We start from the raw sequence: 263,955 nt of genomic DNA on the forward strand, positions 1-263,955 counted from the left end.
TAGAAATTCCCAGTAACCAGTTAGCAACCCTCATAGAATTCACCACGATAAAGACAAACTTCATGTTCAACAACCAAAACTATATAAAAACATATGGCCTAAGCATGGGCAACCCAGTATCACCAGTTCTAGCCAATATTTTTATGACACAAGTTGAAACACAAGCAATTAACACAGCATTACATCCACCACTATACTTGTACAGGTATGTAGATGACACGGTTGCGGGATTCAGATCTACAGAACACATACTTAATTTTTCAATCACATTAACTCTATACATCCCAACATTAACTTCACATGTGAACAGGAAGAAAGCAATCAAATATCATTTCTTAACCTCAAAATTACAAGAACCGACACACAATTCAAAACAGAAATCCACCGAAAAATCACCCATACTGGACTATACATTCCTTGGGACTCAGCACATGAAACAAAACAAAAACTCAACATACTAAGAAACCAAATAAACACAGCCATAAAACTATGCTCGCCAGATAAAATTAACGATGAATTAGACAAAATAAAACAATACTTCATCAACATCAATAAGTTTCCTCCACAAACCGTAAAAAACATTATACGCACACACCTAGACAGAAAGCAAAATCAACCAACTAAAGTAAATATATCTCACGAATCAAAAAATCACGAAACCATATACTGCTGTATACCATATATTCCTGACATCAGCAAACAAATAACCAACATTTGGCAAAAATTAGTAACAAAATATGACATTTCAGTTAATACCAAATTTATTCAAAAACCAGGCACAAAACTAAGGTCTATACTATGTAAAAACTACACTGACAAACACCACACCAACATTATTTACAAAATACAATGTGATAACTGCCACGACTTCTATATTGGAGAAACAAGTAGAAAAATGGAAACCAAATTCAAAGAACATAAAAAGTCACCACACGTTTTCGAACACTGCAAGTCAAATAAACACAACATAACCATAGAAAACACTCAAATACTAAATAAAGAAACAAACGCAAAATTAAAGAAGCCTTACTTATACAACAACTTAAACCCAAAATAAACCAATATAAAGGAACGCCTTTGTACCGATATTAATATATTAAAATAAATAAAATTATATATTCAAACATCTAATACCGCCCTCTACATTCCCTCTACACAACCCCTTTCAAACACGTGGTCAGCTTCCGGTCCTTTACCTCTTTCTTTGTGAACCTGACGATAACCGAAGAAGGTCGAAACGTTGTTCGCTCTTCTATGTAAAATATTTTCTCAACCCAAACGAGCAGTTTTTGCATATAAATTTCTCAACAAGTGGGTTTCTCGACATCACTGAAAGAGAAGACAGTTAGTCATCACTACCCACCACCAACCCTTGGCCGTTTGTTCAGGTTCTTTAATAGACTACGTTAAGACTCCAGAGCAATTATGTCACCAGGAAATAGAAATTTCGTCACTGAAAGAACCAAGGTTCCAGAACGATGGACTCAATAAAATAAAGATTACCAGGACAGCCGGACAATAACAGTCCAGCCCCTTGTAACGGATCGATAAATAGCTCATCACCGTTTCTTAGTAACCGTCTGAGTAGGACAGAAACCATGCGCTCACTGACAGGTAGTTTCAAATAAGTTTAATGTATGTGGAATGAAGTGAATATTAGAAGAGGGTGTTACAAGATTAATTGGAGAACGTACAGGAGATTCTCTTCGATAAACATAGCTGGCACGATGAGAGGAGTTTATGAAATTCTGATAACAAAATAAGTAAGTGTTAACAACCGACACAGTTTAAAAGTATCGTGTTCGTTAATAAAGATAAAATACAACAAGAGTTTGCGAGAAATGAGAGGACATGAGAGAGATGTCTGCGTTAGATTAGCTAATGTCAGTAGTGAGAGGACATGTAAGAGATATCTTTAAATTATTTGATATCAGTAATGAGAAAACGTGAGAGAAAGATCTGTGTTAGATCCAGACGTTATTGGTGAGAGGACATATAAGAGTTAACTGCTAGATTATCTGATATCAGTAATGAGAAGACGTGAGAGAAGTATCTGTGTTAGATCCAAACATCAGTAGTGAGAGGACATGTAAGAGTTAGCTGTTAGATTACCTGAGATCAGTAATGAGAAAACGTGAGAGAAATATCTGTGTTAGATCCAGACGTCAGTAGTGAGAGGACATGTAAGAGTTAACTGTTAGATTATCTGAGATCAGTAATGAGAGGAGCGAAAACTCGTAACTGTTGGACTAGCTAACATCAGTAATGCTAGATGTTTTCTAAATGAAGTAATTGATTAAGTATCGTATTAATACCTCTCAGCTAAATATCGTGTTACTACATTTCAGCGAAGTATCATGTTAATACATCTCAACTGTACATGAAGATAAGCAAATCCCTATCCGCTTCCAATAGTAGTACAGTAATCTGGTTGGATCACCTGGTTTTATGCTAGGCCTAATATTATAATTCACGTGATGTTTTAAGGTCCTTCTTTATTTTTCGAACCTACCGATTTGAATCAATGTGATGTCACATCGGTATCCTTACGGGAACTGAAATATCCAAGATAGCTGCTACAGCATTTAAGTTACATCATATCATGGCTTTCATATTAACTAGAACAATGATTTTGTTTGTTGTCTACGATTACGTTTGGAGAGTAAAATAATCCATTTTTTACTTTATCTAATTCATAATGACGTTTCGTTTGTAGAACTTTAAGATGGCCGCTGTCAGTGCATTAACGCCATTACGCGTCTGCTATATCGGTTACCAAAATTATTCTGCTGTCTATAGCGAGATTTTGGTAGAAATTATAACAACTAATTGATGCTTTTCGTTTGTTTGGTAAAAACTCCAATATTCTATTATTGTCGTTTTTTTTATTTCATGACTGGAGAAAGAACTCCATCTTTATTTTAGTTCTGTTTCACTGGCTTGTCGTCTGTTGTTGCCATAATATTTAAAGAAAAAATTTCGTTGTACTTGTGGATTAACAACTTTCTCTGCGTGGAGACAAAAGGTCCTATAAAATCATCTGCACCACACTACGAATCTACTGTTAGTTTCAAGACAAATGTAGTGGAGACGTTAGCACTAGAAGTGAGAATGGGTGGAACTACAGTTGATGCTGAAATATTGTACAACACAACACGGGCCATTTTAAAATAGGATTTAAGAAAGTTGTAAAAAAATTCGTCAGTATATAATTATTATTGGACATTAATTTTAGCTGGATTAAAAAGTCCTTAATCTCCTAGTGACTCAGCAGTATATCTGTGACCTTACAACACTAGAAACCGGGTTTCAGTACACGTGGTGCGCAGATCTAAGATAGCCCTTTGTGCGTAACTACAAACAAACGAAGACCAGTGACATGTTAACTCCATAGGTTTAATTATTAGAACAAAACTTAAATAATAATATATATAGAATTGTTATAGTCTAAGTGGAATTCACTCTTAAAGACAGATCAAACTTCGATGTTTCCAAACAAATATCAAATTTCTTTCAGTCAAATAATGATTTTGTGATATAACGATTTTTTTTACTCAGCCTTAGACTCTTACTTTCACCTTCGCAGAAAACAAATGAAAATATGATCTTCTCGATACAGTAAATCCAGTTACACAGACGACACGGCAACGACAGCGCTCCAAACGGCACACTTTTCGTAATTAAACAATTAATAAAATACCAGTGAAATTGTGCATATTTAAAATAGTATTCCTTTTTGAAACGGTAAATCCAATTGCACTGACTACACAGCAACAACCTATTAAACAATCTGTATTTTGTATTTAAAATCTGGGAAAGAACACGTGTGAAAGTATAGGTCATATTATAACACTCCCACGGCTGAAAAAACGAGTATTTTGAGGACGAGATTGGATCCCTTTATCCTCATATTCTGGGTCGAGGGCCCAAACCCCCAAGCCATATGTAAATAGTAGAATCATGGCAGAGCCTTCGGAATCGTATGCAATTCTCTTTCGTCTTTATTAATTTTTCAAAAAATATGAAAATTGGGAAAAGAAATTAGTATAATGAAGAAATATTTTTTTTGGGGGGGGCAGCCAAGTAAGATGGGTAAAAACGTCTTTATAAAAATCCGGTTTTTCATAAATGACGACAAAGCAAACAGGAGAAACTATAACATTTATGCGTCGTTAAGGGTGACATCTAGCGAGAAAATAGATAATAAAGAGCGTTTTTTTTTTTTTTTTCCTGCGACCGTTGTTGACGGAAGGTAGAACAAGTTAAAAGTTTACCCCATAGTAAATTTCTGTTATCTTAAAGTCCGTATTAAAAACAAGAACCACTTAAATTAGCTTTCCTGTTCGGAACTGTTCATGTTTTTCTGCAATAACAGTTTGTTTTTTAAATAAATAACATTTACTTTTTATAAGAGGATTATTCATATTGATACTAATAATTTATTTGGACTATCACTACGTTTTTTGTTGTTTTTAAATTAAAACACAAGTTTCTGGCCTTCTACAGATGCGAGATTTTTAATAAACAACAGGATCACTATCATCTGCTGCTTTATAATGCTTCCTCTCGACGCCAGGTGAAGATAGCATTGTGTATAATGGGCAAGCTCCAGTGAGACGTGAGACAGAGAATCATTTTAAAAAAAACGGAAAAAAAACAGAGAAAGTAACAGACGCGTGTGTTGCAATGGAACAAAGTAGAAATATGCAGCTAAAACATTACAGGTAAGTAATATTATTTGAACAATAAAGGTAAAGGTTTAAAAAGCTTTTATGATTTTTATATGTATACATATATATATGCTGATGAAATGCCTATAAAAGTACATTAAATTTTCAAGATTTGAGAAATCATTTCGTCAGTGTTAGTTATTGGACGTTACATTTGACAATGTAGAAGTAACGTTCAAGATATTTCCTTCAATAAATTACTTTCGCGTCACAAAGACGAATAACTAGTTATACAATTAGTGGTACTGTTAAAGTAAGGTGTTGATAGAACGTGTTTCTGTTACAAGTGGTTCTATGATAATAAAATGTGTGGTGTAACATTGGTACACACAGATGATAAAATATGTGGTGTTGTTACACACAGGCGGTTATACAACGCAAGACTAAGAGGGAAGGCAACTAATCATCACCATCCACCGCCAATTTTGGGGCTACATTTTTACCAAAAATAGTGGAATTGGTCGAAACTTTATAACGTCCCCACGGCTGAAAGAGTGAGCATGTCTAGTGTGACGGGAATTCGAACCCGAGACCCTCAGATTACGAGTCGAGTGCCTGAACCACCTGGTCATGCTGGGCCCTCGAAACTGCGAACAGCGATGGATATCTTTAGTAATTTTATTCTTAGAAAGACATGATTTGGTTGTTGTTGTTTGTTCGAACTTCAAGTTAAACAATTGAAGATAAACTCTACAAGTTTTACCGACAAAAAAAATGTCGTGAGACGCCAGGAAAGAGACTTTAATGCCTTTTAAATTACAGAATTTCGCGCAAAGTTACATAAGGGCTTTTTGTTCATATCTTTTCATAAATTTCTAGTGACACATTAGCAAGAAAAAACAGTCATTCAATAGCATCCACTGACAACTCTTGGACTTACTCGTTTCTGATTAACTATATTCGAATTTGAGAATTAGTGTTTTAACACATCCATGTCCTCAAAGTACGGAGCCCTTTTTTTTTTTCTTATTTGCGGCAACGGATTGCAAACCATGTTCCCTCGGATTCACAATCAAAACATGCCAACCACGTCTGGTCTAGTTTATCAAGAGACGATTGAGAATGTTTCTCTTTAGGAGAGCAAACCTGAATAAACCATTCTATAAAAGAGGAGATGCATTAATTACCTGTAACAAGGACTGTTTGTTTGTTTGTACTGAATTTCGCGCAAAGCTACACGAGGGCTATCTGCACAAGCCGTCTCTAATTTAACTTGTACGACTGGAGGGAAGGTAACTAGTCATCACCACCCAAAGTCAACACTTGGCCTATTCTTTTACCAACGAATAGTAGGATTGACCGACACATTATAACGCTCCCACGGCTGAAAGGGCGAGCATATTTGATATTACGGGGATTCGAACCCGTGATCCACAAATTATGGGTCGAGCGCCCTAACCACCTGGCCATGCCTGACCTGTAATAAACTTTCTCTCCAGAAGCTCCCCCTCTAGTGGCGGTGGATTTATACCAATAGCAACCGAGTTTCGATACTTAACACAAATAATAACAAATCCTCTCCAGGAATAGACAAGAAACATAGGATGGAAGGTTACAGTTACCAGTTGGTTGGTTTGTTCTTTGCAGTATTTATGCAGTTACTGGTCGTGTTAACTATTACCTGAGCTTGGGAAGCTTCACCCAGTCCTTGTCGAATAACATAGATCAGTGGTTCTTAACCTTTTTCAGTGTTTGCACCCCTTTCAAATCAGTAATCATTTCTCGCACCCCCTGGAAACTTAAATATAAAAAAAGCTAAAAATATAAAGCATACTCTTATGTAAAAATATAGATTTGCTTTAATTATTCATGGGCATTCTCGCACCCCTTGGGAATCATCTTTGCACCCCCTAGGGGTGCGGGCACCCCTGGTTAAGAACCCCTGACATAGATGAAGGTAGCCAAAGAAGTCTGTTGTTTTTTACGGAAGGAACGATCAAGGTATGTGTTATTAAGAGAAAGTTCATGTCAAATGATCGGTCTGGCCACGAGAGAGTGGTAATGTCCTCACCTTCAAGTCATCGCTTGGTTGATGGAACTAATAAAAACCGCGATAGGTATTCATTTTAAAGGAGGGGACGCTAGAGGCGTCCTGCCCCAACTGGGACGTTCTAGAATGTTTGGATTCTATTTTGCCCCGCTCGTGAGGTTCAGTATAAGCTTGTTGTTCCTTTTACAGTTCCGGTTTCAGAAATGTGCGGCCGATGCATAGAGGCGATAAAACGAGGCGATGACGGAAAGAGACGATGCAGAAGGTGGTCAGTTGCTAGAAGGCATACCAAACACCCACGCGTGTGCGCGTACATATATAAATAGGAAGGCAACATACACACATTCTTACCTGTAGAAAGAAACGAGATTAATAATACCAAATATTTTGATACTATTGACAAAAATAAATAAATAAAATAAACATAAATATAAACATAGGCTTTATTCAGAAGTTGTTCTGAGAATGACACGTGCCATGAAATGACCGTCAGTAGCAGTTTCTTTTCGAACCACCACTTGTGGTCGTCCACTTCTATAAGTAATATCCCACACCGTAACACAAATACGTATTTTGTAGTAGCTCGAGAGAGCTACTGTTACTACCAAGTAACTGTCATTCGGTCTTTGTTTACTCACTGAACACAAATAGTCCGTTCTGTTGTGTGTTTTTTCCTGACTTGGCATGTATTAAGCAGTGCTTTTCAATGTAAATGGAACCCTACATGTAGTGACCTCATTCATTGTGGACAGCGATAATTCAGTGACTTGGCTATTACTCACTCACTTTAACTATCGTCTTATTGTCCAGCTATGCGACCTCGTAAAAAATACGATCCAATGAAAATATGTTTGACACCCAGGATCGTCTGTTTCTTGGAACAGTTGTATTCTGTTGTCTTTACCGTGCTACGTGTGCACTCGTGAGTTGAGTTCATTTGCACATGACATCACGTACGTGATTAATTTGTAAAACAAGCTACGAGTTAAGTCAGCAGTATTGCCCTTAGCGACTGTATGGTATTCAACGTTTCCTTCAAGTTATTTTATGAGATAAGTGTATTGTTTGTTTGCTTGTTTGTTTTTTTAATTTCGCGCAAAGCTACACGAGAGCTATCTGCGCTAGCCGTTCCAAAACAACCCGCTGCTTATCACTGACAAGAACGATTTTCCATTTTGTGTTACCAGGAATGTGATGACTATGACGTTATTTCATTCAATGTGCTTCACTGATCTCTTACTTCAAACACCAAATTCCAAGCCAATCCATTAATAAATACATGATATATAACATCTCCAATTTTGATTGAATTTCATCCAATTGTTTTCTTCACACCAAAATTACGAAAACGTTTCTCATAGTTTGGTTTTATCCACTGCCGTGCCCAAAAACAGAAAACACGGCCTGGCTAACTAATAAATTAATATTCTAAAACTGTTATCAATGCTACCAGTGAGTGAAGCTGCCAGTTTGGTCAACAGTTTAGATTTCGTTATGTAACACAATTCTTTATTGGACACACTTTCTTTGTTATTCACATCAGTATATTTGGTTTTGTATATATGTGTGTGTTATGGCTACAGCTACAATAAAGTTTCATATACAGGTATTAATAAAAGGAGAAGCCTGAGTAAAAACTATGTTAATAAAATAACGAATCGTTTTGACTGAAACAAGGTTTAATAAAATAACTAAAAGGAATCGTTTTGACTGAAACAAGGTTTAATAAAATAACTAAAAGGAATCGTTTTGACTGAAACAAGGTTTAATAAAATAACTAAAAGGTTGACTGAAACAAGGTTTAAAATAACTAAAAAAGGAATCGTTTTGACTGAAACAAGGTAATAAAATAATAAAATAACTAAAAGGAATCGTTTTGACTGAAACAAGGTTTAATAAAATAACTAAAAGGAATCGTTTTGACTGAAACAAGGTTTAATAAAATAACTGAAAAAGGAATCGTTTTGACTGAAACAAGGTTTAATAAAAAATAACTGAAAAAGGAATCGTTTTGACTGAAACAAGGTTTAATAAAATAACTAAAAGGAATCGTTTTGACTGAAACAAGGTTTAATAAAATAACTAAAAGGAATCGTTTTGACTGAAACAAGGTTTAATAAATTAACTAAAAGGAATCGTTTTGACTGAAACAAGGTTTAATAAAATAACTAAAAGGAATCGTTTTGACTGAAACAAGGTTTAATAAAATAACTAAAAGGAATCGTTTTGACTGAAACAAGGTTTAATAAAATAACTAAAAGGAATCGTTTTGACTGAAACAAGGTTTCGATGCCCGTTGTGGGCAGAGCACAGATAACCCATTGTGAAGCTTTGTGGTTAACTTCAAGCAAGCACTGTTTAAATCTATCTTTCGTTTAGGGCCTAACATTGTTAGAAAGTGTGGAAAGGGGTGTGTAAATAAGATAAATTAATTTAACGTGGAGTAGGTGTCCCCATTCATGTTAGGTTCCTACCTAAATACTTGTCGTCCACATACGTAGTTTTCAGAGGCTAGTGGCGACACAGGTGAACTGTAGGTAATTGTTTGTCGATGTGTTCAGTCTAATCATCACGATGTGCCCTACATCCCGAAACAACAATATATTTTATTTAATGGAATAACTTATAAAATATAAATATTTTTATGTATGTATCACTATCACGATACATCAGGTCAAATAGTTTCTCAGACTCTCAGGACTATATTTTTCCGCGATATGTTTGTTTGTTTTTGTATTTCGCGCAAAGCTACACGAGGGCTATTTGTGCTAGCCGTCCCTAATTTAGCAGTGTAAAACTAGAGGGAAGGCAGCTGATCATCACCATCCACCGCCAACTTTTGTGCTACTCTTTTACCAATGAATATCAGGATTGACCGTACTTTATAACGTCCCCACAGCTGAAAGGGCGAGGATGTTTGGTGTGACAGGAATTCGAACCCGCGACCCTCCACAGTCTACAGGTTTACGCTTGTGCAGTTTTGTACTTACGAACAATCAACCAACTAAATCATCAAGAACTAATTTTCTTGTTCTGTTATATTTAGTTTTAAAGTAGATAATTTGAAACCTTATGATATATTTACCTCAATTCTACCAACAATAGTTACTATTTTGAAACTAATTCGATTATATTCAAGTGTATTGCATACTAATTTCATTACATACAATTAGCATTCATTGTGAATTTCCAGTGGTTGTATTTTGAAATAATACTTTTTTATCTTCAGAGAAAGTTTAGAAGAAAATGTCACTTTTTTTTTCAGAGAAACTGAGAAGAAAATAAGAAATAATACTTTTTATTTCTTAAAACTAGAGGAGTTATTCATTCTCGTGGCACGTGGCATTCTTGTATTCAATCTGTACATCTTCGTGTTAGGATATGTATATTAAGGCCCATTAATCCCCTTTATAATAACGATGTTCCAGGCCACATGTTACCCTTGGAACTATTTCCTTCATTGTCCATGTTCAGTCTAATGGCCGTGATTGCCTAACACCGTAATTTGCATTGCAAAAAGTTTCTGCTAGGGATAGCGATAAACTTTCGACAAAACTCCATTGCACCAGATTAAGTCGGCTTTCAAAATTATCCTGAATCAAATAAAGCATAGCAGTCAGTCCATTAAAACTCCACGGGGGTTCTCGACAAGTACGTGATCTAACGGTATTGCTGATTTTACGATTTCTTTTATCATGCTTTTTTATTAAAACATACGTTGAATGAGAAATATGGCTGAAATCTTACGATGATTCAACACCTTTAAGTCCTTATTCATTATTTAATTAACGGTACCAGAAAATATGGCAAGCATTAGTACGGTTTTAGAATTTGCGTGGAGTGGGTCGGAGGATTCTCTTTCATAAACATAGCCTTCAGTTACCTTTGAATTAGCTTACTGTATGTGGTTTGGTAGCTTGTTTCTATCCTAAAGTTTCCTGTATAAATAGTTCTGTTTTCATGGATAACATGGAATGCTCCTTTCTTCAAAATGTTCCATCCTTTGGTACGACTTCGATTAACAATCTCATTTTATGAATATTTATATTCTGGATGTTTTATTATTACTATTCCTTTAGAACGACCTTCGCTGCAGCATTACACTGTTATTGATTTGGAGTTCACAGTAAATCAAATCCTACTTGTTAAACATTTTTTGCATCAGTAGTGACGCATCAGTAAATTAGTAAAGTTCTATTAACTTCTGCAAATCTGAAGGACATAATTCTGATTATTTTTGCAGATTCACTGTTAGTTTGTTAGCTCTTATTCCCAACTGAATGGGCCCGGCATGGCCAAGCATGTTCAGGCGTGCGACTCGTAATCTGGGGTCGCGGTTTCGCATCCCGGTCGCGCCAAACATGCTCACCCTTTCAGCCGTGGGGGCGCTATAATGTGACGGTCAATCCCACTATTCGTTGGTAAAAGTGTAGCCCAAGAGTTGGCGGTGAGTGGTGATGACTAGCCGCCCTCCTTCTAGTCTTATACTGCTAAATTAGGGAAAGCTGTCTCAAATAACCCTCGTGTAACTTTGCGCGAAATTCCAAAGAAAAACCAAACTATGTTAATGAAAGGATATACATTTTTAAAAAAATGAATCATGGGATTTTTACTTGTAAGTGTGCGTATTCTTATAGCAAAAATACATCGGACTAGCTACTGACTCCGCCGAGGGTAACTGAACCTCTGATTTCGCGTTGTATTTTCTTGTAAGAAATCAATATGTTAGAAGGTGAAGTAAATATTACGTAGAATATTACGAGCATTACTACAAAATAATAATGATTGATATAAAAGTGCTTGCAATTATTTTAAAATATACATATAAATGGTAGAATATGTCCATACAGAATGTGATCAAAAGTTACTTATAATTTATTGAAACAGGTGAATCTTTGATAGACTGCGTACTTACAAAATAAAAAAATTTATATTAATTTATATTTATTTAGTAATGCAATATTATTACGACGGTCGCAGAATGGCTACCACAGATAATATCGATACAAAAACTGAAGAATACGTTTATAAAATCGGAGACAAGAGAAGAAATAGTCGAATTATTTAATTGTTTCTCTCTGAAACATCTCTATCACAGAAATATATTTGTGACTTTTATCGCCACCTCGTGGCAAGGTGACGACTTGTTTCAATATAGTGCAGCGATAACGTTAGCAGAACTTCCTGATAATAAGTTAAAAAACACACTACGCCTAGCGAAACCCGCTGGAGTCTCAGTAGCGAGTCTGAGGGCGCAACACAGATAACACATTGTGCACCTTTGTGCTTAATAACAAACAAATACAAAAAACAAAACAAAACCTGATGACTAAATACTTACTTCGGTATGACAGCCACTAAATAAACTTGAAATATTATAGGCCTCACGGACAGTCCATCAGGTTTAAAAGATCAGATTAAATATATGGTTACCAAGTGATTATGATATAAAAACATAGGCTTCACTCATTTAATTACAATAAAAAATAGAAATAATATTGAACTTAAAGTTGTATTTCTTTTCAGACTTAAATTTTAACCTAGCCTTATAGCTCGCGAATAATGTACAAATCACCAAATTAATTAACGCATCAGGTCCTATATGCTTGGGCCTAGTATGACTTGATGGTTAAAGTGCTCGATTTGTAATTTGAGAATCCCCTTCAGCGAACATGCATGCTCGTCCTTTCAGCCGTAGTGACGTTATAATCTGACGTTCAATTTCACTATTTGTTGAATTTCGCGCAAAACTACACGAAGGCTATCTGCGCTAGCCGTCCCTAATTTAGCAGTATAAGACAAGAGGGAAGGCAGTTAGTCATCACCACCCACCGCCAACGCTTGGGTTACTCTTTTACCACCGAATAGTGGGACTGACCGTCACATTATAACGTCCCCACGGCTGAAAGAGCGAACTTGTTTGGTGCGACGGGGATTCAAACCCGCGACCATCGGATTACGAGTAGAGCGCCTTAATACGCTTGGCTATGCCGGGCATTAATCTTTCTATACAGCTGCAATTATAGTTATGAAATTTTTTTTAACTTTGTCTCCAGAAAAATTAATTGAAAGTTTGAACATTTAGTTCATGAAATATTCTTATGGCCCATGTTTTAACTTTTTGGCGAAATATATATTTACGACTCCTTAATATTAAGTGAATGGTAGTGGATTATCAATATTCGCGACTGAGTAAATTCGTTCATCAGACATGCAGAGGTTGAATACATCATATTAAAACAAGTATGGAGCTTCGACACGTCGTCACGATCAATGTCTCAATGTCTAGTCATCCTCTGTCTGACGACCACGAATCTTGGCATGCTGAGTTGCTTCCATTGTAAAAGACTTTCATGTCCAAAACACATCACTCCTCTTTGAGTTCCTCACATAGACTGTCAGCGCTTCTGGCCCCAGTGGCACAGCGAGATGTATTTAGACTTACAGCGTAGAAATCGGATTTCGATACTTGTGGTAAGCAGAGCATAGATATCTCATTATGAAGCTCGGTGCTTAATTTTTAAAGAAACAATGCTTGTTTTAAGAGACTGATTGCACTTGGGCGGATGGTTTTGTAAGTAATAGAACGAATACTCATTTCATTCTCTAGCTGTTTGAGGTATACAATGGTTCAAGGTAGATGTTGTGGGAGTAACTTGTACACACGTGACTTATGTTGTCTAGTCAGAAAAAAAGATACTTCTTCATTATATTACTTATTGTTGCTTGGAGCACGTGGAAAACTATTGTCTTGACCTTTGTGTTCGTAAATTCTCACTTCTTACAAGATGATGAACTTTACCACGGTTTAGGTAAGACAGATGTTCGGCCAATAAATATTTTGATTCAATCCATATTATCATAATACAACACTGTATGGAATTCCACCTCTGATCAGTAAAATCTGACAAAAACTTTGAAAACGCCAAGAGTAAACCTCATATAATGTTACGGGTGTATATTATATGAGTTGTTTTTTAACTGTCTTTTACTGCTACATTTACAAATATCTTAAGGGTACGTGTATAAGTCCGTGATAATTAACTATTAGCTATACGATGTGTTCAACTATCAACTGTCTGTCTTCAATTTTACCACTTTTCAAGGAGTTATGCTTGATTTTGCATTTTACAACCGTGTAAGATTTATATATACATATGTATATTAAATTATACACGTATTGTAATATCCTTCTCACTTAAATAATGTCTTGGAATCAGTTTTTCTTTAAGTGTCTGTAAATCTTTTAAATTGTCTGATCTGTATTATTTGATTTTGAGTTGGCTTTCAAAATGGTGTGGTGTAATAAAAAGAACAGTTGTTTAGACACCAGCTAGGCCCGGGAAAGCCAGGTGGTTAAGATACTCAGTTCATAGTCTGAGGCTCGCAGGTTCGAATCTCCGTCACACCAAACATGCTTGCTCTTTCAGCGGTGGGAGCGTTACACTGTGACGATCACTCCTACTATTCGTTAGTAAAAACATAGTCCAAGAGTTGGCGGTGGGTGTGATGACTAGCTACCTTTCTTCTAGTTTTACACTGCCAAATTAGGGACGGCTAGCGCAGATAGCCCTCATGTAGCTTTGGGTGAAATTCAAACAAACAATACAGACCAGTTTATTGGAGAATTTAAGGATTTTCGGTAGTGGTGACATAGAGTCACTTTATAACAACTGTGAACTCTTTATAAATAAAGATATTGTATAGATAGCCACACTTACTGTTGACAATTCATTTGATATAAAAATGTAATTTCTATCCTTGGTATAAACCACAAGTGGAAGTGAAAAGCGCATGTCTTTACGTGGCCAGTAAACTATTGCTAAATCTGGGGCTGCATTATAAATAGTGTGATTAACGTTATGTGCTTCCCACTGACCAAAAGAACAGCATCTTATAAGCACACATAACAATTATATAAGGTGTTATGTCAAATAAATCATTCAAGTCACTACTTTTTGTACAACTGTGTATCTTTTAGGGAATTCCACCAATAATGTAAATATTGACAAAACTTTGAAATAGCTCAGAGAAGGCCTCATATAATGTTATAGTGTACATGAAGGGTTTATTGAACTTTTTATAGTTGTATGTCAACCAATTATCTATATTGAAAATTCAAGGATATACATAAAAGACCCATCTTATTATATCTTGTTCATTATTTAGCTAGAAAAATTGTCCAACTTTCTAAGAAATAAATATGTAGTTCAGTCTATCATGGTCAGCCAGGTGGTTAAAGCGCTCAACTCGTGATCCGAGGGTCGCGGGGTCGAATCCCTGTCGCGCCAAACATGTTCGCTCTTTCAGCCGTGGGGGCGTTATAATGTGACGGTCAATCCCACTATTCGTTGGTAAAAGAGTAGCCAAAGAGTTGCGGTGGGTGGTGATGACTAGCTGCCTTCCCTCTAGTCTTCCAATGCTAAATTAGGGATGGCTAGCACAGATAGCCCTCGAGTAGCTTTGTGCGAAATTCTAAAACAAACATACAAAGCAACACCCCCCTACAATCCCGTACCTGTTTATACTCTCGTCCCTAAGACATGTGTGTGGCAACGGTCAGTTGCAAACTCTTGATGATGAGAAACCCACTTGAAATAAAAAATGTATCTCAGAACGGCTGGTATAGGTATTAACACTGAAGATGACCTAGGAAGGTCGAAACGTTGTTCTCTGCTTCAATAGTAAAAGTGTTAATAACCATATCAGCCGTTGTGAGATACACACTTGCAAAGCCCCCCACTGGTACAGCTTTATGTCTACGGATACAATCAGACTAAAATCAAGGGTTCGATTCCTCTCGGTGTGGCTTTGGTATAGAAAATACACACACAGTTACAAACCCTCTTTGTTAACCTAAAAATGACCTAAGGAGGTCTAAACGTTGGTCTATAAAGTCTTAATACCCTTACCAGTTGTCTTGAGAATACAAGTTACGGTATTATACGTCAACCAATTAGATTTTGTAATAGAGATTATGCTTAACAATATTTTTTATCCATTATCCTAAATAAACCAGAAAGGATATTTTTATGAAAGAAGAAGGGACATAAATGGTGATTTAAAATATAATAATATTATTGTTTAATCCTATTATCAAAGTTATTTATAGAAATAAAAATAAATAAATATCTACTCAGTAAGTTGACAACTCATATTTTAAAAATTAACTTTTTTACTGAATCTAATTCACATTTTACCGGATAGATGGCAGAGCATTCTAGATGTATGTTATTATGAAGGGAGTATTTTCAGATGCATAAATAAAATATCTCCAACTAGACTTTAAGAAACAAAACGTAAGAAATAAAGAAACATTTAAAGTAAAATTATTTTAATCAAATAGCTCGAATCTGTAGACAATTTATATTTTTTTGAAGTAGAAATTGATGTACGAATTTACGTTACGCCATTTTGTACTTTTGTGCCAAACATTGTATTATGATGTTATTTTGTTTATCTTTCCAAGCGGTTGACGATACTGTTGATGGACAAAGCGTGTATTTCTACACTTTATCTTCTACCATCATTCCACTTCCCAAATGAGGCCACTATTATTATTTGCCATTGGTCCAGTTGACATTTCTTGTTGAGCCATAAATAGCAACTTTGTTGTTTGGAAATACTGTTGTTATTGTTTTTATATTTGAACCTTCGGTCAAATTTATTTTTTAATTTGCTTTATAGTCTAATGACCAAGTGCTTACATGACCTTTCTTTTTCTACCTGCGGTTTGCACGAAGGATAGATATTATATTTTTAAATCAAGAGTATTCTCAATAATAACTTTGGCCATTTATATAATTTATAGTATATTTACTTACAAAAATTTCACAGCTGCTACAGAGTATATTTTCACGATTCTTTATCTCCCTTATTGAAAATTTCTCTTTAGATGGTGCTGGTGCACCAAGTTGATCCACGTTCCTTTGTTTATTCGCGTCGTCTCCATCTGATCACGTTTATATCATCTGATTCTAAAAAAATACTTTCGCGTCGGAAAGAACTTTTACAAAAGTAATTTTAAGTTATATCGCACATCCGACGTAAAATCAATGTTGGCTGTGGTTGTCACGTGGCTTTCTGATTTTAATATACTCAGTCTCTGTATAATAATGAATAACTTACCCATGAAAGACAGAAGTGTTGTACGTGTTCATGGATAGTATGAAACCTAGCTACAATGCTAATATAAACATATTACATTACCTTATGGTGTACATCTTTACAAAGATGACGCTGCAACTGATTAATTTAACCACATTAAATACAACATACAAAGTGCATATAAACTTAGTGTTTGGTACACCACTTGTGATAACAGATGTTCAAGTGAAAAAACGTGCTGTGAGTTTATTAACTGTGAATATTACGATGTCAAGATGGGCCTGGCCTGGTGGTTTTGGTTTGTTTTGAATTTCGCGCAAAGCTACACGAGGGCTATCTGCGCTAGCCGTCCCTAATTTAGCAGTATACGACTAGAGGGAAGGCAGTCATCACCACACACTGCAATTTCTTGGGCTATTCTTTTACCAACAAATAGTGGGATTGAACATCACATTATAATACTTTCATGATGTGACGGGAATTCAAACCCTCGACCCTCAGATTACGAATCGAGCGTTCTAACCAAGTACGAATAGTGGAACTGACCCTAAAACTATAGTGCCCCAAAGGCTGAAAAGGCGAATGTGCGACAGTCACATTGCAAGACGAGTGTTCTAACATAGAGACTTATAACACGAATCTCAGCCTATTAGGTTAGTTTTAAGTATATCAGCAATGCGTAATACCTACTCCATTTCATAATGTAAACATGTTGATTGTAACGTAGACACGAAGAATTAAAAGCTAACTGAAGTACTTTGAAGGAAAAAATCAAACTTTTGACAAAACTTCCACAACACACGACTTTTTCCTAAAACTAACATACAGATTGACAAGTAATTGTGGTCATCTATCACAGTAAAATTTCAATACATCAAAGTTTTAGAATGCCTAGAAGTTAACTCTAACACTTCTATGATATTAGAATCAATACACGGTTTACATATATGTTACAGGAACACATTTTCGGTCCAATGTTAAATCGATCACATTAGAATCGATACATGGTTAACGTATTTTAACGAAACACATATTCGCTTCAATGCCAGGTCTTTCATATTAGAATCAATAGCCCTACAGTGGTACAGCGGCATATCTGCGGACTTACAACACTATAAACCGGGTTTCGATACGCGTAGTGTACAGAGCGTAGATGGCCCATCATGTAGCTTTGTGTTTAAACACAAACGAACAATAGAATCAATATATGGTCTACATATGAAACCTGTGACACAGGGGTATGTATGTCTGCGAAAAGTTTGCTAGGTTCAGTGCGATTCCGCCTTAGACAAGTTTTACTCCAGTTATACTTGCTTGGCTCAAGGGAAGTAAGATCTTTGTGAATAAAGTTATTATACTGTTTATGCTATATTTATTAGAATAGAACAAAAATAAACATTCAAAATATACATAAGTACACAAAATCTTAATCAAATTTATTTGAAGAAAGTGTCTAATTTCAACTGTTTCGTTTTTTTAATGGGCTTTTTCATGTGGTTAAAACAGAACACCAATTCTACGGCCTTTTCATGAAGTTCATTTTCCCCTTCCTTTTCGCGTACAATTTGAATGTGTTAATATAACTTAACCCTTGTGATGAAATAGGAGTTTCTATTTCCTCACTATCTTTTCCATTTTGTTCATCTTCTGAACATCTCACACTGTTACCATCTTGCGATTCTATTATAGATTTTAAATCAGTTTCATCAGTTTCTGTTAGAACATTATTATCAACGTTCACAAAACTTTCCGCGTTCACAGAATCATCTGCATCTTCTCAGTCAAAGTTTGGATTTCACTAGAAAGGTCATAACAAACAACGTCTCCACAATCTCAGCCATTATCAAAAATAAATCCACAGTCTCTAAAGCACTTTATTACACATTCATCTTTTACGCATATGACTGAATGTCTTAAAAATGCAACTGCATCTAACACGTAAATTTTCATGCTCATTTCAGATGCTCTCTTACAGTCGTCCATGTTTGTAATAATATTCTGAAACATCAGTTTTCTGTATTTCAATTTTATACACTAGTGGCTGTAGAACTGATGTTGTACATGGAAGTAGAAAGACAAAACGAACATTTGAAAGTTGAACCTTTGGGTGACAAGTTCCATTATCTAGGAAAAGTAGAATATTCCTATTTTCTTGTTCCATTCGTTTGTTTAATTTGTTCAAAAATTCCTCAAATATGGCACTTGTCATCCACATTTTATTATTCGCTTTCCATTCCATAGGAAGTTGATTCTTCCTTAACTTTTTTAAACAACGCGGATTTTCACTTTTACCTATTAATCGTGGTTTCTCTAGTTTTCCATCAGCAAATGCAATCAAAAGTACAGTCAATCGTTTCTACGAATAGCGACCTCCAGAATAATGACGGCAGAAAAAAGAACAGAATATATTTAACCAATATTTGCTGTAACAAAATGTCAGAAAATTTATTGATATTTAAACAAATTATTAATTAAATAAGAAATTAATAATTAATCAAAAATGTTTTTTACGCCTTACTCAGGTTTTAATCCTTTTTTTGATAGATGAGGTTGGTGAAAGATAGTTTTCCGTCCGCGTTACGCAGGTTCCACCATATAGAGGGCCTTTTATAAGAGAAATCTTCTTAAGATAATGCTGCAAAATATTAATATTTCAGGCTTGTATGGGTTTCCTCCTATCGCAGTTTCCGGCTTAGACAGGTTTTACTCTGTGTGTGTGTGTACATATATATATATATAGAGAGAGAGGATGGTATATTTCTATTATGGGAATATTTTATTTTTGCAGTTTCAGGCTTAGACAGGTTTTACTATACTAGAAACCGCGTTTCAATACATGTGTAGCTTTGCTCTTAATAATAAACAACAACATATATGTTACTACAAAACCGTCGTGAGTTCAATGTTTCCGTTCGTACAGCTTATCCGAAAGCTACTACAGACACACTTTCAGAATCACGGATAAACACCCAGACGGAAATTTGTACTAACGGTTAAGTACGTCATTTCCGCTTAACACTGAATGGAAGCCATAAATATCTTCCAATCATGATAAAGTTTCTAGAAGTGGAAAACAGTTTTATAAAAGATGAATGGAAACACTTTTGCAGAATTTAATTGTATCTCCCGAATTTAGAGATGAATGGTAAATTATTTTGCACAAACCACGGCTCAAACAGTTTGAGTGCTCATATGGTTTGTAGTTACATTTCTTGAGTTTCTATAGTCATTACAAAATTATATTTCGTAAGTTTCTATAGACGTCATACAATCATATTTCCCGAGTTTTTATATTTCTTACATAACCATGTTTCGCGAGTTTGTATAGACATTATACAACTATATTTTGTGATTTTCCATATGATATTATATAAATACATTTCGTGAGATTTTATGTTCATTATATTGACATGTTTCGTGAGTTTTTATATACTTTATACAACCATGTTGAGTGAATTTGTATATTCCTTATGCAGTTATATCCTTGAGTTTGTATTGAAATTTTAGGACCATGTTTCGTGAGTTTCTATAGTCCTCGTACAACTACGTGTTTTATTACTTCAAGTAACGTTATAGCCCCACAGGAACTTAGTAGTTTAAACGTCTTATCCATCCAGGTTTCCATGTTTAGCTGAGTCAACCTATAATGAGTTTCACCATGTTAGCCGATGAAAGAAAATTTGCTGGAATGTTTTACCTAACTTTAGCAAGAGCGGAATCACGTGAGGATATAGAAACTAATAAATAAGATGCCTTTGTTTCGGGAGAATTAAAGAAGATTTGATATTGCTCGAATATATATACAAATTTCGCTTTAAGCAACATCAAAACTTCCTTCATAATTCTCCCGACGATTACAAAGAGAAAAATCGTTTTAATTCGTGACGATTACTTTGGCGTGGTCATAAGTGATTATGTCTATTTTTTATTTACCTTCAGAAACTTAAGTTTTCAACATGATTTATAGATACAGGGTGTTCGGAAAGTTGAGTGACTTAACCACCTGACCATGCCGGGCCTTGCCATAAAATGAACTTTATTTTCTACAAATATTTTTTTCCCATCCAAGTATATAATTATGTGTTTATGAATTTGTAGTGTTGTCATATTCTAACACTTACGTTACTGAGCCTAGAACCGCTACAATTTTTGTTGTTGTCGTTTCTTTCAAAATTTGTAATGCATACTGGATGGATTTACACATTCTGGTGAAAGTTAAGAAAAAACGGCCTTTACACCCAAGATAAATATAAAATAATTTTTTTAAACCAACATTTCGATTTTGCGGCTTCTTCAGGGTTAATATACCTAATTATCTAGAACAGTTTTCTACAAAAGCTACGTTTGTAACTATCACGTTTCCAGGAATATACACAGTAAAGTATGTAGTTAACTTCTGGTTATTAGGACATATCTAACATGTTTCTTATCATCACTCCCCGTCACACCAAACATGCTCGCCCTTTCAGTCGTGAGGGTGTTATAATGTTACGATAAATCCCAGTATTCGTTGGTACAAGAGTAGCCCAAGAGTTGGTGATGACTAGCTGCTTTCCCTCTAGCCTTACACTACTAAATTAGGGAAGGCTGGCGCAGATAGCCCTCGTGTAGCTTTGCGCGAAATTCAAACCAAACCAAATCTTATCATTATAATTAACAAGGTGAAACATGCATGTAGTATATATTATTTGTATATATTTATATATATATGTAGGAGGTTTAAGTCTTATATATATCTTCTAAGTTTGATGAAGAACTGTATTTGTTCTGTAACTTACACGATGATGTTACAAGAAAACGAGTATAAATCATCAAGGAGGTCAAATAAATCGGGTTGTTAAGTAACGTATAATTGATTTAGTGCTGGACTACTGTTATGGAAAGCTAACTTTGTACCTTGTCAGACCAGAACATGTACACGCCCACGCTATTTTTCCTGTCAACAACAAAGCTACACATTGGGCTATATATGTGCTGTGAACCCCCACGGATATCGAAATCCCGTTTTTAGTTTATAAATCCTTAGATTTACCGCTCAGCCGTTGAGAAGGGGGGTGGGGGGAGAGAGAGAGCATATGCATTATTAAAGCTTATTCTCAGGTGAAAATATTTTATACGTATTTAAAAACTTTTAACTTCTTCAAACCAACTAAAGATAGAAGCCTAATAAACGAAGTGATGTTTCTTTGTTGTTTAATTAGGGTATATATTACTAAAATCATCCACGTTCCGACGTTTCATGGATACGTCCTATTATTACACAAAAAAGAAATAAAATGAAATAAAAATATCATTCATCACTGTAGGTCGTGTGTGCGTTATAAGAGTGGCGGTCAAATCCCACTATGTTCCCCCGCTGATACAGCGGTAAGTCTACGGATTTCAACGCTAAAATTAGGGGTTCGATCCCCCTCGGTGGACTCCGCAGATAGCCCGATGTGGCTTGGTAAGAAAACGCACATAAATCCCACTATCTAATTAGATCAGCCAATGGGTGTTAACTGTCTGTCTTCAAAATGAAAAATGACTAGCAAAAATAGCCGTCGAGTTGCTTTACGTGACCTAACGAACAAATAACCAAAACTCTCAGAGTCATTGTCTCTTTATCTGTTCTTCATATAAAACTGTATATTACTGCTGAACAACTTCCATTTACGCAATTCGTTAAAAATCCGTAATGTAACCAAACAATATTGATTATCAGTGTTAGAAACTGGAGCTACGAAACATCTTACTGGCCTTGAATATTTAGGTTAATCTAACAAAGCCTGTTTTTCTAGCCAAAGCCATTACGATCAGAACGTTGTTCCGTCAAAGCTGTCTGCGAGTTGGCGCCGTGTTAGTTTTCAATTCAAAACCCAAACAAGCGTTATTTCATACAGGCAGACAGTTTGCAGTTCGAGTAACGCTAGACCTGTGTGGGACGTTAATATATTTAATTCCGTTTTTTTTTATTGTAAATTTTTCTTTGTGCCTCGAAGTACTTATGCATAGATTGTAATCTATGCGAGCTTAATTTGTTGACTACAGAGGTCGCTACCTATCGTCGTCATGGCAACACGCTTCCGAGAATGTTAACCATAGTATTTTATTACTCAACCGTGTCCTGTAGTTTAATAAATTATGAGTAGTTCTTCTAACTCGTGACTTAACTTTCTGTCGTTTGGAAGCATGAATCGTAAACAGTTGATTTTCATTTCCTAACGGCTTCCTGGTTGTGATCCTGTTTTACATATAACAAAAGGTACAGGTAAGGCTTATATCTTTTTAAGCACAAAACAATGGGCTATTCTCTTCTCACCATAGGTATTAAAACCCGAATTTTATCGTCATACAAGTAAGATACTTAAAGCACGTTGCAATTAACATCAATAAATAAACGAGATAAAAATGTTCTTCTATGTGAACATCAATAAGTGACAATAGTCATTTGTTCAATAAAAATCGATGTAAATATGCTGACCAATTATTTGTTTGGTAAAAAAAAAAAAAACAATGTAAATATACTAACCAATCATTTTTTTGGTAAAAACGATGTAAATATACTGACCAATCATTGTTTTAGAAGTACTGTGTAATAATTTCTTTAAATCAATTATTAAACATGTGAAACAAAATATTCAAGAAAAATCTGTTTATGGGTATCTATTGATGAACGTTTTATGTGTTATTTTTGTAGCAGGTTAAAAAGGTAGAAATATCTACTTCTTTATTCAAAGTTTCATACGGAGAAAGGAGCTGTATTTGGTCACTTTATTTGTTAGTTACAACCTGGAAGGGCCAAGTATAATTCAGACATCTTCCCTCTTTTGCAGGTTCTACTTTAAAACTAACAAATGTCAGCAAAACATTCACGAAAATATGACTAAAAGCATATTTTTAAACACTTTTTTCTTCTTCTCTCTTTACTGTCTTGCTCACAAATATAATTCAGTAAGTGTTTCATTGAGGTTTCGCTTCATTTGATTGTGAAAAACACTTCGGAGACAGTTCATTGGTAAATCATCACTTTTTACTAAATTAACTTATCGAATGCGCGCACCTCACACAAAATACTATACAAATACACACTTAGTATTTAATCTAGGTAATGTGCTAAGTTCTGGTAGTTGGTGATAGTTTAATTTTATATGAATAAAGAAGTCATAAATGTTCGAATTATGTGTGGAATTGTTTCTCGTTGCTTCTGTGTTAGGCTTAACTGAATAGAGTGACTTCTGGATATTTATTTTATTAGTTGTTAGGTTTGCGTTTTTATTTGAATGTTACGTGCTTATTCTGCTATTTTTCCACCTGTTTTTTTTTATCTATCTGCATGTTATTTGGTGAAAGCACAGCTGTTTGTATAGATGCATGTTTGTGATATCTAAGTACCTGAAGTTTTGAGCTGTTATGATTTCCACCACAGCTCACAGATCGAGGGAGAGATTTACAAGATACCATTATTTGTCTGTAACGTTGACAGTTGTAACATTGCTTTACGACTGCGGTGGGTGTTTTAGCTTGTTCTATTTGAAATTCCTCTTAGAGAACAACACCATTTCATATTATGATCTGGACTTCATGGGCTTTTTGCATGTGTGCACTTTTATTAGATTTGTTCGTGCTCTTTTAATGTGATTCTTTCTCATTTTGTGAAAGAAACGTCATTTTATGTCAGTTCGTTTGTAATTTGTTCAATTTCAATAGTGAGATTAACATTCTTGATTACAAAGACCATCCATCACCTCTGGTTTGGTTCCTGGCAAGTGAATTCGATGTGTTCTTCTAGGTAAGCTGTCTCAGAGCGTCTGACTAATACGCTGCAAACAATCGTTTGGACCTGGACTGTAATTTGGTATTATCATTGTGGTTAGGACCAAAATCTCTAGAGATCTTTCCTTCGTCCTAGACTTTTTTTTTTTTTTTGTAAATTGTCAAATCCTGTATTTTATATTTATGAAATTAGGGTACATAAAAATGTACGCTAGTGGACTTGACTAATTTGTTTGTTTTTGAATATCACGCAAAGGTACTCGAGGGCGCTAGCTGTCTGTAATTTTCATGCGATAGAGAGAAGGCAGCTAACTATTCAACATTGATCCACCGCCAACTGTTGAGCTAATGTTTTACCAATGAATAGTGGGATTAACTATTATTTATATCGTACCTATGGCTGAAATAACAAGCATGTTTGGGAACAGAATTTGAAAACATTAACCTTAAAATTTGACTAATTTTACATTCACCTTGTAAAATTAGGCCTAACTGTCTTAGCAGAGAATGACGTTTATAGTCTGCATTACACAACAGACAATCATTGTTTACTTATACTAATTTAAATATCTGTGGATCATTTGGTTTTTGAAAGTACTGTCATGTTTTATGTATGTGTGTCGTACTTCAATTATTATCAAAAAATATCCGTTAAAATGCAAAAGTGAAATAGAACTCAAGTATAAAGTCTTCAAGTCTAGGTGTGTAGAAATAGAGAGAAAGACACGGACACTTAAACCAACCAATAACATATACGAAAGCATTATGTTTCTTGGCCACATGTATTTATTTTCAACCTAAATTACGTAAGTGAACCACAGTACGATCGGCAATATCGTGATGTGTAGATCTAGGTCGGTAATAACAGTATTCAACACCCAATTTAACAGAGTATTTTTCTTCGAATACGCCAGTCGAGCCGCCATGTTGGTGCGGCGAACTCTGACGTTACCAAAGACAAACAAATGGCAAAATGTTTGAAGCATGAAACATAATGATATTTGTTTGCTAATAATATTGACTGTATCACATAACATACTGTTTCGGTTGGAAATAAACACGCATGACTGTGAATCAAGCTGTTTACGTGTATATTAAATGTGTTAAGACATAGGACTGTGTCGCTGATAGTGCGTTCCATATTGTTTCATACCGCTAGGGGGAGCACGTTGAATGGTTATCGTGTAACTTGTTTGTTTGTTTGTTTTGGAATTTCGCACAAAGCTACTCGAGGGCTATCTGTGCTAGCCGTCCCTAATTTAGCAGTGTAAGACTAGAGGGAAGGCAGCTAGTCATCACCACCCACCGCCAACTCTTGGACTACTCTTTTACCAACGCATAGTGGGATTGACCGTAACATTATACACCCCCACGGCTGAGAGGGCGAGCATATTTAGCGCGACGCGGGCGCGAACCCGCGACCCTCGGATTACGAGTCGCACGCCTTACGCGCTTGGCCATGCCAGGCCAATCGTGTAACTATAATTACAAATTATTATTTTTTTATTATTACTTATTAGATACTAATTACTCAGTAGTGTTTATTCTAGTCGTACATGGCACCAATTCGATGGGTGGCTTAGATTGCCCAATTGATTAACAAAGCGAACTGATGGGTTTGGAACGACATGAAACATCGGTACCTCATTGTTAACATGTGTCGTATATAATGTTTTATGATATCATTGTGCTGGATTGCAACTGACAAATTAGATTTCTAAGTAATGACAGTAACAAACTGATACCGCTAGGGGGACCACGTTGAATGGTTATCGTGTAACTATAATTACAAATTATTATTTTTTTATTATTACTTATTAGATACTAATTACTCAGTAGTGTTTATTCTAGTTTTCAGCTGCTAACCTGTTGCCGTCGTCAATAAAGTTCCGAAGGGGACTTGGTAGTGGCGAAGGTTCGATCTTGGGTCTTCTTGGTAGAGACAGTATTAAACATTTAAAAACAATTCATATCCGATCGCCAAAACTTTATCGTATGTTCGAGCATTTGTTATTATTATTACATCCTCTTATTAATACAAAAGTTTCTAAATATTAAATATAAATGTCCAGGTTAACCCTTAAGTATACATTTCCAGGTCTTTTTGTTATTAACAGGCGATCCTTCACCTCTTTCTTTCGATTTTTTAGTAAAAGTTTATTTGTTTTGAATTTTGCGCTAAATTACACGATGGCTGTCTGCGTTAACCTTTCCAAATTTAGCAGTGTAAGACTAGATGGAAGGCAGCTAGTCATCACCACTTACCTCCGACTCTTGGGCTACTCTTTTACCAATGAATAGTGGGATTGACCGTCACATTATAACACCCTCACAACCGAAAGGGCTAGCATGTTTAGTGTGATGGAGATTTAAACCGAGAGACCCTCGAATTAACGGAAAAAGACTGGCACTGTTCCTGGTTTTAATAAAGCTAACCTTGAAATATACAGATATATATATATATATATATTTATCTTCCTTTTAATTTCATAATAACTGCTGTTTACCACCTGATCACTACGAAAATTTTTGACATCGCACTACTTATTTGTGACGTTAGGTGGCAGCGCAGGATCAAACATTGTGCTATTTTGTCCTGTTTTGCTTTTCGTCGAAACCTTTGGATGTAAGTTCCTGTCGAATGGTTCACTAACTTTTGTTAGTGTAGGTTGTCCTCGCATGCACTGTTACGTGATAGAATTTTTGTAATATCGACAGTAACTCACATGCTGCACAATAACTTAAACAATCACTTATTCAGGAAGTGTGATTAATTTCCAGAACTCAGTTCACAATGTTGTGTGCAAGTATATGTCATTGATGTCACAGCAAGAAGGACGTGCCTTAAAACATTTTATTGAATATTCCAAATGTGTGTGGCGTAATGTTACTAAGTTTCGTGTAATTCATTTGTCATGCGGTATAGTTATTATAAACGCAAAATGTATTTTAAAAAATCATTTCGTTTATTTGAACACATAATTCCTGATATTAACGACATGGATGACTGCATTAGTGTTAATAGAGAATGTTTGATTTTGGGGCATATCCACGAAAGAACAACTGTTTTAGCCAGTCTTTTAGGCTTTTTTTTTTTCCTTCAGATATCACAAGAATTGGACATTAAAATCCAACATGAAGTTGGTAAAGTGGATGGAGTTGCACTTCGGGCTTTCACGTCGTAGAAGCAAGAAAAAGCAGTCACAGGATCCATCAGCAGGTAAAGGCCAGGATTACGCTGCCTGCTTAACTCTAGCAAATGAGATCCCCTCAGGATTTCTTGATGCAAAAAACATCTATTCTTGTCCACCTTCCTCCAGAGGCTGTCTGACACCTCAACTACCAGTTAAGATGGACAAAAAACTCATTAACGTCCGGACCAGCTTCGTAGACCTAGCAACCTTGTCGGACACCAGTTCTCCACGTCAGAGATCCAGAATACGGACAAATCCTTGGTTGCCGTCTCGCGGATTCGGCTTCAGTTCTGTAAGCAGTGATTCTAGATCGTCGAGCACATCGGGGAGCTCAGACAAATATTGTGATCCGAGAACAAAACCTTCTGGACCGTGGTCATCGCTTTCTTCTCTTCTGAGTGGTCCAAGTTTTAGTCCTTTGTCCGCTGTTCGTAAGGTTAGACTTTTAAAATGTAATAAATCTGATGAGAACAGGCCACCACACTCTCCTGCTTTTAGGCCTGAGAAAGGGTCCAGTCTACAACAGAAAGTCGGACCTGCAATGCTAGGGTCCAGAGTTAACTCTAATTACAGTCTAGAAAATAAGTACGACACGAGGCACACATTCGAGACCACGCCTTCCAATACACCAGAAGACCCTTGTGACAAACGGTGTTTTTCTTATCCAGACTTAGACATCGACGAAGCTTTTTCAGAAGATTACCAAATATCGGAGAACGGCGACTCAGCTCTTAGACTGAGCCTCACCGTGTCGTCCAGCTCACAGGCAGACAGCGCCTGTGGCAGCTACAGCAGTACTTCGCCATTTTCAGAATCTGCACACGACCAGCTGGAGGAACCTGATTTCGGAGAATCCCTGGACGAAAAGGTGGAGTGGCTGAAAATTCAACGTCGGCGAATGTCAGCAAAAATAACGGTAGCCCGTCAGGAAGACAATCAAAGGCAGGAAGAAACTGTACGCCTCCAACAAGAGCTCTTGGATTACCGCATACTTCTGCTTCTGCGAACTCTTCAAGGACTAAGATGTCGTTTGGAGCAACAGAGAGGGCGTCTACAGCGTGTTTACAGCGCCACTGTTGAAATGAAGATACGTTTTGCTGGAAAGATTTAATTCCACTGCAAGCTTAAAACACTTAGATTTCCGAGTTCGCTAGCTATGGTAAATGTATTTAATTACGTTTTCCATTTTAGATGGAAACTCTGACTCGAGACAAACTTTATTTATTTATTTTTGTAATTCCAGTAAAATCCTCTTTTGGTTGGTTAGTTTTATCTCCGTTCTCTTTCCGCTAGTTACGTTTAGTCCTGGATTTAAATAGTTTATTTCACTCAGTTCCAAAGATTCAATTAACGTATAGTTATTACTACTGGGTTTTAGCCTTAATTTAGTATTATCCCTAGGAAAACAAGCTATAATAGAAGGCATTTTAAGATAAACCAGCTGTAGTAATAATTATTGTATATAAGAGCTTAGCAACAATGTGCAAAGACTGCTTAACGCGGAAAACGACAACAGTAAGTAAATATGCACTTTTCAAATCCCTAACGTTGTAGCTCATGAAGAAAAAGTCCCGATTTAATAATTGTGAAAGTTTATTTGTTTTTGAATTTAGCGCAAAGCTACTCGATGGATCTCTGCTTGAGTTACACTTTTTACTAAAATATTGTGGGATTGACCGCCATATATAACGCTCCGAGAGTTGAAATAGCGAGTGTGTTCGATTATGGAATTCGAACTCGTGATCGACAGGTTGCGAGCTGAGTAGCACTGTTATCAGTGAACCATGTCACGTGATTGCTAAGGAAACAATGCTAATGATAAATCTGGTATAGATTTAGTTTTTCAGGCTTCCATATAGATAGCAACTACTTAGCAAGTTTATTGTTTATAGTGTTAACACTATTTAATTCAAAATATTCCAGGTAAGAATATGTATTATACTGGTTGATTCCAACTTCGTAAACAACCAGAACAAAACAGTTGTGTTGACTGATGCACAGTCTTTGTGCTAAATTTCACATAGCGAACACACACACAGTAAGGTTAGTAAATTCAGGCATTTCGTGTCAAAACTGAAACCCAAACACTACATGTAAATAAAACTGCCTCACGTGAAAAGTGACTCATTGCAAGAATACATTAATCTTGAACAGTTCGAACTCGCGACAACGTCACTTCACAACATGAAAAGAAAAATATCCAAATACCAATAGGTCTAATATTTGTGGGGTTTTTTAATCACACATTTTGAGCCTATTGCCTTCCAATGTTTCGCTAACTTTCAACATTTAAACGTTTTTAAAGTATTATGCTATATACATAAACAGGGTGTCAGGATATTTTTTTCACTCGTTCACGTGTTTTGGTATTGTACGAAGGGTCTATTGGGCAGTGTCTTATAGGTAACAGAAGACAGGAATGGGCAAATTAAGGTAAATGTGGTTTTGTTTGTTTTTTTGAATTTCGCACAAAGCTACTCGAGGGCTATCTCTGCTAGCCGTCCCTAATTTAGCAGTGTAAGACTAGAGGGAAGGCAGCTAGTCATCACCACCCACCGCCAACTCTTGGGCTACTCTTTTATCAACGAATAGTGGGATTGGCCGTCACATTATAACACCCACACGGCTGAAAGGGCGAGCATGTTTGGTGCGCAGGGGATGCGAACCCGCGACCCTCAAATTACGAGTCGCACGCCTTAACACGCTTGGCCATGCCGGGCCATAGGTAAATATAGAAAGCAAATATTTAAATTTTATTAATGTGTTTTTTATTTTAAGTGTTTGCCCATTTGGTTTTTAATTTTTTGCTGTCTTTTGACATTTGAAGCATAAACCTTTCAATTGAAACATTTTCTGTCATTTGTACTGTTTGAATGTTTTGTTTTTGAATTTCGCACAAAGCTACACGGTGGCTATCTGTGCTAGCTGTCTCTAATTTAGCATTATAAGACAAGAGAGAAGGCAGCTAGTCATCACTATCCACCACCAACTCTTGAGCTACTCTTTTACCAACAATAGTAAGATTGACCGTTACATTATAACGGTCCCACAGCTGAAAGGGACTCGAACCCGGAACCCTCGGATTATGATTCGAGCTCCTTAACTACCTGGCCATGCTGGCCCGTGTTGTTTGAAATTACAAAACATGTTGGACCTGTATCGATACAACGATCAGTTCACACGATGTGGTGTTTGGAGAAGACAATGTGTTACTGCGAAATAGCACAAGGCTGTGTGAAATTATAACACTTTAAACATAAACGTAACTTTTAACGTCAGTCATGTGTCAGCTACTACCATTGCAAGAAATGCAAGTTTAGTAAGACCCAGCGTAACTACATCATTCCTGCTAACTTAACACTTTGCACTAGTTCCTATTGTTGTAGATAAAGCAACAATATTGGAATCTTTACTTTAAGAATGTTAGCAGTTAGTTAACCCTGCAAGTTGCAGGTAATACAACAATGCTGGTAGGTGTTTTCCTTTTAACGCTATTACATCACTAAGGAAGACAACATATTTGCTTTAGCTCCTAACAATGTTGTTAGAGCAACAATAATTTGGACTTCCTTTACTTGCTGCGTTACTGTTAACCCTAAACATTGTGGTTACTAGATTCTAACATTTCACCTAGAGTGAGAAAGCACGGATATGTTTTTAGTTCATATAGCCACTACATCATTGTTAATCCTACACATTTCTGACTGTCCCCCGGTGGGGCAGCAGTAAGTCTTCGGATTTACAACGCTAAACTCAGGGTATCGATTTGGACACAGCTATAGCCCGATGTGACTTTGCTATAATAACACACACGTACATTCCTGGCTACTGAAACCGTGATATCAAGCCATTCGTACCCCTTTATTAAAAGTGTTTTTCAGAACTTAAAAAAAAAAAGCAGTTATTCCACCTCAGCGTTATCCATCCCTGTAAGATGAGAAAGGAGGCTTTCTATTCCCACATTAAAAACTCAACATTGTCATCCGAGAGACACGTCACAATCTCCTGTTTGACTATTTTCTAACCTACAAGGAAAATCAGGCTAGTTTTAGCCGATCAGTGTAGGAGTGTGTAGGCTTGTCTTACACCAGATAATCAAGCCCGAAAACCTGATATTGTAAGTATTAATTTACAATCATATAACCTTGAACATGCACAGTATCACATCGAGTAAAAACATTATAACCATTAATGAACTGGAAACGTGAAAAATATATATTTATTTTAAATTTCTATAAAACGAATTACGAAGAAGCCAAATCATATATTGCCCAAATATAAATTTTAGGTCGTTTATTGTCAAAAAAACATGAATGCATATATCACAAAGTTGCCACAACATAAACCTTACGAAATACACAAAACGAACGTCTTCATCACAACCAAAGGGCATTGTGTGAACGCACAACACTTAGTTATACTAACTTGTAAGTGTAGTCTAATTAAGGAGACCGATGGCGACTCAGCAGTGAGTATGGGAGCTTATAATGTTAAAACTCGAGGTTCGATACCAACAGGAGAAACAGCCCATTGTGTAATCTTGCGCTTAACAACAAAACTACTAATTCTTCAGAAACAAAATCTGAGATTCATTTCACACACAATATGAAAATAAAAAGGAATCCTCAATAGCCGCGGCTGTAATTAGATCTCAAATCGGTCTAGAAATGACGGAGCTATGAGCTAAATAGTTTTATACTTGAAAATAAAACAAACCAACTCGTAACAGTTCTACGATCAGTTCAGCTGCGGCAAAAACAACAACATTGGTTTAATAATTCATGATCTTTTCTGTGATTAACAGAATGATTACAGATATTAACATAGTAAATCGTTCACAAAAAATATGCAAAAAAAAAAACTGTTTAAGAGAATCATATTCGTTTTATATTGGTTTAGTAATTATACTCAATAAAATGTTTCCATTTTAACTTCAAGTCGTTGTATTTCGAATTTATTTCGTACCTTCAGGCTCTTCCCTCTCTAGATCAAATAAAACCGATCATTTACACCATCCAAACGCAGCCTGTTTACACTTTCCTAATTTACCTTTCTAAGGTTTAAGTAGAGAAAAAAGAAAGCCCCAAAACAAATTTTTTCATACGATTACCAACCAAAAGTCGAAAACAGACATATTCAGAAACATGTGGTTTGGTTTTAATTTCGCTCATAGCTACTCGAGAGCTATCTGCGTTAGACGTCCTTGGTTTAGCTATTGTGGAAAGGCAGCTAATCATAACCACCCACCGCCAACTATTGGGGCTACTCTTTTACCAACCAATAATGAGATTAACTGTCACGTTACAGTGCTCTCACGACTGGAAGAGTGAGCATGTTCGGTGACGGAATTCAAACTCTCGACTCGCAGATTGTGAGACAAGAGCCCAACCACCACACCACGCTAGATGATGAGTGAACATGATTAGTAAAGAGCTGTTATTATTGGATTATAATTAAAAGGACCCATTCCAGTGAGTGGAAGAGTGCATGTCTATCAATTTAAATTATTTCATGGACTTTTAAATGGTTAATTGTGCTGCACCATTGGTTTTACTCAGAGCTACTTATATCAACCATCGCGAAAAATAATTGTTAAGAATTTCAGTCATACTAAGAGGGCCCTGGCATGGTCAGGTGGTTAAGGCACTCGACTCGTAATCCGAGGGTCGCGGGTTCGAATCCCTGTCACATCAAACATGCTCGCTCTTTCAGCCGTGGGACCATTATAATGTAACTGTCAATCCCACTACTCGTTAGTAAAAGAGTAACCCAAGAGTTGTCGGTGGCTGGTGATGACTAGCTGTCTTTCCTCTAGTCATACACTGCTAAATTAGGGACGGCTAGCGCAGGTAGCCCTCGTGTAGCTTTGCGCGAAATTCGAAACATACTAAAAGACGCTCGAGAACAGCACGCGATAAATCCACATTTATGTTCTTTAAGGAACGTCATGTTTGGAAATGTAATCAATTTCACATTTACGTGCACTAGATGACAGTAGTGAGATTGGTGGATTACAGTAATTAATATATATTCCAAAAGTGAAGTTTGTAATTTATTCTTATTTTAGTTGGATTACTTGTTAATCTAGTCACATATGTATATTATTCTATTTCCTTCCGGACTCTCTTTCTTGAAGTCTTAGCATGCATTGGACAATGATAACAGTTGGTTAAACGATTCTCATGTTTCTATGATGTAAATAACAATAAAGTATCAGAAACTAGGTCTTTATTCTTTATTGTAATTAATATATAAATTCGAATTTTGAACCGGATCCTTAACCAGATCTCAGCGTTTCACTATTCAACATAACATATAAATGGGGTTACTTTGTAAATTTCTTTTATCTTATACCTTAGCGTCAGGATTTCCGGTTTTTCAGAGATGTCAGTTAGTATAAAAGAGCTTTTGTATTTTTATTTTATATATATATACAAAACCCAAGTGTGTTTTTAGGCTAAGCTAAGCTTAGGAAATGCAAGAGGAACGATAATCAGATAAGGTGACAGTGTAGTACTTAACATCTGAGTCATTAAGTATAACATTACTACCTTTTCCTTCAGCTAATTACTTGGGATTAAATACTTGTTTCAATAATGAATGTGGAACATGTGTTTCTTTGTCACTCGTGTTTCGTTTATGTTGTAACATTTAACATGATTGACCTAAACACGTTACATACTAGAGACCCAGTCTTCAACAGAACTCTCGATTTCACATTCATACTTCACTCGCCCATTCTACGTAGGTATTGTTGACCAGTTACATTCCTCAGACAGCTTCAATGTCGTTTTGATGTTATGCCTAATAGATTAAATGTGGAGTGTTTAACATCTACAGATTCCAAAGACTTTGTATTCTCAAACAACCTAAAGCTGTGACCTGTTTATAGGTATGGTGTTTACAATATGTAAAAAGATAAACTGTTTTGAATTTCGCGCAAAGATACACTAGGGCTATCTGCGCTAGCCGTCCCTAATTTAGCAGTGTAAGGCTAGAGGAAAGGCAGATAGTCATCACCACCCACCGCCAACTCTTGGGCTACTCTTTTATCAACGAATAGTGGGATTGAACGTCACATTACCACCCCCTACGGCTGAAATAAAGTGTACGTGATGAAGAAATAAAATAAGTCCAAGTAAAAAGAAACTCTATTCTGTTTATTTATATGCGTCTAAAATATTCCGTCACCTACGAGAGACGTTATTTTCTCTGTCAGCAGCTCTCTGTCGGGTCAGCGATAAGTTTATGAAGTTACAAACACTAAATCAAGGGATTCGATACCCCGAGGTTAGCAAAGTCAAGGCAACCCATTTTGATTCAACTTTGTGGTAAAAATAAACGTAATAAACCATATAAAGGAGAAGCTAAATATGTGTTTTTATTTTTAAAACAAAGCCACACTGGGTATCTGCTATGTCCTCCTCGGAGGAATGGAACCATCCATAAACTTGTAGCTGATCCCCCTTCCCTCCCCAAGGGACCTAAATATTTGAACTACTCACTTATACAATATGTTAAACACGCATTATGTAATTAGCCCACTAGTTTCATAAATAAAGAGAAACTAAAGAAACGAACTGCTTTCACATAACAGTCATCTTTTTTATTCTAAGTATTATTGATTGTTGACACCAGAAAGTCATGATTTAAACTGTCTGCTTCAAAAATACTTATTTATTCCATGTTCATGTCAGTCACCTTTGAAGGTCAATGAAGTAGTTACTCGAACTGAAGCACCTTTGACCTGTAGTGCAGAATTCGTTGGAACTTTCAGCATTTAGAAAATTCTAATAATTTAATACGACTCATCCAACGCCTGGCACGGCCAGATGGTGGTTAAAACACTCGACTCGTAATTCCAGGGTCACGAGTTCGAATCCGAGTCACGTCAAGCATGCTCGCCCTTTCAGTCGTTGGGGCGTTATATTTTTCAATCAATCCCACTTTTCGTTGATAAAAAAGTAGTCCAAGAGCTGGCGGTGGATTGTAATGACTCGTCTTTCACTGCTAAATTCCTACACTCAATTACACAACCCCCTTCAAACGTGTGGTCAGCTATCGGTCTTTCTTTCTATCTTCTTGTATTGTTTTTAAGACTGAAATCGCCAATTTTCGATTCCAAATATTTGTTCATGTTGCTATTGTTCAACAGACGGAGCCACTTACCAACGACCAGTACCTGCATTGGTTAGCAATCACTGCTATTCCCTTGTCAAAGGACAAAGTATAAATTAGAAATAATTTTAACAGTATTTATCAATATTTCAATAAATTATAACTGTGACTTAATTAGTTGTCCACGTATTCCAAGACAAGTGGTTTTCACTTTAAGTGTGTCGTATAATGTCACCATAACTTTATTAGGCTAAACTGTCAACCAGTTACAAGCTTGCTTTCTAAGTTTAACCGTAAGATATTCAATAACGGCTTTTTGTACATGTTAAACGTACATATCTACCATAATAAACAATTCAGTTTCTTTCCAATTAACTACAATTATTCCTGTACAACGTATATAGCAAAGGGAAAAATTAATTTACATCTTTCGAATGAAATTATATGAACGTGGCTAAAGTTAAAGTCCTCATCTTCTGGATCGATTGACAGCAAATTTCATCATAGCTGGACTCCTTCATCTTCCAATAAACTTGTAAGTTTGTGCGACCCCCTCCATCATTTATTTTCCCCAACGTCTTGAATTCCACTTGCTTTCTCCATTATTTTCACGAAAACAATAGTTAATTTCGTTATGTGGTTGAAACTTTGTAAACTATTGTTTGGTTGTGAGCCTTCGTCAACTGAAATTTTTTTCTTTTGGTTTTATTAATGGTGAGAGTAGCATTATCGGATTTAAGGTTGTGTGGGCCCAGGGGGCTAATAATTTTTGTGAGCCTTACATCACATGTAGTTCTACATAGAATAAAATTATTAATGGGCCACCATTAAGACCATGGACCCTGGGACTGAGCACCCTCTATCCCCTTCCTAAATACGCCACTGAACAGAAATCTTGTCTAGCTTCATCATATTGATTCTCTTTTGAAACCACAGTCTTTTAAAGGTTCTAAAGGTATTTCTCCAGATCACGTTATGGCTAAGGGTGTTTCTTTGGATCGCGTCTGGATGAGGACATTTCTTCAGATTACTTTTGGGCGTGGTTATGGAGCTCGATGCTTAACCCATACCCTAACATGACAGTTTTCCTCAGCTTTAACAGGATTTAACCCACACTTTATATATAGCACCACTCCTCTTTACTACTCTGTTCCTATTAAATAACTTATAACCATGTATTTCAAAGAACTTTCTGTCATCAAAATCATCTACATTTAACTATGTTTCAGTTATTCCCATTACATTAAAATCTTCTATATTTACCAGAGTTCTAAATACATCTATTATATTTGTTATACTTTTAGCATTATAATAGTAACAATTAAACCTATTCTTATAACTATTTTTGTACTGATTTACTATGCTAAACTTTTCTCTACATCTCAGTTTTGTTTCATTTAGTTTATCTTTGCTCTCACTACTATCTAGTCCTAGTTTAAAACTTACCTTATGGCTGAGTTAATAGTTCTTGCATACATGCCAGACCCTTTTCTACTTAAATGTTAGCCATCCATTCCAGAAAGTTCCTTCCTTCCACTAAATTGATTTCACAAGTCCAACCAGCTAACCTGCTCATCCTTATATATTAACTTCAGTCTAGCATTTAACCCTAGTGATCTACTCAAAATTTCATCTCCACAATTAATTCTTGGCAGTAGCCCTGACGCAATTAATTTAAGGCATTTATCTTTCAATGCTTTTACCAACCCCCTGTACTTATTAATTAGCTCCTCTGATTTACTTTTCCCTACATCGTTAGCTCCTACGTGCGCAACATAAACTGCATCATTGCCGTCCTCCTTCATTTTTTCTCTTGCTCTGTCAGTTGTGTCTTCAACCTTTGTTTCAGGATAGCATATTTACCCCATAGACTATTCTATCCACATGTTGCATTAAGGAACCACATATAACCATTGTTCAGATCTTTCTCTAATCCCCTTGCTTTCCCTCCCTCCAGTAGTTCCTAATCTACATACGACAAGGACTGAAACCTGATGTTCGGTATAACAGGGTCTTTACAATTATGTTCACTACTTTTAACCCTAATACTACCTTTTCTAACTTCCTGAATGTCATTGCTAATCTTAGCTGATGTCTTCCTTGTATGTCTTAAGCTGCTCTTGAAGTCCTGCTGTTATTTCCCATAGTTTATCGTTATTGAGAACGTAACATGTGTAGGTTTTTAACATGTTTTCCGTTAGGGTACAGCTTGCATCTGGAGCTATACACAAGCGTACTAGCATATTAGCAGACGTTTTTATAAAGTACAAATAACCCTCTGTAAATATATGTATAGGTAAGGAAATTTTATATTAATTTACGAAACACGTTTATATTTTAGTATTACTAGTATTTACTAGATGACGCTAGCAAAACCTTTAAGTGATCTCGAAGAAATTACCGGAAGAAACACTGTACTGCTCATAATGCCGGTAGAGGTCGTGAAAGACTTTAAAGTTGTTATAAGTAAGTCACGTAAAAGGATTTGACGTGTAGTTCATACAAGTTTTATCAAAGGCATCTTACCAGTTCGTCAAGGTTTTTCTTTGTTAGGGAGGGTATAAATCTTATTTTTGGTGGTTAAAGTTAAGAGAGGAGTTTTTGTGTTTTCTTAAGCACAAAACTATTAAATGCTAAAAGAGTTTTTTTTCCCCTTTTCTGATTTTCATTTTTCGAAGCTCTACTCAAATGAGTGGTTGAGTCTAACAACTCAAAATGCATATTTTTCTTTATGTTTATTGGCCAAAACTATTAAATTAACACAGCTTTAGGCGGTATCGCCTGATAGCATATAAACATATTTATATGATAATGCAATGAGATGGTTAGGGTGTTTGAGTCGTAATTTGAAGGTCGCGGGTTCAAATACCCATCATACCAAACATGCTTGCATATTCAGCCGTGGGGACGTTATAATGTGATGATCAATCCCACTATTCGTTAGTAAAAAAGTAGCCCAAGAATTGACGGTGGGTGGTGATGACTAACTGCCTTCCCTCTAGTCTTACACTGCTAAATTAGGGACGGCTAACGCAGATAGCCCTCGTGTAGCTTTGCGTGAAATTAAAAACAACAACAACAACAATACTTTTACGTAAACGTATTTCTGTGCAACTCAGATTTTTCAGTTTACAAACTTTCTGGTGTATATTTTATAATGGAACTCGATCGTTGAACGTTTGAAATAAAAACTCATTGTAAGAAAGAATAATGCTTTCGTTGTGTCGTAACTTGATAAACATTAAAAGTGCAACAAAAATACATGAATGTACCAATAGTGAAAAGAAAGACGTGCTGTTTTCAGGAAATCCATAAATATGAAATTATTTGGGGATCCAAACCCCCTCATGATCTTTCTTATTTCATCCTGTATCACTATGTCAAGTTTGGTGCTGATTGGTCAAAATATATAGAAACGTATAAGGAGATTATGGCTGAAAGGTGCGAAAAATCAAACACAAACTTAACTTTATATATTAATAGAACAACTGGATTCGAAAATACGAGTGTGTTTTAGTCCAAAGTATGTAATTAAAAATAGAAACGTGCTATTTACCTTGATCCAATGAATAATCAAATTGAGAAGTGTTTTAGGATTGAAATAAGATTAAGTTAACAGGACAAAACAGGTCTGTTTACAAAAACATACAGGTAATTTAGTGAACTAGTTTCGACATACCAGTGTAAGTATACCCTTGAAAATAACGTAATCATGACGTTGAAACTTGTCGGGGAATTAACAGTATATTTTGGTAGCTTGATTGTTGTTGTTTTGTTTTGTTTTTCAGTTAAATTATGTTTTTATTTAATTTGCGCTTTAAAAGAAAAAAAGGTTGTTGTTGTTAATACAACTCCACGAATGCTTTAGAGAGCAACACTGTTGTTACGGGTTATTCAATAACACATTACGTTCATGCGCCCCTTCGAACTGTGACATCATGAGAAACATGAACATTGTTCGTTACGCCTTTTTTTATTGTTACTTCTATCAACTTAACAACAGGTCTTAGCGGAGTATTTAGGTTAGAGATTCACGAAAAACAGGTTAGAAACAGGCAGCATCACCACCTACTCAAACCTGTTCGTCTTGAAAAAAAACAGCAAAAGGGGTCAATGTGAAAATATCAGGATTGAAACTTGTACTGCGAACCTAACTTTCTCCACGAATAAAATACGTTTAATTATGTCGTGGCTGAAATAGCAGTTAATTTCACTCTTTCATATAATATATCTTTAGTTACGCCGTAGCTGAAATAGCTGTTAATTTCATGCTTCTATATAATATATCTTTAGTTATGTCGTAGCTGAAATAGCTGTTAATTTCATGCTTCTATGTAATATATTTTTAGTTATGTCGTAGCTGAAATAGCTGTTAATTTCACTCTTTCATATAATATATCTTTAGTTACGCCGTAGCTGAAATAGCTGTTAATTTCATGCTTCTATATAATATATCTTTAGTTATGTCGTAGCTGAAATAGCTGTTAATTTCATGCTTCTATGTAATATATTTTTAGTTATGTCGTAGCTGAAATAGCTGTTAATTTCATGCTTCCATGTAATATATCTTTAGTTATGTCGTAGCTGAAATAGCTGTTAATTTCATGCTTCTATATAATATATCTTTAGTTATGTCGTAGCTGAAATAGCTGTTAATTTCATGCTTATATGTAACATATCTTTAGTTATGTCGTAGCTGAAATAGCTGTTAATTTCATGCTTCTATATAATATATCTTTAGTTATCTCGTAGCTAAAACAGCTGCCATTTTCACTCTTCTGTAACTAGAATATAATATATCCTTATCCAGGTATATTCTGGAAATTTTTGTAAACATTTCGTGCAGGTGTTCTACATGTAGTTATGACATTTTCGAAACCGGTTCTCGAAAGATCTTATAAACGTACATTTAAATACGTTTACAACGTGACAGGTATGTGTGGCGTTGATTATAAGATGTTATTATTTTGGCTACTTCCTGTGGATGAAGGCGAATCAATCTGAAGATGTTACACAACAACTTGTACATATTAGTATGAGCTGGGGTATTTTCATGTATACATTATTTGTAATTATGTAGTTTCAGTTATTGAAAAGCCTCTTTCCATCCTAACACCACTAGTCAATATACAAACTAAAAGAAACAAACACAAAAAGCAACCATTTTCGTAAATTCACAACTAGATCCACTTTAATGACACCCAATCCAAAGTATGAAAGTAATCATGGCAAGTTAAAGATGAAAATGTGTTCGTCCCCCCAGATGTGGTTTCCAAACACTGTAGTTAAAACACTGTAGTTAACAACAAAATGAGAAAAGAAAAATAATTTGTATTGCAAACATTTTAACTTGTTAAAACACTTCAACTAGTTGAAACTTTGTAGAATGGACGGCAACTGCCTGTTGTGGAGACACAAGTGTAGAGGACGTTGTTTCGAAAGTTTTCGCCTTCTACAAAGTTTCATCATGAATACTCTGCCTAGACAATCTATCAAAGAGTACTCCAACTAGTTGTTGTACCAAACACTAACTAGATGTTGTAAGAACACTTTAACTAGCTGTTGTTCTGACACTTCAGTTAATGCTACACGAGGGCTATCAGCGCTAGCCGTCCCTAACTTAGCAGCATAAAACTAGAGGGAATGCAGATAGTTATCACCACCCACCGCCAACTCTTGGGCTTCTCTTTTACTAACAAATAGTGGGATTGACCGGAATATTATGACGCCCACACGGCTGAAAGGGTGAGCATATTTGTTGTGACGGGGATTTGAACCCGCGACCCTCAGATTACGAGTCGCACGCCTTAACCCACCCGGCCATGCCGAAACCTAACGTTTGGTACAACAACAAGTTGAAGTATTTGACAGAACGATTAACTGAAGTGGGCCCGGCATAGCCAGGTGGGTTACGGCGTGCGACTCGTAAACAAACAAGTACGAAACATTATTTTGCATAAGGATTAAACGTAATACGTTATATTCTTATGAAAGAAGCCACACATAAGTTGAAATATTTATGAAGAAGCATATATACATGATACATATACTTGTAAAATACGCAACTTGGAAAATTTGTTATTCTTTTGTTTGTTTTCTGCCCAAGGGGGCACTGCCATAAAACAAGCATTGACAATAACTGTACAAAACATTACATTTTACATGCATATATTTGAACTCTTTCTTTCAAAATATCAGTAATTTATTTTAATTGAAAAATTTCACTGATTGTATCCCCTTTTAAAATAAAATGTTTCTTTCTTGTGCCTTAACAAATAAAAAAGTACCAATGATGTTAACGCATCGAAAGAAAGGTCTTATCTACTCTATCAGCGCTTTATTTATCCCAAATCGCTGGTTAAAAGATCGATATCCTATCGTTATGGGAAAGTTGGTAACAGTTGCTTGGGAACTCAGCAAGCTTTTGTCTGTTTGTTTCTTTTGGGATTTTGCTCAAACCTTTTCGAGGGATAATTGTACTAGTCGTCCCCAATTTAAACTTAATAGACTGGAGGGAAGGTAACTAGTCAAACACTACTCACCGCCATCTTTTGAGCTACACTTTACCAATTAAAAGTAGGATTGATCGTCACATTGCAGCTCTCCCACGACTGAAAGAGCGAGCGTGTTCGGTGATGAGGTTCGAATCTGTGAGTCACAGGTATCGGCAAGTTTCTCTAATGTTGTGTCAAGTACGAAAATAACCATCAGACTTCGATTTTCAACATCATAGGAATCAGAACTGCTTGAGCTTATTTGAATAGTTGTTATCAAAAATTAACGATTGAAAAAATACATCCATAGATTTATATGTATATATTTGTTAGGAGGAAATAAGGAATATGTTTATACGCATGGCATGAAGTTAAACATTAGTGTGTGTACATACATATATGTAATACATTGTTCAAAGAGGTGCTTTGTAAAGATAGACAAGGCGTTTGTATAACTAAATCAACACCATGTTCTTTGACAGCTCAAAATTTAATTTTACCACAAGAACATTGGTTTGAATTTCATGCAAAGCCACACGAGGGCTATCTGCACTAGCTATCCCTAATTTAGTCGTGTAGGACTAGAGGGAAGACAGCTAGTCGTTACCACCCATCGCCAATTCTAGGCTTTCTCTTTTACCAACGAATAGTGGGATTGATCGTAACATTATAACGTCCTCATGGCTGAAAGGTCGAGCATGTTTGCTATGACGGGGATTCGAACCCGCGACCCTCAAGTTACCAGTCGAGCACCCTAACCTCCTGGCCATGCGAGAACAATCCGTGATACGTAAACAAAAGCGAATCACAGATAACGTTGATTTATTCACTTTGTCAGTATTAAAAGCATTATTCAAAAACTTCTTAATCCTTAAATGAGAGTAACGTTTGAAATATCAATCTAATAAAAAAATAAATAAGATGTACACGTTAGAAATTCCTTGTCTTGGTGTAATCCTCTTACCCACAGATGTCATTTTTATCCCATTCCAGATTTTAAATGTAACGCGTGTGTAAAAATCTGATTTATTAATCATTGTCTGAGACGTTTTGTTCAGAAATATTCAGTAAATTAGAAAGAAAGGGAAATAAATCGCTAACACGGGACCACGTCTCACTTCTTTGAGATAGTTTGTCGGGAATATCTTTATATTATAGTTGCGATTAAAACGATTTTCATAAAAGTTGTTGGAAAATGTAAGTTCGTGCTTTGAGAGGATAAAACTACAGTATTATGTAACTTTTCAAATTTTACATTTTTATTCATTGCTGTATAAATCTGCATAAATTTTGTAAACAATGGTTTGTTTGTTTTTTGAATTTCGCGCAAAGCTATTCGAGGGCTATCTGCGCTAGCCGTCCCTAATTTAGGAGTGTAAGACTAGAGGGAATGCAGCTAGTCATCACCATCCACCGCCAACTCTTGAGCTACTCTTTTACCAGCGAATAGTGGGATTGACCGTCACATATAACTCCCCCACGGCTGAAAGGGCGAGTATGTTTGGTGCCACCGGGATTCGAACCCGCGACCCTCAGATTACGAATTGAACGCCTTAACGCACTTGGCCATAAACAATGGAGATATTATTCGTTTATATGTTTTTCTTGTTTACCTTTGGTTGACATTCTGAGGGTGCTTGAATGTTGTATTCAGAAGTTATGTAAATTATAGAGAATATTACACTTATAATAATATGTCATTACAATCAGTAGAGAATATTACAATTATAACAATATATCATCGCTATCAGTAAAGAATACTGAGCTTATAACAATATATCCCTGCCAGCAGTAGAGAATATTACACTTACGAGACAGGCGGTAACATTCCCTGTGTAGAAATGGCTGAGGCTGTTCATAGAAATTGTATTTTAAATATCATTTTAATAGACCATCAGGACTTGACACTAATATATAGTGTTTACTTTTATAACAATATCTATATAATGACTTGAGTCACAGGTTCTGGGAATGTACATAAATATCACAGCAACAACTTTGAATTTCTTGGGTTTCTTTATTTTTATTTATTACATGATAACTTAGAAACAGAAAAAATTGTTTCAACCAGTTTCGCTTGAGTAACATAATTTCAAACAGAGTAGCCACTTTTATAAGTATTATTAATAGCCAATGGTATTTTTTTTTTAAATCATAATTCTAGAGTAAATGATATTTCCATTACTTACTCCTTGAAGTTATTTTTTTACAGAAACTTGGTGTACCTTTAAAAAAGCCTACAGGGTGAAACAGGAATTACCAGTCAAATAAATAAACAATAAATAAAATTGATTAGATGTGACATTTTGAAGAAGTGAGATTCGGTGTTGGCACGTTGTATTCTTATGGCGTAATGACTTGAAATAATGGGCTTTAATGTGTTGAATTATTTTTAGACGCGAACCTAGTTACTGCAGAACTCACACACAGAGCGACTGGAAACTCGCATCCGGTAAACAAATATCCAATAGCACAAACACACCGCTTTTTCATACGTTAATGTACTTATGCACATCACCTGGATCATCTTTTAAGAAACGGCAATTGAGTTTATTTAACCTAACTACAGAGAGAGAGATTTTCCTTCTAACGTTTTTTGCCTAACAGCTGCTATTCTGGCATTTCTGTACACACTGGACACAAAGAACCAACTGAATGTTCTCAAGGTTTCGAATACTTATAATTAATGTTCATTATAAATACGTTAAGTTTTTTGTTTCGAAAAAAATATGTTTTTTCCAGTTTTGTTCTTTATCCTTTTCAGTACATAGACTAACAAAATAGTAGGTTATACTTTTGTTGCTAAACAACGTGATATAAAAGCCATTGCTGAAATTTAGCGTTACCAAAACACGCTAACTTTTCTATATATATTACTAACTGATTTTGACCAATAATTATTCTGTGAATACACGACGAATTCATTTAACGAATAATATTAATTTTCATTGGCTCACAGAGCAATTTATCGACGTTTTACTGTCTCAAATGCACTTTTCTGCCTATTTGTTATTCAAGCTTAACTTCACAAAATTTATTTATGTCAATTAGTTATGAAATGTGAGGTTAGGGTGTAATGTAAATATATCACGTGTAGAAACATGCTAAACTTACTTGCAGCGATGTTTTTAATAAAAAAAATCAGCCGTATTGTTAGACAGTAATGAAAAATTAAAGTAAACTTTATCCATCGTTGTAAACGAAGAAGATAGTAAGAATTAAAATATTGGATAAACTTCAGTAAACTAGGTCGACAATAATGAAAATTTAGGTAAACTTTAGCAATCTTTGTAGATAGTAATAAGATATTAGGGAAGGCTTGACAATCTTTGTTGATAGTAATGAGAGATGAGGGAAGGCTTAACAATCTTTGTAGATAGTAATGAGAGATTAGGGAAACTTAACAATCTTTGTAGATAGTAATGAGAGGTTAGGGTAAACTTTAGCTTTCTTTGTAGATAGTAATGAGAGGCTAGGGTAAACTTTAGCTTTCTTTCTGGATAGTAATGAGAGGTTGGGTAAACTTAGTTATCATTGTAGATAGTAATGCGAGATTAGGGTAAACTGAGCTATCATTGTAGATAGCATTGAAAGGTTAGGGTAAACTTTAGCTATCATTGTAGATAGTAATGAGAGATTTGGATAAACTTTAGCTATCATTGTAGATAGTAATGAGAAGTTACGGTAAACTTTAACTATCTTTGTGGATAGTAAGTAATGAAGAAGTTAGAGTAAATTTCTAAATATATAATATCTTGTTTTTTGCATGCTTGCTGATTAATATCCAGTTATTTACTTCTTACTTGCTGTTTAATCTCCAGTTAATTATTTGTACTTGTTGTTTAATCTCCAGTTAATTATTTTTACTTGCTGTTTAACCTCCGGAATTATTATGAGTAGTAGAACCATTCTGATATGAAACAAATATAACACATCTTTACTATAAAACAGACCACACACAACACAGCTCAATCTTCAATCTGCTGTGAATCATACATAACACAGACATAGTTTGCCACAAATCAAACGTAATACACTTCTATCTGGTCACAAGCCAGGTATACCACAAGCCATAGGTTCAGTACCCTCTCCTATAATGGCCATACAATTGTTCATAACGTTTTTCTCTGCCGGGGTCGTTATTCGTATATTATTTTATTGTAGATTCAAGAGAGTCTTTTAGTTTTGTTTATGATTTATTTAATATTTCTTTGATAAATTAAATTGTATAAGATTTAAGAGTTTAATTATCAAAGATTAAAATAAAACCTTTCTCTGTTGTTGACCGTTTGTATAAGTTGAAGGGCGATAGTTTCTGGTATGCATAGGTCACTTTCATTCTTAGCTTGTGGAATACTTTTGAACTGATATTTGGACGGCAGCATATAATTTCACTCTAAACTAACGGGATACAGTTTTGAACTTCCGATGTTCTTTGTATTTCTGCTGAAGCCTCCTTTCCGGGGAACCATTGCACTCAAGTTTGTAACTTTTGACATGCGTAGGAATATGTTACGTATGACTTTGCGTAAAGTCGATTTTGTCGTTACGAGGTATCATAGTTATACGTTTATTTCGAACTTGGACAGGTGTTTAAGGCACTCGATTTGTAATCTGAGGGTCGCGGGTTCAAATCCCTGTCACACCAAACATGCTTGCCCTTGCAGCCGTGGGAGCATTATAATGTGTCGGTCAGTCCTACTATTCGTTGGTAAAAGAGTAGCCCAAGAGTGAGCGGTGGGTGGTGATGACTAGCTGCCTTCCCTCTAGTGTTACACTACTAAATTAGGGACGGCTAGTGTAGCTTTGAGTCGAAATTTCAAACAAACCAATCTTTTATTTCGAGCTTTAAAAAAATACGATTAATATATTTGCTCTTTCTGTTTTCTTTAGGCTTAGTTAAATCAAAATTTATTATTTCTTAATATCTATTTTTTATCTAAATATACTTATATATTTTATATGCAAAATCTCATCTCACTACCCTGGCCATAAAATGAGTTGAAAATTTACCAAATATTTTTTGTCTTAATGAAGCTTTCGAAAAACTTTAACTTTTTTCTAGCTTAAGAAAGGAATTCAAAATTTCCGAACAAAAGAAAAATTAAAGTATGTCTTAGGTTTACATTGTAATATTCAGGTTTCATTAAATAGAAAATGTGTTTTGTTTCGAAATGAAGAATGTGATTTGATAAAGCGTTTGAGTTATCGCCCGTTGAACCCTCTGAAGCTTGAATGTTGCATGTGTTATTCGAAGTGTTCCATATCAAATTATTTCCCAGTATGAACTGAAAGCAAAACTAAAACGTTCAGATATAAATAATGGCTATCACAAACTATCAAAAGTAACAGAGAATGAATCATGTAAAAATCACTATTCCGGGTTATAACGCAACAAAAGCTTTGCCAATGTAACTGAACTAAATCACAAGTCGCAGAAATGAAACATATTGAATTATTAAGTATACTGAAACATCCAAAACAACACATAGGGACAGAAAGTAGCTCTGCTTGATAACTCAAAACTGTCAACACTAAAAGGGAGAACAAATCCCCTACCCCTCCTGTGACTTGTACTGGAAAATTACGAGATGGGCATAGAAACAATACCTAAATTTGAACTGTTGAATGTCCCGAATGAACATGGAAACAGTGGCTAAGCTTGCACTGGTGAATATCCTGAATGAAACACGAAATAACGTCGGATTTTCTATTTGAAAAACGTATTATTTTGGTAGCAACGTTTCAGTAGGTAAGAACAAAAAATCTTCAGCAACTTGAAAGAGAAAAACAAAACATTTTCTCCATCGCAAACAATTAACCTGTCCTGAAGACCTAGAAACAAGCTGCCCGGTATTCTTTCATAACGCATTGTGACGGAATTAGAGAAATTCAGGATTTTTCTATTGTTAAATGAATCTATGTTCTGCATTTATTCAACAGTGATTATGTCAAGACTATGAAAAGGTTTGTTAATTCCCTCTGCAACCTTATCTTTTATCTTTCATATTGTTGTGTAAGTAACGTTGCCACAGTAACCAAATAACACTTTAATTGTTATTGTCTCTATCACTTTTACCAACACTTCCTAGATCTCACCGATGTGTATAATAGTTTGTCTGGCACTTCCTAGACCTCACCGTATTTAAACATTGTAAACCCGTTGACTAACCATTGGGGTCCTGGCATGGCCAGGTGATTAAGGCATTCGACTCGTAATCCGAGGGTCGCGGGTTTGAATCCTCGTCACACCAAACATGCTCGCCCTTTCAGCCGTGGTGGTGTTATAATGTTACGATCAATCCCACTATTCGTTGGTAAAAGAGTAGCCCAAGAGTTCGCGGTGGGTGGTGATGACTAAATGCCTTCCCTCCAGTCTTACACTGCTAAATTATGGACGGCTAGCGCAGATAGCTCTCGTGTAGCTGTACGCGAAATTCAAAAACAAACAAACAGACTCACCATTGGACCCAAATAACACTGAATATTGATCGTAATATTATTATATAAATGTGATAGATGGCGTTAAAATAACACTGAATATTAACCGTAACATTATACACATCGATAAGGTCTAGGAAGTGCTCGTCCAGCCAGACAAACTATTAAACATATCGGTGAGGTGTAGGAAATGCTCTTCCAGCCAGACAAACTATTAAACAGTTTAGTAAGATCTAGGAAGTGTTCACCCAACCAGACAAACTATTAAACAAATCGGTGAAATCTAGGAAGTGGTATTCCAGCCAGACGAGCTATTAAGCTACCAGTGTGGTATAGGAAGCGCTCGTCGTGACAAACAAACAATTATAACAATAATACAACTGTGATAGGTAATTAACTTTTCAAATTCGTGGACCGCGTTTGATTATAATTATTACACTTTTTATTGTCAAGAAGAAGTTTGTTAGTGTGAATATCCAGATGCTAGTATCATTTTTAGTCCAACAAAGGCTTAAGTGTTAAGTAGATACAATGTGTGGTTCTAGATAAGCTATAAATTAATCCGATACAATAACTCAATGTCATCAGACGCATAACATGCAAACAAACCAGATATCTTAAAACCCGCCGCGTCGATACATCACAACTAAAATCTAAGAACGCGACTGTATCAGAGAGGAATCTAACAACGCGAAAGAATACTAATTTGAAATACGACCTCGATTTTATCGTACCTACACACTTAAAATAAGCTTAATACAGACTATCTGTCAACTTGAAATTGTGTAAAAACCGGATGTCATTGAACTTAATTGAATAAGTGTGCGATTGTAACCAATAATGGTGCGTCCGAAGAAAAGACATTCGAACTTCTTTATGGTGCTATAAATGAGTAGATTTATGTCCTTTAGCCCTCTGATGACTTCTTTGAAAGTCGAGTTTTGATACCTGCGGTGCATATATTATAGATAACGTGTTGTGTAGTTTTGCGTTTAACGACAAATAAATATTGTCACGTGAATAAATACTTTACAATTATATAAGTAAATGCTTTCATGTTCCAACCAATTACTGGAGCTATTTAATATGACGTCGGTGTATTTGTTTGTTTGTTCTGAATTTCGCGCAAAGCCACACAAGAGCTATCTGTACTAGCCACTAGACGGAAGGTAGCTAGCTAGTCATCACCATCCACCACCTACTCTTGAGCTACTCTTTTACCAACGAGTAGTGGGATTCACAGTCACATTATAACGTCCCCACGGCTGAAAGGGCGAGCGTGTTTGGTGTGACGGGGATTCGAACTCGAGTCCCTCATATTATGAGTCGAGCGAAACACTTTAGTGTTTGTTTGTTTGTTTTTGAATTTCGCGCAAAGCTACTCGAGGGCAATCTGCGCTAGCTGTCCCTAATTTTGCAGTGTAAGACTAGAGGGAAGGCAGCTAGTCATCACCACCAATCGCTAATTCTTGAGCTACTCTTTTACCAACGAATAGTGAGATTGACCGTAACTTTATAACGCCCCTACAGCTGAAAGGGCGAGCATGTTTGGTGCGATGGGGATGCGAACCCTCGACCCTCAGATTACGAGTTGCCCGTCTTAACCCACCTGGCCATGCCGGGCAGCCACTTTAGTGTTAAACTCTCTCGTAGAATTTTGACGATATAGTTACACGCACCTTCAGCCTTGGTTATAATTCACGCAAACCGATTGGCTGATTTATTGCAACGTTAGTAACCGTTCTCCTAGACAGCAATAAAACTAGCGAATAAAAGTCAAGAAAAGTTAAGCTGTTTCGTGTCCTCGATTGGTTGTCTACAGAGAAGTAACCGACTATATAAACCAGCGTCCTCATAGTTTTCAGTCTCGCCTCTTACAGCGGGCTGTGTCTTCAAACCATCAGCCATGATATATTGGATCCCAGGAGTGTGTCTGTTGACGTCTCTGATAATCAACGGTAGGTGGTTTGTGTATAGCATCACCCTAGACATGAGTGGCGGTATATCCACCCCTTCTTTTCCACCTAACCAAATGCTCCACAGACTCGTATGTTTGGACGTGCCGTCCGAAAAAAGATGTATTTCTTGTATAAGTAATATTTATCTGTATCTATTCATATGAACGAAAATAGTCATTTCAACCAAACGTCACTAGATTCATGTCGCTAGAACGAGATTGACGAACCATTAAGTATATTTTTTAGGTTCAAAAACCGAGTTCGTTCACCGAATGAACCTGAACGAAAAGAAACAATTATAATACGTTACGGTTCTCTGGAAACAACAAGAAAATAAACGAAAGATTTATGTTTAGTTTTAGACGTCTCTAAAAGACCACAACGTGTTTTGGCTTTGTAATAGAAAACGAGACGTAATATCGGTTTGTTTCGTTTCAACCGTAGCTCGTTCTACGGTTTGCCAAACTGTCACAACGTGTTGTAATCGTTTCATCACTGAGTGAAAATCTGGTGTTTGTGAAAGATGTAATAAGTTCAGTATTTTAGCAAAGTGTAGGAGAATCAATTAATCAGAAATTTATGGAATGATTAATGAAATACCATATGAATTCAACTGGTGTCAGGCGCTTTGTTACGTTTTCTTACCTGAACGCGTTGTGTCAGTTGAATTTGTGTTTAGTGTTAGGCGGTTTGTTATATTTCTTACCACAGTGTGTTATGTCAGTCATGTGCCAAGGTGTTTGTTGTTGTTTTTTCAAATTCCGCACACAAATACATACATATATATAGAATAAGTAGGACAAAGTTTTGTTTTTAGCTTTGTATTTGTTTCGTTTGACATTCCCAGGGCACTAATGGCTATCTATTCTGGTAGTTTTTCTAAGTTTGATAACTGAGATTTAAGATTGATCTTTAGAAAATATTTATATGGTAAGTTTCACTTGTTTTATATTCGAGTTTTTGGGGAAGTTATTGGTTTTCTGCTTGAACAATACCCGTAAAGTACATAACTATTATACTGGCGGCTGAGCGTTCCCCATTGTTTGACGTGCAGGACTGTGGCTCCTTCATTCATATACCGTTACAGAAAAAAACAAGAACCGAAAATGCATTCCTAATATTGAAGCCGTGAGTGCGTTATAAAGGTAAGAGTTAATTCCTATTTTTCAACTAGACAAACAAAGCTCAAGAGTCTGCTATTGACTAGCTGCCTTCCCTCTAGTCTAGACCCGGTATGGCCAGGTGGTTAGGGCACTCAACACCCAATCTGAGCTTCAGCTCGCGGGTTCGAATCCCTGTCACACCAAATATGATCGCCCTTTCAGAAATGGGGCGTTATAATGTTACGGCCAATCCCACTGTTCGTTGATAAAAAAGTAGCCCAAGCTAGGTGATGGCTAGCGCAGATAGCCCTTGTGTAGCTTTGCGCGAAATTCAAAAAACAAGCAAACCCTCTAGCTATTACTTCAAAACTTTAGACAGTTACCCCTTGAAGACGTTTGCGCAAATATCCAAAATAAACTAAATGTTCCTCAGTTGTGCTAGTTATTCTCAGATCATTTGAAAACTAAACGCATGTGATAATTAATGATGTAATGGACCAGCGCGTTAGCTACTTGATAAGGTGCTTCGGTATTTTAACTTTGCAGTGAGAAAATATTATTTCTTAAGATCTCTTTGAGACAAGAGGGATTTTTAACATCAAAATTACAATAGAAAAATATAACATAGGTGGCGCTTTACAAATAAGTGCCGAGAGGAACAGAAAACTTCAATTTCAGATTTTTGGAGAAAGTTAATGACTGATCTCTGACTCTTGGACTATCCCAATATTAAAAATCATTTACGTCGGTGGTAAGAAGATCGCGAGTCTCGTGGATCATGGGGCAGTAAACCTGTAAGCCTACAAATACTGAGAAGATAGATCGTCCGGTCATCCACCTACTGTTCTACCGGTTTGGGCGTCCCACTTGCTTAGAGAAACCTGTTCCACTTCTTTATGTCATGTCCCAATTACAAGACTCAGCATGCCCCGCTGGTGGGTGTTCCATGTTGGCTCGTACAGAGCAGGAGGTGCAATATGGTGCTTGTAACTGGTATGAAACACCTCTGTGCATCCATCCTTGAAGTACAGTTGTGATGAAGGGAAACTGGGTGAAGGTGACTCGGTGAAGGAGAACTCCTGTCTATATTTCAAACAGAAACTTGCAATAAAACACGTAATCTTTGACCCTTAATTTGATGTTGCTCACAATGAACCTTATCGAATGAAGTAAAAAAAAATCATGTAGGTGTTTACATGACATGTTTAATGTACCAGCAATAATAAATATGGTAAAATACGTCACTTAGAGATTACATATAAAAAATATTCGGTAAAAATTAAAATTTCGCATGTACAGCATAACGCCCCCAAATGGTGCCTTTGAACGGGTGTCTTCCCAGCAAGGATCCTTCTCGAACATACAAGCATCATGATATGAAGCACTATTTCCCTTTCTCAGTAGCTTAACTGTAAGACTTAAGGGTTATGACACTAAAAATCAAGATTCGATACCTGTAACAAAGTAGTTTTAAGCTTGCGATTTAAAAAAAAATACTTTATAGAAACAAACTAAGTTGTTACAACCCATCCAATTCATAGTTTCACCTTAATCTTGTGTTGTAAGTAACAAAATAGCGATATTTCTAAAATGAAAGACAGCTTTATGTCTGCGTGAATCGACTGTACTACTGGGTTGAAAACTGAAACTCTAATAATGAAAAATCTGCGTCACGCGAGTTGTTGCAAACTATATTAAATCTTTTTGTTTTCTCTTCTTTCATCACTTTGCTTTAGCTAAAAAAACGATATTTCAAAAAATTATATTACGTCGTTTAAAGTGTTGTGTTACTTATTTTTCATTTCAGTTTCAACAGTATCCATTGTCAAACGACAATCAGAGGGCGCTCCATTGAGAATTAGTCAGTATGATGCAGATTTATGTAAAGGCAGACTTCCAGGTGAATACTTCCGTCTTTCACCAGAAGAGGAGTGTCGTGATGTCGTTAGATGTTCCACACAAGGTTTACTAGCTTTAAGATGTCCTTCAGGGCTTGTCTTTGACATCGAAAGTCAAACATGCAACTGGAGAGATGAAGTTAATAACTGCGAACAAGTTGAGAAAAAGAGACTAGCTACACCTCTTTACTCTACGAATGAACCAATTTGCAGCGGTGATAAACTGGCTTGTGGAAATGGAGACTGCATGGAAAGGGAACTTTTTTGCAACGGTATTCCAGATTGTTCGGACGAATCTGACGAGAACGCTTGTAGTGAGTTATTTTTCAATTAAAATATTACTTTCGGGAAAAATATTCTCTAATTTAGAATTTATATTTTTTTCAGAGACAAAATTGGGGGCAGCATATGTCGAACTTTCAACTCGAATACATTTGTTTAAAACCCAAATTATAATTTGCGTATCTTTCGAAATGCAGTACGGATAATTTTGTTGTTTTATTCTACGTTTAATCCCAAAAATGTTTTATTGACTTTTCAATATAAAAGTTCCATTTTACAAAACCAAACACAGATTAGTGGATTTTGTGATTTACAGTTTTAAAAACAAAATTTGAAAATAAAAAAATTATTTATTATCAATTTCTTTGCCGATATTAAAAAATGTTTTTTTTTTTTTTTTTTTTTTACCAATGTTTACAGCGGAACATGATCCTAATAGAGCACCACTGTGCGATCAAAGCCAGTGTGTACTTCCCGACTGTTTTTGTTCTCCTGATGGAACTCAGATCCCCGGGAAACTAGAACCGAATAATATCCCTCAGATGGTTACCATCACGTTCGACGATGCTGTTAATGTCAACAATCTGGCTGTATACCACGATATTTTTAAAGAGGGCCGAAACAACCCCAATGGATGTTCAGTTAAAGCCACATTCTTTGTCTCTCACAAGTACACCAACTACTCAGCTGTACAAGAACTACATAGGAAAGGTCACGAAATAGCAAGTCATTCCATCACGTAAGTGTGAAATAAACTACTACTGATATAAGAAATAGGATTAGATACCAAAGAATAAGTTTTAAAGAGACTTAATTCTTTTAAGTGCAACTAAGATTTTTTACATTTATTTCATCTGGTGCGTCTGAAACATCTTCCAAAAACCAAGAGAAAAAATATTGAAGGTCCGTAAAATGCTGCCAGTATTTGTCAAATACACAGTTTTATTGTGACGTCATAGTTATTTAATTGCTGAAAAAAAAAGAGTTTCACGAATATTATCAAATTACATTTAATAAATTTTCTCTTTTATTGTCAGTTTCTACTTTCAGAATCATGTATTTTGACCTAGAGTTAGTTTTTCGTTGTTGTTAATTTTTTATGTATTTAAAATCAGAAGTAGGACTACTGGCTGCATTTAAATACCCTTAGTAATTAATTATTTATGACCCAACTTACAGCCACCGCAACAATGAGAAATATTGGACGAATGCTGATATCGACATCTGGGCAAAAGAAATGGCTGGCTCCCGCCTCATCGTTGAACGTTTTGCAAACATCACGGACAACTCAGTTGTCGGTGTTCGTGCTCCTTATCTACGAGTGGGTGGTAACAACCAGTTTTCCATGATGGAAGAACAGGCTTTCCTGTACGACTCCTCTATCACAGCCCCCCTTAGTAACCCTCCTCTCTGGCCTTATACTCTCTACTTCAGTATGCCTCATAAATGCCATGGTAACGGACAGCATTGTCCTACTCGTTCTCACGCCGTTTGGGAGATGGTTATGAACGAACTGGATCGACGGGATGACCCTGATTTTGATGAAGAGCTGGCTGGATGCGCTATGGTGGACACTTGTAGCAACATCATCACGCGTGATCAATTTTACAATTTCCTTAACAACAACTTGAAACGTCACTACAACACCAATCGAGCCCCTCTGGGCCTTTACTTCCACGCAGGATTCTTAAAGCTCAACTCCAAGTTCCTGGAGGCTCTGATCACCTGGATAGACGAGTCTTTGGAGAAAAACGACATCTACTTTGTCACCATGACGCAAGTTCTCCAATGGATGCAAAAACCAACAGAGCTCAGCTCCGTCCGAGACTTTGCTCCGTGGAAAGAGAAATGCGACATCAAAGGTCAAGCTTACTGCAGTATCCCCAACGCTTGTCCTCTGACCACTAGAGAGTTGCCCGGCGAAACTAACAGGTTGCACACATGTATGGAGTGTCCCCAAAATTACCCATGGCTGGAAGATCCCACTGGTGATTTCTTTGCTTTTAAGAAGTAAATGCCTCCCTCTTCTCCCATACCTTAAAAAAAGAACTAAGCGCCCATCCTGAGGTTCTGCTACATTTTTCTCAAATCTTTGTTCGTCAGGTTTGAAGCATGAAATGTTGTACTATTTCAAATTGCCCCTTCAACTCTTGCTTTTGAAAGTCAGCGTAACTCCCTCTAACGGTGTTATTTCAGAATCTCGCTTACCTATCTGATGGCCACAGAGAGAGGGAAACTCAGTTATGATTAAACAAACCTATAAGAAACGATTCTGTTTCAAAGCAGAGACACCTTTCCAATGTCCAGGTCATAGTTAAATACGCTTAAAGCTTTCCCTTTACACAATTTTGTATATAGCTCTCATAATTTGAAAAATGTTTAACACGTAACGTTCCAGACACTGATACTGGCAGACACGGCTGTAGTCTGTGACTAATTTTAATGACTGAAGATCAGATACGGTTTGTTAAGCTGTCTAATTTTACATGTCTTTGTGGGTATGAAATATCCATACAGACCATTACATTGGTTACTTGTGCCTCTAAAATTAGACAACTGTAAGACAGTGATCCTAATAAAATATTCGTTGTATATCCTTTACTGCTTTTCTGTGATGTGAAGAGTTTTGTCATTTTCACCCTCGCCAGATTTCTACTACACACCAAACAGTAAGACTAAGTCATATTTATAGTGAGTAGCTCTCAATTTGATTTATATTTAAGCTACTAACCCTCTTACCATGCTCATAAATTCTTTTTATAAACTCAGATTCTTATGTCTCCCAACATCAAAAGACTCCTGAAGTTACATTTCAGTCTATTAAAATAAACAGCCAAGTGGTTAAGGCACTCAACTCCTAATCCTAGGATCGCGGGTTCGAATCTCTACCACGCAAAACATGCCCTTTCAGCCGTGGGAGCGTTATAATGTCATGGTCAATCCCGCTATTCGTTGGTAAAAGAGTATCCCAAGAGTTGGAGGTGGGTGGTGATGACTAGCTGCCTTCTATCTAGTTTTAGCATTGTAAGACTAGATAGCCCTCGTGTAGCCTTGCGTGAAATTCAAAACAAACAAACGATTAAAATAAACTGTTCCGTACCAGTAGTAAAAATGCCTCAGGCGCGGAATATGATTATTATTTAATCTTTAACTTAAAGTAATTGGTTGTTATGTGTCATTGCTGGCTCTTTCTGGCTCTGGTTCTAATCCAAATTGCACCTATTCAAACTGAAATATTAATAGTGTAGTCATCAAATAAAAATAAACAAAACTTCATTTAAAACGTCGAAAAAATTACTTGATAAAAATTGTAAACACACAAAAGACACACTACAAATTTAAACAATTACATTAAATTTAAGATTTCAACTATCTTTTGATGTACTCATTTTCTCTAGCTCTTGTACGTGTACTGCAAGGTTAAAATTGACATGAAATATGACTTCTACTGTCTATTGATGAATTAAATATCTCTCTGACTGTAGTATGTGTACTGCAAGTTTAAACAAATACACTACATATGAGATTTAATGTACCTGCTGATGTATTAATTCTCTCTCTAACTCGATGTCTTTAGAAAAATGAGAACAGAGATTCGAGAAGTTTTATGTATTGGGTTGAGGAATAATTCGTGAGCGCTTTTTCAAGTTAAAAAATATATTCATAAATGAAACGCTTTCGCAAAATATTTCATGTCATTTGGTAGATACTTTTTTGCTCTAATAGATGGTGTGTTTGATTTTCATATGTCTTTACTTTTTGCTTTCATTTTCAGCTCATTAAATGAAATATCAAGTGGACAAAATCGAGCGTTTTCGACACCATCTGCTTTTCGTATTTAATTTCTTGCAATTTCGTTTACAACAATGCATACTATATACCTAGGTATTACATGAAATAAAGTATCATAATAAATGTTTTGGGTGTAATGTGTTCATGCATTGAAGTATTGTATAGTCTTGCATGTAATGCTTGAATGAAATTATTTAAAAACGCTCACGAATTATTCCTCAACCTAATAACATTTACCTTCCTTGGTAAAAGTATCCGTACAAAAAATGATTTTCAAACCAGTAATCTTATACTTACTAAGGGGTACAAGCAAAAGCACATACTCAACACAAAATAGTCCTAGGAACGACCTTGTAATCCGCTGTTTCTCAACCTTTTTTTGCTCGTGGCCCCCTTTTAATTTGATTTATCTCTGTGGCCCCCACTCTTCGTAGACGCTGTCACTTAGTAAAAAGGTTACTTTATTTCCACACTGTTTAATTACAATATTGTATTATTTTTAAATATTTTGTTTATAACACACTGTTAACTTGTATAAGTAAAATATTCTGTTAATTATTATATACAGTGTGATCCTTGGGCCTGATGAGCACTTGAAAGTTTTTGAATGTCCGGTTGCAGGGTGGTCAGTGATATGCGAAGAGCACCTCTCTTTACAACATCAACACATATTTTTGATAGAAAGTAAGTTACATGACTAAAACCAGTTTCAACCAGATAAGAGGTGGGAAAAACCGATAAAATACAACTTTGCCTTCTCCTAGAGCTAAGAAAACGTATTAGTTATTTCACTGTTTATCCAGAAATAATGTTTATCAAGTTTGAATCTAGCTCGGGCTGTCATATCACTGTGCAGTTCGATGAAACATTCTTGTAATGTGATGTCAATATCAACCGCATTCACGCCAAATAGATCCACCACCCAATCTGGAACATTCATATCCAGCAGGTCGCTGAACCGAACTTGCATATCACCATAAAAATGCTTCAAATGTTCCACATACGTAAAAAGGTTGTGATCTTACACTTCAATGTCAACAGTAGCCAAAGAAGGAAATTGCGAGAACTCGCGACGTTCAAAATTATTCCGATACAACTCCAATTTTCCAAGGAAAGCAGTAATGACCTCTTTGCAAGATATAAGATTAGAGTTTTTTTTTCTTGTAACCGTTTGTTCAACAAGTTCAGTTTTCAAAAATATCTGATGGATAACATGTGACACACTTAATAGAAAAATCTTTTTTCCAAGCTACTTGTCACTTAAAAATGGCACAATACTGTTTGTTCCAAAGTGCAACAAAACTACGAAGACAATTTGAAAACCAGCAGGCCTCTGTATGCATTACTAGTTGTTCAAAATATTTTTCATTTTTCACGAAGTTGCCGTAAAAGACGGTTTTAAAGAGTATGAAATTTGATAAAGTTGACATCCTTTATTACAATGGTAAGAGGGTCATCCAAACGTCCTTCCAAGTTCTTTGAAACCAAATGTTGTCGGTGAACCACGCATTGTACGCAAAAAACTTCAGGCACAGAATTTTTTAAATGAGCAATAAATCTTTTACCTACTATTGAAACAGCACCATCATTTCCACAAGCCGCCATATTTTAAAGAAGGGCACTTTTTTCTTTGAAATAACTCTTCACTTCTTCAAAAATTGTTTCACCTTTGGTGTCTGTTGTAAACTTTCGAGCAAAAATTATTTCATCTCTGAGCTGATTATCACCCAAAAATCTAACATATGTTATCAGTAGGGTTTCATTATCCTGTAAACAGGATTCCTCAATTTGCGGAACAAAACCTTTTAACTTGTAACTATGCAGCAAGTTGTTTTCAACATTATCTGCCATTTCATCGATACTGATGAGTCGTCCAAAGGGATGACCTGAGTAATTTACTGTGCACTTTGATTCAAGAAAGTTGAAATTACAACAGATACTGCTGGGGGCGTTATAATGTGACGGTCAATCCCACTATTCGTTGGTAAAAGAGTAGCCCAAGAGTTGGCGGTGGGTGGTGATGACTAGCTGCCTTCCCTCTAGTCTTACACTGCTAAATTAGGGACGGCTAGCACAGATAGCCCTCGAGTAGCTTTGTGCGAACTTCAAAACAATTTACCCACTTCCATAATTGTCAATTTACAAGTAATATAATAATCAGCTCAAAGTATTAAATTCAATCAATACATGTTAAAAAAATCACTTTATTTATTTGAAAAACTCCCCGTGGTATCACAGCACGACAGATGAAAAACTTACTTTTGAATACTGTCAACAATCAACAATGGTCACTAGAGAGAGAACCGCCACTATTCTGATGACGCAGACACAATGTCTTTGTAAAATTAACTGGATAGAAAATACAGATTGTAAAGTAAGAAGGAACTCTATCAAATACCTTTCTTATTATAAGAGTGCAGCTTACATCAATACAATACATTAAATAGGAATTCTGGATCATGAACTTAATTCTGTGGTCACAACATTTTAATTTATTAATAAATTTATTATCATCGTTATTACTATTTACGTGATTTTTTTAAAGATATCAGATCAGGATAGTGCGGCGAAGAAGAAATGTTGGTAATATTCCATTGAGTATCTTGCACACAGTTTTATTCCTCCACAGCATGTTTGGCGCGACGAGATGCGAACCCGCGACCCTCAGATTACGAGTCGCACGCCTTAACACGCTTGGCCATGTCGGGTCCCAGGAAGTGGGTAAAACCGAGGAAGACATTATTAAAGTACGTTGATAAGCTGTTTGCAGAACATTATATGAAGAATTTTAAATTTATATATAATATATGTTACCAATTTCGTCACAAAAAACCATGAAATCAATGACACAGAGGGAATTATCTAAACAATTCGTGGCCCCCTGGTTTTGTGCCTGTGTAAATATCTCAACTTTGCGCCGTTCCCTAACAAAGAACATTTACAATATGATGTTACACATGAAATTGAATATTCACAAGAACCGTGGGAATAAAGATTTGTGCCTTTTCTTTCCACCCAGAAAAGAATAATGACAATTCTTTATGTATTTGCAACATCAAGGGAAGATATGCGTATGATGCAGCTAAAGAATTATGAGCCTATGTATAGTTTTTATTCTTCACATATGTTTTTTCGCGTAATTTTTCTTTTCAATGAAATATTTTATTTTGAAATATATTAATTTTCCTCACATTGTTTGTCTTCTCATAGCAAAGCCGAATCCAACTATCTGCTGAGTACACCGTTTCCTCACATTATCTGACGGACGTATCTTTAAGAATAGTGTCAGTTCCAAAGAATTTTATGAATTCAGGGTTAACATATTATGAAAAAAAATTCAAAATTAGCGGTACCAGGGGCCTCACCTCATGGTTAGTACAACAAAAAGCCATCACACAGATTAAGGGCCTTGTTTTTAACAAAACTCACGATATTTTAAATAAAAAAAAACACATTAAATAGCATTTACAAACAGGATGAATTACACTTCCATATACAAACAAAACAAAACAAGATTTTGATGTCGTATGGATCTACTCATATACTACATGACTCAAATATTCTATCCCCCGTTGGTATAGCGGTAAGTCTACGGATTTACAACGCTAAAATCAGGGATTTGATTCCTATCGGTGGACTCAGCAAATAGTCCGATGTGGCTTTGCTATAAGAAAACACACACACACTTTTGACCCAAAACTGGAGAAGTCAGCACTGTACATTTGTCGCTGTTCAGTAACATTTCTTATTTTCAAACCTTGCTTAGGCTTAAAGAGGGATCAAGAACGTTACGCAACTACCAGGCTATAATGCATGTAATCATTTCAACATTGTTGAAACGACGAGCTCGCCAATAACACCGACGTTTAAATTTAACGATAACAATGACAAAAAATAACTAAAACAATTTTTAAACTTTTTTTATTTCATAACTATTAATTTTTTGTGCTTAATCAAATTTCTGTTTCTTTTCAGACACACTGGCTACAATTACGTACAAAGTATACACAATGTCATGTGCTGAAGAATGTCTTGAGAATGACTGTTCTCGTGTTTTTTTATGCTCTTTGACCGATTGTTGTTAAGATATATTGCTCTGCGATACAAGAAAGAGCTGTTTTCACATTCAGTTGTCGTAAAAAAATAATTGCTGTTATAAATAATTTTGGTCTGAAAGGGAGCGTCCAGAATGATTTAAAGTTTCTTTTCTAACACTATGTGGAGTGAGAATCAACCGCTGAATACTTGTTTAGTGGAGTGGCGCACCACATAACGATAGTTTTAGTACTATTGAAAATTAAATGAAAACATTCACAGATAGCAGAAAAACATTTTGATTGCTACTCGAGTACCAGCTGTGTTTGGCAACTTGACTTCCGAGTTGTGGGGGATACAGGGAGAAGGGAACTTTTGATTCAGTTTTCAATTTAAAATATTTTATTCAGGCAGTGAAGTTTCAGTGGCTCACTAAGAATTTACTGTGCCCCCCCATAATTTTCCATCTTTCATGTGTGGCTCCCATGTGGCCCACATTGAGAATCACTGGTATAATCTACCAATATGCTTTGCACATTTTTAATATTATTGAAGTTTTTTAGTGAGGAAATGGAAAGATTTGAGAATAATTTTAGTTCCTACTTTCTACGATGTTATTTACAAACAAGCGAATGGTCTTTCAACAGAAAGAAATGGCTACATAGAAGACGTAAATCTTCCTAGTGGCACAACGGTATATCTGCGAGTTTACAACGCTAGAAACAGGATTTCGATACTTGTGGTAGGCAGAGAACTGTTACGTTAATTTAACGCATATAGCGGAAAGAGTAAAATAGACATGAAACGAAGCTTGACTAATAATAACTTTGATTGACACTGACAAGATAACCTTTTTTCAACTGAACTTAGACGATTCGACTTAATCTGAGTTGCCTTAACTTTTGAAAAGTTTCAATTAGCAACAAAAGAGCACTAACTTAACAACCCACATTTTCTAGATGTGCTTATGACAACCTACTTAAAGGTCACGTAGTGTCAATTCCACGTTCTAGTATGAGTATCAGGCGACACAAAAAAAGGTCATAATGATAGTTAACACGGCCTAACATACCAATAAAATGATGGCGACAGTCAGTCGGGGTTGTCAGCAACTTCAGAGGTGTGACATGAATATGTTTTATTAAAACAATACTTAACATGCAAAAAGGCGACTCGTGCGAAAACCACAGCCGATGTGGGATCATGGTGGAACAGAATGTATGAGAACTATATATTGTTCGGCGTTACGTGCGTAGTATTAAGTTGCGATGAATTGATCGCTTTTTAGAAAGACATGTAACAGTCTTTTCTGAAGCAAAATATTAACACAACATACTTCATCAAAATGAGTTCAAATCGAGGACTTATAATTCTAATATGGGGAGATCCGATGTTCTTATAGGCATTGGAAAACAAAGGAATGTGAACTAATTTAGGCTCCTAGAACCACCGATAAAGAGACTAGTAAACAGTCATTACTTTACCATGGAAATAAGAATACAGCATTCTGCAACAGTTGAGAATTCATGGACACAAAAAAAGTCAATGGCAAAAACTGTTCACATTCCACAGGCAACAGTATGCAATATAGCAAAAAAAAAAAAAAATCTTGTCTGGAAAAACACTGCACAACTCACGTATACACAAGTTGATTCCGTGATATATCTATTCAACCATAACATACCTCAAGCATCTGGGGAATGGAACAAAATTTTATGCTATTCTGTAAAAAAACGCATGTTGATTTGTTTATTTGTTTCGAATTTTCACGCAAAGCTACAAGAGGGCTATCTTTGCTACCCGTTCCTACTTTAGCAGTGTAAGACTAGAAGAGAGGCATCGGCTCATCACTACTCACCACCAACTCTTGGGATACTCTTTGACCAACGAATAGTGGGATCGCCATAACTTGATAACGCCTTCCGCGGCTGCAAGGGCGAGCATATTTTGTGTGAACCTGCGACCTTTAGATTACGAGTTGATCACTCTAACCATGTGGCCAGGTCAGTCAAGACGCCTTTCCATGAATACTTTTGTTATAGAAACTGCGGTGCGAGGCTTCTGTCAATATGCATAATTATAAGACGTCGTGGCACTGACAGTAATAATGTGTTGAGACTCCAAATTATTTTAATATGACGCTCTTAACAATGGGGAAAATTAGCACTACAATACTATACACCAGTTAAAAAACATCAAGTACAGGCATTGTACAGATACCGTTGCGAACCAACCTCTTTAAGTATAACAGACAAGCTCTATACACTTTCCTTCTTAAGTTGATAGAGGTTTGTGTGCACCAAGCATTTAAATCACATTTATAGAACGAATATCGTTATCTATCAAATTATTAGAACATATACACAGCGATATATATAGAAAGATGGAAATCTGTAGAGTCGCAATAATGTTCAAGCACACATTGTTGAGTGTGAACAGGGCCATTGCTTTTGAAAAGGTGGGTGGGAGTTTATGTGTAAATGTGAACAAAAGAACAACGTTACAGTTTCCAGGTGTAACTTCCTTCTTAAGGAGGTTAAGTCAGGAACTCAAAACAGCTTAATAAACGCCATGACTCACCGTAATTAAAATATACATATTAATAAAATAATTTATTCACATCTGCTAAACACTTTTGTTTTGGAATTTCCCACAAAGCTACTCGAGGGCTATCTGTGCTAGCCGTCCCTAATTTAGCAGTGTAAGACTAGAGGGAAGGCAGCTAGTCATCACCACCCACCGCCAACTCTTGGGCTACTCTTTTACCAACGAATAGTGGGATTGACCGTCATATTATAACGCCCCCACGGCTGGGAGGGCGAGCATGTTTGACGCGACTCGGGCGCGAACCCGCGACCCTCAGATTACGAAGCGCACGCCTTAACGCGCTAGGCCATGCCAAGTCCCCTGCTAAACACCAGATATAAACATTACTATTACATCAGTTTTTGTAAAAGTTAGGCCTGATGACCCGGATCACACGCCTGAAGTGACGAGTCTTCTTAAACTTTTTTTTTTTTCAGTGCGAGGAAATATTCAATTTATCTACACACAAAGGAAGAAAATAATTTAAGTTGTGAGCGATCCGTGCATCTAAATTTAGACAGAATAATAGTTTGTTTTACGTTAACATTTACCCAGTGTTATATATTTTAAATACTTCGTAAATATCATTTTACAACACTTTAGTCTGACATCTTCTTCACGTGGGCCCCCCAGTAGCTCAGCGGTATGTTTGCGGACTTTAAATGCTAAAAACCGGGTTTCGATACTCGTGGTGGGCAGAGCACAGATAGCCTATTGTAGCTTTGTGCTTAATCCAAAACAACAACAATCCTCACGTGGTACGTGGTGAACCTGGAAGATTTAGGACTGTGAGAATAACGCATCCTGCTTACTAAACGACGACCATGTTTGTACTTTTTTTAGCTTGGTGAGCTATAAAGCCTAATGTCCAAAGTTTATATTAGCTTTTAGAAGTAATCTGTAGAATATTTTTGAAAACGAATACAATTCGATAAGGAAAAAAAAAACGATTTTGATGTATTCAAAGTTTACAGAGAACTTAAAACAACATGCTATGTAACTTGACCAACTTTCTTCTTTACTACTATCTTTACTGTGGATTTTACTGTTAGAGAACAAACGTGCTAGTAGCCATCTTGGTTTTACGAATTATAAACCAACTGCTAAAAAGTTGAAGTCCTTATTATTACAATCTTTTTTCTTAATCCCGGAAGTCTGTGATTTGACCTCATTCTATTGGCACAGTAAATAGCCAGATTGTGCATTTAGACTTGACCTGTGAGAAACACGTGTCTCGAGCAAGATGACACACAGGGAGAACCAGTGGCCCTGGAGACCTCACGTATCGAACGGAGGGCTGGTTGGTTTACTGGTTTTTCGTGAAATATTGTAAGCTTGTCATCAACCGGACTAGTACTTCCAACACAGGAAAAGTTAAATAACATATTGCACGTGGGTAACAGTTATGTTAAGAGTAGCTTGACTAGCATGGGAAAAATCTGTGTCACGCAATAGGTAGACTATAACAATAGGTAGACTATAACAATAGGTAGACTATAACAATAGGTAGACTATAACAAATTTTTTTTAAGTTTTCCACGAACTGACTTCAACAGGTAAGTCTCTAACACTAGATATTCAACATATGTAATAGATTCGCAAACTTTCACAAACTAAACTTAATATGGGTGGCAGGATACAGCTTAAAGCATCGTGTAGAAAATATCGCGTATGTATGTGCCTTTTCTTATAGAAAAGCCATACCGGGCTACCCATCTACAGAGTTCCCCAAAGGGAATCGAACCCCTGATTTTAGCGTTGTAAATCCGTAGACTTCCTACTGTACCAGCAGCAGACAGAAAAATATCGAAATAAGTCAGTCTTACACTTCTGAATTTAAATAACTATTTATTTCCGATACGGACATTGGCTAGACCTAATTTGATCTCTTAAAATCAAACATAAAGTTGGCATTAAATAGTGTGCAGAAAAATATGTGTTGAGAAACAAAGCAGAAGTGATTAATAACTTTACATCAAATTAAGTGCCCGAGCGCGTTAGGCGTGCGACTCGTAATCCGAGGGTCGCGGGTTCGCATCCCAGTCGTGCTAAACATGCTCGCCCTTTCAGCCGTTGGGGCGTTATAATGTGACGGTCAATCCCACTATTCGTTGGTAAAAGAGTTGCCCAAGAGTTGGCGGTGGTTGGTGCTGACTAGCTGTCTTTTCCTTAGACTATCATTTCACAAATAAGTATAGCTGGTAGAGATAGCCCTCAAGTAGCTTTGTACAAAGTTAAGCAAACTAACTAGTAATATTGTCTTTCAACAATGGAACTAAAGGAGAATGCACTGATTATAACATATCTTTATAGAATTAACAGTAAAATATAAATAAGAGTTGAATATATAGAGAAGGGGTGGACTGAATTCTACAATTCTACTGGCGAAAAACTAGAGAAAGCCAATTCTGTCAAAATACGATAAACACATGGCCAGGTGGTTAGGACGCTGGACTTGTAATTTGAGGGTCGCGGGTTCGAATTCCTGTCACACCAAACATTTTCGCCATTTCAGTCATAGGGGCGTTATAATATGACAGTTAATCACAATATTTGTTGATAAAAGAATAGCCCAAGAGTTGGCGGTGGGTGGTGATGACTAGCTGCTTTCCCTCTAGTCTTACACTGCAAAATTAGGGACGGCTCAGGTTTCTCCTCCTGGTCGGGGGTTGTGCAGTAAGTTAACAATCTGCTCACTTGAAAACCAGCCTGTTAATGAATCCGCAAGCGATTGCGGCCCTATGTTCCTTCATGAAATCGAGTGGCATAATAATAATACGTCAAATTAAAGATCAGATAACTACAGTCAATTTAAAACTCTGTGATGTCGCACACATTTAATAAATTTTAAAATTATATACATGAGCTCGTGCGCTCTTTCAAAAATTAAAATTGTAGTTCTAAAAAAACATTACTTGTTTTATATCACATAGATTTCTTCATGTTTCATTTGTGGGATTCGAATTCCCACGGTATACAGAATATATAGATACCCCAGTGTATAACTTGGCGATAAAACAACAATAACGAATTATTGTTAGTCACATCAGACTTAAAATTATTTTAAATTGTAGGTTCATTCCGTGCTAAATCAACGTTTAACGTACATCACTGGCAAGTATTTTGAATAAACTAGTTCTAATAAGTATAGTTAAAAAACACAAAGCGCTCAAAATGTGCGATCCAAAACTTCATGATTTAGAAACTTAGAATTTCTACGAACAGCACGTGACTTGCAAATATGCACAATAAAGTGGTAGAGCTTAGCACCTTTAAAGCTTAGCTATCTGTTCTCTGTATAGCGAGTTCATTGTACACAAAGCTTTTGGTTAGTAAAATAAACATAACACTATGTATATATAACATCCTTTTTGGATGTAGTTCCCGCATGCGAACAGCTCTCCCAGTCAGTGCCTGTCTGTGGAATCAATGTTCCAGGTCGGTGTACTCCACAAAAAGGGGGTTAACTAAATCGTTTTCCTAATGTGTCCCACATTTGTTTCTGGTAAGAAGAAAGTCCCTCTTGGAAGTGTGCCCTGATTGAGGTCAGCAGAGGGTGAAAACATGTCTCTTCCTTTCGTTGATACAAGGTTAAACTAGTTTCTTCCTTTTTTAAAATACTTTTTCCGCTCGACTGAACACATGATGAAACAACTTTTCATGTGAGTGACGTAGTTCACAAAAATAATAAAACAGGCCTACCAATTTTATCCCATTTTCTGGACATAAAAAGTACAAATTCCAGTTTTTCTGTTAAAATACCAGCACCAGGAGTTCTAGTCACTATACTTTCTGTATTTATTAACTTCCCGTTCATATGATGCATATCAATTATGGAAATACAAACTTTTAGTTTATCTGTCATATCATTTGTCAAGTCCGTTCCAAGTTGCTGTTTGCGTTTGGTGCACATCTGGAACAACAACAACAAAAAAAAAAAACTTATTTTTTTCTGTTATACCGTAATAATGAGATACTGTTGCAACGCGTTTTTTACTCCTTTTTCAGTTATTTGATGAAAATAATTCAAGGAAGTATAAACTATTTCTTCCTTAACGTTTCTACACTTGCACGCTGTTGTTACTTCTAAGCCTAATTGTATTAGGACAAACATAAAAAGTAAACTCACATCACCAAAACTTGGTATTTCCCTGATTCGCTGCTTCCTATTTATACCAACTGAGGACAAAACACACTGATGGATTATTTATTGATTGATCCACTAGCCTTTATATCTGATGTGTCATCTCTAAATAGAGTTGATAGATTTCCGTGACGTCATTTATAATATGTTAGATCTTCTAGCCCCTCTTAAACTTTTAGGGTCACGCGCACTCTAGCTGACACTTAAGTTTCAAATTACTGTTTCTGCACTATCATATCAAACAAAACATACCTCGCTTACTACTTTTCTACAACTATAGCAACAATATATGTTCCAAATCAGTTTTTTGTTCTCATATCAACCAAACACATTCCCAGTTTTTTACTTCTGCTATTGTAACAAAAGACTTTCTAATTTATTATTCTATTGTTTCTATAGCCAACCAATTAAAAGGAAGTTTTACTTTAGTAGACTTGAAGATAGTGAAAAGAAAGCATACTATATTCAAACAAGTGTAGATGTTAACATTTTCTCTAGAGTTATTTAATTCAGGACTTTTACTTTTTAATTTGACTGTCTGCCCTTCTGAATTCTTTTCAGCACAACATATGGTTCTTCCTAACACCTATCTAACTTTGTTGGTTTTCACCTCTCTTGTAGAGAGGTTTTACAGCACCATATCGACTTTTAATTTTATCATTACATGACTTGAGTCTTTTTAGGATAAACTCGTGTATAACATCAGTAACATTCCTAGGTCTCTCTTCATAATCTAGATAAACCCCTGCTGAGTTACTATCCTCAGATTATGATTACAAAGGCCAAGAGACACTTTCAGTTCTCTTTCAAATATCCGTTATGGTATTGTGTAGTCTGTAACTCCATTTGCTGCCATTCAACAATTCGAAATAAACAGTTGATCTTGATCTCACACTTTCTGATATTCATCCAAACATATGACTAACTTATTCAAAAGTGTATATTTTTACCTCTCCACCCTTTCATTAGGGTGCTTTTGTCCGTTAGATGGACAAAAGGTCTGGTCTTTTTTTTTTATTAAAAAAATTTGACACATTTCTACAAACAAAATTGATTCAAAGTCTCACAAGAACTACAAATCTGGAAATAAATTCATTGACTAATTTTCTTGATTCCACAAAGTAGTTCCACACAACCATGATGTATTTATTCCCACTGTTATTCTGTAGCAAGAGACCAAACACATCGATAGCAATTCTATCAAATGATGGTGCTCCAACACAGTACTCTTTCTTTTATTGACTTTTTTGTTCCTATTATACGAGGTCTGTTCAAAAAATACGCGGACTGTTTGAATTGCGCGGCTCCAGTTAGTTCCAGTGGAATCCGCTTGGTGTCGCTAGGTTCGCACAGATCAGCTGATTACGACGCCATTTCTCGATTGCAGATATCTTCATTTATGTATTAGCTACGCGGTTTTAAGTGAAGTGCGATTTTTTCGTTTGGCGGATTTCAGAATGAATGACCTGAAGGAGCAACGACTTGCTGTGAAATTTTGTGTTAAACTTGGAAAATCTGCGACTGAAACTTTTGCTATGCTTAACACGGCTTACGGTGATGTTGCTATGAAGCGTACGGTATGTTTCAATGAACGTTTTAAGGATGGTCGACAGTCCATTGAAGATGATGAGCGTCCTGGACGTCCTTCCACGTCAACTGACGACCCACACGTCGATAAAATCAACACCCTGGTGCGGGCAAATCGACGTCTGACTGTTAGGAAGCTTGCTGAAGAGTTTGAGATATCAGTTGGATCTTGTTACGAGATTTTGACCGAAAAATTGAAGATGCACCGCGTTGCTGCGAAATTTGTGCCTCAGAACTCGTGAGTTTTTTGGCCAAACACTCGATCACTGTTCTTCCCCACCCTCCCTACTCACCTGACCTTGCTCCTTGCGATGTTTTATTGTTCTCCAAACTCAAAAGACCCTTGAAAGGAAGAAGATTTGAGACGATTCCCCGAGATTAAGGCAAATGCGACGAAGGAGCTGGAGGACATTACAAAAGAAGCGTACCAGGACTGTTTCAACAAGTGGAAACACCGTTAGGATAAGTGTGTGCGTTGGGGAAGAGAGTACCTTGAAGGGGTCCCAGACCTGTAACTTCTAAATAAAGTACATTTTGTTTTATGACGTCAGTCCGCGTATTTTTTTTAACAGCCTTCGTAGTCTACATGATTTATACCAATTTGCTACAGATTCACAGCAGCCTACCAAAAGTGGTTTCTCTTGCTCTCTTTGGAGCACTTACGTGTTCAGCTGTTGTAGAACAGGCAGAGTGCTTATAAATTTAGACTGTGGAAGCACTAAATTCAGTCATTTTTTGTTCACTAGTACCTTCCCAATGTTGACATACTTTTTTTTGTACTCATAATGAATCCAACTATTTTCAGTAAATCTTTATACTAGGGTTATGGGGAGTAACTGTTTCTCATAAAAAACTGTCTGCATTATTGTTCATCGAGTGAATAAATGTCTGAACACTATTTAGTTATGTTTGACCACATTAGCTCTTCATCGTTACTTACTGGTGTCCAAGATTGAACAGTAGTGTATTTTAGAAGTTTGGTATTTACTACTGAAATCGAAATGAGCAGCAATTTGAATAATTTGTTGACCACTTCCACCCATTCACTTCAGAAATGATTTTGAACAAAGCGTAGTGTTTTCCTGTTATAATTCAGTGGTTTCTTAATTGAATTTATACTTGCATAACTTTATAATTACAGCCTGTATTTACTTCTTCAACCTTCTCCTTGTAATCTCTCTGCTGATCTTGTCTTCCATCAGGTTTACTCGTCATTATTTCTACTTTAATTATTACATCTTTCTTAAATTCTTGATGACGATAAACCCACTTGGAATAAAAATGTATCTCAGAACAGCTGGTGTGGATATTAACACTTCTACTGATAAGCAGAGAACAGAGAAGCAGAGATTGTAAGGGGTGTTGCAGCTGGATGTCAGGTACAATCCCATACCTGTTTATATTCTCGTCCCTAAGACGTGTCTGGCAATGGTCAGTTGCAAACTCTGTTTGTTAACCTGAAGATGACCTAGGAAGGTTGAAACGTTGTTCTCGGTTTAACAATAAGTGTTAATACCCATACCAACCATTCTGAGATACATTTTTCTTTTAAATTTGGTTTGTTACCTCTAATTTTTTTATAAATGTTTTCTTTGTCTTATTTTTAACATTCTGCTTCTTCAATTTTCTTCTTTACCTTTTAGATTTTCCAATGTTTTGTCATCTCCATTGTATTATCTATTTGGCTTCATGATCATAGTATTTTCTAGTTTATCAAGTTCCAATTTATTTTCATCAAAATAATTCCACCTCTGAAAACGACTATGGTAATGTGTTCTATCATTTTATGGATGTTTTTAAATTGTTTATCAAAACTAATGTGAAATGCATTTCACTATTAATTACGAATTTCTTTCCTCAATAATGTTTTATATAGATTACAGGCTATGTTCATTGGTAGGCCATACTATACGATGTTTTAATAAAAATTCTGAAATTAATGTTTAACTTACTAGCAAAACTACTGAGCTAATCAATTAATAAAGACACTGACAGATGCATCATTTGAGATGCTGAGAAACAAACTCACTAGCTCTCTGTCCAGAATTTTTATGTTGTATTAGTTTCCTGCAAGTTACAGAAAGCTTTGAAATTCCACAGAGGCCTAAACTTTCTACAAATAACACAATCATTAACATCGTATTAAAGCAGAACTTTCTCCACTAAAAATAAAAAGGTATAAACCATAAAAATATAATTCCAACTGTCATGTACATGGAGTCTTTGCAAGGACTAATGCCAACAAGAGTTCCAGTTGCAATAAAACATAGCTGAAAACATTCCCAAGTGATGAGATAAAATGTAATGTATTATCACACTTATTATCAAAACAGAGATGATGCTTCTAATTATTTCATCCAAAATGCTTTGAAATTATGTATGAGATCAAGACATACCATTACCATTACATTTTATTTTGACAACATAGCAAGGATTTCACAAGCTCCTAAAATAAAATGTCACCACTAACTCCCTGCATTTAATTACAGCACCATCCAGTGCTTTCATATCTTAAACACACAGACAAGTCTATTATATTTACTCTCACATGTTAAATGACATTGCACATGGAGTTGTGTGTTCATGAAATTGATACAATACTTTGTATTCATTTTTATTCTCCAATAATTGTGAACACAATAGCCCTGAAACACAAAAAACAAAAATTAAAACTATACGCTAAACAAACTACACTTGTTTTCGAGATATACAATGAAAGAAGTGAATCAGCAATAATACAGTAAAAAGTACAACAATGAATCATCCACAGTTTTATAGGTACAAGCTTGACAATGTAAATTTACCTACAAGATAAAATGTGACTGGAATGTCCATTTACTCTTAGTATAACTTCAAAGTTTCACCAAATTTTATAAATGTATAGTACAATTCATACAGATTAATTACTATTACAGGTAACATGGTATGTCTACCATTAAGGTTAAGTAATATATAACACTTATAAGGGCGGCTTATAAGAAAACACTAGTTATATATGAATAACTTCACAGGATTTGTAAGATTCAATGATGAATGTCCACAAACTTTCAAAGTTTATTCCACAGATTACAATTTCTTCCTATGAGTCATGTATCAATATAACAACACAATACTAGTCCAATAAAGAACCAGCTTTGCTTGTTGTTTAAAAAAACTAACATTTATATTACATTTCTCCCCAATTAGATGATGTAATAATATAGAAATGAATAACAATTAGTTTCAGATCTCAACTTAGAATATTAGGAATGACAATCAGTATAGTTTACTAAGTAATCAATATTATATACAATAAAAAGCATTCCTTCACTGATAGCACTATTTTCAAATAATAAATAGTTTCTTTTTACATCAATGTATTACCAGACCCATATATTGCTGTTTTAAGATAATGTGTTTCATGAACTTAAAAAAAAATAAAGGAACTTGAAGTTACTTTCACTGATCACAAACTTCAAGCTTTAGTAGATATGGTAGAAGTTGCCTCGCTTCCAGTTTTCTCTTTTTCCAACTGCCGTCCCAAGTACTCCCTAAAACATAAACACAGATTGGAGAGTACCTTTTATTTCTAAACAAACTGTCACTGGACTATTTTACAGTAAGTCCTTATGGAATAAAATGGACAACTATTTTAAATTTATTATCAGCAGAAACATTTTTATTGTTATTGCCTGCCTCCTTTCGAAAACGTTTCTTGAAATACAGGGTGTTCGGAAAATCACTGTACAGTTTTGTAATCATATTTTATTCAGTCCATTTCAAGCCAGCAACTGATAGCAGTGTTTAGAAACAAAATAAGAAGGATCCAGGCCTGTATTGATGCCAACAGGGGTCACTTTCAACATTGTTTATAATTGTCATTCATATTTACCTCCTGTATTCTATATTTCAACATGTCTGTTAATAAATGTACAAGTGCACAGTGACTTCCAAACACCCTGTATATATACACAGTGTGCACACAGCCTGGGTGTTTGTTTCTAAATGTTACTTATTTGAAACCAAACAAAGGAAGTTTAAATAATGACAGAAAAAAAATCAGCTAGTCTCTTAAACAATAAAAAAAATAGTACAAATATGAAATTAAATTACAAAAACAAAAAGATAATCACAAAATAAAATTACAACAAAAATAACTCTATGAAATTTTTTTTTTTTTACTTTTACTTGTTCCTGGGCAGAAAATGTTATTTCCTAATTGCTTATGCCTAAACTAAATGGAAAAGACCTATTTTTCTCTTCAAACTTTGCTTTTGTGACCTGGGTAATTAAATTTTCAAATTTACCCACTTTCCAGAACATTCCAGGCAGATTCAGTGCTGAGTAGCTGATAGAGAATTTTCTCAAACTTACAAGAATTTTCAAGAACCTTTTAGAACTTTCCATAGTAATATATATATAGGGGCTCACCACTCATCACTTCAGTTTAGATCTAGCTGCGTAAGTGAACACATAGACCTATCTAATTTTATCAGAGATGGCATCAAGAAGCTGCAAGCATTCTCCAGACACATTCTGCTATGTATGTGGCCAATTTATCAAGACAAGAGTGAAAAAGTACTCTGTGACGGCATCTGTTAAAATGTGTGAAGCCTACAAGACATATTTCAGCATGTCTGTCAAGGATCAAGACAAACCCTGGGCACCTTATTATATCTGTGACCACTGCATAAAAACTCTAGAAGGTAAGATGGACAATTTTTGCATGCTTGAATAGTAAGATTTTATGTTATACAAATTTTACACCTTTTAAAATTTAAATATATATTTTTTTAATTTCCAAAAGTATAGAAAAAATAACAAAATATTTTGCATGAACCTCTTACACATTAGTTGTGGATGAAATAAATTTATTCTTCATAGTAACAATTTTATTTTGCTCTTTTGCAGGATGTTACAGAGGGGAAAAGAGAGACATGAAGTTTACTATTCCAAGAATCTGGCATGAACCCACTGACTACTCAAGCAATTGCTACTTCTGCATGGTAGACCCTTCCAAACATAGGGTTGGCAAGAATGCATCTGCTATCACGTATCCAGACCTTCCACCATCCATCGCCCCAGTGCCACACTGCCCTGAGCTCCCTATACCCACTCCCCTAGAGAGAGCAGCAAATCAGGAAGAGGTAGACATTGAATATCCAGATTACAATTTCAGAAGTGCAGCTGATGAGAGAAACCCATACCACCCCAACCAAAGAGATCTCAATGTCTTGATCAGAGATCTTGGTCTAACAAAGTCGAATACCGAGACAATATTTGGGGGCTGATATGTAAAAGTGATTTAAATTACAGTCGCAAATCTCAAAAAACTACACACTTCTGAACATTTTTGTATAACTTTAGTGTAAATACATGTAAATCTTGATTTGTATGTTGTTTTATTCAAACCTAATGTGTATGAAAATGTGCAAGTTTGCCCATTTTACATAGAAAATATGTTAATTACTAAATTTCATTATCCAAGTCACAAAAGCAAAGTTTGAAGGGAATAATGGCCATTTTTACTACTTTTACAACATAAGCAATTAAGAAATAACACATACTATCCAGGAACACAATTTGTGTTACATAGTATAATCAGCAGGTTATAGTTCAAAAGTAACAATCAGATCTTAAAGAAAGTTTATCATGACTAAAGTTGATATAACAACTAAGATTATTAGCCTAATATGAAAATTTCAGAAAGACAGCTTTAGCATGGTCTTTCTTTATATCCCAAAATTAGACATTAGATCTACATGTTGCATACTTCAGTTAATGGTCTGTATGCTATCGCAAGTCATGTAAATTTGTATAGGTTTCCATATCATTGTTTACAATATAATATCTTTCAAGAAGTCCATACAGAAACACACGCACACACTACCATCACACTCAAGGACAAACATTGCAAGAGGTGTCATCTCAGCAAAATTGTACTCTTTTTGAGTTTGAAGTTCCCCATTCATTAAACAACCATCTTAAAACAGTACCAGACCACTATCTTGGCATAATCATTAGTCCATAACAAATTTAATAGAAGTATTAAACCTTGAATTTAGGACAAACAAGGTTAGTTGAAGATAAGTGAACAAGAATGTTATTACTACTAAATTACTGAAATAATTATAGTCTTCTCCTTTGATTATACACTTAATTTAACACATTACAGCAAACTTAAGATAAATATAATTCATATTTTCTTAAGAATAGGTTATTTTACATTTTTATACAGTGTCTGCTACTAAACATCACTTGTAAAGCAACATTCAGCACCAAAAACATGTGCAGAACCAAATTCCAGTGGTACACATCTAAAGACTACATTTAAATTTCCCATGTATGTGTAAATGTGTACAAAAATGAAGATTAAAAAGTAAAATGCATTTATGTGGTACTTCCATGATTATTAAAACCCAGATACAAAACATTTTTGCTGTAGTGGTTCTTTACTTTAAAAGCTACCAGTTATGTACCATCTTTGCCTTAAACTTACCAGCTGTGCACTATCTCTTTGCTATAGTAGTTCTTTACACTTACCACACAAGTATCACCTTTGTTATAGTATTTATTTTCCTTAAACTTACCAGTTAAGCACCATCTCTGCTATATTGGCTTCAGTTTAGTAGTTAAGAGCCACCTTTGCCAGAATAGTTCTTTGCCTTGAATGTTTATCTTTACCTCTACCAAAAATGTATTTCTGATAATACTTACCTCTACTTACAATTTAGCTTTATTCTGATAAAAGGTTCTTTTCTTTGCCTGTCTCAGAAATGGTACAACTTCTACCTTACTGTTGCCAGTCTTTATACCACATGCAACCTTAAACATGGTGACAGAAGAAGACACCAAACCTTTGTCAATCAAAAACTGAGAAACAAGTGGTACAGTAGAATGCACAAGATTAAACCCATGTCTGAAAGACCATTAAATGATAATAAACCATTTCCTTTGATAAACTTCCAAAGAAGAATGTCAAATGGAATGTGTTAATATGGACACTACAAAACATCAATCCCTGATGTCATGCAATGGAGTGCAAAAATGTCAAGCATGAATTTGAAAAATGCCAACTTCTGAAGATAATGGAGATGTGGAAACTAGAGTTAACCCAGCCAATATGGTGTCACAAAAAGCACTCAACAGGAACATGGAGTAAATCAGTGTCAGAACTTTGGAGAGCAGAAGAACTGGATAGAACACAAAAATCAAGACCCATCCATTCCTGGCTAAAAGCATCTACTCTCAATGCTAGAGAGTGGGGTACTGGGAGCTGTGTGAAAAAAGCATCATTCTGTGTTGCTCCTACAAGGACAGATGCAATGAAAAACTTGAGGATAAAACATCCATTCTGCAGGAATAGCTCTGTTGAGATAACTGGTTGACCACTAGATTCATTACCCTGGAACATTACAAGCAAAAAGAAAAATCTGATATCTGTGTGCCAAAAGGAGAAAATCCACTGTTCAAAAACTAAGAGCTATGGAGTGAGAGCCCCCTTACTTTGTAACGTACGATACTACTGTGGAATTATCTGGATGAATCATTACTGTCTCCCCTCTCAACAATTTGAGACTTTGAATCATGACTCACTGAACCACTAAAAGTTCTAAGAGCTTAATATGAAGGAAATCTTCCTCCACTGTCCAAAGTCCCTTGAATACCATATTTTCTATACAAGTACCCTAAGTCCTGAAGAGTAGCACCTGCAGACAGACATTTCTTGACATGGAGGTGGTAGAAGGACTAATGTTGTGTTCTCTCTGTTAAACAAACAGCTTAGATCCAGCAAGTTGGAATCCAATAGTCTCACTGGACAATCCAGTGCATCAATGCAAATTTTCTACTGGTCCCATAGTTACCACCGAAGGGCCTGTGACCTACAGAAATGAATGATTGCAAGGATGCTCACATCCCCAAGAGAGATAAAACTGTGTGCATTGGTAGGAGGAGGAGACAACAGTATTTGAAGAACTGCCTATTCCACAACCTGAGAGCAAAGAGAAGAGGTTTGGCCTGGCTTACTATGAAAGTGGAAAATACCCCTAAATTGATGACATACTATGTGGGAGTAAGACAACTCATTTTGATAAGACACCCAACTCTCACAATTTCTGACAAGAGTTTCAGTGAGTGTACAGTTCTGCCATATGACAGGAAGGGGCAAGAAAAAGCTAGTTATCCATGTAATGGTGAATGTGAATGCTGATAGAGTAATGCTGATGATGTGAAAAATCTTTGATTATCCAGAAAGAAAAAAAAATATGGAGCAACTGCAAGGCCAAATGGTAGAGCCCAAAACTTAAAACCTCTTTGTTATGCAAAAGAACTATGGAATGGAAAGATATAACTATTAAAAACTGAGGAGGTGACTGAGATGAAAAGTTTGATAACAAGTCACCAATCACCAGCTTTTTTTTTTCTGCACTACAAACAGCCAAAAATAAAAACTCTCAAGAAAAGAGGTGACATAATTCTCTGGATTCTTTGTGCAGAAAATCCTGGAATGCATGTGTTTGATGGTTAGAAACAAACGGGTCTTTGGGAATGGAAAGCCAACCAATATGAGAGACAGAGGAGGAGGAAGAGCTGCGAAATGAATGACCAATCTACTTCTGAGAATTTGAATGACCCAATGATGTGCAATAAATGTCTCCCATACTGATATGAACCCTCTGAGAGGAAACACCATAAGAGGATTACTGACACTGAAATCTATGCTTCAGCCTGAAGGAGGAAGTATGTTGGTAAGGTTGAAATTGCCCTTGTGTTTCATTGTATCATCCTGTTGAAGCAAGAGGTCTTAAAATCGAAATGAAAGATGCAGTAAACAGTTGTGTAAAACTATGAGACAGTTGAAAAGTCAGCATAACAAGTAAAAGGTCATATGTACAAGATTCCATGAAGTTTAAAATTCCCACAAAAATAGACAACCTGAAAAAAAGAGCTTTTCAGAGATCTCCAAAGGCTGACTATGAAGATGAATTCACTCTAGCAAGATCCAAATGATCCCAGCAAAAAACCCAACCAAAGTACCAAGCAGAAACCAGAAGCCGATAAATGATTAAGGTCCTCTGAAATTTGAGCAGGGAATCTATGACAGGCCTCAGACAACAGTTGCAAAGATAATAAAAATTGTAAAACTGTTGTAGGCAACAGATGAATTCTGGAAATCCGAGACTGGTTATGATGGAAAGTGATATGTTGTTTACAGTCCCAGATAGGAAGTGGAAGGTCTAACCTCCAAGAGTTCAAATAAGGGTTCTCTAGATATCAAATGTCCAGTAAATGAGGAGGACAAGGCCTGGCCATACCCTCCCTCAATTGCTCTGCTAATCTCCTTGCATGTACAGCAATGTCTGGAAAAGTGGAAAGGACCAGATAATTAGAACTAGTTTATCCCAGCAATGAAGGTCAAGATTTATTAGCCACAGGAGAAATATTTAAAACATTACAAATATAGTGCACTAGTTGTAAAAGAGATGCAGGAGGAAGAATATTCACTGAGGTTCACAAGTGGTTATCTGATCAAAGAAGGGTGCTGAAAGAAATAGTCTAATTTTTACTAGTGTGTCCATGATCTCCCACAAATGCAACCTCAGAACCAAGAGGGAAAAAATCATCAGAGCACATGTAACACTACCTCTATACATAAAAGGAACTGTATGTTAAAGTTGTGAAGCAGTACAGGAGGGACATCAGGAGACTCCATGTTTTGAGGTGTGAATGCAAATATTCATATACAAAAAAATATCTCCAAAAATGAATTTTCTTTTATTGTATCATAAAAACAAGAAAATAAACAACCTAAAACCAATGAGAAAGATACAAAATAATTTAAAAGAAAACACTGTAAAGGTAGTGACAGCACTGGGGGGGGGGGATCAAACCCACAGTAAACACGTGAAGCTGTCTTCATAATTTTTGCTGTCAAGAAAAAGTGAATAAGAAAGAATAAATAGCAGGATCATATATGAAGTGGGTACAGAGATCACACTGACATTAGAGGAGAGAGTCTATGGGTAATATAGTGGGGTACAATGACTAGAGCAAGCAAGGTAGAAATCATACTATTGCTTAGACAGGCAAAATACAGAACCTTTTGCAATGATAAAAACTATAGTGGGAGAGAAAAAAGTGTATTTTGGAATTACCAGTTATGTACTAGCTTGCTACATGTACCATCTTTGTCTTGAACTTACCAGTTATGCACCATCAGTTTCTGAACACACAAAAGAGCTTCGTATCGGACATTTGGATCTTCATGAGTAAGCAGCTGCATAACTAGGTGTTTTCCTCCCAGTTGTTCTATCACACTGTAATAAAGATACATCTCACTGTGAGCCTTCACTACTCTGTGCAATATAAATTATTGTTACACTACACATACAGGACATCATCTTGTCACACAACTACTTGGTTTAGTATAATACAATAAAGTGCACAACTCCATCTCATGTCAATGGATGTAATATTTCAGAAGCATTGCCATAGGATGTATAAACTAATCAGTCCTGTTTAATTCTGTACAATGCCACATGCTATAATTATGAACATTTGCATTTTTTCACCAGGTGGTTACTAAACACTTCCATAAAATAACTGACATAACAGTACACTAAAAGTTCCTTACATATCTCAGTTATGTTTTTTAAGCATTAGTTCACATTACCATAAACACTATGAAGAACAAAGCAAGGCTTAATCCAAATACCTTTATATCTATAAAAAGTAATGAACATGTGAAGTAGGGAGGAATTGGTAGAGGTTTCTCAAGATTCATAATTTTCACCTAAACCACTTTAGTTGATCCTGATAAATCACACTGAGCTCAATTAAAAATGATAAACTATGCCTAAATCGGTTAAATTGAGTAAACCCTATACAGCCCAACTGAATCTGGTAAACCCTAAACTTCTATAGCATGCAACAAGAAATTTAACAACATCCTCATTTCTATTCAACAATACTGAGAGATATGTTTATTTTGTGCCCATGTATGTAGTGATATTGCAGCTGTTTAATTACCTGAACAGCCCAGTAATCTACTTCAATAATAACACAACAGTGCTTAACACTACAATAATAAAACACTAATAAACATACTTGTACAGACATTGTACAGAGATTACTAAATTAATTTTGAACATACTGTCAAAACTCATGCTAGATTTGTACAAACAATAAAGCTAGCAGTGATGTCGAGAAACCCACTTGTTGAGAAATTTAAATACAAAAACGGCTCGTTTGGGTTGAGAAAATATTTTACATAGAAGAGCGAACAACGTTTATATATAATATTATATATTCAAACATCTAACACCGCCCTCTACATTCCGACACTCAGTTACACAACCCTTTTCAAACATGTGGTCAGCTTCCGGTCAGTTACCTCTTTCTTTGTGAACCTGACGATGACCGAAGAAGGTCGAAACGTTGTTCGCTCTTCTATGTAAAATATTTTCTCAACCCAAACGAGCCGTTTTTGCATTTAAATAAAGCTAGCATTCTCTCTCTCTCTCAATGTAGTATTGACCAAACAAAAATCATATATATCAAAATAAAATATTCCACTCTATAAATAATTCAAAGTTTAATTTATCTACGATGTCATAATTTTAATACTTAACCATTAATTTAAAAAAAAAAAAAGTCTTGGATTCACATGTCCAACTTACCTTTGTCAAATTACAATTTCCTACTGACTTGTATGCATAACAACCAATCATAGTGTTTACCTATAGGTGACATTATCAATTTCTTGGGAACAATAATTATCCAACTGCTATCTTTAATTTAATAAATTTGACAACAATGACACTATTTTATTTAGATATCACTACTTGTTTCAGATAACATGAGGCATGGAAACATTTTTGTTAAGTATATGATTTGTTTATTGGATCAAAACACAACAATATTCAGGGATAAACAATTTACGTTAATGATTTGTTTTATATGTTTTGTTGTAACATCAAATGCAAGATAGTGCAACAACCAACAATTTTCAATTATTAAAGATGCAATACTGCTATAGGTAAACTTGAGGAATGTATCACAGTCTTTTAAAAGAATGATGTATTGTTTAGAAAGATTGTTAAATGATGCACAACAAAAATACATGATGTACTTTACACCTATGACAGTTGAGAAACTCCCAACCAAACCAAAATGCACTCATTAACAAAGGAACACTATGGCTATCAGAGTTTTTCCCAACAAAAGAACCACTGCAGTGAAGATAAACATATTTACTGATATTATTAAACATATAACAAAGAACAATCTCAATCTAACAAAACCTAAAAATTTACAAGCTCAAAGGAGTTCTTGGACACGTCTCAACACCAATGACTGTTTTCTTAAAAATAGCAACTGAAGAAATTGGAATAACAGAAGTACCAGTTGACCACATCTGTCAAGTCCTGGTACACAAAAAGACTGGAATCACAGCAGCACCACTTGACCATATATATCAAGCCCCAGTAACTGAAGAGACTGGAATCACAGCAGTACCAGTGGACCATATCTGTCCTGTCCCAGTAACAGAAGAGACTGCAATCATAATACCACTTGACCATATTTGTCAAGTCCATTGATTCAGTTCTAAATGGTCTTGGATGTTTTGATTTACTTAAACATGGTCTTAGAAGTGATGTGTACATACAGTATAGAGCTTATGGAGTATTTATAAAACATAGTTTAAGATTCTCTTTACCATTTTTCACAGAAGTCTGTTTAAGGGGAAATATACTGCAATATTGGATAAAGTGTTTAACCATCAGAACTGTGAATAGTTGATAGATGGAGTAGCTTCCAAGGGCAGAACTGCACCAAGAACATCATTCTTACAGGGAGCAGTTAACCTCGGCAGAACATTTCATTCTTCACTTTTTGACCAAACCCTTCTCCAGTTTTTCAGTTATGATATAAAAACACAAACCAAGACTCTCTCATGATGATCAACTGACAAGTGCACTTGCAAGCAGTATCAACACACCTTAGTCCAGTGAGGTTACTAGACATATCACCACTCACTAATGCTTTATGGAGATATATAGAAAGAATACAATTTGGTTTAATTTTTAAATGTATGCTTAACTTTTAAGATCTTTCACTCAAAAGAAATACAAAGTTGTATCTGTGTGTGTGCTTATCTAAACAACATAACATGCTTGTGAGTTTACAAACTGTTTGAGTGATTTACTGTGTTTTATTTTGAAAACAGCATACATAACATGGATATGATCAACACCAAAAGAAGAACAAGAACAGAACTTGCTCTGCACGTGTAAGACTTGCATTAACACCAAAGCTTCAACCACAAATAAAAACAACACAAACATCTTGTAAATGTTTCCTTTTGACAATCCCTTTTTCACTTCTGAAAAATATATTAAAAGTGAATGAACAAAAGTGCAGCATAAGACACTTAATTCTAATATGTGTGAAACAGGATTCTCAAAGTGTATTCTACAGTGAACAGAACTAACTACATCATCAGGTAAATGAAAGGATACTAGATACATCACTGAACTATTTTAACCAGAAAGAGTAGTGAATTATATGATACTTTTATTTATAAGTCTTTCAGGAATTTATTACATTACCAGTTTTTGAATACATTTTTGTCATCTTGACAGGTGTTATTGCAGCCCTGGTTGGAGAACCATAAGAATAGAGTCTTGAATACACATTACTAATTCACCTCATGATTAATGTTGTTTTAAAGATGATCAACAGTTACTAAAACACAGCACTCACTAATATTAGCTATATTTTAACCATTAACCGAAGGACAGTGAGGTTTAAATACTTACTGCTTCCCTCGAGGATAGTGACGAACGTATTCTCCAATATCGTGGGATGCTACACTGAGTACAAGTGGGTCTTTGGTGTTCTCCAACAGGTGAGTTAAGATTCTGAAGAAAACATGAAGAAGTGACTTTTAACATCCATACAATAAGAGTAAATATCACATGTAGAAATTATATATGCTACTATATTGTTCTGTTTCCCTAGTTTCTTGGCAACATATTACATTTTACACAATGGATAAGTTCAGATACTTTCATTATAGCCCTGGGATGTTTTATTAAAAATCTCAGGATGAGAACTAGCAAATAACACATGTTGCATAATTTGGGGGAAAGGGGTGCACATTTTTTTTAGTATACTTTACAGATACAATGGCCTTTACAATAAATTAACCAACCTCGGTTAACCATCAGAATTATATATTCATTTTTTCTCAAACAACTAAATCACTTCAAAGCAGCTGCAAAGCATTTTGATCATCTGGGATGACACTAAGAAATACATGATTCAAGTGATCACCTAATCTAATAAACTAGGTAATTTCAAGGGTCATAGTTCAAAACTCAACAATATATGCAAACTCCTCACTCAATCCAGTCTTACCAATACCAGGTTCTACTGAGGAAGGATATTCTTTTCACAAATGCTTCACATTTTCAGGTAGAATTGGTTTGCTTCAATAAAATATAGACAACATCAAGTAATGAGAGACAAGTACTGTCTCCAAGGTTACATTTCAAAGGGAAGCAGAGCTCTTCTCTTTATCTTTTCTTTTAGAACATACACATGCTTACTTTTGTAATTACTAGCTTTTATTCACAATAACTCAAGTCGGAAGTTTTTCCAGAAATACAACATTTCATTTAACTTTTCTTTCTTTTTTTCTCTCTCTTCTTTCTATAAAGCCACACATACTCACTTTAGTAGTTCATAGTTCTTTTCATTCAGTCTCACAGCATTTTCTCTCCAGAACTTCTCAGAATTGTGGACAGGGCTCCACTCTAGTCTGCCAGACTTTACTTCTGTTGTGTACTCATCGTAAGAACTGTATATAAAGTGAAGTATTAACACGTTATCATTAACCTCATAGTAAATAACTTAGTATGATACATACACACACACTTAATGGAAGAAATAAATATGACACAGTTACAGTTGGAGAAGAATAATGGTATTGTTAACAGCACCCCCATATGTGTTAGTGGGGGAAGAAAAAAGGTAGCAACCATTTGTTAATGCCTTCAAAAATTAAGTTTGACATCTGCTTATCTTTTATTTTTTTTCTAAACTTCTACAGGTATATTTTTTGGGCTTGAGATTTGTCTTTTCTTTCCCCCATTATTTGAGTATATCAAATCTTTGTAGTAATGTATATAAAACAATAAATGACCTATGCTGCTACACAAAACGTTTATGATTCGGTATTTTGACGTGTAAGTGACCTGTGCTGCTACACAAAACGTTTATGATTCGGTATTGTGGTGTGTAAGTGACCTATGCTGCTACATTAAATATTTATGATTCAGTATTCAAATACAAGCTAATCCTCCTCTAACAGAGATTTACCAAAAAATCTTACTTCATGCTGTATGTACTTTTTCTTCATTTTAATACATCCTATACCATTAATCAAGTTCATAGCAGTCCAAACATAGAATAACAAGTTATAATAGGTAATAAAATTTCAAAAATAAGTTAACAACACCTTAAATCTTGAACGCTAGCTAAAAGTTTGTCATTCAGAAACTCAATATCTTCCATGATGTCAGGATCGTCAAACTTTCTTCCTTGGAGAATGTCGAGTTGCTTTAGAACCTTACACTGTACCATAGCTATAGCATTGTCCTTGCTCACATCACTATCTTCAGGTTTTTCTATGAGATTCTGTAAGCAAAATAAAATGTTTAATATTCTTACTGTATTGGATGTAGCATGTATGTTATTATCTATGTATGTAACCAAAACCCCTGTGTCATTTACTGAATGACACCACAAACAAAAATCCATAAACAGTTCACACTTTGGGTATTCAAGATGCATACAAGTAGAAATTAAGTTTAAGTGTGAATTTTGCACAAAGCTACACAATGGCTATCTGCACTAGCCGTCCCTTATTTAGCAGTGTAAGACTAGAGGGAAGGCAGTTAGTCATCATCACCCTCTGCCAACTCTTGGGCTACTCTTTTACCAACAAATAGTGGATTGACAGTCACGTTATAATGCCTCCACAGCTGAAAGAACAAGCATGTTTGGTGCAATGGAAATTCGAACCCATGACCCTCGGATTACAAGTCAACCACTTTAACCACCTGGCCATGTCCAGGCCGACAAGTAGAAGAATAATTACTGTAAGTGCAACATAATTTTAAATACAAGCATTCTTCTCACAACAAGAATACAACTTTCATTAGAACTGTACACAAGGATTTAATTATGTCTTTATTGATGTAATATTTAAATGCAGTTTTGAGAAATTAAGAGTTCTTAAGAAAAGTATTACTTTTCAATAAATGGTACCACTTTAATATAGAAAAAATATTACAGTTTATATCAGTAAGATTTATGACAATTTTTAGCTCTTTATGTCAACTCATTTTGATGCAACAAGTTGTGATCAACTATGGAGCTCAATCTAAATAACTTTTCCCAGAAAAAACGTTTTAGGAAATGTTTAGTTTTTTTTTATTGTTTTAATGAGTTATGAATACTGTAATTAATAACACAAACAGCTATTATTTTTTTTATTGTTTTAATGAGTTATGAATACTGTAATTAATAACACAAACAGCTACCCTAGGGCTACAGTTCTTTAGTAGTAGTAATAATAATAAATGGCAAATGCGAGTGTGAAGTATATCAGAAAAATGCATTTGCAAGTTCATCTTTTAACTTCTTCAATTTTTAAATCAACTTTTGTTAATATACAGATTCAAGGCACTTGTGAAATTATCATCTTGGAAAAATATCTTTACATGTGGGTTGAAAACATTAGTTTTTGAACAAAAATGGATTTCTGTATAACATTGTTGAAAAAATCGTACGTGGTTATTTAAGTGCAGTCAACAATCACAAACAACTGAAATAGAAACCTTCTATTTACACAACTTCCTGTCAATAACATTGCCATATTCTGGTAATAAAATATAAGTACAAAATCAATTGCATATACTTTTGTATTCAGCTTATCCTGACACAGATACAAGTCTTATTTAAATCTAAGTGTATAATACAGGGTTTCTCAAGTCCAAAGATAAGATATCTAATGCTGATTTTAAACTTGATTGTTGTAGATGTAATTCTAAGAATAATGAATAAATTACATGGCTACAAACACATGCAAAAGAATACATAAACACAATGACTAAAATACAGATACCGAAATATTGCAACTAACAACCAAGTATGCAAATGTGGAGACCAACAGCCAATTAAGTACACTTAATCATGTTCTTAGTGTATGTAGCAACACTAATATATTACAGTTAATTTTATGATCCTTGCAAGGGGAAAGAGAAGAAAACAGTTATATATAAAGGAGAAACTTCTGTTTATTAGATGAATCTGAAAGAAACATCTTCTGCAATGAACATGTTGCAAATGTCAATGCTACAGAGCATAAAGTGTGTACAAATGAATTACCAACTACTTTTAAACAGCATGACAAAGAATGGAAAAGAAACTATCACTGGTATCAACTGTTGGCATGTGGGTAAAAAATGTTCACTTTTTCAGCTACTTTTACAATGGTAAATAGAAAAACAGAGAAAATGTAACAGTTAAGCAGTTTCAAAGATAACAAAACACTTGGAATGAGAAGCATGATTTCTAGTTTTGTGTCCTACCTTTCCACTGAATAAACTTCAATTCAAAACCAGCTACAAGTTAGTATTTCAGTATAAAGATAATAAGACTTTTATTCACTTAGTATATTGATATTGTTATTAAATTAGGCATAGCTTTATATTACCAAACTTAACTACAAGACATTTTAGCACACCTATACTATATTCTAGCTAATTTAACATATTCTTCTTTTTTAGTTACATAAATTTGAGGACTATTTAACTCCTAAAAACATTTTATGAAGAAAATCCTCACTCGAAAGGTAGCCAAAATAATGCGGGTAACCTTTTCCTTTACAGATTCACTAAGTATATCTGCCAAGATTGGAATTATGTTGAATCTGAAATGAAAGAAAATAATTTTTTTGTACATAAGTTTAAAATCACTTCAATAAATATGATTTCTTTTTCATCATACTCAAACCTTGGGCTCTAAAATGTCAAATAAAAAAAATATATATGCAAATATAGTCTACAAATAAACCCCTTTCACTTTAACTTCTTCATTGTTAAACACATTTTTAAAATTAGCTATTTAATATATATTCAAACCACTGGCATTTAAAGGAGGAAATTAAGTCCCTACAACATTTTTTTCACTTAAAAATTTTAAACTTATAGGCAGAAATTCATAAAAACGTTTTACAATTTTTTTTTTTGAAAACTTTGTAAATTGGTGAAAGAATTTATTTGTCTGATGAACATTTCTCCTCCTTTATAAATTCTTTTTTTTTAACCACAAACAGGCAAAGAGGGAAGTCAATTAATGATTTAAAAATTGAACAATTTTTTTGTAAAATGTAAGTAATTTACAGCTCTTCCAGAGTCATTTTTTGATAAAATAAAATTCAGTTGTATTTTTGTGGATAATCACAAGAGTAATAAACTGTTCTTACTTGTTCATCTTTTCTGCAAGATTGGTATTGAAGGTCATTACCCATAAGCAGAAAACCAGTTGATACTGGATCTGAAAGTTCACACGTCCTGCAAGGACAGTGACGAGCCTGTAAAACCATGTATGTGTAAGTTAAACCAAGAGAAAATGCTTTATAGGATAAATTTACAGAATTAAGTTGATTTTTAGGACTAAGTTAAATGCCATTAAACTGATGAAAAATTAAAATAATGAAAGCTTATAGGTTGAGTTGTACCTAAAGTACAATTTAAGACAAACCTGATCAACAGCTACTTGTAAGAAAGTATAGAATATCAGTACTTACTTTGTAAAGTACTACATAAAAAGTTGCTTGTGGAATAAATAAGATGAAATGCTAGTAACTTATGAGATAAATCAGGCCATCAGTGAGTCATGGAAGATTAATAAAAATAGCTTGTGGGAATAATTACATCAAGAATAGCTCATGGGACAACAATAACATCAGCTCATGAGAATGATCAAGTCAACAGCAGCTTATGAGACAACAATAACAGTAGATTGTGGGAATAAGTAGATAAACAGCAGCTTGAATAACAGAAATAAATAAAAAACAAGTATTTTGTGGAGCAAATTAAGTAAACAGCTTGAAAAATATATTACGTCATATAAGCTGTATCATACTTATGGTAGCCTATGGACGAAACTTAAATATATTAAAGAACAAATTAAACTTATGATACCTTAGTCAATAGTCAAGACTTTCAATTTGCACTAACATTAAGAAAAAACAAACCTGTGTTACAGTTTTATCTAACATTCAAGAAAAAAAACATTTTATGGTCCAGTACATATGTTTATATACCACAAAGTACCAGGCACACATAGGCATGGGAAACATAATAAAACACTTATAAGGCTGTTTTACATTGGGAATGAATTTCAACAAATTAGGTATTAACAATGACATCACTTTATCTGCTCAAGAGGAAAGTGTAGTGAACAAAACCAAGAATATGGCCATGTTTGCGCTCTTCCAAGACTATAATATTCACATAACATTCATTATTTTCCATCAAATTATTATTGAGGATCAATTATGAATGCATTTCATTCTGTGTTACACAAATTGGGACATTTAGTAGATAAAAAAAAAAAACAACTTTCCAAAACATATTTTAGCAAAAAGAAGACTAGCATTTGAGTGTATAACAATTGCTAGTATTTGTTGAATGCATAAACCTAGTTAGATTATAAAACTTAACACTGCAATACAAAAACGTGTAGGAAAGGCTTACGTGGAAATTCCATCAACAGCAATAAAGGCCAGTCTGTACTCATCAATCCGGAGCATCATCTGAAGACATCTTGCAACAGACTGGATGTACTCATTTGCCTGAAACACAAGTCATAAATACAATCACTCAAACAATAAGTTTTAGACTGTGAATTTTTTAAAATAATAAAGAACAACAGCAAACAGCAACATGCTCAGAACACAGTTTATTTCTCACTCTGTTGCACCTTATCCATTCCAGTAGTTTAACATTTGCAAGAACATACAATATATTCTGAGATTAATCCTGTGGTTACAGAAACATTACAATACAAATAAGTGTTTTCTTTCTATCTAATGTTTGTAAATAGATTTACAACTGTGCTTCCTACTTCAACTCACAAGTTACATCATGCTTAGTATGGAGATCTATATATTCTGCAGTTACAGTGGAAAGTGAAAAATTAGTATGCTGTAAGTCTGTTTTTAATGGTCCAATCCTTGATGGATTACATTTACATATCTGTGAATTAATGACTTGCTCACAAGATGCTTGAGATGGTAATGAGCCCAACAAACTTATCTTAACCCGAGAACTACCAATCTGTATGTGGACTGTGTTAGTTTTTTAAATACATTTTTATGGCCAAACTGACTAACTTCACGATTTTGTTGGTTATAGGGTTTCTAAAGATACAAGTAATTACTGCTAGGGATTATTTTACACAGAAAATGAATGATACTGTACCATTTATCTATTCTTTATATTCATTATTCAACATGATGCAACATGAACTCTGGTAGTAAGAGGTAGAAAAATCAATTTTGTGGTAGTTCATTCTGCTGTGAAGTGAAATAATAACAATTTTTAAATACCATTACAGGTGATTTTTTTAAACGTTCTGACGTTAAAGTTGCTTAAATCACAGCTGAGAGTTGGGAATATCTATTCTACCCATTATGACCACAGCCACAAAAGTAAAAAGCAATTTTGATTGGACATCCAAAAGAAAAAAAAATCTGATTTTGTTCAGCTTATCACATACAATTTAATTGGATGTTTGTGGGATAAGTTCATTAACCACATGTTGGAGAAGAAACATCTACTATAATCTCAAAGTTGCTATGCATGTATTTGAACATGAAATGCAGCCTGTATTTAATAACATGTATAAGTATGTTGTACACAAAAAAAATATAATTTGTAGTAGAGATCGTTAACCATCCCTAAATTCAGATTGATAGACTAGAGTGTATGCAGTAGTTAAGACCACTTGCTGCGAAAAATTGGGTTACTCTTATCTGACTAAATAATTGACTGTCACTCATAAAGCACCCAGGGCCACAAAATGCAAAGCCTATTCTTTGCAATATTCAGGTATGAACCATTGACCTTCTGATTCAATCAGGTAAGCTAACCATTAGGCCATGTGAAGCCTAGAAAGGATTGAATTATAGTTGTACACTTTTATGGATATGATAGGTTAAAAAGCTCTATAAACATTCTCTTGACAATCTTTACAAAAAAATTATATCCGTAAAGCTCCTGAAACTTTTTTTGTTATTTATAATGTTTTCATTCTTTACTTCCATCTCCAAATATAATACCAATTAACAAATTAAATGGCATAAAAACTGCCCACAGTTAATTAAATTTAGAAAAAAAAAAAAAAAAAGAGGGAGTGTATATGGTTTCTTACCGGCATTCGGAGCTGATCTTTCAGCCATGTTAGGTAAAAATGAAGGTCTGAGCCATCCATTAGCTCTCTACTCCAACAAGCAATTTTTGCTAGAATACGGCTTGTCTAGAAAAGTGAAATAATTATAAAGATTTAATAAATATCAAGCTAAACATTCTGCAAGAACAGTATGATCAGTCCTAAGTGCCACATACATATCTGGATAAAACCTCATAACTTAAATTCAAACAACTTTATGCATATTTTCCTTCAAATAAACTGTATAACTGTATAGTTTAATTTATTACCTTATTGACAACTATTATATTATAATAATCTGCTAAATATATCCATTTGTATAATTATTTGCTTTCCTCTTACAGTTAGAAGACAGAGTGCTATTTTAATTACACAGATTTCATAAGAATCAACACATACACACATCTGAAGCTATAAGACTGAATTACCATCAACTGCTTACCATACAGCCAAATGTTTTTTTGCACCTCGTGTATGTTTTAAATAAAATGTTTTGGGAAATTCTGTATATATAGAGAGTTTTCTATCACAAACATTTTACATATGAAAATATAAATACCAGCTATAAAAATTTAGTTCATACCATGTTCATTATAAAACCATCATGTCTATTCAATAGATTGAGAAAAGGGCTCCAAACGGTTTCTCGCTTCTTCTTTGAATATTCCTTGAAAATTTCCACTCTCGCTTTATCTTCCTGTAGACAGAGAAAAACTGTCATTGTCTACAAACATTGCAAGATCTTTCATCTCCTTCCAACACTAAAAGTAACTGTTTGCAAACAAAGGGTGTGTGATGAACCCAGACCATTATGATGTGCAACATCTTTATTTATTGTAGTAAGTAGAAAAACAAAGATAAGTGTGTGACTTACCTGTAACATATCATCAATCATTATCAAAATGTACTGAATAGTTTGATCTTTTGAAATATGGCCAAGTAAGTTGAGAAATGTTCTAGCACACTGAGCTCGCTGACTACACAAAATGGTTTCTCTTTGTTCTGGGGTAGATGCATCAAATGCCACAACAAAATTGTAATCTTCCTGACTAATCATCTGACTCCTACAATAAACAAAAAGAAAAGAAAATTTACTTCCATAAAAACTTATTTCTTTCTTTATATTCTTTGATAAATTACTTTAGTCGATAAATCAATGTTTATCCAATAGTGCAATAAAGAAATGTTAACTTGCTAAAAAAATTTAGTTCATATATACATAGAAAAATCAATATACAGCTTACAACTTGTTCAAAGAATAAATAAATGTTTTTATAGTTAAGCACAAAGCTACACAATGGGTTATCTGTACTCGGACCATCGTTAGTATCGAGACCTGAATTAAAAATGACAGTATTTTAGCTTTTTTACTTCATGTTTGTAATGTGATTTTATTTCTTAGTTAATAAGGTTCTGAGAACTTAAACTTTGTTATGTAAAAATCCACATTACAATAAACTATCTATAAACAGATCAGTCATTAGATTCATAAGAATATTCTAAGAGTTTATTTCATATTTTTCTCATAAAATAAATATTTTTTAAAAATGTAATCTTCACACACAAAAAACATTTGTAGGACTACAAGCTTAAACATACTCTACTGTGAAAGAACTTACCAAATTGCTAATGTGTTACTACTTATAATCAAAGGAAAATGTGTCAGCTTTGTTAATAATTTAAATGAAAATGCTTCTGAACTAGTCAGTTCTGATGGCCTTTGCACAAAATTTGTAATAAGTTACACTTTCAAACATTGAAGATGTGAACTCTATCCTTGCTTCCTCTAAAATAGCTCCATAACTTATGAAATGTGCAAAGATTAACCTGCAATAGAATTTCAGTCAACCTTATTGTAGTTAAATTATATCATTTTAAGAAATCTGCAAGATGTAAATCCATCTTCTGGTCCAAGACAGAATTAACTTTCCAAATTATTATTATTGGTTATTAGTAAAATCAACTATTTATATGCTGAATTAAAGGACTGGAAAAAGAACAATGCATAACCCAATAGATTATATGGAGACATATTAACAAGTGGAAAGTGGTGTTAAAATATTTTCTTTTCTTTCTACACAGTAGGTATATCTTTGTTTACAAAAAATAACATGAAAGGAAGAAACCATTAGAAACATAAGACAATAACTCCTTGTGAAATAAAGCCCGTGCTTCCCTAGCAGACACTGTCAATCTCCGAGATCTCAAGAAAAGTTTCAGCACCATTGTCAACTTATGGCAGGACTTTTAACATCAACCACATTCAATCTTGACTATGAGTAAACAAATTAAAAACAAGGAAACAAATATTTCTAAAGCAAGTAGAAACAATAGAAATCAAATGCAAGAAGTTGAAACTTGAAGATGAAACTAATAAATATGTGATCAAACACAAATAAAATGTCACGGACCCATGTAGGATGGATTAAAAGTGTCTATACACCAGAATATCAAATCAACATCCTAGTGGGTATTGTGCAGAATAGTATAGGGAGTTACATACACTAGTAGAAATGATGGAGCATAACTTGTGGAGGGCAGTCATACAATCAGCACTTTCAAAATAGCACAAAAATAAAGGGGAATAAAAGACTGGTGTCAGTGATAAAATTTTAGCAAGGTTGAAAGAACTTTGGGTGAAAGGAGGTAGTACCATTTCAGAATTATTTGATTAAACAGAGAAATGAAAAAAGACTTCAATGTTACTATGAAGGATGTACAAGACAATAAAAATCATAAACATGTAAGTAATGAATACATAATTAAGGTAAGAATTTCATTTTGTAATTAAACTGCATATAGCTGCAAACATTTGTCACTACATTCACCTTATCATGGTGTTAAAGCTGTCTTTCACATGAGGTGGAAAAACCTTATTACACCACTCATGTAGTGTAGTACAGTTAGGTGGAGAAGAGCAATAAACAACTGAGAAAGTAAATAATTAACATCAATGGGAAGAAGGAATATAATTCTAGCAGTACAAAACTAGATCTATTAAAAAATATGAACTGCACATAAATCAATAAGATATTCTTATGAGGTTAAAAAAACAACTAGATAAAAATTCTAAAATGTTTACTTACATTTGAGCTTAAAGAGATATAGAATAAAAGGAAGGTAAAGAGAAAAGAACTTGGAGCAACACATACATATTTTTCAGATAAATTAAAGAATGCTTACTGTAAGTACGACTGCCAGTTGACTCGTTGAGATCGAATGTCATTAGTTCTCTGCTGCAACACACTTGTTGCAGCTAAAACACCTATGAAAATGGCATGTATTTAACAATTAAAGATAATACAATTGATTCCCAAAAGAACAGAGGGTAATGTGTATATATTACTAATTTGTGAGGTACAATTTGTTCATCATGCATGAAAACCCTTAATTCAGTTTTAATTTAACAAGTTTTCCTTACGAGATGAATAAATTATTATTACACAAAATATAGAAGTACTTGTACCTGTGGTGTAAAATTAATGGTGTCTTAATTCTATAATCCAGAGTTCATCATAAAGAAATTAATGACTTTTGGTCATCACAATATCAGACAAATAATAAAAAATGCTAAATTTATTTTTCAATAACAGCAGCAGAATTTTGTGTTTACCAGTTTGCACCTTGCATCAAAATCTTTGTTAGAAAATTAGTTCTTATAGTCTTAATTTGTGTAAAGATTTTAGTAAAAGTCCATTATATTTTGTGAAGTAAGTTATACAAGACCTGTTTTCAGTGCTAAACTAATCAGTACTTGAGTAAAATGTCCAAAATGTTTCAGTTGCAAGTCTTGGTTACAAAAAGTGTAAAAATATTGCAAATGCAGTCAGAATGAGGTTCCTGTTGAAGTTAAGGTAACCAGAATGAGAGGTTATCATGTTTCCCCTAATTAACACCTCTGGGTGCATTGCAAACTGTAAAGGGGACAGTAATTATACTATCTGTGCAGTTCCAATTCTGTTTTTTTTCACATGCAATTTGTTGCTTTCAGTACTAAGTTTTTTGTTGTATTTTTTGATACCAAAATTATAGTAATAATAGATTATATGTTGGATTACTATTGCTGTCACAAAAGGTAAGCTTTATAATAATACTGGGGTGGGGGATAACTAGAGAGAGGAGTAATGTGGTATTAAAAAATGTTACAATTAACTGAGAACAAATAAACTGCAAAGCAGAAGGAATATTATAAATGAAAATACTGTGTTTTTCTCATGTTTCAATTCATACAATTTCATTTCATGAAACTTCTTTTATTCTATAAATTATATTTCTATAATTATTTTTATAAAATTCTGGTCATGGCTCATAGAACCAAGTTTGAAAAATGCTGATTTAAAAAGTTTACAAGTAAACGTGTTACGTGAAACTTCCCTTTGGAATAAAAGAGAAATAACTGACTTTATTTAAAATTCTGAGACTAACTTTTATGTTCATTGTCTAGTTTACTAATACTGACAGTAGTACAGTTTATTCAACTTAATAAGTTGCAATATTTAAAAAAAATAAAAAATTAACATACACCAAACTCAGTGCATGAGTTAAATTAATTACCACCTGCACCTACATGTATATAAAATATTAATGACAGAAAACTATGTAGGCTCAGATAAAGCTCCAAAATAAAATTTTCAGCCTTCTTTTAACTTTTAGTAAGACTGCAACTTATTACTAATAGTAACAAAATTAAAAGTAAAATTACAGTACAAATATACTGTTACTAAGTTTAATACCTACTCAAGCTCGAAAGAAATTTTACATATAAAGTCTTTTTGGTAATTATGGATAAAAATAAATGCTACATACCCCCCTTTTCAATGTCATCTGGGAGAGAAGAGAGCACAGAATTAATTTTTGATGAAACAATTGTCAGATCCGTCATGGTTGGCTTTTTGAGCTTCAACACTATCTCAGACTATATCTATTTATATTATGCTTATACAGCCGTAGTGGGGCTTTTTTCAAATACACCTATAATCTGAATCAAACCTATTTTTACGTTATTATCGACGAGTATTTAATTATAACTTCAATTGATAGGCAGTTCTAATGTCAAGATGTGGATCACAAGAAGAAAACGAAGTTAAAACAGAATAAAAATTGGCATCAGAATTGTTAAGTAAATCATGTGATTATATTAATATTTACCGTCTATCAGTATATACGCGCCTGCCCTCTAGATGCTTAAAGCTATACTATAAAATATATTTTTACTCATCCTCAATCCGCGATAGCTCAGCAGTAAGCCTAAAGGCTTGAAACGTTAAAAATCAGATTCCGATACCCGCGTTGGCAGCACACAAATATTTCTTCGGTACCTTTGTGCATAACAACAAATAAGTTAATGAAAGGCAACCTGATGTTAAATATGTATAAAATTCGCATATTGCGGGTTTAATAAAGTTCTGTTTGCACAAATAAACACTAAAATAGTCTGTTTTGGTTTGTTTTGAATTTTGCGCAAAGCTACTTGAGGGCTATCTGTGCTAGCCGTTTCTAATTTAGCAGCGTAAAACTAGAAGAAAGATAGCTAATCGTCAGGACCCACCGCCAACTGTTGGGCTACCAACGAATAGTGGGATTGATCGTACCGTTATAACGATCCCAAGGTTGAAAGGACGAGCATGTTTCGTATGACGGAGATTCGAACCCACGACCTTCCACTTAAATAGGATAACGATTCTAGCACAAGAAGTTCTTTGTGTTATCATATTCTTTGTGCAAAAAAATTCATATCTAGTTGTGATTTTATATAAATTAAGACACTGAAAATGTTTACTTCAAAACATATTTATATATACAGTTTGAAATTGTAAATGTAAAACCTTCACGATGTACTTTAATTTAATTTGTAAACTTTTCAAATAGTACTAGTACATATTCTAGGTTATGCAGCATTACGCTCAGCACCCATTTCAGTAGTTTCAAGATCCGCTTCATTCCTCTAATTTTACCGCAGAACTGGTATAAAAATAAAATTTCCCCGGCCATTTTAAATCGTAAATACACCTGTGACTGTAAAAAACAACAACAAAAGAAACATTCATCCCACTACTGTATTTCATAAAAACGAAGAACAAAATATTAACATAATGAAGGGATAATCTAGAATCCTATGGATTTGATTATAAAGATTGCTATTAAACAGAAACTGAGATTGCATAGTTGTTGCTGGCTTGGCATGGCTAGATGGATAAGGTACTCCACTTTTAGTCTGAGGGTAGTGGGGTCGAATTCTCGCCACACCAAACAAGGTCGTCCTTTCAGCCGTGGGAGCGTTATAATATGATGGTATTCACTGGTAAAAGAGTAGTCCAAGAGTTGGAGGTGGATGATGATGACTAGCTGTCTTTCCCTTAATCTTACACTGCTAAATCAAAGAGAGATAGCCCTCGTGTAGCTTTGCACGAAATTTAAAAACAAACTTATTTGCCAAAACTTTGTTGAAAATGCTTTTTTTTTCTTTGTGACCAAAAAGCATTGTTTGTATGGTAAACTAAATCTCTCTCTTGTTATACAAGGGTATGACCAAATAAAAAGACTACGGGTGTTTTCCTAATCATTTCAAGTAGGCCACAACTTGGAATGGTTGGTTTCAGAGTCCAGTGATTGACTCGATTAAGCATTTGTGTAAAGAAGAAACATTAACAGTCCCTAATCTAGTAGTGCAAGACTAGAGGGAATGCAGCTAGTCATCACCACCCACCGCCAACTCTTAGGCTACTTTTTTACCAACGAATAGTAGGATTGACCGTAACATTATAGCGGCTCACAGGTGAAAGGGCGAGCATGTTTGGTGCGACGGGGATTCGAACCCGCGACCTTCTGAGAACAAGTTGAGTGACTTAAACCACCTCTAAAATGGAAAACAGAAACATTCTTTTAATCAAATTCAGTGACTTGGAGAATTACATAACATTCCCTGAAGCACCCAGAGTAATTCAGGTCTTTCTGCTTACTGAAAGATAACTGATGGATGATGCATGTTGATAGCTGATACGTTCAGGCTTTTACTAAAACACAAAAATAAACAAATAAGGAAGTGTGTATCTTAAAACGGCTGGTATGGGTGTTAACACTTTTATTGATATGAAAAGAACAACGTTTTAACCTTCCCAGGTCATCTTCAGGTTAAGGAAGGTCGAAGCGTTGTTCTCTCATTATCAATATAAGTGTTAATAGCCATACCAACCGTTCTGAGATACATTTTTATTTCAAGTGGGTTTCTCGTGATCAAGAAATAAGAAAGACTTCTTCCACCAAACGATGATCAACAGTGGCTGACTCAAGATAACCTGTCGTCAATATTATGACAATTAACTTCGTATGAATGTAACTGTGTGCTTTTCTTCATTTTCATTTTTTAAATATTTTCACTTCTCTTCTTGATTTGAAATAGTAAAAAAGATAACATCATCTTTTTTTTGTCATTAACTTAATAGTTGCTGTTTTCTCCTGTTTTTATTCTGCGCATAAAGTATCATTTATATTCATAAACATCACCCTCCAGTAGTGTAACTTAATCGTTATTATTGTTCAACAGGGACAAGTATATTTATTTCATCAATTATTTATCATTTAGTATTGTTCAATGTTGTGAACAAGGGATAAACATAATCTTGTGTCGTAACTTATTGAAGTTGTGGAAAGTATTAACAACATTCGTCAACTTCTGCCTTCGTCGTTGGAAACTTCGTATAGCTGACACTTATATTATTTTCACCTTACAATATAAAATTTGTAGAATTTTAAAACTAAAAGTTTTTCTTAACCAATGTTTTCCTCTTGGTTATCGTAATACAATCAGAATGTTATGACTTTTCACATTAAACTGGTTTGTTTGTTTTTCTTACGAAAGACTTTCGTCACTAATATTATAATACAAACAAATTGTTGACAATAAAGACAGAGAAAAGAGATTGGCATTTACTACTATTTTTATTTTAGTCAACCTTTCGTTTAAAACAGTGAGTAATGAACATCGTTTTCTGAGAACCATTCTAGTAATCAAGTCAGCGGATGAAAAGTCCTCTATTTTCAAAAAAAAAAAAAAAAAGTTTTAGTCTCGAACAAAATTTTGCTTTTGCGACTCCATCAAGGGTAGTGGCACAAGAACTGTTTTGTATGAAGAATTTTTATACTCAAAAATTCGTTCCCTCAGTGAGTCAGCGGTAAGTCTATAGGCTTACAACGTTAAAAACCAGATTTTGATACCTGTAGCGGGAATAGCACAGATAACCCATTGTGTGAGTTTGTGTTTAACAAAATAAAGAGACTACTGATTGCACCAAACAACTATTTGCCTTAATTCAGCTCTAAGTTTCCAAGTACTAATAAAGCCCTTCCTTGAACTCTCCCAGTCCTGTTGTGTCTACCACTTTTGGAGACAATGTTTCCAAAATCCACTCACTCTTTTCGATGGCCAGGTGGTTAAGACACTCGACTCGTAATCCGAGGTCGCGGGTTCGAATTCCCGTCACACCAAACATACTCGCCTTTTCAGCCGTGGGGACGTTATTAAGTAACAATCAATCTCACAATTCGTTGGTAAAAGAGTAGCCCAAGAGTTGGTGTGGGTGGTGATGACTATCGCCTTCCCTCTAGTCTTACAGTGTTAAATTAGGGACGGCAAGCGCGAATAGCCCTTGTGTAGCTTTGCGTGAAATTAAAAAAATATATTTTCGAAAAATTAAAATTGCCTAATTTCGAGATGAATTAATTTCTCCCAAATTAAACACATAAAAAGTATGAATCAATCTTATTGATTTTATAATTTTGAGCAATTCAGTTTAGATTTTCAGTAACTAATCTTTTCTCAATAATTATTCGATCTAGAAGCTATATTTTCTGATCCGTCGATTTTTTATTATTTTTTTTAGTGTAGTGGCATTCACACCACTTTTCGAATTTTTGGGGACGAGGATACCGGTGCTAATAGTTTATTTGAAACGTGGAGGGTTTGTTTTACTTTTTAGTCTAATTAAAGTCATCGGCAGTTTGTGGTATGATTTTGTGCCGTATATTACAATCCAAAATAAAGTCGACAGAACAGCCTAAACTAGTTTATTTAGTGTAATGAAAAAGAAAGTTATATTTAAAAAATGCCAACAGAAGGAAGAAATCTTTATGTTAAAATTGCCCTTGATTTTATGTTTTTAGCAATTGGTAAGTATTAAATCTAGAGTTTGAATATTACTTTATTTTTTAGACATTAGTCAAAAAAAAAAAGGATCAAAATTACTTAATTTTGAACTGTGGCCTATTTGGTCGGTATTGTACTCATCAATATGCCAACTCATAAGAGCACTAATGATAATAAATTAATATCAACAGTATTAAGTTATCAGTGTCTAGGTTTTCACAGGCCAAATTACGTAGATAACAGTAACTCGGTAAGTTTCACTCTTAGGTTAAATAAAACTTCAAATTTGACTAACATTTTGAAGTTTTAAATTTTAATCTTTTATAGTTCGGATATTAATATGCCTTGTAAGTTACTAATTACTAACTTACATTACAGGTAAGTAGGCAAATTTCAAAAGATAATAGATGCGAAACCTTTATGGGTTTGTCTTTGTAAATACAACTTTCACCTTGCTTCTAATTTAATGGAATATTTTGAACTAGATTACACTTCATTATACTATAACTTATTAACCAAAAATTATAGTCTGTTTTGGTTTTTTATAAAAGATAATTACTTAAAGAGTAACAATGATTAATCCTACCATCTTTTCTTTAGTAGGTGGCAAGTTAAATTACATGAGCAATTATTTTCATAGAATTTATTGTAATATATATTATAATAAATAATTAAACATGGCATAAGAAAATTACAGCATTGTGATTCAGCAATACATCTAGTTTTTCAAAATTACTGTGATATGTAAACCTCTCCTGTTTTGTTTTTTCATAGTTGGAGTTCCACTTCTTGTTTTCTTGTTTGTCAAAACACCTCATAGGAGAGGATTTTTCTGTGATGATGACTCTATTCGTTACCCTTATAAAGACTCGACTATTTCTAATATGACGTTATATGGTGTGGCCATATTAGGCCCTGTTGTTGTGGTAATTATACATGCTGTGGTTCATTTATTTGCTTATCATTACAAGGTTCTGATCTTTCAAATCAAGACCTGCAGACTTGTAATATAACTTTCTCTATTCTGTTAGCTATTAGTAATAGGAATATAATATTCAAATACTATCATCTTTAAGTTTTAAAGGAAAGTCTTTTAACAGAATTTGTAAAACTTGTTTTATAAGTAGAATATGTTTAACATTACAGGAATGCATGTAATATCTAACTGTTACAAAATTCTTTATATTTTTAGTTATAAGTTATAGAAACTGAGTGATTGGATGAGCATGGAGAAAAGTTTAAATATTTTCTAATCTGATAAACAGTACTTCTGTTTGACATTTATACAGTCTGTGTATAACTGGGCAAGGTGCTTAGCTACATTTGTTATACATTTTTACATTTTGTTCAGTCAAATTACCATGTATTATTTAATAACTTATCATTCACAAATTATGCATTCAAAACAACAACACCCCCTCTGCAAAATTTCTCAAGGTACATTTCCAGCTTTCTCATAATAAACTGAAAACAAATATTTGAATAAAATTTTAAAATGATTGTGCCTCCCTCCACCACTCAAGCACTCCTACTGTATTGGTTAGCTGCTCTGTTGCCTTCATTCTGTTGTGAAACTAAAACTTCATTCAGCAAAAACAGAATAGAAATACATTATTCTGTATTCATCTTAACTTTGTTATTAAGTATTCCCATGCATTATTTTTCATGTGAATGTGACAATCCTGTAACACGATCTTCACTATTTAGAAATCTTGAACCCACGTAGAAGTTAGTTAGTCCAACTGGAATGTACTTTCTATAAACTTTGTTTCATTTCTCTTATAATAGTCTGTGTGCTTTGTTCATTAGATTTTGTTCATGTTCTGTTCGGTAAAGTTCTCAAAGTAGTGTAACTATACTAAAAAATTCTAATTTTTTTAAAAAGGCCTACTCATTCTTATATTTGGTTTATAATGTTTGTGAACTTTCTTAAGAAAAAAAATTTAGAGCAGTAAACCAGTGATATTTTTTTGTACGATTTATTATTTTTTCCTTATTAATTTTAGCCATATTGGACATCTGAGGTTTCTGAAAACTTTTGTTACCTCACTAGTCATTCACAACAAGAAACTGAAATGAAATAGAAATCATAGTGATTTATATTAGGCTTGAGAAATAAATACATCAGTATGAAAATTTATCAGTGAATGAAGTCCATTCAGCCCATACTTAAGATGAACAGAATGTATGGTTGATTCACAGTTATAATGTTTTGCTAAAAGTGGTTTCTATTTTAGCAGGTTTATTTTTAGCAGAACAGGTCTTTATCATATTCATCTATTCTTAATTTAGATAGTATGTATGACTTAACATACTTGACTGTTATTCTCAATGTAAAACTACTGCATTATATTAGAGTACAATGAGTGAAAAAAATATTTCTTATTGTTCTTTGGCATTTCAGTAGAGAAGTAAATTTTGAATAAGTGTAATAGTGTACAAGTAAAGATAAAAATGTTTGTTTTGAGAACTATCTTATTTAGTAAACTGAGAAAGTAAGAGTATATTTTTCTCATTCCCATTAGACCAAGATATACCTTTGTTTGTCCTTGTTTGGCCCAATCTGAAAGATTTGGTCAGTAAGTAGTGTAATATTTATTGTCCAATAAATTCAAAGTCAGTAATGTTTGTGTTGCCTTTAACATTATTACATGCTTTTCACTTTTGCTTATATATATATATATGAAATAGAGGAAGGGGGGGAAGTTTCAGCCACAATACAAATATTCAGCACCAGGGCACAAATCATAAGGTAGCTTATCATGTGTAATGTGCTGTGTGTGTATGTCTATGTATCGACATGCACACAATGTATGCAATGAGGTAGTGGGGTTACAGTAGACTAGAGCATTACTTATATGCTACTTTGGTGTGATTAGATATATACTGTTGTAAGATAAATTGTACATACAGTATTATCTAGTATTGAACTTGCATAATTAAAATGCTTTATTTGAAAACATTGTTCCTAGTAACTTACAAATGTACATGAATAATGCATCTTTTGTGGAGTGGAGGTGCTGTGTACATTACCTTAGCTAATATATTAATTGTATTTTTATGCCTATTGATCAAATAAATCTAATATAGCATCAGATGCTAATTATAAATGAATAAATTCCTAAAATGTATCTTACATTTACACATATAGTCAAAAGACAGGAAGTTTAGTCAGATATATTTTGTTATTCTGGCACAAAATATTTTATCACAACACCAATAAGTGCATGTTTCCTTATCTAACATGTATGCACTTTTCTGACCTCTAGTACTTTGCTCTGAGCACTGTGGAAACTGAAGGCTTTCAGCTAATTCTGTTTCTTTTATCACAAATATTTTATCACAAGTGAAACTACTTGTAATGAACTATCAAATGTAAATTGATAAAATGGTAAGTTTCAAGTCATTGAAGTGTATTAAGTTTACCTACGGATATTAAATAGAAATTGTTTATGAAATAAAAAAACATAAAGTTAGTAACATATTGCTGAAATAGTGAAATTAAATTATTTGGAAAAAAATATTTTGTTACCTAATAAGGGGGAACCATAGTTTAATAATTTAATTTTTTGGTGTTTTCACAAATCTGTTTTGTGATTTACTTGGTATGTTTTAAAATTTTGGTTCTAAGTCTTAACCACAACAGTTAGGATCAAACTATTGTTAAAACAAAACATCACAGTGTGTGTGCTGTTTTTTTTTTTTTTTTTGAAAGTAAACTAACTGAAAGCTTGGGATTCCATGTAGACTAGTCATTTGGAGTCAGATTGAGATTCAAAACACAAACAACACTTTAATGCAGTATGTTGAGATACTTGGCTACATTTTGTTCATCACTTTACTGTCAAAGATTTTAACGAAAATTGTGGTAATTTATTTTTACAGTATAGTTCATTGCCTAGGATTTGATTAGCTGAATGCTATGCCAACTGCGCTAAAATGTTATTTCCTCAGTAATTACTAGTAAGTCCCTTTTTAACAACTCAAACTGCTACACTATCTCCTTGTAAAGATTAGGTTTGAATGTTTACAGTATGAAATGGATACTTGCATCACACCAGTTTTGTAAAGTTTGGTATTTTCCAAAGCTGAAATAAAATCACTGAAGACATTTTTTCCACAAAACTTTATTCTCTCATTCATATAGACAATTTCCAATCAATGTTAAATTGCCTGTTAGTTTATTTCTAACATGCATTATTGTGGACAAACATGGTAATTATGTTAGATCTCATGTTTCAATCTTTGGATTTTGGCCAAGGTTAGATAATTTCCTTGCTAAAATACAAATTTAAAAAAACATTTTGTCTCATGTTGGTTGCATAAGTACAAATTACTGTATTATGACATGTTTTTAACTAGTAGCACATTTGGAAAAGATAATTTCCTTCTCTCTGAAAGATTACTGAATTGCACAATTTTGCATGTTAAATATTTCTTTTTTTATGGTGTATTTTATGATAAAAAGAAATCTCTACTCTTATTTTCCAGATAGCAGTTGTAGAAGGAATTACATGCAAGAAATATAAACTTACATTTAAACAGAAAAAATATTTGTGTGGTTATTCCATCTCCTACTACATGTATCAGTTGTATCATACGGTGGGTGTATTTGCCTTTGGTGGTTGCATATCACAGTTAACCACAGATATTGCCAAATATAGTATTGGTCGCCTACGACCACATTTTATTGATGTTTGCCAACCAGATCAGTTGTTGACAGAATGTACGCATGAATACATTTTGAACTACAAATGCACCAGCAGTGACGAAGACAAGATTCTAGAAGCTCGGTACGTGTGATGAATTGTAAAGGTAGAACGTGATTTATTTACAGTTTGTATTACTCGTGGTATTCTTAATTTTTGTGCTTCTTAACAAGAAACGGGAGGTTGGAATTTCACCATTGTTAGTTTCGGTATCTTTGCATGTAACAGATGCTAGTTAGTTTTATTTCTGTTTATTTTTGATTTTCACAATGACCATTGTAGGTTAGTATGTAATATTCTTTAATTTTAATACTTAAATTTTATAAGAAAAACCAAAATTAACATTTTTCATAATTGAACTAAGATTTCTTACCTACTTATACTGTCCATTTTATCAGTTATTAGTTACTCCTATCATCCAGAAGAATAGATTCAAAATACTATACAAGATTTTCACAGAATCAAAACTACTAGTCACATTCATTCTTTTAAAACTTTAGTACATATAACTTTGCAGCAAAACTTATCAAATCAGTACCTTGTACTTTTTTTATAAGAAAAAATACTAATCTTGTTGAGAAAAAAAGAAAAGCATCTTCTAATAAACTTCTGCACCAGTAACAAGAAATGACAACCTAGTGCAGTGTTTAGCTAAACATAATCTCTGGTATCTCACAAAAGATTTTAAATAAATTTGTTGGTTAAAGTGGGAAGAGAGTATTACTGTATGAGTATGGTAATTACTGGAAGAAGGCCATTTCTGTTACATTTTCAAAGTAGAAAAGGAATGGACAGGCAGGTCAATAAATTCAACTATCTTTAAAGCTGGACAGTAAGTGCTGAGTGGCAGATGTGATCATGAAATAAAATGAAAAATACAAATGACAGAAGGCATATTTCTGGAAATGGTAAAGATACCGACACAACAGATTTCTGTAGGAATGAAGTTAAGAGTTTTGGGTTCTTGTGTTATACTGATTTTTCAAGTATGCATCAGAATGTTGGACATTATCACAAAGTAGGACAAATAAAAGAAGGAATTGAGTTGTTTGAATTTGTGTCTTGAAGGTATGTTGAACAAGTAATACTTTAAGTGAAGATGTTTTGTCAAGAACAGGCTGCAGGAGGAAGATCCTGATGTACCTCGGAAAGAGATGGTTGATGTTTATTGGACATGTTATGAGAAGAGAAAAAAGGAAGTTTGATTGTAATTGGAAGGCTTGAAGGAGGGACCATGGAAGACAGATGTTGGGGTTTATCTAAATCTTTGAGCCTCAAGGAGGAGAGTTCTTTGGAAAACATGGTCACTAATTTCATGTTTAAATATAGTGCCTACAAGGATAAAGAGAACAATGTCATTTCCAATATATTTCTGCTGCATGGTAGCCTCTTGCTTTAATCAACATTTTGCTTGAAGGTTTGTAGTAGTTTATGGAAGAAAACACCTTGAATGTTATATTTAGGTTCTATATGTTAATGAATTTTGAGTCTGTGACTTTGAAAAGCAATCTTTACTTCATAGAGTTCTCTGATGGAAGATTAAAAAGCACAACATTTAACTATTTACAATTTAGTGGTTGATTTAATTCACATTATTGCTAGTGACATGTACATTATTTCTCAGGAATGTATTTTGCTTTGGTGTCTGGTTAACCATTATAGGGAGAAATAAAAAAAAAAATTCAGTTTAGAAACAATAAATGTCTGTATCATTAAATGTTTTTTAAATAATTTTAAGCTATTTTTCTCTCTTTTTTACATCATTTATGAATTAAGGTAAATATGATTTTATCTATGAATTACGAGATATATATATTTGAAATTGTTACTTAATATCTTCAAATACATATGGCCATTATTATGTGATATTGCTTGAGACAGCAATTTCCATTTTTACCAGCTTTCTTGAAGGGTGGTGAGGTTAACTGTGGACAACCTACCATTAAAAAAACATTTCAAACTGTTACGTGCTTGTCAGTGTCTGCTTCCAAGACTACACTTATGTAAAGCAAGTGCATAGAAGACTTCAGAAGTATTGCATTCCATGGTTCATCAAAACACTCAGTGGACTCAAATGTACGAATTAAACTTTATCCTTAATATTAATGTAGTCATCCCTTGTTATGTTTGTGCAGTTGATATTGGTATATCCTGTTAAAAGTAATTGTAATTTATCTTTGGAGTACCCTTTTTGAAGCTTGAACTTTCCATTGTAAAAAAATAAACCTGGTAGAAGCCATGAAATCTGACAGAAAAAATCTTTCCATTTTCCATATTTTTTGTAAGAGTCTAACTTCCACCTCTGTATATTGTTTGTGCACTTGTCTCTCTCTCTGACCATTATGTCTTGGAAGTAAATAGAAATTTACGTTGTTTTTTACAATTGAATGACCAGTGTAACCTTGACAATGACAGAGGCAGACTGTCATATGGCGGGTTGCTGTTTATTTACTTTCTACATTCTCACACAAGTCTCTTAACCTCCTCTTTCTGATGCAGTTCTCTGCATTATACTCACTTATCTTTGAACTTTGTGTGCCTTTGGTTTTACATTTTTTTAACTATTTAATTGTATAAATATTGAACTGAAAAGATGATGGCACATATTCATTCAGTTGCACATTTATTCAAGGTTGAAAATTTGCTGTGAGCCAAATAGATATAGGAGTTAAGCATGGTTAACATCTGAGGCAAAGAAGCCAGTGAATTGTGCTTGTAAATTATGAATAATCCTACATTTCTTCATCTTTATATGAAGAACTATCTAATTGCAACTTTAGACTCAGCTTAGAGTTACTTCAGGAATATTTTTAGTTGGAAAATTTATAATTTGGTGTTTTGTTTTTTCTTTCACATTAGATTATCTTTTCCTTCTGGTCATGCTTCATTCTCAGCATATGCAATGATTTACTTAATAGTAAGTACATTTCTTGTTACTTTTAAACAGTGTGTGTGTGTGTGTGTGTGTGAATATTTTTGTTTATAAAGTATGTGCAGTAAACAGGGTATATCTGAGTAGACATTTTTAAGTATTTTATCATATGTAATTCAAAATAATGTAGTTTTGCTAGTTATATTGTTAAGTTTTTCACTCCTTTCATGATAAAAAAAAAAAAATGCACAGTTTATTATCACAAAGGCCCCAGCATGGCCAGGTGGTTAAGAGGCTTGATTCGTAATCCGAGGGTTGTGGGTTCAAATCCCTGTTGCACCAAACATGCTTGCCCTTGCAGCCATGGGGGCATTATAAGGTGATGGTCAGTCTCGTTATTCGTTGGTACAAGAGTAGCCCAAAAGTTGGCAGTAGGTGGTGATGACTAGCTGCTTTCCCTCTAGTCTTACACTGCTAAATTAGTGACAGCTAGCACAGATAGCCATCGTGTAGCTTTGCATGAAATTCAAAAAACAAACATTATCACAGTAAAACTTTAAGCTCTGGCACTATTGTATGAAATGAAGTCTGTATAAGTTACATACTAGTGAAATGATCTTCATATGGTAAAATATATATATTCCCCACTGTAATGTAGGTCCTACCTCTCACAGTCACCTCAAAAACCTAGGATACATCTTATAATCTCACATTGTAGCTTGTACCTTAGGATCTTTTTTTTAAAATGCAGCATATTTTTTTGTGATTTTTTAATGTTTTGTTTTGGCTTTTAAAAAATTGTTATTAATCAGAAGTTGGGATTTGCTGTTTCTAACGTGGTCCTTCCTTGTGATTTTGTTTACTTGTTTGACTTCATTTGGTTGTAATTATTTAATTCCACTAAAATATATGTAAGAAGGTTGATAAAGATATATATGATAAAAAAAAAGCTGAAATTATTTTTAGTAAGTGAAAAAAAAAACTTTCTAAAGGGAGTAAAGACACCAAGAACAATCCATTGTGATACTATCTACTAGTTTGGAAAGATATTCAAGTTGAGTTTCGTGCAGATAGACACTAGTGTTTTATGTATATTAGGTATATCTTCAGAACAGAATGGTGTGCCCAAAAAATAGCCTGCTTAGACCATTTCTTCAAGCAGGAGCATTCCTGATTGCCTGGTATATTGGACTTACTCGAGTGATGGACTTCATGCATCACTGGAGTGATGTTCTGTCTGGCTTCCTTCTCGGAACAGTTGTTTCACTGCTGGTGGTTTGTATCTTTTTCTTGTAATCTGTGAAACATTTAGGTATCTAGACAGACATTCTATACTTAAGATGACTTAGGAGGCTCCTGTTTACATCCATACAGCCCACAATGCTTTTGTTACAAACTGAAACCTGTAATTCATTGATCCATCAAATGGATAACCTCCATTATTATCATTAATATATTGTGTTGTGTACAATTTATCATAAAGCTTTTAATAACTAAGGAGAGAGAATGCTAAAGAAGGTTGTCATAATAAGGCTGTTTAAAATTAGAAATTAACAAAAAGCAATCACAGTTGTGATAGTTGTAGAGATAACTGTATATTTGTAACATTATTAAATCTTATAGTTGTAAGAAATGTTTAGTCACAAAATGGAACAAAATTGACTTTGAAAGTATGATAGGAGAAACTTTTATTGTATCTAATAAACAATGAGAACTTAACTGTAGCATAGTGTATTTGTGTTAGGAAATAGAAAATTTATAACTTAAAAATTAAATGTCTGATTACTTGAGTGTTACTTCCAAGGTGAGAAACAGGAGGTATGTTGAGCAGTGTCGAGAAACGTTGGTAATCATGAAAAAAGATCTTGATAATGGGAAGTTTTTTTATAATTATTCTTATCAAGTTTTATTAATAGTAAAAATTTGCAACTCGTGGACTGAAGCTATCATTCATAGCTATTTCTGTATTTGTTGAAGGACACATTAGTGAAGTGTACAAATGGGTTGCCAAGTGAAAAATATACAGCCAGGAAGAATTCATTGAATGTGATATGATAATTTTGTCATGACATTATCTTAAAAGCTTTTGTATTTACTAACGAAATCCATTAATTTCTTGGAATTCTTAAGGTTTTGAAATTATTAGTGAGGGAATAAAACCTAATTATTTAAAGTAATTTGTTACATTTCTTGTAACTCTCAGACAAACCTAATATTTATACTTTTATCTGTTTCAATAGTTTTGGTTATATTTCTTGCAATATACAGACATCTCTCATACATGTAGATAACCATTGAGATTTTGTTACTAATTATGAGTAATTTACTGTATACCTTGTGAAACTTGGATAACCACTGGCTATTTTGAGTAACTTACTGTATTCCTTATCGGGTGACCGTCGAATTTTTGTTGGTAGTTATTTCCAGTAACTTGTATTCTTTGTGGTGTGCAGTTAACCCTCATACTCACATCATGTGTTACTTGTCTTCATAATTACATATATAGATTATTTCATAAGTGTTACTTATTTCAGTGGTGAGAACAGAAAATTTTTTCAGGACTTAATATCCAAACGTTCAGAAACAGATCTGACTTTAGTAGTGTACATACAATTGTCAGTTACAGACTTGTGGGGAAACAACTCTGCAGACACCCATGAGCGTACTGAAAAGATGAAAGAAATATGAAATAAAGTGATGGATGGACTGTATATTTTTTAAGATTTTCTCAGTGAAAGGCACCAGTACATCATATACCTTACACAGAACTCTCCCAACCATGTTGTTATTTTTATCATTGAGTTGATCTTCCTTAATTATCAGTTTTGGTACATTGTTTCTCACCGTATATCTCAGAATGGCTGGTATAGGTATTAACACTTACTAATAAAGCAGAGAACAACGTTTCAACCTTCCTAGGTCGTCTTCAGTTTAACAAACAGCAAGTGGTTTTCTTGTCATCAAGAACTGTTTCACCATGTGTATTTTTGTGTTGTGTCATAGTTGAATCTGTTATCTTGTACATTTAGGTTTTCTTCATAGCAGATTGGAAGAAGCCATCGGATAATTTTAATGACGGGAAGAATAGCTTACCTGTAGGTGCTGTTACTACTTATGGAGAATTGCAGTTGGAGAATGAAGCTGTGTAGACAATTCTGTTCCTGATGGTGATGATGTTATAAGTATTAATGAACTAGGTAATTTCTGAGCAATAATGTTTAAAATAAATAACTTATGGACCTCACAGAACATATCTGTAGTTAGTGTTCTATAATAAGTGACTCCCCATTAGACTGTCTTCTAATACTGTAGATAATAGAATTAGTGTCTGAAACCATTGGTACCTGATGGAACTCTATAATTACAGAACTAAAGAAAACAGACAGCTGCGTTTCACGGATACTTCATTTTTGTGAAACATGGTTTTACTACTAAAGATATTGTTACAGCTGTAATTACAAATCCCTGGTCAAGACAAGTCAAATATTGGTGAATTATACAATTATTTTTGTCTTCCTCAATCTTATAACCAAGATAATAGCTTGTTTCAGAAAAAAACTCCAATATGGTTGTTTTTACACAGGTCATAGCTGTTTGTTTGTAATTTTGATTTGGTGAATGTGTAAACCATCCTAAAACTAGAACTAACGAATTTCTCTCTTGTTGTATGTGTAACATATGGTGACTACTACTTTTGACAGGCATTATTGCTTGGGATCATTTAGTAAATGTCAGAATAAGTTAGATAATTAAGAAAAATTATAGTTATGAGTATTTGACTTTAAATACCACATTAGGTTTACTGGTATTCAGTTTTTTGTTTTTTTTTCTTAGATTACAGTGATGCTAGTGGGTTTTTTTCTTGGAGGGACTATTGATTGATTGAATTACTTCTTTTCAACAAATGTAATAACTGAATTACTGGTATGTTTATATAGTACAAATCTAATTATATTTTTATAATTATAATTGATAATTTTTTTTTAACATGTATGCATGATATATAAAAAAACATAATTCATCCAAACTGATTAGCTGATGGATCATTACCCAACAGATGTTGATTTCTTATTTATGGATGGAATGCCTTTAGAAAAAATAAAAGTCAAATCATTTGCAACAGGGAAGGAAAATGGAACATTATGATTATTTGGTGATAGCAGGTGGTTCATTTAAAAAGGTTTAAATGTTATGAATCAATGCTTGTTTTACAATGAAGCCCATAGTGACAAGGTTATCTGTCACTGATATGTGATCTTGGTTTATTTCAGCCTCTTAAACATCATCCTGGATTCTAAGTTAACTGAATTTTTATCATATTAGGCATAACCTTTGATGTTTTAGTTGGTCCAGGAACATTTTATCTATCTGGCCAATTTTCGGTAGCTTAGTTCCAAATATGTTTAGTTAACATTGGTTAAGTAAAGAAAAGTAACTTTCTTTTATTTGTTTCACAGTTTTATTACAACTAATCACTTGCAATTTGACCAACAAAACAGGAAAAAACAATGTGAAACTAATTAGCACATTTACCTTGTATAACAGTAAGCTTGTCCTAGATTTCGACCTTAACGCTTCAATGTGAATTTATAATATGTACAATTACAAAGACTAACTGAAGCTTGGAACTTAGGAAATGTATGGAGAGACATTTGGTGGTAATGTATTATAAGTACTTGTTTCTGTATACATGCTTCTTTAAGTTTCATTATGAGGGGAGAATAAAAAGGGTTTTTCACCAAAACATCTTTGCTAATGTTATTGTGGAAGTGTTAATAAACCCTGGATCAAACTTATTTGAATTTCTAAACTTAATGTAATTACAAGGCTTGAGATTCTAGTGTTCTGTAAATTTCTACAAATGCCATATTACCAGTGGAACTGATACACAAGTTACAGTAATCTGTTACACGACTTTACAGTATCCTCATCGTACTTATTGCACATCATGTGCTACACCTTAGGTATTTTAATTCATAAAGTATTCCAGATTTCTACAGTCCATCAATTTGATGTTTAAAATGAGCCTGACTTAAAAATACAAAATAAATTCATAACCAAGAGTTTTCCTGCACTTTCATAATGATTTTGCCCATATGTAGTAAAATTGTTTTTCAGATTTTTACATTTTTAACAAACAATGTTACTTACTTTCCCCTTAACTTTGGGTGACATTAAAGAATTTCTAAAAGCACTACTGAATACAATATAATTTTTTCTTAAAATTCAAATGGGATAAAACTATTAAAACATGAATATAACCCAGTTTGTCATCAAAGTTCATATTATGGTTTTAACATCTAAGAATAAAAAAATGATAGAACATCAGAAAAAAATGTATTATCACTTTGGATTTGAAGGTTGAATTCAATCCCTGTCCCACCATTTAGCTTGCCCTTTCAGCCATGGGAATGTTCCAATGTGACAGTCAATTCCACTATTCAGAGGTAAAGGCCTATTTGGTGGGGGTGATGACAAGCTGCCTTCTCTCTGGTCTTTCAGTGCTAAATTTCACTGCACTCTATTATAAAATCAATATTTGGAAGCTACATGACTGTTTAGATACAGATCAGTGTTTTTACTTGAAGTGCAAGTTTCATCTGCATGTCTCTTGAAGTATTTCTGTGATCATTTTTTTTCATTATTGCCAAGAAATACAATGGTATCTGATTGTGGATAAATACATCTATTAAACAAAATATCATTTCATTACAAGTGACAATAATGTTTCTTCTTAGTCCATTTACATTGTCAAGGTCTTCAAATACCAACTGGAAGCAGTTATCTAGTCTCATGTATTGGTATATTAGGAAGTTTTTAACTGATCTTACAATAAATTACTTAAGAAGTTAACAAAAGATTGGTTGAATATCCTAATACTAGAAATCATTGGTGTAAGTGTACATCTTCTCTTATAAACCTTTGGACTACCATACCAAATGTGTGGACTTAATGAAGGAGTTTATAAGAACATTAGATCTGTTGGTGAGTCTGGGGTAGAAGAATGATACGGTAATTTCATTGGAACTTGGTGGGTGTAGTCCAAACCAATGAAAAGATATAACTTGATATAGATTTCAACTTCTCAAAGATATAAAGCTTTATTTCATTAAGTTCAGGATGGCCCTCAGGTTTACTAAAATTCTAATCACAAAATTGTGTGAAAAAAGGGAGAGAACCAGAAAATGGAATTACATAGAATAATTAACAATAACATAATTAGAAAGGAACAGTGACATTTCCTTGAATTAGATTTGGTTTAGCTACACACTGGGATATATTTACTCTGTTCACCAAGGGTAGTGTCATTAGGCTGCAAACTTGCACTGAGCAACTGGGGTGGAATGGGGCTTACAGTTAGAAACTGTGTTACAAATACATTCTTATTCATAGCACATTTCCATTCTGGAGAAAAACACAATTTGGGGCAAGAAACATTGACAAAAAAAACAAACTCCATTTTCAGTGTATGTTAGTCTTAAATTTAGTTACTTGTATACTGAGCATAAAATATAATTTTTTAATTTATATGTTAGACATAGCAATGAAGTAATCCAATATGCAGGGTGTCGGAAATTAAATGTACCAAAAATAAAACTGAACATACCTATAAACCTTTTACTTGTACTTTATCATTTTTTTATATTAGTTTTTTGTTTCTATGATTAAAAACTGTTACTGGAAATTCCTATCTACACATACTGGGAGAGTTTATTCCACAACTCCAAAAAACTCCTGGTTTGTTACAAAGGATGGAGAACTGCCCCAGGGGAGGACTTATCAAATGGCCTAATTTAACCCTTTTAGATTTTCATCTCTTGGTGGTTTTTTTTAAAAACAGTCCACCATAACAAACCAATTGACTTTGAAGAACTGAAATACTGGATTCATGATGCTATCTTATCCATCCCTACAGCTGTGTTGGAAAATGTTTTCTTAGAATTTGAACAATTTAGATTAATTATAGCAAATGATGGAAGATGTGTAGAAGTCCATTAATTAATTATTTTAATTATCTCTTCTTATCCCTTCATTTATATAGCAAGGTATTTTTTGTCAACATCATGCTATATTACAGAAGAGGAACTACTAATAATTTGTGGACATTGAGCTGCACCAAAAATAAACCAGTATGAGATAAAGCATAGCTAACACTTAATGTTTAGCAAAAACAAGGGGAAATAAGTGAATTGGCATCTTCAGCTGGACAGCAGTTAATGTGAGATATTTTGTTTTTTTCTAACATCTTCTAGACTATGGTTTAGCTGATTGGCAGTGTGCCAATTCATTACATAACTTTTTGCTTTTGTAAATTCTGGAATTACTGAATTGTTTATAAAATTTTGCAGTAAGTTATTTACACGAGCTAATAAGCCAGGGTTTAATTTCTTGCAGGGGACAGAGCACACATAATCTTCATTACAGCTTTCTCCTATAACAAAAACAATTGTTTAAAAGTATTTACTAAAAAAAAAAAGAGAAAAATCCCAAGTATCAGCACTTAGAACTAACAATGTTCTAGTGTCTGTTTTCAGTAACACAGCTTCTAACAATGTATTTCTCAATAAAACATGAAACACTAGAAATTGAAGGCTTGGACAATGAACTGGCCTTTATTGTTTCACAAATACAGAAGGAGAGTTCTTGCACACATATCATTTCTTATGATTATCAAAACTTCAATGTATACCTTATATTTCTGTAGCTGTCAAGACTGATAAAAATCCACACTACATTTTGCTGTTATGTAACCTAGAGTATTAAATAAAATAGTAAATAAGTTAATTTAAATATGGTATTGGATTATACACTAATATTTCACATGGCAAAAAGTGACCAATACCTGACAGAAAATTGACTATTAAAATGGTTACAATTAGCAATTTCAAAGGTAGATCAAGTTGCTGTGTTTTAAAAACAGTGATAATCTATTGCACATGGGGATAAGCTCAAGCAGTGCAACCATGTTTGATGAAAAACCTTTGCATAGTGAACTATCAGCTCTGAACTTGCTATATAATACAATAACAGTAGAGTTTGATTTACTATAAAGCTTCATCTGATATGCATGGAAGACGCATGGTCTCACACTCCACAAAACTGATAATTTTGAGTTAACTCGGATTTCACATCTGAACCTAACATAATAAACATTACAATTTGCTAATTGAAACTCTTGTTTCCTCAGAGGAAAGCTTGTGTAATTACAATGCTAAAATCAGGGGTTCGATTCCCTTCGGTGGGCTGAGCAGATAGCTCGATGTGGCTTTGCTATAATAAAAACAAAACAAGCTTGTGTGAAGTATCATGTTCCATTACATAGAATAATTATTTTGCCTTGTTAAAAATGGCTTAACAAAGCACTTTCAACTCCTGAACTTACAGTAATAATTTAGTCAATTAACCAAAGTTACCAGTTGATTAACTTTTAAACTTGCATCATTATCCAAGTTCAAAATAAAGTAACTAGCTGTTACACTTCATTCTCACTCACGAGTAATTAGTAAGGTCAAAATAAAGTAAGTAGTTACTGACCTTTTTCTGATTTGGTACACACCTAGGTCAGTAATGGCTAAGTTTCTGGTTGCGAGACTTATCTATTAGTGACTCAAAGTAAAGAAAGGTACTAATTATCAACTGATCTCACTTTTTGTTGCTGAAAGAGAACCATAAAAGTTGGGAACTGCTCAATTAATTCAGGTTTATTACCCAATATAAACAATATAACATAGTTTTAACAACAGAATTGATAGAAACCTCTTACAGATTCAAGACAGTAAACATTAGCTGCTGTACTTGTAATATTCAGCAATGTCAGCAGCTACAAATAACTGGTCTCAGTCTTAGCCTGCTATGAGAAGGTCACCTACTAGTCAATTCTATAAAAGTTGATTTGAATCCAGCTTACAAACTGAAGATTACAATGCTTTTAGCTGTAGAACCAATTCCGAGTTATTACTGATTCAAGTCAGTAACCAGTTAAATAAATGCAGACCCACGTAACTCAGTTCCAGCAACCAGTAATCTAATATCAAAATTAGTTGGGCAAATCAATTTTTTAAGTCTATCAACTACAACAATTCTTTGGAACTCTTGCAAGTTCCCACATCCAAACTAAATTCCAATTATTGTGAATATAAGATATGAAAATTCCTTATTTGCAGATGGAACAGAATATGGGCAAAAAATATTTTTTGTTTTTAATATGAAAAAAAAACAACAAAACAGTATCATTTAGTCACAAGTCCTTGAAAAGTATGCATTGAAAAATGGGAATCAGGAGAGAATGGTCATTCCAGAAAGACAGTTGAATGGAATGTTTCTAATAATACAATTAAAAAGTATTACAGGAACTTTATTCTAGATCATGAGTTGTTTAATTACCTTCCCTATAAAAATTAGAACACACAGTAGGAACAAGTAGACCAGTAGCATACAAAAAATAGAAATTTCATTTCTTGAGTTTGGTTTGAAACATGATTATTTATCTGTCAATTTAAACAGTACACCATATTTCTGTTAAAAGTTCATTCAGAAATAAAGATCACACAAGTTTCTTACAAGGTTGTAAGAAAATTTACTGTATTTGTTTTCTTCCTTCTTTTTTTAATTTTTTTTACAGAAAGTTAGTAAACATTAACTTTATGTACGATCATTACATCGGAACAGTGACTACATAGCAAATTTCAACAATTTTCAACTTTTTCCTATATTTTCCTGGTATAACATTTTTCTTGAACTAATTTACTGAGTTGTAAACACAATTTACTTCTAGAAAAATCACCCAACTTGCAATTTTGGCCAATTCTGAGCCTTTTGATCTTATACTCAACTCAACATACATAATATCTATAACTTTATAACTCAAAATAAAGTCTTCATGATCTCAAAACTCAGTTACACTCATAATACTTGGTGTGGGGTAGAAAAGTGGTGGGAAACAGTAACAAGATTTAATTCCAATATTAGTTCATAATGTAGCTTAAACTTAGTATCAAACAAATATTAAAAGGAACAAAATATTTTCTACAATCAGCCAGAGGACAAGTATGTTTTGCAATACAGTCAGTTTACATTTTGTACATTTTCTAATTCCTAGCATATTATTATAAAACTATCAATACTTGTATTGTGGGCATAGTGCTTCTCAGCACAGTTAGAGTGGCACTCGGTGAGGTGGGACCACAACAAAGCATGGATGGGAAGCTGCACCTACATACATCTATGACTCCATCACATGTTCCATTAGTGTGGCCCTGGAAGAAATTGTCTTTTAATGTTTCTTTAATATATTTTGTACATTTCAACAGCAAATTCCCTGCTTCTGGCATTATATAACAATGAAATACAATAAGTTTTGACAGGAAAACATAAATTGAAATAATTACCAGTGCACTGACACAACTAAATATTTCCATGATGCATCGTGATGGAACAAAGGCAAGTCAACTTGATAACATGTAATGGCAATTCTTCTGACTTGTACAATGACTTTGTTGTAGTTTCAACCATTACAGTTTCTTTGACCTTTCTTACACCTGACTATTTCATATGTCTCATTTTAGATGGGCAGCTAAGTATAGAAGTTATTAACCAAACCTTTCCTTGACTAGAAACATCAACTTTTTCTTGCCTTTATATGCAGTTTTCATGTTATCTATAAGCTGGGAAAATTGCAAATGCCCTTCGGGAGCAAGCAAAAAGGTCTCTCGGGCTTTACTGAGGAACTCTATGAAATCACTGTAATGACGGGGGCTTATATGTGTCAACCGAGAGTGAGTAGTATTCACATATGCTGATACTGTGGCCTCCAACAGTTGCCTCAGTGGAGGTTTGTCCAAGGAGAGTGGTTTAATACAACGTCTTTTTGCATCCATGGTTGCTATACCTGGTGGTGCCATTGAACATCGACGCAAAATGTCCGACAATACTGTTGCACAATGGACATTTTTCACAAGAAGTGGCACAAGATTGGTAAGCTCTGACTTACCAAGAGAATGAGTAAGAGCACATGCCCAGTGAATGTCATTAATAGCTGGATGGTTCTCTTGGTTATATGCTAAGTGAACACCTTTCATGGCAAGAATAGCCAGTTTGTATGCTCTGTGAGGATAGCCACGGTGTTCAATGTACCTAGCTACTGTGAAAAGTTGAGATGGTGTCATAACACTAGTTGTTGCAGCTTCCACAACTATCTGATAAGCTGCTTCAAAGGCAAATGGATCATTTTCACACAGAGTCAGAGCATTCAGGGCACAGTTTGGAGGGTCTTTAGTTGCACACTGAATAGCCAGAGTCCGAGCACAACTGGATAACTCTTCCTGTTCTGTGAAGTTGAGGTTCAGTCTCATGACAGTGGCATGAGACATAACTGTTGAAGCTACTGGACCTAGAAATATAAAGAAATGTTTCAGGTCTTCCATAAGAAATAATTTAACCTTATTGTCACGTATCCTTTACTGCACATGTCACAAGGTTTTAGTGACTTAGATTCAAAATTTAATTAAACTACTTTATGTTACACCAATTATTATAGCATAAAACTATAGCTATTTTATCCATCACCCTTTCAATAAGTACGATATTTCAAGTAACATATTAACTATAACATTGTCACTGCTCAGACAAACCATAATTTTTATAACTTTCAATCTCATTTGGTTACAGAGCCATCAAATAGGCAATAAGAACCTTCTTGTCACATCCTCTCTTTTAGGATTTGTTAGCAGTTCTCTTTTACTCTTAATTCTATATTATGTACAATTAATAGAAAGCAAGTTTTTCATCTATCAAATGACATATTGTTTTCTGAACAGAGAAGTCTCATTTTCTTTATTATTAGTTCATGCTTGTAATGGTACTTGTCACATAATATGAAAGCCAGAAAAATTCCAATAGTTAGAGAAAACTGTCTGCTTTTTTATGTTATTATCCTCTGTTATTTGATGCATTATTTAACTAAACAAAAATTATTTAGTGTGTTACTACAATTACTATAAGAAAAAGGAGGCTTAAGTATCATTGACAGTTGACAGCAAAAAAAGGAAGACTTTGGGTACTTTATATCTCGTTCCTCAAGTTTATTCTATAATTATTACTATAAAAGTAACTAAAATGAAAAAATAGAGATATCTTTGAGTTAGTTAAGGTTAGATTAAGTAATATAAATAATAATATAATAAAAATGTTTCAGAAGGCACACACTCAAACAATGCACAACAGCTCATGAATAACATAATTCCCTAGCATAGCGTGAGCTCCACATTCTCCAAGTGATCTATAGCTTATATATCAATAGACAGTTTAAATGATAATAAAACAATGAAATTTCAGTAGAAATAGGTGTATGCTGTTATGAGTTGAAGTTACTTAGGATAAACAAATGTAGTTTCATGTTATGATATGAAATCATTCAAGAAAGAAAAAAGGGTAACTTAGATTTATTTCAGTATTTTTTTTTGGTGGTTATGAAGTCAGTTAAACTGACCGAACTCGTATATAAAGTTAGGGTAGAGAAAATAACAAATAAAATATAAAGTTTTACTGAAAACAAACATTTGAAATGTAATTAGGAGGTTCTAGAGATTAGGTAAATGAAATTTGAGATTTTTATAGATGAAGAAAAGTATATTTAATCCTAACATGAAAATCACTTTGCATGCAGACTAATTAAGAAAAAACAACTTTAAATTCTCATAGGAAATTTAGTTTACTTCACTAAAAATATGATTTTTGTATGTAAACAAAGTTATAACGTTTAATGAGTGTCTGCCAAATTTGCATGTGTGTGTGTGTGTGTGTACACTGTACTAAAAGTCAGTAATATCAAACCTATAAATACTTTATAAACAAGCACAAAGAGTTCATGCGGTGGGTCAAATTGACTAAGCCCATGTTGAGAGAGTTAACTCTTAAAATGGGTTAGGGGTCAAAGGCCACACCATCGCATTTGTTGACCTGCAATCAAACTTTTATTGAACTATTATTTTATGAATTTATGTCAGTAAGTTTGAGGTCAAATTGTAGAATATAATTAAAACTTTAATAGAACATATCTAAATATAAATTTGGGCATTTGTATGTTGAATGCAGCATTGTTTAAAATTAGATGTTTATGATGTGAAAATTCTAAGTCTGTAATTTTGTACAAATTAGGAACTCAAATTACTAATATTGACAAGCTAAAACATAAAATAAGAACCAGATATCTTTTCACTTTGCTGAGATATGGGTTAGGTACTGAATCAACAAACTGGACCCATTCAATTCAATTCAAATCTGCTTATTGTTTTATGTATTTTTAGGCAGAGTATTCATGATGAAATTTAGTTGAATAGATGGTAACTACCTATTACAGAAACACAAATGCATAGAATGATATTTTGAAATGGTCCCTCATATACTCTTACTACAGTATATGACATGTGAAATACCAATCAGTGGCTCAGAATGTCTCTAGCGTGGTCTTCTAAGCTATTTTAATCTTTGAAAAGGCTACCACATTCTTTTGATACAAGATTTCAAAGAGGTAGGTTGTGTCTTTAATCTATTCGAAGTTTCATACTTTTTAAAATCTCAATAAATTTCAGTTACTACACTTAATAAATTATAGTGGAATTCTATTATATTAGTGTAGTTATTTATGATTTTTGATTATTCAACTGTTTATACAAAACCTCAAATCCTCCATGTGCAAAATTTTAAAAGACTTAGCAACCTATATCCAGCAACAACTGAGTGAAAAGGTTGTAGTGAGAAGACGTAATTGTTAGCTTTTCTTCTTGATTTCTTGTTCTATGTTTTAAAAAAATTAAGTTTAATAATTTATTTTTAAATAGTAATATTCTATATACTTATACACATGTATAATAACTGAAATGTGACTGTATATTACAAAATACTGGTTCACTAAAACACAACCAATACAGGAACAACTATAGATCAGTTTTATATTACTGAATATCCTGACCTAAGAGGAGGTGCACTGTCTCAATGTCATGCTATGTAGGCGTGATTGGAAGGTCAGTATAATAGAAAATAATAAATATATATATATTCATATATGGCATTACAAGACTCAAGCTACTTAAATTAAATATTTGTATTTTTGTGTTATAACAAGTAGTCATTCTAGCATGACAAAAGCATAATTTATATTTATTCCCTAATTTTTATGATGGTTACAAGGTTGGTCAATTGACAGACCCTCCACATAGTTAGAGTATAGAAAATAACACAAAATATAAAGTTTTACTGAAAACAAACATTTGAAACATATTTAGGAGGTTTTAGAGATTATGCAAATAATATTTAAAATTCTGGGGTGAAGAATAGTTTTTCTTAGTCATAGCATGAAATCACTTTGCACTTAGATGTTTAATGAAATAGACTATTTTCACAAACAAATATTTAGTGAAAATATTTTCTTAAAAATCTGCTTTTTTGTATACAAAACACATGTAATCTTTACTAAAATTCTGCTAAATTTTATGAAGATACACATGCTGTATCAAAAGTCACAGTGCAAATACTTAACACGTGCAAAGGTATAGATGAACTCGTGTATATTTTCCGAGCCCAGAGCAAAAAGGTTAATAACTAAGTTAAAGCAAGTCCAACTACATTTATTCTCTTTCTTTTACTTTTACAAAATCTTAAAAGGATAATCCAGTCTGTAATTCATATTGGATATATACAACAGAATAAACTTGCAAGAAATATACCAGAACAAAAAATGAGAATGATGTACACTTAATTCTAGTTAAGATAGCTTTACAAAACCAGTTTAAAAGTTTCGTTCACATGTTTAAAATTGTTGACATTGATTTTCTAGATAAACAGGTGAAAAATATTAGATTGTTTTGTCAGCAACAAGTTTAAGGGCTTATAAAGCTAAAATCTGAGGTTGGATTCTACAATGTGGTTATATAATCCATTGTGTAGCTTTGTGCTGAAAACAACAACAGCTTATTGTTTTATGTATTTTTAGGCAGAGTATTCATGATAAAATTTAGTTGAATAGATGGTAACTACCTTTTACAGAAACACAAATGCATAGAATGATATTTTGAAAGTCTTCCGTCTAAAGATGAAAGGTGGAGGCATTTCAAAACAATGCCCCTTACACTTGTATTTTAACAACAGGTAGTTGCTGTCCATTCAACTAAGTTTTATCAACAACTGTTTAGTTAAGAGTTTAAACAGTAAACTGATACACAGTTTTTAAATGAAAATATAAAACCTGAAAGCAAAGTAGAATACTTAATAACAGAATTCTTTTTTTGACAATAGCTTCAGAAAATCTTCAAAAACTAGTAGTTATTGCTCTACAGAAAATCTACAAAAATTCTACATTATTTTTCTATCTTTTACACTATAGTTAATGTAACCAACATTTAGTCTGATATTGAATATTCCGAATCAATACTGAGTCTCCAAAGCTTCCGTTAGCAGTTTTTATGACCAAAATCTAAACTCATCACATCTGTAACTTTTCACAATATATTTAACACTGATGGTGATAAATATAACCAATCAACTCACCTGTGGCTTCAATTGGTGTGAACAGCTGATACCAGTTCTGTACAATAGATATTAAGGCTTCCAGCCCAACTTCCGTTGCACAAGTAACAAGCCAACGAACCATTTCTCTTCGCCGCCAATTCAAGAAGGAAAGAGTGATTCTCAAAACCTATAATTAAAAACTATTATCTATACAGGTTTCACATTATTACTATTAATTCTACTGTCTCAAGACTATGATGAAGATGGTAATAATTGCACAGAATGTACATCCATAATATTACAATACCTTGTGAATGTTACAACAAAGGCATACAACATCTTTATTATATTACTATTTTTATTTTATTTTGAATGCTGACTGAAGGATAAAAACCATTATTCAGTAAAGACGATAAACAACTTCAGAAAAATCTTTAATAACTTGTACCCGACATTTCAGCTTCAGCCTTTATAAAGGGTCTATACACATCACAGGTTAAACAAAATTGTTTAAAATAACAGTAACCAAAAACAAAATACAGCTATGACAATATAACAGACAAGTGCACTCAATACACACATAATCAAACACTGCTGAGCCATCGTTCATAAAAATAGAGAAAATCTTTAATAAGAACTTAAAAACAGATAAAGATTATATAATTAATAATGATAATAAAATCTTAAAGGTGCCAGGGATTGTACCTATTAATGGAAGAGAATCTGGATTGAATCAAAAGTGACTTCTTGTATTTTCTATTGAGCAAATTGTCCCAACTTTCTACACTTTTGATTGTGTGGTGTTTCTCATTGGTTGTAATGTGTTCTTTTATTTAATGTTCATAAAACATTTTTGTTGAAAAATAAACTAAATGGAACACTCAGACTTGATACTTCTCTTGAAGACTAGTTTAGGTAAAGAGTTGTAGAATACCTGAAGTCCTAGTTCAAATGCTGCATTTAACAGGGTTGAATGTCTTGGTGCACCATCAGGGGGCACTGCTATTCTAAACGCATCTTGAGCTAACTTGAATAGTTGAGAAGAACTGTGAATATTTCTTTGGGCTGACTTGAGAACAGTGCGGAGCCGTATGATATCACCTGAGTTAGTTTAAAATGTATAAGCAACACTGCATTATGGTATGTTACTTTGAAACAAATTTTAAGAAAGAGAAACTTTTGAAATGTTAAAAATTGAAGAAAATAGGCATGTCTTATTGGTAGTTGAATTAATACTGTTTATCTAAAAACAATGTGAGCAAAATCTTATTGTTTTTGATGAATTTCACAGTTTGCTATGTTTATAATATTTCTCAAACTTTTTGCTGCAAAATATATAAACATTAAAATATTTACTTCAGATAATATTTAACAAAGATACTTCACCAACTAAAAGAAATAAAAATTCTCTTTTATTAATGTTTTTCATTAGTTGAATAAAACACGTGAAATACATTCCAGATTTACAATGGCTAGCTAGAGTATGTATAGTCTTTGTAACTTCATAAACATCTACAAAGAAATAAGGAGAAAAACCTTGACTGAATATTAAAAAAAAATTAAAAATTTCAAGAATAAATAAATGGTTAATTTTTCTATTATATCTTTGTTTATGAATACTACTCATAGGCAGTCTTACCTATTGGACAAGCTGGGGTCTCACACATGAAAGGACCCCCCCACTGCTATGCCTTTTAACCCACTGAGTTTTCTTATCATTATGGGGCAAAATTTACAGAATTGTGCCTGGGGCTCCAAAATGACCCCTGCTACTACTGTTCACCTCTCACCTTTAGCTGCAGAAAGCATGGTAGATGCTAGAGAACATTGCTGAGCTTCAATGTGGCCCAAAGTGAACCAGCGGGGATAGCGAGCAAGGACAACAGCATTTAGTCCAGTACCTAATCCTGTTTCATCCTGTTCTTCTTGTTCTTCCAATACAGGGAGTCTAGAAGATTAATATAAAACAATCATCACTACTAATCTTATTACTACACTAGGTGAAGTACCTGTCCCTTGGACGGAAGTTATGTAAATTCATGATTAATGAAAGCTTTTCTCAAGATGTGAAAAGTTCCCTTATATGTAATTAAAAAATAAACAAAAATGCCCATAAAAACTGCAAAACACAAATTGTGAAACCTCAAATTTGTGTATATCTACACACGGAGCCAATAAACCTTCATTCCAAATTTTGTGAAGATCCACCAACAGAGTGTGAAATAATGGTAAATGAATGCTAATAAAAATGGCAAAATCCAAAGCTAAGACTTTGTATGTATTCTCACACTGACCCATAGTCTCCATATCACTTTTGGTGAAGATCCGTCCACACTCTATGAAATGGTTACATGGACATACAACAAACATACTACTAGACTTATGTAGATGTGATAAAACAGAACAACTCCATAGCAGTTGATTATACACAATACAGTTATGTCCTAAACTCAAACTCATTACATATCCTCCCTTTTGTAAGAATTTGCTATTTAGGAAAATACGGGAAAAAAAAATCCACACTAAGCATAATTGCTATTTAATCTTATTTTCTCTTGATTTATTTATAGCTGATTAGTGGTTGACAACACATGCACAAATAATTTTAATTTTTAAATTACATAACATTTCTTCAGAAATGCTCTTCTTTATGTGTGTAAGTTTATTTTACTATGTGATGGAAAATACAATACATAAACATACAGCTGCTTATGACGAGAAATATGGAAGCTTTAATTTCTGTATTCTTATAAACGATTTTATTTAGAGATAATTACAAAATCCAGTATATTAAACAACTACTGAATGATACCTTTTTTGTATGTTGAAAAAATTAAAAATTAAACCGGTTCACTGAAATACATTTTTACAAAAATGAGCTGTTTATAAAAAATAAATACAAATTTTATAATGCACAGAAAAGAGCATTACCTATAGGTTCTGCATCAACAAAGTTTTACTTTCTAGCGAAATACAAAGTTACAGGATAAACTCCATGTTTAGTCTATTGTTATTGTTTTTTTTAATTACAATTTCATGATTTTAATAATCATGGCATCAAACACTTTCATTTCCAAGTCTTTTGTTTTTACCAATCTAATGACTGAGGTGATACCTTTATCACGGCAGTTTTAAATTGCCATACACATAATAACTTGAAATACACACCTCATTGCTCTTAGCCCTACACTGTACGCTAAATCAGGGTCGTATGGTAGAAGAGCCGTGAAGAGATACCTGGCAAAAGTGTGCATAGGAACACTTTCAGTGTGGATCCTACAGCCCAGCCCACTGAAAGGTCCTCCTGGAAAACACACAGCAAAGTAAATATTCATTTGTTTATATAAACATCTAGTCTAGTATATGATATCAAAAAAAAAAAAAAAAAAAGAAAAGTGAAAGTGCAAACTAGGCTTAAAGGGCTAATTTTTGTCTTTTTCACACAATATATGTAAAGTATTTTCTTATCCTGATTGTATTAACATTACACACGCATCATATTTCTGTAATTCAAAGATAACCAAACCATTCAAGATCATTAACATTTTTGGTAGTACGAAGACTTGTAAAATATGTGAAAAATAACAATGTGCACCCATTTGTGTTTATAGTTTCTTACTTTCAAGAAATTATTGGTTTGGTTTGCATTTCATGCAAAGGTACACAATAGCTAACCTGAGATAGCCTTCCCTAATTTAGCAGTGAAAAACTATAAGGAAGACCGCTAGCCCTCACCACTCACTTCCAATGCTTGGGCTTTTCTTTTACTGTGGGAATGACTGTCACATCAGAAAACTCCAATGGCTGAAAGAGCAAGCATGTTTGGTGAGATGGGGATTCAAACACATGACAGTCAGACTGGGAGTCAAGCTCCTAACCACCTGGTTATTCTTTTACCATGGAAATAACCATCACATTATAATACTCCCATGGCTGAAAGAGTGAGCATGTTTAGTTGGACAGGGAATCGAACCCATGACAGTCAGGTTTGGAGTCAAGCTCCTTAACCACCTGTTCATGCCAGATCCAAGAAATTATAATAAAAGTTTATAAAGAAAGAAGGTTGTTTTAATACAGCCTATCATAAACAGCTGTGCAGTCCTTAATATATTATTCTTGAAACTGAAGAAGAAAAATAGCAACTGTAAGTAAAAACAAAACTAAAACATTAGTACTTCTCTTGAGGAAGATTAGATGTTTAAAAGAATGGGCAATCATAAACATTCCTAATCATAACGGTTCTTATTTTGTGTATTTATTTATAAGAAGACAATTTTTAATGAAAATAGTAAATTATGCACAGTTTACTAAAACTTGATATTTTATTTATAACAATTTTTGGAAAAAATTAAAAAATAAACAAAAAAGTCATGTGTATACACATTCCTTTCTGGAGTGAGACATAGATAGTTTATTGAAATTACTCTGAACTTTATGGGAGAAGTTACATCACATAAGGGCAAGTTGGTGTTCATTCAGTACTACACCATTCTATACTGAGTCTTTTGAATAAAAGTAAAAATGTCATCAAAGTGAAACCCCATTTAAAAGTACGTGTTAGTTGTTTGTTTAAGCACAAAACTACACAGTAAGTTATCTGTACTACAGGGTATAAATCTTTATTATTTAGCTTCATAAGCCTTTAATTTTACTGCTGGACCACTGGGGAGTAAGGGAACACAGAGATTAGTAATGCAATTATTATTGCTGTATGATTAAGTCAGAAAATCACCTATAACGTCTTGGCTCACATATGAAAGTTGGAAATTTCCTGTAATTGTAAAGAAAAATTTTAGCGACATCTAGATATTAGCAGATGGTATTTTTAAAATATAAAAAACACAATAATTAATAGTAGATAAAAGTTTCTACAGCTAAATCAGCAATAACAATTTAGTAAAAATATAAATTCTGAAAGTTTCAAGTTTTAGAGTATTTGTTCTATAAGTAATCATGACAATAGTCCTAAATTGTAATTCTCAATAATCAAATTTCATAGGTATATAACATATAAAACTTGTAATGACACTGCTAAAAAAAATGAACATACCTTCCAGTAGCAGCATAGCCTGCTTCCTTAGTACTGCTACCAGTGTACCATCAAGTTCAATGTCCTGCAGCTTAATAATGAGTCTTTCTTCTTGTTTGCAAGCTTTTTCCTGAGAATAAACACCCAACGGCATAAGTCTCTGCTGACCTAGCCCAATCAAAGCAGCTTCAACAGCCAGAGAAAGAAAACTCTCACAGTGATCTCGACTTCCTGGAACTACCACATGTTGGTAGCATGGTTGTTCTCGACTACAGTTGCCAGCATCCTCTTGGTTCACAATCGTCACGACGTCTGCTGAGAGATACATGCACATGCTAATTGTAGGTTGATGTGTAAGAAATTCAACATATGCCATAAAATAAGTGCACCATCGTTATGTTGGATGGAAAAGACCTACTTGTTTCACAACTTTGGAGCTGTTATGTTTACCGCAGTTTACCCTAATAACTGCTAACAAGTTACACTAATATAATTTATGCATATGAATTTATGAAAAGTAAAGTCTGAAAATCTGTCCTCAAATTATTCAAAAAATTAACAATAGCTCCAGAATACAACTTCACTACTACTTATTGGTTATTAATAAGCCTAAAATTTGTAATAACAAATCACATTAACTGCAGATTTAACAAATTCCTTTTGATTTGTTCATTATGTATTGGAAATCAGATGTGCGTAAAACGTGCTTTTGGGAAGTAATTTATAACAGACAAAGAACAAATCTGAAAAGCTGAATTTTTTTTCACACCAAATTAACAGAAATGTGAAAAAAAAAACACAGAGTTTATGGGATTTTTAATCACAAATTGTAGATTTTGTGGTTTCCAACACTTACTTACTGGTAACTTATGATAAAAAAACTGAAAATCGAACCAGGTTTACTTTAACAAGTGTTACAATAATAATAAACTCTTTTGGATCTTTCTTTGTAGCAAAGCATAAAGATAAACAATGATCTATTGTGCTGTAGCCCCTGTGGATATCAATCTGAAGTTTGGCATTATAACCCCACATACATACTGCTGAGCCACTGGGAGATTGTTAAACTACGGTAGTTTTATGTAAACACATTAACCCTTTTTTGATGGTGAAAGATCAAAGGCCATGTCATCGTGTTTGTTGACTCACATTCAAAAAGTTGTAGAATTACCATTTTATGAATTTATGTCAATAAATCTGATATCAAATTGTGAATTATAATTCAAACTCTAATATTATAAGAACACAACTAAACATTAATTTTTTCTGAATCATGTGGTATGTTGAATGTGACACTGGTTAAAATTAGATGTTTATTTATGTCAAAATACCAAGTCTATAGTTTCATAAGAATTAAAAATTCAAATTAAAAATATTGACATGCTAGAATATAAAATAAAAATCTCGTATCTTTTTATTTTGCTGAGATATGGATTGTGTACTGAGTCAAACACAGTGGCTCTGTTCACTTTTTCGATTTTTGGAAATGGTTTTTATATACACCTACCTCAACATATGACACGTAAATAACCAATTGACAGCTAAGAATGTTTCCCTAGTCATTTTCTCAGCCATTTTAATCCATTAAAAAGCTACCACATAATTTTGAACCAAGATTTCAAAGAGGAAGATTGTGTCTTTAATCTGTTTAAGGTTTCATATTTGTTTTAAAACCTAAATACAGCTTACTTACTAAGCTTAATAAATTATAGTAAAATTCTATGGTATCAGTGTAGTTATTTATGATTTTCTGGTTATTCAACTGTATATATATAAAAACTCTCATATCCTCCATATGCAAAATTTTAAAAGGCAATCTATGTCCAGTAGCAACCAAGTTCAAAGGTTGTAGCTGAAAGAGATAATTCTTTGCTTTACTTCTTTATTGTTCTATAATTTAAGAAAAATAAGTTTAATAACTTATTTCTAACTAGTAATATATATAACATATAATATCTGAAACATGACTATACATTACAAAATATTAGTCTACTAAAACACAGCCAAGACAAGGTTACTTTGTAAAGACTAAAGGTCAGTTTTATATTACTGGATACAGTAACATGAGTGCATGTGCAACTCATTAATGTAACTTATGTAATATTAGCCAGACACAATTGGAAGGTTAAAAATATATATATATATATATATATATATATGAGACTTATGCTATTTAATCTAAATATTTGTATTTTTATGTTATAATTTGGTCAAAAAAAAACCAAAAAAACCATGTTTGATATTTCTTTCCTAAATTTTTTTATGATAGTTACAAGGTTGGTCAAACTGACAGAACACACATAGTTAGCACAGCGAAAATAACAGCCAAAATATAAAGTATCACTAAAAATAAATATCTTAAACACATTTAGGAGTTTTCATAGATTATACAAATATATATTTGAGATTTTTGGGATGAAGAATAGCTTTCTTAGTCATAAAATGAACAGCTGTTCTTGTTTAATACTGCCCTTTATATGGAAAAATATTACATGTGCAACAAATCTTTTCTCTCATCCCCCACTGGAACTGATTTAATCCAATACATATCTCATGCAAATCATGTGTTAGTTCTCCATCAATAAATGTGACATACTCTCATGATGCATGTAACTCCCTCTTCAATTTTATCAAAATACCATTTCTTGTAAAGCAGTACTTGTGTTCAGCGATTTTTTTCTCTAGTGAACTTTGTACAAATTTTTTCCATGTGATGTTAATAGATTAGTTCAGGCCAACAAAGACTTGATAGGTGTTTCTTCACACCACCAGATTTTTCTGTGTCTTTCTCTATCCCTCCTGCAGAATAAGCTAGGCTTAATACACTGCTTTTTTTACATGATTTCTCTGGTATGTGATATTTATCCAATTCCTTGTTTTGTTTATAGTTCCTTATGATCTCAATGTTGGATCTTTTGTCATCTTTGGCTCTCACTTTACACATATGGTTTCACCATTTTTGGGATCTTATTGGACATGATGTGACCTTGTTCTTCTGGGTTTATTTGCTGCCTCTTTCTTTTTGTAATTTACATGCAGCCCTTTTGTTTCTTTGGTGATATGTTTTTGATCATGTATATAAGATTTTGAAATCCTATGTGTAATTTGTGCATCAACACTCTACCCTTTCCTCTTTGGTTGCACATTTGTTTCCCATCCCAGTCCATATCTACCTTTCTCTGTTTCTCCTTTCAGAGTTTTCTCATCTTTTCATTTTATTCAATGTTAATGGAAATACTGCCAACAGTACAAGAGATTAACCAGTGGAAATTTGACTGTATAATTTTGTACACTTTGGCATTTTTCAGTATAGATCTATGGGTGTATCAGAGGAGTATGTCCTACTATTTCTTTCCCCATCTCCTTTGTCTCAGGTAGCTTTTTTCTTTCTCATGACTTGAGATCCTACCAATGGTATGATCTACATCTCATAAATGGTGGTTCCCAGTATCAGAAGTATTGGATGTAGTTCACTTGCCATGTATAGTCTGTCTCAATCTAGCCACTCTACACCTATGATACATCCTTTTAATTTACCTAATTTCATAATTTCTGGCATAAAGTCACATAAATATTATACGATACAAATGAATATCTGACATTAGTTTTATCTCACTTGGATATGCTCCTCCATTTTCTTTCCATGTGCGTAACATCTTCTTGTGATGGGTGAAGAGTATACTTGGTTCAAAAGTGGTGCAGTTTCCCACACCAGATTATAGAATCTGTCTCATCTTAAGAAGTATCCTCCAGATACTTTCAAGAATTCTTTTATCTTTCCCTCACATCAGTTCTTCCACCTATTCAGTGTGGGATTTTAAATGTTCATGTGAGTAGAGGTAATGTACCATATCAGAAGTTACATTTTTTCACATACTGTAAATCTTTTGCTGATAGATACTGACGACTTCTCACATTTCCTTTGCCACAAACACCTGGTTCTTCCACCTTCTGCCAAAACTTGAAATGATAGTTTGGTAGAATTGAATAGAGGGAGAGACATAAATAATGATTGTATACTGCACTTTTATTGGTGGAGGACTGTTACATGATACTTTGCTTGAAAAACACACTGGAATCATTCAATTCAAATGGAGGGGAGATAAAAGGTTTATGGCATTAACAAATAATTTTTGCAAATAGAGGGCAGGAACAAACAAGAAAAGCTATTTATATGAAAGGAGGTAAGTACCTATCAGAAATACATTTTCAGTATAGGAAAATTATAACACTGCTAATTAAAACAAATAATTAATTATAATTTTTTATTTAATTCATGTTTAAAGAGAAAAATAAGTAGAACACTCACCATAAAAATGGTCTAAAGAACCCTTACGTTCAGAGATTAGAGACGCTTCTGCCAAGATATCAAAAAAGAGAGCCAACTGGGTCCAATGGATGTCCCACCCATCCTTCAGAGTTCGAATGGGTTGGCTTAACAGTAGATGTTCCTGAGGCTGGTGGTTGTATTACTGTAAACCAACTACAGTTTTGTAAGGATGTTAAATATTCAGACATTATTCTTAATTAATAGAGAAGCTATGGCTATTACTCTTACAAACAGGATAACCTGTTAACATGCTTATCCCATGAAATAAAAGATTACAGACATTATTCTTAGTTAACTCTTACTATGATTTCATTGACAAATAGTAACAAAAGAGTTAAGCATAACCTTTAAGTGTATACAAAATACATTTTATTACATTCATATTACAAAACTGTCCTAAATAAAAACTTGGGTGTACTTGCTATATAGTATTAAATATGTTCATATATCTATATAGTACTGTGCAGTTGCACACAAACTTTGTATTTATTCTTCTACAAGGTGTGGAATTAAGTATCAAGTATTTTTATTCTGTAATCTATGACTAAATCAACTTGGTATCAACATATATTTGGTTTTACCTCCACGATCCTGCTCTGCTTGCCACAGACACTGCCACTCTCGCTGCTGCCTTTTCATTGTCCTAACAATGGCTACAGCTAGCCGTAAAGCTTCTTTTTGACATCCATGAGAACGCAGTGCCTCCACCCTGGCACAGGCCGTTGGAATATGTTCTGTAATATATAACAAAGAAACTTTAGTAAAAAAACAAACAAATAAGTTTTAGAGTTTGGTCCTAAGAACTAAAAATTAATACATTGTAAATAAGTGAAGAAAGCTAAGCCTAATACTATATAAAGTTATACATTATAATAATAGGGAAAACTATATAATTGTGTATAACTACTGGAGTGTAAATGCATCAGCATGGATAAAGAAAAACAACAACTAAAGACAGAATGAATAAGCTCATTGGTAGTTGATAACACTTGCACAAAAATGTGTTAGTTAATTGTTACATTACACAACAGTTTGGGAAAATGGCACTTCCTCACATGTATATTTTGCCATATGTGGTAGAAATTACACAATATAAATATAAAGCTTCAAATGATGAGTAATATACAAATTTTAAATTTGGCTTTGTTATAAATGAACAATAATGGTAGGTAACCTAAATATTTGGGGAAAAAAACAAACTACATACATTCATTATGTTGAGGTATAATTCATATTCTGTTACATGTAAAGATGCTGGACGTAACTGTATAAAAACTCTTGAATGAGTGTTGTTACACAAGATGTGAGAGAATAAAACTTGAATAAATGGTAACAAAGAATAAATAGAAATTATTCTGGATTCTCTTATTGGCTATAATAGGCACTTTTCATATAGTAAAATAATACTTTCTGGAAAGATTAAATAAACAATAGTATATAAAAAAACGAATTCAAATTATTTTGAAGTCTTGTAATCTTTTCAGTTACTGAACTGTTTCATTAGTCTTATGATAAAAAATAAAACTTGGTAGACAACAACAAAGGCTATTGAACTTGTAGGACTACAATTAAATGTTTTTCTCATGTTAAACAAAATATGATTCCAAGCATCAGTGACAACAACCAATATAAGACAGTTTTATATTTATTTGTTAGTTACACAGTCTAGTCACTAATTTCAACTAAGTTTTACTTACAGCCGATCAAATGCTTTACTCATTTCAAACTTTACAGATTTATACCACATAATACTGACCTTCATTAACTTTCAAAGCTTTCTAGTAGGAAAATATTGGAGCAAAGCTTTAGCCATGCTTACAGCTTGAACTCTGGGCATCTGTTTATGATTCCTTGATTAATAATAACCAAGCGAGTACTGTATGTGGAACTAAATAGAGTGATGATTATTAACACCCTTAGATTTCACAAGTTGTTATATGATAACACTGAGGACTATTTTCATGCAAGGGATGGCCAGTTGTCCATTGGTCATCCACTGTTAACAGAAGTTATGATTTATTTCCTCATTAAATTTTCCAGTACAGATCTTCTTAAAGGTTTCTCAAAGCAACTTCAAGCACTCTCAAGATCAAGATTTTAAAACACACATAGCAGCCCCAAGTTGAATAACCATATAAAACCTTTAACAAATGTTGTTTGATAATCCTATTGTTGAATGGTTAGGAAATACTTTTATATGTTCCAGTGATTAACTGTGACAGTTGAATAGATGTACAAAACCTTTATACATACCAATTGTTAGTTATAACAGTTAATTAGCAAGTATATCTTTACATGCCACAGTAGCTAACCTTAAGCCTATAAAAGTTTTGCATGTCCAAAGGTCAATTTTGACATTGTTGAAAAATAAATACTTACAGACCACAATAAATAACCCTTAGAGTTAAAAAAAACAAAAACATATTAAATCTTACCATGCCACAGAGGATAACCCTGACAGTTGAAGGAAGAGGACGAAGATGGTTCTATACACTGAGAGACACCATCATGCGACATAATGTGTTTCAGGTGAGAATTGTCCCACTGAAGATGACTGGCTTCTATGGCTCGATGAAAAACTGTATGAGGTTGAGTTGTAATACTAAAAGTGATGGGGCATTTGTCCTGAGGTAATTCTGAAAACAAATATAGAACCATCTTCTAACTATTTCACTGTTACTGTTCTAATGTATTAAAAATAAAATATAATGGTTTATAAACAATTTTAACAGCTACATGTTTTTACATGATCTAATTAGGAATGGGAAATATGGAACAAGTTATAAACTGCCTGACCAGAGTCTGTTACTCAAGGAGTTAAAAACTTGTGTATTTACAGGAACTTATAACAGTATCATGCACTAAATTATGAAGAATTTGAACATTATTCACAGAAAATATTGAATATTAGGAAAAACATAAAATTGGTGACCCATTAAGGCATAACTTTAAAAGCGGGCAAAGAAGCTCTTATTGTAGTACTTTCATGTGAAAAGATATATATACATACAAACATACACATTCCACAGTTCAGCTACACAATTTACCTGATGCCCGACACTATATTATTTTTTGTATTTTCTGTCCACAAAACATTTGTGTGCTAGTAGAAAGAAACACATTTGTTGTGTTGAAATTAATATATATTTCTATTATCTTAAAATGGGAAAATAAGAACAGTGGATTGAAATACAAAACATGCCTTTAAAATGAAAAAAGTCTTTAATACATTAAAACTAGTCAATTTATTTGAGACTCGTAGATAAGTGAAATTCACAACAGTGATTTTGTTGAAACCATCGACTACCAGTCACCAATAATTCAAGTAAGGTAATTAAAAGAAAAACAAACTTGGTTAGAACAAAGTGATGTCTTTTCTCTATTTGAATAAATTCAAAAAAAGTTTGATATAACTTTAGACTGCTTATTCAAACTTAAATAAAAGCTAAGTTTTACACTTGTACTGTTGAGAATATAATAAGCATGAAAAATCAAACAAATGTAATATTCTTCTTTGATAAGGCATAAAATGGTAAACAATTTACTTTATAAAACTAAACTTTCCTTCAGTTTAAGTAAAAAAGAGGTACATAAGCCATACATGGGTTGACAACAGGTACAAATTTGTCTTTCACCACACAGTCTTTCTTCACAACTTAGGCCTACTGAGATGACAGCTACTACATAGGCAGTAGATATGGCCTTGTACAATGTACCATTAAAAGCAAAGTAAGTTTTTAGTGTTAACAGGCACAAACATATATCATAAATTCATTCTTAGACATCAAATCAGGTTAAATGTATTACATTTTCATTCAAATAAAGGGACATATTACTATAAACAATTAATATTAATGATACACTTTATCTCATTCTAAATAGCAGTTCACATATTGTGCAAAGGTGTTACTGCTTCATTTTAGTTAATACTACCATAAACCTAGATAACGTTTTGTTACAGAGTGAATACCACATTGGCACAATATATACTCTGATCAATAAAATCCATTCAAAAGGCTAGATTTTATTATATTTTAGACATTTCTTGAACAGCATATAATGACAACCACAGGAAAAATCATCAATTGTCAGATATAGTCCAACAAATGAGCAGATAAGGCCAACTGTATGACAAAGCAAATGAGCAAATATGATTTATTTGCTTCCATGACTTTATGCACTTGATTATATCTCCTTCTTAGACTATGCTTAAGAACTTTAGGCAAAATTAAGTACTTAAAAATGATCAGCATTGATTAAAAATTTTTTCAAAGATTTCAAAAACTTTTAGGAACCATGCAGTTATTTTAACACAAATATTAGAGCAAATATTGTATGATACCCCGAGTCAATGACTTTTATGAAGCAAATAAGAAGTAGCAATTATGAGCAAAATGAAGAACTCATGCCACTTTATGTATTTTAACAACAAAGTTACAGGCTTTGTTTATTATACATATTATTATTTTGATGTAATTTAGTTTAATGAAACTTCACACAACTATTAAATAACAATAACTACATTAACTGTACTGATGCATTGTAAGATTAACATAAAATAAAACAATAACAGTTATTCTATCTAACTTACCATTTAATTCATCATCAGAAGAGTAGGAGGAACTGTCATCATCACGAGGTCTCCTTGCTTGTCCACTTCCTCCTGCTGGCCGAATGTCTGCATCCTCTAGAGGACACACTTGAGTGGTAGCCCACTTTTCCAAAAGGGTACGCCACTGTTGTTTGTCGATCTGGTTAGAATGTGGGCTAAGAACCACACATACCCAAAGTGCACCTATAAAGATAACACCAAAGTTTATGAGCCTGCAAAATATTACTATAGAATATAAGACTGTGCAAAAAATGTTTCAGAAAATAACATAGAGGTCAAAAGACTTTTCATTTGTTTTGAGAAGGATTCTTTTGGAGGCACAGAGAGACCTGTCTGCACTCCCACTGTAGTTGTGGAACAAACTGTAGCAGCATATGTCCGAGATGAAGTGGTGGACAGTAAATTTCAAGCCTAAGTAAAAGTAATCTTATGAATTGTTTTCAAATGCTGTACCTCTTTTTCTTCCAACCATTTAGGGCAAAAACGAAAGTAGGACAGGTGAGAGCCATTGCAATTGATGCAATGAGGGTCCATTTCACACTCATAGGCATGATGGTCCTTGTCACCGCAACAAGTACACATCAAGGAACCACAACATGACGTTTTTGAGTGACAGAACCACTGACACTGGAAACATTGGAGAGGGTTTGGAATATATGACCGTACCGTGCAACTAAGATAACTTGCCTTTATGGTGGAAGATGGACATGGTGATGTAAATGTCAGAATGAGGATATTGGCTGGCACCACAATTCCATCTTTGCGAGTGGAAATATGCTTCACTGCAAAAGCTCCTTGAGTAGAGAAACCAGCTAGAATCTCTAACTCTGGGATGTTCTTCAAATCCCCCTCAACAATAACTCCTTGTGATGAATTCAAAGTACCATGAGGTGTAACCTCAATTGGTATATCCCCAATCATCTTTGAATGCAAGAGGAGTTCTGTGTGTTGAGATATGGATGTTTCCACCAATATGTCATTAGATCAAAGCTTCTTTACTGACTTTGGAGAACCAGCAAGTCCCTCTAATCCCTTCTGAATGAAAAAGCGAGACATTTGCCCTAAAGGTTTGTCTGAAAGAGAATGTAGGATAAGAAAATGAGGTACAACAGGTGTTACAGATGTTGAAGATTGCTGCTCAGAATCTTCAAGACAAGGTCATTTACCTATTTAAGTTTTTTTGTTGAGGATCCATATTAAAAAAAGGGAAATTTCGGTGCCCACATGGAGCCCTACAATGACAAACAAGGACACTGCAGCAATGTCAGGGTTTCATGAACACTATACCCAAACACCAACATCAGATACAATGTCCACAAGACCTGTTGAGAACATCCACCACTGGTATTTGGTTGACCCTCGCCCAAGTGGACCAGCTGATTAACCCAAGGCCACCTGTCTACAGGAATTCAAGGCCAAAGTGGATCCTCTCCTCTCCTTCATGGGTCACCACACATGGCAAACACGTGGGTGGGTGTTTAGATCCCAGAGGAGGTAAACTGAAAGAACAGAACCTTCCTTCAAAGGTCCCCTCACCATGTATAGGAATCCACACCAAGGGGCCAGTGCCTTTGAAAACAAATCCAACGATGAGAAATAAGCTGAAACTAAACCTTATCATCCTATTTATCAACAGAAATTTGTCAAAATAATAACTTATAACTATTATTTTCAGAAATATGTTTCCCTTCAATACTTTACAAACGTTTATCACTTATCTCTTATACAGTATACATACAATGAGTTATACTTCAACTTCCTTGAAAAGTGCAATACAGAAAAACAACAAAAATTCCCAAAGAATCACATCATTCTCTCTGATGTCTTTTCTGGTTTATCGTAACTACTCTGGGAGTATAATTAAAGATACCATGTGTAACAAAAAGGTTTTTTAAATAATTTTTTCTCTTTAAAATGAGCAGCTGGATGAAAAGGAAATGTAGCACAGGTTTTATGTCAAGTTAATACTGAATAAAAATATCTTAATAATTAGCTAGTCAATGTAAACTAAAGCAGATTCCGGTATCTTTATAGACTAATACATTTTATTAAAATCACATATGAACTACAAGCCTCTGAAATCTACAACGACATATACTTTTGTTTTATTTACCAATCTATACTATTCATTGATACTAACTTTAAATAAAAAATTTAAAAAAAGTAATAGCTGCCACAATGAAAAAAAAAACCAAAATAATCTAATTTACTCCCAAGAGACATTTAACAATGCAGCAAAATGCATATATGTACATATAGGAATTTAAAAATGATTTAAATTGAGCACCTATATGAAAATCTAAATTGAAAGAGTTCTAAATACTGATCTAATGGCTTTAAAAGCTAATGAATGAGAGTAAGACTGCACCTTAAATGCATCTATTATGAATGCAACAAACTAACAATATTTCATATTTATCAGTTGTTAAATGTTTCACTGGAAAGATATTTTCTAGATAGCAGAGTTTGCACCAATACACCTAAGTTATAGTTAGAGATGTACTTCAGCTTAACTTGAAAATGTCTGGCTGAAACTTTTAAGCACTTGTTTAGGAAATGTAATTTTGAGAAAGGGCAGAAAGAGAAAATTTCCTGGAAGAATAAAAATACAACATTTTAAAGCAGTTTATAATAAGAAATAATTATATTTTATAGGCTGTTCCCTCACATGCACCACATACTACCTATACTGCTAATCTGTAGTTCATTTATCCTAAGCTCTGCACTTGGGTAAATAAATACATAGTTTCAACAAAAATGCTTAAACCTCATTATTTCAAGCCATGTCCATACTTGCTTACTCTTGCCGTGATTTTTAAATTTATATTAGAAAGCATGAGAACTTCTATCTCAATCTGAACCACTCAAATTAACACTGAATTATAGAAGAAATTCTCTTGTTAAATGCAGTATATTCTCCCCTTGTAGAAAGAAAGTACTCATGTAATTCAAAATGACATCTTTAGTCAGAAAGTGTTAGGTGATAAATTAAATTCACAATATTCTATCCATTACCTGGAGGACCTTTGATAAAAGTGAACAATACAAACAGCTATTAATAGCATATAAATAGAGAAAAATCAGTGAGATGCAAACCTTTGATAACAGTTTATTTTATATTTATTCATTTTTTAACTGTAAAATATATTAAACATTGTTATAGTACCATTTATTATCATTATTAACTAATTTACAAAATGGATACTTATACATGACTAAAAATACAGAATATTCCTATTACAGTGTGAATACTTTTCAACTCTATTACAACAACTAAAGAATTAGGTGTGAACTACTCTTGTTATTTGATGAGCACTGAGTGTATTTATTTTCAGTATTTTCAGTTTTGAGTACTGTTATCTAATCTAATGTTTTAAATACATTTCCCAATTGTTCCAAAATAATGGCTAGAGTTCAAACAAATAATTAAAGGTCTGCATAGCTCTTTTTTGCATACTGATGCACTACTAAAAATTACCAGGCTTATCTTCTTGCAAAAATGTTTACCTAACTGATCCCATAGCTGACGACATTTGTCCATCATAGGTGTTCCTTGGGCTTTCCAAATAACTAACCTGGGGTCAGCCAGAAACTGCTCTGTAATAAGTCGTAGCATTCTGGCACCATTTGAGTCTCTAGCTCGCAACATCTCCTTAACCTAATAGATTAAGAGAAAAGTAGTACTTATCTATTATCTATATTAAATATATTTTAATACAAATTAAAAGTGAATATATTTATTAAGAAGGAACTTAAATTCTTCAGGCTGCAAGTGTTATTTTTAAAAAGACTTTTCCACAAAGGAAAATATTATATAACCAGTCAATTAAAAACAAGTAATTATATTTCCATTTGGAAATATTTCTAAAGCAGTGAAATCTAACTTAAGGCGTGGGGTGAGTAAACTGTTTAATAATGTTTATCTGAGCAAAACCCACTGAACTTTAATCACTTTGATTTTCACACAGAAACTGATTCCCTTTCAAATGAAGCTGGTTTCGTTCATTATGTTGAATATTTTGGGCAAAATGTATAATTGAGTAAAATTTTACCACACATTTTGTTTGAAATATCCAAGCATTCAAAAACTGTTTTCTGCCTGTCAAAATTCACTATGACGTAGCAGTAGATATACATATGTATATGTAAAAAAAATGAATATTTTTCTGTGCTATACATTGTAGCTGCAAAATATCAATAATTATAAATGCTACATATGGAATTACATACTGCAATATGCAATAATAGATAGTACAGAGAAACTGAAATGCACTGGTAGAGTAGTAAGTTGATGATATAACAACTAATAAAATCAAAACATCTAGTGACCATTGCTCCTTTTATTGAATTACCTTTTAGTACGTTTACAAACTATACAACATTTAATTAAATACTTTGTTTTACAACTAGACACCCCAAACAAATGTATATGTTTCATAGTATGGTAAAAAAATTAAAATTTACAAACACTGAACACTTATTTCCTACAGATATTCACCTTCTCTCACATCTAACTGTCCTGCTTCACTGCCACCTTTTACATGCAAACTTTCTTCTTTCTCCCTACTAGCTTTGTGGTTCCCAGCTATCCTTCCATAATTCCATGTGATATTTCTGCATTGATGCGTGCAAATGAGCATGTAATAGCCCTCCACCAATAAGAGTTCAACACTGCCCCCTGGTATAGGTGGATCCCTCTATTCTGATTGTTCATTTATCATTTTGAGAACAGGTAAAAAAGTTAGATGCACCAGAAATAGGTGGAAAGTATTAAGAGAGGTGATTTCCAAGTAGCTGTTCAGAGGAGCAAATTGTACAACTTGGACAGAGAACTACTTACATACTCTCTACTGAGTAAAAATGGTCACTCAGGAGGCATCCTCTATGATCCACCACCCCAGTGGCTGGGAACTGGTGAACGGCAAGGACTACCATACTTTGTTAGACAAAAAATAGGTGGGATGAAAGTAGAGTGGGGTGTTCAGAAAAGCATGTGATCATAAGACAGTGCAACAGGTGACCAAAAAAGCTATTTTTAAAACTAGGCCAACATTAGGTTCTAAACTAGACATGGATGATGGGCAGGAATCCTTTGTCTACTTTACTAATACTAGTCCATGAATGGATATGGTCTGAACCAGGCCTTGTTTAGAAAAATTGAGCAGTTTTGTAGAACACCCCATCTCTTGGACTGTCCTAAACTGTGCAGATTTTGGTTAAATATAACATTGCAGGCAATATGTATCACTGAGCAGGATCTTGTAAGGGACTAAACGACATTGATGATGTGGCTAAATGGAAGAATTACAAGGCTGAAGAGTAAAGAAGGAAATCAGAAGGATCAAGTAAGAATACCATGACTGAACCAGCTAATAAGATTCTATCAGAAAAACCTAACAAGGATTGTTCCAAATGAGGGGGAGGATAAATGGGGGTGGAGGGATACACAGGAAAAATTAGAACATTCCTGACTGAATGCTTGACATTGTTGTAAATGGCAAAGAGACTGGCAGCAAATCCATTGAAAAACATGAGGACCGAGGAATCACTCTTCTAGAAAATGGATTCTGTAAGGGGTTACACTATGATCATGTACAGTTTATAGCAAAAAATGCATAAGAGCACAACCCAAGACAGCAAAGAAGTTTGAAGAATGCCCCAAATGTCCAGCAGACAGAGAACCTTTTGTGTGGGTAAAGAAGAGAATATAGTTGTACAAACAAAACCTTCTGTGACCCACAAACCCAGTAGAAAAGGCTGTGATCTGCTGAAACAAAAAGTGAAGACAATGTTTGAAGGAGGCCTTTTAGAATGGGGCTAAAAGAAGATTGTTCTCAATTTAATGGTGGAATCTTAATCCCATGCCATGAATATAATAATCAAAGATACACACAACATGGAACAAATAGAGCTGATGCCAGACCAAAAACAAGAACTCGAAAATAATAAGATCAACCATGACAAACAAAGTAAAGATAAAGCCTGAATGCTGGGAGACAAGAATGTGAAAATATGCAAAAGAGACATCAATCTTGGCCATCCAAAGGGCCAGAGAAAAAGGACCATCAGAGGTCAAGAAGACACCTTATAGTAAATTGGGGAAGGTCAAGAAAAAGAAGCAGGATATAATGATTAAACGTGTAATAGAAAATGACAAACAGATGGGAATAAAATTCTGGAGAAGGGTGAGAAAGCCTTTTTACAACATACTTTGCCAAACGGTCTAACATCTAACACTACCTTAGAAAGACATTGGTGGAGCAGTATCCCCTGAAGAAGGGAAAGGAATGGGAATAGCAAACAAGAGGAAGGAGAAGAAAAGCAAATGGTAAAGCTAATGGACAAAACCTGTAGCCCATAACAGACACCACAGATCCACAAACCAAGCCACAGAGTCCCTCACTGTTCCTGAACCCAAAAAAATAATCACCAATGAAGACTGTTGGTGCTGAAATATATGGACAGTGGAAGAATGAATGAAAGAAGAGGAATGGGATATTTGAACAGGGAGAAGTGCTGGGAGACAGCAAGCAGATAATAAGGGGCTTGGAAAAGATAGAACACATGGATAAGCAAAGAAAGAATGCAGCAGTATGGTCTTAGAGTGTGACTACAAAGAGTCAGGTATCCCACCAAAAACCTGATTGTGAATGAAAATCCATGGGATAAAAGGTTGCTAAAAATACTTGGACAAGAAGGGTGTCCCTCCCCAAGAAATAAAAGTAATAGAGTAAACAAGTAAGAAGGGGGAACACCAAGAAAGAAGAACACACCCATGTAGAAAAAGGAAAGGAATGAGTTTCTACTGAAAATTCCTCAGAAGAATGGTTGATTCCTTCCAAAAGGAGATAGATGAGGGATAGATAACATAACAAGGTAAGATGAAAGGTAAAACTGAGCTTGAGAACATCTAATAGAGAAAAATGGAACAGAACTCCAAGCCTGAAAAATAGAATTTAGAGTTTGGGAGTTCAAGAAAGAGATTCAGTCCAACTGTCAGCCAAGGCATATGTGCAACCAGTTGAAAATGGTGAGTTATCCTGGCACCAGGATGAAATTAAGACAAAAGTATTCTGCATGGACTTGGATATCAGGAGGAGAAGGAAAAATATCCTGAAGAAGGAAAGAAAAGAATGATATGAAATAGGAGAGAATGAAAAATTGTAACATGCCTGAGAAGAAATGTCACAGAAGGATACAAAATTCTGAGGTCAATCCATTTTTGCATTACAAACATTGTTTGCAATTTAGGCAGCTGGAAAAGCCTGCCTAAAATCTGTGACCTCATGAAAAAGGTCCAAGCCACATGCAAGACTCCACCACACGATAGTTATCAAGTCCCAATAGACAAAAAAACGTCTAATGCTATCTAGAGTGAATAAAATCCAGTTGTTCATTGCTACACAACATGAAAAGAATTGTCTCCTTGTAATTCATGATGTAGAAAATAAGAGCCACAAAACACATTTCCAAAACCAGTTGATTTTGTACATACTTCAACTAGACATTGAAAAAAAAGGAAAAGAAAGAAGACACATCTTAACATACAATAACAAATCGTGAACAACTAGCATATAGGGAGCCAGCCATGCAGTGTCACACTCCCATTGGTGGAGTGTTGTTGTAAGTCCATTCACCTGCAACAATGCAGCAATATCACATGGAAACATGCAAGATTAGGTAGTAGACACAAGCTAGTAGCAAACAAAAACGACTACTTATAGAGGGGCAGCACCAAATCAGGAAAAAGCTAAATACGAGAAGAGGTTACACATCATCTTTGAAACTAAGTTCAAAATCATTACATAGCTGAAACAAATCAAATTAAGAGGTAAATACTTTGGCAAACAGTGCATTTAACTGCTTAGTAGCACTGTAATAGCCTCCCTGAGAAAGGTAATTGCGGACTTGTTCCATTATCTGCTCCTCATCTAAATGCCAACTATGCTCCTCATCAGCTGAGGCTCCAGCTGTAGGGTCAGGTGCTCCTGGAAATAAAGTATGTTAATAATACTCCTACCTGAGTAATATGTAACAAATGATATATTAACCTATCTATATGAGTAATACATAAAAAACCACATATTAAAAGTTTATAACTAAATGCATTTATATATTTTATATACAGCCTAGAAACATAATACACTCAATATATAGTTTCTACACAAAGATTAATAAATTACACAACAAACTTCTAAAAGGTTCATATTTATGTTACAATTTCAGATACTACTTCTATACCTCTGGATGAGAAATGTTCACAGTGCCTTAATGCTTAACCTCTTACTTAGGGCAATATCAAAAATAAGATGAATGAGAATCATCACAATTGATGCAGTGAGGGTCCAACTGTTACTTGTAGGCATCATGGACTTTGTCACCACAATGAGAAATGTCAAAGAACCATGACAAAATGCTTTTAAATGTCCAAAAAGCTGACAGTGGAAACATCTAAGAGGATTACGAATATATGACCACACCTTAAAGTTAAGAGAACCTGCCATGAAAGAGGCAAATGGACATGAAGATATAATCATCAAAAATATTGTTTGGCAGAATATTTCCATCCTTATTAGTGGAGATGTATCACAAAGCAGAAATTCTTTGGCTAATGAAACCAATGAAGATCTGACTTCAGGATGTTCTTTAAATCCCTCTTTAAAACATGGGAGAGCCAGCAAACCCCTCTAATCCCTACTAGATAAAAAAATAAAAAAGGGAAACATTTGCTTCAAGGGTTTCCAGGGCATCAACATCAGACACAATGTCCAAAACACCCACCAAGAATTCCCAATACTGGTATTCAGTTGACCCTAGCCCAACAGGACCATCCAACTGACCAATCTATATGAATTCAAGGCCAAAGTGGTGTGTTGCAGTGTCCCAGACACCAGTCAACCACCAGGATCCTCTCTTCCCATTCAGATCTCAGAGAAAATAAAACAAAAATACAGAATCTTCCCTGGCAGGTCCCCTTCACTTTGAGAGGCAGAAAAACAAATACCACTGAAATACAAAAAATATACAATTGTCTTGTGAAGAATGAAAACAAATTTTAAAAATAACTTATCTTCTACTTTGGCTTGTTCCTTTTGTATTAACATAGATACTAAATTATTCAAACAACAATGAAGATCAAAAGTACGATCAAATTTTCCTATAAATCTTACAAGCACATTGCAAACTTTACTTAAAACACAGGTATCCCTTCATACTCACCAGAAAGGGAGTTGATAACAGAATGCGACTGTAGAATATCATCAACTAACTGTTGTGTTGTTGGAAGGACTTCTGTGTGATGTTCAGCAACAAGATACTGCACTAGTTTTTGAAGCTGCTGCCGATCTAGTTGAAGTAGTGTTTCTGCAAATAAAAAGAACAATGTAGGAGTTACAGGTAAGCCTTCAGGACAAGCAAAAATTATAAATAAAACTGTGGAAAAGTATATAATAAATCAGTTTGAGATAAAGATAAAATTGGGGTGCAGTAAAGAAGGTGAGGTAAAAAGTATATTTCAAGAAGGGGTGTAAAAATCCACTAATCCAGGACTATCCCAATATTGAGTTTGGTTTACCATGAATTTCATTCTTCCTAGCCTAAGACTAACAGTTCTGCTTGCATGAAATATGTATATTTATGTGTAAGATTTAACATTTTATATAATTATTAAAATGTACAAAATATTTAATACCACTGAAATTGTTGTAACATTGGTAGCCTGTATATTAATCCACTGTAAGCCTAATATACAAACCTGTATGTGTGACTCATAATCTACTTAAAAATTAAAATATCTATTTATTTTGCATTTATAACATTTTCAAATGTATGCAATTTTTTTCCTGCAGGAGTTTATGAAGTTGTATTATAATACAAAGTTTGATTGATAGAAAATGATTTTTTTTTTTTTTGAAATGACTTGGAACTTTGCAGTGGCCTCTTTCCTGGTAAAGAAAACTACCTGTGCTAGTATAGAGGATGCAATGTAACTGGTCCAGAGCTGCCACATGATCAGCACATGTTACTGCAATAAATGAAAAACTGTAGGGTAATAAAAGACTGATGTAAAGTTCATAAGATTTACCAATGCCCAGAGGGCAAATGAAGGTCAAGATAGCTATGAATGAGAAAAGAGAGTACCATTTTTATATTTTCAAGAGTCATGAATACCAGTTTATTATATATGAAAACTGGTTAAATTAACCATACATTTTACACCTGTGTCACATATGCTGTAGTTATACTTTGAAAAATGTCACTGGAATTGATAAAGATATCTATGTATTTGTATAATCTATAAATTAGTAATTATTGTGAAAAACAAATAGTTGAGCAAGTATAATTTCATGTTTGAGCTAGTATATTTTTCATGCCCACTAGTTTGAGGCTAGCTGATACATCAAAAATATTTACACCCCTGTATTTGTGGCATTATATGAGGAGACTTAAAACATGTGATGCCCTTTTACTCTGGATAAGTTATTTATTTTCCAGATGTCTCTCAAACTGAAAAATGTGGTTTGAAACTGTCTTCCTTAACAATATATGCTGAAAATTGACCACTAAGTGTGCAAAAGTACCTTTTTTTTCAGGTTTAAAAAAAAACAAAAAACAATCTGAATACACTGAAACTTGTTAAAATAAGTTTATTTAAGCCAGTGAAATGTGGTTTTCTTACTGTCACTTGTTACTTGTTCAGTGGTCTTTACTTAAAACAGTACATTGTGACTAACACGTTCCAGAATTCTTACCTGAGATTGGAACATGCAACTTCACAAGAGTGGCTTTTCTCATTCGGTAAATTGCAAGGGCAACAACATGTTGACACCAAAAGATGTCCTTTACATCACAGGTACAGAAGACAGAGGTAATCTTACATCTGACACAAGAAAAACATTGTGATATTTAGATTTTAACAATAGATATTGTTTCATCATTCTTACAAAAATAAAAATATTGCCAACTGCTATATAATCTAAACTAACTGGTCACTCTAAAACACAGGTGTGTGTTTCATGCATGTATTCAGGTATGTATAAAACTTATTTACTTAAGTATGTATCGTTTGTTATTATTATCAAGATACGTGTAGAGTGTAATTACTTAGGCATGTGTCAAAAGTTATTATTCAGGTATGTATGGAGTGCAATTACTTAGGCATGTATCAAATGTTATTATTCAGGTATGTATCAAGTGCCAATAGGAAATCATTTGTTGAATGTTAATACAGCCCAGATGAATGAAATACAGTGGTCAACTCTTAATTACAGCCATTTTGGCTCAGTCCAAAATATTTCCTTCTATTTCCCAGTCTCAAAAAGTGTTTTTGAACTCAGTATAGCAGCCAGCTAGGCTTGCTCTCACCTGCTGCTGCCCAACTGAGATCTGTGAATCAAAGTGATGCCACTATTGTACAATGACTGATAGTGGTCACATCTTGTAGGTGTTACAAAGCAGGTAACCACTAATATTCCACATTAATAGCATGCTACATCTAACTGATGCTTCACACCTAATATTGCATCAATGATCACACAGTCACACATACACAATCACACAAACAATAAGTTGTCACCCTCCTTTAAACTTTATCATTTGTAACACTTCCAGTTTGATGTGTATTTGGTCTTCTTGTAAACAAAAATATTTGTTCAAAAAAGGAAAATTCACATATTTATTTTAGTTCTATCACCTTTCCCTCCATTTAGCAACAAACAGAACTCTCCTTTCTTAGCTAAATTAATTGTCTCTGTTCTATTGATGGAAATGACAAAGTATCATTACCACCAGATGTCACCACATTTACACATAAACAAATGTGCCATGCCTTGGCCTCTAATACTGTGTGGTGCAAGGAAAAGTCACAAAGCTCACTGTCATTTGAAATTTTGCATTTATCTGTTAATCAAACATACAGTATACAATTATAGAAAGGTGAGTATTATGGAGAGTTGTAATGGTATGTACTATGCCTTTGAAGCCTCAGTCTGGTCCCAGAGTTTGATTATATACCAATAATATGGCCACCCACCCTATATGGCCATTAACTGCTTAGACTCACAGTTGGATGGATAAATGGGTCTGGACTGTATTTAGGGACTTATCAAGTGTTAATAATTAAGAATGTATCAAAAGTCATAAGTCAGATATGTATCAAGTATTATTACTCAGGTAGCTTTTAATGATACTGACTGCAGAATGATAAACAAAATTTTGAAATTTGCAGATGACATTAAGATTTTTAGGGTGGCTAACTGTATCACAGATGCTACAGACTTACCGAGATACTTATATCATTTGATTCATTGGACCAATATGAGGCTTGTGATGTTTAGATATCCAAAATGTAAGGTGATGCATGTAGGTCTTCACAATTCAAATTATTGTTATAATTTAAATAGAAATACATTAAGTACTGCAGTTAAAGAAAAAGATCTTGGTGTGGTAATATAAAAATTACTTAAGTCATCTAAGCAGTGTATTGTAGCTCACAATAGGGCTAATAGGATCCTGGATAGCATCTGTAGAAATAATAAATACAGGACATGGGATATTATTGTTTCACTATCGGAGAAGGTTCACAGAAGAGCCACTAGGATACCTGGGACAGTAGGACGGTCCTACAAAGAGAGATTAAAATCTCTAAACTTGTTTTCTCTGGAGAGGAAAAGGGTTAGAGGAGATTTGACTGAGATGTTTAAGATTATTAAAGGTATTGATAATATAGATCAATCAAACTTGTTTGCATTTAGCAGTAAAAATAACAGGGCAAGAGGTCATGAATTTAAATTCTGGCAGCATACATGTTGTCTGCAGTTTACACAGTATTTTACAAAAAGGGTGGTTCACTTTTGGAATGAGTTACCTTTGAGGGTGTTGGATACAGAAGATTTAACTGAGTTAAAGAACAAATTGGATGGCACATCAGTAGTAAGAGATAGTCATAGCTGGGAGCTGGAATGGACATCCCTGATGGGCAAATAAGCTCTTTTTGTCCTTTATAATTTTATGAAATTTATTAAATGTATTTTTTATGCAATATTAGCAATGTTATAACAATGTGTTTTAAAAAGTAGTTCAGAATAACTAACATAACAATATAAGTTCAAGTGCCCAAAAGACAGGAAAACTGTCATTGATTTAAAGATCACTTTCAAAGTTCTAGTTAAAGAACAAACTATTACAACATAAACAGAAAATTTTATTGTTATATGTATTTACTCTGCAGTTTAATAACAGAAATTAATCTTTTTTATTTATATGTTTTCATTTATGTCTTGTGTAGTTAGATAATTTTAAACAAATTGTATGTGTAAAACTTAACACATACTCATTTTGAAAAACAATTATCCAACAGTGTTAATCAGATTGTATGATAAACACTAGATTAACTAGAGAATTATATAATTACTGACCAATTTTGTTCCTAAAAAAGGTTATAACAGTTCTGATGAATTAGTTACTTTCTAGTGACATAAATATCTGCTTATACCATTCAAAACCATAACAGATGTGGTATTAGTTCTGACATATTAGGTTTGTTTGGCTGACATAAATATCTAACTATACTGTTGAATACCATAACCAAAGTAGAAAAGTTCTGTCATGTTAGTTATGATTGGCTTACATGAAAATCCAATTACCTACAATATTAAATATCATAAGGAAAGTAGTAACATGTTCTGCTTACATTAAAATCCAATCAATTGCAGTATCCAATACCACAAGGAAAGTAGCAGCCAATCTTATACATAGTTACATTCTGCTGACATGAATATCTAAGTATATTATCCAATACCACAACAAAAGTGGTAAAAATGATGACAGATTAGTTATGTTGAGGTGGCATGAAAATCTAACAAACTGCACTGTCCAATACCATAATGAAAATGGTAACAGTTCTGACAAATCATTTTACGATATGCTAACATGAAGATATAATTAATGTCATTATCCAATACCCCAAAATACTGGTAACATTTCTAATACATTAGTTATATTCTACTGATATGAAGATGTAACCACATTACTTAATATCATAAAGAAAGTAGTAACAGATCTGACACACTAGTGACACACTGCTGATATTTTTTATTTTAAGATTAAAATTACTTTTATTAAACAGAACATTTTCAAATTTTACATGTGAAACCTTTATAACCACCAGATATTATTAAATATGTTTATAATCACCAGGTAATTATTAAATACATTTATAACCACCAGATAATTATTAAAGATGTTTATAACCACCAGATAATTATTAAATACGTTTCTGAAAATAAACTTTATATTTTATCTATTATTTTCACTGCTGTATCTTTGTATAGAAATAAATAAAATTACATTGTTTTCTTTCTGGAATAACTACAGGTTATAACTCAAAAAACAAATGTCTAATCCAATCATAACATTTTACCTATATATATAATATTGACCTTTCAGCCACAGCTGGCTATCTTGATAGAAGTTACAATGATGCAGTGCTTTGTGCACTCATGATACTATATCTAAGGATGTAAAACTGGCCTTTACAAAGTGACCTCTCTTGGCTATGTTTTAGAAATTAGAGGAAATAATTATCCCATCTACTTACAAACTTTGAACTTGTACGCTGCTTGTCATAGGTTGCTAAGTATTATAGCTTTGCATGTAAAGGATGTGAAACAAAATAATTTTTATAGTTTTTTATACACTTTTTGAAATAACCAAAAATCATAAATTGCTACATCAATATCACAGAACTGTACTATAATTTATTATCAAGCTTAGTGACTATGCTGTATTTGAGTTTAAAATAAAAGAAATGAAATTTCAAGTTCACTCAAATTTCACATTCTGTTTTTGACTCCAAGCTTTGATAGAACAAGTTTGGCATTCAATAATTTAGTTTTGCTGACAAAGCCATCAGGGTTACATTCTGGGTTTTTGATTGGTTATTCTCATGCTATTGAAAAAAGTACCTGTACGTAAGTATGACTTTCTAAAACTGGAAAAAATTGTGTGAGGCCATTGTGTTTGTCCAGTACAACTAGCAATAGTTCAGCAAATAGAAAGGATAGGAGGTTCTTATTTAAAACTAGCTTTTCAATATTGGTAGTTTGACTACAGTTTCCATAAGAAACTACAGACATTGTACTTTGACATCACAAGTATCAAATTTAAACCAATGCTGCATTCAAAATATTGCATGATACAAAAAATTGATATTTAGATTTGTTTATATTTACTTTTAAATTAAGAAATTAACTAATGGATCATAATTTGATACCAAACTTATTGACATACTTTCATAAAATAATAGTTCAATAAAATTTTGAATGCAAGTCAACAAACACAATATGACATGACATTTGACCCACAGCAATAGAGTTAATGAAATTAAAAATCAATGTTTCAATATACCACTAGATACCCTCTGAAAACAATTAATTTTGAAAAACTAAAAAAATACCACCATCAGAAACTTTTAGTTCTGTAAGCAACAAAATTCTTAAAATCTGTTTTGTATATATTTCAATATCCCAGTTCCATTTGAATAATAGAAAGTTATAATTTTCCTATATTGAAAATGTATTTTGGATAGATACTTTCCTCATCTCACAAAAGTAGCTATTTTAGTTCAATGCTGCTTTCTATATGCAAACATTTTCTTTATACATGTCACAAGCCTTCTGCTAACCCTCCATTGGAATTACTATATTCCAACATGTCTCTTATGTAAATCCCCAACAGTCATCTCTTAACCAATAGCAGCATGATATGCTTAAGTGATACATATGACTCGACCCACACTCCTCTAATGAATCTTCACTTCAAAGTTTGGCAGATTATTTGAGAACCAGAGAAAGGGAGAGGAAGGGTGGGAAGTGTGAGTAGAGGTAAATACCTACTACAAATACATTTTCTATATACGTAAATTATAACTTCCAATACAGTACTAACCTCTCTCACAAAATTAGCTAAAATTTCACATTAAGAAGAAGGAGGAACCCATGTGAGGAAATGAAAGAAATGCATCCCAAATTATCTGAAAGCTATCCCTGACAATGAGAAAGAAATATAGATCCAAAGATCAGAAAGAGGGGAACCTCACCACTTCTGAATCTTGTATACTTTTCATCTAAGATGCAATTAGGGAGTTGTAGAGTGACTATGGTGCAACAGACCATAGATGGTGAGTCAGCTACACCCAAAACCTCCACTGACATTAAAGCAAGGGCAGGATGAGAATCATGCTGCCTTCACCTCAAACCCAAGAAGCAGGGATTAAGACCTGCACCAATTTATGGATATGACACAAGTACCATCTCTGATCTATCAATTCACCACCTGACATATAATACCAAGAGGATGGTTACTGTATGAAACCAACTTGCAAGAATTTATGGTGAGTGGTTTGCTCTAACCTAAAACTTCTTCCCTGGGTACTGAAATCCACATGAAGGTAGGATGAGGCCTCCCAATCAAAGAGGCAAATTGCAATTTCAATGACTCAACCCAAGTGTTTATGCAATTGGTATCAGTATGCCACATCATCCAATAAGGTAATGGCTCGACTCCAGTGTTTGTGTAAATAGAATCAGAAGACCATGCCATCCAGTAAGGTGATAACTCGACTCCCGTGGTAGCATAAAGGGTATCGGGAGATCACGTCATCAAATATGGTAACAGTTCAACCCCTCGGGAGTCCAGGTCAATCAGCAAAGTGATGGCTCAACTCCTCTGGAGACCACACCTCATCTACACCAGCAGAACATCCCCTCCCTACTATTGACTGAATGGTACCAGTTCTTTCTTTGTGAAACTCATTCAGGAGGGTGCCTCAATGGCCAACTACCCCATCAACTTGGAAATGGAAGGTGGTACGAATTCCTATACTACACTTGAGGGAAGGAGAGTGGCAATGTGGTGGAGAGTCTGGAGAAATGGGTGGGTGACCATGAAACCTTGTTTCAAAAAGCAGAACAAACCAAGGTATGGCACTTATCAGTAGCAATCACCTTCTGCTTTACCCATGCAGTTAGTGTGTGGTATGGTCTGGGATGGCCATATTTATGAAGCAATATATCATGCAGTCATTCATCAATCTTGTGGAACATTCCATTTTGACAGTGAGTGTGCAAAGCCATGGAAAATATAAAGCACAAGTCAACATGTCTATAGAGTGCAGATTTAAAGAATACCTGGTCAGGTACAAATTGCTACAGAGAAGGATCCATGTGTAAAAAAGTAGAGAAAGGCCCCTGAAAATAGAAATGAATAAACCTTACCAGATAAAGTTACATCAGATTTTGAGGAAGAGTCACAGATTGCAGACAAAGAGGATTGGTTGATTGGTTGATTTGGTGTTTTATAGCACAAAGCAGCTAGGCAATCTGTGCCAAACATCCAGTAAAAAGTTAAAATTAAAGTAAATTTAGTAAAATTCATAAAAGAAATTAAGGTAAAACAAAACAAAGTTTAAAAAACAACAAAAATAGCATAAAACCAAAGTTTACATCTAGTCTGCAGCAGTAAGAGGAAACTACAGTAATACAAGTTGAAAAGGATTTTCAATTATCATAACTCACCAGGAAGACTAATAGGTAAGTACAAAAACCACCGTCAGTTACCTGAAGTTGGCCTTTCCAGTCCTTGGTTCTGAAGTTATGGCCATTTTCAGAAAGTAAAGAAATAAAAGTTTTAAAAGACTTGTAGCAAAATTTTAATAATAACTTGCCATGATGACTAATGGGTAGTTCAAACAGCAGCAATAGACACCTGAAGTTAGCCTTTCCAGTTCTGGTTTCGAGTTATTTGATGTTACGGCCAATTTCTAATTTCAAATCAAACTAGATGGACTGTGATTCTTAAAAGGGAATCATATTGAAAAAGGTCTAATGTATAAATTTAAAAAAATAAATGGTATTAAAAAGATAAATGGCCTTTAAAAAAACTATAAACATTTCCAAGGTGGACAGTGTCGCCATCACCAATAACACTATCTAACGTTATAGATAAACCTTGGGACAGAACATGTTTAAAATGGTGCCATCGTTGAGAGTTGTAACGATGGCAAGAAAGTAAAATGTGGCTTATAGTGATCTGAGTCTTACACAGACTACACATTGGTGCATCAGTTCCAGATAAAAGAAAATGGTGAGTTAAAAAACTATGACCAATGTGTAGTCTAGTTAGAACAACTTCCTCTTTCCGATCCTTATGGAAGCAAGATGGCCAAAGTCCAATATAGTGTTTTATTTGGAAAAGCTTGTTTTCACATTGCTCACTCCAAGACGACTGTCAGCTGGTACACAGCCGAGCCTTGAATACAGGATCATAGTCCATGTATGGAACAGGCACAGCAGTGATAGTGCCAGAGCAGATAGATTTAGCTGCAGTGTTGGCGAGCTCGTTCCTGCAAATACCAACATGGTCTGTTATCCAGAAAAACTAAATGTAAGTAAATGTTAAAAAAAAATAAAACAGTCGGTTTTGAATACTGGCAAGAACAGGGTGAGAACAAACATGAAGCGATTTCAGAGCCAGTAGAGAACTAAGCGAGCCAGCATAAATAGTGCAGTTTGAGTACTGTTTAGCTTCTATGTGATACAGAGCATGAGAAATGGCATAGAGTTCAGCAGTGAACACAGAAGATGTAGAGGGGATTCTGCATGCAGCCACTGAACCACAACAAACCACGGCAGAGCTGGCACCGTCACCCAATTTTGAATCATCTGTATAAATAGGAATGGAAGGATGGTTTGAAAGATGTACAACAAATAACAGATAGCATTTCCAATCAGGAGTGTCTGCTTTTCTCAGATGACATAGAGATAGGTCACATTTGGGGACTGTAAAAAGCCATGGTGGGATGGGCTGACCAGTGGATACAGCAATGTTATTCAAGGACAGACCCAATTCATCCAACTGCACCTGGATATGAAAGCCAAAAGGAACAATGGCAAGTCTTCTGTTCTGAAAAAGTATGGCCCACCAAGGAAGGAAAACACAACCCCAGGTGGGATGCTCTGGTAGAGAATAAAACTTTGAAGCATACAGTAAAGACAGTTGCAAATGGTGGAGGTGCAAGGAAGGTTCATGAGATTCTACAAATAAGCTCTGAACTGTGGAAGTGTGGAAAGCCCCAGTGCAAAGCCAAAGTCTTTGATGAAGAATGGAGTCCAGCATCTTTTAGGCCTAGGTCCTGGCAGAGCCATAGACCAGTGATCCATAGTTGATTTTCAATCAAATAAGAAAACAAGATATCTTTAACACAGAACATCATTCCACTCCCCAAGTGGTGGAAGAAAAAACATGAAGGATGTTCAGTGCTCTTGTACATTTGACTCGTAGCTGTTTGATGTGTGGTATAAAGATCAGCTTATGGTCAAAGATAAGCCCCAAGAACTTTGTCTCAGGGACCATAGGCAGCACAACTTCACTAATATGGAGTTCAGAATCAGGGAGAATACCTTGTTGGTGGCAAAAGTGCATGCAAATGGTTTTAGAGAGAGAAAAGTTAAAGCCATTTGCTGTGTTCCGCTTCAGTGAAAGATTAAGGGCAGCCTGTAGCTGCTGCTCAATATACCTCATGTTCGACAATTGACATGAGATGTGAAAGTCGTCAACATAGAGCCCGTTTGCAACAGCAAGAGAGAGTTGTTCAGTGATGGTATTAATCTTTATGCTGAAAAGTGTGACATTCAAAACACAGCCCTGAAGGACTAAGTTCCTGTAGAAAAGAACGGGAAAGTGTCAAACCCACACAAACTTGGAATCTCCTGTCCATTAAACATTTTTTAATAAAAATGGGCAAATGGCCACATAACCCACCTACCTATATGGAAGTTTTACAAATTGCCATAGCTCCATGCTGTATCATATGCCTTCTCAATGTCAAAGAATATTGATACAAGATGTTGTTTGAGAAAAGCTTCTCTGATTGACTTTTCATGTTGTATCAGGTGGAGCACTGTCATCGGAATCCACACATGATGGGTAAGAGGAGGTTGTTTGATTTGAGGAACCAAACAAGAAAAGCATTAACCATCCCTTCTAAGGTCTTACAGAGGCAGCTTGTTAAAGCAATTAGACGAAAATTTGAAGGAATCTTTGGATCCTTCCCAGGCTTAGAGAAAGGTAAAACAATAGCCTGGTGCCAAGCATCAGGAAAAACATTCTCCTGTTAGATCCAGTTAAAAACAATCAGAAGAATAGCAAGAGAAGCAGGAGAGAAATGGCACAGCATTTCATAGTGTACATCATCAGGTATAACTGATATACTGCCAGACTGATGAAGGGCCAATTTGAGTTCCACCAGTGTAAAAGGACAATTATAGTCATAGAGACAATCAGCTCAAAAGGAAAGAGGTGATCACTCTGCCCAAGTCTTAGTGGCTAAGAAGATGAAGGAAGAAGCAGAAGTGCTAGATACCTGGCAAAAGCTTTAAACTAGAGTATCTGGCCATCAGGAAGCAAGATCGAGAGGGGAAGAGAATTATATTGCCCAATGACCTTTCGAATCTTGTCCCACATGACTTTGGAACTGGTTGTAGAAGATATGATGGGTGTGAAGTTAATCCAAGATTCCTTCTGGCTTTGACGTCTCACCCACTGAGCATATGCACAGACCTGCTGGAAAGTGATGCAGTGTGAGAGTGCAGGATACCTATGAAAAGTATCCCGGACCCATTTTTGAGCCTTCTGTGCCATGTGGCAGGCACGATTCCACCACGGATGAAGATATCATGAAAAACGTGTTAAAGTTATAGGAATACACTGAGCAGTTGCTTGTATAATGCAGTCAGTTACTGCTGCCACGCAGTTGTATACTGATGACTTACAGACGATGGCAGGATCAAGTTTTGTGAGCAGTGAAAGAGGGCCAGTTTGCTTGATCCAGCTTCCACCAGGGCACACAGGTCAGGTGGCACTGACCATGGCCAGTCTCTCTAAAAATAATAGGAAAATGATCACTACCTTGTGGATTATTGTCAATCCTCCATGAAAAATGGGAGAATAATGAAGAGGAGCAAATTGAGAGATCAATAGCAGAAAATAACTGACTAGGTGTGTGAAAATAAGTAGTAGAACCAGTATTGAAAAGAGATAGGTGATCAGAGAGCATACACTCTATAGAACAACCACTCTTATCAATATCAGCACTTCCCCAGAGGGGATGATGTCCATTAAAGTCCCCCAGGATTAAAAAGGGAGACAGCAAATGTCCAATGAGAGTATCAAGGTCTGACTGATCTTACGCCTCTCCAGGTGGCAGGTAGAGAAAACAAACAATGATGGTATGACCCAAAGAAACATGGATGGCTACAGCCTCTAAGGGTGTGTCGAGTGGCAAAGACAAAGTGGGCACATGCTAATCAACTGAAAATGCAACCCCTCCATGTATATTCGTCCATCACACAGCCTCTCATTTCTGTGCAAAGAAAACTGCTGACAGGTGACTGTATCAGCAGGTTTCAGAAATGTTTCCTCTAAGGAAAGACATACAGGATAGTAGGAAGCAATCAGTGTTTTGATGTCATCCAGATTAGAACATAAACCTTGACATTTCCATTGTCTCAAGGTGGCCATTTTTACTTAGCTGTAGGTGAAATGGGTGGAGAACCCTTCTGTTTATGACCACATCTTTTTTCTTTACTGTCTTTATTTGAGGGAGGTCTATCGACCTCCATGGTTCCTGCCCTGGGCCGATTGGGCAGGTCTTTGCTGTTGGAAGAGGATTCCAGCAACTGAGTACATGAACAAATGATAATTTTGCATCTTGGGGTGGGAGAAGAAAATGTATCTGAGGAAATGCCTGTACCTGGAACTAAAGGAAGTGGATCTTGGGATTTGTTGGAATGTATGTAAGGAACAGAGATGGGTGTTGAAGTTGATTCATTAACTTTTTGAACCATAGAGGTCAGAAGACTTTTCATTTGTTTTGATAACAATTCTTTTGGAGGCACAGAGAAATCTGTCTGCACTCCTACTGTAGTTGTGGAACAAATTGTAGTAGTAAACATCTGAGATGAAGTGGTGGACAGCAACTTTCGAGCCTAAGGAAAAGTAATCTTATGAATTGTTTTCAAATGCTGCACCTCTTTTTCTTTCAACAATTTAGGGCAAAAATAAAAGTAGGACAGGTGAGAGCCATTGCAACTGATGCAATGAGGGTCCATTTCACACTCATAGGCATCATGGTCCTTGCCACCGCAACAAGCACATGTCAAAAAACCACGACATGAAGTCTTTGAGTGACCGAACTGCTAACATTGGAAACATCGGAGAGGATTTGGAGTGTGTGACTTTACCATGCAATTAAGATAACTTGCCTTGATGGTGGCAGATGGACGTGGTGACATAAATGTCAGAATGAGGACATTGGTCGGCACTATAATTCCATCTTTGCAAGTGAAGATACGCCTCACTACAGAAACTCCTTGGGTGGAGAAACCAGTGGATGTTCTTCAAATCCATCTCAACAATACCTCCTCATGATGAATTCAAAGTAGCATGAGGTGTAACCTCAATAGATATATCCTGAATTGCCTTTGAATGCAAGAGGAGTTCACTGTGTTGAGATGTGGATGTTTCCACCAATATGTCATCAGATCGAAGCTTCTTTACTGACTTTGGAGAGCCAGAAAGTCCCTCTTGAATGAAAAAGGGAGACATTTGCCCTAAAGGTATGTTTGAAAGAGAACGTAGTATAAGCAACTGAGGTACAGGTGTTGAAGACTTCTGCTCAGAATATTCAAGACATGGTCATTTACCCATGGACTGTTTTTCACTATTTTATTTAAGTTTCTATTTGGAGGGTCCATAATAAAAAAAAGGAATATTTCAGTGCCCACCGACCCCACCCACCATGGAGCCATACAAGGGGACGTGCTACAATATCAAACAAGGACACTGCAGCAACACCAGGGTTTCGTGAGCCCTATACCCAAACACCGACATCAGATACAATGTCCACAACACCTGTTGAGAACATCCAACACTGGTACTTGGTTGACCCTAGCCCAAGTGAACCAACCAAATGACCCAAGAGGGACCACTCCAAAACTGTCTGTCTACAGGAATTCAAGGTCAAAGTGGTGTGTTAGGGTTGGATCCCTCAACCACTAGGATCTTTTCCTCCTCTTCATGGGTCACCAAGCATGGCAAACACATGGGTGGATGTTTAGATCCCAGAGGAGGTAAACTGTAAGAACAGAACTTTCCCTGGGAGGTTCCTCACCATGTACAGAAATCCACACCGAAGGGGACAAAGAGGAAGGCATGATATGATAAAGCCAATGCAAAATAAACATAGTGGGAGTGATCCACACATCAGATTGTAAAACTTCATTCATTGGATGAGAAGTGAGGAAAATAGTGAGATGTCACATCTGATGGGAGGAAACCTGGAACAAGGTATGGGAGCAGGATGGTAGGGAAAAGTAGGCCACATGAATGAAAAGGCAGACCCAATTAGTAAGAGAAGAAGGTGAAAGATCAAAAAGAGAGGAGGATTACCATGGGATAAAAAAGTCAGTTGGGCATACCCTGAAAAGCAGCAGTACATGCTACATGACACAGATACAAAAGATTGTCTGGATCCAAGTCAAAGGTAAAGATGGGATATAGAAGTCAGCAACATAAGGGAGGAGGATGAACAACCCTCCCAAGCTGCTGGGGTCTTAAGGAGAAAGACAGGATAAAAGAGAAGATAGGTTGGATGATAAAAGGTATGTGAAACATCAATGGCAAACAAATCCAATGGTTGACATTCACAGGCTAAGAGAAGAAAGAAATATGTTTTCTAGGTCAGAAGAATTAAGGAACACAAAAAAAGTAGTTCTAACATGGGCATGGAGGACTACATTAATGTCTCAATCTGGAAGGGCAGGATTCCTGGAAGGAATGCATGAGCATGGTGAGAACAGAGTAATTAAAAACCTTATAGTCTTAGGAAAAATGGAAGGTATGGGATAGGGCTGCCCATAGCCATAAAACAAAGACCCACAGGTGAGAATTTCTAACAAACTAGGCCACAGAAGGTTTATCAACAGGAAATCCCCTATTAGCAGGTCAACAGTGGGAAACTTTTTACTTGCCTTGGTATACTTCCATGGAGAATGACCAGATGGAACTAGCTAACAAAGAGGCAACTCGACATGTAAAACAGGATCATCTTACTAAGGACTGGACATAAGCCAGGCATGAAGATTGAGGATGTGAAGACTTGGATGTAGAAAGTGGGAACAAGGCTGATAACAAAAGGAAGGAGAAAGTGGAAGAGGGACAAGTGGTGAAAGGAACATACAATGTAACCTTGAAAACCAAGGTTGAGCTAGCCAATAGGAAGAAATCAAAAGGATCCAACAAGGAGTGGACAAAAGATAAACTGATGAAGTAAGTGGATGGGAGGGTACACATAAAGATACTTGTGGGACCAATCCTGCTGAAGGTATCAGCTGCCAAGCATGGCAAACACATGGGTGGATGTTTAGATCCCAGAGGAGGTAAACTGTAAGAACAGAACTTTCCCTGGGAGGTTCCTCACCATGTACAGAAATCCACACCGAAGGGGACAAATGTGGATGTGATACAGGTGTACTAAAAAGGGACAACTTGGTACTGAGGCCTGTGACAAAGGCATTCAATTGAGAAAACCTTACCAGTGACAAAGATTCTTGAAAATGAATGAATCTAATGGCCCTGCCATTAAATATATTTGGTTGGAGTGGAAAAGACAATCCATGGATACATTGAAAGCACTCAGAACATGACATGTGTGGGGCCATTATAAAAGATCTAATATCCAAAAATAAATATCTCTGAACAATGTGCCACCACCATAGAACTGTCTAAATGAATTATAACCAGACAGTGATTGGCAAGAATAAGGAAGTGATGCAATGCCCAATGCACTGACAGAAATACAAGAACACTGATATGCAAGACAGTTTCATCCATGGACCAATGGTAAAAAGCTTCCTCATCATTGATCAATGCCGTCCCTTCTGTGAAAAGAGGTTGATCGAGAAGAAGGGGCAAAAACATTATACTTGCTAAAGTATGGGATTTGTCCAGCCATCACTTCAGATAGTCTTTCACAGAAATAGGAAAGAAAATGGGGTGAAAAGAGGATCCCAAGCAATGTGTCATCATTTGCACAGCACTCACCGAAAGGATCTCTTATGGGCATGACTGAGAAATTAGGGCAATCATGAAGGACCACAACAACAATAGAAACTTGTGAACAGTAATTGCTGAGCCACCAGGGCATAGTGAAAGGAAAGACTGAATGAAGACATAAAGGAGAAGGCAGAGCATGACAGATATTTGTGTTGAAAAAGACCCCAAAATGGACTAGATATTGAGGGGGGGTCAAAGAAATTACTTCTCCAGTTTGATCACCAGTCCACCCATGTTGTTACAGAAAACAGATGATGAGTATAAGTGGCCAATTCCTGCTCACAATGAGCCAGTCATCCATGTAAGAATGAAATTGTATTCTCAAAGCATGGAATTGATGTGGAACAGTCCATACTATAGAACAAAACACATGAGAAGCCAAGGCAAGTTTAAAATTGGTAAACTACCCTGACATGGATAAACTGATGGTAAGTCCAAGATCAATGTGCTGTAGGGATATAGAGGAAAGTGTTGGAGACATCTAACATTATCATTCATAACTGTAGGGAAAAGACTCATCTCAGGGTGAGAAAAGATTCCATATTGCACATGGAGAGTGCAATGAAGAAGTTGAGATAAACTGATGACATGCTGCCAACCTCTGGTTTTCTTGGGGACAATAAAAAGATGGAAATAAAACCATGGAAGGGTTATAAGCTACATATATTGCCTGCTGCCAAAGCAATTCCCAAACCACTTCTGATAGATCATGGTAAGTCACGGGATCTCAAAGAGAAAGGATGGAAATGGAGCAAGAAAAAATAGGAGGTAGGGAATGAAGCTGGATAATGAATCCTTCTGACAGAACTCATATTACCTAGTGAACAGTGATGAAAGGACACTAGCAAGGAAGAAACTCCCACCATACCTGAACCCACCAATACTGTTGGCAACAGGGGTTGAATTATCAAAGGACTTATCAAAAAAGTACCATGATTAGAAGGAATGGGCAAGGACTGGAAGGATGAAGAACAGGAAATGGGAATAGGTGGCATGTGAGGCTCTGACCGAGACAACAGGTTGATTGCTGGCAAACCAATGACATCCAGAACTTGAGAGTTTATGGGAATGTATCAAAGATATAACATCTTAGAAAAGGTACAAGACATAACTCCCTGAGATATGTTGAGAGTAAACAAAATGAGCCAAAACAGCATTCTGACCTGTAATGTTCCCACAACAAATAAACCATGTATGTAACACCAGAATTGAAGAAGAAGTGCGAAGAAAGATATCATAATAGGTCGATTAAGGTAAAACACAGACAATAACAAGACTAATATTAGATTTGGAAACTGCCCCACAAACAGGTAACAATGAACCTGACAATGACTGATGTAGAAAGAAATAGTCTGCACGATGGTAAGAAAGGGTAAGCTGACCAGAAGTCCTTGAGGGGTTTGACATGCCGATCCCCTCATTTAATTGTGAGACAAATTTATCTGCATATACCTGAATACTAGGGGAGAAAGGAAAACCCAAACTGGTTGGGAAGCTTGTTCATGTAACAAGGAAGAATAAGGAGAATAAAAAAAAAGAGGAAAGAGATAAAACATCACAAATCAAAGACACAAAATTCATAAAGACTGAATTATGCCTAAATGGTTCTTGTGGTTGCAAATTGAAAAGAACAGCGAAATCAGGAGGTGGAAAAAAATGATCAAACTCCTTGTCATTCTGAGCAAATTTTGCCAACTCAAGAGAAGCTTGGACAATGTCTGAAGAAAAATATTGACCCATGTAGTGCTTAATCTCCTGACATATAAAAGCAGAGGCAGATCCACCATTAGGTATTCCAAACCTGAGAGAAAAAAAAAAAGTCATTGGTGTGGTCCCCGAACTGGTAACATGAACTTCCCAATTCATTACACAGGAAAGGGTTCACAAAATTCAAGTGCAGAAATATGGTGAAAAGAATGTACTGGTACAAAATAAAACCAAAAAAACCCCCTTCATGTGAAAAAAAAATTTTTTTTGTTTAACCCACTGGAGGCTTTAGGTACACAAAAGAATAAGATTTGACTCGTACACTGCCAAATAAGAAGTGAAGATTATTTGATAGAGGAGTGTAGAGAGAGTCACATACATCAAGTAAGCATGTGACAATACTACTGGTTAAACCTTTTGCAGTGGGTCATGGGTCAAAGTTCATACCATTGAATTTGTTAACTTGCATTTAAAACTTTATCAAACTACTAATTTATGAATTTATGTCAATATGTTTGGAATTTTGATTATAATTCAAACTTTAATGTTATATTGAGTTAACTTCTTAATTTAAAAATGAATATTAAAAGAACACATCTAAATATCGATTTTATTGAGTCATATGAAATGTTAAATACAGCATTGTTTAGATGTTTCTGATGTTAAAATACTAATTCTATAGTTTTGTACAATTTAGGAACTCAAATTACTAATATTATCAGGCTAGAATATCAAATAAGAACCTCATATATTTTTAGTTTACTGAGATATGGTTTATGTACTGAATCAAACAAGATGGCTCCCTTCAACTCTTTCCCTTTTTTGAAACAGTCCCTCATATACTCTTACTACAGTATAGGACATGTGAATAACCATTCGAGAGCTAAGGATGTCCTCTTTGTGGTTTTCTCAGCCTTTTTAATCTGTGAAAAGACTACCATGTTATTTTGAACCAAGGTTTCAAGGAGGTGGGTTGTGTCTTCAGTATGCTCGAAGTTTCATATTCTTTAAAATCTAAAGCTTAATAAATTATAGTGCAATTATATGGTATCAGTATAGTTACTTATGATTTTTGGTTATTCATATGTATATTTAAAATCTAAAAAAAATTTGTTTGATATCCTCTAAGTGCAAAACTTTAAAAGGCTTAGCAATGTATGTCCAACAGCAACTAAATTCAAAGGTTGTAGTGAGAAGAGATAATTGTTTGTTTTTTTACTTCTAGATTTATTGTTCTATATTTTAAGAAAAATAAGTTCAATAATTTATTTCAAAATAGTAATAAACTGTATACATATATAATGTATAATAAGTAAAATTTGACTGTATATTACAAAATACTACTACACTAAAACACAGCTAAGACAGGGAAGACTAAAATTCAGTTTTATATTATTGGATATGTAACATGATAGCACATGCACTACAACAATGCAAGTTATGTAGTGTTTTATAACTATGACTGGAAGGTCAATATAATAAAAAACAATAAATAAACAAGCATTATGAGACAAATTACTAAGACTAAACATTTGTATTTTAGTGTTACAATATGTAGTCATTCTGGCAAGAAAAAAGCATAATTTATATTTATTTCCTAATTTTTTATGATGGGTACAAAGTTGGTCACAATTGACAGACATTGTTAGAGTATAGAAAATAACATAAAGTCTTACTCAAAACAACCATTTGCAATGTATTTAAGAGGTTTTAGGGATTAAGCAAATAATATTTGAGATTTTTGGGATAAAGAATAACTTTCTTGATCACCACATAAAATCACTTTGCACTTAGACTAGTAACAAAACACTATTTTCAAAGAAACCTTTACTACAAATATTTCATTAAAAAATCTGATTTTTTGTTTACAAAATACTCGTAATCTTTACAAAAAGTCTACTAAATTTTGTGAAGATATACTTGCTGCATCAAATGTTATAGTGCAAATACTTAACATGTGGAAATGTACAGACAAACTTATTTATATTATACTGAGCCTATAGCAAAAAGTGGCACGCATAAAGAAAACGATTGCAAATAGAGGACAGCACTGAATTGAAATAGCTAATCTTGTGAGAAGTAAGTTCCATCTCAGAAATATTATATTTGTTACCTTCCAAAACTGATGTTAATGGGTTCCAACATATCCATTTCAAACAGGTAAACAGTAAAGTTCATGTTACCTTGAACTATCTTTCCATTCTTCCAAAATGTAACTTAGATAAACTTACATCCATCTCCAATACAGTTAATCAAAATGATTTAAATCTATTTGAAAAATACTACGGTGCACAAAATGAAAATGAATAAGGGGACAGCAACAAAATTCTATTATTATATCCTAAAATGATATGTTTTAAAAAAATCAAAGTTCCGCAAGAAAACACATTCTATTACCTGTCAAATGTAATGGAGACCCTGTGTCTTCTTTCTGATTGTGAAGAAAAACCTGAGGTGGTATTACTGGAAGTTTTTGGAGAAACCACAACTCCACTTAAGTGAAAACCTGAAAACATACAGAGAAAGTAATGAACACACACTTGAAAGATGACAAAATCAACAAATGATATAAGATTTCTACATGTAAAGTGCAAGTATTTGGTGAAAGAACTTTTAAAATATTAAACTAATGATGTCAGTATTAAAAATTTTCAGTTACTAATATGTAAAAATGAATTATTGATAGGCCACATCTATCTAGGAAGGTTTTCACATTTCAAATAGCTACCCCAGATATGTATCAGGTGAAGGCCTAAGTTAACAGCTTGAAACATTGTCTAAAACTTTGTGGACAAATGCAGTCCATTAAAAATTACTTTCGACTATACTCTCCACAGTCTAAATCTTCTCTCAAGCAAGTATTAATATGCCTTTAGCATTATATTAGAACAAGGCTTGTCCATTTTTTTCTACAATGTTTCCATACAGAGCTAAGTTTTTAACAGTTTGGATGAGATCAAAAGACAAGATAATTTTGTGGAAATCGACTTTAAAATGTCAATGAAGCATAATCTACAATAATTCTATGCTAGAAAACAGTAAATATATTGAAAATTTATCAGCTTTTATAACCAAAACATTTTTTGTATTTATAAATTAGCATCATACAATTAGAAATATTATGCAAATACAGTAATAAAATGCATGTAAACATGTATGTACAAGTTCTCCTTTTGTAAGTGATGTTCACTCTGGCCAAGTAACAGAAACATAGTAATTATGTGAGTAGTTTGCCAGAAAGTTTCTATAATGCAAGCACAAAAGAGGCTTGCTATATATATATATTTATCAATTTCACATGAACACTAGAGAGATATGAAGGTAACCTATATTATTTTATTGCACTGAAATACCAAGTTTTATTTACATAGCTCATCCTATGTACAAGAAAATATCTTGTAAAAAGACCCACAAAAAGTTAAAATAGGCAGTTTTCTTTACTTTAACTCACCCTTACTATAAGAGAGCATCATGTGGTAACCCTAGAGGAGTTTAAATTAAACATTCACTAACTGTTTATGCTAGCAGAATTCTTTCACTTAATTCACCCAGTGCCTGACAAATTATCTCATAATAAACATATAAAAATTAAAAAAAAAAACTCAATGGATAAATTAAACAAGCAGTCTTCTTTACTTATCTCACCCACAGTATGAGAAAATATATTGTAAGAAACCTACAACAAATTATAAAAGAAACAATTTTTAAATGTTTAAATCATTCTGAGTATAAGAATATGTCTTTTAATAAACCTACAAAAACTTAAAAACATAAATGAATAAGCGCCCAAACTGTTTTCTTCACTGAGTCTAAGAAAACCATTCTCTGACTGTAATATTAAAAAAAAAAAACTTTAAGGGATGAACCTAGGGTTTTTCTTCACATAGCCCACCTTGAGTGTTATTTTATATTAAACCTAAAAAGATTTAAAAACAAAACATACAAGTAATTTCTTTGATGAAATCACCCTGTATACAAGAAAGTGACTTTTAATAAATCTACAAAAATAAATGCTTTACAAGTACTGAACCAAGCAGTTGTCTATTTACATTGCACATTGTGTAAGAAACTATCTTGTTACAAACTTTCAAAGATTTGAAAAGAATACGGTTCCAGAATGATCAGTCAAGCAGTGTCCTATCTCATCACGATTATAAGAAAGTGTGTTATAATAAAACTGCAAGAAATTTAAAAAGAAAGTTTCTAAGAGTTGAAACGCATTTTTATTCGGTTAACTCTCTTGGTACATAAGTGTTTTGCTATAAACCTACAAAAATTTAGAAAACAAAACAGATTCTGAGTTTTAAAATACTTATTCTCATTTTTCTTTACGTAACTAACCCTAAGTGTTACAAAATATCTTCTTATACACATACAAAATGTAGAGAAATAAATTATTTTGAGTGTCAAAATAAGCAGGTTTATTTTCTTATTTTACCCTAAGTATAAGAAATTATCTTGTAATTTAAAAAAAAAGTGCTTTCTAAATGTTGAAATAAGACATTTTCTTTACTTGGCTCACTCTGAATACAAGATGATTTAGAAAAGAAGCACATTCTATGTATTGACACAAATTTATATTTTCAGAGCTCCTCTAAGCATAACAAATTATCCCATGATATACCTGATATATCTTGTAATAGAGCTACAACACTTCCAAAAAACATAGCTACAAGTGTTGGACCCAAAAGTTTTATTTTATCTACATTACTCCCAGCACGAAAAAATATCTTGTAATAAACCTACTACGTTTTAGTGTCAAAACAAGGACTATTCTTTATCTAGCTCACCCTGCATATGAGAAAATATCTTGTAATCAGCTTACAAGAATTTAGTATTGTAAAAATTAGTATTTGTAATTTACCTCTTTCAGAAAAAAATCACATCACTTCCTGATGGTTGAAACAAGCCATTTTCTTTATTTAGACCAACCTGAACATAAGAAAATATCTTGTAATAAATGTAGAAAAATATAAAAAGGAAACACTTACTGAATGTAGAAACAGTTTTCTTTACTTAGCTCAACATAAGATAATATCTTGTAATATACCTACAAAAATATAAAAAGGAAAAACTTACTGAATATTGAAACAAGTACTTATTTTTACTTAGCTCAGCCTGCATACAACGAAATATATTAAACTACAAAAAATTAAAAGTGAAACATTGTTTGCAGTAAAACAGTTTGTTTAGCTCATGCTGAGTAAAGGAAAATATGTGGTATAAGCCCTTCAATTATTTCAATAGGAAACATTTTATGAGTGTTGAAACAAGAAATTTTTCTTTTAACTTAGTTCACTCTGGGTATAAAAGATGTCTTGTCATAAACCTACAAAAAGAAACATTTGGAGTGTCCAGAGAAGTAGTTTTTTTTTTATTGAGCTCATTGTTAGTATATGAGAATCTTGTTATAACAATATTATAAGATTTTAAAAATGACGTACTTTCTGAGTGTTGAAAGTCAATATTTTTCATAGATGAAATGCATTTAAGATATATTCTCACCTCTCTACAAGACAAAGAACTGCCATGTAAATCCATGTGTGTCAGTCTATGATATAACAAAAATTTAAAAAATTGCAACATATTTTTCCTGTAACGTAATCCTCATGAGTACAAACATTTGAACACAAGCTCATGTTTCATGAACAAACTACAGATGTAAAGTAATCCTCATGAGTACAAACATTTGAACACAGGCTAACATTTCACGAACAAACTACAAATGCAGCAGATGTGGGGAGGAAAGGTGGTGTAGAGAGGTGATTATCAATCTGATATACATTTTTAGGTAAGGAAAATGTTAACTTCTAAATTTATATTAACTTCACTGAAAAATGCTATAAAACCACACTTAAGATGATGGAAGGGCTCATGTAGAAGATGAAATTACAAAGACAATACCCACGAGGTGAGAAGGTGGGACAGCTCTCAATGGTAAAACACACCTGTCTCAAGCAGGAAGTATACTTTGCTCAATATTATTGAAAAAACAGTTGTTAGGAGAGAAGGCAGAGCTTAAAAAAGAACCACAAGGTTTTTGCATGGTGCTATGTTGGACAAAAATGTAAGACTGTTCAGTCAGTCTTTATCTCTTATTTGGGCAAATAAACATGAGAGTTGTGTGACCAAGGGTACAAGTCAGGCCATTCTGTACAGAAGAAAGACTTATGTGAAATACCACAATAATCAGTTGCAGAGAGAGAGAGAAGAAATCCAGACATGTGTTTAAGGGAAATATCCTGGTATCTAAAGCTTCACATCACAGCCAACATGAAAGGAAGGACTGACAACCAACTTTTAGACTATTATGAATAAACCAAGGAAAAGGAAGGTATGCAGACCATCCAGGGTGTGAAGAAAAGTGTTCAATACCCCAAATTGAGTTATCCATCAATGGGAAGAACATTTACCACAGCATAAGAGTTCTGACTATAAAAAAGACCACTGTCAGATCAAGAGGGATAAATTAATATCTGATCATAAACTTTCTGTCTTTGTGGGAACAATGAAAGGAGAAGAGTGAATCTCAAAGAGGGATCAAGAAATTGTCCAATGGCATTTGAAACAAGTAAAGTGAAGGAGGAAAAGTACAGTAAAAACTCCTGAGAAACACCTGAGGAACTCAACAGTCCACCAGAAATAAATCATCTCCAAGATCCATGGCAAAAAAATGGTGCCAAAGATAGAAACAAAAGGACAAGGAACAGATGAGGAGAGATGACACAAAGTTGTATATGATGAGAAAACTGATGGGTCCACTAGTCTTAAGGGTAAAAGATAAAAATGAGCAGAGATGACTACTAAAAAACTACAACAGATTAAAAGTGCCAAGGTGATATATGAAATACCCTATAAACACATCACAAAGAAAAAGTGCAAGACAGAGGTTACAGAGAAGAGACAGGGATCAGAAGGTAAGGCAACTTGACAAGCTATGTTACTAAAATGAAGAAATCAAGACAGCTGGGGAAAAAAGGGAAGAAAAACAAATTTCAAGGTCAAAGTGGAAAACAGTTGTGTGTAAGTTGCCCAAATAAAGTTGACACTGTCATGATGTAAAGCCTCCTTATGAAGGTGAAACAACAGAATAAACAAAGCGGTTGTTTAAGCAATTGAGATAAGTAGGTAGAGAGAAAATGAAAAAGTAAGAAAAAGAAAAGATCCCTGAAACTAAATAAAATATTCAGATGAAGAAGGGCTATGCAACAAAAGAACCTGAGGCAGAACAATAATTAATAGAGAAACGAAACAAAAGACTGTAAAACCTAAGTAGTGAAGTATGAAACAAGGACTACCCTCTCCATGTTTGGAAAAGGGAAGAAGAAGCAAAAGCAGGCATGGAAACAATAGTAGTAAAACACAAGATGGGATAATTGTGTTCAGCTTAATTAAGTTAAACAGGAGGATGTAAATTCTTGAACAGAGATCAAAATGGAACCTATATTTATTACAGTGTCTGATTATTGTAAAATAGTGTTAAACACCTGAGGAAATGTCAGAAATATGGAAACATGGATACATAATCTGTTTAACCCATGAAATTTATACCGTAGTGTTCCATTTTTTAATTTCTTTGAGCCAGGTACAGCTCATGATGGTCCATAGGCCTAACAACAACTTCAGAATCTACTAGATGGAACCCTTCTATTGAAGTAAACAGCCAAAGACAACAAAAAGTGTCAAAAATACAAACTGATCAAAAGAATATCAAATTGAATAACGTTCAAATGAAAGCTCTGATACATACAATATTTAGTTCACTCAATGAAAGAAAGACTACACAATAAAGAGTGACAAAAAGTGAAAAGGATAACTATAAATATTCTAGTAAGTCTTATGAAAAATAAACATTTTCTGAAGAGAAATTGAAAAAAAAAAGAAAGAGTTATGTTAAAATGCTAGGACTCACAGAGAGGATGTGTTGCCTACCTATCAGTGGAAGGATATCGTCTAATGACAATAGCATCATAAGATGGCATATAAAGGGGTGAAAGTTTTGTTAAAGACTTGGAACATGCAGAAATTTCACAGTAGTGTACATAAGATAATAGCTTTCTTTGGTGCAGATGCAAGCATACTTCCTGAATAAGAGATTCTCTTTTACTTAGCTCCACCTATGTATAAGAAAATTTTCTAGTAGGAAATTTACAAAAACTTAAAAAGAACACATTTTGAGTTTTGAAACAAGCAGTTCTCTTTACTAAGTTCACCCTAAGTATAAAAACAAAAACATTTTATAATAGTATACAGACCAGAGAGTGTTACCAAGATAATTTTATGTCAATGAACAAGGATGATAAACCAATGCCAGAAATGCATGCTGGACAATCTGAATGAGTAGCTTTAGCTCTACATGTGTTTGAAGTTTCCACCCATATATGTATTAAAGTTCAAGTGTGTGCATGTTAACGTTGTTAGTAATTAGAAACTCTTTACTTGTCTCTAGTATTCTAGTGGTCTCATTATTATACAGACAGGAAAAAAGGATGAGAACTGGAGTGTTGCTGAGTCTACAAAGAGGCAGCAAGGGTTACAGCATCAAAATTAACATTTTCATACACTGATAATGTATTTCCAATAGGCACTTACCTCCTCTCACACAAAAACTCTCTTGATTATTGTCTGCCCTCTATGTATTTCTAACATAATGTTAGTAATCAGCACACCAATCATTATACTCTTCTAGTTTACTGAACATGTCCATATCATATGACTACACTCCACCAATAATGTTGAGTCTCCTATAACAGCACAGCTAGCTCCCTTGAAGAGATTCCTGATATATGATACAAGTAAAAATGTAGCAATAACTCCATGAAAAACTGCCTGTACAGAATTTTCTGGCTATAATTCTAAACTCCAATGCACCTCAAAAACAGGCTGATGATAATAAATTAATTGGCTATTTTTCCAAATGTGTGTTTTGTGAGAAATGCAGCAAATGTGTGAAAGGCATTTACACTCATGAGAAACTACTGCAGATAACATTCTTCAAAGTGCAGCAGTGAGAACAGTAACAAATAAGTGGACTGAGGAAGAGATGAAGCTGACTAACAATTATGCTGATTGGCAAAAGAAAAGCCTTTAATCAAACAACTTCTGTACAGAGGTTAGAGTTTGATTATTTTACTAAGACCTCATCTATGATGTAACAGTGGAACAAACAGACAAAGTGTATTTTATTATCCTGGAAGGGCCCAGCATGGCCAAGCGTGTTAAGGCATGCGACTCGTAATCTGAGGGTCGTGGGTTCACATCCAGGTCGCGCCAAACATGCTCGCCCTCCCAGTCGTGGGGGCGTTATAACGTGACAGTCAATCCCACCATTCTTGGTAAAAGAGTAGCCCAAGAGTTGGCGGTGGATGGTGATGACTAGCTGCCTTCCCTCTAGTCTTACACTGCTAAATTAAGGACGGCTAGCACAGATAGCCCTCAAGTAGCTTTGTGCGAAATTCCAAAACAAACAAACAAATTATCCTGGAAAGTAAAAAAGTTGACTAGAAATACTGAAATTGTAAACATCCTGAGCTATCTAGGGAATGGGATATCATATTAAGAGCTAAGCAAAACAGACACCACATTATGTCTAGAAAAACTGCAAATGCAGAAAGATGATGATGTACTTCTTTCAAATAAACAGTTTGTAGTTCCAACAGTGTTTGCATATGACAACATAGACAGACAGAAAGAAACCTTAGTACAAGGGTTCCCAACCTTTTGGCACTCACGACCCCTTACCTAAAAGTTTGAAACACATGTGACCCCCTACATAGGGCTTACTATCAGGAGCTTAATTTTTCTTTTATTTTCTGTGAAGGAGAGGGAAAGAAACATCTAAAAAAATATTAAAAATTCTGTAATTATTTATTAGCAAATTAAATCACATTGGTCCAACCTGAATTCACAAAAAGAACATATATTTCTTAAAATAATATTAACATAGGTTTGAACAGCTATCCAACCCAGCTAGTGAGATGCCTGATGTTGCATTTCAGCAGCAAGCTTTGAAATTCGTGGCTGAGCGTTTGTTAGAGCCAGTCTCATGTCATCTCCAACATCCAATCTGTTCCTATTCTTTGTTTTTATGTTGACAAGAGTGGAAAATCCTGCCTCACACAAGTAGGTAGAAGCAAATGGAACAAGGACATGTAAAGCTATCATGCTGACTTTGGAGTATGACTGATACATAGCGCACCAGAACTGAGTCATGGATTTCACCTTGAAGAGATCACGAGCTGAAGAGTCGTTCCTTTGATCCAGAAATTCATCTTGGATATCATCTGGGATGCTGGATACATCAAGTTCAGTACAAAATGGGTTCCTTACCAGGGCCTCCTGTTCCTGTGATAGCTCAGGGAAGTAACACTCGACTTTCTTTTCCAGAGACTGAAGATGTTCGGTAATCTCATCCTTGAGAAACAGATCCAACTGTTTCCAAGATTGGTTTTCCGACGCCAGTTCTACAGTTTGGAAACAAAGGCCCGAAGACTATCTTGAAAAAGGAGAACATGTATTTCCCTTCCTTGAAGCTTCAAATTGAGCTTGTTCAGCTGGTCAAAAATGTCGGCTAGGTACGCAACCCTTTTATTCCATGCTTCATCTTCGAAGTGAGCTACAAGATCTTTCCTTTCTTGAGTCTCCAGGAATAGCTTTATTTCATCTTTCCTTTCAAAGACACGATTAATAACGTTTCCTTTCGACAACCAACTTACTGCTGTGTAGAAGAGAAGGACTTCATGATCAGCATTCATGTCTTTGCATAGTTCTTTGAATAGGCGAGTGTTGAGTGCTTGAGTCTTCACATAATTTATAATTTTGATTACAGATTCAAGCACTTCCTGCAGAGAGGCAGGGAGAGTCTTACTGGCGAGAGCATATTGGTGAATCATGCAGTGGATGCCCTTTGCTTGAGGTGCTAGCTTCTTCACTCTCGACTGGAATCCTGAATTTGATCCCAGCATAGCCGGTGCCCCATCCGTACAAACCCCACACACGTTTTCCCATTGAAGATTTCATCTTGAAAAAGAGTTGAAACTTTTTCCATGACATCATCAGCTTTTGTTGTGGTTTCAAGTGCACTGCAGAATAAGAGTTTGTCTTTGATGTCACCTGAATTAATGTATCTCATGAAAACAAGCAACTGAGAACATGAACTAACATCTGTTGACTCGTTGAGCTGAAAGGAGAACAAAGGGGAACCCTTGATTTCAGTCAAAACCTGTTCCTTCACATCCATAGACATTTTAGAAATGCGCCCATGTATAGTATTATTTGACAGGGATACTTGCTGCATCTTCTTTGCACTGACTTCTCCAAGAATAAGATTTACTGCTTTCATCATGCAGGGTTTAAGAAATGTTTCTCCAATCGTGTGAGGCTTTTTTTGTTTAGCAATTTCGAATGCAATCTCATATGAAGCTTCCACTACGGCTCCACTCTGCTGCTGAAACGACCCACTTCTATCGATTCTTTGGCTTTTAAGACACCGTTCATACCGTTTGAAGAAATCCAAACCCTTCTTTGCGTGTTTTGGATGTTTCGTCTCGAGATGACGCTTGTGTTTTGATGGTTTCATTGACTCTTCACTCAGGACAGCATGGCACAAAACACACTGTGGTTTCTCGATGCCGTCGTTGGCGAGCACAGTGGTGAAGCCAATGTTGAGGTAGCATTCTAAGTATCTGCGCCGTTTAGCCATGGACACAGCTCACCTCTACTGCTTACTTATCTCCTTGTTAAAATAAAATAAAAATGTTGAATAATGAACGCTTTAGCAACTGTAGATCTTACACTGACTATTTGTGGGGGGTGCAGGTAGAGTAACGATGGGGTAAGTATTGGGAGGGAAGGGAGCAAGGCCAGTCACGCGATTTGTCATCCACCAATCAGCAACGGACATGTGACTCACGTGTCGACAGCGAGCACACACACACACTTAATCACAGATAAACAGATACACAAGCATAAGTACATGCGTGTGCACTCACATACTCGCTACTCACTAGTACACACATACATACAGTTGCAGACACATACACATTCACACAGGCACATTCACTCACAGGCACGCATACATACACCCATAATATCACCTAATGACATTGAACTAACGTAGCACATGTTTTGCTTTGCACCGAAACAAAAAAAATGTAAGAGTATGAAAATGTAATTGATGAAATAAAATTAATGTTATCCCAAGCAACTTCTAACAAGGCTACGACCTCCCTGCCAAGGCTTCGCGACCCCCTTGAGGGTCGCAACCCACCAGTTGGGAACCCCTGCCTTAGTAGATCCAGAACATTACATTGAGTAAATAATACAATCAGAGGTAACTGCTATGAATTAACTGCTCCCACATTGAGCACAGATGCAGAAGAACAAGAGACGGTCCTTAGTAACTTGTATTGTTTTGCTACAACTGTGACCTGTTATGAAATGGCAAAGGGCCCCTAGCATCCTTCTACATATCATACATGGATGTTGTTGATATTTTATGGCTCTGCTTCAAGCTTGCAGACAAGAACTGACCCTTCCAACTGCATGCCAGATATTTGCTGATCTCATGGTGTTTCATGTATGATAAAAAAAAAAACTATGCCCAGTACCTTTCTCTGTATCACACTCAGATAACAAGACAATTAGAGGACCATTAGGGTAATTAAAAGCAATTGCTAAATATTAGAATCTGTGGCCAAATGAGTGCAAACAATGCATTTGACAGGATACCAGTGGATCAGACTAAGGGAAAAAACTGTTAACAGGGACATATACTTCTGGTAGTACCAAGGGTTTCAGCCTCAAACTCACTGCAGCATTCAAGCACTTATGTGACTGCAGAATATCACAACATGTGCCTGAGACAGCTGCATGGCTTTATCAATTTGCAGGGACGTGGTGTCAGCCATCCTGATATAAAAACATCCTACATTCAGAAGGTTGAAGCAATATCCAATCACTTGTTGAAAACAATTTGATTAATTTCCTTTGTACAAGTGATGCCAATCTGCAGAGTGTAGCCCTGAATACAGCAAATGGTCTCTTCAAAGCTCATGATCGATTGATTGATTGATTTAGTGTTTTATGGCACAAAGCAGCGAGGCTATCTGCGCCAGACATTCGGTAAAAATGTAAAAAAATAAATAAAAAAATAATAATAAATAAATGTAGAAATAGACATAAATGGAAATGAAGGTAAAACAAAAATGTATAAAACCAATGTTGACACCTAGTCTACAATGTTAAGATAGAAGGCAGAGTATAAGAAGTTGTAAGGTATTTACTCTAGCAAAAAGGTAATGATCATAACCCACCAGGAAGATTAACAGGTAAGTTCAAGAACCACCGTCAGTCACCTGAAGTTGGTCTTTCCAGTCCTGGTTCCGGGTTATGTGTCATAGCAACCAGTATCAAAATGTAAAAGAATAGAAGTTTTAAAAGATACATAGCAAAATTGTAACAATGAGTAGCCAAATGTCCAGTAAAAAGATAAAGTCAAGTAAATGGAGTAAAATTTGTAAAAGTAAATGAAGGTAAAAACAAAACAGCAATTAAAACAGAAAATGGTGTAAAAACCAATGGTGACATCCAGTCTTCAAAGTTATAAAATATTTACTCTAGCAAAATGGTAATGATCATAACCCGCCAGGAAGACTAACAGGTAAGTTCAAGAACCACCGTCAATCACCTGAAGTTGGCCTTTCCAGTCCTGGTTCCGGGTTATGTGTCATAGCAGCTATTATCAAAATGTAAAAGAATAAAAGTTTTAAAAGACACTCCGCAAAATCGTAATAATGAGTAGCCAAATGTCCAGTAAAAAGATAAAAGTCAAGTAAATGGAGTAAAATTTGTAAAAGTAATTGAAGATAAAAGCAAAACGGCAATTAAAACAGAAAATGGCGTAAAAACCAATGTTGACATCCAGTCAATAAAGTTGTAAAGAACTACCTGTAGCAGAATGGTAATGATCATAACCCGCCAGGAAGACTAACAGGTAAGTATAAAAACCACCGTCAGTCACCTGAAGTTGGTCTTTCCAGTCCTGGTTCGGGTTATGAGTCAATATGGCCAGTACTAAAAAGTTAAGTAGTAAAAGTGTGAAATGATATGCAGCAAAAGTATAATAACAACTCGCCAGGATGACTAACGAGTAGTTCAAACGGATAGTTCAAACAGTAGCGTTAGTCACCTGAAGTTGGCCTTTCCAGTCCTGGTGTCGAGTTATTTAATGTTCTGGCCATTGTCCAATTTCAAATTGAAGGAGAGAGATTGAAACTGTAAAAAAGGAACCACAATTAAAAAGGTGTAATGAATAAATATGCAACACTTAAATGAGATTAAAAAGATTAATGGCCATTAAAAAATTAAAAACATTATCAAGGTGGACAGAGTCACCATCACCAATAACTCTGTCCAGTGTTACAGACTGACCCTGGGAAAAAATATGTTTAAAATATTGCCGTCGTTGAGAATTGTAAAGATGGCAAGAAAGTAAAACGTGGCTGATAGTGATTTGAGTGTTACACAAACTACACATTGGTGCATCAGTTCCAGATAAAAGAAAATAATGAGTTAAAAAACTGTGACCAAAGCGTAGCCTAGTGAGAACAACTTCCTCCTTCCGAACTTTACGGAAGCTAGATGGCCAAAGTCCAATTTTGGGTTTGATTTGAAAAGGTTTGTTGTCACGTTGCTCACTCCAAGTGGACTGCCAGCTGGCACGGAGCCGAGCCTTGAAGACAACACCATAGTCCATGTACAGAATAGGCATAGGAGTGATGGTGCTGAAGCAGACATATTTAGCTGCCATGTCTGCAAGCTCGTTCCCCGCAAATACCAACATGGCCTGGTATCCAGAAAAACTGGATTGAAGTAGCTGCTAATGAGAAATGGGCCAGTCGGTTTCAAATATCAGCGAGAATAGGATGTGAGCTAACGTGTAGCGATTCCAAGGCAAGTATAGAACTAAGCAAATCAGTATAAATAGTGCAGTTGGAGTACTGCTCAACTGCAATATGATCCAGGGCAAGAGATATGGCATACAGTTCAGCAGTGAACACAGAAGCTGTAGAAGGGATTCTGCATGCAACTACTGACCCATAGCAAACCATAGCAGAGCCCACTGAATTACCTGATTTGGAACCATCTGTATAAATGGGAACTGAATGATTGTTTGAAAGATATTCATTGAATAAAAGACGGTACTTCCAATCTGGAGTATCTGCTTTTTTTAGGTGACTGAAAGAAAGGTCACATTTGGGGGCTGTAATAAGCCATGGTGAGATGGGCCAACCTGTGGAATCTGCAATGTTATCCAAGGACAGACCCAATTCATCCAATTGCGCCCAGATGCGAAGGCCAAATGGAGCAATGACAGATCGTCTGTTCTGAAAAAGTACTGCCCACCGAGGAAGGAAAACACATTTCCAGGTGGGATGCTTTGGTAAGGAATGAAGTTTCAAAGTATATTGTAAAGATAGTTGCAAACAGCAAAGGTGTAGAGAAGGTTCATGAGATTCAATGTATATACTTTGAACTGCAGAAATACGGAAAGCCCCAGTGCAGAGTCGAAGTCCTTGGTGATGAATGGGGTCCAGCATCTTTAAGGCCGAGGGTCTGGCAGAGCCATAGACCATTGATCCATAATCGAGTTTCGATCTAATAAGAGCACGATATACCTTTAACATTGAACAGCGATCTGCCCCCCAACTGGTAGAAGAGAGAACACGGAGGATGTTCAGTGCTCTTGTGCATTTGACCCGAAGCTGCTTTAAGTGTGGTATAAAGGTCAGTTTACGATCAAAGATAAGCCCCAAGAACTTGGTCTCCGGGACCACTGACAACAAAACTTCACCGATATGAAGTTCAGGATCAGGGTGAATACCCCGTCGACGGCAAAAGTGCATGCATACAGTTTTGGAGAGAGAGAAATTAAAGCTGTTCGCCAGAGTCCACTTCCGTACACAATTGAGGGCGGTTTGTATTTGCCGCTCAATATACCTCATGTTTGACGACTGACATGAGATGTGAAAGTCGTCAACATACAGCCCATTCGCAACAGTGAGAGGGAGTTGTTCAGTGATGGCATTTATCTTTATGCTGAAGAGTGTAACACTCAATACACAGCCTTGAGGGACTCCAAGTTCCTGTACAAAAGAACGGGAAAGTGTCGAACCCACAGGAACTTGGTATCTCCTGTCCATGTAACCCATATGTATGCAGGTCTCGCAAAACGCCATACCTCTATGTTGTGTCGTAAGCCTTCTCTATGTCAAAGAATATTGATACAAGATGTTGGCGGTTGAGAAAGGCTTCTCTGATAGATGTTTCAAGATGAATTAGGTGGTCTGTGGTGGAGTGCTGTCGACGGAACCCACACTGGGTGGGCGAGAGGAGGTTGTTTGATTCAAGGAACCAAACAAGACGAGCATTAACCATCCTTTCTAATGTCTTACAGAGACAGCTCGTTAAAGCAATTGGACGGTAGTTTGAAGGAATCTTGGGATCTTTCCCTGGCTTAGAGAAAGGTAAAATAATAGCCTGGTGCCAGGCATCAGGAAAAACATTCTCCTGCCAGATCTGGTTGAAAACAATCAGAAGGACATCAAGAAAAGCAGGAGATAGATGGTGCAGCATGTCATAATGAATATCATCAGGTCCAACAGACGTACTGGCAGACTGATGAAGGGCCATTTTTAGTTCCACCAGGGTAAAGGGACAATTATAGTCAAAGAAACAGTCAGTTCGAAAGGAAAGAGGTTATGGCTCTGCCCGAGTCTTGATGGCCAGGAAGGTGGAGGTACAAGCAGAAGTGCTAGATACCCGGCAAAAGCTTTCACCTAGAGTGTTAGCGATGTTCTGAACATCAGTCACCTCCTGACCATCAGAGAGTAAGATCGAGAGGGGGACAGAATTGTAGTGCCCATTAACCTTTCGAATCCTGTCCCATATGATCTTGGAACTGGTGGTAGAAGATATGCTGGTTATGAACTTAATCCAAGATTCCTTCTGGCTTTGACGTCTTACCCACCTAGCATGTGCATGGGCCCGTTGGAAAGCAACCCGGTTTGAAAGTGTGGGATATCTACGAAAAGTGTCCCAGGCCCACTTTTGAGCCTTCCGTGCTAAGTGGCAAGCAGGATTCCACCACGGACGAGGATATCGTGGAAAACGTGTCGGGGTTTTAGGAATACACTGAGCAGCTGCATGTGTAATACAGTCAGTTACCGCTGCTACACAGTCGTCTATACGATGGCAGGATCAAGTTCTGCGAGAGCAGTGAAAGTGGACCAGTCTGCCTGATCCAGCTTCCACCGGGGCACGCGGGTAGGGTGGCATCGACCACGGCCAGTCTCTCTCAAAAGGATCGGAAAATGATCACTGCCTAGTGGATTACTGTCAACCCTCCATGTAAAATGGGAGAATAATGAAGGGGAGCAAACTGAGAGATCAATAGCGGTAAAGGACTGACTAGGTGCATGAAAGTAAGTGGAAGAACCAGTATTGAAAAGAGAAAGATTGTGATCAGAGAGCATCCGCTTTACAGATCAGCCCCTCCCATCAATAATAGCACTTCTCCAGAGGGGATGATGTCCAATAAAATCCCCTAGGATTGGAAATGGAGATGGCAATTGTTCAACGAGAGCATCAAGATCTGATTGATCATATGTCTCTCCAGGGGACAGGTACAGAGAACAAACAGTGATGGTATGACCCAAGGAAACACGGATGGCTACAGCCTCCAAGGGTGTGTTGAGTGACAAAGACAGGGTGGGCACGTGTTGATCAACCAACAGTGCCACCCCTCCATGTACTTGACCATCACACAACCTGTCATTTCTGTACAGAGAAAACTGCCGAATAGAGACAGTATCAGCAGTTTTGAGAAATGTTTCTTGTAAAGAAAGACAAACAGGATGGTAGGAAGCAATCAGCATTTTGATATCATCCAGATTAGAACGTAAACCTCGACAGTTTGATTGTATCAAGGTGGCCATTTTTAAGAACGGGTAGGTGAAGTGGCTGGAGAACCCTTCGGTTTACGACCACGTCTTTTTTCTTTACTGTCTTTAGTCGGAGGAGGTCTATCAACCTTCATGGATCCTGCTCTGGGTCGGGTGGGCAGGTTTTTGTTATTGGAAGGGGAATCCAGTGACTGAGGATGCGAACTAATAATTGTTTTGTCTCTTGTGGTGGGAGAAAAAGATGTATCAGAAGAAATGCCTGTATTTGAAACTGAAGGACGTGGATTTTGAGGTTTGTTTGAATGCATGGTAGGAACAGAGGTGGGTGTGGAAGTCGATTCATCAACCTTTTTAACCACGGAGGTCAAAAGGCTTTTCATTTGTTTTGAAAACGATTCTCTTGGAGGCACAGAGAGATCTGTCTGCACTCCCACTGTAGTTGTGGAATGAAGTGCAGCAGCATATGTCCGAGATGGAGTTGTGGACAGCAATTTCCGAGCCTCAGGATAACTAATGTTATGTGTCGTTTTCAAATGCTGCACCTCTTTTTCCTCCAACCATTTTGGGCAAGAATGAAAGTAAGAGGGGTGAGAACCATTGCAGTTTACGCAATGTGGGTTCATGTCACAGTCATAGGCATCGTGGTCCTTGCCTCCACAACGAGCACATGTCAGGGAACCACGACAAGATGTCTTTGAGTGGCCGAATCTCTGACATTGGAAACATCGAAGAGGGTTTGGTATGTATGGTCGAACCCTGCAAATGAGATAACCTGCCTTGATGGTGGCAGGTGCACGTGGTGAAGTAAATGTTTAAACGAGGGTATTTGTTGGCAGTGTAACTCCATCTTTGCGAGTGGAGATGAGCCTCACTGCAGAAACTCCTTGAGTGGAGAGACCAGCGAGAATCTCTGACTCGGGAACGTTCTTCAAATCCCTTTCAACAATAATTCCTTGTGAAGAATTCAAGGTAGCATGGGGTGTAACCTCAATAGGTATATCCCCAATTGCCTTTGAATTCAAGAGGAGTTCACTGTGTTGGGATGTAGATGTTTCAACCAATATGTCACCAGATCGAAGTTTCTTTACTGACTTTGGAGAGCCAGCAAGTCCCTCTAGTCCCTTTTGAATATAAAAAAGGGGACATTTGCCCTAAAGGTTTTTCCGAAAGAGAATGTAATATAAGAAAATGAGGTATGTATGTTACTGATGTTGAAGATTGCTGTTCTGAGTATTCAAGACGTGGTCGCTTACCCATTGACTGTTTTTTTACAATTTTATTTAAATTTTTTAGAGGATCCATAGGAAAAAGAAAAAAATTCGGTACTCACTGACCCCACCCACCATGGAGCCCTATACAAGGGGACGCACTACAAAGTCACGCAAGGACAAGAACCCTAGCAACGCTAGGGTTTCGTGAGCACTATACCCAAACACCAGCATCAGGCACAATGTCCACAACACCCATTGCGAACTTCCAACACTGGTACTTGGTTGACTCTAGCCCAAGTGGACCAGCCGATTGACAAAAGGGGGGCCACCCAAAGGCCGCCCGTCTACAGGAATTCGAGGCCAAAGTGGTGTGTTAGGGTTGGACCCCTCAACCACCAGGATCCTCTCCTCCCCTTCACGGGTCACCACGCACGGCAAACACGTGGGTGGATGTTTAGATCCCAGAGAAGGTAACCAGATAGAACAGAACCTTCCCTGGGAGGTCCCCTCACCACGTACAAGAATCCACACCGAGGGGTCAAAGCTCAAGAAAAAGGAGACTGCACATAAGGTGTTTAACTCAAGACTTTAATAAAGGTCCTTCTTTCTATGACCAACTTCCAAAACTGAAATTAAACTCTTTCAACACTGCAGGTAAAAACAAGTACTAAATCCTCCAACAAAGAGACTATCCTCAAAGCAGATCACTGTTTATTCAGATAAACACCATTTGTAGTTAGTTGTAGAGAGCATGACATTGAAAAGGTATTATAACACCAATTAGTCTTTAGCAAGTTATAACAGAACCTTAAGGAAAACAAACAAAACAGTACTAGAGAGGAATCTTGAGAAGCAGATGTCATCAAAGAAGTATGTCTCTAGCCATATGCAACTATTACTGATGCTATGGGACTTGTGTAGAAACTAAAAGGTGACAACAGCACATCTGCAAAGTTATCAGAATAACTGCTTTGCAAAGTTATCCTGCATTATTTAAAGGGTTCAAGAAGCCCTCCATCAAACAGGTTAAGAGAGTAAAGAGGGGTGTAGATAATGAAATATTTTCTTTCCAAAATAATGGCAGCACACAGAGTCAAAAAATGTAGAAGTCTCTTATCATGCCCAGGCAGCAAAGGAAATCTGATCCATTTATTTGCAGAGTACAGGCAAGAGAAACAAGAACAAACTGGTTGGAAAGTGCTGTATGTGACTTACAAATGTAAATGATTTACTTTATCTAGGAAACTATAAGGGTAAGTTGAAGCTCTTAAAACAAAACACAAATAGGGAGATACATATCTGTTCATGCACAAACAACATGTGGCATACTCTGGATGCATATCAATGACACTTGTAGTGGAGGACACAGATATGTTAACCTTGTGCCTAACCTTCACTGGTAAAATCAACTGTAACATTCACATTTGGTGCAGTATAAAAACAAGACTAGGCTTGAAAGTATCAATAACATAGTTGCTTCACTGAGAAATTCCACTTGTGCTTTCTTGTTGGGCCTTTAACCAGTCACTGGATGTGATGTGGTCAGTGCATTTTCAATACAAGACAAACTTATGGAACTGAAACTCATTTACCAGTTCAAAAGATTTCAAGATGCTTTCACAGCACTGGGAGATCAATGGCACTTGCCACATGACCTCTTTACAGTTCTCCAGGAGAATACATGTAGACTTTACACTATTTATACTCATATCTGTCCTGTGAATGAGCTTTGTTGTGCACAAATAAATCAAAACAACTGCCTCCATCTGAAAATAATCTTCACCAACATGCTCAAAGAGCCAAATAACAAAGCACCATATGGAGATGTAATGTGATAGTAGCTCCAGACATGTCAGCTTCCTTGACAACCATAGAGGGACAACAAGAGAGAATGGCATAGTTGATATCAAATGAATGACTAGCTCTCCTACATCTCAGTTCATCTTGGACTTCTTATCCTACAAATAACCTTGTACCTGTCAACTTTCCAGATTACATTACCTGTCTAATGCTAAAGTACATGGAAAAGTTCATGCTATAGGACTGCACCAACATGATGGATTTGATGAAAATTATTCAATGCAGAATATACTTCATTACAAGTTTACTGGAGATCAGTCCAATTAAAAACTGATCCTACAAACATAAAACAGTTGATCCGAAAATGCAGGGAACCATATACTGTTTGTTAACCGTGTAATTCATTTGTTAAAACTGTTTATGTCAATTAATAACTGTTAGTGTTCATGCATTTCTCTTGTTTACAAGCAGTTTTATTTACCCAACAAATGTTAGATTAGGGTTCTGACATATAGTTAATAATAATCTGATGGATAATGCTTAAAATAGATTGAGTCAAGTTTGAGTTGTCCATCCCAAACATTCATCAAAATCTTTTGATACTGACCATCAGTGCTTCTGTTTGTAAGCAAGGAGCTACTAAAAAAAAACTCATCCTGATCATAAGAAAATATAGGAATAGGTCTGTAAAAAAGTTAAAGGAGAAACACTTTCTAAGAATTAAAACAGGCATTTTTCATCTTTTGCTGATCCTGAATACAAGAAAACAACTTGTAATAAATTTACAAAAAGGGAAAAAATTTTCTGAGTGTTGAAACAAGTACTTTTCTTCACTTAAGAAAACATCTTGCAATAAACATATAGAAAAATAATGAGTTTTGAAAGAAGCCATTTTTAGTTAGCTCACCTTCAGTTTCAGAAAATATATTCTAAAAATCCTAAAGATATATAAAAAAGAAACCCTTTCTGAGTGCTGAATTAAACAGATTTCTTTGCTCAGCTCACTGTAACAATGATAAAACATTTTACAATAACCTTCAAAAGCTTAAAATGATAGATACTCACGTGTCTGCTCCACTAGATATTACTTTTCACACAATTATCATGGAATTTCATGCATATGCCACAAACCTTGAACAGGTTATACCACCAAACACACATCTGTGTGTATTGCAACAATATTTATTGCAATCATTATAACGCTACAGCCTTTCACCAAGAAGGGTAACATGATCCATGTAAAGTAATCCCTTTGGGTACTAAAACATTCTTGATGAGGCATAGAAAATGCACCAGAAGTGGGTAGGAAGGTGTTGAAGAGAGGCAACTATCCACCTGAGATACCTTTTCAAGCAAAGAAAATGTTAATTTCAGAAATGATACTCACCTATTTACTTCTATGGTGAAGGAGTTAGTGTTGACCACTTGCAAAGATGAGTTCATTTCATAAGTAGAAAGGGAAAGCCTATGAAGTTTGACTTCCACAAGACCAGGGGTTTGTTTAGTAAAGAAAAACTCACTTGGAGACAGAATCCTTTGCTCATCTTTGTTTATGAATATGTATGAAAAAAATATATATAGTGGTGTCATTAAGTATGTGAGGAACATCATTATCAGACAAGATCAACAAAGAAGCTGCAAAATAAAGTCAACAGGCAAAACTCACCACACTAGAGCCTCTTGGTAGACTGGAGAATAGTGAACAAAGGTAGGCAAAAATCAGAAGCACATGAAATCATCCAGTGGTGCAAATAGTGGAATATGAAAGTGTTGAGTTACATACACTATCATTCAACATGTCTACCAAAAGTTGACATCAAAAGGAGATAAGTGATTATGATATATGTAATCAGACTGTAGGCGATATTAAAAAGTGGTCAGTCACACTCACCCAGAATGAAATACATTACAGAAAAGAGCTAATGGACCCAAATACTTGATGTGAAAGAGAATAAGTGGGAAAAAAAATGTGAAGGTGGTGTCCACAAAAAGTGGTTACCTGAGTGGAATAGTAACAAATAATCTTAACAAAACCTAAAACACAATAAGAACTGAAATGACTGCAGACTCAACACCCCGTATCCGTTTATACTCTTGTCCCTAAGATGTGTCCATCAACAATCACATTCAAACTCTTCCTTAACCTGAAGATGACTTTTATCAATAAAAGTGTTAATACCCATACCAGCCGTTCTGAGTTACATTTTTATTTCAAGTGGGTTTATCATCATCAAGAATGGATGTGGAATAGCTGGGAAAAAAACTGTCCATGCATGAAGTAGGCTTCACAAAAGACAATGAAAAAATGACAAGGAATCTTAACTAGAAAACAATCAGGCAGAAAAGAAACAACCACAATACACAATAAGGGCAACATCGTGTCTGAAAAACATTATCAATGAACATGTTGTCATACTGTAGTTCACCACAGCCCCATATGATCATGTCAGCTCCATGAGAAGGAACCTCTGGTCACCATGACGTAGCTGGAGAAAAGTTATTAAAAAGGAATTAACATAGTTTAAAATACTTTTCTTTTTTTCTCATATTTTGTATTTGGAATCAATCTGTGAAGTAAAACAAAGAAGAAATGTGGTAGCCAGAGAGAATAAAGTTGTTACATTAATTTTGTTCTCTTTCCACTAAATGGAGAAAAGAAGTAAATTAAAGTGACTACAAACTCAAAAAACAGAAAATAAATGTTAGGAATAGAACAAGCCTGTGATCACATGATACTGATCACAGAGATCACATGTAACAAGCAGCAGAGGTGGGCAGAAATAGAACATGCAGTGCAGATAGCATTAGGCCATTCTGTCATAGCAAAATACATGACAATGATATTGTAATAAACAGTGGTGCTAGGAAGAGCTCACAACTGCATCCTGAGGCAAAATCAAATATCCACTGAGTACTCTTTGAGAGCTGTTGTAATGGAATCACATAAAACTCTAAAAATTGATTTCCCCAGCAGTTCTGAATTAGGAAAGTAAGGATTTTCCCATGATTCACTACAAGAATGTGAATAAAAGACAGATGGGAGAGGGATATCAGATAGTGTGCATGGGCCATTGTCACTGAGCACAATCATGTAGAACTGGGTCTTTATCAAGAGGTTGAAATAGATTATTACAGTTAAAAGTAAAATACAGTGAGAGTAGAACTACACATTGTGTTGTCTTTCTTTGTGTAGAAGATATACTTTTGAAGCAGTCTTTTGGAAACACCATCTCAATAGTTAGCAGTGAGAAGAGGTAGATGGGTTTACTGTTCTCCCTTTTTCCCTACTCATACAGATTTTGGATAAGTACTCCCTATGAGGCAATGGAAGCCATTTAGATGGTTCCAAAGGGAGGCAAGTATAAGAAACAGTAAACGTAGTTCCTCTCGAAGCATTTGATTTAGTGATTATGTTTTCAGTTACCTCCATGTAATTTGTTTCATAACACCTCCATAATTGTCTACCAATATTTCTGTATATATTTCAACACATTGCAAGTCCCTCAACAACATAAAGACCAAATAAATACAGACCAAAAACTCTGAGTTGATTGGAGACTGGAAGGAGGTACAAACCAGAAAATCAGGAAATCACCCAAAAATGTAAGCAATGGGAGATAAATATGTTAACTGTAGCTTACATACCAGCCTGTAAAATCTATTCCTAGGACTCATGACAAAAAGAATCAAGATGCTCTAATGAGCCAAAACTTGCATGAAGAGATAGAAAAAATAATGATTACATTCATCCAAAGAATAATATGAGATATGGGTGAGTTGGTAAACTTAACCAATTAAAGTGAAAAGAGAAGTCTCAAGATGAGGAGGTTTGTCATGGTAAAAATCAATGATGACATTTTTCACAAATATGGGTAGGGTGGTCTGAGCAAGACAGAAACAACCAGCCCAAAGAGAACACAAATGAGAATTGAATTGAAATGATCATATAATGATGACAGAGAGGCAGAGATGAGAGTAAACATCCAATCACCTCCCAAGCAGGAAAAGTCTTTGGAGAAAGGGAGTGGACTGGAAAAAACATCAACCAATTCCTATGTTCAAGAAAACAGAAGATGTCTATAGCAAAATAGCTAAAAAACAATTATCACAAGTAAGAAAGTGAAAATATACCTTGAGGGACAAATATTATAGGAAGCAGGATGCTATTGGCCCAATGGGAGTAAATAAAAACCCAAAGCACCTCATGTAGAGAAGAGATACTGGACAAAGGGGTAAAATGAAGGTATTATTGCTTGGCAAGATATAGAATGTTATGGACAATGCTCCACTGTAACATTCACTGGACAAAACACAAGTCCTAGGTTAAAAGCCAGATAAAGAAAAAAGTAAAATATGGTAGAGTAGGATGACCTGGCAAAAGAGAGTGATAGAGAGACCAGTGATGGTAGATAGTCCCAAAAAATTTCAAGCATGAAGATGAAGGCGTAAAAGCCCATTACAAAAAATGGATGTTCAAGGTTGACTGAGGAGAAACATACAAAGTAGGAGTCACAATAGCACCGACCTGACAAGTTCCAAATTGAGGACAAATCCAACAAATACTAAAAATGTGAGGATCACTTCATGGGATGGATCCTGTCAAGTAAAGAGTAGTGATATGCTACCAGATGCAAACCCAAGAGACTTAAAATGTCAAAAGAAGATTACAATTTTACTTCAAGTTGGTTTCTTGTCATCACGAACAGAGAATATGATGACTGTAGGTTTGATAATGGAAGTCCAGACAAGAAAGAACAGGTTCTTCAGGAAAGTCAAATGGTATAAGGGGCCTGGCAGTTGATTGAAGATATGATTGAAGAGTTGTCCAAATGGATTGTAACATAACTGGACAAATACAATAAAATAAGAGGAAAAGCCCAATAAGCTGCAGCAAGTCCTGGGTAGTTCATATGCAGAGAGTGAGTGGTGATGTTAAGAAACATCTCCCAGAAAAAAAGAGAGGCAGCAGTGGAAGGATACAAGTTTGGCCAAGGGGGAGTTGTATGCCTCACAATGGGGTGGAACAAATGAGTCAACATGATAGGAAAGTATGGAGAGGAAGGTAGACATATAAGGATAAATAAAGAAATGCAGAATGTGGACCACTGGAGCTAATTCTGAAAGAGGCATGTATGCAAAACTGAAAGGAATCAGAGCTCCTAGTAAAGCAACAGTTCCCAAATGCAAAGGTGAAGTGCTCTACATACCAATATCTCCATAGTGTGAATAAGCAAAACAGAGGGTTGAGCCTACCCTATGCAAGAGTTGAGAAAATCCCCATATGAACAAGAAAATGACAGAAGTTAAAAAAAGCCTAGAAGAGATGTCCAAATGCTAACAGAAAAAGCCACCCATACAGAATCAAGAAACAATAAAAAAGTGACTCAGAGCCAAACCTGATTTCAAGAGGACAACAAAAAGTCAAAACCTAGTGGGGTAGAAAATACATTTTATATCTCCAGCCACCAATAAAGAGGACATTAAACCCTGAAAATTCAGAGGATCATTTGAAAGAGAATAGGAAAAATGAAAATGAGAAAGATGAGGTGGAGTACAAAGGAAGAGAGGGTGAAAAACAATGAGAGAAATAGTCCAGTACTCTATGATAAATGGAGAAGGCTGTTTAACAGAGGAGCCTGTGGACTGGTGAGGCAGAAAATAAATAAAGCAATAGATGATTGCTGGCAAGCAGCTTAATCATGGTGCTCCAAAGAGTTGAGAACACCCACAAAGATCAGGTCTGTAACCAAAATAAATGGGATAATGGTCCCAAATATAAAATGAAGGATTGCAGGCACCCAACTGAGAAGATCCCATAAACAAAAAAATAGTCAAAAAGAGAGAGGAGAGAAAGAAATGGAAACTAAGGTGGCAAACAAAAGATAATATGTACCTTCACTAAATCTTTGGGATGTAATGAAGAACCCTGGTGAGGAGATTACAAGAAATATAAAATGGCTACAACCTGAGGTCATAACAAAAGAGTCACAAAACAACCAAGAACCTGAAATAGAGACACAGAAAGAAACCAACCACACAATGCATAAAAGTGGAAATATCATAAGTTAACTTGTTGATACACCATAGTTCATCAACCTCAAAAAAAGACTGTGGAAAGCCCATGACATTGAATGTGCCACAGAGTGAAATCTGAGACTTGTCACTTGTAAATGTGTGCTCTACTAAGTGAACTACTGAAATAACACTTAAGTGCATTTCAGATGCATTTAACAGATGAAGTATCTCCAGTCACCACCAAGTCAACTGGAGAAACTGCTTGTAAGGAATCCCTGGGCCTCAGGATTTTTGTACACATAGATTGTTGAAAGTAGCCTAAATTACAAATATAATGGCTTGGGAGAAAAAAGTTGTAATCAGATGGATAAAATGGAACTAGAACAAGAACAATGTAGCACTAAAGAAAGGGAGGCAATCAATTAATACAACTACGAGCTAAGAAAGCAAAAACAAAAGACATCTGGACACAGGCAGTTCTGAAAGAAGAATGGGTCTACAATTATGTTGTGTTAATTTGTAAAGGGCTACTAAAGTACTAGAATAGCATTACATGTTAGTGTAATACACACAAATATGTGTAAGAATGAGAATCTAACCAAGTCTTGTGGCAAGTGCAGGAAATTCCATGCCACTTGCACATTGGGTAGTTGCTCTTAGTGAGGCAGAGGTCTAAGTACCAAGATAACAGTTTTTCTTTAGCTCATTCTAAATATTGGAAAATATATTGTAAGAAACTTACAAAAACTGAAAGTGTTAAATAAACAAGATTTTTTTTTTAACTTAATTCATCCCATGTATAAGAAACAACCTGGTAATAAACTTATACAAATGTAAAACGAAAATTAATTATGATTGTTTAAACAAGCATGTTTATTTATTTAACTTCTAAATCCAGTAATAAACGTATTCAAATTTAAGAAGAAAAAATGTCTCTTTATTTAGTTTGTAACAGCTTACAAAAACACCATGTAATAAACTAACAGGAACTTAATGAAAAACTGCACATAGAAGCAAGCAGTTTTTTTACTTAGTTCACCCTGAGAATACAAAAAAAGATCAGAAAATAAACCTATAAAATTAGAAATGTAACACTTTCAGAGTGTTGAAACAAGAAGTGTTCTTTCCTTAACTTACCCAGAGTGTATAAAAATATCTTATAACTGCAGTTTCAAAACTGTCTTATGTAAGGTAACATTAATAGTTTATGGTGCCATCTATTGGGTAAAAAGATATTTAAGTTATTTTTTCATTTATACAATGCTGTTTAATATGCAACATAATATTATTCCTGATTTCATCAATAACTGTATTTGTAATTTTCCAAATATTCAAACAGCTCATTGAAGATATGATAATAGATATACAAAATATAAATAACAAATTACCAACAAACACCTACTCAACTAGGATGTTAACATAAAACTTCCACAAAATAATCAAGCACTATCATATTATTGTGTTTTTCCCAATAATTTAATATCTTTCTCTAAACATGATGAGTTAATTATAAAAAAAAATTGGACTTAACTCGGATTCGAACTTAAGACTTCCACTCAAGACAAATCACTGAACCAATGTGAACGTCACCAACAGAAAGAAGCATTATGAACAAATGAAGTGTTGAGAACAAAGGGTTATTTTGGTATACATATCAGATATTAGGTATCCTAGTGTAGTCTTGCACAAAATGTTTAAAGGGGCTTCAAGAAATTTATACTGTCGCAAACTTCTACTTGTACTCAGGTCAGTATAGAACTATAGGGATTGTAAATGTAGCTTAAGTGCTAAGTAACCAACTATGCATCTGTGACCCTGTTCAGTACTAGTTTCATAAAAACATTAATTGCTCTATAATTATTAAGACCTTTGCCACTGCTTACATGTCAAAATTGAACTACTTTAAATATTATTCAAATTAGCTCTGGCATTCCTGGACCTGTTAGTGTATCTCACATTATGAAATACATTGGCAGTTTGTACAGCACGAGGTAAAAAATAACATCTGTGAAAGATATTAGATTCCATTTCATAAGGTCCTGTGAAAGTTTATCTTCTACACAGTCCAGGGTGACAAATCCATTTCATTGAACCAGTTTGTGAAAGAACTGAGTTACGAAAATGAGGCCAGATGAGCTAGTGTTGTGTTTGCAAAAAACAACTTGAGCATTTTAATAAGACATCAATATAAACATTACCTTGTGTGTTTAGGACATTTTAATGTACTAAACAATATGTCAGAAAACTTACTAGACAACTAGAAGATGAGTGGCACACATAATCTTTAATTTTTCCTTGCTATAATACAGCACTGTTGTAATTTTGTTCCTAATGTGGTTTAGTAAAATAGCATAAATGAAGAAAATCTACTGTATTTGTTAAAACATTTTATATACTGGTCTGGTACTGAAGTTACTCATACACTGGAACGGTAGTGCCATACATAAGTTAGAGTTCTGCTATGGTACTGAGGTTATGAGTGCACCATATCAATATGTGAGTTTTGATGGCACACTGTAGCAGTCTTTAAGGAGAAAAATAAAAATAAAAAAGGAAATTTTGGTGTTCAGTGTGAACCCAAGAGAAAAGGTATTGTTGTACATAAGATGAAAAAGGTATTGTTGTACATAAGATAAAAAAGGTATTGTTGTACATAAGATGAAAAAGGTATTGTTGTACATAAGATAAAAGAGGTATTGTTGTACATAAGATGAAAGGACCAATTTGTTCAAAGCAGCACTCACAGAAGGGCTGCTCTGAGCATGTATTCTTTAAATTAAGAACAATTCATGAGTGTATCAGAGCTAACTGGGCCTTTCTACACCTTTTGATGAGATTTCAGCTCTGATACACTTATGAATACCTTGCATACCTTAATCAATGATGTACACATAAAAATACATTTACAATCATATATTGATGCAAAAATCACATTTTAAGTAACTCCAGTTGATATGAAAGTGGAAATGAGCAGGGTTTTTTTCTTTAGTTATTTAGCACACCCTCAATATTCAAAAAAACACCTTGCAATATACCTACAAAAACTTTTAGAGGAAACTATTTCTGAATTTTTTATAACTTTAATAACTTAGAGTAATTTATATTGATAGGTTTAATATTCTTTCTTAAATACAGACGTTAAAATTTTGAAGCCTTGTGGAGTATACAAAGTAACTATTATTAAGCCACTGACTACTATATTGCAGCTTTTGTTACACTGAAAAATACACATTAGACTAAATCAAGTAAATATGTTCCAAACAATTAACTACTGATATCCATATGACCACACACAAACTAGACTGTTTATTTAATTATTCAACAGCACTGATTTATTGGTCCATACATGCAACGTAATTCACAAAAGTACCCACTTATTGCCACTTGTTGATCTACTTTCTCTGTTGACTCTCCTTAATACATCTGTATATGAAACCAGAGTTTTAATTTATAATCTTAATTCACACATTTGTACCTACTCAAATCTTAAAGGGTCCTTGTTAAAAAATATATTGTATTTCAACACCTGGAGGAAACTGTTAGAACTCCATTTTCTTAGTATACAGTTGTTTTTTTCTTTTTATTTCATACTTGTTTCTAAGATGAGGGCTTAAAACATATTTTGGAAAAATAAAGTTGTAAGAAAAGTACATTCATACAGAACAAGATTTTTAGACCATTTTTTATTAGAACTTGCTTATCCTCAAACAAGGGTTAGGTTGTGTAAGAAGAGTCCAGGAAGAGAAAGAACTCTTTAATGGTAATTGGAGCAATGCTGATGTTAAAACACTTAGACTGTAGCCATAATAAACTTTAACCTATTCCACAGACACTGCACTAAACAATTAAAAAATAATACTTTAGTTTCCCAATGCAAAACACCTGTTATAAAATAATGTCAATCAACCCCCGTCAGAACATTTCAGGTAAATTTGATGATTAACCATGTCATATCAAACTCAAATGATATGTCATTCAATCCATGCTCATAAACAGAGTTGAACATTACAATTCATTTCACCTCAGTAGAGAGTGAGGTCACCATGAACAATGGGTCACCAATGTTGATAAGGTCCTCTGTGATCTTCACCAACTTTTCTGGAAGAAGAGGAATATAAAAAAGTCTCAATCATATTCATTCAGACATTACTTTCTTTTTCAAACAATATGTTGACAGTGTCAAAATGTTAGGGGAAGCACCACTTGCCAAGCAGAAGCCAGGGTCAAATGCACCAACATGCAGTATGAAACAAAGGGTCACAGGATGATATTCCAATAATATATTCTTAATACAATTGTTAGCAGTTGTTTTTGTCCTCGCTATAAGAAGAATGCAGCTTGTTGGTCATTTAATGTACAGGTTTAACATAAAAATTTCTGTTTAGCAGTCTCTGCTGACTAAACATCCAGTTGCATCTGGTAATATGTGATTTCTTTTCTGAGCAGGGACCTTACAAAATTAGCATATACTTACTTTATGAATAACGGTCTACCCTGTGCACGTACCCTAGTAACTATACCACTTGCTATACCATTCTTCAAATGGTTTGCCAGATAAATGAAACGGCAAGATGTCTTCTTTGGGGTATAGCTGTGGTGCACGAATTATTTGGATTACTTCAAAATGTATGTTTCAATACAAAATGAAAACTGAAATCAGGTTGTGGAAAACAACCATGTACAAACAGTAAAGATTCAATGACCAAACATCTGATTATTTTAATCACCTTTTTAAATAAGATGTTTCACATGACCGAGCACATTTATATAAAAAACAAATCATGTTCTTATATTTTAGCTGTTAAAAATGGTAGTCTGTTGTATTACTTGTTACATTTCTTTCTCTCGTCTTTTCCTTTGAAACAACTGTTGCAACTATTCCCTACATTTTTAATTGCCCAAGAATTAATTTACTGAATGTATATCTCAGACTTTCAATAGTTTTGGATATTACAAGCATCTCAACCATTACTGAAGCTTACAAATAGAAAATATTTGTTACTGCAAGATGAACAGCTTTACAAAAGTATAATTATGCAAGTTTTCCAGCTTACACATATGAAGTGTTTTTTTTTGTTTACAGTAAACTGTGAAACTTGGAAAGATGTTTATTGAACTATTTTCTTCTCACTGACTTTTTCATTTTTCAGTATGATTTAACATGATTACTGAAAAAGAAAGCTGTTTATCTTCTATTCAGGATCTCTGTTACACTGTTTTAATGTTCTGTAAAAGACCAGTTAATCTGATTAGCCAGATAAAATAAAACTAAGACCTCATATGCCAATAAAGTTTGCATGAAAGTCATTTGGTGAGCTGATTTTTAAAACAGGTCTTAGAGAATCATATTTGACAAATTATTCATATATTTTATTTGTTTAAACTTAGAGAAAGTAAAAATTACTTTGACTTTGAAAAATGAAAAGAGCATTAATGTAGATGTATGAGAGAGAGAAAGTAATGGAATTATTTTTTTATATATATAGAAAATAACTAATACAATTGCTCACATTAAAAATCTGATGTATTATATAACCTACTGTTGACAAAACCAATATTATTGGAGTAATTAGTTCATTAAGAAATGCATTACCTCTAACCCTGATGGCTGGTTTGCATAACAATTCACTGTACTGGTTAAAAAATATTTTAGAAGAACTATTTAGAAGACAAAGTAAAGTTAGAATACATTCAATAATAATTACCCTAACCTATTTTACTGTTCACTCAAGTGGTATTTTTTCAACCACATAATAAAGTCATAACATGATAATATTAATAATCGTTATAACCTGTTTCACGTTTTCTATTTTCACTGTGGCCCTAAATCAAACACTATGTCACTGATAGTTTTAGTGTTTTGTTTAAAGAAGTCGATTAATAATGTTAAATATTTTTAATAAAATTATATTATTGCAAATATTTAAATGGTTAAAAAACTAAATGGGGTCTGTTGCACTTTAAAAAACAAAACAATGTTGAAATTTATTTATCACAAATATCAATATATGGCACTATCATTTATTAAGTCTTATTTTCTGTCACAAATATTCATTGGAAGATTAGAGGAAAAATACTATTTACTGCAATAACTAGCTTTTATCACATGATTGAACATGTTATTTTTATTTTCAAGCAGAAAAGATACTCTAATGATTTTATGTTACAACTAAAATTAAAATCTGGAATGTCTTATTTGTCTGTTGTCTGAAAGCATAAAGCTACACAATAGGCTATTATGCTTTTTGTAGCATTCTAATGCTGAGACGGGAAATTTTGGATTAGATTATTGTCCCAAAAGATGCAAAGTATTTCAAAAAATAAAAACAACCAACTAAATCGAAAACTAAATTAAAATGCCAACTGTCTTTTAACGTGCAAAACATAAAGTGAAAACTTGCACTTTATTTGGTTATTAACACAATAATAAACGTACATGTACTTCAGATACCGTTAAAATATGCAAAAATCGTGACATACGAATAGTATGTATGTATACATGTAGGTTTCCGATAGTTCCAGGTTTCAGGCTCTCCCCACTTTCCGATCAGACAGCGTAAAAGTATTAAACTGTCTCAGTAGCTCTGTACCATAGTGTCAGTTTAGCTTGTACAGCTTGTAATTATACAGTTATTTTACATTCCACTCGGACAATAATAACCTGGTTAAGGTAAATCACAAAGTACAGCGTTTCTTTCCTCACTGCTACGCTTTCTTAATCAAAATTGTCATTAGGTAGACAGCAGGAATTGAAATTTGAAGATATGACTGCCTGCGAAAAAAGAAAACGAAAAAAGCAACACATCTCTTACGTGTAAGTTCAAAGCAATTTAGGCATGTTTTACATTAGTTATTTTTACTCATAAAAGCCTTTTAATGAATTTTGTTTTAAAAACGCAATAAAATAAACATCAAAATATTTAGGAAATTTAAACATTGTATTACTCTAAGTCAAAATGTTTCAGGGCGAATACAATACGACTCCGTATGGAAGAAAAAATTCTCTCTCACACTCTGGAAATATGAAAACTCTATGCATATACACTGCTGGCCAAATTCTTAAGGCCAATGAACATAAAGAAAAAATATGCATTTTGCGTTTTTAGACTCAACCATTTATTTGAGTAGAGCTTCAAAAGATGAAAATAAGAAAAAGGAAAATAAAAATAAAAAAGTTTTTAGCATGTAATAGGAAAAATGTGAACACTATGAAATTAGCCTAAATACTGGCTGGTCAAAAGTTTAAGACCATACCAAAAAAAAGTCCTAAACAGGGTAGGAAACGCCCAACAAGAGTTGCACGGCCGTCACTGTGAATAACTTCAAACATTCGCTTTGGCATGGTCGATATAAGCGTTTACAGAAGGCTGGCTGGAATGTTATTCAAAGTGGTGAAGATGGCTTCACGAAGATCATGCACTGTTTAGAATTGACGTCCATTTCTATAGAGTTCCCTTGCCATCCACCCCCAAACATTTTCAATGGGGTTCAGTTCGGGCGAACACGCTGGATGGTCCAAAAGAATCACGTTATTCGCCATGAAATGTCCTTTGTCCTGCGAGCATTGTGGATTGCAGCGTTCTCCTACTATAAAATCCAGTAATTTCCACACAAGTGAGGGCCTTCAGTCAATAAGGATGCTCTCTCCAACATGCCAATGTAGCCAGTTGCTGTTTGACGCCCCTGTATAAACTGAAGCTCCATTGTTCCATGGAAGGAGAAAGCACCCCAGATCATGATGGAACCTCCTCCACTGTGTCGTGAAGAAAACGTCTCCGGTGGGATATTCTTATCGTGACAGTTACGTTGGAAGCCATCTGAACCATCCAGGTTAAATTTTTTCTCATCAGAAAACAAAACCTTCTTATGCTTTTCTACGTACCATGTTTGCTGTTTCTCAGCAAAGTTTAACCGAGCTGTTTCGTGGTGTGGAACAAGGCGTGATCTTTGAAGACGTTTACGGTTTTTAAAGCCTTTCTCTCATAGATGCCGTCTTATTGTTCTAAAGCTGCATTTTGCGTCCGTAAGGGCCTTAATCTAGTTCGATGATCGGTTGGTGTCTTGCCGGACAATCCGTCGAATCCTTCTGCTCAACGCCGGCGAAATTTTCTTGGGACGACCACTTGAAATTATCGTTTCGTATCCCTCAGGGTCTTTTAAGAAGTTTGCAACAGCAGTTTTACTACGCCCAATCTCACCAGCGATGGCACGTTGAGAGAGACCTAGCTTTTGCAGCTCGACAATTCTGCCACGTTCAAACTCTGTCAACTTTTAGCCTTTGCCATTTTTTACCCAATGTAACACAGGAGGTGTCAGTGGGAGATGTTGACAACGCTAATTCTTGAACACAAATGACTAAATTACGTTACGTGTTTACTGATTAACGCTTCGTTTCAGTGTGGTCTTAAACTTTTGAGCAGCTAGTATTTAGGCTAATTTCATAGTGTTTACATCTTCCCTATTAAATGCTAAAAATGTTTTTTATTTTTATTTTCCCTTTTCTTATTTTCATCTTTCGAAGCTCTTCTCAAATAAGTGGCTAAGTCTAACAACGCAAAATGCATATTTTTTATTTATGTTCATTGGTCTTAAGATTTTGGCCAGCAGTGTATATATATATTTGAAATTCCTCTAAATAAAATGTAGTTAATAATAATAAAAAACTCCAAGTGCAAATTATTCTTACATAAGTAAATAGATAGCACCCGTAAAATGGATATTATTGTAATGTCGTTGCATGAAAATAACATAAGAATCGATCTTTCGTTTCAATTGTTCGACGACTTAACTTCTGCTTCGTAGGGCTATAAGCAAAGGTTGTTTCTCAAACATCACACAGATCGTCCTTACGTGAATATTTTAAATTAAACTTCTTGTGCATATTATTTTTGGCGACGCGTCATCAAGTTCAGAGATTCCTACAATATTAACCTTTGATGGCAAGTTACAAAATAGAAAATACAAACATGAAAAGATGGAAAATGCTGTTATGTTCTTATCTACAAAACACGATCAAAACTGTCATTCTTTATCCGTCAAACTAAACTTCTTAGAGGTTCTTGTTTGTTTGTTTATTATTATTTTTTGTTGTTTTGCAACTTATATACGAGTGATAATCATTCAGAATTTTTCATTTATTCGAATTAATAGTTTCTTTGTTTGTTTTTTGGAATTTCATGCAAAGCTATACAAGGGCTATCTGCACTAGCTGTCCTAAATTTAACAGTTTAAGACTAGAGGGAAGACAGCTAGTCATCACCACCCACCGCCAGCTCTTGGGTTACCTTTTACCAGAGAATACTTGGATTGACCCGACATTATAACGCCCCCACGACTGAAATGGCGAACGTATTTGGTGCATCAGCCGGAAGTATGGTCTCGTAGCTCGTACTTTGGGTTTGTTCGAAAAGTCATGAGTTCGACAGTTGCTTGAAACACGTTGTTGTGACTTGAACAAGACGCCATCTCTGCTGTTTCAGTCAATCTAGTTGTATAATTGGTAAGCTCAGGGTTATATTTTGATGAACTAGGAGAAGTATGAAAATTCTCATTTGCTTGTGACATTGAAACTGTACTCCAGCATTCGCTCCTATTTAATATTTATAAATCAGTGTTACGTGCTCTCCATGTAAGTCTGTGCCACTGGTTACAGCGATTAATCAACACAGAAGGATGTTGCTCTCTAGAAAATCCGCCCCCCCGCTAGTACAGCGGTAAGTCTACGGATTTACAAAGCAAAATCAGGGGTTCGATTCCCCTCGGTGGGCTCAGCAGATAACCCGATGTGGCTTTGCTATAAGAAAACACACTCTAGAAAATCCTGATGTTACTCCAATATTTTGAAAGGAAAATAAAATACACTGCTCCGTTTGCATTCAATATAAAGCCTTTCCTTGGTTTTGACTTTTATAAAACACCAACGGTCATCAAATGTCAATACTTTACAGTTTGGTGTAAAGTCCGTGCACTCGGCGAAACCAGCTGAAACAATTGCGGCATTTTACGCTATTTTCAAATGGTTCAAAATGACAAATATAATTTTATAAAATTACACATTTTTACATACATACATGAAATATGAAAAAAAGCTGTGCACATTTAGCGATTGCATGAAACAAGTTACACAACGACACTTGACTTGAGAAGGGTGTCCAGCATAAACCCAGATGCGTTTTGGAATAAACTATTTATTTTATCTACATAAACAGACTTGACCATTAGCAGAGAGAATGTTATAAGAGAAAGTTTATGTTAACGTCAGAAAACAAATTTTATAAAAGTATTTAAAGAGGAAATCAAAGAACTCTCAGTAGAACTTCAATCTTAAAAAGATGAGGAAAAATACGTTCAAAGTGGCTGTCGATATACCATTTCGAACATAAACAAATTCCATCACACCAAACATGCTCGCTCTTTCAGCTGTGGAGGTATTATAATGTGACGATCAATCCCATTATTCGTTGGTAAGAGAGCAGCCCAAGAGTTGGCGGTGGGTGGTGATGACTTACTGCTTTCCCTCTAGTCTTATACTGCTAAATTAGGGATGGCTAGCGCAAATGCTTCTCATGTAGCTTTGCGCGAAATTATAAACAAACAAACATAACCAAATACTGAATTACTTTTCGTTTCAGTTCTGACAGTTACAATGAGCCGACAAAATTCATTCAATAATGCGACAGATCAAATTACGTGAGGAATGTGTGCACTATTTGGAAGGTCGTAAGAATACAAATAAATGTATATAAAAACCTATATTTGGAGGCTAAAAGAAAGTTCTTCGGCGAGACTCAAGAAGCCAGTACTTCTGCTGCCAATCCATCCTACTGAATTAAAATAATGTTTGTGTTTTGAACTGAAGTCTCCCAGTCATTTTTTAATATTCTAACCGTAAACTTCCTCAAGTTAGTGAAGTTAGTGTGTGCTACACTCGCGACAATAAAACAAGATTTTAAATAAATCTATTGATTTAAGTCAGTCGAACACCAAACGACTAGCCTACACGGCGTCTTGTCCCACAGTCTGCTGAAGAGATAACAGCGAATCACAGAATATATGACACCTCTACGTCATTCATGGATTCCTTCTTTTCATCACTGATATTAGACATTTTAGCTAAAAGAGAACTACAAAATAAAATATTAATATTTTAACCGAGTTGAATGTGTAACCCACTTATAAAAAACAACAACTAATAAATCTTCTGTGTATCGAGACAAATATCTGTATAACACACAAACAGATATAAGTTTTCAACGGATACAGAGAACAGGCAAATGAAATTACGATACCAAATTTTTAGCGGCTATTAACAGCGGCTGTTTTGTTTTGAATTTCGCGTAAAGCTACACGAGGACTATCTGCGCTTGCCATTCCTAATTTTGCAATGCAAGACTAGAGGGTAGTCATCACCACCCACCGCCAACTCTTGGGCTACTCTTATACCAACAAATAGTGGGATTGATTGACACATTATAACGCCTCCACGACTGAAAGGGCAAGCATGTTTGGTGTGACGGGAATTCAAATCCGCGATCCTCGGATTACGAGTCGAGTGCCTTAACCACCTGGCCATGACGGGCAGGATCCGTATTTATATTTATAATATTACTGTATATTATGATATTTTAACATAGCTATGACCAGAATATGAAATTAAAATTACTTGGTAGCCAATGTATTTGCGAAGAATGAAACGTGACTGCTTGTAATGGAAAACTACATATATGTGTGTGTGTGTGTGTGTACACCTTAACACCTTTTTTGTTAACAAACATTTATTTAACCAGTAGTAAAAGATGGGGTTTTGCTTGAAAATATTGGTACATACAAATTACAACCTTCTACACATTAAAGTTCTTTTGTAAGTGTGTGTATGGTTCACAATTCACTACAATAACACAAAATAATGTGCATATTTTAACATTAACGCTTAGAATGTTCTTAATGCTTAAATAATATAAAATCACAGAAAATCAACGATTCAGAAAATATGCAAAGAGAAAAAACTGTTATCCGACAGGCCTTACGAGTGAGAGTTCTGTGGTGCCATCTGCTTGGAGTTTGGTGACAAGTTGACATACTCAAATGTTTTCATATTATTATTCTTATATAAATAATTAATAATAATTAATATAAGTTTATAAGTTCCATAATAGTAAGAACTTCGACTTTGTTATTTTTATTTAATATTTTTAGATAAGAAATTGCGTTTTTCTCACAGTAGCATTTTAAAGCTAGGTATTACAATACACACTGTGGAATGGTATACATTCCGAAATGATCGACTACAGTAGCAACTTAACAGCATCCACCGCCAACACTTGGGCAACTCTTGTCTGATTTAGTCGTCTCTCTTTTATCAACTCTTTAGTCCTAAAACATTAACACATTTTTATGGTCAGGGCACGCGAGCTACGAACCTTCGGATTCATACTCGTTAACTACTAGAAAGTGGCCAAGCAGAACAAGAAAAGAGGGCGTTGTGATTCGAAAATATAAATTTGTTTGTTTATTTTTGAACTTCACACAAAGCTAGACGAGGGCTATCTGCATTAGCCGTCCCTAATTTATTAGTGTAACACTAGATGGAAGGCAGCTAGTCATTACCACCCACCGCTAACTACAGTGCAACTATTTCAACAAATAATGGGATTGACCGTCACTTTATAATGACCCCATGGCTAAAAGTGTGGGCTTGTTTGATGTGACGAGGATTCGAACCCGCGACCCTAAGATTATGAGCCGAGCGCTCTAATCACCTGGCCAAGCCAAGCCTAAAAGCAAAACCTTTACGATTTACACAAATCTTATCGTAACAGCTGTCAGACATATTTCTTCCGATTTTGTAAGAAATCTCCACAATGTTTTTATTAATACAGTAAGATAAATCCCGATCGCACCAAACATGCCATTTCAACCGTGGGGACGTTATAATGTTACGGTCAACCCCACTATTCGTTGGTAAAAGAGTAGCCCAAGAGTTGGTGGTGGGTGGTGATTATTAGCTAGCTGCCTTCCTTTTAGTCTTACACTGCTAAATTAGGGATGGCTAGCGTAGATAGTCTTAATGTAGCTTTGCGCAAAATTCAAAAACAAACAAATAGTAAGATAAACATTGGTCACCTCACTATAGTTCGAACTGAAGTTTAGATCACTGCCGTGTGTTAAACATCATATTACCTTCAGATTTGAAAGACTTTCGTACTTGCGCTACTTAATTAGTGTCCTATCTGGACAGAGAAAGCACGAGTCAGTTGGCGCGACTATAACTTGTTCAGAACTCAATAAATTACTATAACACGAGATATCAAGTTCACCAATAATCTAGATAAATAACTGTTCTCTAATCGTCACACTGTTGTTTAAAGAGTTTTTGTATCTAACAATACTATATATATTTTTTTTTAACTGGTGGGGTAGGAAAATATTACTTAGACTGTGAGACCTCCCCCCCCCCGTTTAGTAAAGTTTTATCGCGAAATTTTACTGTTTAAAAGTAATTGTGCTAATTTTTTTTTATAAAGTTGATTCAAACTTGTGGCCCCCGGCATGAACAGGTGGTTAAAGCGCTCGACTCGTGATCTGAGAGTCACGGGTTCGAATCCCCGTTACACTAAACATGCTCGCTCTTTCAGCCATGGGGGCGTTATAATGACAGTCAATTCCACTATTCATTGGTAAAAGAATAGCCCAAGTGTTGGCGGGGGGTGGTGATGACTGGCTACTTTTCCTCTGTTGAATTAAGGGCGCAAAGCTCAGATATTTCTTGTGTAGCTCTACGCGATAAACAAACAAATCTCGCTTTTATAGATGACGGAAAATAGACTATTCAAACGTATAGCTTCGTAAACACGTGCATGGTTCAAAACCTACAAGTACTGAAACGTGACGTTTTTATATTTTGTTTCAGATTCTTTCCTAGATACATTCTTAGCGTTATGCTATTTCTCAATTCGTAACAGATTAGATAAAGTTCTGTAGTTAGGCTAGGTGTAACAGAATGTTAAGTGACACAATAGTACACAACAGAGGAATGTCAATACCATACAGTCATGCTGACGTGCACGCACGTGCTACAAGTAATGCCAAGCTTGTTAACCACGTTCATCATCACATTGGAATGTAAACAAATACAGGTGTTTTTCGCCACATACCATGTGGAAAACGTTACGTTACAGTAACTGGATGTTTAGAAAGTGTTCACTGAAAAAAACTGTAACAGATCAAATTTGTATTTCGTAGGTAAACAGCCTGACAGACAGAAAACAACTGTGGCAGAGACACGGTGTATAAAAGAAAGTCAAGTCAACTGTCCCACAGCCCAATGGGTTCGTTTCACCTAACTCAATCTAAATTTATAAAAACTGCGAGTATATTTAAAATTAACACTTTTTTGTATCCAGGGTTTGTCTGATAATACCCAGTCATACATAGCTCGTGTCGGCTCAGTTGTCAAACGTACGGTTTGTTTTTTGTTGATTTTTTAGAAGGGGTGCGCCAAACAACAATCAGCTCGTTGAAAAGGTTGTTGCAGTAATCTCTGACGTTTATTCCGAGTCAACACAGTGGCATCGCAAAAACACAATCGGAAATAAGATTTTACATACGTCATAATCTAATGTATTCTAGGTAATTTTAGTAGGGTTAGGCTATGAGATGGGTTGCAAATATTCTTGCTTCAGAGCCAACGTACGCCATTTCTAGCAGCATTAACAGAAAGGGAAAATTATATGTTTATATTTCACGTACAACAAAACGTGTGGTTCAGTCGGACTTGTGTACTGGTAGTACAGTACATACAATACACCCTCTCGCCCTTGTAACAATACAGCGAAACAAATCCAAGTGACCTAAATTCAGTTCTAACCATTGTTCTTGTCCTTTCTGCATCTAAAAAAATAAATGGTTACTTAGTAACCAGTCCGTATGTTTGTGCATACACACATAATCTTTGAATCTCCAATAGTATTCATTAGAATTGATTCAACTTTCATATCTTCACTGCGATCGTATTCTCTCTCTCTGTGCCACGGGAAGTCGTAGTTTTGTCGCCCTGCCGGAGGGCCACAGGAAACAGTCCAATCTGACTTTTGGACAATCGGCTGCGTACTTTTAGCGTGTGATACAAGGCCTTGATAAACGCACGAAGTTTTTAGTATAGCGGATGTCACGCTGCACTGGTGAGTTCGGCTCCTACGCACACATAATATCAAAAGTCACAAACAAAACTTCTCTCTGGGATATGAAGAACAAACGATAAAGTTTAAATAATTCTGGTGGAATTACAGTAAAACTAAATTAATAATTTATGTGAAAACTGATATATATACACGTATTTAAATGATCACGTGCTTTAGAAACGTAATGTGTGGTATACACTACACTTCTGTTTTAGGTATTACAATAAACCAACTTCAACAGGTTTAATGCCTAATAACGAATTTTAATAACGATAAATACCTATCTATGTTAATTTGATGAACGAAGTACATACATGAAAAGTTAGTTAACGCCCATAAACACCAAACAAACTCCATAATCAGGTCCAATTTTCTGGATTCCAAAGCCAGCGGCGGTCATGACAGGCAGTGCAGTCAGACATTGGGATCGTGAGAATTTAACCTCAATGTAAGCGTGTGCCTTACACCTAGTTTGGTAAAGTTCTCGTTGATGTACAAAACCTTACTATAAATATGTGCCTTACTCCTAGTTTAGTAACATCTTTGGCGTTGTACTAAAACCTAACTGTAAATGTGTGCCTTACCACTAGTTTGGTAACATCCTTGATGTTGTGCCAAACCTTACTGTAAATGTACCATTAATCTTTAGCAAAAACACCCCATTAGAAACTTGATTGTTTTTTGTACAGACGATTTATGATGTTAATTAAAAACTTGTCAAACATCGGGAACTATACATAATTCTTATCGTATTGGACAATATATCGATAGAATCGTATGTTATCTTGGTATTGCCACACCTTACTTAGTTTCCAGACGGACTGAATTATTCTGAAAACATATATTAATGAAAGGTTATCTTAAGACATGAAATGTTGCTTCCGTTATATGTAATTGTAAAAAAAAAAAAACACACGCTGAAACGCCAACAAAAACAGCAACAATGAAAATATGTATCCTCACTTGGACCTAATGAGCGGTGGCTGAGCGGTATTGTCTGAGGACTTACAACGCTATAATCGAGATTTCGATACCAATGGTGGGCAGAGTAAACACAGCCCATTGTGTTGCTTTGTACTTAACTCCATACTTCATACAAACAAGTAGATACAAAAATTAGTGTTTTATTTCATAAATAAATTGATTACTTCATTTTCTGTCCAGAAATTTATGACATTTAGATAATACCTTGACATCCTATATGTTATCTGTTTATTCATCGTTGTTGATTTAATTTGTCTTCACAATATAAAATCAAGAATGTTTGATTTTTTAAAATATATAATATTTACTTTCTAAACACGTGTATCAACGTTCCATATACTAATGACAGCCGCTTCAATTTATATGGACCGGTATGGCCAAGTGGTTAGGGCGGTCGACTCGTAATTTGAGAGTCACGGGTTCGAATCCCAGTCATGCTCTCTCTTTCAGCTGTGGAGCCGTTATAATGTGACAGTAAATCCCACTATTAGTTGGTAAAAAGAGCAGCCCAAGAGTTGACGGTGGGTAGTGATGACTTAGTTGTCTTCCCTCTAGTCTTACACTGCTAAATTAGGGACGGCTAGCGCAAATAACCCTCGTATAGCTTTGAGCGAAATTCAAAAACAAACGAACAAACCAATTTAGATTTAACTGTATTAGTAATGTTGTAGGATATTAATTGGTCCTGACGAAGCTGTAATAGTGAAACATTGAGCTAATAAAGATACTTTCTGGAGATGCAAGTCTTAACTTTATGTAGGTTTATAAACTGCTCGTTTGTTTTCAAATCAGAACAGAATATTTCTTGGGGGAATTTTTTTTATTGAAATTAAACTTCATGGGCATTTCTAGAACCAATGCTTAAAAACAAGTGCTTTTTTCCTTCAGAAAAATCCAGTAACTCCGACTGCAATTTTTAGAGCTTTTTTTTTTCCAGGATTTCACAAGCCTATCCTTGCAATGCCCGAGTCATACGAGAAGTATGACTTTAAACTGCCATTACTAATACTGTAGATAACAGCTGATAATTTTAAGGGATAAGACAAATTTGTTACTCTTTTAATTGTTTGTGTCGAAGATAAACAGTACTGAGAACATAATACATATTTTTTTTTTCTTATTTCTCATCTGATTCAAGCCAAATATGACATGGTAGTTAAAGCGCTCAACTGGAAATCATCGGGCAGCGGGTTCGAATCCTCATCATCGAACATACTCGCCTTTTCAGCCGTGAGAACGTTATAATGCGATGGTCAATCCTACTATTCACTGATAAAAGAGTAGCCAAAGAGTTGGTGGTGGGTAGTTACTGATAAGCTGCTTTTCTCCTGTCCCTGCTAAATTAAGGGCGGCTCGTGCAGATAGCCGTGGTGAAGCTTTGCCCGAAATTCAAAATATACTACAGCACATACTCTGTCTCTTTTCTTCCCTGGACCTTTACAGAAATGTTTGCTTGTTTTGAAGTTAAGCACAAAGCAACACAATGTGCTATCTGTGTTCTGCCCACCAGGGGTATAGAAACCCGGATTCTAGCATTGCAAGTCCGCAGACATACCGATGTGCCACTGGGGGGCTTACAGAAATGTCCACCAATGTTAAAGTGGAAGATGTTTACGGATGTTCTCACATAGCTACTATCCGCATTAACCGTCCTGAATCCTGACCTGACAGGCTTGAGAGAAGATAGTGGCTATTCAACAGCGAACTCCGATAACTCTTAAGCTATTCGACAGTGATTTTACGGTTACTCCTATTACGCACAAATAGTCCCGAAGTGTTCACTGGTTTTATTGTACTTGTTGTGGCAAGCATTCACATACCACGAATGTTCGATTCCACAGCTTGACACACCAGCCACTCAACCATACTTGGTCCAGTTACAGTGAGAGATTTCTTATCGTTTAGTACTTCACAAAATAGTCGTAAGCGTTGGAAGTAACTTGTATCAGAAGGACCTGAAAGTTATTCCATTTTGTTGTGGTTTTTTTGTCACTTTAAATTCAATCATTTCTTTTCAGGTAAATCTGATTTAGCAGGAAAGAAAGATATTCTCATTCATCAATTTCTGTTAACCAAAATAGTTGCCATCTGATCAGAAACAATGGTTGGCCACATTCCTAACGTGAATCACATCCGATATAGCATGCTTTCATTAGTTTCAGAAAGTTCACACAGACAGCCAAAAAACAGTCGTAGAGTTCATGAAAATGCTTTGAGTGTCAGAAAATACCAGCGGTGGTCCGGAACATTTCTCATACTACCATTGTTCAGGGAGACCAGTATCATAGGACAATGACTCCTGAAGTCAAAGGAGGGGTTAGACCCCCGTCTTGGTCTAGTGTTCAAGAACATTTTAAACAGTCAACAGAAGGTCAACAAACAAGGAGTTTTCGCTCCACGTAAACTGTCAGATGACAACAAGCACAGAACATAAGAACTTGCAGTTCATTAGTAACCAGACATGAGAAGGAAATATTTCTTTATCGTATTGTTACAGTGGATGAGAAAATGGTTCTTTGTTTCAACACCAAGCACAAGAACCAGTGACTTATCCTTGGCCTGGACCCACTTCCGACAGACAAAAACAGGTTTATACCCGTAGAAAGCCTTGTTGTTCGTTTGATGAGACAAAATGGCATAATTCACTTTGAGTTACTGAAATAGAATCCGACTATAATTGCAGCATTTATTGTCAACGAGTGGGCCATTTGCACCTGGTTCTAACTGAAAAATGTCCATTTCTGATCAACAGAAATCAGGTCATTCTGCGGCATGGCAATGCGAGGCCACATTCTGCAAGAATGACTCAGAATGAGATCAGAGATTCGGACTGGGAAATCCTGCCTAATCCCCCATACTCCCCTGACGTTAGGCCCCTCGGATTACCATTACTCAGATCTGTGCAACACTTTATAAACGATAAAACCTTCAGAAATATTGAATCAATCAAAATTGCTCTTGTAGAATTCTTTGTCTCAAAGGAAACTCCCTTCTATCAACGAGAAACGAAATCTTGATTGAAAGATGGCATGTTACTCTCCAGTCACCGTGACAGCACGTAGAACAACTGAGAAGAGTTCTCTTCTGCTAACTAATACGTATACATAAACATACTGAAGTCACCAATCAATGTTCCAGACACGCTAATAACACATCTTTGGTGGTCCACGCTGGCTGGTTTGTCCTGCATTTGACCTCCAATAGCATTTTTCTAAATTATTCTGTCATAAAATAACATACATCTCAGTGCTTTTTGTTAGGGGGGGGGGATCTTACAAGATCCTTCAACTATTTAGACATGACAAGGCCAAGTCACTAGTTATAATTTTTGGATCTTTTGTGTTCAGTGATAAGAAACTTCAAATTGCCGTCGAAAAATTAAAAACTTGTGATTTGGAACACGTAACGGAACCTAATCACATGATATAGAAAAAAAGAAATCAGCATAATAAAATATCTAGAAAATGTTAATTGTTAAATACAGAATGATTTTCAAGAGAGATCTAGACCCGACTGCCACAGAAGTGAATTTCTGAAAACGATTCTGTAGAGGGCGCTGTACAAATGCAAATTATTTAAGAACAACATCTTATATAAAAATTAAGTTTCTTCTGGTCACCTAAAAATTGCCTTCCCTCTAGTCTTACACTACTAAATTAGGGACGGCTAGCACAGATAGCCCTCGAGTAGCTTTGTGCGAAATTCCCAAACAAACAAACACCTAAAAATTAGGAAATTTGTTCCATCAATTGTAGTTTTTAATTGTATAGTCTACTTAAATAAATACTTTGCTTCTAGTTTTATACAGTAAATTATTGTGCATTTTTCTAAACGTTGAAGTTCTTTATTTTACTTAAGAGCTTAACTATTTTATGACCATAAATATAATTTAAATCTAGTGTGAAGAAAACACTTAGGATTTTATTTTACGTTTTTTGTTATTCACTAAACCAAGAATGCCTAAATTTTACTTATAACACTGTAAACAAAAAGAGATGAAAATTTCAATCCTATTGACGTACAGAACTCGTTCTATAATATAACACCCACAGAGCCATACGCAACGCTGTTTTAAAACTTGACACAGAAAAGTAAAATATAAATATTTGTAATGATGTTTCAAAATTCACCACTCATTGTAAGCTATTTTCATATAGGAATATCTGACACAAGAAGATCGAATATCGATTCACGAAGACCTGAAGCTCACACCATTCATTATGTATAACATTAACAAACTTCTATTGCACGTTAGGGTTACCAGTAGTACATAATTAATACTTGGGGATAACTTAAAGTTACCAAAGACATAAGATGGAAATCTGTGTAATGTATTACAACCAAATGATATAATTTGAAACATTATTCATTCTGTAACTCCAAGTAGACATTTATCACCCTAACGAGTAAAATTATGAGCTTCGAAGAAAAGCTCATTTCTTATAAACCAGTTTCAGATATGAAAACGAAATCAATACCAGCTACATTTGTAAAGAATCTTGATAACTAGTTTCAAAAACTTATTACCATAAATATGGTCATTATTTAAAAGCCACTTTTCTTTACAGACGCCATGATGAATCGGAGATCTTGAAAATGGTTTCAAAAACGTATTATCACAAATACTGCCATCATTTAAAGCCCATTTTTCTTAACAGACGCCATGTTGAATCAGTTTTGAATCTAATTTATTTCATTATAGAAGTCTATTTATTATATGTATGAAATTTAGTAAATTATGTTGTTGTTATCGTTTCCATGGTGCTATTTCTTATTCTGAAGAGCTAGTCGTAGGGAAAAACTGCCCGTTTGCTCTTTGGCACCTTCCAATAAAATATTCCGAAAAACACTTCGAGTACGCATGGATGTCAGCAACTTAGTCAATGGAAACACTGAAAGCTTTAGTGCCCACACCACTTATCTGTTAGAACACGAAGCACTCACTGCTTTCACAACAACAGATCGAGTGATAGCAATAACAGGTGTTATGAACCTGAGTGACTTTTGCTATTGTTTAGCTGATGCACTGATTGGTGTGGTACATGAAATACTGGCCACTTGTCTCAGATAACAATGTGTGTACGTTTTTGTGTTTTACACATACATAAATACAAAGATTACCATATCAAACTTGATGTCTCGTGTTAATATTAAAAAAAAATACAGAGTAAGTCTATTTTCTTGAGTCTCTGAAGATATACTACAACATGGAAATAAAGCTGCAGATATACTTTGAATTGCGTTGTTATTATTATATGGTTCTTTGTTTTGAATTTTGCGCAAAGCTGCACAAGGGCTATCTGCACTAGCCGTTCCTAATTTTGCAGTGTAAGACAAAAGGGAAGTCAGCTAATCATCACCACCCACCGCCAACTCTTGTGCTACTCTTTTACCAACGAATAATGAGATTGACCGTGACATTATTAGGCCCTTACGGCTAAAAGGTAGAGTGTGTTTGGTGTGACGGGGATTCGAACCCTCGATCCCCACGTTATGAGTACCTAATCATTTGGCCATACTGAGTCTCATTATTAACGTAGCACCTCATAACATTTCACGAAAATAATGACACGCAATATCATACCACCTATCCTAAGTGTTCGTAGAAAAAGAACCGAACATAAAGACATGATATTGTTAACGAAACTATAATATCGTTAATTAAATATGAAAGAAAACCTTCAAATACTGTATTGTAAAACATCCCAAAACAAATCAGTTTTTTTTTCTATAACCTTCAAGATATGGATATATATTTTTAAAAAACCTTAAATATATAAATACATTTCTTCTAAAAAACCCAAAAGATATGAATACATATCTTATAAAATCTTCCAAGATATCGATATTCTTCTTCTCCAAAAATCTCGAAGATATCAGTACATATAAGAAACACAAGATAGTTTTTTAAACTCCAAGATAAGTGTACATTTCTTCTACAACCTTCAAGATATTGTTACATTCCATGTAAAAACCTCTAAGATAATGTACATTTTTTCTACAACTTTCAAGATATTGGTACATTTCATGTAAAACCCTCCAAGACAAGTGTACATGTTTTCTACAATCTTCAAGATATTGGTACATTCCTTGTAAGAACCTCTAAGATAAGTGTACATTTTTTCTACAGTCTTCAAAATATTGGTACGTTTCATGTAAAAACCTCCAAGATAAGTGTGCATTCGTTCTACAATCTTCAAGATATTGGTACATTCCATGTAAAAATTTCCAAAATAAGCGTACTTTCTTCTACAATCTTCAAGATATTGGTACATTCCATGTAGAAAACTCCAAGATAAGTGTATATTTCTTCTACAATTTTCAAGATATTGGTACATTCCATGTAAAAACATCCAAGATAAGTGTACATTCGTTCTACAGTCTTCAAAATATTGGTACATTCCATGCAAAAACCTACAAGATGGGGTACTAAACCTGGTTATTTTGAACAAACAGTAACGTTTACTATTATTAAATCTGTTTTTAAACACGTGGTTTCTGCAGTTGTATATACACACTGCATTGCCAAAAGTATGTGGACACCCGACAATCACACCCATCGTGCTTGTTGAGCATCTCCTTCCCAAAACATGAGCATTAATATGGAGTTGGTCCCTCCTTTGCTGCTATAACAGCCTCCACTCTTCTGGGAAGGCTTTTCACTAGATTTTAGAATATGGCTGCGGGGATTCGCTCCTATTCAGCCACAAGTGCATTAGTGAGGTCGGGTACTGATGTTGGGTGCGAAGGCCTGAGTCGCAGTTGGCGTTCCAATTCATCCCAAAGGTGTTCGATGGGATTGAGGTCAGGGCTCTGTGCAGATTAGTCAAGTTCTTCCACACCAACCTCGGCAAATCATGTCTTTACAAACCTCACTTTGTGCAAGGGGGCATTATCATGCTGAAACAAAAAAGGGCCTTCCACAAAATGTTGTCACAAAGTTGGAAGCATACAATTCTCTAGAATGTCATTGTATGAAGTAGCATTAAGATTTCCCTTCACTGGAACTTAAAGAGCCTAGCACAAACCATGAAAAACAGCTTCAGACCATTATTCTTCCACCACGAAACTTTACAGTTAGCACTATACATTCAGGCAGGTAGTGTTCTCCTGGCATCCGCCAAACCCAGATTCGACCGTCAGACTGCCATACAGTGAAGCGTGATTCATCACTCCAGATAACGCGTCTCCACTGCTCCAGAGTCCTAGACGGTGTGCTTTACACCACTTCAGCCAACGCTTCGCATTATGCATGATGATCTTAGGTTTGTGTGCAGCCTGCTCGGCCATAGAAACCCATTTCACGAAGCTCCCGACGAACAGTTCTTGTGCTGACGTTGCTTTCAGAGGCAGTTTTGAACTCGATAGTGAGTGTTGCAACTGTGAACAGACGATTTTTACGCGCTACGTGCTTCAGCACTCAGTGGTCCCGTTCTGTGAGCTTGTGTGACTTACCGCTTCGTGGCTGAGCTGTTGTTGCTCCTAGACGTTTCCACTCCACAATAACAGCACTCACAGATAACAGGGGCAGCTCTAGCAGGGCAGAAAGTTGACGAGCTGATTTGTTGGAAAGGTTGCATCTTATGACAGTGCCACTCTCTTCCTCTTACTTAAACTGATTTCTAGTTCATATTTAACTATGTATCGTATATTTGAAACGAATTTCTAACAATTTAGTCCCAGCGATTAGCGACAAGCCTGCGTGCCTACAACTTTAAGAATGAAGGTTCGATATCCGTGGCGAGCACAGCCCACTCCGTAGGCTTACGCTTAAAAATAAACCAACGAACTAATAATTCAGAAGACGTGTTGAACCGTCACTCAGAGTAAGTAAAATGTAGAAGATTTACTATTAGAAGTTACCCTGTCTCACTTACCGTCGCAAACACTTAATGGGTTTTTTCCACCATCAATATATTTTCTCAGAATTAAGCTTCCCAGGATCCACGTAACAAAGAAACAAAAACAAAATGATGAGTTTGACGTCTATAAAGTGTCCCATCAGTTAGATACAAATTGGATGAACATTATTCTTCCTTGGCTTAAGTTTGAACTTACTGCACGTGTCGCCTAACAACTCACGAGTGGTGGACTGGATGTGATTTTTACTGCGCATGTTTTCAGGTGCTTGTAATGTCGGCTATTTCCGAAATAATTATAAGCCTAGTTGTAAAACTGTTCTACGTGCTTAACAGGTAACCAGCGTCTTAACAAGAACTGAATATCCATAAGTTACTACACGTATTGTATTATACTGAAAAGAGGGCTTGTCAGGCTTGCGTGTAGTATTCTTATTACAATTAGTAACACTTGGAACTGAGCACGAGTGTTGTATTTTGCAGTTTCCTGAATCGCAGCTGATTGAATATTTTATATCCTTGAAAGTTTTAACCAAAAAAACGTGAGTTCTACAGACATATAATAGCTCGTTACAATAATACAAGATAGATAAATAAATAATAAAAAGAATACTTGTAATCGGAATATATGAAGTGTTTTACGTCATCAATATATCTTCTCCCAACCTTTAATTAAATTAATTAGAGTTACGTATTTGTGTATTATATATATATATATAATACATATATGTATATATATAAACACAAATATATATTGCATGGTTAAATAAAAATATAAATAACGAATGTAACATCCTAGTAGTTGGATACTTTTTTTTAAAAAAACGGTCCACAATGTTGCAATAAAAATAAACACTTATTTTTTACTTTGAACTGAACAACTTGAATTATGTTCTGAGACTGTAGAAGTTTTGGTTTGAGACTATTAAACAAAATGGCATCGTTCAGAGATATTAAAGCACAGCAATTTTCTGGCAGAAAAAAAAAAAAAGTGAAATTCATTTGATAACTTCTCACTCCGCTCCGCCAAAACTTGTTACTCAATCTTTACGATCTTAAACTGCACGAAGTTTAATACTATTAATTAATGTTACATTTCTATCAGATTACCCACAATTCATTTTAACCGGTTTTAGGGCAGTGCACGCAAATACTCTCGTCAACAGCCATCTTTTCGGCAAGCATTATATGATTAAAGTACTAATTAAACGTTGTTTTTGTTTGTTTTGTTTTTAAAACATTGTTGGAAGAGTTTGAAATAATCAGTACACGCTGCATCACTCGTTTTTAACCTCTAAAATGTCACAAAAACATCTCTTATAATATCAGTTTATACTGTTAAGCCTAAACCATTACCATATAAAATATTACATCAGTTTATACTGTTAAGCCTAACCACCACCATGTAAAATTTGTATATATTTCTGTTATTTCAAACCCTAACTAATCCATTTCTTCTGTGGATTTCAAACAGATCACTTCTTTTCACTGCATAATTAAAATTACGAAAAATACAAGAACTTATAATTAGCCTAATGACACATGCAATGGAACAGATGAGTCTAAATCTGAATTCACTATCATTTTGTTTCATACTAATATATTCCTTCTTTATTTCTGTTTACTCGTTTGAGAATAATATTGGGAAAATGGGGTTTGGCATAGTTTTGAACGAAAAGCCACTGTTTAATACTTAATAACAGTACAGGTACAGACGCGGTTATTGGCGATTGGAGTCTAACTGACACACACACACACGACAGAACTGTAAAGGTTTATAGCAGTTTAATCATTACGCGTGAAAAAGAGGAGCAGCAGTATAGAGAAATAGGAACATTTAAGATTCTTCCATTGCTATAACCCTTAAGTAAGCAACAAACCTTCAAGAACAGGTTAAGAAAATGAATGTCATACTTCAGTCTCATGAAGTAAAAAACAAAAGTAACGTTTCCATTCTCATCTCCTCCTAACAAACATGCTCGTAAAATATATTACCACTATTCAATAGTGAAAAAAAATCAATCTATGTTTGGGATTTGAATAGGAGGATTATCAGCTCGCTGACCGTGACCTCAGAGGGGTGACCAGATTAAGGATAGTCCACATGTTGGTAATGAGTAATGTTGACTAGATGCATTTTCTTCAGCTTATTACAATTACAGGCAGACATGGGCAAATAAACCTGTTGAGCTAAGTGTGAAAAGAAAAAAAAATACGTTCTTAGTCGTAGTTGGGAAAACTAGATACGCAGAGCGAACCAAAACTGGGCAAATATAAAAAAACAACAACCCAATAATACAAGGGAGAGTGTTTTGATAGCCTGCGATAATTTATGTCGACTTGGAGTTTATAGTTTTCAGTCCAATATACTAAAACCCAAATTTTTAAGAACCATGGATTGATGGGAGGGGGTTCAGAAATCCATTACAGAGTTCTTTAATATAATTTAATACAACCATTTTTTTTCAATTTGCAGAAACCGTGTAGGGAAAACCTAATGGCTTGCATAGACGTCCGCAGGAGGGGCATTTACACTGCCCCTAAAAAATGAGAAACATAATCATTGCTTTATTCATTCAGTATATATATATACCTATTTGAAATTCATACCCTGAAAAACTTTGCCCTTCCCTGAAAAAATTTCTGCAGACGCCCACGTTGTCTTCATCAACTACAGCGCACAAAGACAAAATACTGGCCTCGCCATCATCCGACCTGGATGGTGGGAACGCAAAACAGTTGATATTCACAGGTTCATGAAGGTTCGAATACTTGTGTCAGCAAAAACTCGATACTACCTAATTAAAAATACCTCAAAACACAATTATAACCGATGATTTGCTCCTGTTCATCACGTACTCGCAGACATCTGTTTACTTTGTGCTGAAACCTTATCAGCAGTTCCACGGAGCACGTGATAACTCTGGTATCACAGTGAAAACATGGCTTCTTTGGTTTTTCTTACTCTCTTACTAAATATTTTGATACGAGTAACAAATTATACCAAATGTGAAATGTTTTATAAAGGCCTGGAAGATGATCTTACAATAACAATAAACTGCTACTTAATCTGTACTTCAACTTGATGTGCGGTGTTCCATACGCACGTAAGCTAAACAGCCGGATTATGTCCTACCGTACGCTTTCTTTCGACCGTGCAATCTGACAACGATCCTGCAGCGTAGTTTTCGTTCCAAAGCTGTACTTTTCAGAGCAAATCCCTCCAACCTGCATGTTTTCCGTAAACCTTTAGTGATCTAGGATTTTGATATGATCGTTCCTAATTTTGAATTACTGGGCAGAAATAGGGCATAGACTCAGCATCACTCACCACCACAAGGAGTTTATCCAGCTCCGGGAAATAAATAACTGGATTGGCTGTCAATTTTATCAATCACCCACGGCTGAGAGTACGAAGTGCGTTAGGCGGAATTGTTACTCAAATCTTGGACCTGCAGGTCGCAGCCCGAGACACGAATCAATATGACACGCTAGGTCCATTTACATTAGAAGAAACATACATATACTAAGGCTAAACAATGTAAAGAAAACAACATAAAATTAAAAAGGAAAAAAACTTTAAATCAATTAACATTCCGATTGCATTGCTATTTTTTCGTCCGATTATAAAATCGTTAGAGTGGTAAAGAGGTATGAAAACGAATTTTCCAAATTTTAGAAAACTAATGATACAAATGAACGGCTAGTCTGTAATATTTGATTAAACACTGCAGATTCGAATTATTGTAACACCAACAGTGTAATATAAAGCGACGTGATGGGAAGCTATCTATCCTCACGTTTCCACGTCCATGAAAATTTGCCCATCTCTATCACTCACACGTATAAACAAGAGAGGATCATCAACAGCCGCAGCTGTAATTAGATTTCGAATCGGTCAAGAGACGAATCACGAGTTAAAAGTTTATACTTGAAAGAAAAACAAAAACAGCAACTCAGAGCCATCATATAAAAACGCACGAACGGCGAGGCTACAAATACGCGGTATTATGATAAAACATTAGTCATATCTTAAGGTGGCACGACATTCAACGGCAAAACGATTCGAAAATCCTCACCACTTCAGACAGAGTAACAAGATAAACGGGAAACAGCCCAGTTTATTGAGCGTATTCTTTAAAGTATTGCTAATAAAGTAAGAACATATTACTATATGAAACGAAGAAACATTTATGTACTTCTGGCAATACAGAAATAAACATATAATTAATAGACACACGCTCGTCACAGATCAATTATAAAACAAGAAGACTGGGTCTGGCATGGCCTGGTGGGTATGGTATGCGACTCAAACCCGCTGGTCGCATAGTAGGATTCTACTGCAGAACATGTTCACCCTTTTAATCGCGGGGACATTATAATCAATCGCGAAATCTCACTATTCTTTGGTACAAATGTTGACTAACTGCCTTCCGCCTAGTCTCACTGCAGATGGCCCTTGTGTAACTCTGCGCGAAATACCGAACAAACCAAAACATTATTGTATATGATAGATGCTACTAAGCTATTATTAGAGATATAGATGGCATTTTTCACAGTTCTACTCCACGTGGTCAGGGCGCTCGACTCCTAATCTGAGGATCGCGGGTTCGAATCATCGTCACACCAAATACGCTCGCCCTTTCAGCCGTGGGAGCATTATAATGAGACAGTCAATCCCACTATTCGTAAGTAAAAGAACAGTCCAAGAAAGCGTTAGTTGCTGACAATTGTTTTTTGTTTTTCAAATTTCGCGCAAAGCTACTCGAGGGTTATTTGTGCTGGTTGGTGACGACCAGCTGTCTTTCTTCTAGTCTTACATTACTAAATTAGGAACGGCTAGCAAAGATAGCCCTCGTGTAGCTTTGCACGAAATTCAATCCAAACTACCCCACGTCGAATCGCGCGCTGCTTTCTTCCTGCTCCGGTTGGGCACTATATAACATATCGATGACAACCATGAAATTACGTTTCATTAAAAAAAAAATGTGTTCCCAAATCATTGCTCTGAAAAGTACTGGTCAAAAATAACCTGAAATGAAATATCATACTGCATTTAACACAATTCTACGGGACGGACAGACAGACATTTACATTCGCCTTAGTTGTGACATCTACTTGTCTTTGTTGTTTGTTTAATAACAAAGCTACAGTAGGCTAGTCGCTATGTTCGCAGCGAAGAATCGAACGCGAGATTTTAATGTTCCAGCTCCGTGGATCTATCGCTGATTGACGAGAGGCGCGTGACATCCACGCCGTTTGACCCGTATTTTTTGTACTCCCTCAAGAACGTTTCGATATGACAGTTTGTTTGTTTTTTGGAATTTCGCACAAAGCTACTCGAGTGCTATCTGTGCTAGCCGTCCCTAATTTAGCAGTGTAAGACTAGAGGAAAGGCAGCTAGTCATCACCACCCAACGCCAACTTTTGGGCTACTCTTTTACAAACGAATAGTGGGATTGACCGTCACATTATAACGCCCCCACGGCTGGGAGGGCGAGCATGTTTGGCGCGACCGGGATGCAAACCCGCAACCCTCAGATTACGAGTCGCACGCCTTAACACGCTTGGCCATGCCGGGCCTCGATATGACAGTACAACTGAAAATGCAAGACACGTAGAAAAAACAACAGAAAAATTAAATATACCTTCCTCTTATGAAACAACTGTGAGAAATACACGACTTAGTACTTTTTATTTCCACATACGTTAGCCACATGCTGAGTTCACTGCTCTTCTCTCCCCACCTCCATTTTGCTCAACTTGAATAAGGGTAACAAACGATGTTCTTCAAACAGTAAGCTGACATCGTAGCAACTACATTAACGATCCACATAAAACTGACACTTCAACTTGCCTGGCACTTGTTTCCTTCTCACCAAAATAATGATTTATTTTAACATTAAATGAGATAATTGCGTTGTATTTAGACAGATTATTATTTTATAACACAGGTATCACAAAAAATGTAACGCCTCATGGAATAGTTCTATATTCGGCTGTTGAAAACAAAAATTCGAGCACAAGAGGTTTCTCAACATGTTTTATCCACTGACTCTTCAAGAAATTCTTAGTCGCAAATCTTGGTAGTCAAGGCGACCAACGGTCGATGTCAGCCAGTTCATTGTGTATTCGATGACTCACAGCTTTCCATTGATGAAATTAGAGGATGCACCCTAAGTTGCAACTCAGGAGGATGGGGTCCACAGTTGCTAGGCAACTGCTGACTACGAGTCTTTGTCCGTGAAACCACACACTCTGGTGATTGATAGGCGATGTATTCCAGAAATACCACAATCCACGTGTGGTGTTCTACACGCACGTGGTTTCGTGTGCCTAGTAATCTGCCAAATATATCATACGCTCTTGTCGAATGCCTTGGTAAACACGTGATAAATAAAACAACGACCACACATTTTCAATTCACTGTATCATACCTACAAATACAAGTACTCGACAAAAAATCTCGAAATGCGAAATTTTATGTCATTCAATTACTTGAGAAAACGTCGTCGCATAATTTTTCAGAAATGCGACGAATCGCCGGTAATTGTGAATAAAGCAGAAAACACTTGTCGCTCAGATGTTTGTCACTTGCAATCAATAAAGAAGCGCAGATTCTGTCTCAGAAAGCACATGTAGGGGGCCTCGATTTTATTCGGCAATTGCGTTATTACTATTTCAAATTAATGTTATGCAAATTTTACACGTTGGAAATTGATAACTAAAATTTGTTACTTGCAGTAGTATAAATCTTTATCATATACTTTCTGTATTTTCCATTTACGTAATGTCTTTGTGTCTGATCTGTGTATCAGATGAAATTTAGCAGGACAGACTGGTTTAAATAACAGGAAATGGCAATACCTTGGTGGACTTCAAACCAACTTAAAGACTACAGTAGACATACCTAACAAATCAGTTAAAAAATGATGCCAAGTTCAATTAATATAGAACTGTAGATATTACAAACGTAACACCACAAAGCACTGTCCTCCTGTTAAAAATTGTGGGTTCTTTTAGAGATGTGTTTCATTATCAGAGAGTACTCTCAACGTAGGAATAGCACTATCGCCTGTATTAGAGCAATACAAAAGACACCTAGATTTTTTTTCTCTACAGCTAGATATGAAGAGCTACTTGGCATATTCGCTCTATCTCCGTTGTACATGCCGCTTTTCAGGTATCTAGAGTGTCCCATGTCAAAAACGAAGATTCTTCTTATTTTCGTTCATCATCATCTTTCTTCAACAGATCTAGCGCCTACCTAGTTCTAGTAATAACTATGATTTCATCATCTGTTAATAGGGTAAAGCAGTCTTCACGAAACTCGACTACCTACTTTATTGTAATTCAATAAAAAAATGATACGGCTTTAGAATACACTGTATAACCTAGTACGCCATCTCATAAAAAGTAAACAAACAAGTATTAGAGGGAAAAATTTATCGCTAAATATAAAAACAACAACTTTCTAGGTATGGCAAATGAATTTGAAAAAAAAGGAACTAAACAAGATATAAATGAAAGTGGACATATCACTTGATGGGCTAATTATTACACAGCAGACTGAGCTGTCTCGACTTTACACGATGAATAAATTCCTATGTTATTGACTTCTTCACTGGCGAAACAAATAGAACCAAAGTTGCTAAGCGCAATATGTTGTAAAAAAAACATTCATAAGAGTAGTAATCCAAAGAAAAGTATAATAACACCGCACAACAACGTTTTTGCTTCTTGAACACTGTTGGGTGTTCCTTATAGATTTTTGGCTGCTGATCACGAAAATCACATCCAAATTTGACCATGACGTACCGTTTCATCGAAATCTTCAATATCACCAGGGCATTGCTACAATGGAAAAACGATATCAGGACAACTGGAATCCGTCAATGCTTGATGACTACTGTTGGACACTCACTGCAACGTGATGCACCGGACATTGAATACAAACGAAAATCAGGAGCAAAATACTTTTATTATGTTAAACTTAATAGCGTATTAGAAACATAAACGCAATTAAATACATTATTGGTATGTCCACTATCACCATCCCTAAGATTCTATTTAAACACCAAGTGTTTGATAAAGTTGGTAACCCAGTAATGTAGGGATTTTATTCTAAATATAAAGTCGAGACAGTTTAGTCTCCTATTTCACCATTAGCCGGATCAAGTGGTATGTCCACTATCACCATCCCTATCTTGTTTGGTTACTTTTTTTAAATGCAGTAACCAGATCTACGTAACTTTCTCACTGTTTGTTTGTTTCGAATCTCGTGCAAAACAGTGAAATACTAGAAGGAAGATAGCTAATCATCACTCTCCACCACCAGCTCTTGGGCTACTCTTTCACCAACAAATAGTACGACTGGCTGTCACATAATAACACCCCCATGGTTGAAAGGGCGAGAATATTTGGTAGGACAAGGATTCGAACTCGCAATCCCCAGATTTCGAGTCGAGCGCCTAGCTCTTTTATTTACCAAAGTTTTGTTGTTCTTACCTTCCTTATAGTTATTTGATGTCGGGCAGCTATCACCAACACCACGTCCAAACATAAGAAGTCTTTTCGTAAGCAAACTTCCCGGATATAATGATTGTTTGTTTATTTTTGAATTTCGCGCAAAGCTACACGAGGGCTATCTGCACTAGCCGTCCCTAATTTAGCAGTGTAAGAGTAGAGTGAAGGCAGCTAGTCATCACCACCCACCGCCAACTCTTGGGCTACTCTTTTACCAACGAATAGTGGGATTGAGCGTAACATTATAACGCCCCCACGACTGAAAGGGCGAGCATGTTTGGTGCGACCGGGATTCAAATCCGCGACCCTCAGATTACGAGTCGAACGCCTTAACCCACCTGGCCATGCAGGGCCTAGATATAATGATAGGAGTTTAGAAATATATCCGACACAGTAGTTTTTATATTATACGAACATATTAAGGCACTTTTATCTGTTGTAAATCCTGGGTCTCGAAAGGTTGATTGTTTGGAATTGAGCACAAAGCTACAAAATGGGCTATCTGCTCTTCTCACAACGGTTATCGAAATCCGGTTTCTACCCGGTCTCGAAAAAAGCAGTTACTCTTTTTCGTTGGTAAAAGAGTAGCCCAAGAGCAAGCTGTGGGTGGTGATGACTAGCTGCCTTCCCTCTAGTTTTTCACTGCTAAATTACGGACGGCTAGCGCAGATAGCTCTTGTACTGCTTTGGGCTAAATAAAAAAAAAAAGTCAACAACTACGGCCTGAAGTCAATGGGTATCCAATTGTCACGTTCTTAAATCAATGGATAACGTTTCAATAGAAGCTGTATATTATACCATGATGTCATAGTATTTCCCACCTTTCGCAATTACACAATGAGATATGTGTTTATAAGCGTTGCTTCCTGCATGGAGGTTAAAAAGCGGATTGAAAATTGTAATACGCGGAATACACTTGTCAACTGCTGTGACTAATAGTATAATTTCCGGTAATCAAATCCACGTAATTAAAAAAAAAAAAGTGAGCGCTCTTAAGAACATCCAATCCCTACTTCTTTGGGAAAACATCCGGTTATCACGAAATTTTCATGTTAAATCCACACAGGTTTTAGAACAAATCATTTGGTGATTACACAATTAAGGAGGCGCGGTCACGTGGAGTTCATGTTACGTCTTCAATGCGGCTACTTGTAGGAAACCTTAGAGGTGGAGAAACAGATACATGTGTCAGAATCAACGTTACTACAAATATGTCAAATCGTGACTTTATAAACTGGCCCATCTGGTCACAGTCTTATTTGAATAACATATAATAATACAATTCGCCTTAATATTATTCTTATCAGTCATAAAAGAGTAAATGTATTAATTACATAATGTTCGATATGGTAGTCATGGAAGATAAACGTTTTGTTTTAATAAACCCTTGAGTTATTCGTACATGCACGTATTGGTAAAAAAAAAAGTTATACAAGAAAGTTTAACTTCAGGCAACAGTTGACACATAATTTGTATGTGTCTCTACCCGGTCTCGAAAAAAAGCAGTTACTCTTTTTCGTTGGTAAAAGAGTAGCCCAAGAGCAAGCTGTGGGTGGTGATGACTAGCTGCCTTCCCTCTAGTTTTTCACTGCTAAATTACGGACGGCTAGCGCAGATAGCTCTTGTACTGCTTTGGCTAAATTAAAAAAAAGTCAACAACTACGGTCTAAAGTCAATGGGTATGCAACAGTCACGGTCTTAAATCAATGGATAACGTTTCAAATATTCAGAATGTAACATGATACAACTCTACATACTTGAAAAATATTCGAACTAAATAATCTATCGGTAACTCTAAACTTTAGACTTGTGTAGTGCTATAAAAAATGTAAAATCTGTTTCATGTGAAATATTTTGTCTGTCACTTATTTACATAGAACTTCTGAAATAAAACATTTAAAAATACCTCAATTTTAGTTGTCGATGAAAAACAACAACAAACTGTGACGTAATACGATTTAAAATAGTTGGAAATTTTCACTTGAATTTAGAGGTTATGCGAATGTCACTATGAATCAAATTTATGATATTTGCCAGCAAGTTTAGTACACACAATTTTCTTTCTTAACACAAATATATTTTAATAAACAAACAACACTACAACTTATTATTGCAAATAATTATTTATATACAAAGTTTTGGAACTGAATATTTTATCGACGGTTCACGATGAGCGAATTAATTATTAGTTGATATTGTTACACTAAACTTAATGGAGAGCTTGCTAGCTCTTCCTAATCACATGTGGGTTATGTAATGTTCTCCATCCGAAGATAATCTGCTGAAGATATAAACTTTGTAAAGTTCGAAATCTACAAATATTCCTGGTAAAATACATGTAGTTTTCAAATTAAAAACATTTATCCCACTTATAGCTTTCTAGGTTTATGGTATACTAACTGTATCAAACCATCAATAATATAAAACTGTCTCTTGGCGCATCGATTTATAAACTTTTAGGGTAAAGTCCTCGAAAGTTTAGTCGGCAACAATATTCTAAGATATGCTAGCGCTTTTGTAAAACACAAATTGTTGCTTCTTACACCTGAGAATCTTCTACAAATCTAAAAAAACGGGCGCGACATATACTTAACAACAAAAGTTAAACGAATTTATAAATTTAAAACAAACATATATATATTAAAATAAATATATGACAGTAAATCCGTTACAAAACACAGTTATATGTTGATATGCCCCTTCAGAAATGATAAATACGTGGAGCAAATACTTAAATAAATTGTAACAAAAACAAATTTTCAAACAGGAATATATTTTACAAATTTTCAATTATAATATCAATAATATGTTTTTAACAAAAGGGAATCCTCTACAGCCGCTGCACTTGAATTCTTTTAGGCGAGATTACAGTAAAAAATCCATGAGACTTTTTATCTTTCTCCTCAACGATACTTTTGTGCGCCAGCGATCCCAAGTGCGAGACGCGTGTAAACCAGATTGGATTTTATTATTTATACAGGTCTCTACCAACTTACCTTCAAATTGAAACTATTTCAAGCATAATAACAGTAAATTAATCTACGAGGTCTTGCGCGTGGTCAAATACATCAATCAAAAGGTTTTGACCTCCTGAGTCCAAGAATGTAATTTGATCTCAAATCCTTCAAGAGATGACGGAGCTATGAGTTGAATTAAAGATCAGTACATAACGCTTTACTGTGGCTTAATATTACGAAAAAAATGTATATCAGGACACCTGGTATGGGTATTAACATTTTTACTAGTAAAACAACGTTTCGACCTTCTTAGGTTATGTGTGTGTGTATATATATAAACACACAAATATAGAGGAAATATAGACACGTATACAAGTTACACGAAATCAACTGTAACGATGCAATTTTTCATTTTATCTTTATCACAGAAGTTTCCATATTTTGTTTTCGGTCAAGTCCCTCACACACAACGTTAAACACCCTGACGAAAATCCGCACTCAGTGCAACTACAGAAATAGAGCAACTCTTGTTAAGGTTACTGTTACTTGTTCCAATCACATATTTTTAGTTATGTCGTGGTGCCTGTTATAAACACCTACTTTTATTTATGTTACTGTTGCGTGTTAGAAAAACCCACTTTTATTTATGGTACTGTTGCGTGTTAGAAAAACCCACTTTTATTTATGGTACTGTTGCCTGTTAAAATCACCCACTTTTATTTATGTTACTGTTGCGTGTTATAAACACCCACTTTTATATATGTTACTGTTGCGTGTTAAAATCACCCACTTTTATTTATGTTACTGTTGCGTGTTAAAATCACCCACTTTTATTTATGTTACTGTTGCCTGTTATAAACACCCACTTTTATTTATGTTACTGTTGCGTGTTAAATTCACCCACTTTTATTTATGTTACTGTTGCCTGTTATAAACACCTACTTTTATTTATGTTACTGTTGCCTGTTATAAACACCTACTTTTATTTATGTTACTGTTGCCTGTTATAAACACCTACTTTTATTTATGTTACTGTTGCCTGTTATAAACACCCACTTTTATTTATGTTACTGTTGCCTGTTATAAACACCCACTTTTATTTATGTTACTGTTGCCTGTTATAAACACCTACTTTTATTTATGTTACTGTTGCCTGTTATAAACACCTACTTTTATTTATGTTACTGTTGCCTGTTATAAACACCTACTTTTATTTATGTTACTGTTGCCTGTTATAAACACTCACTTTTATTTATGTTACTGTTGCCTATTATAAACACCCACTTTTATTTATGTTACTGTTGCCTCTTATAAACACCCACTTTTATTTATGTTACTGTTGCCTGTTATAAACACCCACTTTTATTTATGTTACTGTTGCCTGTTATAAACACCCACTTTTATTTATGTTACTGTTGCCTGTTACGTGTGTGGGTGTGTTGTTAGTGCAGAAACTTTTTTTTTTTAATTATGGTTATTTGAAAGGTGATACTTGTTTTGATACCCCCAACTTATCACACACAACTTTCAAAACATCTCTCTGATTACCAAGGAGGAGAGAAACCCATCCCACACTATATACCATTAAAGAAATGCAGGGACATTTACAGTTTTGTTATCATTTGACCAGAGACTAAAATCACGAGCAATAGCTGATGCTCATATAACTGATGCCAAGTTTCACACTTGTTGTACACAGGTTAAGAGTTCACAATAAAGGGTATTCCTGATCATAAAAATTCGTCTCGTACGGAAACATTTGTTGAAATTCTCTACATCTGGTCTCGCTGGTTCACTACTGCTTTTTCTATATTTGATCTCGCTGGTTCATTATTGCTTTGTCTATATTTGGTCTCGTTGGTTCACTGTTGCTTTCTCTACATTTGGTCTCGCTGGTTCACTACTGCTTTCTCTGGATCTGGTCTCGTTGGTTCACTATTGCTTTCTCTACATCTAATCTCGCCGGTTCATTATTGCTCTCTATACATCTAATCTCGCCGGTTCATTATTGCTTTCTCTATATCTGATCTCGTTGGTTCACTATTACTTTCTCTACATCTGGTTTCGGTGGTTCAAAATTGCTTTCTCCCCAGCAGCACAGCTGGGACTTACAACTCTAGAAAGCGGGTTTCGAAACCCGTGGTGGGCAGAGCACAGATAGTCCATTGTACAGCTTTGTGTTTAACATCAAACAAACAAAGAACATTATCGTATTAAGTTTTATAATAAACAAACAAATGTTCTGTGAAGGTACTTAATACGTAGTATGAACTTTGCAACAGCATTTAAATATTTTATACCTCATATTCAGAGTATATATGTGACACTTATAACACAACTAGCAAACAAATGTCTCCAATGTTGGCAAGTGAATGTTCTCCAGCTGCCAATTGCCTGAAATACACTTTAATAGCAAATGTTTTCAATCACGATATTGACTGCTTTGACTTTTTCCATGTCTTTAAAAGCACTGACACTATCGCAACCTGTGAAATATTGAAAGCCTACCATTGCATTATAAGTAGATTCTCCAATTTTTATGGAGAATATGTTCGTTTGAGCAATCCTAAAGTCTGACCATGTGCTTGTACAGATTGCTGCTGATCTTCTCACCGAAAGCAGTAGCAAAGACAAAGGCACCCGTATCTTGGTTTTGGATAGTGGTATACTACTTCCCAGCATGATTGCTATGTGTGTCTGCTTCACATGATCAAAGCAAAGCCCCTTCGTTGCCTTGATATTTCACTTCCCATCACTGACCTATATAGAAAACACTGGTGTCAATGTATTATGAACACTTGTAAGTCCTTAGGTACTTGTTCCTTTGAACTACTCCATTGCTCGCACGTTCTTTATTCTGACCATAAGATAAAACCTTCTTGAACTGATTTGAGGTTTTTTTATCCTTTCCAATGACTTATCCTCGGCTTATTTATCAATGCTCCCTCCACTTCCTTTTTATGTTGTGTGGTGGTTAAAGGTCTGTCACACAGTCTATCTTCTTGGCACCGTCGATGTTGGAAGCAGGAACTACCTTTCCAAGGATTAACGTGACAGGTACATCTTTTATCCTTTGAATAATGACATTTTATTCAAGATCCATACAGTTGGTGTTGAGGAAGGAAGCAGATTTTCTGTAAAATCTGGTCAATTTGAAATGCAAAATTCTCCAGAAGATGAAAGACCTTTTGATTTTTCTGTCTTTGCAATGGTCCAATTAAGGGAGTTGGGATGAAGGCTGGCTGTCAAAGTATCCTACACATTATTTGCTTTGCCAATAACAACCATTTTACTAAATAAGTCTGAACATTCGTCATCAGTGTAGATTGCACTACACCAAAAAATGTTTTCATGTTCATTTGCTTTATTGGAGATCAGATTTCCTTTTCATCCCGTCTCAGCCTTTTCTGAAGATTCCTCAATATGTAGCAAGTCCTTCTGCACTTCAGATGAAACAAGTATTACCTGTGGATAAATTCACCCAATCATCATCATCAATGCTGCATATGAACGTGGCTGTGGATACTGCACACTTTACAGCTATTTCATTGGATGCAAACCTTGACTTACTTTTTGGGAAGGTTGATGTGCCTTTACCTGCCATTTCTTTGCATTGGCTACTGATTTCTGCACGAGACGGATATGAGATTTGCATTTTCTTATAGTCATACCAGTTAGTCCAGTTTTACTCCTCGAGTCCTGATTCAGTATTTGTTCAATATTTTGATTCACAGCCACCTGGAGAAACCATACTACTCATGTCTTTGCACAGCAAATCCTCCACTGATCATATCAGCACGGGAGTCAAGATAAGATCTCTCTAGTTCTACCATTTCTACCATAGTAGAGATTTAAGGCTGGGCTACTCCAACCCTGGATGTTATCAGTTACCTTTGGGAGGCTATCTGCGTTCTTAGCTTCATCTAAACGTTTTTAACATTCGTTATTCTTGTTACATTGTAAATTTAGCATAGCATCTACAATGATACCTAAAGCCTAGTCTTTTAAGGCCTTTTAAAGATGCAACACATGAAGAATTATCAGAGTCAGAGAACAGAAACAAATTATCAGGGCAGTTTCCAGCAATATCTCTCTCCTTGCTATCTACGATAAGCCACTGTGTTACACATTCATAAATTTTGTTTAAACTTTTAAGTGAATGTCTTGTAATGTTACGTTCTTGTTCAACAATAACACAAACATAACTCATAGAAATTATCAAGTTGAAACAGTGCATCAATGTGAGTGGTTAATTGGTGATTCTGAATCACCTATGAAGGTTACGTATTCTTATTTATCACGAACGAGCCTCAAATTTATTATGTTACATATTACAATCTGAAATAGCCAGAAATCTGAATCTGAATTTAGAAATTAACTGAATGTCAATATGTATCAAATTTATGATATTTGCCAACAAGATTGATACACAAAATTTTATATCTTAACACACATATATTCTAATAAACAAACAACAATAAAATTTACAACAAAAATTACAAATAATTATTTATATACAAAAGTTTCACAAACTTAAAAACAATGCTGAGTTTTTGGTCTGGTCTGGAACTGACTATTTTATCGACGGTGCAAGATGAGCGAATGAATTTCGAGTTGATATCAGTACAGCTCCCTTGGTATTTAGCAAGTTAGCTGCTTTACCGAGCACGTGTGTTTTTCACCAGCAAAATATCTAATGTCTTCACAGAAATACAGTACTAACGTTCAAAGTTAATTCTCTGAAGTTAAACCGTTTGTAATGTTCGAAATCTATACATGTTCCTGGTCAAATATCTGTAGTTTCCCCCTTGTTCAGCGTTTACTACAGTTACACCTTCCAAAATTTATAGTATACCAGCTGTAGCAAACCATCAACAATATACTGTCTCTTGGCGCGTCGATTTATAAACTTTTACGGTGAGGTTCTCGAAAGTTCAGTTAGCAGCAATACTAGCAATCACTGGTATACACAGTTGATTCTTACAATCGAGAATCTTCTACAAATTTATTGAATAGGCAAGAATTTCGCAGTACACATTCAACAATATAAGTTATATGCATTTCTAATTGTATATATTTAACTAAACAAATATCGATATTAAAGTAAACATATATCAGTAAATTCGTTACATGAAACAAATGTGTAAGTAGGTTTAATAACAAAACAAAGTATTTAGATGGCTAAGTGTTTCTCAAATCCATATCACTAAATAATAAGCACGTTTTTTTTTTTTTCCAGAACATTATTATTACTATTGCAACATCTTGCAATTGCTCTGATTATTCTAACCCTAGAGATATTGGTCCCTTCAGTTGTCAAATGAAAGCTAGCATTTTCTGCCTATGGCTCATGTAGCATTCCCAGTTGTATTGAATGTTCGATATTTCACCCGCGAGGCCTCTAGTCACGTGCATTACTTGAACAGATCAGGGTTATTCGTGATTACGACGTCATGCTATATTACGGTCAATACCTAAACGCCACTCTGTATTTTTAAGTTCATTAAATGTTCTGTATTTATCTGTAATACGAAAACACTGAAATTACGAATCGATGTTTGACGTCGCTCTCTTTACCTGCTGTTGAATCTTGCTTCGAATAACACAGTATCATATCACAAAATGTCACTATAAAAAGCTTCTACTTTTAAAATTAGGTTTATCAAAGATAATTCCACCTTTTATTCGGTTGCATTCTTCTAAGACAATACGTTTTACTTCGTAAATATAATAAACTTAAAAATAAAATAATTTGGCAATAAACCTTGGACACTCTTTCGTACTTTCTATACATTTAAAAAATACATGAAACTCGTTTAAATGACAGACCTAACACATTTGGGGATACGGGTTTATTCAAATACTCTTGAAAAATAATACTTTGTAGCAAAACCATACACTGGTTTACCTAGGTAACACTACTATCAATATAACAACACTATTAATAAAATGTCACGTGATAGGAAAGAACCTGCCAATCCACGGTGGCTTGCCTTCACGCTGGCCGGTTTTAACAAGAGAGCAACTCCTCGGAAGGCGAATATCCCTCCCCCCTAACCCAAGGACTTCTTGTTACGAATGCCACTCTCCTTTCCCCAAGTAGCCTACACTTCGCGCGTGACACAAAAACATACTGTAAAGAAACCTAAAAGAAAGGTTATATACGACCCAAGTGAAGCATACTTCAAACATGATGTTCCGAGTACAAAGCTAGCAACGCAAAAAAAACACGCCACTTACAACAAGGCGTCACGAGATTCGAGAATGTAATAATGATACGTTCTTATGTGTATCGTGTCAAGCTTCGAAGATAACGAGGTTCGTAACAACGTCATGGTCACTGTTGACGCTGCAACAAACAGTTAAAATAGGGGAAGGGGAAGTCTAACTTCTTAGAAAAAGAATTCAATAAGGCAAAGCACCAACTGTTTATCTTAGAAAAGGACATCAGATTATCGGCTTCAGTGCAATCGTTGTTTGAGTGTGTCAAAAATAAATTCAACAAGGGTCACAATATACCTACATAAACAGTGATGTATCATGCAGACACGTGCATCTGCAAGCACTGTGTGTCTTCGACAAGATTAATCGAAGTTCATAATTCACTTCCACAACTTATAATCAATAAAAGGATTTTAAATACAAAGTGTCTGATAGAGAAGATGAAAGTGGATTCAATAATATATCTAACAGTGTCGTTTTACATAACCTCACGTTATAGTTCCATGTGTGGGTTCGTTTATGAAGTAGGTCATTACCCCTTACCACACTTCAAACTGAAAATATCTACTGTCACAATTAACTTAATGTTTAGTGATCTGTTATGTAAACTTACTATACTAAGACATAAATTTCATCTTTATATCAGTTATTTTTTAATACGATGAATGATATTTGTTACATTTATATTTCGGCTAAAAATATTAAAGTAAACCAGTGTGATAAGTGTCACGAGCCTCAAGTTACAACACAGATAACTTTTCTCCCAATATTACATTTTGCAAATGCAAAACGTGTTGGGGAAAAATAATGAAACCATAAAATCGCAAGAAATTTTTCTAACAACTTAGTTCGACATTCACTAAATGTTCAATTTAACTAAAAGGAACATAAAAATGCACAGACACTTTTGTTTTCTGTTTGCAACTGTTTCTATGTCATCGTATCAAGCTACTCCATTCTTAATCGTCTAATAATTACTTAATAATGTGTATCGAAACGTTCTAACCTTTGAAATCAAGGTTTGGCTACTGTGAAAGTTGACTTTCTTATACTTTACAGTTTTAGAAATAAAAATGAATATAAACTGTCAATTTTCAATCTACTATTTTTGTCTTAACTTAAACTTAAAATGAAAAAAGTTACAACTTTAATGTTAATAAAACGGGAAGGGTTAATTATTTACTGGACGGTTGGTATGTATTTCATTTACACCCGTAAAAAGTCAAATAATTCTAACGAATGTCTATTCCAAGCACAACACAGAACAAATGAAGGTAAAATGTTCAGGCCGAGTTCCCACAGGCGACATGGGTCGCATTTACAACAAGTTCGGGGAAACCACATCACTGGCCGTCCGTTACATTATGCAGCGACTGCCGTTGAGTGAAGCATTCACCTACGGCAAACACGTCCAACTAGGCAGCTATCTGGCCTAAATCGTTAGGACGGCGGTTAAAGCTCACTCACGTCAGTGCCTCTTTGTTCCCTACTCTTACGAGCCTATTTTTTTAATATTTTTTTTCACTTACCAACTTGTAGAACATTGTCAACACATCCACTTTCATATATTCGTAAACCACGATAAAAAGGTAGTTTCTGAAGATCTGCACAGCCACTATTTTCACACGAAAACGACGAATACATATATATATCTTTCTCGTTCCGTGGGAAAGACCAGTAAATTATTCGTCTCTGTACAGGCTCAGGTATGCGATCATATCGTTCTTCAATTCTCTGGAATGGAATATGTAAAGCCACTACTTTTGCACTAATGTCAAGTAAACTATCTGAGCACCTCGAAATAACTGAATTTGGGTCGTTGGTCATTAATATACTGTTATTTTGAACTGAATTACTACCGACCCGTAAACAACACAACCTCTTCGCCTCCGCCATCTTGAACATCTGATATCAGCTTCGTCAAACGCATGCGTATTGCTTTAGAAATAAAAAAATCCATATCAGGAGAAACTGCTCAACTGTTGTTTACGCAGAGCTATAAAACTCGTGTTTTGGTGAATAAAAAAAACAAATGTATTATATAATACATATCAACGTGATAAACAAAACGAAGGTACAAACTAATCGTTAACGCATTGAAGTTAAGCCAGAAATTTTGCAAATTCCATAATGAATGTTGATAAAATTTTCAATGAGTTCACTGTATTGGTTAACTTACTATTATTAACTTTGGATTAACTTTGAAGTATTATTATTAACTTTGGATTCTAGATGTGATAAAATCCTGTTGGATGACAGTATGTTAATGTGAGAAGGGTAAAACTTGTTATTTTACCTAAAACGACAGAGAAATACAAACGAAAAGATGTTTCTGTTTCGCTTCTTGTTTTACCGAAAAGGGGCCGAATGCCGCCTGTTGTATCACCTGTTTTAACTGCTTACGCCATCATACAGTTGTCTGCCACTCAGTAGGCACTTGCATGACATCACGTAACGCTGTATGTGCACTATCGTGACGTCAGAAAATAGGTCAGCATGATATGAATAACGAGAAAAAATTTTGCACTCTGTAGGCTACAACACAGCATGAACTTGAAATACAACACAGCATGGCGTATGAACTTGAAATACAACACAGCATGAACTTGAAATACAACACAGCATGGCGTATGAACTTGAAATACAACACAGCATGAACTTGAAATACAACACAGCATGGCGTATGAACTTGAAATACAACACAGCATGAACTTGAAATACAACACAGCATGGCGTATGAACTTGAAATACAACACAGCATGAACTTGAAATACAACACAGCATGGCGTATGAACTTGAAATACAACACAGCATGAACTTGAAATACAACACAGCATGGCGTATGAACTTGAAATACAACACAGCATGGCGTATGAACTTGAAAAAAAAAAGTACTTGCTACTTTTAATTTTGATTTTATTGCTCTTGAAACAGAACGTTTTCGAAAACCATACGAAAGAACATCTAGTTTAAGAATATCTCAGGCTACTGTACTGTCATCTTATTCAATACTGACCAGACATGGCCAGGTGGGTTAAGGCGTGCGACTCGTAATCTGGAGGTTGTAGGTTCGCATCCCCGTCGCACCAAACATGCTCTCTCTTTCAGCCGTGGGGGCGTCATAATGTGACGGTCAATCCAACTATTCTTTGGTAAAAGAGTAGTCCAAGAGTCGGCGGTGGGTGGTGATGCCTAGCTGCCTTTCCTCTAGTCTCACACTACAAAATTAGGGACGGCTAGCGCAGATAACCATCGAGTAGCTTTGCGAGAAATTCAAAAACAATCAAACAAACTTATTCAATATTTGTAACTATGAAGTAGTGTTTTTAAGTTAGCTTTCGTAATTGACTAATACAATATTCTAAGACTTTGCCTTTATTATTATTCTTGTGCGTTGTATTTAAGCTTCTACTCTCTCTCTCCTTCAGTTTACTTGAAATATAAACCTGAACAACATTCTTTATTTCACTAACAATCTTTTCACTTTATTTTATCGTAAAACCTTTACATAATTGAAGCGTAAACAGAGACTCAGTATTGTAATTAGGTCTCAAAGGGCTGTGAAAGAAGAAAAAATATTTGTTTGAATTTGGTGCAAAGCTATAAGGACTATCTGTGATAGCAGTTCTTAATTTAGCAGTGAGAGAATAGATGGAAGGCAGCTAGTCATCACCATCCACCGCCACTTCTTGGGCTAATTATTATAACACCCCCATGGCTGGCGGGGTGAGCTCCTTTGGTAGGACAGGTATTCGAACCCACAATCTAATATCGCAAGTCAAGCGCCCTAACCACCTGGTCATGTTGGCCCACTCCAAAACCTGCTGCCTCTGTCAAAATGTTTTATTTGTTATAAAATATTTTCCCCTCTATTCCAATATTCAAAATTCCAAATAACTAGTTTTAGGGAGTCCTTTGTCGGCCAGCGTCTGGGGTTATCTGTCCCACTTTTCACTATGCCATTGAAAGGGAGTGCTACTTTTGGATGAAAATAAAATGCTGAGAAATCCCTGGCATATACTCTCTGGAAGAAAAAAGATGTTCATTGCAAATTGTACATTTTCGTTATATCTGAGACTGTATTAACACCTTTTAAATATGTTTTATATAGATGTTGGTGCACTTACCGCCTACGCAAAAGTATATGACGTGTTTTTTTTAAAGTTCATAAGAGCAGTGAAAAACATATTATCTCTACAGAAATACCAATAAAAGATATTATTAACATACTGTATTTTAAATCTGATTTTTGGTTTTACACACATATATGTATTCTAGCAAATTCAGTAGAAATACAGATAATGCCTAGTAAATAATTGAACCAACAATGACATTTTAAAACAAAAATACAGGTTGTTTGGTTTCTCACCACTAATATCCTAAAATACTAGGTGCTTGGATAACATTTGACATCCCGTCACAATTAATTATCTGCTATTATTGTATCTGGCTTGCTATTTTTTTTCCCCTACAAAATGTGAATTTCAATGAATAAAATACGGTAATAAATAAATAACTAAAGATGAAAACCAAACAAACTACTTACGTTCCACGCGAATTAGGCCTGCTTTCTTCGTCTCTTCGTTCATCTGTGTAGCGCTGGGAAGTCAGATAAAACAAGTCCGCTGCAGTGGAAGTAGCTAAATTAAAAATAAAACACACCTTAATGTAATCCTTTCTTTGTGAAATACACATATTGTTAAGAGGAAAAATTCACAAATAAATAAATAACCAGTTACTGTGCTGAATATTAACAGATAATTAATTGTGACGGTATGTCAGGTACGTTTCAAACATAAAGTATATGCGTGTTTAAGAGCTATGCGTAATAGACGTTTCTATTTAAAAGAGGCCCGGCATGGCCAAGCGTGTTAAGGCGTGCGACTCGTAATCTGAGGGTTGCGGGTTCGCATCCCCTTCGCGCCAAACATGCTCGCCCTTTCAGCCGTGGGGGCGTGATAATGTGACGATCAATCCCACTATTCGTCGGTAAAAGAGTAGCCCAAGAGTTGGCGGTGGGTGGTGATGACTAGCTGCCTTCCCTCTTGTCTTACACTGCTAAATTAGGGACGGCTATCACAGATAGCCCTCGAGTAGCTTTGTGCGAAATTTAATAACAAACAAACAAACAATCTATTTAAAAGTGCGAGATTTGGAGAAGGGCAACAAGTTAACATCACTCATCATAGGTTCTTGGGCTGTTGTTTGCCAAAGAATAATGCGATAGATTGTCAAATTACAATGTTTGGTGACAGGGTTCGAATCCACGACCCACAAATTGCGAAAAGAACGCTATAACCGCAAAGACATGCCAGGCCCTCTAAAAGTATTTTAGGTTATTAGTAAAAATAAAATAAAAATAATTTTCGATATAAACAGCTCTTTATTCTTTACGTAGATAAAATAAGTGTATTGCAATTTCATATACTTCCATGAAAGTTAATTTAGTAAAATATGCTAAATTTCAAAATGATTAAACACCAATATCCACAACTTGAAACTAAACCTTTCCTAGTGACAGTTTCTCTCCTTCTTCGAGTAGATATATTTAAGAGTGCCTCTTTTCCTAAACAACTGTTTATACATACTACAAAACTCAAATGAGGACATTTCCTCTTATTGGTCTAAACTATTAAATGGGCCTTCAGCGGCACAAGGGGTGTCTGCGGACTTATACTGCAAAAAGACTGGTTTTGTTACTTATGGTGGGCAGAGCACAGATTGCCCATTGTATAGCTTTGCACATAATAACAACAACAAAAAAAGCGTTTTTGTGTGATCGAAAAACTGAGGTTATTTAACTATTATCTTCATAACGCATTTACTACCTCAAAATACATAGCGCTATTTGTTTTGTTTTGTTTTTTTCTGTCACGGAATGATAATTACGATCCTTGGATCCACAGCTACCACTTTAATCACTGCGCGACGCTCGATCCAGTCCATAATTTGGCATGACTTTTGAAATAATTCAGTCGCCCTTAACATCTCTGTATCAGTGTGCTAGTGGAAGTTTAACCACTTTCTTTTGATAAACGGTGGCACTTAAGGTTATCAGTACGCTTTCACAACAAAATCTAACAAGTACACGCACTTATTCGAAACAATAGAAAAATTATCCAATATATCACGTTTAAAACAACCCGTTTATCCCTACAGGAGAGCAAACTAGACCTAGATACAAGCGAAGAGTGATCACTTGTTACATGTGTGATGTCGCAATGAACTTTATAATATTTCTAATTACTTGAGTAATTACTAAATAGCCGTATGATAAGAGTTTCAGTCCCGTGTTAGTTATAATAAGGTTTGTACCAGTTTCTCTTAGAATTATTTAGTGCTAACTCGGGGGATGGAAATATTAATGAAAGTACTTATGTTCTAAAGAAGTTCAAAAGGCCTTTCTTTTTCTCTGCTGAATAACAGGGTTACAACTACAAACGTTTGTAACATCGAAATGTCTTTTTATGGACGTTTGAAAACCCTAAATTTTTACAGCAGACAAAACTGTTTATTAGGATAGTACTAACCAACCAAGACATCTTTTTAGAATTTTTGAAGCTGCTTTTAATTACTTTTGTTCACCTAGTGGTTAAACGTTAAATCTACATATATGGGCTAAAGGCAGTAGAAATAGGGTTGGAAGCGTACAACAAACAAACGAAACTTTTATTTTCAACCTGCAGAGAGATGTTGGTTTAAAATAATAATATCAATTGTTTAATACTTCTATCAAGAAAAAAAATCAAATATACTACTTTTGTCAGTTGTTTCCGTAATAAGCCATCGTAACTATATTTTCAGTAAATAGCAAGAGTGTACATTGTTTTCGAAGTGATTCGTCACTCATTATATCTCAACGTTTTAGAAAAGCCAGTACTTTAAGGGTTTCAATTTAGCCTCCACTCCCTCAGAGACTGTGTATGTGTGTGTAAGGGGTGTATATAACTAAAATTGTTGAGTTTTTTACTTACTTTTGTTTGTGATTCATATGACATTGTTGATCTTACACCTTTGAGAGATGGTATCCATGGCAATACTGGCACTGATTCAATAATACCCCTCTCTATAGAGATTTAAAGTTCTGGCTTAGATAAACATGGATCGTCTATGACAGCAACTTGGGTGATCCATGGTTCTGTTTTTATCTTTTTTTTTTTCTTACAGCATATCTACATTACAACCTGGTAAAAACATACGTTTACTTCAAGGAGTGGCATTTATAAGACGTTCTTAAGTAGTAGTATTTTTGATTTATAGAAAACAGAATAGCAAGCGAAAAGAGTTTGGGTAGAATGGTTATAAATAATGTACGTTAGAGGAACTCTTTCATAACAACGCATTTGACACGTTGTGAACATTAAATATTTGTTTATTTCTATACAAGTTGGGAACACACAAAATCCAAGCGGATGGTTTATTATGTGAAAAACCTAAAAGTTCGTCATTATACCATTCGTGTACTTCAAATACACTACTTTTTTGATCAAATATATGCGTTGCCTTTCTATAGTCAAACATAAAACAATCCACTTACTACTTATTCAATTACAGAAAAAATGAACTAGCTATTTCAACTGGCACTGTCGGATATACAAGACTGTTCAGTTTAATAGTTATTATTTAGTTTATTTAGTAAATTACTGTTTAATGGTTATTTAGTTTCATAACAAGAGTGTTAAAAGTTAATTATTTTAGTAGCGATAGTGATAACAAGTTCCATTTCGTAACTGATACGAGTCCAATTATGCATATAGTTTAATTAGGGTACTAGGCTTTCGTAAGATTATAAGCTTTTTCCGTTATGTTTAATATTTTTATTACCAGAGAGCTAAATAGTTTTAATTTTTTCTCTTGTTTCTCATAAATACGTGCAGATACAAAGAGAAAGTAAGTTAATGAAAGTAACAATGAAATTACACTGCTCTCGTTATCAGTGTAGCCCTGAAAGACAATTTATGAAACGAGTTTCTATTGTAACAGCAGAGAAAGAAAAAATAGTTCTTCTTGCCATTTGGGTTTTAAAGTAATTGAACCAACTTGTGTGGACATAAAAGCGAATTATATAAAGCTCTGAATACGACTGAGGCAATCCACGTGTTAACGTTAAGTGAATTTATCACTGATTCTCTTGCGATAAAAGAAAAGAGAAGAAAGAGTTTGTCTTGTCAGTTGGGTCTAAAGTAACCGTATCAGCCTGTGTAGACTTTCGAATAAAGAGAGAATCATTTAAAGATCCATGTTCAACTGTGATAACCTATAGTCTAACGAATTTGTGTACATACGTTTGACTTGTTTTGAATACACATTATTTTAAAAGAAGTTTGTGTTGTACGTTTATTGTTGACACACATCGCCAACAAATCACAGACATCTACAGTGAAGAATCTAGCCCGTGTACAAAAACCTGTTAGACATATTATTGAAAAGTATATGAAGTGGACATTTTCATTGACATATTGAAAAAATAATATGATACAGACGAACTGTTTATTAAATTGCTATTTTCTTGATATTACCGTATCAAATGGTTATAAAAATTGGAATAATCTTAATACTGCCATATTAACTGGTTATTGAAACTTTTAAAGTGTCGATACCACCATATTAAATGTATAATTAAAATATTATATTTTTGATACTACCATATCTGTGATACCCTTGATACCACCATATGAACTAGTTATAAATTATTCATACTATCATATCAATTGGTTATTAAAACGATTATATTCTTAACATCATCAAATGAACTGGTTATTTAAAATGATATGTTCTTGATACTACCACACATGAACTGGTTATTTAAAATGATATGTTCTTGATACTACAACACATGAACTGGTTACTTAAAGTGTTATGTTCTTGATATTATCACACATGAACTGATTATTTAAAATGATATGTTCTTGATACCACTCCACATGAACTGGTTATTTAAAATGATATGTTCTTGATTCTACCACACATGATTTAGTTATTTAGAATGATATGTTCTTGATACTACCACACATGAACTGGTTATTTAAAATGATATGTTCTTCATACTACCACACATAAACTGGTTATTTAAAATGATATGTTCTTGATACTACCACACATAAACTGCTTATTTAAAATGATATGTTCTTCATACTACCACACATAAACTGGTTATTTAAAATGATATGTTCTTGATACTACCACACATGAACTGATTATTTAAAATGAAAAGGTTCTTGATACTACCACACATGAACTGATTATTTAAAATGATATGTTCTTGATTCTACCACACATGATTTAGTTATTTAGAATGATATGTTCTTGATACTACCACACATGAACTGGTTATTTAAAATGTTGTGTTCTTGATACTACCACACATAAACTGGTTATTTAAAATGATATGTTCTTGATACTACAACACATGAACTGGTTACTTAAAGTGTTATGTTCTTGATATTATCACACATGAACTGATTATTTAAAATGATATGTTCTTGATACCACTCCACATGAACTGGTTATTTAAAATGATATGTTCTTGATTCTACCACACATGATTTAGTTATTTAGAATGATATGTTCTTGATACTACCACACATGAACTGGTTATTTAAAATGATATGTTCTTCATACTACCACACATAAACTGGTTATTTAAAATGATATGTTCTTGATACTACCACACATCAACTGGTTATTTAAAATGAAAAGGTTTTTGATACTACCACACATAAACTGGTTATTTAAAATGAAAAGGTTCTTGATTCTACCACACATGATTTAGTTATTTAGAATGATATGTGCTTGATACTACCACACAAGAACTGGTTATTTATAATGATATGTTTTTGACACTAACACACATGATTTAGTCATTTAGAATGATATGTGCTTGATACTACCACACAAGAACTGGTTATTTATAATGATATGTTTTTGGCACTACCACAGATGAACTGGTTATTTAAAATGATATGTTCTTCATACTACCACACATGAACTGGTTATTTAAAGTGTTATGTTCTTGATACTACCACACATAAACTGGTTATTTAAAGTGTTATGTTATTGATACTATCACACATGAACTGTTTATTTAAAGTGTTACGTTCTTGATACTATCACACACGAACTGGTTATTTAAAATGATATGTTCTTGATACTACCACACATAAACTGGTTATTTAAAGTGTTATGTTATTGATACTATCACACATGAACTGATTATTTAAAATGATATGTTCTTGATACTACCACACATAAACTGGTTATTTAAAATGATATGTTCTTGATACTACCACACAAAAACTGGTTATTTATAAAGATATGTTTTTAATACTATCACACATAAACTGGTTATTTAAAACGATATGTTCTTGATACTACCACCCACAAACTGGTTATTTAAAATGATATTCTCTTGATACTACCACACATAAACTGGTTATTTAAAATGATATGTTCTTGATACTACCACACAAAAACTGGTTATTTATAAAGATATGTTTTTAATACTATCACACATGAACGGGTTATTTAAAGTGTTATGTTCTTGATACTACCACACATGAACTGGTTATTTAAAGTGTTATGTTATTGATACTATCACACATGAACTGGTTATTTAAAATGATATGTTCTTGATTCTACCATACATGATTTAGTTATTTAGAATGATATGTTCTTGATACTACCACACATGAACTGGTTATTTAAAATGATATGTTCTTCATACTACCACACATAAACTGGTTATTTAAAATGATATGTTCTTGATACTACCACACAAAAACTGGTTATTTAAAATGATATGTTCTTCATACTACCACACATAAACTGGTTATTTAAAATGATATGTTCTTGATACTACCACACATGAACTGGTTATTTAAAGTGAAAACGTTCTTGATACTACCACACAAAAACTGGTTATTTATAATGATATGTTCTTGATTCTACCACACATGATTTAGTTATTTAGAATGATATGTGCTTGATACTACCACACAAGAACTGGTTATTTATAATGATATGTTTTTGACACTACCACACATGAACTGGTTATTTAAAGTGTTATGTTCTTGATACTACCACACATGAACTGATTATTTAAAATGATATGTTCTTGATACCACTCCACATGAACTGGTTATTTAAAATGTTATGTTCTTGATTCTACCACACATGATTTAGTTATTTAGAATGATATGTTCTTGATACTACCACACAAGAACTGGTTATTTATAATGATATGTTTTTGGCACTACTACACATGAACTGGTTATTTAAAGTGTTATGTTCTTGATACTACCACACATGAACTGATTATTTAAAATGATATGTTCTTGATACCACTCCACATGAACTGGTTATTTAAAGTGTTATGTTTTTGATACTACCACACATGAACTGGTTATTTAGAATGATATGTTCTTGATACTACCACACAAGAACTGGTTATTTATAATGATATGTTTTTGGCACTACCACACATGAACTGGTTATTTAAAGTGTTATGTTCTTGATACTACCACACATGAACTGATTATTTAAAATGATATGTTCTTGATACCACTCCACATGAACTGGTTATTTAAAGTGTTATGTTCTTGACACTACCACACATAAACTGGTTATTTAAAGTGTTATGTTCTTGATATTATCACACATGAACTGATTATTTAAAATGATATGTTCTTGATACCACTCCACATGAACTGGTTATTTAAAATGTTATGTTCTTGATTCTACCACACATGATTTAGTTATTTAGAATGATATGTTCTTGATACTACCACACAAGAACTGGTTATTTATAATGATATGTTTTTGGCACTACCACACATGAACTGGTTATTTAAAGTGTTATGTTCTTGATACTACCACACATGAACTGATTATTTAAAATGATATGTTCTTGATACCACTCCACATGAACTGGTTATTTAAAGTGTTATGTTCTGGATATTATCACACATGAACTGATTATTTAAAATGATATGTTCTTGATACCACTCCATATGAACTGGTTATTTAAGGTGTTATGTTCCCGATACACTCTCTAAATATCTGTGTGTCATCGAGAGAATCGTGAATGTATAGATATGCGATTTAGCTTTTAAGACATGTTGTAGTGAGCTTTTATGAACAGTTAACACGAATGAAACATTACTGTAGACCATCAGTGTCAGATACATCTAAGGAATGAAAATGATAATCTTAATGGTCATCCAGTGGGTCAGGGGTCGCGAGAGATGCTTAGGATAAGATACAAGTTTCGTTTCATAAAGGAATTACGTTTTTAACGGCCCACGGCTATTCAGTTTTTGGATGAATTTGAATACGCGAATTTTGACTGGGTCAGAAGAATATAAACGCCATTTTCTTCATCCTTGCTCTTGAGATAAGCCAAGACTCGACAAACAAAGAACTCTAAATTCCACCTGGTGAGTGTCGGAAGAATAATACGACGATAATAAGACAGATTTTAAGATTTTACATTTGTATTTATTTAATGAAAAAGGTAAGAATTTAGCACAAATAATTTTGCAATAAAATACCACTATTTGTAAATCTATCTTTTATTTCTTCAGATATACAGCTAAATTAACAGAAGTACAGCAGACTGTACTTATGATTACAATGTTTCTTTACGTTTTCTTTAATGTCAGAGATACACTGATTTCTTGAATCTCTTTTACCTAAAGCAGCATAGTAGGACTTACTAAATTGAACAACATCCAGTTAATAAAAAGAAACACCTAAATTAAAAACGAATACAAATCCGTTGTGGCGAGGCTACAGCATCCTCAAATAGCCAGAGAGAAAATTTTTCGTTTGCTTCTTTTTGTTTTACTTCAAAAAAAAAAAAACAGTTGAAACAAAAATGCAGACCAGACTTTAAAATGCAATCATTTGACACTCGCACGTGAGTTTTTTATATATTAGTGTACTTATATAAAAGCCCTATAAAAATGGCGGGAATGAAATCCTACCAAATTCGAATCTTCCAATATTCATTTGCAACTTTGCCGTTTTAAATAGACGTAAGGAAAAAATGCTTTCTAGCTTAAGGAAATCAAATCCTATCGTGAGCAATATTTCTTTCAACCAAAGGGTGTTTCTTCCCATCATCTATTCTTGTCACAGCATTCACTGATCACAGTTTTTACGTAATCACCTCAACTGTATTATTGCATCAGTTCTCTTGAAAACCGCGCTTCTTGTAAATACTCATTAATTGTTCAGAAACTTTTATTAGTAACAAATTACAAGTTAATTTCGCTCGGTGCTAAATGAATCCTTGGTATAAAAATTCCTTCTTAACAGGATTTTATACAGGAGGGGAAAAAATGCCGAAATTTAGCAGCTACTGATACTAGTTGTAGTTTTCTGTACAAAAAGTACCCCGCTGGGACAGAGGTAAGTCTTCGGATTTACGATGCTAAAATCGGGGGCCCGATTTCCTTCGGTGGACAAAGTAAATAGGCCGATGTGGCTTTGCAATTAAAAAACACACACACTGAAAAAAATGATACATCCCTGTCATGTCTGGCCAGAACGAATCTTGTTAGGTCATAGCGCCCTCCATCGGCCCGGCATGGCCAGGTGGGTTAAAGCGTTTGACTCGTAATCCGAGGATCGCGAGTTCAAATCTCTGTCGCACCAAACATACTCGCCCTTTCAGCTGTGAGTGCGTTATAATGTGATGGTCAATCCAACTATTTGTTGGTAAAAGAGTAGCTCAAGAGTTGGCGGTGGGTGTTGGTGACTAGCTGCCTTCCCTCTAGTAATACACTGCTATATTAGGGACGGCTAGCACAGATATCCCTCATGTAGCTTTGCGTGAAATTAAAAAAAGAAACAAACAAACAAGCGCCTTCCATGTCGGTTGTCACGGGCTTAGCTATAATCAAATATTGAGATATCATAATCATAAAAATGAAGTGTTAGACGGTCAGTGAGCAGGTCACGATCGGTTTCTCGTGAATTTCGTGAGCTACATGCGTCAAGCGCCACTTTTTCTCCTATAATAACGCCTCTTTTTTGTTTGCTAGCTCCAATTTTTGTCGTATATACGCTGATATTGACGATTAGGTTCATCGTCAAAACTCACCCTGGAAAAATAACAACAAAAACTTTTATAAGAACAAAATTCATTAGAAAGCATTATTAATCAATCGGTTTCCAAATACAGATGTTTCAAGTAAATTATTTTAAGATGTTTTCTACTCACAGCTTATTAGAAACAATAGAGGTTTGTTTGAGGGCACGAAGCTTCACAAAAGCTATCTATGCTCTGCACATCACGGGTATCGAAATCCGGATTTTAAAATTTTAAGTTCATAAACATGCCGCTGTGCCAAAGGTGGGGCAGAAACAATAGAATTTCTCCAACATTACAAGATTTTTAGGGACAGACCTCGTAATTTCACTTCCATTTTTCACAAATGAGGTTTTTTTTCTAGTGTCGTTGGATTGTTTTTGTTTTTTTTTAATTTAGCGCAAAGCTACACGAGAGCTATCTGCGCTAGCCATCCCTAATTTAACAGTGTAAGACTAGAAGGGAGAAAGCTAATCATCACTACCCACCGCCAACTCTTGGGATACTATTTTACCAACGAATAGTGAAATTGACCGTCACTTTGTAACGCCTCCACGGCTGAAAGGGCGAACATGTTTTGTGCGACCGGGGTTGAGCCCCCAATCCTCGGATTACGAGTCGAGTGCCAGGCCAAGCCTAACGTTGTTTGAAGCATTAAATTCATTAAGTTTTACGAGAAATTCAACAGTTTTATTCATACCAGTTACGGGTTTCTATGTTTTACAGAATACCAAAACATTCACTTGTACATTTCATCCTTGTTTGTTTTTGCAAACTTGTTTAAGGTAATACTGAATCATCACAGTGTACTGAGTTTTACCTCTTGGTAGGTAAAGCTTTTACTACACATATAAATATCGTTAATGCAAATTATGTAGCAGTTTTCTATCCTTATATAGTATAACATTACGCCATTTATTATATATAACATGGTTACAATTCAATTATAGTACCAATATTCTAGCAATTTATTGCACTGTTCAGGTATTAATTTAATTAATTTATTATTTTGTATGTTTATAAACATTCATTAGTTACACTGTTGGGTCTGCCCTGTCGTCCGACTTGAAATAAGTTTATATCAGTGTAGTGTACTCGAAAGTTTCACTATTAGGAATTTAGCGCAAAGCTACACGAGAGCTATCTGCAGTAGTCGTTCCTAATTTAACAGAATAAGACTAGAAGGAAGGCAGCTAGTCATCACCATCTGTCGCCAACTCTTGGACTTTCCCTTTACCAACGAATAGTGGAATTGACCGTGATATTATAACGTACCCAGAGCTGAAAGGGCAAGCATGTTTAGCAGGACGGGAATTCAAACCATCAACCCTCAGACTGTGAGGTGAGCACTTTAACCATCTGACTCGAGTGAAAGATGTCGTTAATAATGCATGTGACATGTATGTAGTATGGTTGACATAATAATTGGTATTCTTCCTCGTTTCTACGTTAAATATTACTTCAATTTATCACATTAGTACCAAAATTTAACGTATGTGTTTTCATCGTTTTTAATTTTTCATTATTATCTACGTAATTAAAAGAATAACAGGTCTGAGGAGCTTTGTAAACTTCAGTAAACCATGAAGAAATGAACGTAGATGTACGGAAGTACACTGACGTCACCATATGCGTAAGGGAGGGATTGAGTGTACATATTGCAAAAGGAAAGGTGATTGGTTGACGAATCTATCATCCCTTGGAGCCTCATATAAGACAGCAATGTTTAGGTGTTAAGGTTTGGTGTTTTCATTTCTTCACTTGTTCATAGAAACGTAGTGTACAAGCACCGTCACCTTCCTGAAATTTAATATTTGTCTCCAGTACCCAGGTTTTGAAAGCATCTCTACATCTGGTGTCTCTTATTTGATAAGTTGATCGATTTTTTATGCTTCGTCAGACCATCAGGCTTAAGAACGCATTTTGTAATCGAGGTGTTTAGTGGATATCACGTCTGATGGAACAGGTCGGTCGAACCTCGTGTCACAGACACGCCCTGCATAGCCAGCCACAATATTTGTTTGGAGCTCTACGAATCCACAGTTCAGTAACCTAGGCAGATCACTTTTCTGTTTTAATTACTTTAAATACACAACGTTGCCTTTACATTTTATAAACTTTATGTATCTGAATACAAGATAATACAACCAGTAAAAGAAAGTAAAACGTTTCGTGTGTTAAGCATCAATTTCTCCCCTAGTGTTTTTATTACGGATATAATTTACTATTGGTGGTTTAGTATATGAAAATTAGGACGAACCTAAACATTCTGAGTTGCTCGAACCCCATGAGACATTATTAGATTTATGATCGAAAGTGTCGACAGCAGCGAGAGAGCCAAACTAATGAAAATACCCCGTTCTAATATTTACAAGTAAGAAGGTAAGAATAGTATATTTAATTAGCCACACTCGTAAGCGGATTGATTTTAATATCTGATCTACACGAGTAACTTTCTCTGACCAGAAGTTTCGCGGTGGCCCGGCATGACTAGGTGGTTAAGGCGCTCGACTCGTAATTCGAGAGTCGCAGGTTCGAATCATTGTCACACCAAACAAGCTCGCCCTTCAGCCGTTGGGGCGTTATTATGTGACGGTCAGTCTCAATATTCGTTGATAAAAGAGGAGCCTAACAGTTGGCGATGGGTGATGATGACTAGCTGTCTTCCCTCTACTCTTACACTGCTAAATTAGGGACGGTTAGCGCAGATAGCCCTCGTATAGCTTTGTGCGAAATTAAAAAAAAAAAACTCCACCGCGTAGCGTTAATTGTATTAGGCTCTGAAAATATATATAAATATCTGACCATATAATCAGTGATGTCGAGAAAACCCACTTGTAGAGAAAAATATATATGTACAAACGGCTCGTTGTTTGCTCCTCTACGTAAATAATTTTCTCAACCCAAACAAGCCGTTTTACATATATATCGTTATCAACGCACATGGATCATTTTTGGCAAGACATAGTCCATAATGTTTCATCAAAATCCTATCATTTTTTACTGAGTTACAGAGCAAAAATAGTGTGAAAAACCAGTTCTCACGCTGATTTTTGTGACCTTGACCTTCCAACAAGTAATCACTCGCAAGTTGGATCATAGTCCAAATGTGTACAAACTTTCGTCCAAATCCATTCAGCCGCTTTTGAGAAATTTTGCTGACAAACACAAACAGGGGTGAAAACAACCTCCGCCTATAATGAACGGCTGAGATAATAACTTTTGTCTATTTATATTAATCATTATGGATTTATTTTTACTTAGGCGCCTAATTCGAGAACCACATGGCAACATCATAAGTTGTCGCTAAGCTGTGATGTAATCGAATCGACACAAAATTTGCTTGAATTAAATTCAAAAATTAATACAAACGTTAGTAAATAATTATTCTTCATACGACTTTTGTTATAGCTTTATAGTATTTCATTTTTTTTTCCTCTTAATTATCGTTTCCGAATTATATTTATAATCAATTAATGGATTAATATAATTAATTAATGATGCTTAGAAAAATAAATTACACGTATTGAATTCCAGTGTATATTAGTCACCCAGCTACTCAGCAGCATGTCTGCGGATTTACAACGCTAGAAACTAGGTTTTGATACTGATGGTGGAATACTCCATTGTGTAGCTTTATACTTAACTACAAACAAACAAGGCCCGGCATGGCCAGGTGTTTAAGGCACTCGACTCATAATCCAAGGGTCACGACTTCGAATCCCTGTCGCACCAAACATGTTCGCCCTTTCAGTCGTGGGGGCATTATAATGTGACAGTCAATTCCGCCATTCTTTGGTAAAAACGTAGTCCAAGAGTTGGCGGTGGGTAATGATGACTAGCTGCCTTCCCTCTAGTCTTACACTGTTAAATTAGGGACGGCTAGCGCAGATAATCCTCGTACAGCTTTGCGCGAAACTCAAAACAAACAAACAAGAGTAAATCAACTACTTGAATGTTTGTCTTTATACACAAAACTACACAATGCGCTATCTGTGCTGTGCCCATCATGAATAACAAAACCTGGTGATTAATGTTATAAGCCTTCAGATTTCCCACTGAGCCACAAGGCGGGGGAGGGAAGGCCACTACTGAGGTGTTATGGTGTTAAAAGAACCAAATTGTCAAGGTATAAAAATCTCTACTCGGGAGAAGACTTATCTTTCTTGCGTCCCCTTACGACTTAATGAAGTAATTCATTATGTTAGTCTTAAAATATAATTATTCAAAAATAAGTTATATTTTCTTAAACGCCCCTACCCACCCACCTTAAAAAGTTGCTTTTCCAGCTCGTAGAACCTAATCACAATTAACTAATTGTTCCCAATCTCGGTTTTTCACGACAATTAACGTGACAGCCACGTACCAGACAATCCTCTGTTCACACTCTTGTCTGTCAGCTGTGGATACGTTATAAAAGTGAGAGCCAGCCCCATTATTCGGTTGAAAGCCAGACAAAGTACTTCTGATTCGGGTGCTGTTAATCGTTTCCTTTTCTTCTAGTCAGTAGTTTAAAATTAAGGACAGTTTTATCTGAAATCTGAGGGTCTCTGGCCTCTTAATCAGTGATGTATGAGGTGGTTTCCAGACTTTGTTATAAAAATGAACAACCTCTACAAGGAAAAGCCAAATAAATCCATAGGGAGATTCTTATCAAAGCATCAATTAGGCTTAATTATGAAAGAAAATAAGAATGTCATAATACTCTTTTACCAGTGAATTTAGGGGTTTCGAGGATACTTGAAGAACGTTTATTATATTTCGTATTTTGTGACAACGTGTATGGAGTGTTTGTATGAGGTTCATGATTGACTTTAAGAAAGGCATTTTGTAATATAAGTTTAAGAGAGTTACGACAAAAAAAAAAATCGTCCATTTCTTCGGGTTTGGAAAACAAACCATTATCGCCACTACAAATGTGACGTAAACCCATAAAACGGTGCAAGTAAGGGACAAAACGTAAGGTGGGTGAGGGGGAATCAGATTAATAAAATCGTAAATAAGTATGAAAATTAATAGCCCCCTACCCCAATTGCTCAGCGGTACTTCTGCGGACTTACAACGCTAGAAATTGGGTTTCAAGATACGTGGTGGGCAGAGCACTGATTATAAGCCTTGCAACTCTTGTTTCTTTGTAGTTAAGCACAAAGCTCTATAATGGGCTATCTGTTGGGAATTCAGAAGTCGGTGCACGCTTGCGCATATAATGATGATATCGTTTTCACTGTTTGAAATTCTTAATGAAGGTCCTCGAAATGACTGCCAAATTAGAGAAGTAAGGGGGGACTCACAACCCCACGTTGTCTTCACTTCGAGCACTGCTTATAACGAACACTAGAAGCTAGTAGGTCGTTTCCAACGCTACAGCCTATAACAAGAGATGACAAGCGGACTAACAGAATGTGTCAAGTAAAATTTAAAGAAAGGCAATTAACAAAGATTTCATAAATATACCTGGTATGGAAGTTAGTCCTATAAACTGGGGGAAAACATTGTATGTACGTTTTAGGCTATAAACAAGTTAGCATCGGAGGTCCCCATAGCAACAGCACTTAACTGTTTATAAATGGTATCGTTAAATGTAAATATACTGAGATTTGGTAGACGTCCACTAAGCTGTATCATTGAAGACTACAGATGCATCTCGTTTTTCAGTGTCGGAAAAACGGTTAAAAAGCGGTGTATCTTAGGGCGGGTAGTACGGGTAGTAACACTTCTACTAATAAAACAGAGAACAACGTTTCGACCTTCTTATGCCATCCTCACGTTAACAAAAAGAAAATTTGCAAGTGACCGTTGCCGGGCACATGTTTTTGGGACGAGGGTATAAACGGGAACTGAATAGTAGGGGGCGTTGCAGTTAGATATTAGGTTATTAATTAGTATAGATATAAAGGTGTTCATTTATATTGGTTTACTTTTGGTTTTAGTTGTTGTATAAGCAGGGCTTCTTTGCTTTTGCTTTTGTTTATATTTATTTCCCTACTTAGTATCTGGAAGTTTTCTATGGTTATGTTGTGTAAGGAGATGTTATGTGACCCGTGAAAACCATGAGAGAAGATCTTCTAGGTTACTGTTTGAATTCAGAAAAAATAGTCACAGTTCTAACACGAACACAGATGTATTTACCTCTATATAAAATCTTAGCCCTTATCCCGCGTGAGAACCGCAAGAACGTTTATTATGTTCCATATTTTGTGACAACGTTTAAGGAGTGTTTGTGTGAGGTTCATGATTGGCTTTAAGAAAGACATTTTCTAATATAAGTTTCAGACAGCCACGAGAAAAAAAATCGTCCATTTCTTCGGATTTGGAAACAAATCATCATCGCCACTATAAATGTGACGTAAACCCAAAAGCTTGGTGTTTACTGAAATATTCATCTTAATTATCACCATTAAAAAAGCTGAATATATATGTAATGCCACAATATTATATAAGGAGTTTTGCGTTTTAATTCTTTAATTATTTACGGTATTTAAATAGAATGTGATTTTTTTCCTGTGACAGCTTTGTACAAAGCTGGGATAAGTCATGTTTGCTATACTTATAGTAAATACGTATATTTATATGTAGTAGTTATGTCATTTTTGTTCTTTAAGACTAATAACTTAGGCATTAATACACGAACTTTTCTCTTCGTTGAAATACTTTAATTTATGCGTTTGTTTTTTGTATTTCGAGCAAAACTATACGAGGGCTATCTGCGCTAGCCGTCCCTAATTTAGTAGTGTAAGACTAGAGGAGAGAAAGTTACTCATCACCACTCACCACCAACTCTTGAGTTACTCTTTTACCAACGAATAGTGGGATTGACTGTCATATTATAACGCCCCCACGGCTGAAAGGGCGAGCATGTTTGATGTGACGGGGATTGGAACCTTCGACCCTCAGATTACGAGTCGAGTGCCCTAACCACCTAGCTATATTGGGCGTGAAATACTTCTATTCGAGAGCTTTCGGAAGCAGTACATTATTGCCCAATGAAGGCTCCGAGAGCCAGCAAATATATTTTAACGCTTAGAAGAGTTCGTGTAAAATTCTACGTATTATGTCATTTTACTAATCTCAAACACAGAATCCTTAGCTGATAAATATTATTTATAGAAGGCGTATCTCAAAACTACAGTGACATTTCTTCTATATAATAATTATATTCTTAAAATCTCGAGTCGATTGGCTCGTACTGGGTTTCCTGAACCTGGCACACGAATTACTTTCATTAAGATATTGGAACTATTATGAAAGTTTCATATTACATTTTACGATTCGCCATGCTATCAAACTACTGGTGGATGTGGGGCGGATCTAAGCCTAGCCACCTATGGGGTGTTACCCTAAAGTCATTAACCCTACATTCATGGCATTTGTGATAAAAAGTTCCTAAGTAAGGCTTTCTTGAAATCTATAGAATGCATTGAAATATGACTGAATGATATACATACATAAAGTACAATATTTTCTATCTTTGTCGTTAAGACAAAGTTACACAATAGGCTATCTGAGTTTTGCCCACTGCAGGTATCGAAACCTGATTTTTAGCAGTAGAAGCCCTCATACCTGCCGCTGAGCCACTGAATAACAGTGTGTTATATCTGTACCTTAGAAAAACGTGCATGTTGGTAATTATATATTTTTAATTTTCTTCGGCAGGGGTCGCATCACTTTGTCTTCATTTTAATGTGAAAATATATCTGTCCACATCTCTTACCCTCGAAAAGTAAAACGTCTCGTCAACATTTGGAAAGAGTGAAAAAAGACCACATTACTAATCAGATAATTTCAATTTTGTGTTATTATCTCTTTTTTTTTCTTTCGTATATTTTATCAACCGACTGTCAATGATGTTGAATAATAAATGTTCTTTTCGAAGAGAATACGTCTTATATAACCTCATAGCATCTCGAATCTCAAACTAGACCCCAGTACGGACTTTACGCAATGATACTGTTTTTTACGTTACACGCCAGAATGCTTCTCACAAATTACTATTTGCAAAAGGAAGGAGGAGGAACGTCGATTACTTTGATGCGTGGAATCGATTGTTGGGCCTCGCCTGTCGTCGATTCAATGCAGCAAACTCCATCTACAAGGGTTAACATACACGAGCACATTATCTAGCGTAATTATGTTTCCTTTTTAAATTCGACAACAGTCTTCTTCATCTCACAAGATGTAATTATGGTTTTATATCATGAAAATGCTTAACTTAAATTTAATTGAAAGCACATGAGTAACAGAGGAAAAAAAGAATTTTTTGTTCAGTCTCTATTACATGTAACATGATTTCATTGTAATAAAATAAAAAATAAGAATTATTAGATCCCTTGTTTGTCTGTAGTGTAAAGTCTTAGAACGGGTTATCTTTGCTGTGCACACCACGGGAATCGAAACTTGATTTTTATCGTTATAAACCTTCAGAATTACCACTTTAGCTCCCACGAGAGCGTAGCAGTAATTCCATGAACTTATAACACTAAGAATCGGGATTCTTTACTTGTGGTGGACACAACACATAAAGCTCGTTGTGAAGTTCTGCGCTTAATAAAAACAAACATACTCTATATTTTTTATCCTATTTTTTAGTTGTTTGTGGCCTGGCATGGCCAGATGGGTTAAGGCGTTCGACTCGTAATCTGAGGGTCGCGGGTTCGAATCCCTCTCGCACCAAACACGCTCGCCTTTTCAGCCATGGGGGCGTTAAATGTGACGGTCAATCCCACTATTCGTTGGTAAAAGAAGCGTAGCCCAAAAGTTGGCGGTGGGTGATGATGGCTAGCTGCCTTCCCTCTAGTCTTACATTACTAATTTAGGGACGGCTAACGCAGATAACCCTCGTGTAGCTTTGCGCGAAATTAAAAAAACAAACAAAGAATATTTATTTGTTTTGTTGTTAAGTACAAACAGCTAGAATATGAGATGCTTATTCTCTTTCCACCGCAAGGCTCGAACTCCTAAATTTAGCATTATAAACATTCAAACGCACTACTTAGTCATCGATGTGGACAGATCTTAATTATTCAAAGGGCACGTTACTGATTTTTTTTTCTCTTTAAACCTCATCGATCTCATAGAACTAAGGTTAACCATCAGATCGAGCTAGGTTTATGGTTTTTATTTTTATTAATGTTGTAATAAATAAAACAAAGCATTAGGGGGAGGTGGCGGGAGAGAGATTTGCCAGCTTCGGATTGCTGGAGTAAAACACTTAGGAATATGCACATGTGATATTCCAGTTTGATCCAGTAAAGTTGCATGGCTAACCCAGAATAACAACGTATATCGAACCCTCAGGAAAATAGCCGAAGATAAAAGCTTCGATTTACATCTGATCATCGCCCTAGTCCCGTGACATCAGATATCCGACGGTCGAGAAATTCGATTACAGCTGGTGCTCCTGAGTGAGGGAAACATATATTATCCGTGGACGTGGAATATGTATAAATAGCTTTGAAGAAGATAGAGGATGTTTTGAATTTGGTCTCTGTAATTATATTGGCGAATGAGTGTGCTACGATTGTGACGTGATAACGAATTTAGCTCTTGATGTTAAAGACAAGTTTTAAATACTTTATTAATATCATATGTAGGCCCGGCATGGTCAGGTGGTTAAGGCAATCGACTTGTCCTCTGAGGGTCGTAGGTTCGAATCCCCGTCACGCCAAACATGCTCGCTCTTTCAGCCGTTGGGGAAAGTTATAATGTTTCGGTTAATCCCACTATTCGTTAGTAAAAGAGTAGCCCAAGAAATGGCGGTGGGTGGTGACGACAAGCTGCCTTCCCTCTAGTCTTACGCTGCTAAAGTAGGGACGGCTTGCGCAGATAGCCCTCGAGTAGCTTTGCGCGAAATTCAAAACGAACCAAGCTTTATATACTGCATACACAATATAGAGTAAATTTGTAATGTGGAAAGGGAATAGCTGGGAAGGCTCAAGTTCCTGCCTCTCTACTTTTATGCCCCTCCTTTAATTGTGATACGCAATAATTCACTGTTTGGTTATGGGTTTTGGGTGCTTATATACGATCGATAGAATAGGAATGAAATAGGTACAGTTTTTTTCTCACGACTATCTACTTTTTGTAAACCAGTAGCAACCCACAGTTATCATAGTATTTTCTACCTCCCCCCCCCCCAAGTCTTGCTTTGTGACACTTAAAACGTGATTTATGTCTTTGTCAGTAAGTTCTTGCCCTCCTAAATTCCTCTGTAAGGGTTTGGTTTGTTTTGAATTTCGTGCAAGGCTACACGAGGGTTATCTGCGCTAACTGTCCCTAATTTAGCAGTGTAAAACTAGAGGGAAGGCAGCTAGCCATCACCACTCACCGCCAACGCTTGGGCTACTCTTTTACCAACGAATAGTGGGATTAACCGTCACTTTTTAATGCATCCACGGCTGAAAGGGCGAGTATATTTGGTGTGACGAGGATTCGAACCCGCGATCCTGGGATTACGAATCGAGTACCCTAGCCACCTGGCCACGCCAGGCCAACTGGAAAGAAGTACACTCTGTCACTTATATGTTTTATCACATGTTATGCCCTCCAAAACGAATTGATTATAGGGGATACTTTTCCAAGTGATACAAAGGTAAGTCTTCGGATTTATAACGTTAAAGTCAGAGGTTCGAGATAGCTTTTTTAGCTTTGCTATAAAAACACACACGCACGCGCGCACGCATATGAAAAGAATCCGACAAAAAATTTAATGTATACTTAATGGAAAAGCCGTGCACATTTTGATAATGCTATTCCATCCTCCCAACTAGATTTATGTAGAGGCCTAAATTATATGTATGTATGTTGCAGACGTTGTAGAGTGTTTCTACGATGTCAAATAATTGATCCTAAATTTGGATTCACTGTCAGAAGCAGAACCGTTGCTCAGGATTCTTCACATGCCTCGGAATTTGCGTTTTGACTGTCAGAGTTTCACGGTCATGGGAGATTTAAAATTATATAACCTTATATGTTATTTTTATGTTAAATTTCACATACCACCAAAATAAAGCATATTGGTTGTTGTCTTTGAATTAAGCACAAAGCTACACAATGGGCTATCTGTTCTCTGCCCACCACGGATATCGAAACCCGTATTTTAGCGTTGTAAGTCCGCAGACATACCACAGAGCCACTGGGGGGCTAAAGCATATTAAACCGAAGCACTAGATTTTTAGATACTTCTAATAAATGTTGTTAAATTAGATTGATGTACAAAATAAAGACAAACATGTAATTTATAAGTTATTACGTGATATATATTTACATACATACATCGAACAGTGCACCAAAACATTTTATGTGTGAATGGCATGGACGTCAGAATTAAAGAAGGTAATTTAGACTTTTTTTTTCTACAAGACATCAGAAGCTAGATAATAAGATGTTCGACGTAGTCGCTCTATCTCTGTTGTATATGCCGCTTTTCAGCTACCCAGATCATCCAAAACTCGGAAAGTGGCGAACAGCCAAAACCGAGATTTCTAATTTTCGTTCATCATCATCTTTCTTCAATAGGACTAGCATTTACCTAGTTTTAGCAGTAACTGTAATTCTCTCATCACCTGATAGAGCAGAACGGTCTTCACGATCTTGGACTATATACTTTATTATTATTCTGTGCAATTTTTTTAAAAAAATCATAATTTTAGTTTAAACGATGTTATCGACCCTTGAAGTTAGCTTTGTTCTACAGAAATTTGGCACTCCGTAAGCTTAAGCATAGGGTAAAACAGGAATTATCAGCCAATAATAGATTAACATTACATGATTATAACGTGTAGAATATTCGATGCTTTGTACACTATACAGTCAGTGTCTTTAGGGAGCCAACTCATATATCATAAATAAATTAGGCCTGGCATGGCCAAGCGTGTTAAGGCGTGCGACTCGTAATCTGAGGGTCGCGGGTTCACATCTCCGTCGCGCCAAGCATGCTCGCCCTTTCAGTCGTGGAGGCATTATAATGTGACGGTCAATCCCACTATTCGTTGGTAAAAGAGTAGCCCAAGAGTTGGCGGTGGGTGGTGATGACTAGCTGCCTTCCCTCTAGTCTTACACTGCTGAATTAGGGACGGCTAGCGCAGATAGCCCTCGAGTGGCTTTGCGCGAGATTCCAAAAAACAAACATACATAAATTGAAGGAGTGTAAAAAAATCAATATACATACAGGTCATCAGAAGCTAGATAGAGGTTTTATCTTTGGTGTATATCTCGCTTTATTAATTTATTAATATTATTATATACAAAATTTATAAACCTTTAGATTTCACTCTATAACCTGGCAAAACAAATAAAACCAGAATTTCCAGTGGTAAAATGTTATTCTATTGTAAAATTATCATAAAAGTAGTCTTGTCAAGTTAACTAAAGGAAATGTATAATAATATATGCTGAGATTCTATTATAACACTAAATTTTCGATAGACATCTTTGTCATCTCTTTGTCTGGGCCGCAAATTTCTGAAATCGGAACTGTAAAAGGGACAACATTCAAACACACAGTAACGGAACAACTCCAATCTTTCACGACGAGCTTATACTAAACCTCACGAGTGGGGCGAAGGAGAATCCAAACATTGTTCAAGGCCCCAGTTGGGACAGGACGTCCCTGGCACGCCCTCCTTTAAACTGAATACCTGTCGCGATTTCTGTTCTGTAGTTAACAGACACACGTCTGGTTTATCTGTGTGTTCTTTGATCATGTAATCCAGGGTGTGGTAGGGGTACCTCTACCTTTTCCTTGGCTGTGGGTTTGAATCTTGAATGCTGTAGATGAAATCCACAACGGTTCTCCGATTCTGTTCGGATCGATAGCTAAGTCAGCCGTCCCAAATTCAGCAGTGTAAGACTAGAGGGGAGGCAGCTAGTCATAACTATCCAGAGCATGTTTGGTGTGACGGAGGTTCGAGCCCATGACCCTGAGATTACGAGTCGAGCCTCCTAAACGCCTGGCCATGCCGGGTCCCGTTCTTTATGAACAGTTCCAGAAATACCGATGAAATAAACAGTACTAACCTAGTTTTTACATTGACAACCCTTTTATAACAAAGATAGCCATATATCTGGCTATTTATTGCCCAGTAAGGTGGCCGTAGCTACGTTACGTAACGACTTTACGATATTTAATGGTGAAAGATATTAAGACCGATTGTTATCATGTGTGATAAAGCTTTTCAATGTTGTTAGTGAAGTATTTTTATTTAATCTTTTTTTTTTAATATAGTCTATTGATCTGTTTTAAACTCTGACAACACAAGATGTTCGCATAATTGTGTAGAAATATCGAGATTGTGTATCTAGGAAGTCTGTATGCTTTAGTGATTACAGTGATACCTCGGTTCTCGAGCGACTCCCTTCTCGAACAATTCGGTTTTCGAACATATTGTTTAAGAAAATGTCTCGGTTGTCGAACATAAATTCGGTTCCCGAACCAAGCTGTCGTGGCCCGAACCCCCGAAATAACCCGACTGATGACCCGAACGACCCTTCGACCATTTTCGGCCCACGCCAAGCTTGCCCAAAACATTTTACCTGCACCTATCGCTCAGTCCACAACCTCGCTAAAATCTGCTGTGAACGTTCTCGTTTTTCTTTTTTATTGTTGTTTTACTAAATATTCTTATCTAAATAAGCCACCATGTGGTCAAAGAAAGATAATGAAAGCAGCAAACCAAAAAGAAAAGTTGTTAGACCACAATAGAGGTGAAAAAAGATCTCATAGCGAAGTATGAGAGTGGTGTTCACGTGTCTGACCTTGCTACACAGTTTGGCATGGCGAAGTCTACAGTCTGTACCACACTGAAAAATAAAAAGGTCATCAAAGGAGCTGATGTTGGGAAAGGAGTGACAGTGCTTACGAAACGGAGATCACAAACAATGGAAGAGGTAGAAAAACTGTTGTTGATTTGGGTAAACGAAAAATAGTTAGCTGATGAGACCATCATTTGTGAGAAAGCAAAGCAGTTGCATGCTGACCTCCTGAAAAACACCCCTGGAACAAGTGCTGATACAAGTGATACCTTTAAGGCTAGTAGGGGGTGGTTTGAAAAATTTAGGAAGGGAAGTGGCATACATAGTGTGGTGAGACATGGGGAGGGTGCCAGTTCTAACAAAGACGCTGCTGATAAATTTGCTAGGGAATTTAAGAACTATGTAAAAGCTGAGGATTTTATTCCCCAACAAGTGTTCAACTGTGATGAGACAGGCCTCTTTTGGTAGAAAATGCCAAAGAGGACCTACATCACCAAGAAGGAGAAGTCACAGCTAGGACACAAGCCAATGAAGGACAGTCTAATTCTATTGTTATGCAGTAATGCAAGTGGGGACTTAAAACTTAAGCCTTTGCTTGTGTACCATTCTGAGAACCAGAGGGTTTTTAAGAAAAACAATGTCCTGAAAAGTAAACTAAATGTCATGTGGAGGGCTAATAGTAAAGCGTGGACAACCAGGCATTTTTTATGGAGTGGGTCCGTGAAGTGTTTGCCCCAAGTATAAAGAATTACTTCACGGAAAAACAGTTGCCACTTAAGATCCTTCTTGTGATGAACAATGCACCTGCTCACCAACCAGGCTTGGAGGACGGGTTGGTGGAGGAGTACAGTTTCATTATGGTGAAGCTCTCTCATTCAGCCCATGGACCAGCAGGTCATATCGAACTTTAAGAAACTCTTCACCAAAGCACTGTTTCAAAGGTGCTTTGAAGTGTCCTTTGACACAGAGTTAACCCTCAGAGAGTTCTGAAAAAATCACTTTAATATCCTCCATTGCTTAAGGATCATAGAAAAAGCCTGGAGGGAAGTGCCATTGAGGAACATGAACTCAGCCTCCAAGAAATTGTGGCCAGACTCAGTAGCAGATTAAGACTTTGAGGCTGAGCCTGTTGTCGAGGATATTGTCTCACTAGCCAAGTGTATGGGTTTGAATGTGAGTGATGATGATGTGGAGGAGTTGGTGGAAGACCACAACACTGATCTCACCACGGAAGAACTCCAAGACTTTCAGAATGAACAGCAACAGAAGGCAACTGAGGAAGTGTCTTCAGATGAGGAGAAGGGAAGGGAGGATGTTCCAAGTTCAATAATCAAGGAAATGTGTGGAAAATGGGGAGAGTTACAAAGTTTTGTGGAAAAATTTCACCCTGACAAAGCTGTAGCAAACCGCACCATAAACATTTTCAATGACAATGTCATGTCTTACTTCAGAAACATTTTAAAATGCAGGCAGAAACAAACCTCATTAGACAAATTTTTAGTGAGAAATAGGTGCAGTGAGTCGCAAGCAAGTTGTAGCGCTGCAAAGAGACAGAAACAAGAAAGAACCCCAGAAGAAGAGTTACCTGACGTTTTTATGGAAGGTGACTCCCATTTCAAACAATAATAACCCTGCTACTCCCCACGTTCCTCACCACCTTTCACTTACGTCATCAGCTCTCGTCAGCACAGGTAAAGTGCAGTTAAATTTCCATTTATTATTTTTTATTGTGTTTATAGTTTTTGTGGTTGACTTTATGCATGTAAGTATTATTATACAGGTATAAATAAGCAATATTTTTACTTAAAATGCTTCATACTGCGTAATTTTTGGAAGTCTGTAACGGATTAATTTAAGTTACAGTATTTCTTATGGGAAAAATTGATTCGGTTTTCGAACAGCCTTCTGGAACAGATTAAGTTCGAGAACCGAGGTACCACTGTATTGAGTTTGGATTGTTAGTAGTTGATTTATATTTGATTTGGTTACGTTTAACAATTTTGACAAGGCATAACCCTACCCCTGGACGTATGTAAGTTTTACAGTTTTTAAGTATGTGTTTTCGGTTGTTGTGCTCATATTGTTTCCAGTCAGACGTCCTACGTACTTCGTTCTTTGCCATATTTCATTACTAATTTAATTTACGTGTTTGGTTCAATTTAATTTTTAATCCCAAATTCGGCCCATAAATTTTGCTGATGTTGGTATAGAGAAGAAGAGGTTACTTCAGGTATAGTTTTGAAGGCTGATGACTTGTCTTACGCCCCCCTCCCCCGCTAGTACAGCGGTAAGTCTATGGATTTACAACGCTAAAATCAGGGGGTTCGACTCCCCTCGGTGGGCTCAGCAGATAGCCTGATGTGGCTTTCTATTAGAAAACACAACACATACATATTTTTCTTAGTAAATATCGTAAGTAATATGTTTCTTGCGGGGGTGTATTTATTTTGATTCTTTACTTGTGCCAGATTTCGTGGTCAAGTTAAGGGTGAGACTTATCCCACTATACAAACTGATCGAGATCTTTGATAATTCTGGATCTTCAGAGTGTTTTGAAGGTGACACTTGACGTCACCCGATATAAACGAGTGCAATCTTG

At 35.1% G+C, this 263,955-nt stretch overlaps 4 protein-coding genes and 1 pseudogene across 6 annotated transcripts; 3 read left to right on the plus strand and 2 right to left on the minus strand.

The window, feature by feature from the left end:
* Positions 1 to 22,646: 22,646 nt before the first annotated feature.
* On the plus strand, positions 22,647 to 34,000 carry LOC143236028 (uncharacterized). Of its 2 annotated transcripts, none has more exons than XM_076474252.1 (2): positions 22,647 to 23,077; positions 27,687 to 34,000. In XM_076474252.1, exon 2 carries the CDS (start codon positions 27,718 to 27,720, stop codon positions 28,885 to 28,887), a length of 1,170 nt encoding a protein of 389 aa, XP_076330367.1. In that variant the 5' UTR covers positions 22,647 to 23,077; positions 27,687 to 27,717; the 3' UTR covers positions 28,888 to 34,000. The 2 variants fall into 2 exon arrangements, with proteins under 2 accessions (XP_076330367.1, XP_076330368.1); XM_076474253.1 differs by having other exon boundaries at positions 22,647 to 23,071.
* A 16,629-nt stretch (positions 34,001 to 50,629) lies between these two features.
* On the plus strand, positions 50,630 to 56,671 carry LOC143241074 (chitin deacetylase 1-like). The gene is made up of 4 exons (XM_076484583.1): positions 50,630 to 50,787; positions 53,698 to 54,102; positions 54,491 to 54,809; positions 55,250 to 56,671. The coding sequence occupies exons 1-4, from the start codon at positions 50,736 to 50,738 to the stop codon at positions 56,082 to 56,084; spliced, it is 1,611 nt and encodes a 536-aa protein (XP_076340698.1). The 5' UTR covers positions 50,630 to 50,735; the 3' UTR covers positions 56,085 to 56,671.
* Positions 56,672 to 72,815: 16,144 nt separating this feature from the next.
* Positions 72,816 to 96,918, minus strand: VhaSFD (V-type proton ATPase subunit VhaSFD). The gene is made up of 13 exons (XM_076484005.1): positions 96,531 to 96,918; positions 94,908 to 94,989; positions 92,599 to 92,788; positions 92,308 to 92,421; positions 91,707 to 91,811; positions 90,029 to 90,126; positions 88,753 to 88,860; positions 88,113 to 88,197; positions 85,720 to 85,898; positions 84,934 to 85,059; positions 84,017 to 84,118; positions 80,399 to 80,512; positions 72,816 to 73,744 (listed from the first exon to the last, which is right to left on the minus strand). Exons 1-13 carry the CDS (start codon positions 96,604 to 96,606, stop codon positions 73,669 to 73,671), a joined length of 1,455 nt encoding a protein of 484 aa, XP_076340120.1. The 5' UTR covers positions 96,607 to 96,918; the 3' UTR covers positions 72,816 to 73,668.
* Positions 96,919 to 100,606: 3,688 nt separating this feature from the next.
* LOC143236030 (phospholipid phosphatase 1-like) lies at positions 100,607 to 113,191 on the plus strand. The gene is made up of 6 exons (XM_076474254.1): positions 100,607 to 100,889; positions 101,641 to 101,792; positions 105,358 to 105,659; positions 108,435 to 108,492; positions 109,546 to 109,722; positions 111,477 to 113,191. The coding sequence occupies exons 1-6, from the start codon at positions 100,826 to 100,828 to the stop codon at positions 111,594 to 111,596; spliced, it is 873 nt and encodes a 290-aa protein (XP_076330369.1). The 5' UTR covers positions 100,607 to 100,825; the 3' UTR covers positions 111,597 to 113,191.
* A 2,842-nt stretch (positions 113,192 to 116,033) lies between these two features.
* Positions 116,034 to 235,419, minus strand: LOC143240930 (zinc finger SWIM domain-containing protein 5-like; annotated as a pseudogene). Its single transcript, XR_013022058.1, has 16 exons — positions 235,045 to 235,419; positions 167,197 to 167,305; positions 148,674 to 148,801; positions 147,142 to 147,285; positions 145,762 to 145,910; positions 141,430 to 141,580; positions 137,902 to 138,105; positions 135,746 to 135,946; positions 133,892 to 134,044; positions 133,290 to 133,452; positions 129,002 to 129,292; positions 127,120 to 127,255; positions 125,742 to 125,899; positions 124,886 to 125,052; positions 123,991 to 124,138; positions 116,034 to 119,836 (listed from the first exon to the last, which is right to left on the minus strand). The product of XR_013022058.1 is annotated as a zinc finger SWIM domain-containing protein 5-like (transcript).
* Positions 235,420 to 263,955: the final 28,536 nt, after the last annotated feature.

Source organism: Tachypleus tridentatus, chromosome 13 (genome assembly GCF_004210375.1).
Source record: "Tachypleus tridentatus isolate NWPU-2018 chromosome 13, ASM421037v1, whole genome shotgun sequence".
Taxonomy (NCBI): domain Eukaryota; kingdom Metazoa; phylum Arthropoda; class Merostomata; order Xiphosura; family Limulidae; genus Tachypleus; species Tachypleus tridentatus.

What these genes read in the sequence shown, in the direction of transcription:
- LOC143236028 (XM_076474252.1), top strand. Translation starts at nt 27,718, where the DNA reads ATGAAGTTGGTAAAGTGGATGGAGTTGCACTTCGGGCTTTCACGTCGT.
- LOC143241074 (XM_076484583.1), top strand. Translation starts at nt 50,736, where the DNA reads ATGATATATTGGATCCCAGGAGTGTGTCTGTTGACGTCTCTGATAATC. An exon ending in ATCTGACGAGAACGCTTGTA is followed by an intron (nt 54,103 to 54,490) that starts GTGAGTTATTTT and finishes CAATGTTTACAG; the next exon opens with CGGAACATGATCCTAATAGA. An exon ending in ATAGCAAGTCATTCCATCAC is followed by an intron (nt 54,810 to 55,249) that starts GTAAGTGTGAAA and finishes CCCAACTTACAG; the next exon opens with CCACCGCAACAATGAGAAAT.
- VhaSFD (XM_076484005.1), bottom strand. Translation starts at nt 96,606, where the DNA reads ATGACGGATCTGACAATTGTTTCATCAAAAATTAATTCTGTGCTCTCT. An exon ending in TGATTGATGATATGTTACAG is followed by an intron (nt 92,422 to 92,598) that starts GTAAGTCACACA and finishes CTCTGTCTACAG; the next exon opens with GAAGATAAAGCGAGAGTGGA. An exon ending in GCTGTTGATGGAATTTCCAC is followed by an intron (nt 88,861 to 90,028) that starts GTAAGCCTTTCC and finishes ATGGTTTTACAG; the next exon opens with GCTCGTCACTGTCCTTGCAG.
- LOC143236030 (XM_076474254.1), top strand. Translation starts at nt 100,826, where the DNA reads ATGCCAACAGAAGGAAGAAATCTTTATGTTAAAATTGCCCTTGATTTT. An exon ending in TTTTATGTTTTTAGCAATTG is followed by an intron (nt 100,890 to 101,640) that starts GTAAGTATTAAA and finishes GTTTTTTCATAG; the next exon opens with TTGGAGTTCCACTTCTTGTT. An exon ending in GACAAGATTCTAGAAGCTCG is followed by an intron (nt 105,660 to 108,434) that starts GTACGTGTGATG and finishes CTTTCACATTAG; the next exon opens with ATTATCTTTTCCTTCTGGTC.